Source organism: Staurois parvus, unplaced genomic scaffold, assembly GCF_062004578.1.
Source record: "Staurois parvus isolate SC_StPar_1 unplaced genomic scaffold, SC_StPar_1.0 ptg000463l, whole genome shotgun sequence".
NCBI classification, from domain to species: Eukaryota; Metazoa; Chordata; class Amphibia; order Anura; family Ranidae; genus Staurois; species Staurois parvus.
The window spans coordinates 163353-385391 of NW_028318259.1; the positions used below are offsets into that span (position 1 = coordinate 163353).

Sequence of the window (222039 nt, forward strand, 5' to 3'; positions counted from 1 at the left end):
TCTGCATTGTGTAAAAAGGCCCTTTGATCCTGTCTTCTCTGTTCTTCCCCTTTTTCAAGTAACCACCTCTGTTCTCCTGATAAGACAGGCTGAACCTTAGGCATTTTACACATGCTCAGTTTGGTGTGTATTGCTACAGAGGTTTTTTTTTTTTCTTAGGAGAGTGCATGTGATCAGGACAGGGCCAATCAACACTGTCCAGACAGAGGTCAGGGGTTCTGCATCCTCCTAGAGCAGGAAGAGCAGAAAGAAAGCTTTAACCAGTGCTCTGCTGGACACTGATAGAAGTCACAAGACTGCTTTATACTGCTGATGAGAAAAGGTATTTAGCAGTTTATTATTTACTAAAATAATTACATTTCCATGTTGTGTGTACTGTGGGAGAGCAGATATAGTGAATGCGGGGTCCGGGGAGAGCGGATATAGTGAATGCAGGGTCTGGGGAGAGCAGATATAGTGAATGCGGGGTCTGGGGAGAGCGGATATAGTGAATGCAGGGTCCGGGGAGAGCGGATATAGTGAATGCGGGGTCCGGGGAGAGCGGATATAGTGAATGCGGGGTCCGGGGAGAGCGGATATAGTGAATGCGGGGTCCGGGGAGACCGGATATAGTGAATGCGGGGTCCGGGGAGAGCGGATATAGTGAATGCGGGGTCCGGGGAGACCGGATAGAGTGAATGCGGGGTCCGGGGAGACCGGATATAGTGAATGCAGGGTCCTGGGAGAGCGGATATAGTGAATGCAGGGTCCGGGAAGACCGGATATAGTGAATGCAGGGTCTGGGTAGACCGGATATAGTGAATGCGGGGTCCGGGGAGACCGGATATAGTGAATGCGGGGTCCGGGGAGACCGGATATAGTGAATGCGGGGTCCGGGGAGACCGGATATAGTGAATGCGGGGTCCGGGGAGACCGGATATAGTGAATGCGGGGTCTGGGTAGACCGGATATAGTGAATGCGGGGTCCGGGGAGAGCGGATATAGTGAATGCGGGGTCCGGGAAGACCGGATATAGTGAATGCGGGGTCCGGGGAGACCGGATAGAGTGAATGCGGGGTCCGAGGCGACCGGATAGAGTGAATGCGGGGTCCGGGGAGACCGGATAGAGTGAATGCGGGGTCCGGGGAGACCGGATAGAGTGAATGCCGGGTCCGGGGAGAGCGGATATAGTGAATGCGGGGTTCGGGGAGACCGGATATAGTGAATGCGGGGTCCGGGGAGACCGGATATAGTGAATGCGGGGTCCGGGGAGAGCGGATATAGTGAATGCAGGGTCCGGGGAGAGCGGATATAGTGAATGCGGGGTCCGGGAAAACCGGATATAGTGAATGCGGGGTCCGGGGAGACCGGATATAGTGAATGCAGGGTCCGGGGAGAGCGGATATAGCGAATGCAGGGTCCGGGGAGAGTGGATATAGTGAATGCAGGGTCCAGGGTTTAGTAACACTTTAAATCTAGCTGCTCTCCACTCTTGTGTTGCAGAAATGTTGCTCACTTGGAATCTTCCTGAGTTAGTTTTAGCCTCACCAAACATTATTTAGGGTGTAAGGTAAACATTGTGAGGAGGGTTAATCAAATATATATTGATAGATTTTTATTTTTTTAAACAACCTTTTTATGGTGTGTATATATATATTTTAATATAATGTGTGTCACAAGTATACAGTCATGGTCAAAAATCTTGCCCCTCCGCCATTTCTCTCAGATAATGCGCCACTTCACCCGGAAAATTGTTGCAATTACAAATGTTTCAGCATTCTCATGTTTAATACTTCTGTTTGTATCAGTGTGACACAAAAAAGTGGAGAAACAAAAAGCCAAATCTGACACATTCCACGCAAAACCCCAAAAATGGACTGGACAAAATTATTGGCACCCTCCATGTAATATTTGGTAACACACCCCTTGGAAGAAGTACCTGAAATCAATGGCTTCCTGTAAAGATCAATGAGTTTCTTCCATTGATGGTTACAGGAAGCCATTGATTTCAGGTATTTTTTCCAAGGGGTGTGCTACCAAATATTAATTTGAGGGTGCCAATAATTTTGTCCAGTCCATTTTTGGGGGTTTTTGCGTGGAATGCGTCAGATTCTCTACTGGAATTTTGGAGCGCTCTTCTTTCGCCAACTGCTACAGGTCTCTCAGACTGGAAAGGTTCTTTTTCCCAACTGCTGGTCTGAGATCTCTCCACAGGAGCTCTATGGGATTGAGATCTGGACTCATCTGACAGAAATGCAAGGGTGCCAATATTTCTGGCCATGACTGTATGTAAACATATAACCCATTGAACCTACAGCGCCAGTGACACCTCTGTACCTGAGTTCCCAGCTCTATCCCTCCACCATTGCCATTGTGAAGAGGTCTCCTCCCTGCTGGACTCAAGACTCTAGTTCACATCATATGGAAGAAGACTTCTCACCATGACTGGGGAGGTGAGAGCTCAGCTGCAGAGACCTCATCCTGCAAGTCCTGATGGAAGTGAAGGTTGGCCCACTGCCCTCCATCCAAAACTGAACGTTGGGGTGGACTTAAATTAAATTACAAAAAAAAGTCAAGAGACTCGTCAAAATCCCATTGGAGGAGTCGTTTCACCATAAAGTGCGAAGGAGTAGAGTGATCGGAAAAAGAGTTTTCAGTGCAGATTGAGGAAGGGGTCGAAATACGTGGAGGGAGCTTCTTCAAGTTCAGGCTTCATCCTGCAGAGGAACAAAACAAAGTAGGATTAATACTGGAGCACAATATGTATGGGATCGAGCAAACACACAGGACATGGTATATGCAGGTCCAGGGGTGGGCTGACCATTTGGAAACTCGGGCACTGCCCGAGGGCCCAGGGTCAGTAGGGGGCCCCATGAGATGCCCCTGTTACCTTTTTCATAGGCTTTTTTGAGTTTGGGCAAGGACACAGGGGCCCCATGATCCCCTATTGCCCGGGGGCCCCATGAGTTGTCAGTCCGCCCCTGTGCAGGTCACTCCAATTAGATCACAATAAACCGTAACATGTTTGTGAAATATGACATCAAACATAATACTGTCATACCAGCTGCTAGAGGGATCAGAACATGGTATAGTCCAAGTCAGGGGTAGACTGACCATTTGGGAACTCGAGCACTGCCCGAGGGCCCGGGGTCAGTAGGGGGCCCCATGAGATGCCCATTGGTACCTTTCATAGGCTTTTTTGGGTGTAGTTTGAGAGTGGGCGAGGACACAGGGGCCCCATGATCCCCTATTGCCTGGGGGCCCCATGAGTTGTCAGTCCTCCCCTGGTCCAAGTATCCTTTCTGCTTCAGACTTTATAAGCCCTGATGAAGTGGAAATCCCCGAAGTGTTGGCTTTCCTTTTGGCCGCAGACCTACTTTTGGTTTGGATACTTGGGACAGTGGATAGATAGCTGTGAATGAGAGAAGGAGAAGAAGCGCCTCTAAGTGCAGCACAACACTTTAATGAAGATCAAAAGTATGAACACTCACATTTGAGAGGTTAAAATTAGGCATGTAATATGGTGTAACATCGGACAGGAATGGGCTGTGATCTGTGTCACTGAGTCCACGTCCCGCTGGAGCAGCATGGTGGCTGGAAGGAGATAGCTGTGGAGCCGGCCGGCGTGCACGTACTCCTCAGAGCCGGGTGGCACGCACGCTAGAGTGCAGCGTTGGCGTGATGACGTCAGTGGACCAAGGTGCAATGCGACATGTTTCGTTTTTGCCACAGCATTCTCCGTAACAGGGGCGGACTGACCATTTGAGCGCTCGGGCACTGCCCGAGGGCCCAGGGTCAGTAGGGGGCCCCATGAGATGCCCCCAGTACCTTTCATAGGCTTTTTTTGGGTGTGGTTTGAGTGTGGGCGAGGACACAGGGGCCCCATGATCCCCTATTGCCCGGGGGCCCCGAGAGTTGTCAGTCCGCCCTTGCTCCGTCACGCGTCGCATTGCACCTTGTGAAGTCATCACGTCCATGCCGACACTGCGCTCCTTCATTAAAGTGTTATGCTGCACTTAGAGGCGCTTCTTCTCCTTCTCTCATTAACACAGAGTCTGCTACAGTACTTCTGGCCGGGTGGAACGCACACTGGAGCGCAGTGTCGGCATGAAGGTGCAATGTGACGCGTTACGGAGCATGCGCTGGCAAAAACTAAATGCGTCGAATTGCACCTTGGTCCACTGACGTCATCACGCCGACGCTGCACTCTAGCAAGCGTTCCACCCGGCTCTGAGGAGTACGTGCACGCCGGCCGGCTCCACAGCTGTCTCCTTCCAGCCACCACGCTGCTCCAGCGGGACGTGGACTCAGTGACACAGATGACAGCCCATTCCTGTCCGATGTTACACCATATTACATGCCTAATTTTAACCTCTCAAATGTGAGCGTTCATACTTTTGATCTTCATTAAAGTGTTGTGCTGCACTTAGAGGCGCTTCTTCTCCTCTCAACACAGAGTCTGCTACAGTACTTCTGGGAGCTTGCCCTTAGTGCCATACGGACCCCCCAATTAAAGTCACCCTAACAATCGTCACCCACTACCAGACTGTTCCAGAACCTGGAGCTAGTAGTTGTGCTGATTACTATTTCTTCACCTTCGATAGATAGCTGTGAACCCTAGGGTTGTCCTGCTGGTATTGCTATCGTTTCAGGGACTCAGCATTGCCGCCTTCATCAGGGATCCAACATAGTTATCCAGCACTTGTGGACACCGCTCTGGCTCCCTTATTTTGTGAAACCCCAATTCGGGGGAGGTGGGGTTGTGTTGGGGTTGTCAGGAAGGCTAGGTAACAGGATGGCTCAATTATAGCCCTGATGAAGGGGACATTGTTGGGCCCCCAGAACACATTGGCATCTATAATGGAAAAATGTGTATCTGAGTTATTAAATTGTGATGTGGTGCTTCTATCTCAGATACATTATATTGCCAAAAGTATTGAGACCCCCCTCCAAATCATGTGATTCAGGTGCTCCAATCACCTCCATGGACACAGGTGTATACAATCAAGCCCCTAGGCATGCAGACTGCTTCAACAAACATTGGTGAAAGAATGGGTCGCTCTCAGGAGCTCAGTGACTCCAAGCGTGGTCCCGTGATAGGTGGTCACCTGTGTAATAAGTCCATCCATGACATTTCCTGGCTACTAAATATTCCACGCTCAACTGTTAGTGGGATTATAACAAAGTGGCAGCAACTGGGAACAACAGCAACTCAGCCACCAAGTGGTAGGCCACGTCACATGACAGAGTGGGGTCAGCCATGCTTAAGCGCACAGTGCGCAGAAGTCGCCAACTGTCTGCAGAGTCAATAGCTAAAGATCTCCAAACTTCATGTGGCCTTCAGAATAGCACAACAACAGTGCGTAGAGAGCTTCATGGAATGGGTTTCCATGGCTAAGCAGCTACATAGACCCTGGAGCAATGGAGACGTGTTCTCTGGAGTAATGAATCTTGCTTCTCTGTCTGGCAATCTGATGGACGTGTCTGAGCTTGGTGGTTGCCAGGAGAACGGCACTTGCCTGACTGCACTATGCCAAATGTAAAATTTGGTGGAGGGAGAATTATGGTGTGGGGTTGTTTTTGAGGGGTTGGGCTTGGCCCAGTGAAGGGAACTCTTAAGGCATCAGCATACCAAGACATTTTGGACAATTTCATGCTCCCAACTTCATGGGAAAAGTTTGGGGATGGCCCCCTCCTGTTCCAACCTGACTGCACACTAGTGCACAAAGCAAGGTCCATAAAGACATAAATGAGCGAGTTTGGGGTGGAGGAACTTCACTGGCCTGCACAGAGTCCTGACCTCAACCCCATAGAACACCTTTGAGATGAATTAGAGTGGAGACTGTGAGCCAGGCTTCCTCCCCCGACATCAGTGCCTGGCCTGACAAATGTGCTTCTGGAAGAATGGTCAAACCTTCCCATAGATACCCTTCTAAACCTTGTGGACAGCCTTCCCAGAAGAGTTGAAGCTGTTATAGCTGCAAAGGGCGGGGCCAACTCAATATTGAACCCTACAGACTAAGACTGAGATGCCATTAAAGTTCATGTGCGTGTAATGGCAGGCCAACAAATACTTTTGGCAATATAGTGTATATTTCTGTATCTCAGATCCATTTTCCTACCTTTGGTTTAGCACCTTCTATCCTTTAAGACCCATTCAGACCTGTATTCTACATCACAGTGCATTGAAACGCCTTACATGGTGCTTTATCATGCACTGCATTAAACTGACCCCGACACCACAGGGTAACTTATATAAGAGGGCCATTCTTGTAAAAGAAACCCAATTACTGACTTGAAAACCAATTACCCAACTACCATGTCTTGGTTTTCTGCCACTTCAATGCTCCCCAGCCACTGGGGGTATTTCAGGTTTATGAATAACTGCCCCTCCCACTGTGGTTTCCTCACTACAGAACATACAAGCCAGTGGGGGGAACCACTGCATGCAGCTCAAGCCTACCTAAAGGATCAAATACCTGCAGTGGCCACAAAGGTGTCATAATATTTAGTATACTATATGGTCAACGGTTTGTGGATGCTTGATCGTTTAGAAGAGCTTGATGGATATCTCAAACCCATGGGCATTAATATGCAGGTGGTTCTCCCTTTGCGACTAAAACTTCCTAGTCTTCTGGGAAGGCTTTACACAAGATTTTGGTGTATGTCTTTGGGAAATTCAGTTCATTCAGCCAAAAGAATATTTGAAAGGTAAGATCCTGGTGTTGGATGAGATGGTGATGGTGGTCAATAAAGTTGAGGTTATGGCTCCATGTAGGCCACTCAAGTTCTTTTACACTAGCGATGAGCTTGAGTTCCAATCATACCCATGTTTGCTCCAAACCCAAAATGAAGCTGTCAGTGCTGGCCCAATCAGCTATGGTCAAGGCATTATGTGCACCACAGCTTCACCTACACAAGGAGGGGGGTGCTTGTGACATCATTGATGTAATATGGTCACATGGCCATATTAGGTCAAAGACATTGGCTGCAGCTGACTGACATTGCACTGGCAACTTCCTTCTGGATTTGGACTGAACCCAAGACCACCATAACGCCAAGCCAAACTCATCAAACCATGTCTTTATGGAGTTTGTTTTGTGCAGAGGGGCAGAGTTCTGTTGGAACAGAAAGAGCCTTCCCCAGACTGTTGCCACAAGGTTGAAAGAGCACAATTGTGTACAATGTGTTTGTATGTTGTAACATCAACAGTACTTTTCACTGGAAACACCTACAGTAAACCCAGAATCTAGAAGGGCCCCTGTAACGGAACCGGACCCCGACTGCACTAGGGTATTTCCATTAGACTCTCACTTCCCTCTCCGAACACAGATCCACGGACACCACCGCTGACCCAACAGGACGAGACAGCACCAGACTCGTATTAAAACAGAAAATGGACTGCTTTATTTTAACATAGACACAAGATATATACATAGGGCGGGGCAAAACATTTAGTAACAAGAGACACACAGCAGACACCTCCCACCAAGCCAATACACATAAACACATACATCCCATAATATTTTGCTAGCAAGCAAGAAACAATAGAACAATGGGACCACATGACAATAAACAATGAACAACCCCTACACCTCACCTATATATGTCTACACAATAGCAGGACATTTCACCCTGCACCCCTAACAGGCACAGGGTGACTTACACATAATAGGGATATGGGGGAGCTGAACCCAAGGTCAGATCCTGGTGTTGGATGAGATGGTGATGGTGGTCTGTAAAGTTGAGGTTATGGCTCCATGTAGGCCACTCAAGTTCTTTTACACTAGCGATGAGCTTGAGTTCCAATCATACCCATGTTTGCTCCAAACCCAGAATGAAGCTGTCAGTGCTGGCCCAATCAGCTATGGTCAAGGCATTATGTGCACCACAGCTTCACCTACACAAGGAGGGGGGATGCTTGTGACATCATTGATGTAATATCAATGACAGGGGATAGGGGTCTCCCCACCTCTCCAAAGGGGGCTGTGTTCCATGGGCCCCCCACCCAAAGTCACTCCCGTCACAGCCCCGATGCAAGAAACCATGATGTGTGACCTTTGCAACCCTGGTAGTAACACTACTGCCTGAACCCAACAATCTAGAGGGGTATCCACCTACTTTTGGCCATATGGTGTCGTGGGGGTTATCAACAGATGTCCATGTTGGTGTACTGTATGGTCAGAACTGAACCCGGCTCAATTTACTTACATTTCCTTTCTTCCGGCAGTCCCCACACATGATCCCCATGAGGCCATTGATAATCTGAATGACACAGAGGACAAATTCGATGGCTCCCAACCCCAGGAGCATAGAGAAGAGAACGATGTGCCACAGGACAATGTTCGGGGGCTGGATGCAGAGATCCCATGAGGATTGGTTAAAAAGATAATTATTTCTAAGAAGAAAATAGAAAGTAAAAAGGGTTAGTCACATGTCTGTCCTCTGGAAGCAAATATGTGAGAAGTACCAATAATGCCCCTCCCACCCGAAAAAAAAATATTTAAACAAAATGACGTCATATTGTGTCAATTTACAAAATTGTATGATAGCAGATTTAATGTTAGAAAAAAATTATACTAATTGTAGGAATGATATTCTGTTGTCATTCCAGCCTCACAGAAGTATTTCAAGGACTGATCTACCCCAAATAATAACATATATATTGATGTGTGAAGATGAAGCCCCATCACAATTGCAAAGACAAATGATGGCGCCCCCCTTGCCTGATGAATTCTCAATCATTTAGAACTGTATCTCCAAACTGCAGCCCTTTGCTTGCCTTTATCTGGCCCTTGGAGCACTTTTCCTCTCACTGACACCAACAGTGAGGCATAATTCCAGCTACTAACATCAACAACGGCACTATTCCTCTAACTGATACCAACGATGAGGCACTAGTCCTCTCACTGACACCAATGATGGGGCACTATTCCTCTCACTGACACCAATGATGGGGCACTATTCCTCCCACTGATACCAATGATGGGGCACTATTCCTCCCACTGACACCAATGATGGGGCACTATTCCTCCCACTGATACCAATGATGGGGCACTATTCCTCCCACTGACACCAATGATGGGGCACTATTCCTCCCACTGATACCAATGATGGGGCACTATTCCTCCCACTGACACCAATGATGGGGCACTATTCCTCCCACTGATACCAATAATGGGGCACTATTCCTCCCACTGACAACAATGATGGGGCACTATTCCTCCCCCTGATACCAATGATGGGGCACTATTCCCCCCACTGATACCAATAATGGGGCACTATTCCTCCCACTAATACCAATGATGGGGCACTATTCCTCCCATTGACAACAATGATGGGGCACTATTCCTCCCACTGATACCAATGATGGGGCACTATTCCTCCCACTGATACCAATGATGGGGCACTATTCCTCCCACTGATACCAATGATGGGGCACTATTCCTTCCACTGATACCAATGATGGGGCACTATTCCTCCCACTGACACCAATGATGGGGCACTATTCCTCCCACTGACACCAATGATGGGGCACTAATCCTCCCACTGATACCAATGATGGGGCACTATTCCTTCCACTGATACCAATGATGGGGCACTATTCCTCCCACTGATACCAATGATGGGGCACTATTCCTCCCACTGACACCAATGATGGGGCACTATTCCTCCCACTGATACCAATGATGGGGCACTATTCCTCCCACTGATACCAATGATGGGGCACTATTCCTCCCACTGACACCAATGATGGGGCACTATTCCTCCCACTGATACCAATGATGGGGCACTATTCCTCCCACTGACACCAATGATGGGGCACTATTCCTCCCACTGACACCAATGATGGGGCACTAATCCTCCCACTGATACCAATGATGGGGCACTATTCCTTCCACTGATACCAATGATGGGGCACTATTCCTCCCACTGATACCAATGATGGGGCACTATTCCTCCCACTGACACCAATGATGGGGCACTATTCCTCCCACTGATACCAATGATGGGGCACTATTCCTCCCACTGATACCAATGATGGGGCACTATTCCTCCCACTGACACCAATGATGGGGCACTATTCCTCCCACTGATACCAATGATGGGGCACTATTCCTCCCACTGACACCAATGATGGGGCACTATTCCTCCCACTGACACCAATGATGGAGCACTATTCCTCCCACTGATACCAATGATGGGGCACTATTCCTCCCACTGACACCAACGATGGGACACTATTCCTCCCACTGACACCAACGATGAGGCACTATTCCTCTCACTGACACCAACGATGAGGCACTATTCCTCTCACTGACACCAACGATGAGGCACTATTCCTCTCACTGACACCAACGATGAGGCACTATTCCTCTCACTGACACCAACGATGAGGCACTATTCCTCTCACTGACACCAACGATGGGGCACTATTCCTCCCACTGATACCAACGATGGGGCACTATTCCTCTCACTGACACCAACGATGGGGCACTATTCCTCCCACTGATACCAATGATGGGGCACTATTCCTCCCACTGATACCAACGATGGGGCACTATTCCTCCCACTGATACCAATGATGGGGCACTATTCCTCCCACTGATACCAATGATGGGGCACTATTCCTCCCACTGACACCAATGATGGGACACTATTCCTCCCACTGATACCAATGATGGGGCACTATTCCTCCCACTGATACCAATGATGGGGCACTATTCCTCCCACTGACACCAATGATGGGGCACTATTCCTCCCACTGACACCAACGATGAGGCACTATTCCTCTCACTGACACCAATGATGAGGCACTATTCCTCCCACTGACACCAATGATGGGGCACTATTCCTCCCACTGATACCAATGATGGGGCACTATTCCTCCCACTGACACCAATGATGGGGCACTATTCCTCCCACTGATACCAATGATGGGGCACTATTCCTCCCACTGATACCAATGATGGGGCACTATTCCTCTCAATGACACCAATGATGGGGCACTATTCCTTCCACTGACACCAATGATGGGGCACTATTCCTTCCACTGATACCAATGATGGAGCACTATTCCTCCCACTGACACCAATGATGGGGCACTATTCCTCCCACTGATACCAATGATGGGGCGCTATTCCTCCCACTGACACCAATGATGGGGCACTATTCCTCCCACTGATACCAATGATGGGGCACTATTCCTCTCACTAACACCAACGATGAGGCACTATTCCTCTCAATGACACCAATGATGGGGCACTATTCCTCCCACTGACACCAATGATGGGGCACTATTCCTTCCACTGACACCAACAGTACTCCAGAACCCTGCACTCTGTACATAATGCACTCCAGAACACTGCACTCTGTTCCTAGAACTCCCCTGAACCCTACACTCTGTATGTAACACACTCCAGAACCCTACACCCTGTATATAGTGCACTCCAGAACCCTGTACATAACACACTCCAGAACCCTGCACTCTGTACATAACACACTCCAGAATCCTGCACTCTGTTCCTAGAGCTTTCCTGAACCCTACACTCTGTATGTAACACACTCCAGAACCCTACACCCTGTACATAATGCACTCCAGAGCCCTGAGCATAACACACTCCAGAACCCTGCACTCTGTACATAATGCACTCCAGAACCCTGAGCATAACACACTCCAGAACCCTGCACTCTGTACATAATGCACTCCAGAGCCCTGCACTCTGTACATAACGCACTCCAGAACCATGCACTCTGGACATAACACACTCCAGAACCCTGCACTCTGGACATATTGCACTCCAGAACCCTGCACTCTGTTCCTAGAACTCCCCTAAACCCTACACTCTGTATGTAAGACACTCCAGAACCCTGCACACTGTACATAATGCACTCCAGAACCCCAGCACTCTGTGCATAACACACTCCAGAACCCTGCACTCTGTTCCTAGAGCTCCCCTGAACCCTACACTCTGTATGTAACCCACTCCAGAACCCTGCACCCTGTACATAATGCACTCCAGAACCCTGCACCCTGTACATAATGCACTCCAGAACCCTGCACCCTGTAAATAATGCATTCCAGAAACTCAGCACCCTGTACATAACACACTCCAGAACCCTGCACTCTATACATAATGCTCTCCAGAGTACTGTCGGTGTTATATGGTGTAATATGTTATTTTAAACAAATTATTGGGGGGGGGGGTTGACATCATGTTTTACTGCACCAGCTGGAAACAACCATAGTGACGCCATTGCTGCGGGAGGCATCCCCCCACTGACTGCGTTGATAGGGGAATTGAGTGATTTTCTTTCCTTCCATCAGTGGTGGAAGGAAAGAAAATAAGACCTTCTATGGCAGCCTTTCTCAACCTTTTCAACACAGAGGAACCCTTTAAATTACTTTTTGGTCTCAGGGAACCCCGGCTAAAAATGATTGTATCTACAGCTCGTGATACATACGTGTGATGGTCAGAGAGAAGAATGTTCCTTACACGTGTGGTCATTGGGAAGAATGACCTCCTCAGAGATAGCTAAAAATATCAATGGCGTCAATGGGAAATATCAATGGGAACCTATCTGAGAGGCACATATTGCTCATTACTCAAGGAACCCCTAGCAACCTCTGGAGGAACCCTAGTTGAGAAACGCTGATCTATGGGCTACATAGGTCTTTAGAAGCTCCTTTAGAAGAGTCCATATCTATGGTCCCCTGCAGTGCTCGCAGGTTCCTCTCGATGACCTCCACTTATTACAGGATAAAGCAGTGAGGCGGAGGTTGTCAGAAGAAACCTGTGAGAGCTGTGGAGGACGCAAGAGATCGATAAAATGTTAGTTTCCCAGCAGACCTCAGAGGACCATTTCTTAGGACCAGAGAGGAATGAGGACTATGGGCAGCAGGATAGGTAACTACTTAGTCTCTTCTTTGCTTGAACAGTTTAACGATATGACAGGGTCTCTTTCACAATTATCAGAGTTGTGTCCTTACTCCATCTCCTTAAAGTGGTAACCCCAATCTGACGCTTTGCCGGTCTGATTGTTGAAGTTACACAATGGTCCATCGTTCAGAGCTGTCCCAGAGACCGCCAGGCAGTAGAAGCTCCCCAGACCTCCAAAGATTGAAGAGATCATTGATCGAAACATCTGAAACGGGACAGGAGTATCGGTACATCAGTGCAAAGTGTATTGTACATGGCAACATTTTATTTCCGGTTTCAAAACTAATTATAAATATAAATAAAAATAATAAATGATTATTAAATAATACAGTGAATTAAATAATAGATGAATAAAGATTAATGGGTAATTACTGTACATTTTATCAACACATTTTGGGTTAGTAGTTGAAAGTTTACTTGAAAGTAATTGTTTCTGTTCCTTTTCACGTGTTTGCCACAATTGTTTCCCATTTTCATGGCGGTGATATTTGCGGATCGCTAGCTTTCAGTAGGGTATTTTTTACCAGCGAGTATGAGTACCAATATCAGGTAGTATCAGCGAGTACTGAGTACCAATACCTTTGCGGTGCGATTGGAGCCCATACAAAATTAACCCCTTGCTGCCGAGCGCACGCAAATATATGGCCTCTCGGCGTCTGGGCCTTGACGCCAAGCGGCCGCGTATTTGCGTGCAATTAAAAAATGTATTATTTATTTATTTCAGGTACTTATATAGTGCTGTCAATTTACGCAGCGCTTTACATATATATTGTACATTCACATCAGTCCCTAACCCTCAAGGGGCGTACAATCTAATTGGCTCCTGTCTAAATTGTCCCTAGTATGTGTATGTATGAATGTGAGTTAGGGACCTTAGATTGTACTCCCCTTGAGGGTTAGGGACCTTAGATTGTACTCCCCTTGAGGGTTAGGGACCTTAGATTGTACACCCCTTGAGGGTTAAAGACCTTAGATTGTACACCCTTGAGGGTTAGGGACCTTAGATTGTACACCCCTTGAGGGTTAGGGACCTTAGATTGTACACCCCTTGAGGGTTAGGGACCTTAGACTGTACACCCCTTGAGGGTTAGGGACCTTAGATTGTACCCCCCTTGAGGGTTAGGGACCTTAGATTGTACGCCCCTTGAGGGTTAGGGACCTTAGATTGTACTACCCTTGAGGGTTAGGGACCTTAGATTGTACGCCCCTTGAGGGTTAGGGACCTTAGATTGTACACCCCTTGAGGGTTAGGGACCTTAGATTGTACACCCCTTGAGGGTTAGGGACCTTAGATTGTACACCCCTTGAGGGTTAGGGACCTTGGATTGTACACCCCTTGAGGGTTAGGGACCTTGGATTGTACACCCCTTGAGGGTTAGGAACCCTAGATTGTACGCCCCTTGAGGGTTAGGGACCTTAGATTGTACACCCCTTGAGGGTTAGGGACCTTAGATTGTACACCCCTTGAGGGTTAGGGACCTTAGATTGTACATCCCTTGAGGGTTAGGGACCTTAGATTGTACACCCCTTGAGGGTTAGGGACCTTAGATTGTACGCCCCTTGAGGGTTAGGGACCTTAGATTGTACGCCCCTTGAGGGTTAGGGACCTTAGATTGTACACCCCTTGAGGGTTAGGGACCTTAGATTGTACACCCCTTGAGGGTTAGGGACCTTAGATTGTACTCCCCTTGAGGGTTAGGGACCTTAGATTGTACCCCCCTTGAGGGTTAGGGACCTTAGATTGTACACCCCTTGAGGGTTAGGGAACTTAGATTGTACACCCCTTGAGGGTTAGGGAACTTAGATTGTACACCCCTTGAGGGTTAGGGAACTTAGATTGTACGCCCCTTGAGGGTTAGGGACCTTAGATTGTACGCCCCTTGAGGGTTAGGGACCTTAGATTGTACGCCCCTTGAGGGTTAGGGACCTTAGATTGTACGCTCCTTGAGGGTTAGGGACCTTAGATTGTACGCCCCTTGAGGGTTAGGGACCTTAGATTGTACGCCCCTTGAGGGTTAGGGACCTTAGATTGTACGCCCCTTGAGGGTTAGGGACCTTAGATTGTACGCCCCTTGAGGGTTAGGGACCTTAGATTGTACACCCCTTGAGGGTTAGGGACCTTAGATTGTACGCTCCTTGAGGGTTAGGGACCTTAGATTGTACGCCCCTTGAGGGTTAGGGACCTTAGATTGTACGCCCCTTGAGGGTTAGGGACCTTAGATTGTACGCCCCTTGAGGGTTAGGGACTGATGTGAATGTACAATATATATGTAAAGTGCTGCGTAAACTGACAGTTCTATACAAGTACCTGAAATAATTAAGTCTAAGTAGAAATCATCATCTTATTTCCCTTTTATACCTTACTTTATTTATTGCAATATGTTTCCATATTGCAATTTTACAATTCGAGCTTACAATCTAGGAGGGAGGGGAAGGTGGTACAGGAGGAGATGGCTGTGGGGGATGGAGTGGCGGGAGGAGTGGAGGAGGTTGTTAGGTGAGGTTGGGGTAGGCTTCCCTGAAGAGGAGGGTTTTCAGGGTGCGCCTGAAGGTGAGGAGGGTAGGTGACAGTCTGATGGATTGGGGTAGGGAGTTCCAGAGGATGGGGGAAGTCCTGGAGAAGTCCTGCAATCGGGCGTGGGAGGAGGAGACCAGGGAGCTAGAGAGCAGGAGGTCCTGTGAGGAGCGGAGGGCACGGGTAGGGTAGCATTTGGGTATCAGGTCAGTTATGTAGTTCGGGGCGGCATTGTGAATGGCCTTATAGGTCAGGGTAATTTCAGATACTTTCTTTCATTATAATTTGTTTCAGATTCGTTGAAATTCATTACTGTTGTGATTCAGAAATTCGGATACATCTGAACAACTAAAATTTCATCCGAATTTCGATTCATAACTACACTAATTGCACGTGTCTACTAACGGGCAGGGCCCTCTGATTCCTCCTGTATTGAATGCTATTGTAACTGTACTGTCTGCCCTCATGTTGTAAAACACACAGCTCAAACTGTTGGCGTCATATACAGTACATCCTGTATATGTAATAATAATACTGGTAATTGCTAAGCAATGATAAATGCAGGATATAAAGCAGCAATGGCCTGGCGGACCTTTTAATCCGGCCCACAGAGCGTGGCAAACATCAGCTGTCAGAATGTGTGTAGGCGGGGCAGCGTGAGGAACGTGAGGGGAGCTAGGCTCCTCTCACAGTCCGCCCTGAAGACCGGAACGGCGCGGGAACACGGCGAGAGGAACACGTGGAGCAAAGGTAAGTGAATTGACACAGGGGGGACTTGGCTTACTACTTGGGGGGGAATAGTACTGTGGGGGATGAAATACTATATGAGGGATGAATTACTATATGGGGGATGAAATACTATATGGGGGATGAATTAATATGGGGAATGAATTACTATATGGGGGATGAAATACTATATGGGGGATGAATTACTATATGGGGGATGAATTACTATATGGGGGATGAATTAATATGGGGAATGAATTACTATATGGGGGATGAATTACTATATGGGGGATGAATTACTATGGGGGATGAATTACTATATGGGGGATGAATTACTATGGGGGATGAATTACTATATGGGGGATGAATTACTATGGGGGATGAATTACTATATGGGGGATGAATTACTATGGGGGATGAATTACTATATGGGGGATGAATTACTATGGGGGATGAATTACTATGGGGGATGAATTACTATATGGGGGATGAATTGCTATGGGGGATGAATTACTATATGGGGGATGAATTACTATGGGGGATGAATTACTATGGGGGATGAATTACTATATGGGGGATGAATTGCTATGGGGGATGAATTACTATGTGGGGGATGAATTACTATGGGGGATGAATTACTATATGGGGGATGAATTACTATATGGGGGATGAATTACTATGGGGGATGAATTACTATATGGGGGATGAATTACTATGGGGGATGAATTACTATACGGGGGATGAATTACTATATGGGGGATGAATTACTATGGGGGATGAATTACTATATGGGGGATGAATTACTATATGGGGGATGAATTACTATATGGGGGATTAATTACTATGGGGGATGAATTACTATATGGGGGATGAATTACTATGGGGGATGAATTACTATATGGGGGATTAATTACTATGCTTACTATGGGGGAATATTACTATACTTACTATGGATGACACATACACATCATTCATCTACTCTTGGTCCGGCCCCCGGGTCCAATATATGAACCCATTGCAGCCCTCAAGTCAAAAAGTTTGCTCACCCCTGATATAGAGCATCAACCTAGAATACCACTGTCCTACACATTGCTAGACCACAGGGGGGAGGGGGGGTTTTACTTTGTATGTGGTATGAAAGATTGTACATATCATATAACCAGTAAATATAAAATCATAATTGTCATTACTATTACATTGTAATACAATGGTGACATACATTTAACCCCTTCACTCCTAAAGGTAAAACAAATCTTAATGCCTAAGCACAATTTTACAACTTTGACCTGTGTTAGTAAAACCGTCCAGCTCATCACTTTGTACATCCGGGTGAATTATACCGCACTTTTTTCAGGACAAATTGGGCTTTTATTTGGTAGTAAATGGTAATGGATATCTCCTGATTTTTTTTTTTATCAAAGGAAAACTGGCCCAAAATAGTAAAAAAAACTATTTTATTTTAAATTTAGCTGTGTGTTTCTTGTTACTACCATAACCTACCACCAAAGAACAACCCAAAATACATTTTCTAGCTCTTGACGATCGCAGGGATACCATCTATGTGTATGTTATTGGTTGGTTGTACCCGGAGTACAGCCCAGAAAGAATGGAGTGTATTTTGGTTCTTTTTTGTTTTTTTTTCATCTAAAACACACTGACACCAATTTAAAAAAAAAAAAAAAAAAAAAAAAAAATCCTGACCTTTGACCCTGACCTTGACCCTGTCCTTGACCCAAAACTAACCCTGGCACTGAACTAGATCAATAAAACCATAAACTACCTCTCCTGCGCTCTATGACCCACAATAAGGGTGGATGGATGGAACCAGAACTTGACAAATTCGACCACCAATTCATATAGGGTTGTGCAGCTCCAAACAAGGCTGGGGAAGCCCGACCAGTACTGCAAAGTGAAACTATAATTTTATTAAATACAGAATGATACTCACAAACAAGTAAATCAAGCATGTAAGTCCTCAAAGGAACTTTAGAATTGTGAAGCCTGTGCGCGCCCCATCATAGGGGTAGACACTCAGAGTACAGCTGATAAAAATGGTATAAAGTGAGCGCTCCTGACTAAGCAGCTAAAGGTAATCACAGTGTACCCATAAAATGACAAATAAAAACAGAGTGCAGCGCTAAAAAATATAAACTGCAAAAGAAGATAGTCCGTGGTTAATAAATTGATTCATATGAGTAAGTCCCAAAAAGATAGCTGATGAAACCAGGAAACAATGGAAAGAATGCGCACTCACCGGACGCGCATGGAAAATGCGCATATAATGAATATCCACTGGAATCTTTATAGTAGATGAAGAGGGGAAACTTCAATCTGTAGGTCAATCAGCCTGGGAAGGTATATGGGAAGTCCGGAGGTCCTTTTAAGGATGGTATGGTACTCAGCCAGAATCCAAAGCTCCGTCCCTCTGGTGGTAGTAGGTGAAAACTACAGGGATCCTGCAAGTTGATTTAGCTCCCAATAGGAACCAAAAAGACAGGTGCCCATAGTGTAGTATTTCAAACAAGTTTATTAGACCAAATATAGTGGTGAATACAGGGTAGTATGGCTGTGTGAAGTATATGATATACAGCAGAGTATGCAGCGATGATACTGACCCTAAGTTAAAATGGCCGCCGGGCTATCTCGTGGCTCCGGGGCGGGAAATGACGTCATGCTCTGTCGGTTCCTCCTAAGGCCTTTCGTGCCAAAGCACATCATCAGAGGGGATACCAACCCAGAGTACGGCTGACGCGTTTCGAAGGGCGTCCCTTCTTCATCAGAGCTCTTTTTTGTGTCACCTTGCAGTACCTAACTAGATCAAACCTTGATCTAGATATTTTTTCTTTCTTTTTTTTTTTTTTTTAGTATTTATTTATCTTTTTTTAACAGTTTTTCCCCTCTATGCAAGGAGAGAGATACAACATAACTCTCTCCTCCATTCATAGAGAATAAAAACAACAAGGGGGCCGGGCTGTACAGTTGCTGATCATTGTGATAGCCAATCAGAGGCTATCACAGCAATCATGTGACCCGGAATCGGGAGTCCCGGGTCCCGATCGTTAGAACAGGACCCAGGGCTCTCAGTGACACCACAGTCTTTGTGCTGGGAGCGCACTGTGCGGCACGATCCCAGCACAAAGACAGGTACGCAAATATGCGGCCCCTCGGAAAAAAAATTTGTGTTACGTCAGCGTGAAGGGATTAATAAGCCCCCCATACAAAGTGGGTATAAGCATAAGATTGAAAAAAAAAAAAAACATAAGGATGTGGTCCAAAGATTATAGCAGATAATACAAGAGTACTGTGGGGACCATGGCTACGCGTTTCACAGTTTTCCGCATCCTTATGAATAGACTTTTTTATCCTTTGTAGGTGTACCAGGTGACTGATTTCCAAATCCGTATTTTCAAAAACAGGCAAATAACATCCCCCCGTATGAACTCTGCTGCAAGGGCTGAATCGTGAAAAAAAATATTCCACCATCAGAAGGAGATAAACCCCTTGCAAAAAGGAGTGACAGGCCTGACGGCAAATGGCAAAACCACCGAACGTTTTGTTCTCCTGCGGGCTGGCATTGGGAGCAGGTCCTCAGGAAGCAGAAGACCGCAAGACACGATGACACCATGGCCCCAGAGCATGGTTGTGTTGTCTGGGTACTGGAAGGGCACTCAAGGCATTGCATGATGCCACACTGCAACTAAAAGAAAAGTTCAAGAGATCTTCATTACCATTCACTACCAGAAAAGGAAAGCCCAATTTGTCCTGAAAGAAACGCAGTATAATTCACCTGAATGCACAAAGTAGCTGCGATGATATGTCAAAGTTACAAAATTGTGTTCACATTTGTTTCACCCTCAGTCAGGAAGGGGTTAATAACAGACTTTATTTTTTAAAATTAATTATTTTAAAATGTGTCGGTTTTTTTATTTCGTTTTTTTCCTGAATAAGTGACCAGGGGTAGTATGTGCCCCTTACTCATCCATGAAGGTGGGGGCCAAATATCTGGTGGCCCCCTCCTGGCCCCACACTGTGCAAACAGCTGTCAACTGGTCGCTAGTAAAACATTACACACACAGTTCAATCTCCTACAGAGACGGGCTCATCAAATAGTAATCAGAACAACCACCAGCACAGCTAGAATCAATGAACAGGTACACAGAACACATGTTAGACCAGCAATGGGCAAACTACGGCCCGCGGGCCGTATACGGCCCGGCGGACCTTTTAATCCGGCCCGCGGAGCTAGGCTTCCGCTAGGCTCCTCTCACAGTCCGCCCTGAAGACCGGTGTAGCATGAAAATCTGTCTCCTATGAGGATCTGTCCCCCTCGACGTATCTGCGCATGTGCCGGAGATCGCCGATCGGCTGCTAATGCCTGAAACTGGCACATGCGCAGATACGTCGAGGGGGACAGATCCTCATAGGAGACAGATTTTCATGCTACACCGGAACGGCGCTGGAACACGGCGAGAGGAACGCGCGGAGCAAAGGTAAGTGAATTGACACAGGGGGGACTTAATATGGGGGATGAATTAATATGGGGAATGAATTACTATAGGGGGGATGAATTACTATATGGGGGATGAATTACTATGGGGGATGAATTACTATATGGGGGATGAATTACTATGGGGGATGAATTACTATGGGGGATGAATTACTATATGGGGGATGAATTACTATATGGGGGATTAATTACTATGCTTACTATGGGGGAATATTACTATACTTACTATGGATGACACATACACATCATTCATCTACCCCTGTGTTAGACTGTCAGCCTGTACTGTGAACTGTGTATGTATATCTATATATATATATATATATATACTGCTCAAAAAAATAAAATGAACACTTATTAAATCAGAGTCTAGCATCAAGTCAATGAAACTCCTGGGACATTGAACTGGTCAGTGAAGTAGCAGTGGGGGTTGTTAATCAGTTTCAGCTGCTTTGGTGGTAATGAAATTAAGAGGTGCACTAGATGGGCAACAATGAGATGACCCCCAAAACAGGAATGGTTTTACAGGTGGAGGCCACTGACAATTTTTCCCTACTCATCTTTTCTGTTTTTCACTATTTTTGCATTTGGCTAGGGTCAGTGTCACTACTGGTAGCATGAGGCCATACCTGGACCCTACAGAGGTTGTACAGGCAGTCCAACTCCTCCAGGATGGCACATCAATACGTACCATTGCCAGAAGGTTTGCTGTGTCTCCCATCACAGTCTCAAGAGCATGGAGGAGATTTCAGGAGACAGGCAGTTCCTCTAGGAGAGCTTGACAGGGCCGTAGAATGTCCTTCACCCATCAGCAGGACTGGTACCTGCTCCTTTGTGCAAGGAGGAACATGATGAGCTCTGCCAGAGCCCTACAAAATGATCTCCAACAGACCACTGGTGTGAATGTCTCTGACCAAACAATCAGAAACAAAGTAATACTGAGATCCATGTTCTAGACCTCACTGTTAGAATCCAGAATAGGAAGATTGTGACTTCTAATTTTTTTTAAGGAAACGGACCATAATGGTTATATTGATGTTAAGAGCTGCCATCATGCTGCATGGCTTAGGTTAGTCTCAAAGAGCCAGTATTATAGATTGAAAAGGAACTGTACCCATCGTGACAATTTTTTGCGGGAGGTTGATTTTCTTAAAGAACGGTTCCTGGATAGGGGTTATAAATCTGAGGCCTTAGAAGAGGCCTTTCTTCAAGTTATGACGATGATATGTTGAGGCCAAAACAGCTGGTTGAGGTTAATTATTCTTTCAATTATGCATTCTTTACTACTTACTCTACGCAAAATTATGCAGTGAAAAATATTTTCCACAAACACTGGGGTGAGTTGAAAAATGACAGTTTTGGGCCCCCTTTTGCCAGAAGCCCCCTCATTTGTATTTAGAGGTGTTCCACCATTGAGATCGAGTGTAGCCCCGAACGTATTGGATCCCCCTAAAAAAACATTTGTCTTTTCAGAATATGAAGGAGTATTATCCATGAAAGAAGTGTAAGGCTAGTATTAATGTTCAGAAGTCTAGGAAATTTATCACTTTTCAGTCTGGGTTCACACAGAGCCTATAGCATGGGACACTTTATCACATGCAACACTAAGAATGTGGTCTATCTGATTCAATGCCCATGTGGGTTACAATATGTAGGGCATATGGTGCACATGTTGCGTACTAGGTTGGACGAACATATTAGGAATATCTGTAGAGGGTTTCCTAATCATAACCTGTCCAAACATTATGCAACACACCATAATAAAAATCCAGATGGCACTTTGTTCCTTGCCATTGGTAGGTTTATACCGAATTGGAGGGGTAACCATGTGAGACAAGAAATCTCTGAACTAGAAACTTTATGGATTTATTCCCTTACGGCCTATGTCTCCTTTGGCCTTAATATTGAGTGGGATGTAAATGCTTTATATAATAGCTGATTTTTATTTAATTTTATTTAATTGATTTATTTGAGTTTTTATATATTGTTTAATTATTGTTTTGTATTTATATGTGTTGAAAATTATGTTTATAACACAAGATGGCACTGTCCCTGGTTTTATCATTGATGGTTTATTTTTTAATATTTAAGATGTTGTATGATAGAGTTTCAATTTACATCGTAGATTTTTTTATTAAAGCCTTTTCAGTGTCTATAACATATTAAATATTTTATTTGGCCCTTGGCAACTTGGGTTAACCGTACTCCCGATTGGAGGTAGCGTTTCCTGGTAATCCCAACGAGGAGTTCCTTTCTGAGGTTTACCCAATTCCACTTCCTGCTTGAGGTAACGTTTCCGGTTAATGGAGCGCATCTCAATGAGGGGGAGTGTCAGCAGGTTGTCTTCACCACTCAAGATGCCTAAATGCAGTGGTGGGCAACCTTTTTTTTCAACTGAGCCAAATCTCGCCAAAACCACGATTGAAATTTATTTTGAGAGCCTCATTTTTAAAACTGAAAATACATCCCCCATATAGTAATTCATCCCCCATAGTAATTCATCCCCCATATAGTAATTCATCCCCCATATAGTAATTCATCCCCCATAGTAATTCATCCCCCATATAGTAATTCATCCCCCATAGTAATTCATCCCCCATATAGTAAATCATCCCCCATATAGTAATTCATCCCCCATAGTAATTCATCCCCCATATAGTAATTCATCCCCCGTATAGTAATTCATCCCCCATAGTAATTCATCCCCCATATAGTAATTCATCCCCCATAGTAATTCATCCCCCATATAGTAATTCATCCCCCATAGTTATTCATCCCCCATATAGTAATTCATCCCCCATATAGTAATTCATCCCCCATAGTAATTCATCCCTTATATAGTAATTCATCCCCCATAGTAATTCATCCCCCATATAGTAAATCATCCCCCATATAGTAATTCATCCCCCATAGTAATTCATCCCCCATATAGTAATTCATCCCCCCTATAGTAATTCATCCCCCCTATAGTAATTCATCCCCCATATAGTAATTCATCCCCCATATAGTAATTCATCCCCCCTATAGTAATTCATCCCCCATATAGTAATTCATTCCCCATATTGTGTCAATTCACTTACCTTTGCTCCGCGCGTTCCTCTCGCCGTGTTCCCGCGCCGTTCCGGTCTTCAGGGCGGACTGTGAGAGGAGAGGAGTTCGTCACGCTGCCCCGCCTACATCCTGACAGCCAATGTTTGCCGCGCTCCGCGGGCCGGATTAAAAGGTCCGCCGGGCCGTAGTTTGCCCATTGCTGGGCTAGCTGCAGAGTCCTGACTTTTGGGGCGGCCGCCCGAGAGGAGGGAGGGGAGCGGGCGCCCGGCACACAGAAGAGCCGCATTAAAGTGTGTAAAGAGCTGCATGTGGCTCGCGAGCCGCGGCTTGCCGACCACTGCCTAAATGCATTGAGTTGCTGCCATGTGATTGGCTGATTAGCAATTTGTGTTACAAAGCAATTGAACAGGTGTACCTAATAAAGTGGCCGGTGGTTGTGAATATATCACCTAATTATAGACATGCTGGGGAAGTATCGCACAGAAACATCCTACAGATAGATAATAATAGAAGGGTTTCCACAGGGAGAGTCCATTGTATCTCTCCTGATCTGCTACTACTGCACTCTCATACATTGTACATCAATGTATAATAATAATAGTGTGTGACTGTGGAAGGACATTAGAGTGTAAGCTCTTCTAGTCAATAGACTGATGTGACTGGCTCAGTGTTCTCTGTACAGCACTGCAGTGTATGTCAGCGCTATATAAATGTATTATAATAATAATAGTATGTGACTGTGGTGGAACAGTAGAGTTTACATTTTGTTTATTTAACCTCTTGCCATCCGCCTGCTGTTTATAAACGGCAGGGTGGTGGCAGTCCAGGGCCGGGTTGCCGTTCATAAACGGTACCCGCCTTTTCTAGCTGTGCGCGCTCCCTGGGAGCGCGCAGCACCGCGATCCGGTGCCCGCTGTGTCCTCCGGACACAGTGAAACACTGATCGTCGGACGGGACCTCTGTACGAGGTCCCGATCATGTGATCACTGATTGGCGAATCAGTGATCACATGCAAAGTAGTAAGCAAGATGTCACTTGTGACATCATTGCTTACTACGTGTGAAATCTGTGAATGATCACAGAGGTCACATGGTACAAGGCTATTCACAACAGCCTTGTACCATGTGACAAGCTGTGACCAATCACAGCTCACTCAGTACTTCTCAATGACTGCAAGAATGCAGACAAAGAGAAAGAGAAATGATTGCTTTTACATCCTATATGGGTGTAAAAGCAATCAGTGTAAAAAAAAAAAAAAAAATCTTCATCACCCCCCACAAGTAGTACAGTGTCACCACGGTGACACTGTACTGCTAGGGTGACAGTATGTAAAAAAAATAAATAAATAAATAAAAAATAATAATATAAAAAAAATAAAATAAAAATGTAAAAAAAAATGTTTAAAAATTATAATTTTTGGTTGTAAACTAATTTGGATTTTTTTACTAAAAAAATAACAGAATAAATTTTGGCCAAGATTTATGATGAAATATTATTTATTTGCAAAATTTTATTTAAAAAAACACTTTTTTTCAAAATTTTTGGACATATTCATTTACATAGTAAAAAAAATAAAGTCCCAGTTACCTAATTAGCAAGGCCATAATTGCCAGGACTAAATTTGATGCCTAAAATCTTGATTTCCTGTTGGGGCCCTGGAAATACATCTAGAAGCTCAAAGTATTCACCCTCCTCTCCCATCCAGAAAACCTCACTATTATCCCGATTGATCTATGAGCTAGATGCCTCATCCTTGAGACCACCTCCTCATCCTCCTTCATCCCAGAGATGAAAACAGCCACATCATCAGCACAGGCCATGACCCTCAAGGTAGGCTCATCAGCAAAGCCAAATGCACTCCACACACATTCCCACACATATTCTCTAACTTAGATTGTAAATGTGTATAGCAGAATACGAATAGGACATCCCTGACGCACACCTGAGCCAACCTCAAAGGGCCATCCAATCCAACCATTCACAAGGACGAAGCTTTCATCCCCCTGTATAAGGTCTTCATGGCACATAAGAATGAAAGCTCCTCTGTGGTATATGTCAGAGCTGCATGTACAGTTGTGTTCAAAATAATAGCAGTCAGACATCACTAACCGGATCAATCGCTGTTTTTGGTAGAAATGATATTTCTACATGGCAAATAATTTACTAGCAGGTGTAGTAGAGTAATAGAAATCCAACAGACCCAACAGTCATGACATGCATGCTGCTGATTCTGTGTCATTGAATCACTCATTGAAAGGGGCGTGTTCAAAATAATAGCAGTGTGGAGTTCTATTAGTGAGGTCATTCATTCTTTGAAAAACAGGTGTCAATTATTGCCCTTATTTAAGGAAGGAAGGCAGCAAATGTTGTACATGCTGGTTACAGTGCATTTCTCTCTGAAATTCTGAGGAAAATGGGTCGTTCCAGACATTGTTCAGAAGAACAGCGTACCTTGATTAAAAAGTTGATTGGAGAGGGGAAAACATATAAAGAAGTGCAAAAAATGATCGGCTGCTCAGCTAAAATGATTGCAAATGCTTTAAAATGGCAACCAAAACCTGAAAGATGTGGAAGAAAGCGAAAAACTACCATTCGAATGGATAGAAGAATAGCCAAAACGGTGCGGACTCAGCCAACAATAAGCTCCAGGAAGATGAAAGAAGGTGTGACGTTCCCTGTGAGGACTGTTACAATTAGAAGACGCCTATGTGAAGCCAAGCTATCTGCAAGAAGCCCCCGCAAAGTCCCACTGTTGGGAAAAAGACATGCTGAAGAGGTTACAATCTGCCATAGAGCACATTGACTGGCCTAAAGAGAAATGGCGCAACATTTTGTGGACTGATGAAAGTAAGATTGTTCTTTTTGGGTCTAGTGGGCGGAGACAGTTTGTCAGACGACCCCAAACACTGAATTCAAGCCACAGTACACTGTGAAGACCGTGAAGCATGGTGGTGCAAGCATCATGATATGGGGATGTTTCTCATACTACGATGTTGGGCCTATTTATCGCTTACCAGGGATCATGGATCAGTTTGAATACATCAGAATACTTGAAGAAGTCATGCTGCCTTATGCTGAAGAGGAAATGCCCTTGAAATGGGTGTTCCAACAAGACAACGACCCCAAACACACCAGTAAACGTGCAACATCTTGCTTCCAGACCAACAAGATGGACGTTATGGAGTGGCCAGCCCAATCCCCGGATCTTCATCCAATAGAAAACTTGTGGGGTGACATCAAAAATGCCATTTCTGTGGCAAAACCAAGAAATAGAGAACTGTGGAATGTGGTCCAATCATCCTGGGCTGGAATACCTGATCACAGGGGCCAGAAGTTGGGTGACTCCATGCAACACAGATGTACAGCAGTTCTCAGAAACAGTGCGACTACAACCAAATATTCATGAAGTCATTCAAAGGAAAGCAAAATCTTCAAACATTTCTCAGTTTATATAGTGAATGTTTGAGTTTGTAAAGAAGAATACAAACACTGCTATTTTTTTGAACCGTCTAATATTCACTTTTCTTCAATTCTTTTAGAGGAACAACAAAAATTTGATGTATTTTTCTTCATGTTTTGATTTGGAATAGAATGTGTCGTGTTCCCAATGCATTTGTGTGGATGGAAATAAAAGCTATTAGAAGGATTTTCAGCTTTATTCACTTTTTTCAACACACTGCTATTATTTTGAACACAACTGTATGTATAATGATAGTGTGTTACTGTGATGGGGATGTTAGAGTGTAAGCTCCTCTGGTGCAGAGACTGATTTGAATTGCTCAGTGTTCTGTGTACAGTGCTGTGATATATGTCAGAGCTATAAAAAAAGTATAATAAAAATCGTCTGTGACTGTGGTGAGACATTAGAATGTAAGCTCCTTTGGTATAAAAAGAAGTTCTTAGTAATCACATTATTTATTTATTATTGAGAGTCATCGGGTATATCATTATCCACATGAATCGTTTGTGACGTGTATCTGTACAGGAAGGGGTCAGATCGAGTTATTCCCCATATCTTTAGTACCTATGTAATCAGGCCTGCCTAATCTGATGATCTCACCCATCACAGGGTAACCGATAATCACCTAAATAAAGAAGAGTTAATAAATAACCAAAATTTTTTTTTTCCATGGAGCATTTCCATTGACGAATTCATTAGCACCAAGCTCGTGTGGTCTGAAACAGTACTGCACTCATTTTTTTGCAAATAAAAATCCGCTGAGCAGATGGCGATGTTGTTGGTTTTCTCTGTATCCCATCTGAACTTTGAAGAACTATTTTTGGTAGTAGGTAATTTACTTCTTTTTTTTTTTTTAGTATATTTTTGGCCAATGGGGGAAAGCAGGACACACAGAGGAACACACACAAACTCAGGGAGATTACTCCGGCTTCATAGACAGTCCTGTAGGGAGCTGTAGCCAGGACCCCTGTGCTGCAAGGTCACAGTGCCAGCTAGTGAGTTACCATACTGCCTCCTCCTGCCAGAGACCTGGCCCAGCAATGGCCGGCATACAAGCACTGATACTTACAAGGACAGACTTTTAAATAGGGATCTAGACAGAAGCGTCACCAATTACAGTATCTTCCTGATTTCTATATTCTGCTTTAAATTACTCAGTAAATTCCCAGAAAAATGAAAAATGTATTTTGTTAAGACGTACCCGGCATCGATTTCCGCAACATCCCTTACCACAGCAACCTTTACCACCTGCCCGAATGGCATTGCAAGATGGACACAACATCTGCAAGGATACAAGATGAGAATCAGAAAACATTGTAAAATACCATATGACAAAATGTATTCTACGTAGGAGGAGGACAGACTCATAGCTCCCTTCTGTCTGTATCACCCTGCAGGAGGAGGACAGACTCATAGCCCCCTTCTGTCTGTATCACCCTGCAGGAGGAGAACAGACTCATAGCCCCTTCTGTCTGTATCACCCTGCAGGAGGAGGACAGACTCCTAGCCTCCTTCTGTCTGTATCACCCTGCAGGAGGAGAACAGACTCATAGCCCCTTCTGTCTGTATCACCCTGCAGGAGGAGGACAGACTCATAGCTCCCTTCTGTCTGTATCACCCTGCAGGAGGAGGATAGACTCATAGCCCCCTTCTGTCTGTATCACCCTGCAGGAGGAGGACAGACTCATAGCCCCCTTCTGTCTGTATCACCCTGCAGGAGGAGAACAGACTCATAGCCCCCTTCTGTCTGTATCATCCTGCAGGAGGAGGACAGACTCGTAGCTCCCTTCTGTCTGTATCACCCTGCAGGAGGAGGACAGACTCATAGCCCCCTTCTGTCTGTATCACCCCGCAGGAGGAGGACAGAGTCGTAGCCCCCTTCTGTCTGTATCACCCTGCAGGAGGAGAACAGACTCATACTCCCCTTCTGTCTGTATCACCCTGCAGGAGGAGGACAGACTCATGGCCCCCTTCTGTCTGTATCAACCCGCAGGAGGAGGACAGACTCATGGCCCCCTTCTGTCTGTATCAACCTGCAGGAGGAGGACAGACTCCTGGCCCCCTTCTGTCTGTATCAACCTGCAGGAGGAGGACAGACTCCTAGCCCCCTTCTGTCTGTATCACCCTGCAGGAGGAGGACAGACTCGAAGCCCCCTTCTGTCTGTATCACCCTGCAGGAGGAGGACAGACTCATACTCCCCTTCTGTCTGTATCACCCTGCAGGAGGAGGACAGACTCACAGCCCCCTTCTGTCTGTATCACCCTGCAGGAGGAGGACAGACTCACAGCCCCCTTCTGTCTGTATCACCCTGCAGGATGAGGACAGACTCACAGCCCCCTTCTGTCTGTATCACCCTGCAGGAGGAGGACAGACTCGTAGCCCCCTTCTGTCTGTATCACCCTGCAGGAGGAGGACAGACTCGTAGCCCCCTTCTGTCTGTATCACCCCGCAGGAGGAGGACAGACTCGTAGCCCCCTTCTGTCTGTGTCACCCCGCAGGAGGAGGACAGACTCGTAGCCCCCTTCTGTCTGTATCACCCCGCAGGAGGAGGACAGACTCGTAGCCTCCTTCTGTCTGTATGACCCCGCAGGAGGAGGACAGACTCATAGCACCCTTCTGTCAGTATCACCCTGCAGGAGGAGGACAGACTCATAGCCCCCTTCTGTCTCTATCACCCTGCAGGAGGAGGACAGACTCATAGCCCCCTTCTGTCTGTATCACCCTGCAGGAGGAGAACAGACTCATAGCCCCTTCTGTCTGTATCACCCTGCAGGAGGAGGACAGACTCGTAGCCCCCTTCTATCTGTATCACCCTGCAGGAGGAGGACAGACTCGTAGCCCCCTTCTATCTGTATCAGACTGCAGGAGGAGGACAGACTCATAGCCCCCTTCTGTCTCTATCACCCTGCAGGAGGAGGACAGACTCATAGCTCCCTTCTGTCTCTATCACCCTGCATGAGGAGGACAGACTCATAGCTCCCTTCTGTCTCTATCACCCTGCATGAGGAGGACAGACTCATAGCCCCCTTCTATCTGTATCACCCTGCAGGAGGAGGACAGACTCATAGCCCCCTTCTATCTGTATCACCCTGCAGGAGGAGGACAGACTCATAGCCCCCTTCGGTCTGTATCACCCTGCAGGAGGACAGACTTATAGCCCCCTTCTGTCTGTATCACCCTGCAGGAGGAGGACAGACTCATAGCCCCCCTTCTGTCTGTATCACCCTGCAGGAGGACAGACTTATAGCCCCCTTCTGTCTGTATCACCCCGCAGGAGGAGGACAGACTCATAGCCCCCTTCTGTCTGTATCACCCTGCAGGAGGAGGACAGACTCCTAGCTCCCTTCTGTCTGTATCACCCTGCTGGAGGAGAACAGACTCATAGCCCCCTTCTGTCTGTATCACCCTGCAGGAGGAGGACAGACTCATAGCCCCTTCTGTCTGTATCACCCTGCAGGAGGAGGACAGACTCATAGCCCCCTTCTGTCTGTATCACCCTGCAGGAGGAGGACAGACTCAAAGCCCCCTTCTGTCTGTATCACCCTGCAGGAGGAGAACAGACTCCTAGCTCCCTTCTATCTCTGTCATTATATATAAAAAGATAACCTGTTACTCACAGATAATCCGGCGCCTCCTACACCCGCCATCAGCCAGACCTGCATAGTGATATGGTCGGTCCATTTGGTCTCCCCATTAGGAAATATCAGTAACACGTTGGCGATGATGCATATGAACGCCATGGGCAATAGCGCCAAGCCAATGAATCGTGAACATTTTCCCGTACACATTCTGGAGGCTCCTCCAAGATGGAGAACTCAATGTTAGTTCTCTGTAAATCCGGTGTGTGCTTTCTCCACTCGCTGTATGTTGGTTTAATGATAGGGAGATGGGCAAAGTTCATGGAAATTATCAGTCCCTGTTAAGGGACAGGTCCAGGGGAGGGGGATGGATGACGAGGAGAGATCACACAATGGTGACAATGAATAATTATTATTGACAGATAACAAGAGCAAAATCAGTTCATAAAAAAGAGATCTTAAAAATATATATATAATGAATGGTAAGGGTAAGGACAGCTAAATGGTTCCTGGGCTCCTTCAGAGCACCCCGATCTCCGCATATGGTCTTTCCCATTATCGCAGAAGCGCATTATCAGCTCAATAAAGTGACTTCATCCTCCTCAAACACGTATGCAGCCAGGAGATAGAAATGGCAGTTCAGGCGGATGCTTTTGTGAACCACCGGCATGGGTGAAGTTAGACAAGACACAAGACTATTACTACCAAATACACTATATTGCCAAAAGTATTGGCCCCGCCCTCCAAATCATGTGATTCAGGTGTTCCAATCCCCTCCATGGACACAGGTGTATACAATGAAGCCCCTAGACATGCAGACGGCTTCTACAAACATTGGTGAAAGAATGGGTCGCTCTCAGGAGCTCAGTGACTCCAAGCGTGGTCCCGTGATAGGTGGCCTCCTGGGCAATAAGTCCATCCGTGACATTTCCTGGCTACTAAATATTCCACGCTCAACTGTTAGTGGGATTATAACAAAGTGGAAGCCACTGGGAACAACAGCAACTCAGCCACCAAGTGGTAGGCCACGTCACATGACAGAGCGGGGTCAGCGCATGCTGAAGCGCACAGTGCGCAGAAGTCGCCAACTGTCTGCAGAGTCAATAGCTAAAGACCTCCAAACTTGGTGTGGCCTTCAGATGAGCCCAACAACAGTGCGTAGAGAGCTTCATGGAATGGGTTTCCATGGCCGAGCAGCTGCATCCAAGCCTTCCATCACCAAGTGCAATGCAAAGTGTCAGATGAAGTGGTGTAAAGCACGCCGCCACTGGACTCTAGAGCAGGGGAGACATGTTCTCTGGAGGGACCAATTACACTTCTCTGTCTGGCAATCCAATGGACGTGTCTGGGTTTGGCAGTTGCCAGGAGAACAGTACTTGCCTGACTGCATTGTGCCAAGTGTAAAGTTTGGTGGAGGGGAGATTATGGTGTGAGGTTGTTTTTCAGGGCTTGGGCTTGGCCCCCTAGTTCCAGTGAAGGGAACTTTTAAGGCAACATTTTGGATGATTTCATGCTCCCAACTTTGTGGGAAGAGTTTGGGGATGGCCCCTTCCTGTTCCAACATGACTGCGCACCAGTGCACAAAGCAAGGTCCATAAAGACATGGAGGAGCCAGTTTGGGGTGGAGGAACTTGACTGTCCCGCACAGAGTCCTGACCTCAACCCCATAGAACACCTTTGGGATGAATTAGAGCGGAGACTGTGATCCAGGCCTCCTCCCCCGACATCAGTGCCTGACCTGACAAATGTGCTTCTGGAAGAATGGTCCAACCTTCCCATAGACACCCTCCTAAACCTTGTGGACGGCCTTCCCAGAAGAGTTGAATCTGTTATAGCTGCAAAGGGCGGGGCCAACTCAATATTGAGACTGGGAGGCCATTAAAACCGATTTCCCACTGCCCTATAGTAGATATACGTATTTTTGCATTTCTGGGCAGGGGGTAAGGCATGAGCGCCTTGCCAGCGACGCTATTCATGGCCTTGGCTGGCCGGTGATTAATCGCCAGCACCCGGTGATCGAGGAACATTACCGACGGAAGGAGAGAACTGTATGTAAACAATACAGATCTCTCCCCTCTCTGCTCCTGCACACTGCTTTGCATGGCTTTGCATAGCAGACCAATACAAAGCAGTGTGCTTACAGTTGTAGCACAGACACAGTGCCATAGTACAACACACACAGCACACAGTTAACCCTTTGACCACCCCAGGTGTTAACCCCTTCCTGCCCAGTGCCATTAGTACAGTGTCAGTGCTTTGCATTAGCACTGATCACTGTACTGGTGTCACTGGGGATGTCAGTGACACCAAGTCAGTCCCCCCCCCCAGTGTCAGAATGCCTGCTGCAGTCCTGCTATAAGTTGCTCATCGCCGCCATTACTAGTGTTAAAAAAAAAAATTCCAGTATACAGTATCTCCCAGAAGTGAGTCCACCCCTCACATTTTTGTAAATATTTGATTCTCTCTTTTCATGTGACAACACTGAAGAAATGACACTTTGCTACAATGTGACGTAGTCAGTGTACAGCTTATATAACATGGAAATTTGCTGTCCCCTCAAAATAACTCAACACACCGCCATTAATGTCTAAACCGCTGGCAACAAAAGTGAGCACACCCCTAAGTGACAAGGTTCAAATTGGGCCCAAAGTGTCAATATTTTGTGTGGCCGCCATTATTTTCCAGCACTGCCTTAACCCTCTTGGGATGGAGATCACCAGAGCTTCACAGGTTGCCACTGGAGTCCTCTTCCACTCCTCCATGACGTCATCACGGACCTGGTGGATATTAGAGACCTTGCGCTCCTCCACCTTCCGTTTGAGGATGCCCCACAGATGCTCAATAGGGTGGCGGTGTGTTGAGTTATTTTGAGGGGACAGCAAATTTCCATGTTATACAAGCTGTACACTGACTACGTCACATTGTAGCAAAGTGTCATTTCTTCAGTGTTGTCACATGAAAAGATAGAATCAAATATTTACAGAAATGTGAGGGGTGGACTCACTTCTGGGAGATACTGTAAATTCCATTTGGATGCGGCGTTGCATGACCGCGTAATTGTCAGGTAAAATAACGCAGCGCCGTAACGCAAAAAATGGCCTGGTCTGGAAGGGAAATCCTCTGGAGGGTGAGGGGTTAGGGTTATTATTATACAGGATTTATACGGCGCGGACAGTTTGCGCAGAGCTTTAGAACATGACGGCGGACCGTACAATTGCAACACAACTGAATACAGGAGGAATCAGAGGGCCCTGCTCATTACAATCCAAGTAGGAGGGTCAGGAAATACAAAACATTACAAAGTAATACATTCACAAGAATTATTTTGGCCATAAAAAACAATCTTTTTATTTCTTTGGGATCTACAGGAAGAAGCATGCAACAAAATAGAAAAAATTTGATTAAAAAACAAAATACATAAAAATTCTACCTTACCAGAGTTCTGTTTAAGATGACTAGTGTTCCTGTAGATCGGGGGTCACCAAACCTTCCAGACAAAGGGCCAGTTTACTGAGCTTCAGAGTTTAGGGGGAGCGGACTGTAGCCAGCAATAGAAAATGTCCTAACATCAGTGGGAGAAAACAATACCCAATAATTGGTAAAAGGGGAATTATTAGTGCCTCATCATTGTCAGTAGGAGGAATAGTGTCCCATCATTGGTGTCAGTGGGAGGAATAGCGCCCCATCATTGGTGTCAGTGGGAGGAATAGTGCCTCATCATTGTCAGTAGGAGGAATAGTGTCCCATCATTGGTGTCAGTGGGAGGAATAGTGCCCCATCATTGGTGTCAGTGGGAGGAATAGCATCCAATCATTGGTATCAGTGGGAGGAATTGTGCCCCATCATTGGTGTCAGTGGGAGGAATAGTGCCCCATCATTGGTGTCAGTGGGAGGAATAGTGCCCCATCATTGGTATCAGTGGGAGGAATAGTGCCCCATGATTGGTGTCTGTGGGAGGAATAGTGCCCCATCATTGGTGTCAGTGGGAGGAATAGTGCCCCATCATTGGTGTCAGTGGGAGGAATAGTGCCCCATCATTGGTATCAGTGGGAGGAATAGTGCCCCATCATTGGTGTCAGTGGTAGGAATAGTACCCCATCATTGGTATCAGTGGGGGGAATAGTGCCCCATCATTGGTGTCAGTGGGAGGAATAGTGCCGCATCATTGGTATCAGTGGGAGGAATAGTGCCGCATCATTGATGTCAGTGGGAGGAATAGTGCCCCATCATTGGTGTCAGTGGGAGGAATAGTGCCCCATCATTGGTATCAGTGGGAGGAATAGTGCCGCATCATTGGTATCAGTGGGAGGAATAGTGCCCCATCATTGGTGTCAGTGGGAGGAATAGTGCCCCATCATTGGTGTCAGTGGGAGGAATAGTGCCCCATCATTGGTGTCAGTGGGAGGAATAGTGTCCCATCATTGGTGTCAGTGGGAGGAATAGCGCCCCATCATTGGTGTCAGTGGGAGGAATAGCGCCCCATCATTGGTGTCAGTGGGAGGAATAGCGCCCCATCATTGGTGTCAGTGGGAGGAATAGCGCCCCATCATTGGTGTCAGTGGGAGGAATAGCGCCCCATCATTGGTGTCAGTGGGAGGAATAGCGCCCCATCATTGGTGTCAGTGGGAGGAATAGTGCCCCATCATTGGTGTCAGTGGGAGGAATAGCGACCCATCATTGGTATCAGTGGGAGGAATAGCGCCCCATCATTGGTGTCAGTGGGAGGAATAGCGCCCCATCATTGGTGTCAGTGGGAGGAATAGCGCCCCATCATTGGTATCAGTGGGAGGAATAGCGCCCCATCATTGGTATCAGTGGTAGGAATAGCGTCCCATCATTGGTGTCAGTGGGAGGAATAGTGCCCCTTCATTGATATCAGTGGGAGGAATGGTGTCCCATCATTGGTATCAGTGGGAGGAATAGTGTCCCATCATTGGTGTCAGTGGGAGGAATAGTGCCCCATCATTGGTGTCAGTGGGAGGAATAGTGCCCCATCATTGGTGTCAGTGGTAGGAATAGTACCCCATCATTGGTATCAGTGGGAGGAATAGTGCCCCATCATTGGTGTCAGTGGGAGGAATAGTGCCCCATCATTGGTGTCAGTGGGAGGAATAGTGCCCCATCATTGGTGTCAGTGGGAGGAATAGTGCCCCATCATTGGTATCAGTGGTAGGAATAGTGCCCCTTCATTGGTATCAGTGGGAGGAATAGTGTCCCATCATTGGTGTCAGTGGGAGGAATAGTGTCCCATCATTGGTGTCAGTGGGAGGAATAGTGCCCCATCATTGGTGTCAGTGGTAGGAATAGTACCCCATCATTGGTATCAGTGGGAGGAATAGTGTCCCATCATTGGTGTCAGTGGGAGGAATAGTGCCCCATCATTGGTGTCAGTGGGAGGAATAGTGCCCCATCATTGGTGTCAGTGGGAGGAATAGTGCCCCATCATTGGTATCAGTGGTAGGAATAGTGCCCCTTCATTGGTATCAGTGGGAGGAATAGTGTCCCATCATTGGTGTCAGTGGGAGGAATAGTGTCCCATCATTGGTGTCAGTGGGAGGAATAGTGCCCCATCATTGGTGTCAGTGGGAGGAATAGTGCCCCATCATTGGTATCAGTGGGAGGAATAGTGCCCCATCATTGGTGTCAGTGGGAGGAATAGTGTCCCATCATTGGTATCAGTGGGAGGAATAGTGCCCCATCATTGGTGTCAGTGGGAGGAATAGTGCCTCATCATTGGTGTCAGTTGGAGGAATAGTGCCCCATCATTGGTGTCAGTGGGAGGAATAGTGCCCCATCATTGGTGTCAGTGGGAGGAATAGTGCCCCATCATTGGTGTCAGTGGGAGGAATAGTGTCCCATCATTGCTGTCAGTGGGAGGAATAGTGTCCCATCATTGGTGTCAGTGGAAGGAATAGTGCCCCATCATTGGTATCAGTGGGAGGAATAGTGCCCCATAATTGGTATCAGTGGGAGGAATAGTGCCCCATCATTGGTGTCAGTGGGAGGAATAGTGCCTCTTCATTGGTGTCAGTGGAAGGAATAGTGCCCCATCATTGGTGTCAGTGGAAGGAATAGTGCCCCATCATTGGTATCAGTGGGAGGAATAGTGCCCCATCATTGATATCAGTGGGAGGAATAGTGCCCCATAATTGGTATCAGTGGGAGGAATACTGCCCCATCATTGGTGTCAGTGGGAGGAATAGTGCCTCTTCATTGGTGTCAGTGGAAGGAATAGTGCCCCATCATTGGTGTCAGTGGAAGGAATAGTGCCCCATCATTGGTATCAGTGGGAGGAATAGTGCCCCATCATTGGTGTCAGTGGGAGGAATAGTGCCCCATCATTGGTATCAGTGGGAGGAATAGTGCCCCATCATTGGTATCAGTGGGAGGAATACTGCCCCATCATTGGTGTCAGTGGGAGGAATAGTGCCTCTTCATTGGTGTCAGTGGAAGGAATAGTGCCTCTTCATTGGTGTCAGTGGAAGGAATAGTGCCCCATCATTGGTGTCAGTGGGAGGAATAGTACCTCTTCATTGGTGTCAGTGGAAGGAATAGTGCCTCTTCATTGGTGTCAGTGGAAGGAATAGTGCCCCATCATTGGTGTCAGTGGGAGGAATAGTGCCCCATCATTGGTATCCCTGGGAGGAATAGTGCCCCATCATTGGTATCCCTGGGAGGAATAGTGCCCCATCATTGGTGTCAGTGGGAGGAATAGTGCCCCATCATTGGTGTCAGTGGAAGGAATAGTGCCCCATCATTGGTGTCAGTGGAAGGAATAGTGCCCCATCATTGGTGTCAGTGGAAGGAATAGTGCCCCATCATTGGTGTCAGTGGAAGGAATAGTACCCCATCATTGGTGTCAGTGGGAGGAATAGTGCCCCATCATTGGTATCAGTAGGAGGAATAGTGCCCCATCATTGGTATCAGTGGAAGGAATAGTGCCCCATCATTGGTGTCAGTGGGAGGAATAGTGCCCCATCATTGGTGTCAGTGGGAGGAATAGTGCCCCAAGGGCCAATAAAGGCGAGTGTAGGGCACATTCGGCTCACAGGCCGCAGTTTGGAGACCATTGCTGTTGTTAGAAGGTGTAGAAGTGATTCTGGGATTTGGCCCCGTGTATAATGACACTACAATTGTGTTCCTGATACAAAATATGGAGAAATTGGTTACAAATCATATAAAGTATTTTATTTAAAGTTTGTGTATTTTTTTTGTCACACCACAGAAACAGCAAATGGAGGAATTCAGGCCCCTTGCACACCGTATTCTTCTAGACACTTCGTAAAAGCAGCGTTTTTGCATGCGCTTTTATGTGTGTCAATGCGCATTAGTGCGTCGAGGGTTAATGCATTCTATTAATGTATTCTAGCCATGAGAGCAGAGCTGTGGGAGGGGCTCAGCAGGCTCCACCTACTACAGGCTGAGTGCAGAAAACTACAAGAAGGAGCGGAGAAAAGACTGGACACCTGAACAGAGAAAGAGAGCAGAGCTGTGGGAGGAGCTTAGCAGACTCCACCTACTACAGGCTGAGTGCAGAAAACTACAGGAGGGGGCGGAGACAAGACTGGACACCCTGCACAAATGAGAGAGCAGCAGTGGCCGGTCTTTATTACAGGAAATAAAAGTCTCACACTGGATTACTGCCCAGATCTGGAAGAAATGCACAAAGCTCACTGAAATCTGAGGAAGAGTACACACAACCAATGGATTTAGACGATATTGGCGGGTCCTGGAGTTCAGCTTTAACTGACACTATTTATTTCAGGTACTTATATATCGCCGTCAATTTACGCAGCACTTTACATATATATTGTACATTCACATCAGTCCCTAACCCTCAAGGGGCGTACAATCTAAGGTCCCTAACCCTCAAGGGGCGTACAATCTAAGGTCTCTAACCCCCAAGGGGCGTACAATCTAAGGTCCCTAACCCTCAAGGGGTGTACAATCTAAAGTCCCTAACCCCCAAGGGGCGTACAATCTAAGGTCTCTAACCCTCAAGGGGCGTACAATCTAAGGTCCCTAACCCTCAAGGGGCGTACAATCTAAGGTCTCTAACCCCCAAGGGGCGTACAATCTAAGGTCTCTAACCCTCAAGGGGCGTACAATCTAAGGTCTCTAACCCTCAAGGGGCGTACAATCTAAGGTCCCTAACCCTCAAGGGGCGTACAATCTAAGGTCCCTAACCCTCAAGGGGCGTATAATCTAAGGTCCCTAACCCTCAAGGGGCGTACAATCTAAGGTCCCTAACCCTCAAGGGGCGTACAATCTAAGGTCCCTAACCCTCAAGGGATGTACAATCTAAGGTCCCTAACCCTCAAGGGATGTACAATCTAAGGTCCCTAACCCTCAAGGGGCGTACAATCTAAGGTCCCTAACCCTCAAGGGATGTACAATCTAAGGTCCCTAACCCTCAAGGGGCGTACAATCTAAGGTCCCTAATCCTCAAGGGGCGTACAATCTAAGGTCCCTAACCCTCAAGGGGCATACAATCTAAGGTCCCTAACCCTCAAGGGGCGTACAATCTAAGGTCCCTAACTCACATTCATATATACACATACTAGGGACAATATAGACAGGAGCCAATTCACCTACCAGCATGTCTTTGGAGTGTGGGAGGAAACCGGAGTACCTGGAGGAAACCCACGCAGGCACAGGGAGAACATGCAAACTCCAGGAAGGTGGTGCCGTAGTTGGGATTCGAACCAGCGACCTGAGTACTGCCAGGCGGAGTGCTAACCATTTAGAGACTGCGCTGCCCATTCCTATGTGTAGATTCAGCCCCAGTTCACATCAATGTGGCTTTACAATCGCACAACTTTAACATGTGACTATGCAGTATGTCTTTGTTGCGACTTGCTGCCACTCGGTGCGACTTCATTAATAGATGTCAATGCAAATCGCAACAAAGTCGCACAACATTAGTGCAGGAACCTTTTTTCGAGGACTTGAGCCGCAGTCATTAGAATGGTTCTATTGAAAGATATTAGATGCGTCTTCGAACTCGCAAGTTGCATGAAAAGTCACCCTGGTGTGAACCTGGCACCCAAACAAACATGTAGATAAAAGGACACAGCTAGAGAACTGACCACGCTGTGCTCTCATGCCTAGTATGGTCAGTTTTTAATAGGAAAGCAGAGGGACTGGCAGGATCACCAGGGACTTCACACAAAGGAAGCAATACAAAGAGTACAGGAGACGTCTTCATTCCAGTACATGGTACAGCTGGCACATGTCAGGAATATGAAATGTTGGGTTTATGTATTCTTTAACCCCTCCCCCTCCAGAGGATTTCCCCCCTTCCTGACCAGGTCATTGTTTGCGTTATGGCGCTGCGTTACTTTAACTGACAATTGAGCAGTCATGCAACGCTGCGCCCAAATTAAATTTATGTCTTTTTTTCCACACAAATTGAGCTTTCTTTTGGTGGTGTTTGATCGCCAGTGCGTTTTTTATATTTTTGCGCTATGAAGAAAAAAACTATTTTGAGAAAAAAAAACAATGTTTTGGACTTTTTCCTAATAAATATATCCAGTAAAAAAAATTGTAAAAATCAAATGTCATCATAAATTTAGGGCGAAATGTCTTTGCTACAAAAATCCCAATACGTGTAAATGGTTTACGTGAAAGTTATAGCGTCTACAAATGGCGGTATATATACGGGAATTTTTTAATCAATTAATTTATTTAATAGTAATGGCGGCGATCAGCGACCTATAGCGGGACTGCGGCGAGCATTCTGACACTGTGGGGGGGGGGACTGACTTGGTGTCCCTCACATCCCCAGTGACACCAATACAGTGATCAGTGCTAATAAAAAGCACTGACACTGTACTAATGGCACTGGGCAGGAAGGCGTTAACATGAGGGGCGATCAAAGGGTTAACTGTGTGCTGTTTTACTATAGAACTATGTCTGCGTGCTTCACTGTAAGCACACTGCTTTGCATGGCTGTGCTGTGCAGAGCCATCCAAAGCAGTGTGCAGAAGCTGACAGGGGGGAGAACTGTTTTGTTCCCAAACAGTTCTCCCTCCCCCATCGGAGATGCTCGGCAATCACCGGGCGCCAGGACCCGGTAATTGACATCAGTGGCCGCGAATGGCGAAATGGGAGGGCGCACGCCCCCTACCCAGAAATGCGAAATCACGTATATACACATGATTTTGCGCACTCGCGCCGCCCTGCAGCAGTATTCCTGCTATAGGGCGGTCAGGAAGCGGTTAATCCAGATGTGGTACAAAAATAACAGGGCTTACGCGTTTCGACATGTAGGCTTAGCATTGCGCACCAAAACACGTAAGACCTGCATTATTTTATACCTCATCTGGATTAATAAATGTATTCATGATGGAAAATTGAGCTGCCAGCTTCCTTTTATCGACATAAATGCACCAAGGCGGGGGCACTCAAGCCAGGGGATGAACATGATGGTCCAGGTAACCTTCATTTTAGGAGGGGGGGGGGGATGAGCAATGGCAGCCTAGGTACTTTCTTTCATGGCACTTGGGTAATGTGGAAAATTCCTGGCAGTCCCTATCAGTCAGGGAAACCACAATTGTGAATATTTCCTCCTTTGTCCCTGACTACAGGTCAGTTATCATGGGGGGGGGGGCAGCTTTCCCATAGATAAGGAGGTGACTCCCACTATTATAGATCGTCTTCTTATCGCATTCTGAAAATAACGCCGTTATCTCGGTAGAATTTGGACCCATAACCCCGTCCCTATACAGATGTCCCGGAGTATCTAATCGGGATCAGGACGGGCTGTAAACCATGTAGGTGTGTAATACACGGCACGGGCTATAGCGCCCACATAGGCCTGGGCGGCACTGGTACTGCCTGGCACAGACGCCGCTTTCCACCATCCAACAACATACATGTGAGCCCTTTAACGCCCGCCCACAACATGCACTCCGGGTTCCTGGAGGTTGCGTCTACTCCATGCAGTGCCGCCACAAGGTCCTGTGCCACCCAAGGTGAAGATACCAAAATTCAGACCCCCCACCAAGGAACTGAGACTCTGCAGAGGGAAGTGATCGGTAGGGAGAGGAATGATACTCTGCAGAAAGAAGTGATCAATACGGAAGGGAGTGATGTTCTGCAGAGAGAAGTGGTGAATACGGAGAGGAGTCATACTCTGCAGAGAGAAATGATCAGTAGGGAGAGGAATGATACTCTGCAGAAAGAAGTGATCAATACGGAAGGGAGTGATGCTCTGCAGAGAGAAGTGGTGAGTTCGGAGAGGAGTCATAATCTGCAGAAAGAAGTGGTTGGTAAGTAGAAAAGTGATGCTCTGCAGGGAGGAGTGATCAGTATGGAAGACAGCGATACTCTGCAGGGAGAAGTGGTGAGTACGGAGAGGAGTCATACTCTGCAGGGAGGAGTGGTGAGTACGAAGAGGAGACATACTCTGCAGAGAGAAGTGGTGAGTACGGAAAGGAGACATACTCTGCAGAGAGAAGTGGTGAGTACAGAGAGGAGACATACTCTGCAGAGAGAAGTGGTGAGTACAGAGAGGAGACATACTCTGCAGAGAGAAGTGGTGAGTACGGAGAGGAGTCATACTCTGCAGGGAGGAGTGGTGAGTACGGAGAGGAGTCATACTCTGCAGGGAGGAGTGGTGAGTACGGAGAGGAGTCATACTCTGCAGGGAGGAGTGGTGAGTACGGAGAGGAGTCATACTCTGCAGGGAGGAGTGGTGAGTACGAAGAGGAGACATACTCTGCAGAGAGAAGTGGTGAGTACGGAGAGGAGACATACTCTGCAGAGAGAAGTGGTGAGTATGGAGAGGAGACATACTCTGCAGGGAGGAGTGGTGAGTACGAAGAGGAGACATACTCTGCAGGGAGGAGTGGTGAGTACGGAGAGGAGTCATACTCTGCAGGGAGGAGTGGTGAGTACGAAGAGGAGACATACTCTGCAGGGAGGAGTGGTGAGTACGGAGAGGAGTCATACTCTGCAGAGAAGTGGTGAGTACGGAGAGGAGTCATACTCTGCAGGGAGGAGTGGTGAGTACGGAGAGGAGTCATACTCTGCAGGGAGGAGTGGTGAGTACGAAGAGGAGACATACTCTGCAGAGAGAAGTGGTGAGTACGGAGAGGAGACATACTCTGCAGAGAGAAGTGGCGAGTACGAAGAGGAGACATACTCTGCAGGGAGGAGTGGTGAGTACGGAGAGGAGTCATACTCTGCAGGGAGGAGTGGTGAGTACGGAGAGGAGTCATACTCTGCAGGGAGGAGTGGTGAGTACGGAGAGGAGACATACTCTGCAGAGAGAAGTGGTGAGTACGGAGAGGAGACATACTCTGCAGAGAGAAGTGATCAGTAGGGAGAGAAATGATACTCTGCAGAAAGAAGTGATCAATACGGAAGGGAGTGATGCTCTGAAGAGAGAAGTGGTGAGTACGGAGAGGAGTCATAATCTGCAGAAAGAAGTGGTTGGTAAGTAGAGAAGTGATGCTCTACAGGGAGGAGTGAACAGTATGGAAGACAGCGATACTCTGCAGAGAGAAGTGGTGAGTACGGAGAGGAGTCATACTCTGCAGGGAGGAGTGATCAGTATCAAGGAAATTATATTCTGCAGAGAGAAGTGATCAGTACATAAAGAAGTGATACCCTGCAAAAAGTGATCCGTATGGACAGGAGTAATAGTCTGCACGGAGAAGTGATTGGTAAGTAGAAGAGTGATGCTCTGCAGGAGGGAGTGATCAGTAAGGGAGTGATATACTGCAAAGAGAAGTATGATTTGCAAGGAAAGTAATACTCTGCACAGAGAAGTGATCAGTACAGAGGAGTGATACTCTGCAGGGAGAAGTGATGAGTATAGAGGAACAGATACTGTACAGTGGACAATATGTACAGGAGAGGAGTGTGGAGGGTGTGACAGTGGGCAGTGTGTACAGGAGAGGAGTGTGGAGGGGATGACAGTGGGCACTATGTACAGGAGAGGAGTGTGGAGGGGATGACAGTGGGCAGTGTGTACAGGAGAGGAGTGTGGAGGGTGTGACAGTGGACATATGTACAGGAGAGGAGTGTGGAGGGTGTGACAGTGGACATATGTACAGGAGAGGAGTGTGGAGGGGATGACAGTGGGCAGTGTGTACAGGAGAGGAGTGTGGAGGGTGTGACAGTAGACAATATGTACAGGAGAGGAGTGTGGAGGGGATGACAGTGGGCAGTATGTACAGGAGAGGAGTGCGGAGGGGATGACAGTGGGCAGTGTGTACAGGAGAGGAGTGTGGAGGGTATGACAGTGGGCACTATGTACAGGAGAGGAGTGCGGAGGAGATGACAGTGGGCGGTGTGTACAGGAGAGGAGTGCGGAGGGGATGACAGTGGGCAGTATGTACAGGAGAGGAGTGCGGAGGGGATGACAGTGATCAGTATGTACAGGAGAGGAGTGTGGAGGTATGACAGTGATCAGTATGTACAGGAGAGGAGTGTGGAGGTATGACAGTGATCAGTATGTACAGGAGAGGAGTGCAGAGGGTATGACAGTGGGCAGTATGTACAGGAGAGGAGTGTGGAGGGGATGACAGTGGGCAGTATGTACAGGAGAGGAGTGCGGAGGGGATGACAGTGATCAGTATGTACAGGAGAGGAGTGTGGAGGTATGATAGTGATCAGTATGTACAGGAGAGGAGTGTGGAGGGTGTGACAGTGATCAGTATGTACAGGAGAGGAGTGCAGAGGGTATGACAGTGGGCAGTATGTACAGGAGAGGAGTGCGGAGGGGATGACAGTGATCAGTATGTACAGGAGAGGAGTGTGGAGGTATGATAGTGATCAGTATGTACAGGAGAGGAGTGTGGAGGGTGTGACAGTGATCAGTATGTACAGGAGAGGAGTGCAGAGGGTATGACAGTGGGCAGTATGTACAGGAGAGGAGTGTGGAGGGGATGACAGTGATCAGTATGTACAGGAGAGGAGTGCGGAGGAGATGACAGTGGGCAGTATGTACAGAAGAGGAGTGCGGAGGAGATGACAGTGGGCAGTATGTACAGGAGAGGAGTGTGGAGGAGATGACAGTGGGCAGTATGTACAGGAGAGGAGTGCGGAGGAGATGACAGTGGGCAGTATGTACAGGAGAGGAGTGTGGAGGAGATGACAGTGGGCAGTATGTACAGGAGAGGGGTGCGGAGGGGATTACAGTGGGCGGTATGTACAGGAGAGGAGTGTGGAGGTATGATAGTGATCAGTATGTACAGGAGAGGAGTGTGGAGGGGATGACAGTGGGCACTATGTACAGGAGAGGAGTGTGGAGGGGATGACAGTGGGCACTATGTACAGGAGAGGAGTGTGGAGGGGATGACAGTGGGCAGTATGTACAGGAGAGGAGTGTGGAGGGGATGACAGTGGGCAGTATGTACAGGAGAGGAGTGTGGAGGTATGACAGTGGGCAGTATGTACAGGAGAGGAGTGTGGAGGGGATGACAGTGATCAGTATGTACAGGAGAGGAGTGTGGAGGTATGACAGTGATCAGTATGTACAGGAGAGGAGTGCGGAGGAGATGACAGTGGGCGGTGTGTACAGGAGAGGAGTGCGGAGGGGATGACAGTGGGCGGTGTGTACAGGAGAGGACTGCGGAGGGGATGACAGTGGGCAGTATGTACAGGAGAGGAGTGTGGGGGGTATGACAGTGGGCAGTATGTACAGGAGAGGAGTGCGGAGGGTATGACAGTGGGCGGTATGTACAGGAGAGGAGTGCGGAGGTATGACAGTGGGCAGTATGTACAGAAGAGGAGTGCGGAGGAGATGACAGTGGGCAGTATGTACAGGAGAGGAGTGCGGAGGAGATGACAGTGGGCAGTATGTACAGGAGAGGAGTGTGGAGGAGATAACAGTGGGCAGTATGTACAGGAGAGGAGTGTGGAGGAGATAACAGTGGGCAGTATGTACAGGAGAGGAGTGCGGAGGAGATGACAGTGGGCAGTATGTACAGGAGAGGGGTGCGGAGGGGATTACAGTGGGCGGTATGTACAGGAGAGGAGTGTGGAGGTATGATAGTGATCAGTATGTACAGGAGAGGAGTGTGGAGGTATGATAGTGATCAGTATGTACAGGAGAGGAGTGTGGAGGGGATGACAGTGGGCAGTATATACAGGAGAGGAGTGTGGAGGTATGACAGTGGGCAGTATGTACAGGAGAGGAGTGTGGAGGGGATGACAGTGGGCAGTATGTACAGGAGAGGAGTGCGGAGGGGATGACAGTGATCAGTATGTACAGGAGAGGAGTGTGGAGGTATGACAGTGGGCAGTATGTACAGGAGAGGAGTGCGGAGGGGATGACAGTGGGCGGTATGTACAGGAGAGGAGTGCGGAGGAGATGACAGTGGGCAGTATGTACAGGAGAGGAGTGCGGAGGGGATGACAGGGTATGACTGTATTACTATGGTCTGGCACAGTAAATCAGGTGTGATTGGCACAGAGCGGGTTATGAGAGTGCAGGAATATTTGTCATTGATGTACATTGTATATAAGATAAGTACAGAAACAAGCCCATGTGTTTGCCCCCGAAAACGAAGCCGAGCTTCTGTCAGACTTGTGGTACCGCATAGCGCCCTCTAAAAAGTGATCCACAGCGGATGGCTTTTCAGAGGTATAGCAGCAGCTGACAGGAATAAAGGTGGCACTACTGTTGCCTCCTGAGTGCCTGTGTTCATTATTTTTTTTTTGTTTGTTTTTTTTTTACTTTTAGGTTCCTTTCACACCGATCATTTTTAGGCACTTTTTTTAAAAAGTAGAACTAAAAATTCATGAAAAATGTATCCCTTTAAATCCTATGGAACTCTTCACACCAACGTGCCGACTCCCAGCATGCACCTGAGAAACATGGAGGAGTGACCCAAAAACACACTGCAGTCGTGTTGTTGGTGCGTTTACTATTGGGGAGCTGCGCCGTGGACGCGGTTTTGAACAGCGCACCAAAGATGCAGCATGCAGGACGTTTCAAAACGCAGCGCGGTGGTGTCAAGAGTCCTATAGGATGTAAAGTGAAATATTTTTATTGCGTTTTTCTTTTTTCTGACATTTTTAGCAAGGGAAAAAACACGTGGATGTGAAAGCCCCGCATGCTGCGTTTGTGGTCCATGTTTAAAAATCGCACCTCCCCATTGAAATGAATGGGAAACGCGTCCTGCTATTTTTGGTGCACTTTTTAAGTCACATGTCCATTTCAGAGGTTCATGATTGGAGTTGGGCAACCAGAAAACTTAGATCAATACTATCATTTCTGAATGACAATTTTACATTGCGGGGCCGTGCGTCATCCGAGGGCTTAGCATGTGGTGCGGCCTCAATGACCTCAAAGGGCATGTATGGCAGGCGGTGCTCTCTGTCATACTCTGACACCCCAGGATACAAATGCTGCATCTGTAAAGCAAAGCATCGCAGCTGCGGCATGTCTGGCTGTATTGTTACAGTTCGGGGTGGGCTGTAAAGCCAGGGCTCACTTTCCTGTTTTTACCATCCCCTGGTCGCCTATCTGAAAACGCCCCAAGAGATGTATTCTGAAGTATATAATTTTACTACTTCATTATAAATGGTACACCCCCTTTTTAAAAGGTTGGAGAAACACCGTCTGGGGGTGCACAGGTGCCGATATCAGGTCTCCCCGGACCAGCATTCACTATATTCGGTCTCTCCGGACCCTGCATTCACTATATCTGGTCTCCCCGGACCCTGCATTCACTATATCCGCTCTCCCCGGACCCTGCATTCACTATATCCGGTCTCCCCGGACCCTGCATTCGCTATATCCGCTCTCCCCGGACCCTGCATTCACCATATCCGCTCTCCCCGGACCCTGCATTCACTATATCCGCTCTCCCCGGACCCTGCATTCACTATATCCGGTCTCCCCGGACCCTGCATTCACTATATCCGGTCTCCCCGGATCCCGCATTCACTATATCCGCTCTCCCCGGACCCTGCATTCACTATATCCAGTCTCCCCGGACCCTGCATTCACTATATCCAGTCTCCCCGGACCCTGCATTCACTATATCCGGTCTCCCCGACCCTGCATTCTCTATATCTGGTCTCCCCAGACCCTGCATTCACTATATCTGGTCTCCCCAGACCCTGCATTCACTATATCTGGTCTCCCCAGACCCTGCATTCACTATATCCGGTCTCCCCGGACCCTGCATTCACTGTATCCGCTCTCCCCGGACCCTGCATTCACTATATCTGATCTCCCTGGACCCTGCATTCACTATATCTGATCTCCCCGGACCCTGCAATCACTATATCTGATCTCCCCGGACCCTGCATTCACTATATCTGATCTCCCCGGACCCTGCATTCACTATATCTGATCTCCCCGGACCCTGCATTCACTATATCTGATCTCCCCGGACCCTGCATTCACTATATCCCCTCTCCCCGGACCCTGCATTCACTATATCCGCTCTCCCCGGACCCTGCATTCACTATATCTGGTCTCCCACAGTACACACAACATGGAAATGCAATTATTTTAGTAAATATAAACCGCTAAATACCTTTTCTCATCAGCAGTATATAGCAGTCTTGTGACTTCTATCAGTGTCCAGCAGAGCACTGGTTAAAGCATGTAGGAGGAGTTTTCCTTCTGCTCTAGGAGGATGCAGAACCCCTGACCTCTGTCTGGATAGTGCTGATTGCCCCTGTGCTAATCACAAGCACTCTCCCAAGAAAAAAAAAAAAAAACCTCTCTAGCAATACACACCAAATTGAGCACGTGCAGAGTGACTCCACACAATATGTCTCATCAGGAAGGGGGCACTGCAAGAAGGGGAGGATCAGAGAAGACAGGATCAAACAGCATTTTTACATAATTTAGAGAATTAACCCCTTAGGTTCCGCAGTGAGTATAACAAGCATGCTTTACTACATATACAGACTGATTGTACTGTTGTGGGTTTAGTGACACTTGAAGTACATAGCTGAAGGTAGACAAGGTGAAGGTAGACTAGATGCTGGCAGGAATGCACAGGATCACTGAGGTAGGAAGAAGATGAGGGAACATAGGGATCAGGCACAGGCTTGGGGTCAAAGGTAGGAGTACACAAGCCTGGAAACCAAAGACACTGGGAATGCTGGGATAGTGAGACACACAGGAGCTGGGTATGGGCTGGACAGACATTTTGCTTCTGGACTCTTTCACACGATCGGTGGATAACAACGGGTCACTCACTTGAATTCCAACATAAAAACACAAAGACATTTTTCGTATATTATGGTGACATCTTTTGTTCTGTTTCCTAGATAGGCTGCTAGGATAATAGGTACTCCTCATAAGGCACTGGAGAAGCTCGATTTCTTTGGGCTGTTCTAAATCTCTCAGGCTGCAGGTTTGATTGCTTCTCCCTTCTAGAGGCTGGGAGAGTCTAACGGGCAACTTGAATATTTATTGTGCTGCAGCCAATCCCTGGGAAAGCGTGCCCAGTAGGTGGCTGGGTGGGATTATAAATAGTCTGGGGTCTGGAGCAGCCCTCTTGTCCTACTGGAGAAGTTCCCAGCCTTTTGAGGCAGCTTGCTGGAGTTGCGGTTGTTCATTGAGGTCCCAGCTGTGGATCTGGTTGATCTGGTTTGGAGGGCTCACTGGAGAATGCTGGGTGGAAGCTGGAAAGTGTGTAGGCACCCTGTGGCAATGTATTAACCCCTCCCTCACTGAAGATTGTCTGGTGGAAGTCAGGAACTGAGCAGTTGTCCCGAAGCATGGAGATGTCTAAAGGAAATGGGGGGATTGAAACTGTCCTGGAGACATTGTGAGAACAGACCTGAGCTCAAGATCCAAGCAGGGGCGGACTGACAACTCATGGGGCCCCTGGGCAAAAGGGGACCATGGGTCCCCTGTGTCCTTGCCCACACTCAAAACACACCCAAAAAAGCCTATGAAAGGTACCAGGGGCATCTCATGGGGCCCCCTTCTGACCCCGGGCCCTCGGGCAGTGCCCAAGCTCCCAAATGGTCAGTCCGTCGCTGGATCCAAGTGACCGTGTGCTATTTTGAAGGAGAAGTGCCAGCAGTAGCTCTTTCTGAGTCTCATTTCTGGCCATCCCTAATATCCTAGAGAAGCCTAGCCTAGTGAAGAGTGTCCTCAATGTGCCCTGAGCATCCCATACCACCCTCACCCCTCTCTCATGCCAAGTTCTACAAGCAACCAACTACAAAATGTCGACCCCTAGACTGTTAATTAAAGCCAAAGTGGAAGGACTGTTGCTAGCATGACTGGTGGCCTCTGCACTGTCTGGGAAAGCACCAAATAAAATCAGCAGCCCCTACAGGGGTAGCGCTACATTTGTTTGGAAGGAGATTACCTCAGCATAAACATGGAACCCTCTTGGAGATGATAGACTGATTAAAATGAATACAAAATTTCTCATTTAAAAGGATTTATTCTTTCATAATATATATTTTCTCCCACCCCTACAACTGTCAAAGTTTTTTTTTTCTTTCATTTTTTTATCTTTCATTTGACCAAACTCTTTTCAGCACTGGAAAAGGTTTTTCATTGTGTGAACAGGGCGATCTAGGCACCCCTTACAGTACGGCATTTCACGGCTCTGTTGGAACCAGTTCCACAAAAGTCCATGAGAAGAACCAGCCAAGTTGAGGGGGTCAATGCCCTTGTTCAGTGGTCACAACTAGCTTCCAGGAGAAGACAGCTTCAAAAGCTGGTCACACACTGGGCATGCAGCGGCCTTTACGGGTCTCAGCCCCATTGTAAACGGACATGTTTTAAAGAGTTCTTCTGAAGGCGACCTGAAAAATGGGCCGGCGTGGAGTGCATTCATGTTTACCGGTCAGCCACCAGGACCAGTGGGAAGGACCGAAGGGATCAGTTAAAGTTGAATTTAAAGTGGAAATTGCCTGAGCTAAAAGGGTTAAACTCAAAAGGCCATTGCTGGTGGTGTCCGGAGCCTTGCTGGTTCTCGGGGTCCAGAGGGTCTTCTCCAGCGTCCACCTTCTGACGCATCTCTGAAAGAGGCAAAGAAAGGATCAGAGGCAGCTGTATACAAGCCTTTTTACTGTGAAGGATCCCTTGAAATAGGTCAAGCGTTAGGGAACCCCCCTGCTGCAACTGATTATGTCTACGATTCGCAGTCCATTAGTGGTCAAAGAGAGGATGTCCTCCTTACTCAGTGGTGGTCGGTGAGAATGCCTATTACAGTGGTGGTCAGTGTAGGGCATCCATACTTTGGGGGACAATGGTGGTTAGTGGGAGGAATATTCCCATTACAGACAGCTAACATGAGCATTAATGGGCCTGTGCTGATCACATGCCCTCTCTCTCAAGCAAAAAAACCCCAAAACTAGCAATACACACCAAACTGAGCATGTACAGAGTGTCTCCACAGGATATGTCTTATCGGGAGATAAGAGGGGGGCACTGGAAGAAGGGGAGGATCAGAGAAGTCAGTATTAAACAGCCTTTTTACACAATGCGGAGAATTAACTCCTTAGGTTCCACAGTGGGTATAACAAGCATGCTTTACTGCATCTACAGACTGATTGTACTGTTGTGGGTTTAGGGACACTTTAAAAGCATAGCTCACCTTTACCTGTATAGGCAGGGTTTTTTTTAGTAAAGGGCATCTAAAAGCAAACTGTGCAGCTTTGATTAAAGTTGGATAATGCCTTTGCTATAGGTGTAGGCCATTTACATACCTCCCAAAGCCAAGTTGAAAAACTCAAGAAGATGGCATCATTTCGTCTTGCCTTGTTGCTAGGACGTTGCTAAGAAACTCCCAGCCGATAGTGCTCACCCCTACCATCACAGAATCAAGCTCTCAAATTCCTATACATGAGTAGTCCACTATTCCTTCCATCACAGCATCGCTGAGCTGTGACAGGGATGAGAGAGAGCGCATGCAGAGGGTTTGAATGGGCTGGGAGTGTCTTACCAACCTTCCAAGCAACAAAGCAGGGTGTGATGGTGCCACCTCTGGGAGGTATTCAGGCAGACTTCAAGGAGGTACATACAGTTATTGACCCACACCTAGAACAAAGGCACTTTGGCCAAAGCACAGTTTTTTTTTTTTTATCTACAGGCCCCCCCCCCTCACCTGGATAGGCAGTTTTTTTGGTAAAGATGAACTAAACCTTTACTCAATACCCTTAAAAATGTACCTTCAAGTTCTCCAATCAGTGGAGAGCATGTGTTTTACTGAATGCATAGCTAGAAGCCTGATTTAGCAGGGGTTGTGTTGGACCTCAGCAGAGAGACTACTGCTTCCACATAGACAGCTTGAAAAGCAGTTTTGTTTTTTTGTATCCAGTAAATAGAAAATCTTACTACTAAAACTCACTAATGATTTACTAACAGCTAAAACCAATGGCCACTACTCCGTACTCTTACTACTCGACCTCTCTGCAGGTTTTGATACAGTTGACCATCCCCTCCTCATCAAACACTCCACTCTCTTGGCCTCAGAGACTCTGCTCTCTCCTGGTTCTCCTCCTACCTATCTCAGCACTCCTTCAGCGTTACCTATAACTCTGTCTCCTCCTCTCCACTCTCTCTTTCTGTAGGGGTCCCTCAAGGTTCTGTCCTTGGACCCCTTCTTTTCTCCATCTACACCTCCTCCCTTGGTCACTTGATAAACTCCCATGGCTTCAATTACCATCTCTATGCTGACCACACACAAATCTATCTTTCTACCCCTCACCTCACCCCCTCAGTCTCCACTCGTATCACTAGCCTACTAAGCGACATATCGGCATGGATGTCACTCCACTTTCTCAAACTCAATCTTTCCAAAACTGAGCTCATACTATTCCCTCCAGCCCATGCCCCCTCCCCTGACTTCTCCATCAGGATCAATAATACAATCATCAGCCCCCCCCCCCTCATGCCAGGGTACTAGGTGTAATCCTAGACTCCCATCTGTCCTTTCAGCCCCAAATCCAATCACTGTCCAAATCTTGTAGACTTCACCTCCGCAACATCTCCAAGATACGTCCGTTCCTAACCTCTGAAACCACTAAGCAACTTATTTACTCTCTGGTTATATCTCGCCTTGACTACTGTAACTCCCTCCTCATTGGCCGACCTCATCGCAGGCTATCCCCTCTTCAGTCTCATGAATGCTGCTGCCAGACCCATCCACCTTACTAACCGTTCTGTATCTGCCACCCCTCTCTGCCAATCCCTCCACTGACCTCCACTCAGTGTCCTCCACCCCTCTCTGCCAATCCCTCCACTGGCCTCCACTTAGTGTCCTCCACCCCTCTCTGCCAATCCCTACACTGACCTCCACTCAGTGTCCTCCACCCCTCTCTGCCAATCCCTCCACTGGCCTTCACTCAGTGTCCTCCACCCCTCTCTGCCAATCCCTCCACTGGCTTCCCATTGCCCAACGAATAAAATTCAAAACATTAACAACAACATATAAAGCCATTTATAACTTTGACCCAAATTACATCACCAATCTAGTCTCCAAATATTACCCAAACCGTCCTCTCTGATCCTCACATGACCTCCTGCTCTCTAGCTCCCTTATCTCCTCCTCCCATGCTCGTCTCCAGGACTTCCCCAGAGCATCCCCCATCCTCTGGAACTCTCTACCCCAATTTATCAGACTATCACCTACCCTGCTCACTTTTAGGCGATCTCTGAAACCCTATCTCTTCAGGGAAGCCTATCCTGCCCTCAGCTAATAATGGAATCTTCTATTCCTCCAACCAGTCCATCCCCCACAGTTATTACCTTTTGTACCACTAGTCCTTCCCTCTTAGATTGTAAGCTCCAAGGATCAGGCCCTCCTAACCCTCTAGTATTGAACTGTATTGTTGCTGTATTGTCTCCCCGTTATATTGTAAACCGCTGAGCAAACTGTTGGCGCTATAAAAATCTTGTATAATAATAATAATAATAATAATAATATTACACTACAGGGAAGCAGGAGTCTTTACCTGGGTCTGTTAACACTTCTTTGGCAGCTGCAATATCGATGAATTTCTTCTCGGCTTCTCTTTTTTCCTCCTCTGACTGAAAGTTGTCTGGGTGCCACTGCTGTGCCAACTTCCTGTATGCTTTGATCACTTCCTGTTTGTTGGCGTTTCTATGAGAATGTAATGCTAAAGTCACCACAGTCCGTCCTCACAACACACGTACCATGTATGCAGATCAATACGGTTGCTATGGAGGTTACCTCTTCACGCCCAGGATTTTGTAGTAATCTCGTTTCCGGGATTGTTTGAGCAGTTTCTGAGCTCTCTCCAGACCTTCCTTTATTTCCTCGTTCTCCCCGTCCAGTTCTTTTGCTTGCTGGAAATCTTCCACCGCTGCCAGAGGGAAGACAGCAAAATTGGGGAAAAAGTTTATTTCAGACAATGGAAGAAGTTCAGCAGAGTCCACTGAAGGCTGAAGTGTTATGCATGAATGAAATATCTTGTTCTCCACCCCACTCCCCCCCCCCAGATCAACATGCAATCAAGATGTTTCAATTGAATAATTTTGTTTTCAAGAAATACTACTTTTGAGTCCGAGAAATGTCATTACTGGGTCCGTCTGCTGGTCATTGCTCCCAGTTTGATGAAAGGGGCCAGCAGCACCCTGCCTTGGATTTCCTTTATATAAAAGAACACGTCCCCAGGATCTGCTTACCCAGATTGATTTTTAAATTTGACAACTCTCCATAGTATTTCATTATTTTCATTAAATTGGATAATGTCAGCCTAGGATTGACCACATAGAATAGCATGTCATCAGCATACACTGCAACCTTGTGTTCTGTCTCTCCGATCTGAATCCCTATTTAAATCTGTAGTATTCCTTGCTGTTGCTAAAAGAGGTTCTAAAGATAATACAAACAACAAAGACGAAAGCAGGCACCCTTGCCTTGTACTGTTATACATCTTAAAGAATTCCGATAACGCACCATTGACCTTTACTGCTGCAGAGGGTTGACTATATAGCTTCCTTATCCACTAGCCTTACCCTGGAATCTCTTTAGACATGCATGCTCTTCCCGGCTGACAACTGGGTGTTCTAGACCAGCCTTTTTCAACCAGGCTACCCAGGCACCAGGCTTCTAAAAGTTGCCCCAAAAATTGTGTACAAGTCAGCAGATGGATCAAGCCTGCCTTTACGTATACAAAGCCACAGGTTCTCATTGTGCACTTTTATGACCTTCTAGCTGCCGGAGTCCTACCAACCAATGACATCATCAGCTGATAAGGAGGATGTCGGGTGCCTGAACAGCATCCTAGTTTACTCCTCCCCTGCCCCTCTGTGTCAGCACTGGGGTCACATTAGCTGCGTGAGGGAGAGAAACTGAGGAAGAAATGCTGGAATACTAGTCAGTACCAGTGTGCAAAGGTATATTTGCTTTGGAAGAATAAATCATCTCTAACGTTGGGTGTCCTACGTATGTGGATGTTGCTGCGTTATATAAAACAATTAGAAGTTTTTTTATATTTTAGAATGAGTTGCCTCGAGATTATGCTGAAGTTTTAAGAGTGCCTTGAAAAAAAAAAAGTTGAGAAACACTGAGAGGGGCTAACGCGTTTCAGCTATACAGCATTCCTCATAGCATACTATGTCCTACGTATGTGGATGTTGCTGCATTATGTATAACTATCAGAAGTTTTTTTATATTTTAGAATGAGGTGCCTTGAGATTATGCTGAAGTTTTAAGGGTGCCTTAAATAAAAAAAAAAAAGTTGAAACACTGTTCTAGACTTTAACTGTGCAGACTGCTGATCAGTTGCTTGAGCATACACATCTAAAAGGATGCAGACGATCTGTTCTTTCACATAATGCTCAGGAACGAAAATGAATGAAGGCAGAGGAAGCCAATCGCTGTCAGAAGTGGGTAATGACAGTATGGATCAGGAAGAGAGGGTAGATTATTATATTATTACTATACAGGATTTATATAGCGCCTACGGGAGACAATACAGCAACAATACAGTTCAATACAAGAGGATTAGGAGGGCCCTGCTGCTTGGAGCTTACAATCTAGGAGGGAGGGAATATTGACCAAACAGGAAATGAAAGGCAGAAACCGCTTGTAACCCGGTATGCTCTTCTGGTTCTCTTTATTGGTTACATGACATAAATACAGTGTGGGAGATGCTAACGCGTTTCAGCTATACAGCATTCCTCATAGCATACTATGCTTTAAAAAAAGGACAATGCCCACTGCCACAACTAGTTGCGGAGTCGGGACTATAAATAATTAAAAGCAATTAATGTACAAATGATTGCACATGGAGGGAACCACTAAACAGCTCATCCACTCCCTCATCATATCACGACTCGACTACTGTAACTCCCTCCTCACTGGCCTGCCTCGCCGCTGGCTATCCCCGCTTCAGTCAATCCTGAACACGGCTGCCAGACTCATTCACCTTTCCAACCGCTCCATCTCCGTCACCCCCCTCTGCCAATCCCTCCACTGGCTTCCAATTGCGCAACGGATCAAATTCAAAATCCTAACACTGACGTACAAAGCCGTCCACCATACTGCCCCAAACTACATCACTGACCTAATATCCAAGTACCGCCCAGCACGCACACTCCGCTCCTCACAAGACCTCCTTCTCTCTAGTTCCCTGGTCTCCTCCTCCCATGCCCGCCTCCAGGACTTCTCCAGGGTGTCACCCATCCTCTGGAACTCCCTGCCCCAACCCATCAGATTATCACCTACTCTCCTCTCCTTTAGGCGCACCATGAAAACCCACCTCTTCAGGGAAGCCTACCCCACCCCCTGCTAACTTGCCGACCTACTCCACTCTTCCTACCACTCCATCCCCCACAGCTATCTCCTCCTGTACCACCATCCCCTCCCTCCTAGATTGTAAGCTCCAAGGAGCAGGGCCCTCAATCCCCTCATGTTTTGCATTGTATTGGTATTGTTCTGTCACATGTTCTGTCCCCCTTTGTAATGTACAGCGCTGAGCGAACTATTGGCGCTTTATAAATACTGTATAATAATAATAATAACTAACAGAGTGATGTAAAACTATATCATTTGAAAAGACAATAGAATAATAATAGCTAACTCAGCTTTGGAAGGGTTGCAGTCGGAGTCCAGTGGTGGCCGGTTCGGGATTAGTAAAAATGTCATTAATACGGGTGTTAAATATTTTTATCCTGTCCAGTCTAGAAGTGGGGCTGTCGATGTTTTCCAAAATGTTGTAGAGATGGAGCTTGTGAAACACGGAGACACCCAAAAAAACCTAATGTGTACAAAGCTGAATTTTCAGCATTACAAAGGCTAAAGAGAAGAACTTATATTGTCATCTGCCAGGCGGATAAGGAGGGCTCCATTGTGATTCTGGATTCAGAGAGTTATACAGTGAAAGAAATAAGTATTTGCCTAGGGCAGCACAAAACCTAAATACACCACTGACTAAGAAGTCTTTTTTTGCTGCGGGAATAATACCTGCATGTACTGCAGAAAAACACAAAAAGAGCTCTCGGGTTGTGTCATTCATTACTGGCAAACCTTTTATGATCAAACAGTATATTAGCTGTAATACTAAGTCAGTGGTTTATGTAATAGTTGTAGGGTTCAGTATGTGAGATGCACCACACACCCTCTGTGATGGGAGTCACTTTGGGTGGGGGGCCCATGGAACCCAGCTCACTTTGGAGAGGTGGGGAGACCCCTGCCTCAGCTTCCCATATCCCTATTATGTGTAAGTCATCCTGTGCCTGTTAGGGGTACAGGGTGATCTGTCCTAATATTGGGGTGGGGGGTTGTAGATTGTTTAATGCCATGTGGTGGCATGCCATTATTCTATTGTGTGTCTTGCTTGGGAGAAAACTATTATGGGATGTATGTGTTTATGTGTATTGGCTTGGTGGGGGGGAGGTGGGTCTCCAGCAGCCCTCCCTCCTGATGGGACTGTCTCTTGTTACTAAATGTAGATTGCCCGCCATGTGACATTATGCAGGGAGGGGGGATTGTTCCCTTGAGTGTATAAAAAGCCAGTTCGAGTTTGAGACAGATTGGTGTCATCTAGCCTTGTTTGGTCGGTTGTGGTGTCTGTGGTCGGTGTTCGGACGGGGAAGCGGTATTATAACGAAAGTACCCAAACGCAGACTGGGTCAGTTCCATTTCGTTCCACCCTCTTAGGATTAGAATCTCGGAACATGACAATGACACTAACAACCAGAATGCCAAAAATATTTTCAATGTCTCAAAACATTTCAGAGATGTGCACAATGGAAATCTTGACAGTTTTTCTTTTTTTGGCATTGAACAGGTTGTGAAACCTCCGAGAGGTGGAAATCTACATTGCATGCTGCTGCAGAGGGAAGTGTGGTGGATTCACACTCTCAATACGAGAGCACCATTTGGTTTAAACAACAGATGGGACTTATTTTTGAAGTAATTTTTCAATTAATGTATTGAGAGGACACAGGAGAGAGGGCAGGAAGAACGAGGAGTGGAAAGGACACAGGAGAAAGGGCAAAAAGTAAGAGGAGCGGAGAGGACACAGGAGAGAGGACAGGAATCACGAGGAGCTGACAGGACACAGGAGAGAGGGCAGGAAGTACGAGGAGCGGAGAGGACACAGGAGGGCACGAAATACGAGGAGCGGAGAGGACACAGGAGAGAGGGCAGGAAATACGAGGAGCGGAAAGGATACAGGAGAGAGGGCAGGAAATACGAGGAGCGGAAAGGATTCAGGAGAGAAAGCAAGAAGTACGAGAAGCAGAGAGGACAAAGAAGAAAGGGCAGGAAGTAGGTGGAGTGGACACAGAAGAGAGGGCAGGAAGCACGAGGAATGGAGAGGACACAGGAGAGAGATTAGGAAATACGAGGAGCGGAGAGGACACAGGAGAGAGGGCAGAAAGTACGAGGAGCGGAGAGGACACAGGAGAGAGGGCATAAAGTACGAGGAGCGGAGAGGACACAGGAGAGAGGGCATAAAGTACGAGGAGCGGAGAGGACACAGGAGAGAGGGCAGAAAGTACGAGGAGCAGAGTGGACACAGGAGATAGTGCAAGAAGTACGAGGAGCGAAGAGGACACAGGAGAGAGGGCAGAAAATACGAGGAGCGGAGAAGACACAGGAGAGAGGGCAGAAAGTACGAGGAGCGGAGAGGACACAGGCAGAGGGCAGAAAGTACGAGGAGCAGAGAGGACACAGGCAGAGGGCAGAAAGTACGAGGAGCAGAGAGGACACAGGAGAGAGTGCAAGAAGTACGAGGAGTGAAGAGGACACAGGAAAGAGGGCAGAAAATACGAGGAGCGGAAAGGATACAGGAGAGAAAGCAAGAAGTACGAGGAGCAGAGAGGACAAAGGAGAGAGGTTGGGAAATACGAGGAGCGGAGAGGATACAGGAGAGAGGGCAGAAAGTAGGAGGAGCGGAGAGGACACAGGAGAGAAGGCAGAAAGTACGAGGAGCAGAGAGGACACAGGAGAGAGGGCAAGAAGTACAAGGAGTGAAGAGGACACAGGAGAGGGCGCAGAAAATACGAGGAGCGGAGAAGACACAGGAGAGAGGGCAGGAAATACGAGGAGTGGAGAGGACACAGGAGAGAGGGCAAGAAATACGAGGAGTGGAGAGGACACAGGAGAGAGGGCAAGAAATACGAGGAGTGGAGAGGACACAGCAGAGAGGGCAGGAAGTACGAGGAGCAGAGAGGACAAAGGAGAGAGGGCATGAAGAACGAGGAGTGGAAAGGACACAGGAGAGGAGATGACAGAACTGGACTGGAGACAGGAGAGGAGAAGATAGAAATAAGGTGCATAGGACCCAGAAAAGGAGAATAGTGGACAGAAAAGAGGATAACAAAAGACAATAAATAACAGAAGACAGGAAAGGATAGGACATGTATGAATAGGAGATGAGATGACAGGAAATGAGAGGAGTAGAGAAGACACTGGAAAGGAGATCAAAGAGTTCTGGACAAGTGAGAGAACAGCAAATAAGTGGAGTGGAGAGGAGAGGGCAGGGCTGGATTGGAGACAGAGAAAAGAAGTGGAAAGGACATAATGAAAAGACATAGTAAAAGGAGAAGAGAACTCAGGGCTGAACTGGAAACAGAAGACAACAGGCCACAAAATATAAAGGAAAATTACCAGAAGTAAGAGGAACGAAAAAGGACAAGAAACAGGAGAGGAACGACAAGAGGCATTAAAAGGACAGAATACAAGAAAAGGGAGGCTAGAGGACGGCAGGACACATAGGAGGAGAGGAAAGAAGAGCAAAACACAAGAAAAAGGGAACAGACAAACAATATAGGAGCATGGAATGAGCAACAAATGATAATGAAAAATGGAAAAGCTGTTAGAAGAGCCAATATACAGAGCCAGACCTCCTCTCTGCACCCACCTTTCTCATAGTCCTCGTTCAGGATATAGGCTTCGGCTCTGTCCTTCAGCACCTGTGGATTGTGAGGGTCTCTCTGATGGGCCTCTGTACATGTCCTAATAGCCGCCTCTGTGTGCTGACTCTACATGTCACGGGATACAAAGGTTACACTTCATTATGGTATACATCTCAGAAACCTTTTGTATGACCCTAAACACAACTATAGGACACACCTTAGACAAGCAGTGACAGATCCGCTCTTTTGCTTGTTTCCTGTAAATTTCCACATTGGGTTCCGTTTTTATGGCAGCTTCAAATTTTTCTACAGCAGCTTCATACCTGCAGAAAACACACTGCCAGTAAATCAGTGAGAGTGACCGGAGTACGGCGGAAAGCCGGACCACACAGTGGCCACTACTACATCAGACAAAAACAAAACACTTCACCATATCATAGCAAACCAAACCTGTATTTGTCTTTTTATTGTCTATCAGCCAAGAACAGACACGTGCCAAATCTCTCCATAGTCCAGCAGAGAAGAAAAAAGTCACTCTTATTTTTTTAGTTAAATGTATACACGCAATGGAATCGGGACATGCAACTGTCAACCATTTGATTGATCTTGTACTCTTGCGTTACCTAAGTGTGCATGTTCAAGCTCCAGGTAAAATGTCACCAGAGAAACAACACTCTGGAATTATTTTGAGCAAATATCTGCATGGAGTTTGTATGTTCTCCTCAGCTATTTGCTGGTTTCCTCCCACAAGCCACAGTCATGATGGCAGGATAACCCCCCTACAGCCAGAGACAGATGTGCAAGTTTCTCTATAAAGTTCTAATATGTTGGTATCAATACTGTGACGGGGGTCATTTTGGGTGGGGGGCCCATGGAACACAGCTCACTTTGGAGAGGTGGGGAGACCCCTGTCTCAGCTCTCCATATCCCTATTATGTGTAAGTCACCCTGTGCCTGTTAGGGGTACAGGGTGATCTGTCCTAATGTTGTGTAGACATGTATAGGTGGGGTGGGGGGTTGTTGATAGTTTAATGCCATGTGGTTGCTTCCCATTGTTCTATTGTGTGTCTTGCTTGGGAGCAAACTATTATGGGATGTATGTGTGTCTATGTGTATCAGCTTAGTGGGGGGGGGGGTGTCTCCAGCAGCCCTCCCTCCTGATGGGACTGTCTGCTGGTGTGAAGTTTGAATACCTGTGTGTCTTTTGTTGCTAACTGTAGGTTGCCCCGCCCTGTGTCATTATGCAGGGAGGGGGAATTGTCCGCTGAGTGTATAAAAAGCCAGTTTGAGTTTCAAATAAAGAGTTCCATGTTCAGACAGACTGGTGTCGTCTAGTCTTGTATGGTCGGCTGTGGTTGGTGTTCGGACAGGGAAGCGGTATTCTAACGGAAGTACCCAAAGTGCAGTCTGGGGTCGGTTCCGTTACAAATACATTCAATAAATACAGTATAGAAAAATAATCAGCAGTTCTCTAGGGCAGTATCTCCAAACTTTTTGAATCTTAAAATAAAAAAAATGTGCATTTATTATTTCCTCCCCCCCATGAGCCTGGAAAGCATTGCACCCCTGATCTGAGGTGCAATGCCAGACTCCAGCAGACAAGGTGAATTTATCCTCTCAGTTCACAGTTAACCCTTGCTAAAAATGAATATATCTACAGTTCACAGTACAACAGCCACACCACAGCTCTGGTCAGTGAGATAAAGGGCCCACTTAAACTGGTGGTCAATGGAAAGAGTGACCTGTTAGACTGGTGGTCAGTGGATTGTCCAATACAGTAGTGGTCAGTGTAGTGCCCCCATAGATTGCAGGACAGCGGGAAGAATTCTTTTTACCTTGGTAATCATTAGAAGGATGACTCCTTATGGAAAACTAACATGTTTGTTGGTGTCAGTGGTCACTTATGTGAGGAACATAAAAGAAGAATCTACACTGGTCCCATACCTCTGGTTCTGCCAAGACTTTACGGACACCTTCAGGTGGAAGGTCAGTGAATCTTTGCCCACTGTTCAAGGAACAGTGGTTGAAAAAGGCAACTCTAGGATGAAAGTTGGTTGGCTTCTAGTTTCTGTTCATGTTGGTAGGAAGGCAAGTGCTCAGAAACTCACCTCTGGTCTCGGATTAGTTCTTCAGCTGATTCTAGCTGTCTGGAGAGCTTCTTGACTTGTTTATAATGAGAGAAGCAATCTTTGTCATCCTGATCCAGCTTCAGACACTCTCGCACTTGGCTAAAATAGGAACACAAAAATTGCAATCTTCAAATTCAATATATAAACAGTATATTCACCACGCAAGTGTGATGTGAAAATACAGAAGACCTGACACCTGAAAGTGCACAATATATCACTCACCTAAATAAAGGAGTACATAAAATGTGTAAACATGCAGCTGCCCTAATAGTGAAAAATCAAATAAACACCTCATTGTCACAAAAATTGCAATGTTGTAGTAACACAGTAAGTAACTAAAACGGTCGATGGTCTTCTTCACTGTCAACATCCCTATAAAGCACAAGAGCAGAGCTGGAACAGATCCCTCACACTTCACACACGTCTCCTAGTATCCTGTGGTCTCTCTCACCTCTGACTTTCTTCACTCTTTACGATGGTAAAGTAGATCCTTGCAATAAATAAATATTCTCCACATTACTCTCCTAATTCCCCATGGTGGAACAGATCCCTGACCTCAGACTCTCCCTCACGTTACCCCATGGTGTAGTCTCTCATGGTATAATGAATCTTCTCCACATTACTCTCCTCCTTCTCCATGGTGGAACAGAACCCTGACCTCAGACTCTCCCTCATGTTACCCAATGGTGTAGTCGCTCATGGTATAGTGAATCTTCTTCACGTTACTCTCCTCCTTCCCCATGGTGGAACAGATCCCTGACCTCAGACTCTCCCTCATGTTACCCAGTGGTGTAGTCCCTCATGGTATAGTGAATCTTCTTCACGTTACTCTCCTCCTTCCCCATGGTGGAACAGATCCCTGACCTCAGACTCTCCCTCATGTTACTCAATGGTGTAGTCCCTCATGGTATAATGAATCTACTCCACGTTACTCTCCTTCTTCCCCCATGGTGAAACAGATCCCTGACTCCAGACTCTCCTTCATGTTACCTGTTACGGATCCACACTGCATACACTTGCCCACGGCGACTAGCTAACCGAGGCATGCATGTCCGGCCCTGACTTGGGGGTAAGACGGAATGAGGGGGACTTACTTTGAACATAGACTGGCTGTGATACACTTTCACAGCCCGCACTACCTCTGGCCACCACTAGAGGGAGACTCCACTCCAATCCAGCTTGCTGACCACACACAGGCAGATACGAATCTTATATACAATCTGGTGGACTCTAAGAGTTGGGGAGCAGTCTAGCAATTGGCACACCCTTCTAGGATTCCTCCAGCTATCCTACAAGCTAGAACCCCGGTGTTAATCACTCTTCCACTGTCGACACACCCCCACAACAAACGATAGCTTGCCACCACCCAACAGTTTGTCCGCAGTCTGGTCTGCTGGGCCACCACACACAGATCTCCGTCTGGCAGATCTGCTACTTTACAATCTGCCAACACACAGTGTAATTGCATACAGATTGGCAATGAACTTAGACCGAGCACATAGACACTACAATACAACAATCTCTCCGGAGATATGAGCCTGAGCTTAAGTACCCAGAAGTCACTAATTAATTTTATGATTTAATATCCCAAAAGTGGGCAGTGCATAAAATATGTACAAAGAAAAAAGATTTACATATAATACAGAAAATACAAAAAGACACACAATTGGCTATTCACTATAAAAGGGAATAAAAAACAGAAATAAAACTTTTACCAATAGTTATCCTGCGACTGGAGCAAGTCAAAGAAAGTCCATGATTCGTCAATCAAATAGAACTGGCTTCGTACGAATCACCCCGTCTATATCTCAGGGTCCTCAATTTATTGAAATATGGACATAAGCTGGACATTAGCCCTTGGCCAATCAACCCTGGGGGGTGTTCCTGTTCACGCCCACAGGACGTTCTGGGTTCTGAAATGCCCAAAGTTGATTGGACCAGGAACGGTTTGAATCACCAAGTCAGGGATAGAATTTCTGACACCAGCGCATTAGTCCGATCGCGACAGTATCAATCGCTGTTCAGCTGTCGCAACCAGGCGCCATATAACAGTTTTCTTCCTTTCACTGGGATTCTACAGAGGCTACAAATACAGTTTTACATGCAGATGTAGCCTACAGTGTGTCCAATCAAAAGGAAGTATTTTCATTTCTCTGCAGCTAATATTTTAGCTTTTATGAGAGATGAAATAGACTCCTCTGATCTGTGGATATAAATCAGAGCTGACAGACAAATCAGAGCCACTCCTGGTCTCCTGCTGCTTCAAGAAGCCTAAATGGCTGGAGCTCTTCTTTTAGATTTCAAGAAGGTGGCAAACTCTGGCTACATAGGTAACAATGTTTTATTGGCATCCAGGTGTCACCTCCAGCCTAGAAGCTGCTCTGTCCTTTCAGATGCTAATTGGTGAACATATGTCTCTGACTGAACACTTATCTGTAATAACATGGAATGAAACTAAATTTACAATGACATATTTCTATTGATTACATCACATCTCAACTACTCGAATCTTTCATTTATGTCACATTACCCAATGGTGTAGTCCCTCATGGTATAGTGAATCTTCTCCACTTTACTTTCCTCCTTCTCCGTAGTGGAACAGATCCCTGACCTCAGACTCTCCCTCATGTTACCCAATGGTGTAGTCCCTCATGCTGCATTTTATCGTAGAGCACTGTCCTGATTTGCAATGCAATGTCGGGCAGCACAGCACATTGCAGTACCCAAAATGGCAGTTAATGAAGTGTACATTTTGTGCACTTCCAATAAAACTAATACAAAAAAAAGGAGCAGTGTAATGCACTGATTCGCGCACCACACTGCCCCCTAAGCAGCTGGTATTGTAAAGCAACTGGGGCACTGAATTGCTCCAGCTGCTTTGCAATTTACAGATGCATAGTGAATTCACCGTTAGTAGATAATCCCCATGTGTTCCCCCATCATATATTAGATCCGTTTCGCTAAAACTCTCGAAGTGCTTAATCTCAATATATTAGATCCTTCCCACAATTTCCCCCATGATGTAGGACACTCCATGTGCTCACCTACACTATCCACTTGACCTGCCAATGTACATACACTATAATGCCAAAAGTATTGGTCGGCCGGCCTTTCCACACACATGAACTCTAATGGCCTTCCAGTCTTAGTCCGTAGGGTTCAATATTGAGTTGGCCCCGCCCTTTGCAGCTATAACAGCTTCAACTCTTCTGGGAAGGCCGTCCACAAGGTTTAGGAGGGTGTCTATGGGAAGGTTGGACCATTCTTCCAGAAGCACATTTGTCAGGTCAGGCACTGATGTCGGGGGAGGAGGCCTGGCTCGCAGTCTCCGCTCTAATTCATCCCAAAGGTGTTCTATGGGGTTGAGGTCAGGACTCTGTGCAGGACAGTCAAGTTCCTCCACCCCAAACTGGCTCCTCCATGTCTTTATGGGCCTTGCTTTGTGCACTGGTGTGCAGTCATGTTGGAACAGGAAGGGGCCATCCCCAAACTCTTCCCACAAAGTTGGGAGCATGAAATTATCCAAAATGTCGCCTTAAGAGTTCCCTTCACTGGAACTAGGGGGCCAAGCCCAACCCCTGAAAAACAACCCCACACCATAATCCCCCCTCCACCAAACTTTACACTTGGCACAATGCAGTCAGGCAAGTACCGTTCTCCTGGCAACCGCCAAACCCAGACACATCCATCGGATTGCCAGACAGAGAAGTGTGATTGGTCATTCCAGAGAACTCGTCTGCACTGCTCTTGAGTCCAGTGGCGGCATGCTTTACACCACTGCATCCGACACTTTGCATTGCACTTGGTGATGGAAGGCTTGGATGCAGCTGCTTGGCCATGGAAACCCATTCCATCAAGCTCTCTACGCACTGTTGTTGTGCTCATCTGAAGGCCACACCAAGTTTGGATGTCTTTAGCTATTGACTCTGCATACAGTTGGAGACTGCTGCGCACTGTGCGCTTCAGCATGCGCTGACCCCACTCTGTCATGTGACGTGGCCTACCACTTGGTGGCTGAGTTGCTGTTGTTCCCAGTTGCTTCCACTTTGTTATAATCCCACTAACAGTTGAGCGTGGAATATTTAGTAGCCAGGAAATGTCACGGATGGACTTATTGCACAGATGACCACCTATCACGGGACCACGCTTGGCGTCACTGAGCTCCTGAGAGCGACCCATTCTTTCACCAATGTTTGTAGAAGCCGTCTGCATGCCTAGGGGCTTGATTGTATACACCTGTGTCCATGGAGGGGATTGGAACACCTGAATCTAATGATTTGGAGGGCTGGCCCAATACTTTTGGCAATAAAGTGCATACGTTATGGGTTTCAAAGTGGTACACCAGCTGCAGGCATCATTCCAGTATTATTTTCTCAGGCAGCAACCGGCTTTTTTATAAAAGCCATCCAAGAGGCTAATTAGCGCTGGATTGGTTTTACAGGTGACAGTCGGGGTCCTGGAACTGAAGCTGGCTGAAAGGTCTCAGATGAGCTCTATAGTGTACGACATCAGAAGTGACGAGTAATGTTGTTACTTCCGGTTTCCTGGGAAATACACAGCGCCATTTTTAAATCCTGAAAGCATTTGATCACACTGATCTTGATGGTCTAATAAACCCCAGATCTCTTTATAAGAGCATCTGTCACTGCCTATTGCTGTCATAAGGGATGTTTACACTCCTTGTGACAGCAGAAATAGTGATTATAAAAAAAAAATGTAAAAGAACAATGTTTAAAAAAAAAAAAAAAAAACATTTTTAAAGCCCCCCTGTCCGCCTGTGCGGAGACATGATGGTCCAGCATACATATGTAAATGGTGATGGCACCACATATGAGGTATTGCCGTGAACATCAGAGCGGCAGAAATAATTCCAGCACCAGACCTCCTCTGTAACTCCAAACTGGTAACTTTTAAAGGCTCACAAAGCACCGCTCATGGAGAATTTTATATACCATAGTTTGCCACCATTCCACAAGCGTGCACAATCCTAAAGCTTGACATATTTGGTATCTATTTACTCGGCGTAACATCATATATTTTAATAAAAATGTGTGTATTATATTGTGTTTGTGCGCAAACTCATTAAAGTTTATTTTCTTCCCAAAAAACTGCATTTGAAAAACCGCTGCACAAATACCATGTGACATAAAAAATTACAATTGAGGAAAGTGTAAAGATAGTGCTGGACCCGCAAGTACACTCCACTACTATGGTCATCTTAACCCCTTCACTCCTAAGGGTAAAACAAATCTTAATGCCTAAGCACACTTTTGCAATTTTGACATGTGTTAGCAAATCCGTACATGTCATCACAACTACTTTGTGCATCCAGGTGGATTATACCGCGTTTTTTTTCAGGACAAGTTGGGCTTTCATTTGGTGGTAAATGATAATGGAAATCTCCTGATTTTTTATTATTATCAAAGGAAAACTGCCGCAAAATGTGAAAAAACACCATTTTTTTTTTTTTTTAAATTTAGCTCTAGATTTCTTGCTGCTACCATAAACTTCCACCAAAGAACAACCTAAAATAATTTCTTCTCCTGGCGATCGCAGCAATGCGTATGTAAGTTGTTGCTTGTACCCATAGCACAGCCCAGAAACAATAGTGCGCGTTTTGTTTTTATTTATCCTGCCACTGACATGGATATGAATTTAAAAATTAAAAAATAAAAAAAAAAATACTGACCCGGACCTTGACCCAAACATCAACCCTGGCAGTGACCTAGATCTAACCTTTATCAAAAACCTCTAGGGGTGTTTTAAATTTTTTATTTTTTTTGTTATTATTTTTACTATTATTATTAATAATAATTTGTATTTATTTATTTTTTTACACACACTTGGTTTTTTTTTTCTCTCTGAAAGGACAGATAGAGCTACGACGTAGCTCTTTCCTCCATTCAGAGAGTAAAAACACTTGGTGGGCTTCACAGTGACTGTTCAGAGGCTATCACAGCGATCAGGTGACCTGGAATTGGGAGTTCCAGGTCCTAATCATTAGAACAGGATCCAAGACCTTCAGTGAGACCCTGGTCTCTGCTGGGAGTGTGCCATGTGGCACGATCCCAGCACAAATACAGGTACGCAAATTAGCGGCCCCACGGGAAAAAGCCCAGTGCGGTGATGCTGCATACAGTCAGCGTAAGGGGGCTAAGGTATTAATGTTGGTGTAAATGATCTGGATCCTGGGCAGGCAGCTTCTACACCCCCCAGAGGATCTCCACAGTCTCCCCAGCTTTAAAATAGAGTTGAATAATAAAAATAAAAAAGCACTTGACACCCCTACTAAATTCTCCCATATCTGGGCCTGCTGGACTCACTTCATAACTACCCCTACATACCAGTCCCTTATGGACCAACCTACAGTTGCAAGAAACAGTATGTGAACCTCTTGGGATTACATGGAGTTTTGCATGAATTGGGCATAAAATGTGCTCTGAACGTCATCTAAGTCACAACAATAGAAGAACACAGTCTGCTGAACATAATACTACACAAACATTAGATGTTGCCATGGTTTAATTGCACATAACATGTAAACATTCACAGTGCAGGGAGGAAAAAGTATGTGAGGCCCTAGCTTAATGACTTCTCCCAGAGCTAATTGGAGCCAGGAGTGAGCCAACCTTGACTCCAATCAGTGTGATGATATTGGATGTGTTGCTGACAGCTGTCCTGCCCTTAAAAAACACACACCCGTTTTGGGTTTACTGGTTTCAAGAAGCACTGTCTGATGTGAACCATGCCTCGCAGAAAAGAGCTCTCAGAAGACCTACGATCAAGAATTGTTGACTTGCATGAAGCTGGAAAGGGTTACAAAAGTATCTCCAAAAGCCTTGATGTTCATGTGTCCACGGTAAGACAGACTGTCTACAAGTGGAGAAAGTTTAGCACTGTTGCTACTCTCCCTAGGCGTGGTCGTCCTGTAAAAATGACTGCAAGAGCACAGCGCAGAATGCTGCATGAGGTAAAGAAGAATCCCAGAGTGTCAGCTAAAGACCTATAGAAATCTCTGGCACATGCTAACATTTTTGTTGACACATCTACAATAAGGAAAACATTAAACAAGAATGGAGTACATGGGAGGACACCACGGAGGAAGCCATTGCTGTCCAAAAAGAATATTGCAGCACGTTTGAAGTTTGCAAAAGAGCACCTGGATGTTCCACAGCACTACTGGCAAAATATACTGTGGACAGATGAAACCAAGATTGAGTTGTTTGGGAAGAGCACACAACACTATGTGTGGAGAAAAAAAGGCACAGCACACCAACATCAAAACCTCATCCCCACTGTAAAACATGGCGGAGGGAGCATCATGGTTTGGGGCTGCTTTGCTGCCTCAGGGCCTGGACGGATTGTTGTCATTGATGGGAAAATTAATTCCAGAGTTTATCAAGACATTTTGCAGGAAAACGTACGACCATCTGTCCGCCAACTGAAGCTCTGCAGAGGATGGGTGATGCAACAGGACAATGACCCAAAGCATACAAGTAATTCAACAAAACAATGGCTGCAACAGTACAGAATACGCCTTCTGGAGTGGCCCAGTCAGAGTCCTGACCTCAACCCGATTGAAATGCTGTGGCATGACCTTAAGAGAGCGATTCACACCAGACATCCCAAGAATATTGCTACACTGAAACAGTTTTGTGAAGAGGAGTGGTCCAAAATGACTCCAGATCATTGTGCAGGTCTGATCTGCAACTACAGGAAATGTTTGGTTGAGGTTATTGCTGCCAAAGGAGGGTCAACCGGTTATTAAGTCCAAAGGTTCACATACTTTTTCCTCCCTGCACTGTGAATGTTTACATGTTATGTGCAATTAAACCATGGCAACATCTAATGTTTGTGTAGTATTATGTTCAGCAGACTGTGTTCTTCTATTGTTGTGACTTAGATGACATTCAGAGCACATTTTATGCCCAATTCATGTAAAACTCCACGTAATCCCAAGGGGTTCACATACTTTTTCTTGCAACTGTACCTGATTTAAATTGAACTCTCCGGTGGGTGCTACTCCATTACACTAGATCATATGGTAGGCAACCTTCTTCCCTTCAGGGTTTTATCCCCTTACTTGACCTGGGTAATAGCCTAATGCTTAAACTCACCCACGTAAGACCCTTGGTATTGATGATAATACAAACCCCGCTTGTTCACCCCCCCCCCTTTTTTTTTTTCTCTCCCCCTTCTTTTTCTCTCTTCTTTCCTTCTTGTTACACGCTCAGATAGCTTTTTGATACCTCTCAAGAGAACATTAGGCATGTTAATAACCTACTTTCTCTACTTGCACCAGCGGCTCTCACGACGATTTAAGTTTGTTTACAGACACCTCCATTCCCGTAAGACTCTGGCCTCGTCTTCAGCACTTGTGCCGCATCTACCGTCCCTCCCGTTACAGCTCCGCAGTGAGAATTGCACACATAGGAGGTTCAGTGCGGTTGCATTCCCGACCACATTACTGGAACGCCTGAGTATTACAAACCTTACCCTGTCGTTGATTAGTACAATAACGTTGCATATATTTCTTTTGCAAGAGTCTTCTTGCTTTTTCATGGTATGCATTGCCAAATGTCGTATCTTAGTATCATTTGCAATTCTTCTGTATCATTATGTACTTCGTCAATAAATGTTTTTTTGGAAAAAAAAAAAATAAATAAAAAAATTACAAAACCCATCACTTTAGGGCTCCATGTACACTGCAACTGATAAACTCACGTTTAGGAGCTGTTCGGCGTTTTTTTCAGCAGCCCCTGAACTCCCCCTAATGTTTTCCTATGTGTCCGTGTACACATCGTCCTTTACAGGCAGTTGAGTTTACAGTCGTTTTTTTGAACGCAGAAAACTTGCGTTCAGCAGTTGATTTTTATCAGCGTTTCAAAACGCTAGTAAACACGTATAAACGCAGCTAACGGCATTTATAGGTATTTACATTTGAAATTGTTTTTTAACTCTTCCATTTCCAGATGCTGTCCAGAGCCTTTTTCATCATGAAAAATGCATGCAAAGCGTTTTCCTGGTACTCAAATGGACCCGGTACTCAAATGGACCCGGTACTCAAATGGACCCGGTACTCAAATGGACCCAGTACACCATACTTTGAGGTTTTGCATAAAAAACTATGTTAGACACGGCTGCAATAATTTCTGCACAGAAATGAGCCAGAACATCCAAACACCACAATAAAAAAAAAAGCTAATCTCAACACATACTGCTCTCTCTGCTTCTGCTCTCTCTATTTCTCTCAAAATGTCTGAAAAATAGTAAATTTTTTACTGTTTTTCAGTGCATTCTGGGCATTTTAGAAGGTCTCCTGAGGTTATCTTTAACCACCTCCCGCCCGCCATATAGTAATATGACGGGCGCAAGGTGGTTCTCTCGTTCTAGGAGGACGTCATATTATGTCCTCCCATTCTCACTGTGCATGGGCGGCTCAGGGAGTGCGCAGCGCGGTGATCGGCGGTGCGCTGTGTCCCTCAGACACAGCGGATCACCGATAACGGAAAGAGCTGGAGATGTCGGCTCCGTCATGTGATCAGCTGTGTCCAATCACAGCTGATCACATGTAAACAGGGAAATGCCGGTTATAGCATTTCTCTCCTCTCGAGCTGTGACGCTGACAGAGGAGAGGAGAGCCGGTAATCAGCTTTCCGTGGAGGGGACATGTACACTGATCATCAGGGCACTGATGATCAGTGTAGCCCCAGCAGTGCCACCTGTCAGTGCTCATCAGTGCCTCGTGCCAGTGCCCATCAGTGCCACATATCAGTGCACATCAATGCCACATATCAGTGTCTACCAGTGCACATCAATGCCACATATCAGTGCCCATCTGAGCTGCCTTTCAGTGTCACCCATCAGTGCCAGTCAGTGCCACCTATCAATGCCAATCAGTGCCGCCTATCAGTGCTGCCAATCAGTGCCGCCTAACAGTGCCATATATCAGTGCTGCCTTTCAGTGCCAATCAGTGATGCCTGTCAATACACATCAGTGCCACCTACCAGTGCCGCCTCATTAGTGCCCATCAGTGCCACCTATCAGTGCAGCCTATCAGTGCCCATCACTGCACCCTCATTAGCGCACATCAGTGAAGGAGAAAAATCACTTATTTACAAAATTTTATAACAAAAACTAAGAAAAAACATTTTTTTCCAAAATTTTCAGTGGTTTTTGGTTTGTTTAAGAAAAAATAAAAAACCCAGAGGTGATTAAATACCACCAAAAGAAAACTCTTGTCACAAAAAAATGATAAAAATGTCATATGGGTACAGTGTTGTTTGACTGCGCAATTGTCATTCAAAGTGCGACAGCGCTGTAAGCTGGAAATTGGCCTGGGCAGGAAGGGGGTATAAGTGCCCTGTAGGCGAGGGGTTAAAAAACGCTTCTAAACGCAAACGCGCATATTCACGTTATGCAAACACGGCTAAACAGACGTTTTTTAACCTATGTTTTTCAGCAGTCAGTTTCCATCGTTCAGAAGTGTCCCGTGTACATGGGGCCTCATTCTCTCTTTAATTGGATATAATAGATCCTTCCCACATGTCTCCCCATGGCGTAATACATCCTCCTCACCTCAGGCTCTCCTCGTGCTCTCCCATTGTGTAGTAAAGGCGGCTGAGTTTGAGGAAGGCGGCTCTGTTGTCATTCCGGAGTTTGGTTGTTGGCTTGAGGTCCTGGATGGCCTTGTTCAGATCTCCAATTCTGAGATAACACTCAGACCTCAGCTCCCGAACACTGGGATCCCAAGGAGAAAACTAAAAATTCAAGATAAATAAAAACTTCAGTGGTAGTACTGTAGAACATTAAAAATCACAAGCTATATACTGTAAATTTAATACATGAAAAATAAAATTAAAAAAAATACTTAAAATGTAGAAATCAGTCCTGATATGTGTGCAGAGAACATACGGCGACATACATGAATGACATGGATGGAAACAAATACAAATGAATACAGGAAGGGCTCGTTTACACCGTGTCTAATGCGCCATTTTGAGGCAACTTTGTTAAAGCACTCTGAATGCCAATCAAAGCATCCGTTATTAAGTAAAATGATAAACTTACAGTCTAGTTTACACATTATGTACGCTTCAAAAATGATACCCCATGTCGCTTTCTTGGTGCTTCAAAGCATCTCCAAAGCCTCCATAGAAGTCTATGACAAAGCTAGCTCCCAGCACCTGAAACTTTTGAGAGGCATTTATGCAGCGTTAGCTTCACTTTGTTTTGCAGGTATTGCGGGTATGAGATATCACAGGATGCACTGGGAAACCAACACGCAAACCGGAAAGACATCAGCAGCAGTCACTTTTGGATCACATATGTATATATTCTGGGAGGGTCTGGTGCAGTTATCCCATCCGGTGTGCAGCAGAGCAACTAGCAGATGGCACGAGTGGTGTGCAACATGGGAATGCTATAGCGGAAGGTGAGTCTCAACTGGAGAGAGAGGACTGAGTGTCAGAGGATCAGCAGAGCTGGAGGACCAGAGCACAAGAAACTAGCAGATGTCACACTTGGTGCCCAGCATAGGAGCAAAATAGTGGAAGGTAAGCAGGAACCATAGAAAGAGGAGGATGAGCAAAGCCGGGGGTTACTAAAGAGCCGGGGATCTGCTGGGCGAGGGTACTAAAGAGCCGGGGATCTGCTGGGCGAGGGTACTAAAGAGCCGGGGATCTGCTGGGCGAGGGTACTAAAGAGCCGGGGATCTGCTGGGCGAGGGTACTAAAGAGCCGGGGATCTGCTGGGCGAGGGTACTAAAGAGCCGGGGATCTGCTGGGCGAGGGTACTAAAGAGCCGGGGATCTGCTGGGCGAGGGTACTAAAGAGCCGGGGATCTGCTGGGCGAGGGTACTAAAGAGCCGGGGATCTGCTGGGCGAGGGTACTAAAGAGCCGGGGATCTGCTGGGCGAGGGTACTAAAGAGCCGGGGATCTGCTGGGCGAGAGTACTAAAGAGCCGGGGATCTGCTGGGCGAGGGTACTAAAGAGCCGGGGATCTGCTGGACGAGGGTACTAAAGAGCCGGGGATCTGCTGGACGAGGGTACTAAAGAGCCGGGGATCTGCTGGACGAGGGTACTAAAGAGCCGGGGATCTGCCGGGCGAGGGTACTAAAGAGCCGGGGATCTGCCGGGCGAGGGTACTAAAGAGCCGGGGATCTGCCGGGCGAGGGTACTAAAGAGCCGGGGATCTGCCGGGCGAGGGTACTAAAGAGCCGGGGATCTGCCGGGCGAGGGTACTAAAGAGCCGGGGATCTGCTGGGCGAGGGTACTAAAGAGCCGGGGATCTGCTGGGCGAGGGTACTAAAGAGCCGGGGATCTGCTGGGCGAGGGTACTAAAGAGCCGGGGATCTGCTGGGCGAGGGTACTAAAGAGCCGGGGATCTGCTGGGCGAGGGTACTAAAGAGCCGGGGATCTGCTGGACGAAGGCACTAATGAGCTGGGGATCTGCTGGACGAAGGCACTAATGAGCTGGGGATCTGCTGGGCGAAGGCACTAATGAGCTGGGGATCTGCTGGGCGAGGGTACTAAAGAGCCGGGGATCTGCTGGACGAGGGTAATAATGAACACACACACTTTGCCAACCTATATTAAAGCTTAAAAAAAGTACTACAGAAGCATCAAAAAAGCATGTTGAAGCAGTAGATGCAAATGAGCCCTAAGAATAATGTAGCAGCAAAGCATGGCAAGAGAGCAGACTTGTACTCTCAGCAGTTTACAGCATAATAAAATAAAATAATAGAATTAATAAAAAAAATAATAAAAATCAGTCAAGATAAAAGCTGTATCTTAACAAGAACAATGTAACCATAACAGAAACAGACACACAGCACTCCAACACCATTGTGTACAACCCCATATTATAATTAACCCCTCGCCCTCCAGAGGATCCCCCCCCCCCCCTTCCTGACCAGGCCATTTTTTGCGATACGGCGCTGCGTTACTTTAACTGACAATTGCGCAGTCATGCAATACTGTATGCTAATGAAATTTATGTCCTTTTTTTTCCTACATATGGAGCTTCGGTGGTATTTGATCTCCTGTGCGTTTATTTTTTGTGCTATAAACAAATAATGACTGACAATTTTGAAAAAAAACAAAAAAACGAAAAACAAAACAATATTTTTGACTTTTTGCTATTAAACATATCCAGTAAAATAAAAAAAAAAAAAAAAAAAAAAAATTACATCATAAATTTAGGCCAAAATGTATTCTGCTCCGTGTCTTTGCTATAAAAAAAAAAATCCCAATACGTGTAAATTAAATTGGTTTACGTGAGAGTTATAGCTGGCTCCTCCCATCTTTTATGATAGGCTTGCATTAGATAAAGAAGCACAATGATCCAGTATTGGATCAGGGAAGCACAGTGGCAAAATGGTTAGCACTTCCGCCTGGAAGTACTAGGGTTCGAATCCCACCCACGGCACCACCTGCCTGGAGTTTGCATGTTCTCCCTGTGCCTGCGTGGGTTTCCTCCGGGTACTCCGGTTTCCTCCCACTCTCCAAAGACATGCTGGTAGGTTAACTGGCTCCTGTCTAAATTGTCCCTAGTATGTGTATGTATGAATGTGGGTTAGGGACCTTAGACTGTACGCCCCTTGAGGGTTAGGGACCTTAGACTGTACGGCCCTTGAGGGTTAGGGACCTTAGATTGTACACCCCTTGAGCGTTAGGGACCTTAGATCGTACACCCCTTGAGCGTTAGGGACCTTAGATCGTGCGCCCCTTGAGGGTTAGGGACCTTAGATCGTGCGCCCCTTGAGGGTTAGGGACCTTAGATTGTACGCCCCTTGAGGGTTAGGGACCTTAGATTGTACACCCCTTGAGGGTTAGGGACCTTAGATTGTACGCCCCTTGAGGGTTAGGGACCTTAGATTGTACGCCCCTTGAGGGTTAGGGACCTTAGATTGTACGCCCCTTGGGGGTTAGGGACCTTAGATTGTACGCCCCTTGAGGGTTAGGGACCTTAGATTGTACGCCCCTTGGGGGTTAGGGACCTTAGATTGTACGCCCCTTGAGGGTTAGGGACCTTAGATTGTACGCCCCTTGAGGGTTAGGGACCTTAGATTGTACGCCCCTTGAGGGTTAGGGACGTTAGATTGTACGCCCCTTGAGGGTTAGGGACCTTAGATTGTACGCCCCTTGAGGGTTAGGGACCTTAGATTGTACCCCCCTTGAGGGTTAGGGACCTTAGATTGTACGCCCCTTGAGGGTTAGGGACCTTAGATTGTACGCCCCTTGAGGGTTAGGGACGTTAGATTGTACCCCCCTTGAGGGTTAGGGACCTTAGATTGTACCCCCCTTGAGGGTTAGGGACCTTAGATTGTACGCCCCTTGAGGGTTAGGGACCTTAGATTGTACGCCCCTTGAGGGTTAGGGACCTTAGATTGTACCCCCCTTGAGGGTTAGGGACCTTAGATTGTACTCCCCTTGAGGGTTAGGGACCTTAGATTGTACGCCCCTTGAGGGTTAGGGACGTTAGATTGTACGCCCCTTGAGGGTTAGGGACCTTAGATTGTACGCCCCTTGAGGGTTAGGGACCTTAGATTGTACACCCCTTGAGGGTTAGGGACCTTAGATTGTACACCCCTTGAGGGTTAGGGACCTTAGATTGTACGCCCCTTGAGGGTTAGGGACCTTAGATTGTACACCCCTTGAGGGTTAGGGACCTTAGATTGTACACCCCTTGAGGGTTAGGGACCTTAGATTGTACGCCCTTGATGGCGTTATAGAAGTACCTGTAATACATAATTTACATCTCTGGATCTAAAATAAAGTTTGTCTTTAAAATTGAAAAAGCTTTATTTAAAAATGTCTTTAGCAAGCAGGAACAGAGGGACCCGGGAAGGTAAAATATAAGCTGCAGCATTTAAATTCAGCCTCCTGTGTCCATTCCTCTCACCGTATAGAGAATCAGAGCCGTCCCCCTCTATGTCTAGTGAGCGGGGGGGGGGGGGGGGGGGGTGACATAGGAAAAAGCCAAGCTAAATCAAGAAGCGGCGGAGTGATCTACCAACCAGCAAGCAGAGGTGTGTAGCACAATGACTGCCAGAAATACAAATCCAGGCAGTGCGGGTAAATTAGGAGGTTGGCACAAGCGACAGACGCCGTCCGCTCATTACCTCAATCACTTTCTCTAGCAAGCCGATTGCTTCCCCATAATCCTCTCTGTCGTAGGCTGCCCATGCCTCTTCCCGCCTCTCCTGCACCTCTCTCACTCGATCCAGCTGGTTCTTTGCTTCCTCATTGGTTGGGCTGCTAAGCAACTGTTGGGAAAAGGCAAAAAAAAAAAAAAAATCATTTGTACAGCTGAATTAAAAGAGAACATTGTTATTAGGAGAGAAGGGAAAATTATTATTGATGCTTCCTGAGCTCCACCTGCCAGAAGAAAAATAAATTTCATATCTGTAAGAGGTACAAAGTACAAAGTTTATAAAACAAAGAAAAAGTAAAAAATTTCTTATGCATCTCAGAGAAAAGACATTTACATATGACTATGACTGAAATCATTAACAGCAACCAATCCGTGACATCACCGACACTTCATATTCATGAGAACATAGCTCGTCCAATCACTAGAGACCAGTGACATCACCGACACTTCATATTCATGAGAACACAGCCCGTCCAATTACTAGAGACCTGTGACATCACCGACACTTCATATTCACGACTGACACGTCATATTCATGGCAATACAGCCCATCCAATCACTAAGGACCAGTGACCTTACCCACACCTCATATTCATGAGAACACAGCCCGTCCAATCACTAGAGACCAGTGATCGCCCCGACACTTCATATTCATGAGAATACAGCCCGCCCAACCACTAGAGACCAGTGGCATCACTGACACTTCATATTCATGAGAACATAGCCCATCCAATCACTAGAGACCAGTGACATCACCGACACTTCATATTCATGAGAACACAGCCCGTCCAATCACCAGAGACCAGTGACATCACCGACACTTCATATTCATGAGAACATAGCTCGTCCAATCACAAGAGACCAGTGACCTCACCAACACTTCATATTCATGAGAACACAGCCCATCCAATCACTAGAGACCAGTGACATCACCGACACTTCATATTCATGAGAACACAGCCCGTCCAATCACCAGAGACCAGTGACATCACCGACACTTCATATTCATGAGAACATAGCTCGTCCAATCACAAGAGACCAGTGACCTCACCAACACTTCATATTCATGAGAACACAGCCCATCCAATCACTAGAGACCAGTGACAGCACCAACACTTTATATTCATGAGAACATAGCACGTCCAATCACTAGAGACCAGTGATCGCCCCGACACTTCATATTCATGAGTACACAGCCCGCCCAACCACTAGAGACAAGTGACATCACCGACACTTCATATTCATGAGTACACAGCCCATCCAATCACTAGAGACCAGTGACATCACTGAGACTTCATATTCATGAGAACACAGCTGGTCCAATCACTAAGGACCAGTGACATCACCGACACTTCATATTGATGAGAACACAGCCTGTCCAATCACTAGAGACCAGTGACATCACCGACACTTCATATTGATGAGAACACAGCCTGTCCAATCATTAGAGACCAGTGACATCACATTGATGAGAACACAGCCTGTCCAATCACTAGAGACCAGTGACATCACCAACACTTCATATTCATGAGAACACAGCCCATCCAATCACTAGAGACCAGTGACATCACGGACACTTCCTATTCCTGGAAATAAAGCCCGTCCAATCACTAAAGACCAGTGACATCACCGACACTTCATATTGATGAGAACACAGCCCGTCCAATCACTAGAGACCAGTGACATCACCGACACTTCATATTCATCTGACACTTCATATTCATGAGTACACAACCTGTCCAATCACTAGAGAACAGTGACATCACTGACACTTCATATTCATGAGAACATAGCTAGTCCAATCACTAGAGACCAGTGACATCACCGAGACTTCATACTCACCACAGCCCGGAAATCCTCCTCAGCATCCTGTGTGTCCCCTTGCTTCAGAAGGATGTTTCCTCTCTGGAGTCTGGCCTGGTGACAATATACAGGAAGAAGATGTAAAAACATATCAAAGTTTGCAGACCGCCTGCCTGCAATGTACTACGGACGAGCGGGACGTATGGGCACATGTGTGTTCCCACCTGCAGACTCCCTCTGTGTAGTTTGTCAGCAGGTCCCGGTCAACGATTCATGGCAGGGACCTGCTGATCGGTTGTGTCCAATCACAGCCCACAGCCCTCTGTTGACAATCAACACAGGGCTCTGTACAGAAGAAACAATCTCTGAAATTCATGCAGGAAGAAGAAAAAAAGATATTTTTAGAAAAAAGCAGCACATAATACACATATTAACACTTGTTAGACCCACACTTAATCCCTTGATTACAAGAGATGTTAACCCCTTCCCAGCCAGTGTCATTAGTACAGTGACCATGTATAGTATGATCACTGATCATTGTATTAGTGTCACTGGTGATATCAGTGACAGGCAGTTCCCACCTAGTGCCAGATTGCCCGCAGCACTACCACAGTCCCACTATAACAAGTCGCTGATAACGCTTGTTAGTATAAAAAAATTTAAAATTCCACTATATAATATATAAATATATATATATATATATATATATATATATATATATATATACACATATATACATACATATATACACACCATAGTTTGTAGATGCTATAACTTTCACACAAACCAATCATTATACACTTATTGGGATTTTTCTTTTTTTTTTTACCAAAGACATGTAGCACAATACATTTTGGCCTAAATTTATGAATACATTTGAATTTATGCTATAGAACAGAAAGTAAAAAATATATATATTTCTTTTAGAAAACTTTTGGGGATTTTTTTTCCCATTAATAAAGTAAAAAATGAAAAACCCAGTGGTGATCAAATACCACCAAAAGAATGCTCTATTTGTGTGAAGAAGAAAAAAAAAAAGGAGATACAATTGTGCTCAAAAGTTTGCCTCCCCTGGCAGAAATTGTGAAATTTTGGCATTGATATTGAAAATATGACTGATCGTGCCAAAAAATGCTCTTTTATTGAAGGATGATGATCATAGGAAGCCATTTATTATCAAATAGTTGTTTGGCTCCTTTTTAAATCCTAATGATAACAGAAAACACCCAAATGGCCCGGATCAGAAGTTTCCACCCCCTGGATCAGAAGTCTCCGCCCCCTGGAATGTTCGGCCTTGGTGCAGTCACACGAGGTGACACACACGGGTTACAATGCCAATTAGAGATTAATGTCCCATATCTGTGGCTTTTTAAATTGCAATTAGTGTCAGTGTATAAATAGTCAATGAGTTTGTTAGCACTTACGTGGAAGCACTGACTAGGCTAGATACTGAGCCATGGGGAGCAGAAAAGAACTGTCAAAAGTCCTGCGTAACAAGGTAATGGAACTTTATAAAGATGGAAAAGGACATAAAAAGATGTAGCTAATCAAATCTGACTCTCTCCTCAGAAAAAAAGGTTTTGGATGGAGCTCCAGTTTAACAGTCCTTTATAGTGACTCACACGTAGCACTGGGCAGACCGTTACATCAGGAACAAACCTGATCTTCAATACCTGTACACTATGGGCGACATTTACGAAAATGGGAGAGTGCAAAATCTGGTGCAGCTCTGCAGAGAAACAAATCAGCTTCCAGGTTTTATTGTCAAAGCTTAACCACATCAGTACCGGGCACTTACACCCCCTTCCTGCCCAGGCCAATTTTCAGCTTTCAGCGTTGTTGCACTTTGAATGACAATTGCGCGGTCATACAACACTGTACCTGAAATTTTTATCATTTTTTTCACACAAATGTGGTATACAATCACAACTGAGCTTTATTTTTTTGCTAAATAAAACAAAAAACACCTGAAACATTTGAAAAAAAAGCACTTTTCTTCATTTTCTGTTATAAAATTTTGCAAACAAATAACATTTCTGCATAAATTTAGGTCCCAATGTATTCTGCTACATTTCTTTGGTGAAAATAATACTAATAATTGAATTTGTATTTTTTTTTCAAATGTTTCTATTATTTGTTATTAAATTTTTTCACCATTTCATTTTTCAGCACACTGTGACCAAAGCAATACGTTACCATAGTAACATTGAACTACTCTGGGCAAGTGATCAGGATTTTTTTTTTTTAAAAACACATTATGATTGCTAATACCGATGTATTTCATGGATATTTGCAATCATTGTTACTGAATGAAACTGATTCATTCAGTCTTTTGTTGTGATTAGCTGTGATTGGGCAAAGCTGATCACATGATACAGATGGGCTGCGATTGGCCCTGTCTGTGTCATGTGACTACCTTGACCAGTCATAGCCAACAACATAATTGTATACAATGGATGGGCATGACAGGAAGCCATCCATTGTATACAATTGACATGTGATCTGCTGTGATTGGTCACAGCGGTCACATGACACTGGCAACGGGCCGGTGTAGTAATATGCCATTGGCTGTGTCCCGCGGACACAACCGGTGACAGATCGAGCCACTGCGGCTCGTTTTGACAGGACGTCATATTGCACCCAGTCACAACGTCGAGTGTCCCGCTTGGCCGTCAATCTGCTATAGGCTGGGCGGGAAGGTGTTAATTGAACAAGCTGAAGTTAGAAGCTGATTGGCTACCATGCACAGCTGTACCAGATTCTGAGTGCTTCAGTTTTTGCAAATTTCCCACACAATGTATCTTTGTTGAGGCAGGAATTAGATTCAATAACTTACAGCCAGGAAGTCTGGCTTCAGGTCGATGGCTTTGCTGAGATCTGGAAGAGCAGATTTGAACTTTCCCATCGCCAAATAGACGGTGGCCCGTTTGTAATACGTCAGGTAATTTTTGGGGTCTCCATCTGCAAAATAAGGCATTACAGTGAGCCATCGTGTCCACACAGAGGGAATTGTGAGGCCCGACTACTACTCCCTGCAGTGTAATCACATATGTAGTCTTGCTTTTAAAAGTTAAAGTTCGCCTTTTTGTGAAAAAAGAAAAGGTGAGCCAGCACCCTACGCCACCACCCTACGCCACCACCCTACGCCACCACCCTACGCCACCACCCTACGCCAACACCCTACGCCAACACCCTACGCCAACACCCTACGCCAACACCCTACGCCAACACCCAACGCCACCACCCTACGCCACCACCCTATGCCAACACCCTACGCCAACACCCTACGCCAACACCCAACGCCACCACCCTACGCCACCACCCTACGCCACCTCCCAACGCCAGCTCCCAACGCCAGCACCCTACGCCACCACCCTACGCCACCACCCTACGCCAACAGCCCTTCAGAACCTTCTTAACACAGAGAAACCCTTGAAAAAAAAACTATCCAGTCTCAAAGAGAGCAGCATGAAGGTGATTGAGAAGAATGCTCCATACATGCGTCCTCATTGGGGAAAATCTCCCCTTACAGAGAGCAAAAAAGATCAATGGTGTCAGAGGGAACTTATCTGTGAGGCAGTAACTGCTCATTGCTCAAGGAACCCCCAGCACCCTCCGGAGGAACGGTAGGGTTCCATGGAACCCTGGTTGAGGAAGGATGTTCCCCACACTTGTGGTCATTGAGAAGAATTACTACCTTACAGATCGTCAAATAGACGGTGGCCCGTTTGTAATAAGTCAGGTAATTATTGGGGTCTCCATCTGCAAAATAAGGCATTAGTGAGCCATCGTGTCCACACAGAGGGAATTGTGAGGCCTGACTACTACTCTCTGCAGTGTAATCACATATATAGTCTAGCTTTTGAAAGTTAAAGTTCACCTTTTCATGAAAAAAGAAAAGGCGAGCCAACACCCTACACCAACACCCTACATCAACAGACCTTCTGAACCTTTTTAACACAGAGGAACCCTTGAGAAAAAACTATCCAGTCTCCAATAGAGCAGCATAATGGTGAGTGAGAAGAATGCTCCATACATGCGTGCTCATTGGGGAAAATCTCCCCTTACAGAGAGCAAAAAAGATCAACGGTGTCAGAGGGAACTTATCTGAGAGGCAGTAACTGCTCATTGCTTAAGGAACCCCCAGCAACCTCCGGAGGAACGGTTCCATGGAACCCTGGTTGAGGAAGGATGCTCCTCACACTTGTGGTCAGTGGGAAGAATTACTACCTTACAGATACTGTAGCTAAAAAGACCAACGGTGTTAGTGGACACTGAGCTGAGAAGCAGAAATTGCTCGAGGAACCCAGAGCAAGCTTCAGTTGCTTAAGAAGCCTCAGTTGAGAAAAGCTACCCTACACCCTCCTGTAATAAAGACCAGTCAATGCTGCTCTCTCTCTCCTTGTGCAAGGTCACTGGTCTTCTCTCCGCTCCCTCCTGTAATAAAGACCAGTAACTGCTGCTCTTTCTCCTTGTGCAAGGTCACTGGTCTTCTCTCTGCCCCCTCCTGTAATAAAGACCAGTCACTGCTGCTCTCTCTCCTTGTGCAATGCGATTGGTCTTCTCTCTGCCCCCTCCTGTAATAAAGACCAGTCACTGCTGCTCTCTCTCCTTGTGCAATGCGATTGGTCTTCTCTCCGCCCCCCTCCTGTAATAAAGACCAGTCACTGCTGCTCTCTCTCCTTGTGCAAGGTCATTGGTCTTCTCTCTGCCCCCTCCTGTAATAAAGACCAGTAACTGCTGCTCTCTCTAATTGTGCAAGCTGACTGGTCTTCTCTCCGTCTTCTCCTGTATAGAAGACTGGTCACTGCTGCTCTCTCTCCTTGTGCAAGGTGACTGGTCTTCTCTCTGCCATCTCCAGTAATAAAGACCAGTAACTGCTGCTGTCTCTAATTGTACAAGGTGACTGGTCTTCTCTCTGCCCCCTTCTATATTAAAGACTGGTCACTGCTGCTCTCTCTCCTTGTGCAGGGTGACTGGTCTTGTCTCCAATCCCTTCATGTAGTGGTTGAAGCTGCTGGGCCCCTCCCACAGCTCTGATCTCTGAACAGGCTATGTACAGAACAGCAATAATGTCATTGCTGCTTTTACAAGGTAATATATGTTCTTGTAAAGGCAAATCACAAAGTGGATTTTTATCCTATGTGACTATTGGGGAAGTAGTACTGATCATGGAGAACACCCTACGCCCGGAGCGGTAAGTTTTATGTATAGCAGTACAGTGGCTAAATGGTTAGCACTTCCACCTGGCAGTACTAGGGTCACTGGTTCGAATCCCAACCACGGCACCACATGCCTGGACTTTGCATGTTCTCCCTGTGCCTGCACAGGTTTCCTCCCACACTCCAAAGACAAGCTGGTAGGTTAACTGGCTCCTGTCTAAATTGTCCCTAGTATGTGTATGTATGAATGTGAGTTGGGGACCTTAGATTGTACGCCCCTTGAGGGTTAGGGACCTTAGATTGTACACCCCTTGAGGGTTAGGGACCTTAGATTGTACACCCCTTGAGGGTTAGGGACTGATGTGAATGTACAATATTACTAACCTACTAAGCGACATATCGGCATGGATGTCACTCCACTTCCTCAAACTCAATCTATCCAAAACTGAGCTCTTAGTATTCCCTCCAGCCCGTGCCCCCTCCCTGACTTCTCTATCAAGATCAATAATACAACCATCAGTCCCTCCCCTCATGCCAGGGTACTAGGTGTAATCCTAGACTCCCATCTGTTCTTTCAGCCCCAAATCCAATCACTGTCCAAATCTTGTAGACTTCATCTCCGCAACATCTCCAACCTCCACAACATCTCCAAGATATGCCCGTTCCTAACCTCAGAAACCACTAAGCAACTTATTCACTCCCTGGTTATATCTCGCCTTGACTATTGTAACTCCCTCCTCATTGGCCGACCTCATCGCAGGCTATCCCCTCTTCAGTCTATCATTAATGCTGCTTCCAGAATCATCCACCTTACTAACCGTTCTGTATCTGCCACCCCTCTCTGCCAATTCCTCCACTGGCCTCCATTCAGTGTCCTCCACCCCTCTCTGCCAATCCCTCCACTGACCTCCATTCAGTGTCCTCCATCCCTCTCTGCCAATCCCTCCACTGGCCTCCACTCAGTGTCCTCCACCCCTCTCTGCCAATCCCTCCACTGACCTCCATTCAGTGTCCTCCATCCCTCTCTGCCAATCCCTCCACTGGCCTCCACCCCTCTCTGCCAATCCCGCCACTGACCTCCATTCAGTGTCCTCCACCCCTCTCTGCCAATCCCTCCACTGGCCTCCACTCAGTGTCCTCCATCCCTGTCTGCCAATCCCTCCACTGGCCTCCACTCAGTGTCCTCCATCCCTCTCTGCCAATCCCTCCACTGGCCTCCACTCAGTGTCCTCCACCCCTCTCTGCCAATCCCTCCACTGGCCTCCACTCAGTGTCCTCCACCCCTCTCTGCCAATCCCTCCACTGACCTCCACTCAGTGTCCTCCACCCCTCTCTGCCAATCCCTCCACTGGCCTCCACTCAGTGTCCTCCACCCCTCTCTGCCAATCCCTCCACTGGCCTCCACTCAGTGTCCTCCACCCCTCTCTGCCAATCCCTCCACTGGCTTCCCGTTGCCCAATGGATAAAATTCAAAACATTTAACAATAACATATAAAGCCATTTATAACTCTGCCACAAAGTACATCACCGATCTTGTCTCCAAATATCACCCAAACCGTACTCTCCGCTCCTCGCAAGACCTCCTACTCTCTAGCTCCCTTGTCTCCTCCTCCCATGCTCGTCTCCAGGACTTCTCCAGAGCTTCCCCCATCCTCTGGAACTCTCTACCCCAATTTATCAGACTATCGCCTACTCTGCTCACTTTTAGGCGATCTCTTCAGGGAAGCCTATCCTGCCCTCAGCTAATAATGGTATCTTCTACTCTTCCAACCAGTCCATTCCCCACAGTTACTACCTTTTGTACCACTAGCCCCTCCCTCCTAGATTGTAAGCTCCCAGGATCAGGGCCCTCCTATCCCTCTTGTATTGAACTGTATTGTCTCCCGTTATATTGTAAAGCGCTGAGCAAACTGTTGGCGCTATATATAATCCTGTATAATAACAATAATAATATGTACAGCACTGCATAAATTGCCGGCGCTATATAAGTACCTGTAATAAGTAAAGAATGAATAAATGTGTATTATGTTTTATCTTGAAAAGGGAATCCGAGCAGAATTGTAACCAATGGGCACACTTGTAGGTACTTAGCTGATTGCTGGATTTAGCTCAGACATGTTGGTGACAGGTCCCTTTAACTCTGTGATCACGGGTTTACACTCACCCACAGCAGAGTGATAATGTGAGAGCGCTTCGGCCAGTTGTCCCGCTGCCAGGAGCTTGCGGCCCATCTCCAGGTGGTTCTCTATTTCAGCCTGGCTGGCCGCCAGTGATCCTGCAGGGTAAATAACATGGGTCAGGGAACAGTGGTTACAGGACAACACCCAGAAAGCTTACAATTGGAGTCAATTGAACGCACATACAACAGCTCCGGAACACATGTGAAATGCAGAACAGAAAAACCAGACTGACTGTAACTGAGCAGTACATGCGGAAGTTCAGAGGCGGAGTTTATCCTGTTTTGTTTTCAGGGAAAGCAGATCAATGCGTCCTTATCTTGTCAAATGCTGCGTTTCCAATTCCAGCACAGTAATACACATCTGAGTGAAAACTGCAGCGTCTAGAACCCCCAGTCGGCATGAACTCTGTTTTTTAGCACGTCTCCTTTAAAGCGTATGTAAACCCCAAAACAAAAATGTAATATATCGCGGCTTACTGGTCCTTAGATATGGTGTTAGTTTTCTTTATTTCAGGATTTTTTCCTTTATTTTGACCTGGTGATCCTGCCTGTAAACACACTCCCTGGTGGCTACACTCACCCACACACTGTACTTTACCATCTATGGAGGGAGCCATGGTTGTCACACAGGTTGGACCCCAAACATGTCTTGGTGGCTACACTCACCCACACACTGTACTTTACCATCTATGGAGGGAGCCATGGTTGTCACACAGATTGGACCCCAAACATGTCTTGGTGGCTACACTCACCCACACACTGTACTTTACCATCAATGGAGGGAGCCATGGTTGTCACACAGGCTGGACCCCAAACATGTCCTGGTGGCTACACTCACCCACACACTGTACTTTACCATCAATGGAGGGAGCCATGGTTGTCACACAGGCTGGACCCCAAACATGTCCTGGTGGCTACACTCACCCACATACTGTACTTTACCATCTATGGAGGGAGCCATGGTTGTCACACAGGCTGGACCCCAAACATGTCCTGGTGGCTACACTCACCCACACACTGTACTTTACCATCAATGGAGGGAGCCATGGTTGTCACACAGGCTGGACCCCAAACATGTCCTGGTGGCTACACTCACCCACATACTGTACTTTACCATCTATGGAGGGAGCCATGGTTGTCACACAGGTTGGACCCCAAATATGTACTGGTGGCTACACTCACCCACATACTGTACTTTACCATCTATGGAGGGAGCCATGGTTGTCACACAGGATGGACCCCAAACATGTCCTGGTGGCTACACTCACCCACACACTGTACTTTACCATCAATGGAGGGAGCCATGGTTGTCACACAGGTTGGACCCCAAACATGTCCTGGTGGGTACACTCACCCACATACTGTACTTTACCATCTATGGAGGGAACCAAGGTTGTCACACAGGCTGGACCCCAAACATGTCTACCTTTGTACATCCCCACTACATGTTCTTAGCATGGAAAGAAAAAAAAAAAAACAAAAAAACATATCTAAGGACTAGTATGCTGCATTATATTACTGCAACAGTTCCTTGTGTATAATTATGGTTTCACTAAGCATAGGTCCGCTTCACAATGGATTTACAGACCTTTTTCTATCTGATGGTCATATATTATTTTTTTAATGTTCTCACTTCTGGTTAGTATTGTCCTAATTAATGACAGTCTCACCATCCAGCTGAAGGTCCAAGATGACACATAGGAGGGAGAGAGAGGACAGGACTCCGCTCATACCGCGCCGATCTCTCTCCATGCCAGCTGGGCAGTCTGGTGTGGGATGACGCGGTCCTCTTCCTGCTAATGGAGGAGAAAAAAAAAAAAATATATATATATATATATATATATATATATACACACACACACACACATATACACACACACACACACATAAATAAATTGCCAAAAGTATTGGGCCGCCTGCCTTTACACGCACATGAACTCTAATGGCATTCCAGCCTTTATGCAAAGCCATGCAAAGCAGTGTGCAGGAGCTGACAGGGGAGATATCTGTATTGTTTACATACAGTTCTCTCCTTTCCTCGGTAATGCTCCTCAATCACCGGCCGGGACCCAAGGATTGACAGCCAAGGCTGCAAATAGCGGCGCGGGTAGGGCGCTCATGCCCTACCTCCTGCCCGGAAATGCAAAATTACGTATATCTACGTGATTTTGCGCACCCCTGCTGCCCTGTAGCAGTATATCTGCTATTGGACGGCAAGAAAGCGGTTTTAATGGCCTCCCAGTCTTAGTCCGTAGGGTTCAATATTGAGTTGGCCCCGCCCTTTGCAGCTATAACAGCTTCAGCTCTTCTGGGAAGGCCGTCCACAAGGTTTAGGAGGGTGTCTATGGGAAGGTTGGACCATTCTTCCAGAAGCACATATGTCAGGTCAGGCACTGATGTCGGGGGAGGAGGCCTGGCTCGCAGTCTCCGCTCTAATTCATCCCAAAGGTGTTCTATGGGGTTGAGGTCAGGACTCTGTGCAGGCCAGTCAAGTTCCTCCACCCCAAACTGGCTCCTCCATGTCTTTATGGACCTTGCTTTGTGCACTGGTGCGCAGTCATGTTGGAACAGGAAGGGGCCATCCCCAAACTCTTCCCACAAAGTTGGGAGCATGAAATTGTCCAAAATGTCTTGGTATGCTGACACCCTAAGATTTCCCTTCACTGGAACTAGGGGGCCAAGCCAAACCCCTGAAATACAACCCCACACCATAATCCTCCCCTCCAACAAACTTCACACTTGGCACAATGCAGTCAGGCAAGCACTGTTCTCTTGGCAATCACCAAACCCAAACTCATCCATAGGATTGCCAGAGAAGTGTGCTGGACACTCCAGAGAACATGTCTCCACTGCTCTAGAGTCCAGTGGCGGCGTGCTTTACACCACGGCATCCAACGCTTTGCATTGCACTTGGTGATGTAAGGCTTGGATGCAGCTGCTCGGCCATGGAAACCCATTCCATGAAGCTCTCCATGCACTGTTGTTGGGCTCATCTGAAGGCCACACCAAGTTTGGAGGTCTTTAGCTATTGACTCAGCAGACAGTTGGTGACTTCTGCGCACTGTGCGCTTCACCATGCGCTGACCCCGACCTGTCATGTGACGTGGCCTACCACTTGGTGGCTGAGTGGCTGTTGTTCCCAGTTGCTTCCACTTTGTTATAATCCCACTAACAGTTGAGTGTGGAATATTTAGTAGCCAGGAAATGTCACGGATGGACTTATTGCCCAGGTGGCCACCTATCACGGGACCACGCTTGGAGTCACTGAGCTCCTGAGAGCGACCCATTCTTTCACCAATGTTTGTAGAAGCAGTCTGTATGCCTAGGGGATGGATTGTATACACCTGTGTCCATGGAGGGGATTGGAACACCTGAATCACATGATTTGGAGGGCGGGGCCAATACTTTTGGAAATATAGTGTATGAATCCTGCAGATATGGTGCAGAAGATGACGGTGATTGCATTCTCTGGGTTTACAGGAAATGGAGCAACAAACAAGAAGCATCCAGTGTGCAGAAATACTCCGGGGAAAACTTCTGGTTAATAAGAGAGGGGGCGCTACATCAAGGCTGTGTATGACCAGGGTGGGTTATAGAAGACGGCACATCACCTTCTACCCCAAGGAAGGGGGTAAAAAGGTGACCAAAATTAGATGACTAAGGGGCTAGGTGTCCTCCCAAACTGGATGACTGGGGGCCAGGTGACCCCAAAATTAAATGAACAGGGCCATGGGGTGACCAAAACTAGAAACTGGGACCACGCTGTAACTGAACCAAGATGACTGGTGGGGTGGGAGTCAAGAAAAGTGGACAACTGGGCTCTGTCATGGCCATCTTTGACCAGCATAGGGGTTAATGGGAATACCAAAACTAGCAGACCAAGCACACAGGAACACCTACACTGGATGCCTGGGGGCACATGGTCCACAAAAGTGAACTGGGGACATGGGGGCCACCAAAAATGGAACGCAGGGCCTAGGTATCCCTAAAACCTAACAAACAGGCCCACCAAAAGTAGAAACTGAGACCACACAGTAATCAAACCTAGATGACTGGGGGCATGGAGCACCAAAACTGGACAACTGGGCTGTTATGGCCACCAGAAATTAGCACCAAGAACTCGGGATCAGCAAAACTGGAAGAAGACTAGGCCCAGAAAGTCCCCAAAAGTAAACAACTTGGGGCAAGGGGTCACCAAAACTGGACTATTGGGGCAGGGGAACCACCAAAGATGGATGATGGGGGACACGGAAGCAGCCAAAACTGGACGATGGGAGGGAGGACCCACCAAAACTGGGTGATGGAAGACACGGGGTCACCACACCTAGGTGACGGGAGGAGGAAAGGGGCCAACAAAATTGGGAAATGGGGGACACAGGGCCACCAAAGCTGGATGACGGGACACCAAAACTGGATGACGGGGGGAAGGGTCACCAAAACGGGCCAACAGGGGACACGGGGTCACCACAAATGGGTGAGGGGGAGGAAAGGGGCCACCAAAACTGGCTGACAAGGGACATGGGGACACCAAAACTGGATAACAAGAGACATGGTGACACCAATACTGGATTATGGGGGGGAGGGGCCACGTGATCACCACAAATGTGTAAGGGGGGGAAGGAAAGGTTCCACTAAAACTGGGCCACCAAAACTGGATGACAGGGGACATGGGGACACTAAAACTGGATGATGGGAGGCACGGAGTGACCAAAACTGGAAGATGGGGGGGGGAGGGCCACCAAAACTAGGCGATGGGGGACATGCAGTCATCACACCTGGGTGCTGGGGGGGGGAAGGGGCCATCAAAACTGGGCAACGGGGTACACAGAGACACTAAGACTGGGCAACAGGACGACAAAAATGTTGGACACAGGGTCACCAAAACTGGGCAACGGGGGACACTAAGCCACCACGATTGGGCAAAATTTGGCAACAGGGGACAAAGAGCCAACAAATCTTGGCAACGGGCCACCAAAACTGGGCAACGTTGGACACAGGACCAGCAAAACTGGGCAACAGGGGACACAGGGTCACCAAAACTGGGCAACAGGGGACACAGGGTCACCAAAACTGGGCAACAGGGGACACAGGGCCACCAAAACTGGGCAACAGGGGACACAGGGTCACCAAAACTGGGCAACGGGGGACACAGGGTCACCAAAACTGGGCAACGGGGGACACAGGGTCACCAAAACTGGGCAACGGGGGACACAGGGTCACCAAAACTGGGCAACGGGGAACACAGGGTCACCAAAACTGGGCAACAGGGGACACTGAGCCACCACGATTGGGCAAAATTTGGACACAGGGCCACCAAAACTGGGCAACGTTGGACACAGGGCCACCAAAACTGGGCAACGGGGGACACAGGGCCACCAAAACTGGGCAACGGGGGACACAGCACCACCAATATTGGGCAACAGGGGACAAAGAGCCAACAAATCTTGGCAACGGGCCACCAAAACTGGGCAACGTTGGACACAGGACCAGCAAAACTGGGCAACAGGGGACACAGGGTCACCAAAACTGGGCAACAGGGGACACAGGGTCACCAAAACTGGGTAACAGGGGACACTGGGCCACAGGGAGTACAGGGACACAAATTCTAGTCCCTGACCAGAGAACCCCCAGTGAGGAGGACCTAATGAAGTATCACCCAGCACACCCCCTCCCTGTACACTGCCATCCTGAGAACTCCCTCCCATCCCCATGGTGACCTGTACACAGCCAGTCACATGACCACACAGGTGGGCGCACACACATTACCTGCTCTCCTCTGTCACTCTGTACTGTACATCCTCTGTACCTACAGATCCCGCACCACTTCCGCTTCCGGATGTCACCACTACACACCCGCCAACCAGCGCCAGACTTCCGGTCCCTCTGGCCAATCGGACGCCAGGCTACCATATCGTGGGCTCTCCTGATTGGTTAGATGTCAGAAACCGTGTTGATCTACCGTCAGTCATTCCTTTTACTCTCCACTCTCTTCATCCAGGTATCCTAGCGACACTGTGGAATGCATCTGATTGGCCCGACCTTCTTCTTCACTTTTCATTGGTTGGCAGGCTCGACACCTGCCCGGCTCCTATTGGCTCCTGTCGGTGACCGTGATTGGCTGGACAGGGGAATGCCTGTGGTGGAATGAAGGTGTGAGGAGGGCGCCCCCTGGAGCGCAGAGTGCGGTATTCTTCCTATCATTGAGTATCGCTGGGGAGATTTCTCTCTACTTCCTGTCCTAAATACACCACAGGAAATCAGAGGTAATCTCTCCTAGATGTCCCCATCAGAAGATTTCTCTTCATTTCCTGTCCCGGTGACACAACAGGAAGTAAAAAAGAAATCCTAAGGAAATCAGTGTAGACAGATTCAGTGTCCCTATTGGCAGATTTTTCCTCATTTCCTGTCCCGATGACACAATAGGAAGTAAATGGAACCCATTGGGATAATGGGTTTGGTAGAACTGGTGTCCCCATTCGCAGATTTCTCTTCATTTGCTGCTCTGGTGACACAACAGAAAGTAAAAGGACATCTTTGGAAAATCAGGGTAGACAAACCCGGTGTCTCCATTGGCAGAGATTACCCTCATTTCCTGTCCTGGTGACACAACAGGAAGTGAATGCAAATCTTCAAGAAATCAGGGTAGATAGACCCGGTGTCCCCATTGGCAAAATTACCCTCATTTCCTGTCCTGGTGACACAACAGGAAGTGAATGGAAATCTTCAAGAAATCAGGGTAGACAGACCCGGTGTCCCCATTGGCTGATTTTTTCTCATTTCCTGTCCTGGTGACACAACAGGAAGTAAATGGAAATCTTCAAGAAATCAGGGTAGACAGAAACGGTGTCCCCATTGGCAGAGATTACCCTCATTTCCTGTCCAAGTGACACAACAGGAAGTAAAAAGAAATCCTCGGGAAATCCAGGTAGACAGACCCAGTGTTCCCATTGGCAGATTTACCTTAATTTCCTGTCCTGGTGACACAATAGGAAGTAAAAGGAAACCATTGGGATATTGGGTTTGGTAGAACTGGTGTCTCCATTGGCAGATTTCCCTTCATTTCCTGTCCCGGTGACACAGTAGAAAGTAAAAGGACATCTTTTGGAAAATCAGGGTAGACAGACCTGGTGTCCCCATTGGCAGAGATCACCCTCATTTCCTGTCCTGGTGACACAACAGGAAGTAAATGGAAATCTTCAAGAAATCAGGGTAGACAGACCCGGTGTCCCCATTTGGCAGATTTGTCCTCATTTCCTGTCCCGGTGACACAACAGGAAATAAAAGGAAACATGCACACACGCTCCTGTGAGTCAGCTGCCCAGGGATGAGGCTCTGCAGTGCCCCCTAGGTCATTCTTTCCGCCACATTTTCTGCCATTCATTGCAAATCTGAATCAGCTGCCCTGTGTGATACCGGCACCTTTTCCCTCATCATCTGACCCTCCCCAACCCCCCAGACACACAGCCAAAAGCAGGCCATAGACGGGTTGAAAACCGGCTGTTTTTTTTTTCTAAAAAATGAAAAATCGGTCATTTGATCAGCCGACGTTACCACCAACGGTAAAAAAATTGGCCGATTTTCGTCCTGTCTATGGCCGGCATTTAACCCCATAATTACTTCTGTCTCTTGTAGGGATAGGGGAGCAATACATAAGAATATATAAGAAGAAGAAAAGAAGAAGACGAAAAAGAAGGAGAAGAAGAAGAGGAAGAAAAAGAAGAAGAGAAAGAAGAAGAAAAAACAGGAAGAAAAAGAAGAAGCAGAAAAAAAGAAGAAGAAAAAGAAAAAAGAAGAAGGAAAAGAAGAAGAAGAATTCCAGTCCGCTATTATATTTTATATGAAAAGTCTTGCGGCTGCAACAATGTATCTATTTGTATCCATTTCAAATACATATGTTTTTATTCGGATCGGCCGATTTTCGTCCCGTCTATGGCTGGCATTTAACCCCATAATTACTTCTGTTTCTTGTAGAGACAGGGGAGCAATACATGAGAATATATAAGAAGAATAAAAGAAGTAGAAGAAGAAGAAAAAGATAACGAAAAAAAAGAAGTGGTAGAAGAAAAAGAAAAGAAGAAAAAGAAGAAGAAAAAAGAAGAAAAAGAAGAAGAAAGAAGAAATAAAAGAAGAAGAAGAAAAGAAGAAAAAAGAAGTAGAAAAAAAGAAGACGTAGAATAAAGAAAAAGAAGAAAAAGAAAACGAAGAAGAAGAATTCCAGTCCGCTATTATCTTTTATATGAAAAGTCTTGCGGTTGCAACATTGTATCTATTTGTATCCATTTCGGATACAGATGTTTTTATTCGGATACAAATGGATACAATGTTGTAACCGCAAGACTTTTCATATAAAAGATAATAGCGGACTGGAATTCTTTTTCTTCTTTTTCTTCTTCTTGCAGGTCACGGCTCATGCGCAGATTTTTTATTGGTAAATGCATCGGACGATTTGCCCATCATTGCCGGGACGATCGTCAAAATCAGCCGTGAATTTTCCAACATGCCCGATAAAAAAAATGCGCAAAAAGCCCAAAAAACAGCCAATTAACCCACTAACGCTGCGAAAATTGGCTGATTTTTGACCCTTCTATGGCCGGCATAAATCTCCCCGCACACCATACAATCTGATTGTACAGTCTGGGGATCTGCCGTCAGCTGGTTGTACGCACAATGGCCATACACGCTTCAATCAACGCCATCCGATCCACCGACAGCCGTGCCACCATCACTTCCCTCCCTCCACGGTGCACCTATGATTGGATTCCATCACTATGGGGGGGATTTCCTCTCACTTCCTGCTTGGCGATGAGACAGGAAGTGAAGGGAAATCTCCCGAATGAGAGAAAAAAAAGACAGATCCGCGCTGTGCTGAACACGTGTCTTCCTGCCAAGAGAGCCTGTCACTGCAACGGGGAGCACAACACGTCGGCTGTCAGTGTCAGGGAACACGCGGCGCCACAGGACCTCCGGGGGAGGGAAGACGCAACGCTCTGCAGCCTGCAGGTCAGGTAGGAGGACGACACACAACACTTCCTCTTCTCTGCCACTAGATGTCCTCAGTATGATGGTCTCATAGGTTGTCATACAATGTCTGCAGCCGGGAGGATCGGATCTGTCACTGCAGGGAGAACGGAGTCCCCCCTTACATCAGAGTCCCACCTCACATAATCCTTTCCAACAGAGTCCCCCCCTACATCAGAGTCCCGCCTCACATAATCCTCTCCAACAGAGTCCCCCCTACATCAGAGTCCCGCCTCACATAATCCTCTCCAACAGAGTCCCCCCTACATCAGAGTCCCGCCTCACATAATCCTTTCTAACAGAGTCCCCCCCCCCCCCCAACATCAGAGTCCCGCCTCACATAATCCTTTCCAACAGAGTCCCCCCTTACATCAGGGTCCCCATCAGAGTCCCACCTCACATAACCCTTTCCAACAGAGTCCCCCCTTACATCAGAGTCCTCTCTACATCATAGTTTAAAACAGGGTCCCCTTCAGAATCCACCCTTGCACCATAGCTCCCATTAGAGTCCTCCCTTACATCAGAGTTCCACCTTGTATAAGGGTCACCTTCAAAGCCCCACCTTACATTAGGGACCACTGCAGAGTTCCCCGTTGCATCAGGGTCCCCATCAGAATCCACAATTGCACCATAGTTCCTATTAGAGTCCTCTTTTACATCAGGGTCCCCATTAGAGTCCCCTCTCTCACCATTATCCCCATCAGAGTCTCTTGTATCAGGGTCCCTCTCAAAGTCTCACCTTACATTAGGGTTTCCTTTACATCAGATTCTCCATCAGAGTCCCCCCTTACATTAGAGTCCCAGCTTACATAATGGCTCCCAACAGAGTGCTCCCTTACACGATCGCCCCTTACATCAGGGTCCCCATCAGAGTCCCACCTCACATAACCGTTTCCAACAGAGTCCACCCCCTACATCAGGGTCCCCATCAGAGTCCTCTCTACATCATAATTTAAATCATAGTCCCCACTTACATCAGGGTCCCGGACACTTTTACCCCCTTCCTGTCCAGTGCCACCTGTCAGTACCCATCAGTGCCACATATCAGTGCCCATCTGAGCAGCCTTTCAGTGCCAACTATCAGTGCCAGTCAGTGACGCCTATGAGTGCTGCCAATCAGTGCCACCTAACAGTTCCAGTCAGTGTCGTTTATCAGTGCCACCTGTCAGTGCCCATCAATGCCACATATCAGTGCCCATCTGAGCAGCCTATCAGTGCTAGTCAGTGCCACCTATCAGTGCTTCGAATCAGTGCCGCCCATCAGTGCCACCTAACAGTTCCAGTCAGTGCCATGTATCAGTGCCAGTCAGTGCTGCCTATCAATGCCACCTATCAGTGCCATATATGAGTGCTGCCTTTCAGTGCCCATCAGTGATGCCTGTCAATGCCCATCAGTGCCACCTATCAGTGCCCATCAGTGCAGCCTATCAGTGCCCATCACTGCAGCCTCATTAGCGCACATCAGTGAAGAAGAAAATTTTAATTTACAAAATTTTATAACAAAGACTAAGAAAAACCTTTTTTTTTTACATTTCAGTGGGTTTTGGTTTGTTTAGCAAAAAATAAAAATCCCCGAGGTGATTAAATGCCACCAAAAGAAAGCTCTGTCTGTCTCAAAAAATGATAAATTTCATATGGGTACAGTGTTGCATGACCGTGCAATTGTCATTCAAAGTGTGACAGCGCTGAAAGCTGGAAATTGGCCTGGGCAGGAAGGGAGTATAAGTGCCCGGTAGGCAAGGGGTTAAAGTGCAAAAAGTTGCATTTTTGGTTCTACAGTATAGACTTCAATGGAAACGCTGCAGAAAAGCATGTAGTGCATTTTAATCCGCCTAGCAACAAGAAAAAAAAAACTCACAACGCTTAAAAACGCAAAACGGACTGCAAAAAGCACTGCAGAAATGGATCAAATGCAAACTGCATAGGTGTGATCCTAGCCTTGGTACTTGGTGGAGGAAGCCTTGTTGGCAATGACAGAGGTCAGACGTTTCTTGTAGTTGGCCCCCAGGTTTGCACACATCTCAGGAGGGATTTTGGTCCACTCTTCTTTATAGATCTTCTCTAAATCATTAAGGTTCCTTGGCTGTAGTTGGTAACTTGAAGCTTTAGCTCCCTCCACAGATTTTCAGTCATATTAAGGTCCGGAGACTGGCTAGGCCACTGAGACCTTAATGTGCTGCTTCTTGAGCCTTCCTTTGTTGCCTTGGCCGTGTGTTTTGGGTCATTGTCATGCTGGAAGACCCATCCACGACCCATCTTCAGTGTTCTGGCTGAGGGAAGAAGGTTCTCATCTAAGATTTTACAATACATGGCCCCATCCATTGACCCCTCAATGCGGCAAAGTCGGCTTGTTCCTGTAGCAGAGAAACAGCCCCAAACCATAATGTTCCCACCTCCATGCTTGATTGTAGGGATGGTGTTCTTAGGGTCATACTCAGCAATTTTCTTCCTCCAAACACGGCGAGTTAATACCAGAGAGCTCAATTTTGTTCTCATCTGACCCCAGCACCTTCTCCCAATCCTTCTGTGAGTCATTTAGATGTTCATTGGCAAACTTCGGACGGGCCTGTACATGTGCCTTGTTGAGGAGGAGGACCTTGCGGGTGCTGCAGGATTTCAATCCATGGCGGCGTATTGTGTTACCAATGGTTTGTTTGGTGACTGTGGTCCCAACTGCCTTGATATCATTCACAACCTCCTCCCGTGTAGTTCTGGGCTGATCCCTCACTTTTCTCATGATCATCCTTACCCCATGAGGCGAAATCTTGCATGGAGCTCCAGACTGAGGGCGATTGATGGTTATTATGTATTTAATTTGCGAATAATCGCTCCAACGGTCATTGTCATGCTGGAAGACCCATTGATGAGCCATCTCCAGTGTTCTGGCTGAGAGAAGAAGGCTCTCATCTAAGATTTTACAATACATGGCCCCATCCATTGGCCCCTCGATGCGGCAAAGTCGGCCTGTACCTTTAGCAGAGAAACGGCTCCAAACCATAATGTTCCCACCTCCATGCTTCATTGGCAAACTTCAGACGGGCCTGTACTGGACATGTGCCTTGTTGAGGAGGAGGACCTTGCAGGCCCTGCAGGATTTCAATCCATGGCGGCGTATTGTGTTACCAATGGTTTGTTTGGGGACTGTGGTCCCAACTGCCTTGAGATCATTCACAACCTCCTCCCGTGTAGTCCTGGGCTGATCCTTGATGGTTATTATGTATTTAATTTGTGAATAATCGCTCCAACAGTTGTCACCTTCTCACCAAGCTCCTTGCTGATGATCTTGTAGCCCATTCCAACCTTGTGCAGGTCTACAATCCTGTCCCTGATGTCCTTTGACAGCTCTTTAGTCTTGCCTATGGTGGTGCCCAAGAAAGAGATTCTGTGGACACACAATGAGCTGTCATTAGGAGCCCCTTCTTCAATTGCCAGGACCAATCTGTGTACCACATGAGCGCAAAGCCAGACTGTAGGAGCCAGAATCATTGCTGGTTGGTAGGGGATCAAATACTTATTTTACTCACTGAATTGCAACATTTGTATCGTGTTTTTTCTGGATTTTTGGTTGATAATCCGTCTCCACCATCTAAAATACACCTAGGATAAAAATATAGACCCTTCCTTTCTTGGTAAGTGGGCAAACGTACATCTACAGGGGTTCAAATCATTATTCTCTCCACTGTATATAAACATTTAAACATAAAAAGTCCAAATATGGATGCAGGGGCGGACTGACAACTCATGCGGCCCCCCCGGGCAATAGGGGATCATGGGGCCCCTGTGTCCTTGCCCAAACTCAAAAAAGCCTATGAAAAAGGTACCAGGGGCATCTCATGGGGCCCCCTACTGACCCCGGCTCTCGGGCAGTGCCCCAGTTTCCAAATGGTCAGTCCGCCCTTGTATGGATGTGGCCATATCAGGTCAATGATGTCACCAGCATCCCCACCCCTTACATGCGGCTTCTGGAGGGGAATTCCCTGATTGGACAGGCAGCCTTCCCGAGGGTTCGGCCCAAGCCTTCACTCATCACTAGCATGTGGTCTTCCTGCAGATTATCCCGCTACTTTGTTACCATGGTTTGTTCTACACCAAGGGTGTCAAACTGGCGGCCCTCCAGGTGTTGCGAAACTACAAGTCCCATCATGCCTCTGCCTTTGGGGGTCATGTTTGTAACTGTCAATCTTGCAATGCCTCATGGGACTTGTAGTTTGGCAACAGCTGGAGGGCCGCCAGTTTGACACCCATGTTCTACACTGTGTCTCTTGAGTGGAGGTGGCCATCTTGGAATTCCCCTGCCAAAGGGCTGGCGGCCTGCTATCATGGGACCATTTCCAGTGGGTTCCACCCAAACCTTCATCACTACCAGTGACCATTTTTTTGGCCCTCTGCTTTTTTTCGGCAGAGCCTCCACAGATCTGGTCCTCGAAATGCCGCCACGGGAAGCTTTTGGTGCCATCAAACCTGGAAAGGATTAGACGTGCAGAGTGATAACATTTGTTTCATCTTGATTTCGTTTCGGAAGGAAATTAGTTTTGTTTCGTTTTTTCGTTTTCAACCAGATTTAAGGTTTTCCAATGGATTCGAAGTATTCAAATAGAATCCGAATAGAAAATATTGAATCGATCCAAATTCATTGTGAAGAATAGCTGGCTCTATTCTATTCAAATTTCGTAAGATGGCTTTACTCTTTCTATTCTATTCTATTTTTTTCTATTCTATTCCTTTATTTTCTATTCTGTTCTAAATTACGCTATTCTATTCTATTCTTCTCAAAAATTTTATTTGGAATGACAGCTATATTCTTTCTATTCTATTTTTCTATTCTATTAGTTTCTTTTCTATTCTATTATTTTCAAAAATTGAAATTTGAAAGATGACTATATTGTTTGTATTCTATTCTATTATTTTCTGTTCTTTTCTTTTCAATTTTATTCCTTTATTTTCTATTCTATTGTTTTCTTTTATATTCTATTCTTTTATTTTAGATTCTATTCTGAATACGCTATTCTATTTTATTCTATTCTTTTCAAAACTTGAATTTCGAATGACGGCTATATTCTTTCTATTCTATTCTATTTTTTCAATTTTATTCTATTCTTTTCTATTCTATTATTTTCTATTCTATTCCTTTATTTTCTATTCTATTATTTTATTTTCTATTCTATTCTGTTTTACTGTTCTATTCTTTTCTGTTTTATTCTATTATCTTCTTTTTGAAAACTGAATTTTGAAAGACAGCTATATTCTTTCTATTTTATTCTAATCTGTTCTATTTATTTCTATTCTATTCTATTGTATTATATTATATTATTTTCTATTCTATTCCTTTATTTTCTGTTCTATTATTTTATTTTCTATTTGATTTCATTCTGATTTACTCTATTCTATTTTACTCTATTCTATTTCACTCTATTCTATTTTAAAAAATTGAAATTCAAAAGATGACTATATTGTTTGTATTCTATTCTAATCTATTCTATTATTATCTGTTCTATTCTTTTCAATTTTATTCCTTTATTTTCTATTCTATTTTTTTCTTTTATATTCTATTCTTTTATTTTATATTCTATTTTGAATTACGCTATTCTATTTTACTCTATTCTATTCTTTTCAAAGATTTAATTTCGAATGATGGCTATATTCTTTCTATTCTATTCTACTTTTTTCTATTCTATTCTTTTCTATTCTATTATTTTCTATTCTATTCCATTATTTTATTTTCTATTCTATTCTGTTCTATTCTATTCTGTTTTATTCTATTCTCTTCTTTTTGAAAATTGAATTTTGAAAGACAGCTATATTCTTTCTATTTTATTCTAATCTATTCTATTTATTGTAATGTATTCTATTCTATTATTTTCTATTCTGTTATTTTCTATTCAATTCCTTTACTTTCTGTTCTATTATTTTATTTTCTATTTGATTCAATTCTATTTTACTCTATTCTATTTTATTCTATTCTATTTTCTAAAATTTAAATTTGAAAGATGACTATATAGTTTGTATCCATTCTAATCTATTCTATTATTTTCTCTTCTATTCTTTTCAATTTTATTCCTTTATTTTCTATTCTATTATTTAATTTTCTATTCTATTCTTTTTTACTCTAACTTTTCTATTCTATTTTATTCTATTCTATTCTTTTCGAAAATGGGATTTCGAACAATGGCTATATTCTTTCTATTCTAATCTAGTTGTTTTATTCTATGCTATTCTAGCTTATTATTTTCTTTTCTAGTCTATTCTTTTCTATTATATTCTTTTATTTTTTTATTCTATACTGTTTCATTCTATTCTTTCCAAAATTTGAATTTTGGAAGACGGCTATGTTCTAATATACACAAGGAGGTTATTTACTAAAACAACATGGTAAAAAATCTGGTTCAGCTCTGCAGAGAAACCAATCAGCTTCCAGGTTTTGTCAAAGCTTAACTGAACAAGCTGAAGTTAGAAGCTAATTGGCTGCCATGCACAGCTGCACCACATTCTGAGCGTTACAGGTTTAGTAAGGGCTCTTTAAGAAGGGGCGGGACCATCTCTCCGCTGATCCCCGCTGAGCAAGCGGATGACAGCTCTGTGTCTGCTCCGCTGCTGCAGAGCAGACACAGAGCTGCTCGCTCTCCTCAATGGGCGGTCGGATGAAAACGGAGCGCCTGCTCCGTTTTCATCCGATCCGACGGATTTGTCCTTTTTTGCCGGATCGGACCGGATGTCGGCGGGTGTAAACGGACACATGTTCGTTTACACCCGCCGCTCCATAGAGGAAAATGGAATTTCCGATCGGGTCTGAGCGGGTTGAACCTACATTTTTGGAACGCATTTACAAATATACGTAAAAATATATGTTAAAATGACTTTTTTATATGTTAAAAAAAAATCTGAAGAATATATTTTAAAAAACTATATTTTTAAAAATATATTTTTTTTAAATATATTCTTCAGATTTTTTTTAACATATAAAAAAGTCATTTTAACACATATTTTTAGATATATTTGTAAATGCGTTCCAAAAATGTAGATTTCAATTTTTAAAGACATACAGTATATTTTGAAAAATGTTTTTCATATATTTCGTAATAAAAACGCATTTCAGCATACAGTATATATATATATTTACTGAAATATATTTTGAAATATATTGAATATGGCCAAAATATTATCATTCCAAATATATGTCGATATATTTGGGAAGAATATTTTTAAAATATATACTTCAGATTTTTTTTAACATATAAAAAAGTAATTTTAACATATGTTTTTATATATATTTGTAAATGCATTTCAAAAATGTAGATTTGTATTTTTAACCACCTTCCGCCCGCCCTAGAGTACAATGACGGGCGCAAGGTGGTTCTCTCATTCTGATAGGACGTCATGTGACGTCCTACCATTCTTACTGCGCATGTGCGGCTCAGGGAGCGCGCAGCGCGGAGATCGCTGGTGCGCTGTGTCGGACACAGCGGATCACGGAAACAGCTGAAGATGTGATCAGCTGTGTCCACTCACAGCTGATCGCATGTAAACACGGAAATGCCGGTTATCGGCATTTCTCTCCCCGCGAGCTGTCACGCTGACAGAGGAGAGGAGAGCCGGTAATCGGCTTTCCGCGTAGGGGACATCTACACTGATCATCAGGGCACTGATGATCAGTGTGGCCCCAGAAGTGCCACATGTCAGTGTCCATCAGTGCCACATCAATGCCACACATCAGTGCCCATCTGAGCTGCCTTTCAATGTCACCCATCAGTGCCAGTCAGTGCCACCTATCAATGCCAATCAGTGCCACCTATCAGTGCTGCCAATCAGTGCCACCTATCCGTGCCAGTCAGTGCCGCCTATCAGTGCGCATCAGTGCCAGTCAGTGCCGCCTATCAGTGCCAGTTAGTGCTGCCTAACAGTGCCAGTCAGTGCCGCCTATCAGTGCCAGTCAGTGCTGCCTATCAGTGCTGCCTATCAGTGCCATATATCAGTGTCATGTATCAGTGTCATGTATCAGTGTCATGTATCAGTGTCATGTATCAGTGTCATGTATCAGTGCTGCCTTTCAGTGCCCATCAGTGATGCCTGTCAATGCCCATCAGTGCAACCTACCAGTGCCTCCTCATCAGTGCCCATCAGTGTCCATCAGTGCAGCCTATCAGTGCCCATCACTGCAGCCTCATTAGCGCACATCAGTGAAGGAGAAAAATCACTTATTTACAAAATTGTATAACAAAAACTGTGAAAAAAAAAAAATTTTCAAAATTTTCAGTGGTTTTTGGTTTCTTTAAGAAAAAATAAAAACCCTGAGGTGATTAAATACCACCAAAATAAAGCTCTATCTGTCTCAAAAAAATTATAAGAATTTCATATGGGTACAGTGTTGCATGACCGTGCAATTGTCATTCAAAGTGCGACAGCGCTGAAAGCTGGAAATTGGCCTGGGCAGGAAGGGGGTAGAAGTGCCCTGTAGGCAGGAAGGGGGTAGAAGTGCCCTGTAGGCAGGAAGGGGGTATAAGTGCCCTGTAGGCAGGAAGGGGGTAGAAGTGTCCTGTAGGCAGGAAGGGGGTAGAAGTGTCCTGTAGGCAGGAAGGGGGTAGAAGTGTCCTGTAGGCAGGAAGGGGGTAGAAGTGTCCTGTAGGCAGGAAGGGGGTAGAAGTGTCCTGTAGGCAGGAAGGGGGTAGAAGTGCCCTGTAGGCAGGAAGGGGGTAGAAGTGTCCTGTAGGCAGGAAGGGGGTAGAAGTGCCCTGTAGGCAGGAAGGGGGTAGAAGTGTCCTGTAGGCAGGAAGGGGGTAGAAGTGTCCTGTAGGCAGGAAGGGGGTAGAAGTGCCCTGTAGGCAGGAAGGGGGTAGAAGTGCCCGGTAGGCAGGAAGGGGGTAGAAGTGCCCTGTAGGCAGGAAGGGGGTAGAAGTGCCCGGTAGGCAGGAAGGGGGTAGAAGTGCCCTGTAGGCAGGAAGGGGGTAGAAGTGCCGGTAGACAGGAAGGGGGAAGAAGTGCCCGGTAGGCAGGAAGGGGGAAGAAGTGCCCGGTAGGCAGGAAGGGGGAAGAAGTGCCCGGTAGGCAGGAAGGGGGTGACAGTGCCCTGTAGGCAGGAAGGGGGAAGAAGTGCCCGGTAGGCAGGAAGGGGGTGACAGTGCCCTGTAGGCGAGGGGTTAAAGACATACAGTATAGTTGAAATGTATTTTTAAAAATATTTTTCATATATTTTGTAATAAAAACACATTTTGAACATACAATATATACATATATATTTACTGAAATATATTGCATACGGCCAAAACTGTAGCATTTCAAATATATGTCGATATATTTGGGAAGAGCATTTTTCAAATATATATATTTTTAAAAATATATTTTTTCAAATATATTCTTCAGATTTTTTTTAACATATAAAAAAGTAATTTTAACATATGTTTTTATATATATTTGTAAATGCATTTCAAAAATGTAGATTTGTATTTTTAAAGACATACAGTATATTTGAAATGTATTTTTAAAAATATCTTTTCATATATTTTGTAATAAAAACGCAGTATATATATATATATATATATATATATATATATATATATTTATTTACTGAAATATATTTTGAAATATATTGAATACGGACAAAATTGTAGCATTTCAAATATATGTCAATATATATTTGGGGAGAATATTCTGAAAATATATTTCAAATATATTTTTCTTCCATATGGGATCTAAGGCCCCTAATTCACATTCATACATACACATACTAGGGAAAATTTAGACAGGATCCAATTACCTACCAGAATGTCTTTGGAGTGTGGGAGGAAACTGGATTACCCGGAGGAAACCCACGCAGGCACAGGGAGAATATATTTTTCTTCCACATGGGATCTAAGGCCCCTAACTCACATTCATACATACAAACACTAAGAAAAATTTAGACAGGATCCAATTACCTACCAGAATGTCTTTGGAGTGTGGGAGGAAACCCACACAGGCACAGGGAGAACATGCAAACTCCAGGCAGGTGGTGCCCTGGTTGGGATTCGAACCGACGGCTCCTAGTACTGCCACTTATCTACCCAAACTTTTTCTTTTTGGAAAACACGTAAAGGATTCAACACACGGAGGAACTTTTTCGTTTTTTGGTTTATTGTTCTTAAGAAAACTGCTTTTCAGGTGATTTTTAGCAACCTTAATAATCAAGTCATTAAAAAAGTTAAAAAAGGACACAAATTCTGGATATATAACACAAATAATTCTTTGGCTGGCAATTTTAACCTCTTCACGCCGGCTGCACACAAATGTGTGGCCTCCCGGCGTCTGGGCCTAGATGCCGAGCGGCCGCACACTTGCGTTCTATTAAAAAAGGACCTATGAGCCGAGAGCGCGCACCCTTCCCGCTCCCAGCACACATGTCCGGTACTCACGGAAAGGTCCCGATCTCCTCTTTCGATTGGGACCATTCCCGTTCATGTGACCGCTGTGACGGCGTGACATGACCCTTAATCCCACCCCGCCTCCCGGCTTCTGAAACTCTTAAAGGGCCAGGAGGTGGCGGTGTGAAGGGGTTAATATGGTGAGGGTGTCGGTGTACCCGATATGCCCCACACGTTCCTTGCTGGATGCTTGCCCATCCATTGTCATGACTTTGTTTGTGCTGGACTGCACTGCTCTGGACTGACTGGATCAGTCACTGGTCATAGGTGAGTGGTTGCTTGGGTGGGTAGGAGGACGTCCCTCCAGTCAGTTGTATCCAATGGTGATGATGTCAATGGCAGGGATTATGCCCCGTCGTTGCTGTCAGTGGCAAGGATTATGTTCCATCCTTGGTGTCAGTGGCAGGGATTATGTCCCATCCTTGGTGTCAGTCGCAGGGATTATGTCCCATCGTTGGTATCAACAGCAGGGGTTATGCCCCATTGTTGGTGCCAATGCCAGGGTTTATGCCCCATCATTGGTGTCAGTGGCAGGAATTATGCCTCATCATTGGTGTCAATGGCAGGGATTATGCCCCATCGTTGGTGTCAGTGGCAGAAATGATGCCCCATCATTGATGTCAGTGGCAGGGATTATGTCCCATCGTTGGTGTCAACGGCAGGGATTATGCCCCATTGTTGGTGTCAGTGGCAGAAATTATGCCCCATTGTTGGTGTCAGTGGCAGAAATGATGCCCCATTGTTGATGTCAGTAGCAGGAATTGGGCCCTATTGTTGGTGTCAGTGGCAGGGATTATGCCCCATTGTTGATGTCAGTGTCAGAAATGATGCCCCATTGTTGGTGTCAGTGGCAGGAATTATGCCCCATCATTGGTGTCAGTGGCAGAAATGATGCCCCATCGTTGATGTCAGTGGCAGGGATTATGCCCCATTGTTGGTGTCAGTGGCAGGGATTATGCCCCATTGTTGGTGTCAGTGGCAGGAATTATGCCCCATCGTTGGTGTCAGTGGCAGGAATAATGCCTCAAGGGCCGGATCAAATCAAACAAAGGGCTGCATTCGGCCCCCAGGCCACAGTTTGGAGACCACCGCTCTATGGTAAAGTCCTAGTCCTGAACGTTAGTGCTAAACATAGGCGTTCTTTCCATATTTAGAGATGCTGCTACTTGATTGATATCGTGGGAGGGCAACTTGGGGTGCAGGCTTCGCCAAGGACACTGTGTTTGGAAATCCAAAATAATAGGTGTAACCTCTGGAAAATAATAAAGAAAAAAACATTATTTCCTTTAACATCCTGTAGATTGTATATACAATACACACAATGCCCTGAAAAAGTCTTCACACCCCTTGAAATTTTCCACATTTTGTCACGTTGCAACCAAAAACGTCAATGTATTTTATGGGGCACTATTCCTCCCACTGACACCAATGATGGGGCACTATTCCTCCCACTGACACCAATGATGGGGCACTATTCCTCCCACTGACACCAATGATGGGGCACTATTCCTTCCACTGACACCAATGATGGGGCGCAATTCCTTCCACTGACACCAATGATGGGGCACTATTCCTCTCACTGACACCAATGATGGAGCACTATTCCTCCCACTGATACCAATGATGGAGCACTATTCCTCCCTCTGATACCAATGATGGGGCACTATTCCTCCCACTGATACCAATGATGGGGCACTATTCCTCCCACTGATGCCAATGATGGAGCACTATTCCTCCCACTGATACCAATGATGGGGCACTATTCCTCCCACTGACACCAATGATGGGGCACTATTCCTCCCACTGATACCAATGATGGGGCACTATTCCTCCCACTGATACCAATGATGGGGCACTATTCCTCCCACTGACACCAATGATGGAGCACTATTCCTCCCACTGATACCAATGATGGAGCACTATTCCTCCCACTGATACCAATGATGGGGCACTATTCCTCCCACTGACACCAATGATGGGGCACTATTCCTCCCACTGATACCAATGATGGGGCACTATTCCTCCCACGGATACCAATGATGGGGCACTATTCCTCCCACTGATACCAATGATGGAGCACTATTCCTCCCACTGACACCAATGATGGGGCACTATTCCTCCCACTGATACCAATGATGGGCACTATTCCTCCCACTGATACCAATGATGGGGGACTATTCCTCCCACTGATACCAATGATGGGGCACTATTCCTCCCACTGATACCAATGATGGGGCACTATTCCTCCCACTGATACCAATGATGGGCACTATTCCTCCCACTGATACCAATGATGGGGGACTATTCCTCCCACTGATACCAATGATGGGGCACTATTCCTCCCACTGATACCAATGATGGGCACTATTCCTCCCACTGATACCAATGATGGGGGACTATTCCTCCCACTGATACCAATGATGGGGCACTATTCCTCCCACTGATACCAATGATGGGGCACTATTCCTCCCACTGATACCAATGATGGGGCACTATTCTTCCCACTGACACCAATGATGGGGCACTATTCCTCCCACTGACACCAATGATGAAGCACTATTCCTTCCACTAACAGTAGCAGGGGAGGACTGACAACTCATGGGGGCCCCGGGCAATAGGGGATCATGGGGCCCCTGTGTCCTTGCCCACACTCAAAGCACACCCAAAAAAGGCCTATAAAAAAGGTACCAGGGGCATTTCCTGGGGCCCCCTACTGACCCCGGGCCCTCGGGCAGTGCCCGAATGCTCAAATGGTCAGTCCGCCCCTGAACAGCAGGCATGGGGCACTATCCCTCCTATGTATACCAATGATGGGGCACTATTCCTCCTATTGATACCAATGATGGGGCACTATACCTCCCACTGACACCAACAATGGGGCACTATTCCTCCCACTACCAGCAGGCATGGGGCACTATTCCTCCCACTGATACCAATGATGGGGCACTATTCCTTCCACTGACACCAATGATGAGGCACTAAACCTCCCACTGACACCAACAATGGGGCACTATTCCTCCACTGATACCAATGATGGGACACTGATGGGGGCACTATTCCTCCCACTGACACCAATGATGGGGCACTATTCCTCCCACTAACACCAATGATGGGGCACTATTCCTCCACTGATACCAATGATGGGGCACTATTCCTCCCACTGACACCAATGATGGGGCACTATTCCTCCCACTGACACCAATGATAGGGCACTATTCCTCCCACTGATACCAATGATAGAGTACTATTCCTCCCACTGACACCAATGATGGGGCACTATTCCTCCCACTGATACCAATGATGGAGCACTATTCCTCCCACTGATACCAATGATGGGGCACTATTCCTCCCACTGACACCAATGATGGGGCACTATTCCTCCCACTGATACCAATGACGGGGCACTATTCCTCCCACTGATACCAATGATGGGGCACTATTCCTCCCACTGACACCAATGATGGGGCACTATTCCTCCCACTGACACCAACAATGGGGAGCTATTTCTCTCCCTAATACGCTAGGAACAAGGCTGGTTTAAGATGGCTATTGTCTCAGACAGAGAGTGCAAAATCTGGTGCAGCTCTGCAGAGAAACCAATCAGCTTCTAAGTTTTATTGCCAAAGCTTTATTGAACAAGTTGAAGTTAGGATCTGATTCGCTCCCATGCACAGCTGCACCAGATTCTGAGTGCTCTAGTTTTAGTAAATCTACCCCAGTGCGTCAACCGTCTCTTGAAATAACAGAAGACAGTCCCTGGAGATTGGTGGGAGATCTTCTCCTGTCCTTGAGAAGTGTTCCATATGTTTTTATTGACAAACCTTCACCGCAGTAATTGCCTCATACCTAAATACTACTTTTGGGGTTTTTTTTGCTCGCTCAAGTTACGCAACTGCTTGACATGAATACTGAACACTGGAGGAACAGGGGGAATTATCCCAAATTATACCAGTGGAAACCTTTGAGAACTTGGTGAGGAACCAACTCAGCTTCAACCCAATATGCTTGACCTTCTGGCAGCCCAACCATTATAGAACATTATAGAAAATGTCTTTTTACAAATAGATGTCTGTAATGGTATTAAAGAAAAATTCCAGGCATGGATTTTTTTTTATAGTTACATTGGTCCACCTTGAACCAGTGTAACTATGTATATACCGTACCTGTGGGACCACCTAGAACAGCCCTTTTTCAACCAGGGTACCTTCAGGTTTCTTCAGGACTGCCTGGGCCAAACGCCTAAAGATTGACCAATAATTGTATACAAGCCAGCGGGTGGATCAAGCTTGCCATTTAGTCCTAAAAAGCCCCAGGTTTTCATAGTGCACCATTACAACCTTCAGGCCACCGGCATCCTAACAACCAATGACTTCAGCACTTGATAAGGAGGACGTTTGTTGCCTGCATAGCATCCTTGTTTTTCCCTCTCCATCAACACTGGGGTCACATTAGCTGAGTGAGGGAGAGAAACTGAGGGAGAAACATTGGAATACTAGTCAATACCAATATAAAAAGGTGTATTTGCTTTGGAAGAATAAATCTCCTCTAATGTTGGATAATGTGGATATTGCTGCATTATATAAAACTTTGAGAAGTTTTTTTTATATTTTAGAATGAGGTGCCTTGAGATTATGCTGAAGTCTTAAGGGTGCCTTGACTAAAAAAAAAAAAAAAAAGTTGAGAAACATTGTTCTAGACTTTACCCGTACAATCTGCTGATCAGTTGCTTGAGCATACACATCTAACAGGATGCAGACGATCTGTTCTTTCACATAATGCCCAGGAACAAAAATGAATGTAGGCAGAGTTGTACCAGTGTACAAAGGTGTATTTGCCTTGGAAGAATAAATCTCCTCCAACGTTCGGTGACCTACATATTTTGATGTTGCTGCATTATGTGAAACTTTTAGAAGTTTTCTTTATATGTTAGAATGAGGTACCTTGAGATTATGCTGAAGTTTTAAGGGTGCCTTGAAAAAAAAAAAAAAGTTTAGAAACACTGAGAGGGGCTAACGCGTTTCAGCTATACAACATTCCTCATAGCATACTATGTCCTAAGTATGTGGATGTTGCTGCATTATGTATAACTATTAGAAGTTTTTTTAAATTTTAGAATGAGGTGCCTCGAGATTATGCTGAAGTTTTAACGGTGCCTTAACTAAAAAAAAAAAAAAAAGTTGAGAAACACTGTTCTAGACTGTAACCGTGCAATCTGCTGATCAGCTGCTTGAACATACACATCTAACAGGATGCAGACGATCTGTTCTTTCACATAATGCTCAGGAGCAAAAATGAATGTAGGCAGAGTTGTACCAGTGTACAAAGGTATATTTGCCTTGGAAGAATAAATCTCCTCCAACGTTCAGTGACCTACATATTTGGATGTTGCTGCGTTATGTAAAACTTTCAGAAGTTTTTTTTAGATTTTAGAATGAGGTGCCTCGAGATTATGCTGAAGTTTTAACGGTGCCTTAACTAAAAAAAAAAAAAAAAGGTTGAGAAACACTGTTCTAGACTGTAACCGTGCAATCTGCTGATCAGCTCCTTGAACATACACATCTACCAGGATGCAGATGATCTGTTCTTTCACATAATGCTCAGGAACAAAAATGAATGTAGGCAGAGTTGTACCAGTGTACAAAGGTATATTTGCCTTGGAAGAATAAATCTCCTCCAACGTTCGGTGACTTACATATTTGGATGTTGCTGCATTATGTAAAACTTTCAGAAGTTTTTTTAATATTTTAGAATGAGGTGCCTCGAGATTATGCTGAAGTTTTAAGGGTGCCTTGACTAAAAAGAAAAAGGTTGAGAAACACTGTTCTAGACTGTAACCGTGCAATCTGCTGATCAGTTGCTTGAGCATACACATCTAACAGGATGCAGACAATCTGTTCTTTCACATAATCCTCAGGAACAAAAATGAATGTAGGCAGAGTTGTACCAGTGTACAAAAGTGTGTTTGCCTTGGAAGAATAAATCTCCTCCAACGTTCGGTGACCTACGTATGTGGATATTTCTGCGTTATGTGAAACTATTAGTTTAGGTTTTTACATTGCAGAATGGGGTGCCTCAGAAATATAAAGGGTGCCTTGAATGAATAAAGGTTGAGAAACACTGATCTAGAAGCTAGAAATCACTGTTGTAGACACCGCTACCAGAGCTCTCCACCTCGGTCAATCAGAGAATGGTTTGCATTCATTGAGGACATGCAAAGTGATCGAGGAATGGTGCCCACCTCTGTTCAGGAAGATAGTGGAGATCACTGTGGAAGTTGTTTCATAGCAGTGTCTATTACTGATCTGCAGCTTCTGGGGATCCCACAGGTATGGTATATACATAGTTACACCGCACTACACCGGGCCAGTGTAACTAATACTCATGCCTGTTGCCCTCCAAAAGATTTAGAAAAGAAAAAATGGCATTGTGTGTGTATATAAATATATATATATACTGTATACTGAAATTTTTTCTTTTCTAATACTAGCAGCAATCAGCAATTTATAGCGGGACTGTGACAGTACAGCCTGCATTCTGACACTGACTAACTGCCACTGACATGACCAGTGGCACTAATACAGTGATCAGTGCTAATAAAATGCACTGACGCTGTACTAATGAGAGCTTTCTTTTGGTGGTATTTGATTGCCAGTTTTGTTTATATTTTTTTTTAATTTTAAAATTATTTATTTATTTATTTATTTCATGTACTTATAATGAAACTTAAAATGAAAAAAAGACCCAAAATGTTTTTTTCGCTATAAAAATATCCCCTAAAAAATGAAAAAAATTAAATTTTGTCACAAATTTATGCCAAAATGTATTCTGCTGCATGTCTTAAGTAAAAAAAAAAGTCCCAATAAGTGCATAGTAATTGGTTTGCGTGAAAATGATAGCGTCTACAAATGATGGTATATATATGTATTTATATACTGAAATTTTTTCTTTTCTAATACTAGCGGCAATCAGCAATTTATACCAGGACTCTGACAGTACAGCCTGCATTCTGACACTGACTAGCTTCCACTGACATGACCAGTGGCACTAATACAGTGATCAGTGCTAATAAAATGCACTGACACTGTACTAATGACACTGGGCAGGAAGGGGTTAACATCTGGGGCGATCAAAGGGTTAACTTATTGGTTATGTGTTAGAGAAGACACTGGTAGCTTGTGATGAGGCAGAACAATGTTTTACTTGTGTGGCTTGTTGGGAATGCAACAGCATGTACTATAATGTACTATATAGTATTGTGTGTTATTATCACTTGACCAGTAGATGGCACTGTACACTAAAGGTTACTAGTTGTGTATGTGTAAAACTTGCTGGTTCTCTCTGCTCTTCTCTATCATCTCTTCAAGAAGTAATGTGTCTGTAATCTGTCTGCTGAGAAATGTGCTCTGTATGTTTGTAACTTAAGCCACACAAGTAAAGCCTGAATTCTGCTATCACTACCAGTGTCTTCTATAACACATAACCAACAGGTTATGGGCCCAGCTCCAGACACTGGAAAAAGGAAAACTACAAGCAAGTAAGTGCTGCATTTTCAATCCTACCAAATCCTGTGTGAGGAAACAAGAGCTGTATCCAATTCACTGAAAGATGGCAAGTGCTTCAGATATGAAGTTTACAATAGCAAAGCTCAACAACACCAACTACCAGCTGTGGAAGTTTAAGCTTGAAATGCTGTTATCCAAAGATGACTTGTGGCAGGTACTAGATACACACAGACCCAATGACAACCCGGAAGAATGGGACAGAAAAAATAGGCAAGCAAAAGCAGTCATAAGCCTGTTAGTGGAGGACGATCAACTCATTCATATAAGGAAAGAAAGCACAGCTAAAGGTATGTGGACTGCATTACAAAGACTGCATGAACGTGCAAACCTAAACAGTAAACTATATCTGCTGCGCAAACTGTATAAGATGAGGCTGGAAAAAGGGCAGGAAATGGGTGAACATGTAAATGCTATGCTAGAAATTGTGGACCAGCTGGGTGCAATAGGTGAAGAAATAAAAGGCAACCATGTTCTGTCAATACTTCTGTGCAGCCTTCCAGAATCATACAGTGCCCTTATAAATGCTCTAGAAACTAGACCGGAAACTGAACTGACGCTAGAATATGTTAAGGGAAAATTAATTGATGAATACAGCAGAAGAAAGGAAAATTTGCATAGTGAAGAGAACGAGAGACCAGAGGCAGCTCTGAAGGTGCATGAAGGCATAAGACAAAGCAAAGAAACCAGGGTATGTTTTCGCTGCAAAAAGGCCGGTCATCTGAAAAAGAACTGTTCAATCTGGAAAGCTGAGCAGCGAAAGCGGGAGCTACCCACAAGAGAAAGAGCTAAAGCTGTCATGAAAGAAAATGAAAGTGCATCATGGAGTGGTACTTTTAAAGTGACTCAGAATAGTACCTCACACGGATGGTACATTGACTCAGGGGCAACAAGTCACATGACAAGCGACGAGACATTCTTCACAGAAATTGATTTTAGTGTAAAAGATAAAGTCTTCCTAGCAAATGGGAAAAGTATTACAGCGGAAGGTAAAGGTCAGGGATTTCTGAACTGCAAAACGCCATCAGGGGGCAAGCAGAGCATCCTTGTAAAGAATGTTCTATATGTTCCAAGCCTAGAAGGAAGCCTCCTATCAGTTAAAACCCTTGCAAGCAATGGACTCACTGTCCAGTTCAGAGGTAATGAATGCACAATTCAAAATGGAAAGCAAATTCTAGCAAGAGGAAGATTAAATGAACATCTGTACAAACTCATCACTGAAAGTGAGAAGGCTAATGCGGCAACTCATACCCCACATGACAAGTGCATCCACCTGTGGCATAGAAGATTGGGGCATCGAAACCCAGAAGCTATAAAGGACTTTGCAAAGAGAGGTCTATCAGAAGACATGAAAATGTTGCCTTGCCACACACTCAGCAAGTGCACGTGTTGCATCAAAGCAAAGGCCACCCGAACCTCTCTTCCACAGACCAGTCAGAGTAAACCCATTAAACCCATGGAACTGATACACAGTGATGTGTGCGGACCAATGCAAACCATCACACCTGGCGGGAACAGATATTTACTGACTTTCATCGATGATTATTCCCGGTACACAATAACGTATCTAATGAAGCACAAAAGTGAGATATTAGAAAAACTTCAAGAGTTTGTAGCTATGACAAGCAACAAGTTTCAAAGGAAACCTGGAATAATACGCACTGACAATGGAGGGGAATATATGAATAAAGAGATGGAATCATACCTAAAGAAACAAGGTATTATACACCAAACAACTGTACCATACACTCCTGAGCAAAACGGTGTAGCAGAAAGAAAGAATCGCACTCTTGTAGAAATGACCAGATGTATGATTACGGACGCTGCCTTACCTAACAAATACTGGGGAGAAGCAATAATGACTGCAACATACCTACAAAACAGGCTCCCATCAAAAGCTATTGAGAGTACACCATATGAAATGTGGAATGGATCAAAACCTAACGTAGGACACATCAGAGTGTTTGGGTGTAAAGCATATGCCCACATTCCAAGTCAGAAACGCTCCAAGTTGGAGAACAAAGCCATAGAAGGCATTCTGGTCGGCTACAGTGAGCAGAGTAAGGGATATAGAATCCTTTGTCCAAAGACCAACAAGGTCACAGTAAGCCGCAGTGTTTATTTTGATGAAAGTAAAGCATCAGATAATACAATTCTTGAAAAATGTGGAGAGGATTTACGCGCTGAATCGGCAAGAGACACTGACCCATGTGAAGCAGGACAAGAACCAGAACAAGAAGGGGACTATGACCAAATAGTTCACAAACTGAAATAAAATTTTGAAATTAAAGAGTTGGGGAACATTACTCACTACCTAGGAATTCAAATAGAGCGGGAAGAGGATGGAAGCTATCTTCTTAACCAAAGTCAGAAAATTACAGAAATGTTAGAACAGTTTTACATGCAAGATGCAAAGGAAGCAAAAACACCAATGGAACCAGATTATCCAAAAAACAAGGGAACATCATTGTTTTCTACAAAAGAGACTAAATGTCATATAATTATGCACATGCCGTTGAGAAGGGGTGTTGGGAATGCAACAGCATGTACTATAATGTACTATATAGTATTGTGTGTTAATATCACTTGACCAGTAGATGGCACTGTACGCTAAAGGTTACTAGTTGTGTGTGTGTAAAATTTACTGGTTCTCTCTGCTCTTCTCTATCATCTCTTCAGGAAGTAATGTGTCTGTAATCTGTCTGCTGAGAAATGTGCTCTGTATGTTTGTAACTTAAGCCACACAAGTAAAGTCTGAATTCTGCTATCACTACCAGTGTCTTCTATAACACATAACCAACATGGCTTAAGTTGCAAACATACAGAACACATTTAGGCAACCTGTAACAGCAGACATCTTGGGTTTTTTTTTTTTGAAGAGAGGAAGAGAGAGAACCAACAAGTTTTACACATATGCACAACTAGTAATCTTAGTGTACAGTGCCATCTACTGGTCAAGTGATATTAACACACAATACTATATAGTACATGCTGTTGTATTCCCAACATAACTGTGCGCCTAACTGTGTGCAATATGTTGACTGTTCACTTTTACTAGGGGATGTGACAGGTTTTTGTCTCCCTGCAAAGCAGAAAAACAAAAACTGTCACATCCACGCTGTCAGCAGAGAGCATTGGCTCCCGGACATACCGATCAGCAGGTCCCGCCCAGTCAGGGCCGAGACCCATCAATTGTTGAAGCTAGCTTCAGGACAGGGATCTATGTTGATAAACAACACAGATCTCTCTCCTGAAGCTAGCTCCGGCTGATTGGTATGTCAGGGAGCCAATGGCAGTACGGGTAGGCAGACGTGCGCACGTGCCCCCCTACCCAGGGGTGTATTTACCACAAGGCATTTGCCCAGGGCAGCTTTTTTCAGGGGTGGGCAGCACTGCCCCTTGGAAGAAGGGAAGGGAGAAGGGACACATGCGGCATGGGGAACTGGTGGGTTCCGAGAGATGCTGTGGGTTTCATGACGGTGTATGCACAGCCTGACTCTCGTTCCTGGGAATGTCCGGAGGTGAGTGTCTCTCTCTCACGCCATGGGAGATGGTGGCTGGCATATGGGGGGCAATGGTAGTGGAAGGCTCGGGTGCAGGGTAGGGGTGCTATTGGACAATGTCAGGCTCTTTCTGCAGGGGAAAGGGCCCCAATTTTTGTGTTGCCTAGGGCAGCACATAACCTAAATACACCACTGCCCCTACCATGTGATTTTATAGCTGGCCTACACTGTAGCAGTAAAGCTACAATACAAAGTCAGCCACTGGTTGAAGCAGATACTTACTTTTTGGCTTTGGCCACCTGAGATTTATATGAGCAGCACATGAGCGATCCACCAACCACATCTAGAAGAGATCCTGACCAGCCCAGATAAAGAGCCGGGCCGATTTCATACCTAATTAAGGAGAGAATTGAGAAGTCTTTATCAATCACTGCGATTGGTGTCTCCTAGTTGGTTACCATTGTTCATGGGGATCCATACGTACTTGGTTCCCGGGAATAGCGGGTTGAAGAAGTCCTTGGTGATGTTGGACGCGTACCAAGAGACGGAAATCCCAGCACAGATACCTGAAGAAGAACATCAGAAATTCAACAAGAATGTTATGTAGCATCTACACCAGGGGCGGACTGACAACTCATGGGGCCCCTGGGCAATAGGAAATCATTGGGCCCCCGTGTCCTCACCAACACTCAAACCACACCCAATAAAGCCTATGAAAAAGGTACCAGGGGCATCTCATGGGGTCCCCTACTGACCCCGGGCCCTCAGGCTGTGCCTGAGTTTCCAAATGGTCAGTCCGCCCCTGATCTACACAAAGCCATTACCAAACCTATGCTTCCTCTCCTCTCACTAAGGCTAATTTCACACTGCTCCCTTGCAGAAAACACGGTAAAAATGCATATGTGTTTGTGCCGTGTTTTTACCACATTTTTGACATGTTTCTGGTGCATCTTGCACCTGTGGAAAGAAAAATGCACCAAAAACACAGCCTTTTTTGATGCGCTGTGCCGCGTTTTGGATGCATTTTTCATTCATTTCAATGGGGAGGTGCATTTTTGGTGTTTTTTTTTTTATACCAAACATGCACCAAAAATGCTACAGACCCAGATAAAGAGTTCCATAGGATTTAATGGTCATGCGTTTTTTTTAACACACAGATGGAAGAAAAATGGATCAGTGAGAAAGCAGCCTAATGCAGAAATGCTTCTGGAGAAGTTGGAACACTTGACCTCCCCTATGGCCTGAGTGGCCAATCATCAGGACAGAACACTTGACCTCCCCTATGGCCTGAGTGGCCAATCATCAGGACAGAACACTTGACCTCCCCTATGGCCTGAGTGGCCAATCATCAGAACAGAACACTTGACCTCCCCTATGGCCTGAGTGGCCAATCATCAGGACAGAACACTTGACCTCCCCTATGACCTGAGTGGCCAATCATCAGGACAGAACACTTGACCTCCCCTATGGCCTGAGTGGCCAATCATCAGGACAGAACACTTAACCTCCCCTATGGCCTGAGTGGCCAATCATCAGGACAGAACACTTGACCTCCCCTATGGCCTGAGTGGCCAATCATCGGGACAGAACACTTGACCTCCCCTATGGCCTGAGTGGCCAATCATCAGGACAGAACACTTGACCTCCCCTATGGCCTGAGTGGCCAATCATCGGGACAGAACACTTGACCTCCCCTATGGCCTGAGTGGCCAATCATCGGGACAGAACACTTGACCTCCCCTATGGCCTGAGTGGCCAATCATCAGGACAGAACTCTTGACCTCCCCTATGGCCTGAGTGGCCAATCATCAGGACAGAACACTTGGTGGTAGTGGTGGTGGTATGTGGTAGGTGCCATGATGTTGTCTCCTTTGCTAACCTCTGACACCATGAACACTGGAGCTTAGATAGGTGGAGGCACTACAAGAGGGAAGGCATGAGGAGGCATGGCTGTGTATGTTTAAATGCCTGAGGGGTGAGCTTTGGGCAAGACTTTTCATGTAAGTGACACCCTTCTCTATCCTAGATTACATCCCCATTCATCTGATGATCCAATGCAAAAACCTCAATCAAATGAGCAGGGGCAGGGCCTAGTTCCGGGAAGAGGTGGGGCTTAGGTCAGACTTGTTCAGAAGTCAATGTATAGAGTACAGCCTGGGTCTAGAATCCAGATGCTCCACAAGGACATTTCACAGAGACATCCTTGTTTCTTTTGGAGATGGCCAGGGGCGGACTGACAATTCATGGGGCCCCCGGGCAATAGGGGATCATGGGGCCCCTGTGTCCTTGCCCAAACTCAAAAAAAGCCAATGAAAAAGGTACCAGGGGCATCTCGTGGGGCCCCCTACTGACCCCAGGCCCTCGGGCAGTGCCTGAGTTTCCAAATGGTCAGTCCGCCCTTGGAGAAGGCTATGTGCAGCCCCAATCTGCTTTCTCAGGGACATCGTCAGCAGTCTTCCTTGTGCTTTGTAGTTACATCAGTTCATCCCACACGGAAGAAAAATATATTTTAAAAATATTCTTTCCAAATATATTGACATATATTTGAAATACTACAATTTTGGCCGTATGCAATATATTTCAGTAAATATATATATATATACTGTATGTTAAAATGCATTTTTATTACAAAATATATGAAAAATATTTTTAAAAATACATTTTCAAATATACTGTATGTCTTTTAAAATACCGTATTGTTCGCTCCATAAGATGTACTTTTTTCCCCCCAAAAAAGGGGGGAAATGTCAGTGCGTCTTATGGAGCAGCCGATCCGGTATTTCCACCGCTGACACCGTGTCAGAATACCGGGCCGGCCGCTCGGCTCTTCTCTGCAGCAGGACCTTACCTGTTCCTCGGTCCAGCACTGTACAGTCTTCCCACGCCGGCATCTTTAGTGTGGGCACCCGGCTATGACAGCCCACTGCGCATGCGCGAGAAATGCTGCGCTTTGTGAATGGCCCGGCGTCTTCTGAGACCTGTCATGTGTCCCAGAAGATGCCGGGCCATTCACAAAGCGCAGCGCTTCTCGTGCATGCGCAGTGGGCACCCGGCTGTCACAGCCAGGTGCCCACACAAAAGGGAGTACAACTCCGCTGAAGTGGGAGAGGGTACCTGTTAAATTCAAGTACCCAGTCCCCCTCCTTCCCCAAAAGTCCACAGTCTCTGGTCATCCCCTGTACTGTGTCCGCAGTCTCTGGTCATCCCCTGTACTCTCCACAGTCTCTGGTCATCTCCTGTACTGTGTCCGCAGTCTCTGGTCATCCCCTGTACTCTCCACAGTCTCTGGTCATCCCCTGTACTGTGTCCGCAGTCTCTGGTCATCTCCTGTACTGTGTCCGCAGTCTCTGGTCATCTCCTGTACTGTGTCCGCAGTCTCTGGTCATCCCCTGTACTATGTCCGCAGTCTCTGGTCATCCCTGTACTGTCCGCAGTCTCTGGTCATCCCCTGTACTGTCCGCAGTCTCTGGTCATCTCCTGTACTGTCCGCAGTCTCTGGTCATCCCCTGTACTGTCTGCAGTCTCTGGTCATCCCCTGTACTCTCCACAGTCTCTGCTCATCTCCTGTACTGTGTCCGCTGTCTCTGGTCATCTCCTGTACTGTGTCCACAGTCTCTGGTCATCTCCTGTACTATGTCTGCAGTCTCTGGTCATCCCCTGTACTATGTCTGCAGTCTCTGGTCATCTCCTGTACTATGTCCGCAGTCTCTGGTCATCCCCTGTACTGTGTCCGCAGTCTCTGGTCATCCCCTGTACTGTGTCCGCAGTCTCTGGTCATCCCCTGTACTGTCTGCAGTCTCTGGTCATCCCCTGTACTGTGTCCACAGTCTCTGGTCATCTCCTGTACTGTGTCCGCAGTCTCTGGTCATCCCCTGTACTGTCTGCAGTCTCTGGTCATCTCCTGTACTATGTCCGCAGTCTCTGGTCATCCCCTGTACTGTCTGCAGTCTCTGGTCATCTCCTGTACTATGTCTGCAGTCCATTGGTTCAGAATATTTTTTTTCTTGTTTTTCTCCTCTAAAACCTAGGTGCGTCTTATGGTCAGAAAGAGCCTGACATTGACCAATAGCACCCCTACCCTCCACCCGAGCCTTCCTCTACCACTGCCCCCCATACGCCAGCCACCATCTCCCATGGCGAGAGAGAGAGACACTCACCTCTGGACATCCCCAGGAACGAGAGTCGGGCTGTGCATGCACCGTCCTGAAACCCACAGCATCTCTCGGAACCCACCAGGTCCCCATGCCGCGTGTGTCCCTTCTCCCTTCCCTTCTTCCAAGGGGCAGTGCTGCCCACCCCTGAAAAAAGCTGCCCTGGGCAAATGCCTTGTTTGCCTTGTGGTAAATACACCCCTGGGTAGGGGGGCGCGTGCGCACATCTGCCTACCCGCACTGCCATTGGCTCCCTGACATGCCAATCAGCCGGAGCTAGCTTCAGGAGAGAGATCTGTGTTGTTTATCAACATAGATCCCTCTCCTGAAGCTAGCTCCAACAATTGATGGGTCTCGGCCCTGACTCACTGGGCGGGACCTGCTGATCGGTATGTCCGGGAGCCAATGCTCTCTGCTGACAGCGTGGATGTGACAGTTTTTGTTTTCCTGCTTTGCAGGGAGACAAAAACCTGTCACATCCCCTAGTAAAAGTGAACAGTCAACACATTGAGCACAGTTAGGCGCACAGTTAACCCTTTGATCGCGCCAGATGTTAACCCCTTCCTGCCCAGTGTCATTAGTACAGCGTCAGTGCATTTTATTAGCACTGATCGCTGTATTAGTGCCACTGGTCATCTCCTGTACTATGTCCGCAGTCTCTGGTCATCTCCTGTACTATGTCCGCAGTCTCTGGTCATCCCCTGTACTGTCTGCAGTCTCTGGTCATCTCCTGTACTATGTCTGCAGTCCATTGGTTCAGAATATTTTTTTTCTTGTTTTTCTCCTCTAAAACCTAGGTGCGTCTTATGGTCAGGTGCGTTTTATGGAGCGAAAAATACGGTACATTGAATCTACATTTTTGGAATGCATTTACAAATATATGTACAAATATATGTTAAAATTGCTTTTTTATATGTTAAAAAAAATATATTTAAAAAAATATTTTTCACATACTTCGTAATATATAAAAAATGCATTTCAACATGCAGTATATATATATACACACACACACACACACATACATACATACATACATACATACTGTTTCTTGAAATGTATTTATATTACAAAATATATGAAAAATATTTTTAAAAATACATTTTCTAATATACTGTATGTCTTTTAAAATACATTGAATCTACATTTTTGGAATGCATTTACAAATATATGTAAAAATATACGTTAGCATATTTTTAAAATGTATTTAAAATATATGTTTCTTCCATGTGGGATATATTGTAAAATTATGACTGACACATTGTTCGCAGGACATTGGGTGAGAGACTTCAAAACCAAGTTCTATTCAACTCACCAGCAACTATAGACATAGCTCCAGCTGCTGTTATAAATTTGCCCTTCAATACAGAATTCCCTTCAGCAATTTTCGTGCACTGCAGTCCAATCATCCCACTCAGACACGAGAAAAATCCCAAAATTAACGAAGAAATGATAAGGGCCCGGAAAGCCTGCAGGTGACCTGTGGTAGAGGACAAACAAATATATGAAATAATGCACTGCAACAGTGATTCTCTAAACCATGGGGATTGAATTCAGATTCAAAGAAGTCCTGGCAGTAAAATACGAGGGGCGTTCAAGTCAAACTGGGACTGTGGAGTTTTTATAATAAAAGAACAAATTTCAAGAAGTGCAAACTGCATTTATTGTTTGACATACTCCCCTGCTACATTTATACACTTATCCCACTCTTTAACCACTTGCCGCCCAGCCATTGTAGATATACGGCGGCAGGGCGGCACTCGCAGGCAAAATCACGTTTTTAAGATAGGGCGCGCCGCCGCCCTATCTTTCGCGCCGATCACCGCCGCAGATGTGAGTCGCCGGGTCACAGCCGGTCCTTAGCGGCTGTTTCCCGGCGATCGGCAGCAAACAGTGACAGACAGCACAGCTGCAGGATCTGTGCTGTCTGTCACTTCCCTGACAGCTCGAGGATGAGCTGATTGAGAAAGAACAGTTTCTCTCTCTTGATCAGCCTTGTCCCATGCAGCACACACCCCCCCCGCCCCCTAGTAAAACACTCCCCTCACTCCTATAACCCTTCCCTGCAAAATAAAGTTAACCCCTTCCTCCCCATTGCCATTAGTACAGTGTCAGTTTTTTTTTTTTGCACTGATCACTGTATTAGTGTTTTTGGGGATGTCAGTGACCCCAAGTCAGTACCCCCCAATGTCAGAATGTCCGCCGCAGTCCCGCCATAAGTCGCTGGTCGCTGTCATAAGTCCCTGATCACCGCCATAATTCGCTGATTGCCGCCATTAGTATAAAAAAACCCCTAAAAATCCCAGTATCTTTCCCGCCATTTGTAAACGCTATAACTTTCACGTAAACCAATTAATTTACACATATTGGGGGTTTTTTTTTTAGCAAAGACATGTCGCAGAATGCATTTTGGTAGAAATTTATGACTAAATTTGATTTTTGCATTTTTTTTACTGGACATGTTTTATAGCAAAAAGTCCAAAATATTTTTTTTTTTTTCTCAAAATTGTCAGCCTTTTTTTTTATAGCGCAAAAAATAAAAACCGCACAGGCGATCAAATACCACCGAAAGAAAGCTCAATTTGTGGGGAAAAAAAGGATGTAAATTTCATTTATGTACCGTATTGCATGACCACGCAATTGTCCGTTAAACTAGCGCAGCGCTGTATAGCAAAAAAATGGCGTAAATTGCAGTATCTATACCATAGTTTGTAGACGCTATAACTTCCACACAAAGCAATCAATATACACTTATTGGGATTTTTTTTACCAAAAACATGGAGCAGAATACATTTTGGCCTAAATTTATAACCAACTTTGAGTTTACTATATATTTTTTATAGCTGAAAGTAACAAATATTGTTTTTCTTCAAAATTTTTGGCCTTTTTTTGTTTATAGCGTGAAAAATAAAAAGCGCACAGGTGATCAAATTACACCGAAAGTAAGCTCTATTTGTGTGAAAAAAGGACGTAAATTTTGTTTGGGTGCAGCGTTGCATGACCGCGCAGTTATCAGTTGAATTATTGCAGCGCCGAGTAGCAAAAAGAGGCCTGGTCATTAAGGGGGGTAAATCCTCAGGAGGGCGAGGGGTTAACTAATGTCTGGAAAGCTTCAGCATAGAAAGATTTGTCAGTACGCCTGAACCATTCTAGGACAGCCGGCTTCACTTCATCATCAGTGCTGAAATGCTGACCTCTGAGGAACTCTTTTAGGGGGAAATCCCTCGGAGCGGGGTCCAGGCTGTAAGGGAGATGCTTCTTTTGCCCCTAGAGGACACCGGATGACGAAACGCATAGAGCAGGGCCTGGATTTGACGCCACCACGCACGGCGGGTTGAGCTTGCAGCTGTAGCAGTGACCAGAGACAACCTGATCCTAAGTTTGTGTTGTATACAGTATCTCCCAGAAGGGAGTCCACCCCTCACATTTCTGTAAATATTTGATTCTATCTTTTCATGTGACAATACTGAAGAAATGAAAAAATACAAATACTAAATATTGATGTAGCGCCATAATATTTGATACACAATATCTATTAGACACAAATATACATCCCAAATCAATAAGGTGGATTTTATTAGTGAAAAACAGTGCACTCTGTGTCAAACAACCTACGCAATCGTGACACACAGTGATTCCCTCTGTGGAGTATGGATCAACACTCCTCGGTGGTTCTAGTAGCAGGATAAATAGTATAGTCCACAGCAGGGGCGGACTGACCATTTGGAAACTCGGGCACTGCCCGAGGGCCCGGGGTCAGTAGGGGGCCCCATGAGATGCTCCTGGTACCTTTTTCATAGACTTTTTTTAGTTTGGGCAAGGACACAGGGGCCCCATGATCCCCTATTGCCCGGGGGCCCCATGAGTTGTCAGTCCGCCCCTGGTCCACAGTATTCAGTGTAAATATATAGACACACTATGGATGAAAACACATGCTCCAGTGCCAGTGCAAGTGGTGGGTGACAATCCTTATGTGGCTAGCATGCCCGCTCACCTTCCCCCTGCGACCCACAGGGGCCAAATAGCCTTACGGGTCACCCCTGGACCCTGCACGCTTCCTCTGGGTGAAAGGTACTCCACACTCTCCAATGCTCTCTCCTTCACCATCTGCTATTCCCCCTGGACAGGTACCGCTGTATATATGCTTTAAAACTCATGGGGTGGTGATAGTCATGGAATAAAAGCACAAAGATCCTCCATAGTGCAAAACTGTATAAAACATTTATTATGAATAAAACCACCAAGTAACAACTCACATTTCAGCAGAAACAGATAGGGCTTGTGACACCTCACATGGGTGTACTGAGGCACTCTGGTGTAGCAAGATGGTGCCAAACCGGAAGTGCGTCACCACGTCACTACTACGCGTTACGCCACGTCCCTTTGCTACAATGTGACGTAGTCAGTGTACAGCTTGTATAACATGTAAATTTGCTGTCCAATCAAAATAACTCAACACACAGCCATTAATGTCTAAACCGCCGGCAACAAAAGTGAGTCCACCCCTAAGTGACAAGGTCCAAATTGGGCCCAAAGTGTCAATATTTTGTGTGGCCGCCATTATTTTCCAGCACTGACTTAACCATCTTGGACATGGACAACAAAAAAGTCAATAGAGAGGAAAATCAATGCAAAGAGCAAATACCCATCTCCTATTATAAGGAGTGCTACTGTAAACATAAACTAGAAAATCTACAATTTCTGGGGAAATTGTGTGAAGTGTTCTTGCATCCAACCGTAACCAAATGATTGATGAAATGTAAGCAGTGCACATGGCAAGCCTGATAGAGTGAGAAATGCATTTCAACTTGGTAACTCAGCTGCCTCCTGAGTCATGTTTGGTTGCTATAGCAACTCACTCAGTCACAGGAAGGTGAGAAGGGCTGTTATAAACACAGTGCTCCAACTTGCCAACTTCACTGGCGATTGCCATCTTCAAACGCTTGTAGTTTTAAAAGTATAAATGCTACAGCGAAGAGCCTTATATTGTGAGAATCACAAGAAGCAGAGCTACATCTGTATAGTATGTCTCTGAAATATTAAAAATGAAGGCACAGTCGCAGTTTAAAAATGTCCCTTCAAATTTCAGGTGGCTGTGAGTGAAGTTTCAATGAAAGTCAATAGGAGGGGTGAGTTGCAAACAAATGGTCATATTGTGAAAACTATCAGGACTATGGCTTAGCCGTGAACATTTTTAGTGGCAGCAGGGTTAGCTGAACGTTTTGATATAATATATGTGTAGGTGGGCTTGAAAATGACAGAGTGATGGCAGTTTACAAATCATGTTCTAATTTTTCCTTCCCCACTCTAGCTTTTCTCTGCTGCCACTCTAGTTGCTCCATTCATTCCTATGGGAAAATTTCACCACAAAAACCGCGAAATTTCGTGAACGATTCGGCGAAACGTTCCACAGCGTAATAGCAATGCGATCGGGAACAATCCGCACGTTTTGGTATATTACTTGTCTATGTAGTGTAAAAACTGTGGGAGGAGTTAGGGTGGTAAATGTGTCTATAATAAAAAGAATCTATATGTGAGATGACAGTAAGGGGTCTGCCATGCAAAACACCTAAAAATGAGAGGCACAGGGAACACCCATGATGCTCAGCTTGCAAGTGTCCTGGAATAGTGTCTAGGCTCAGAGAAGTTTGTATTGCCTCAGTGAGATCCTCATGTCAGTATCATTGAACTTCATTAGATGAGATCCTCATTGTCAGTATCACTGAACTCCCCAGAGAGATCCTCATGTTGGTATCACTCCTGTCAGTAATTACTGAACTTCCCTCAGAGAGATCCTCACATCAGTATCAATGAACTTCCACAGAGAAATCCTCACCTCAGTGTCACTGAATTGGCCCCAGAGAGATCCTTCACCTGGTGTCACTGAGCTTTCCCAACCTCTCAAACTCCTAAGTAAACCTCAGTCTTTTTAAACCGCCCGAACTACCAAAATATCAACCTATGGAGAGTCAAATTTGAATTTAACATTAAAATCTTTCTTTTGCCTTGTATGTTCACTTCCAAATCTATCTGCCTCTATAAACCATCTGAAAACACAAATAATTCAGATTTGATCAACCCTGAGGTGGCAAAACCCATTTCCCAGAATCCTTTGCAAAGATATGCAAATGAGCAGGTTCAGCCAGTAATATTCAAATCATCCCTCTGCTGATAACTGTCACCAGTGTGCCTATGAGAGCTCTCAACTGACTTTTCATGCCATAGCTGGACACAGGAGCCGGACCACAGCAACTGCCTGTAAAATGACAGCTTTCCTAACTATAAAGGTGGGGGGGGGGGTATTCTGCTTTAACAAAGCCTTCATTTTCCTTCATGGAATCCTCCCAGCACTTTGTTACATGGCAATGTGTCTGCTGTCATCTCAGGAAGTAGCTGGTGCCGCCTCTCCATATATACAAGTATAGAATCGAAATTCAAGAAACCTCCAGGTGGTAATGTTGTGTTATTACCCCCTCACCTACCGGGCACTTCTACCCCCTTCCTGCCTACCGGGCACTTATACCCCCTTCTTGCCTACAGGGCACTTCTACCCCCTTCCGGGCACTTCTACCCCCTTCCTGCCTACCGGGCACTTATACCCCCTTCTTGCCTACAGGGCACTTCTACCCCCTTCCTGCCTACAGGACACTTCTACCCCCTTCCTGCCTACCGGGCACTTCTACCCCCTTCCTGCCTACCGGCACTTATACCCCCTTCCTGCCTACAGGGTACTTCTACCCCCTTCCTGCCTACATGGCACTTCTACCCCCTTCCTACCTACATGGCACTTCTACCCCCTTCCTGCCTACAGGGCACTTCTACCCCCTTCCTGCCTACAGGGCACTTCTACCCCCTTCCTGCCTACAGGGCACTTCTACCCCCTTCCTGCCTACAGGACACTTCTACCCCCTTCCTGCCCAGGCCAATTTCCAGCTTTCAGCGCTGTCGCACTTTGAATGACAAATACGCGGTCAAACAACACTATACCCATATGAAATTTTTGTCATTTTTTTGTGACAAATAGAGCTTTATTTTGGTGGTATTTAATCATCTCTGGGTTTTTTATTTTTTCTTAAACAAACCAAAAACCACTGAAAATTTTGAAAAAAAAATGTTTTTTCTTAGTTTTTGTTATAAAATTTTGTAAATAAGTGATTTTTCTCCTTCACTGATGTGCACTAATGAGGCTGCACTGATGGGCACTGATAGGCTGCACTGATGGACACTGATAGGTGGCACTGATGGGCACTGATGAGGAGGCACTGGTAGGTGGCACTGATGGGCATTGACAGGCATCACTGATGGGCGCTGAAAGGCAGCACTGATACATGGCACTGATATATGGCACTGACTGGCGCTGTTAGGTGGCACTCACTGGCACTGTTAGGCGGCACTGACTGGCACTGTTAGGCGGCACTGATGTGCATTGATAGGCGGCACTGATGTGCACTGATAGGCAGCACTGACTGGCACTGATAGGCGGCACTGACTGGCAGCACTGATAGGCGGCACTGATTGGCATTGATAGGTGGCACTGATAGGTGGCACTGACTGGCAGCACTGATAGGTGGCACTGATTGGCATTCATAGGTGGCACTGACTGGCACTGATGGGTGACACTGAAAGGCAGCTCAGATGGGCACTGATATGTGGCACTGATGAGCACTGACATAAGGCACTGATGGGCACTGGCAGGTGGCACTGCTGGGGCTACACTGATCATCAGGGCACACTGATCATCAGTGCCCTGATGATCAGTGTACATGTCCCCTCCGCAGAATGCCAATTACCGGCTCTCCTCTCCTCTGTCAGCATGACAGCTCCAGAGGAGAGAAATGCCGATAACCGTCATTTCCTTGTTTACATGTGACCAGCTGTGATTGGACACAGCTGATCACATGACCGAGCCGACATCTTCGGCTCTTTCCATGATAGGTGATCCGCTGTGTCCGAGGGACACAGCGCACCGCCGATCGCCACGCTGCGCGCTCCCTGAGCCACACATGTGCAGTGAGAATGGGAGGACGTCATATGACGTCATCCCAGAACGAGAGAACCGCCTTGCGCCCGTCATATTACTATATGGCGGGTGGGAGGTGGGTAATACTCCTGAACACAAGTTTGGTGCATTCAAAAAAACAACTGTAAACTCACCTGCCTGTAAAGGATGATGTGTACACGGACACATAGGAAGAAATGAGGGAGAGTTCAGGGGCTACTGAAAAAAATGCAGAAAAGTTCCTAAACGTGAGTTTATCAGCTGCAGTGTAAATGAACCCTAAAACCTGGAAGCTGATTGGTTACTATGCAGAGCTGCAGCAGATTTTGCACTCTCCAGTTTTAGTAAATAGCCCCATTGTCCACAGGAGCCATGCAATTTGTATTTGAATCTTGGTGTGCAAAGGCATTGGGTGCCTCAGAGTAGATTTACATCTTGTATGGCTAGGAATAGATTTAAATGAGTGTTTGGTACTTGGAGTTCAGCTTTAGTCCTCCTGCACACGGGATGTTCTTACAGCGGCTGTTTTTGGCATTTGACATTTTTTTCTACAGCCAGTAAACCCCCCCGGCATGTTATCCTATGTGTCCATCCCCGGCATGTTCTCCTATGTGTCCATCCCCGGCATGTTATCCTATGTGTCCATCCCCGACATGTTATCCTATGTGTCCATCCCCGACATGTTATCCTGTGTGTCCATCCCCGGCATGTTATCCTGTGTGTCCATCCCCGGCATGTTATCCTGTGTGTCCATCCCCGGCATGTTATCCTGTGTGTCCATCCCCGGCATGTTATCCTATGTGTCCATCCCCGACATGTTATCCTATGTGTCCATCCCCGGCATGTTATCCTGTGTGTCCATCCCCGGCATGTTATCCTGTGTGTCCATCCCCGGCATGTTATCCTGTGTGTCCATCCCCGGCATGTTATCCTGTGTGTCCATCCCCGGCACGTTCTCCTACGTGTCCATCCCCGGCATGTTATCCTACGTGTCCATCCCCGGCATGTTATCCTACGTGTCCATCCCCGACATGTTATCCTACGTGTCCATCCCCGGCTTGTTATCCTACGTGTCCATCCCCGGCCTGTTATCCTACGTGTCCATCCCCGGCGTGTTATCCTATGTGTCCATCCCCGGCGTGTTATCCTATGTGTCCATCCCCGGCGTGTTATCCTATGTGTCCATCCCCGGCGTGTTATCCTATGTGTCCATCCCCGGCGTGTTATCCTATGTGTCCATCCCCGGCGTGTTATTCTATGTGTCCATCCCCGGCGTGTTATCCTATGTGTCCATCCCCGGCGTGTTATCCTATGTGTCCATCCCCGGCGTGTTCTCCTATGTGTCCATCCCCGGCGTGTTCTCCTATGTGTCCATCCCCGGCGTGTTCTCCTATGTGTCCATCCCCGGCGTGTTATCCTATGTGTCCATCCCCGGCGTGTTATCCTATGTGTCCATCCCCGGCGTGTTATCCTGTGTGTCCATCCCCGGCATGTTATCCTGTGTGTCCATCCCCGGCATGTTCTCCTGTGTGTCCATCCCCGGCATGTTATCCTGTGTGTCCATTCCCGGCATGTTATCCTGTGTGTACATTCCCGGCATGTTATCCTATGTGTCCATCCCCGGCATGTTATCCTATGTGTCCATCCCCGGCATGTTCTCCTGTGTGTCCATCCCTGGCGTGTTATACTATGTGTCCATCCCCGGCATGTTATCCTATGTGTCCATCCCCGGCGTGTTATCCTATGTGTCCATCCCCGGCATGTTATCCTATGTGTCCATCCCCGGCGTGTTCTCCTATGTGCCCATCCCCGGCGTGTTCTCCTATGTGTCCATCCCCGGCGTGTTATCCTATGTGTCCATCCCCGGCGTGTTATCCTATGTGTCCATCCCCGGCATGTTATCCTATGTGTCCATCCCCGGCATGTTCTCCTGTGTGTCCATTCCCGGCATGTTATCCTGTGTGTCCATCCCCGGCATGTTCTCCTGTGTGTCCATCCCCGGCATGTTATCCTGTGTGTCCATCCCCGGCATGTTCTCCTGTGTGTCCATCCCCGGCATGTTATCCTATGTGTCCATCCCCGGCATGTTCTCCTATGTGTCCATACACACATAGACTGTAATCAACATTTTGTTTTGGCTGGAAAAAAAACCCAGGACCAGTGGATTTCTAGAGAATATTTTTAGCTGTAAAAACGCTGTAAAACGCGGTAAACTGCCGCAAACTGGCGTTTTTGGACTTTGACCAAAAAAAAAATTTTTTTGTTAAAAAAAATGCAAATGTGGCAAAACTCCGCTAAATGCTAATGCAAAAATGCTTAAAAAAGCTGACAAACACACATTTTTAACGTGACTTTACACCATTAACTTTACCAGCATTCTGAAAACGTCCCGTGTGCATGAGGACTTAAATTTGTATTTACTGGGCAAAATTCTGACAGATGTGGAATGAAGCCACAGAAACCATATTACATTTGGAGGACAATACTAAACTAGAAAAGCTACAATTTCTGGGGAAATTGTGTGAAGTGTTCTTGCCTCCACCAGTAGTCTATAACTGGAGTGGGCGGAGTAACTGGGTGGAGTGGGCGGAGTAACTGTTGTGTGGTTGGAGTGGCTGGAGTAACTGTGAAAAGGTTGGACTGGGCAGAGTAACTTTATGGAGTGGGCGGAGTAACTGGGTGGAGTGGGCGGAGTAACTGTTGTGTGGTTGGAGTGGCTGGAGTAACTGTGAAAAGGTTGGACTGGGCAGAGTAACTTTATGGAGTGGGCGGAGTAACTGGATGGAGTGGGCGGAGTAACTGTTGTGTGGTTGGAGTGGCTGGAGTAACTGTAAAAAGGTTGGACTGGGCAGAGTAACTTTATGGAGTGGGCGGAGAAACTTTATGGAGTGGGCGGAGTAACTGTGTGGAGTATTTGGAGTGAGTAAAGATAGTGAACATTAAACTAACCAATTGATTGATCAAATTTAAATATTGCACACGGCAAGCTTGATAGAGTGAGAAATGCATTTCAACTTTTATTTTTCAGCTCACGCTCTAGCTTTTGTCACTCTGCTGCCTGCTCACACACCTGGGTTCCTATGGCAACTCACTCTATAGCAAGGGCAGAGAAGAGCGGTTGAAAAAAACAAACTGCTCCAACTTGCTCACTTCACTGGCGGTTGCCATCTTCAAACGGTTGTAGTTTAAAAATTATAAATCCTACACCGAAGAGTTTTATATTGTGAGAATCACAAGACCCAGACCTACATTTTGATGTATAGTATGTCTCTGAAATATTAAAAATGAAGGCACAGTCGCAGTTTAGAAATGCCCCTTCAAATTTCAGGTGGCTGTGAGTGAAGTTTCAATGAAAGTCAATGGGCGGCGTGAGTTGATATTGTGAAAACTATCAGGACTATGGCTTAGCCGTGAACATTTTTAGTGGCAGCAGGGTTAGCTGAACGTTTTGATATAAGATATGTGTAGGTGGGCTTGAAAATGACAGAGTGATAGCAGTTTACAAATCATGTTCTTATTTTTCCTTCCACACTCTAGCTGTGCTCTGCTGCCACTCTACATGCACCATTCATTCCTATGGGAAAATTTCACCACAAAAACCGCGATATTTCGTGAACGATTTGGCGAAACGTTCCACAAAGGAATAGCAATCCGATCGGGAACAATCCGCACGTTTTGATATATTACTTGTCTTTGTAGTGTAAAAACTGAGGGAGGAGTTAGCGTGGCAAATTTGGCTATAATAAGAATAAGAATATATTTGTGAGATAACAATAAGTGTTCTTGCAGGAACACTTCATTATAAAAGCATACAGTTGCAAGAAAAAGTATGTGAACCCCTTGGGATTACGTGGAGTTTTGCATGAATTGGGCATAAAATGTGCTCTGAACATCATCTAAGTCACAACAATAGAAGAACACAGTCTGCTGAACATAATACTACACAAACATTAGATGTTGCCATGGTTTAATTGCACATAACATGTAAACATTCACAGTGCAGGGAGGAAAAAGTATATGAACCTTTGGACTTAATAACTGGTTGACCCTCCTTTGGCAGCAATAACCTCAACCAAACGTTTCCTGTAGTTGCAGATCAGACCTGCACAACGATCTGGAGTAATTTTGGACCACTCCTCTTCACAAAACTGTTTCAGTGTAGCAATATTCTTGGGATGTCTGGTGTGAATTGCTCTCTTAAGGTCATGCCACAGCATTTCAATCGGGTTGAGGTCAGGACTCTGACTGGGCCACTCCAGAAGGCGTATTCTGTGCTGTTGCAGCCATTGTTTTGTTGAATTACTTGTATGCTTTGGGTCATTGTCCTGTTGCATCACCCATCCTCTGCGGAGCTTCAGTTGGCGGACAGATGGTCGTACGTTTTCCTGCAAAATGTCTTGATAAACTCTGGAATTCATTTTCCCATCAATGACAACAATCCGTCCAGGCCCTGAGGCAGCAAAGCAGCCCCAAACCATGATGCTCCCTCCGCCATGTTTCACAGTGGGGATGAGGTTTTGATGTTGGTGTGCTGTGCCTTTTTTTCTCCACACATAGTGTTGTGTGTTCTTCCCAAACAACTCAATCTTGGTTTCATCTGTCCACAGTATATTCTGCCAGTAGTGCTGTGGAACATCCAGGTGCTCTCTTGCAAACTTCAAACGTGCTGCAATATTCTTTTTGGACAGCAATGGTTTCCTCCGTGATGTCCTCCCATGTACTCCATTCTTGTTTAATGTTTTCCTTCTTGTAGATGTGTCAACAAAAATGTTAGCATGTGCCAGAGATTTCTGTAGGTCTTTAGCTGACACTCTGGGATTCTTCTTTACCTCATGCAGCATTCTGCGCTGTGCTCTTGCAGTCATTTTTACAGGATGACCACGCCTAGGGAGAGTAGCAACAGTGCTAAACTTTCTCCATTTGTAGACAGTCTGTCTTACCGTGGACACATGAACATCAAGGCTTTTGGAGATACTTTTGTAACCCTTTCCAGCTTCATGCAAGTCAACAATTCTTGATCGTAGGTCTTCTGAGAGCTCTTTTCTGCGAGGCATGGTTCACATCAGACAGTGCTTCTTGAAACCAGTAAACCCAAAACAGGTGTGTGTTTTTTAAGGGCAGGACAGCTGTCAGCAACACATCCAATATCATCACACTGATTGGAGTCAAGGTTGGCTCACTCCTGGCTCCAATTAGCTCTGGGAGAAGTCATTAAGCTAGGGCCTCACATACTTTTTCCTCCCTGCACTGTGAATGTTTACATGTTATGTGCAATTAAACCATGGCAACATCTAATGTTTGTGTAGTTGTCAGGAATGGACTTGCCAATAGTGGTGGGACTCACCTGCCTTGTGGGCTGCAGTACCAGGGCTGGCCAGCGGGTGCTCTCAACAACCAGAGGCTCACTTCGGCAATTAGCCATCACCTGGGGCTGATTGCAGGTGGTGTATTTAAGGGATGGCCAGACCTGCAGTCTGTGCCTTTTTGTACTGTTTGCTTGGCCCTGGTTTCCTGATCCTGTTTCTGCTGTCCTGACGCTGCCTGAACTCTGCCTGTATTGACCTCGGCTAGTCCTGACCACTCTCCCGCCTGCTCCTGGTACTCCGTTTGCCCGTTTGTTGCTGACCCGGCCTGCCTGACTACTCTTGTATCGTATGTTTGTTATCTGTTGGAGGTTTGGTTCAGTTTGTTTGCACTGTGTTATGTTTAGTTTTGCACTGCGTTTGTATTGTTAGTCTTAATAAATTATATTATTTTCTATATCTGAAGCCTACGTTTCCCTGTGTCAGTCCACACCCTTCTGGTCACACCCGCATCCCTGACAGTAGTATTATGTTCAGCAGACTGTGTTCTTCTATTGTTGTGACTTAGATGACATTCAGAGCACATTTTATGCCCAATTCATGCAAAACTCCACGTAATCCCAAGGGGTTCACATACTTTTTCTTGCAACTGTAAAAGTCCAAATGAGGGCTAAAATTCCATAGAGCACTAGGGCCAGCTTGATGTAGTAGTAGCAAACTCTGTATGGAAGTAAGAGAAAAAGAAACGCCTCTAAGTGCAGTAAAAGACAATGTTTATTGGCAAACAATGTAGAACCAATCACATTGTAAACTCAAAGTAAGCTCAAGTAGATAGGAAGATAGCTGTGTCCTTTCCGTGTCAGCCGCATCCGCACTGGGAAGACCTTGGATGTGCCAAGATTGCTGGTCGGTAGTGTCTTCTAAAGAGCACCCCCCATGTTGAGGGTATGTGGCCTGGTATGGTTCAGGAGGGGAGTATGGTATGGTTTCCTGACCTGCCGGTCTGCATGCTCGGATGAGGGTCTAGTATGGATTTTGGCAGGACCCCCCATGCCATTTTTGTTAAATTTTGGCGTGGGGGTTCCCCTCATAATCCATACCAGACCCGAAGCAGTTCTTTTTAGACGGGAACCCCACTGACAGCTGAGACATGGATGATTGTCTCACTACCAGGGGCGGACTGACCATTCGAGCACTCAGGCACTGCCCGAGGGCCCGGGGTCAGTAGGGGGTCCTATGAAATGCCCCTGATACCTTTTTATAGGCTTTTTTTGGGTGTGCTTTGAGTGTGGGCAAGGACACAGGGGCCCCATGATTACCTATTGCCCGGGGGCCCCAAGAGTTGTCAGTCTGCCCCTGCTCACTACCAGGGGCGGACTGACCACTTGGAAACTCGGGCAGTGCCCGAGGGCCCGGGGTCAGTAGGGGGCCCCATGAGATGCCCCTGGTACCTTTTTCATAGGCTTTTTTAAGTTTGGGCAAGGACACAGGGGCCCCATGATCACCTATTGCCCGGGGGCCCCCAGAGTTGTCACTCCGCCCCTGCTCACTACTAAAATAGCGCATAACTTAATAATAGAACTCATGCCGGATTTTAGTAACTGAGTCGTATATAACCAGAGGCGGACTGACAACTCACGGGGCCCCCGGGCAACAGGGGATCATGGGGCCCCTGTGTCCTTGCCCAAACTCAAAAAAGCCTATGAAAAAGGTACCAGGGGCATCTCATGGGGCCCCCTACTGACCCCGGGCCCTCGGGCAGAGTTTCCAAATGGTCAGTCCGCCCCTGTATATAACCACATACTGAGATGCAGGAAGATACCGCTCAGTATATTGTTCGGTTTGTGTTTGAAGTTCGCAGTTCAACATTCTGTAAGTTTGGATGTTCAACTGCGAACCGACCAGGGGGGTGTTCGGCCCATCACTAGCTGTCAGTGGAGTTGCTGTAATGTGCATGTAGGAGCAGGATGAGCTCGTGCGTTGTGCTGAAGAAACAGGACGCCCTTAGTGATCAAACCAGGCCATTGTTTCCGCATTTGCATACGCACATCACTCAGAACGTGACAGTAATATTTACTGACTTGGTACCCAGCGTGCGCTAACTTTTCGAAAATGCAAATGTTTGTGAATGATTGTGTTCACCGTTCCCATAGAAAGATTTGTCTCTTGTACAATTTCAGGACAGGTTATACAACGATTATCCAGGATCCGGCGTTCCATGCGCTGAATGTTCCCAGGAATGACTGCTGTGGGCTGGGAACCACCACGGCCGGGATCATCACTGATGGACAGGCGGCCATCTTTGAAACGTTTACACCATTCAGATGTCTTACTGCGGCTGAGCGTCTCATCCCCGTACTGCGCTTGCGATCGCGGGTTTTACGCCTTTGTTCACAAGAAACGTAATCACCACACGCGGTTCCATGCACACACTAACACTGATGTCTGCCATCTTGATTACCGGTCTCTGGACTGGGCCGTAACATGTGATAGGACACACTTGCCACTTGCTACCGTGTATTACTCCCACGGTAGTGGCCTTTTTTAAACCTGGAAAATGAAAGGTCCGGGTGTTACTAGAACGCCCCTCGCAATGGGGGTGCGAGCCGTAGTGGGAGACACCTGCCAGAAGGGTGACACCGGTCCTCAGGCGCAGTGCTAACACTGCCCAGTGACTGATCTGCATCTCTCACTGGCTGTCTGGTTACCATCTCTGTCCCAGCAGACAGGAGTCCGTTCTGAAGCTGCCCCCCCATCCTCGGCTGTTTACATGGCAGACATACAGGGGGGAGAGAAGGGACATCGCTATACATGTCCGCGCTGATCTGAGGGTTGTACCAGGTAGAGGGGGACAAACTGACCAGGAAGGGGGGCAAGCTAGCACAAGTGGAGAGGGGGGTCCACATTGAGGGAAGGGGGATCTGTACTGAGGGAGGGGGGTCTGTACTGAGGGAGGGGATCTGTATTAAGAGAGGGGGGTCTGTACAGAGAGAGGGGGGATCTGTACAGAGGGAGGGAGTGTATACTGAGGGAGGGGGGTCTATATTGAGAGGGGGGGAGTCTGTACTGAGGGAGGGGGTCTATACTGAGAGGGGGGGAGTCTGTACTGAGGGAGGGGGGTCTATATTGATGAAGGGGGGATCTGTACTGAGGGAGGGGGTCTATACTGAGAGGGGGGGAGTCTGTACTGAGGGAGGGGGGTCTATATTGATGAAGGGGGGATCTGTACTGAGAGAGGGGGTCTATACTGAGAGGGGGTCTATACTGAGAGGGGGGGAGTCTGTACTGAGGGAGGGGGGTCTATATTGATGAAGGGGGGATCTGTACTGAGGGAGGGGGTCTGTACTGAGAGGGGGGGAGTCTGTACTGAGGGAGGGGGTCTATACTGAGAGGGGGGGAGTCTGTACTGAGGGAGGGGGGTCTATATTGATGAAGGGGGGATCTGTACTGAGGGAGGGGGTCTATACTGAGAGGGGGGGAGTCTGTACTGAGGGAGGGGGGGTCTATATTGATAAAGGGGGGATCTGTACTGAGGGAGGGGGTCCATACTGAGTGGGGGGGAGTCTGTACTGAGTGAAGGGGGTCTGTACTGAGGAATTGGAGTCTGTACTTAGTGGAGAGGTGGGTCTGTACGTAGGGAGGGGTGATCTGTACTGAGGGAGGGGGGTCTATATATTTATGGAAGGGGGATCTGTACTGAGGGAAGGGGTCTATACTGAGCGGGGGGAGTCTGTACTGAGAGGAGGTGGTCTGTAATTTTAGTGGAGAGGGGGGGTCTGTACGTAGGGAGGGGGATCTGTACTGAGGGGGGACTATGCTTGGTAGAAGAGGGTGACAACCCTAGTGACATCACTGCCTCATATTATTGCAGTAGAAGTCAGAACCTCGGTTTGTGCTATGACCCAGATCCTTCACATCATGCCCCCCCTCCACATCAGGGTCCTCAGTCCCCTTCTCATCTCAGCCCCCACTTTACATCACAGTCCCCACCTCACATCACAGCCCCCCCTTCACATCACAGCCCCCCCCCCCCCACATCACAGGACCTCCTTTACATCAGTGTCTTCAGTCCCCCATCACATCACAATCCCCCACCCGCTTACATCACACCCCCCTCTCTGTATATCACAGCCCCCCCATCCTAACAACCCCTTCTATTGCACATTGGACAGGCCTGTCGCTCATTGTGTGTCCGGGCCGTGGTCTGCCTCCTGCTCTGAAGAAATATAACTCCCGCTGTATTAGAGCTGCCTCAGACGTAGCCTGCGGACACTAAATCTTTTGATTTTCCCATAAAAGTTCAGGAAATAAAAATATGTATTTATTACAGGTACTTCAATGTATGCAGCCCTTTACGTATATATTGTACATTCACATCAGTCCCTAACCCTCAAGGGGCGTACAATCTAAGGTCCCTAACCCTCAAGGGGCGTACAATCTAAGGTCCCTAACCCTCAAGGGGCGTACAATCTAAGGTCCCTAACCCTCAAGGGGGGTACAATCTAAGGTCCCTAACCCTCAAGGGGCATACAATCTAAGGTCCCTAACCCTCAAGGGGTGTACAATCTAAGGTCCCTAACCCTCAAGGGGCGTACAATCTAAGGTCCCTAACCCTCAAGGGGCGTACAATCTAAGGTCCCTAACCCTCAAGGGGCGTACAATCTAAGGTCCCTAACCCTCAAGGGGCGTACAATCTAAGGTCCCTAACCCTCAAGGGGCGTACAATCTAAGGTCCCTAACCCTCAAGGGGCGTACAATCTAAGGTTCCTAACCCTCAAGGGGGGTACAATCTAAGGTCCCTAACCCTCAAGGAGCGTACAATCTATGGTCCCTAACCCTCAAGGGGCGTACAATCTAAGGTCCCTAACCCTCAAGGGGTGTACAATCTAAGGTCCCTAACCCTCAAGGGGCGTACAATCTAAGGTCCCTAACCCTCAAGGGATGTACAATCTAAGGTCCCTAACCCTCAAGGGGCGTACAATCTAAGGTCCCTAACTCACATTCATACATACACATACTAGGGACAATGTAGACAGGAGACAATTAACCTACCAGCATGTCTTTGGAGTGTGGGAGGAAACCCACGCAGGTACAGGGAGAACATGCAAACTCCAGGCAGGTGGTGCTCTGGTTGGGATTCAAACCGACAACCCGAGTACTGCCAGGCGGTAGTGCTATCCACTTAGCTACGGTGCTGCCCAATATCACAGTCAAAGATTATATATATCGCCAACAGTTTGTGCTGCACTTCACAATATAAAGGGAGACAGTACAGCTACAATACAATTCAAGAGGGTTAGGTGGGCCCTGCTCATGGCAGCTCTCTGGTTGCTTACTTTGTTCTGGTCCTTCCTCTTTAAGGCCCCATGTACACAGGACACTTCTGAACAATGGAAACTGCTGGAAAACGTAGGTTAAAAAACGCCTGTTTAGCCGCGTTTATGAGCGTTTGCGTTTAGAAGCGTTTTATAAAGATAAACTCAGGAGACCTTCCCAAATGCCCAGAATGCTCTGAAAAACAGTAAAAAATTAACTATTTCAGACATTTTGAGAGGAATAGAGAGAGCAGAAGCAGAGAGAGCAGTATGTGTGGAGATTAGCCGTCTTTTTTTGTGGTGTTTGGATGTTCCGGCTCATTTCTGTGCAGAAATTATGGCAGCAGTGTCTAACATATTTTCTTTCATGCGAAACCTCAAAGTATGGTGTACCGGGTCCATCTGAGTACCGGGAAAACGCTTCGCATGCATTTTTCATGCTGAAAAAAGGCTCCGGACAGCATCTGGAAATGGAAGAGTTAAAAAAAATTTCCAAACGCTTGAAAACACGGCTAACCGCGTTTACATTTGGAAATTTTTTTTAACTCTTCCATTTCCAGATGCCATCTCCGCATCTGGAAATGGACAACATCCGGAAATGGAAGAGTTAAAAAATTTTTCCAAACGAAAACGCTTGTAAACGCGGTTAGCCGTGTTTTCAAGCGTTTGGCATTTGAAACGCTGATAAAATCTACTCCTGAACGCAAGTTTTCTGCGTTCAAAAAACGACTGTAAACCAAACTGCCTGTAAACGACTGTAAAGGATGATGTGTACATGGACACAGAGGAGAACATTAGGGAGAGTTCAGGGGCTGCTGGAAAAAAAACGCAGAAAAGCTCCTAAACGTGAGTCTATCAGCCGCAGTGTACATGGAGACTTATTCCTTCAAGACTGTTTTACATTTTCCAGTATGTTACCTTTTTTATTTTCAGTCCTTTTTTCAGTCTACTCTTTTCATTGATTGTGGTACAAGGGTACTAGGATGGATTGAAAATGGATTCAAATTAAACCGTCACAGAATGAATACAGACATCCTTCATTTATTTCCACTGCAATACAGAATATACAATATAAAAAAAATCAAATAGAAAATAAAAAAAGATCAATATACTGAATAGCCGTCTTCTGCTGCCCTCCTGTGGCAGTTTTTCAGTATGCAGTGTAGAATCTCTTGTTGGAACATAACTCCTACACATGAAAGAAGTATAGGAATCTTCATTGTTAAAGTGGTTGTAAAGCCTTTCTGTGCGTTCATGTAACAAACGTTCCGTGCTGCACGTCTCTCCCTTACACCCCCCTTATACTTACTTGAGCCCAGGCCTTTTTTTTCTCAGAGAATAGGCGCAGGGACTCCTCACCTCTGAGTCACTTCTTGCACCATCCAATGGTTCCACCTCCCCCTACCTACCTCCCAGTTTTTAGAGAATACCCAGCCAAGTGTCATTCTGTGGTGATAAGCTATTTGTATGGAATTTATTAACCAATTCCATACCGGGCACTTTTACCCCCTTCCTGCCCAGGCCATTTTTCAGGTTTCAGCGCTCTCACACTTTGAATGACAATTGCGCGGTCATACAACATTGTACCCAAACTAAAATTTTATCATTTTCTTCACACAACTAGAGCTCTCTTTTGGTGGTATTTAATCACTGCTGGGGTTTTTATTTTTTGCTAAATTAACAAAAAAAGACCACAAATTTTGAAAAAAACACACGTTTTTCTTTGTTTCTGTTATAAAAGTTTGCAAATGTTCTTCATAAATTTAGGCCGAGATGTATTCTGCTACATGTCTCTGGTGAAAATAACCCAAATTAGGATGTATTATTTAGTTTGTAGGAAAGTTATAGAGTTCACAAACTATGGGATAGATCTGAAAATTGATCAATCCTGAAGTACTGACAGCCAAGCTAATTTCTTGAGGTCCAAGAATGTCAGAACAGTACAGATATCCCCCAAATGTCAGAACAGTACAGATATCCCCCAAATGTCAGGACGGTACAGATATCCCCCAAATGTCAGAACGGTACAGATATCCCCCAAATGTCAGGACGGTACAGATATCCCCCAAATGTCAGGACAGTACAGATATCCCCCCAAATGTCAGAACAGTACAGATATCCCCCAAATGTCAGAACAGTACAGATATCCCCCAAATGACCCCTTTTTGCAGAGTAGACAGTCCGACGTACTTCATAAGAGGCATGGCGAGTTTTTTGAAGTTGTATTTTTTTGTCATAATTTTTCGGAAAATTAAAAAATTAAAAAAATTAGTTTCACTATTTTTTTTTTACATACTGTCACCAGTGCAGTACAGCATCATCATATAACTGGCATGGCGGTGATCAGGGACACTGACTGGTGACAGTATGAAAAAAAATATATATATATATTTTTTTTTTTTAAGATTTTTTTCATATTTTACTATGACCAAAGTAGTATAATGTTACCATAGTAACATTGTACTACTTTGGGGAAGTGATCAGTATTTTTTTTTTTTTTACACAATTTGCTTATAGCAAAGAATTACTTTGCTATAAGCAAGCATTTACCTGAATGAAATCGATTCATTCAGGGTTTTTTTTTTTTTTTTGTGCTTAGCTTTGATTTGGCCACAGCTAATCACATGACATGTGCATGTGACCTGCTGTGACCATTCACAGCTAGGCACTAGTATACAATGAATGGCATGAATGAAGCCATCCATTGTATACAACTGTCATGTGACCTGCAGTGATTGGTCACCGCAGGTCACATGGTACCGGCAACAGGGGCCGATACTCAGATCTGTCATCGGCCGTGTCCGAGGTACACGGCCGGTGACAGGCTGCGCGGCTCTGCAGGAGCGCAATCTGCGAATGTGCGGGAGGACGCCATATGGTGTTCACCCGGAACGCTGATGACATTTGTTGGCCGCCATTCGGCCATAGGGCGGTCGGCAAATGGTTAATCATAACAAGAAAAGCAGTACAATAGATCCCCAGCAGCCAGCAGCATTAGACCCCTCCCCCAGACATTGGCCCCCCAGAACAACTATGATAAACCACCAGCAGGAACAACAGATCTCCCAGCAGCCAGCATCAATAGACTCTCTAGCAGCCAGCAACAATAGACCTCACCCTCAACAGTAGATCCTTTCCAGCTACAATTGACCCCCAGCAACAATTATCCCCCAACAGCAACTATAGACCTTCCAAGCAACAATATATCCCCCACCAGCAACAATAGACCACCACAGCAACAATAGACCCGCCACCAACAAAAATGGATCTCTCTCCAGCAATGATAGACCTCCACAGCAACAATAGATCTCCCGCCAGCAACAAAAGTTATCTCCCTCAACAGTAGATCCTTTCCGGCTACAATTGACCCCCCGCAGCAATATATCCCCCACCAGAAACAATAGATCCCCCCAGCAACAATAGATTCCCCCCAGAAACAATAGACCTCCACAGCAACAATGGATTCCCCAGCAGCAGCAATAGACCTTCCAAGCAACAATATATCCCCCATCAGCAACAATAGACCACCCCAGCAACAATAGATCCCCCACCAGCAATAATAGATCTCCCCACCTTGAAAAAAGACAAAAGTCCATCCAGTTCAACCATTAAAAAAAAAAGTTATAATCCTACACCCACAGCTGATCCAGAGGAAGGCATTAAAAACCCAGCAAAGCACGATCCAATGGAAAAAATTCCCTCCTGATCCCCTGAGAGGCAATTGGATATTCCCTGGATCAACTTTCCCTATAAATGTTATATCCAGTTATATTCTGTGTATCTAAGAAACAATTCAGGACTTTTTTAAAGCAATCTACTGAGCTGGCCAGAACCATCTCTTGAGGGAGTCTTTTCCACATTTTCACAGCTCTTACTGTGAAGAAACCTTTCCGTGTTTGGAGATTAAATTTCTTTTCCTCCAGACGTAAGTTGCAGGAATTGATGACAAAGAGTGGTCATTGTGTGCAATATCACAAATCCTCCACAAATGTGGCTTGTATGGGAGGGTTGCAAGAAAGAAGCCGCTCCTCAAGAAAGGCCACATGCCACCACCACTGAGTTTTGCCAAAACGCACCTTGAAGATTCTGAGGCCACATGGAGAAAGGTGTTCTGTCGGATGAGACTAAAATGGAATGATTTGGCCTCAACACTAAATTATATGTCTGGCGGAATTCCAATCCAGCTCACCATCCAAATCCCATCATTCCTACAGTACAGCATGGAGGGGGGATATCCTGTTATGGGGGTCTCTATGCAGCAGGGACTGGAGCACTTGTCAGGATAGAAGGGAAAATCGATGGGGGCAAAATACCATCAAATTCCTGAGGAAAATCTGCTGCCCTCTGCCAGAAAGTTGTCCATGGGTAGATGGTTTACCTTCCAACCAGGGGCAGACTGATCATTCAAGCACTGCCCGAGGGCCCGGGGTCAGTAGGGGGCCCCATGAGATGCCCCTGGTACCTTCTTCATAGGCTTTTTTGGGTGTGGGCAAGGACACAGGGGCCCCATGATCCCCTATTGCCTGGGGGCCCCATGAGTTGTCAGTCCGCCCCTGGTTCCAACATGACAATGACCCAAAATACACAGCAAAAATGAGCACACACAGTGGTTGGAGGAGAAAAAGGTGAATGTCCTTGCATGGCCTAGTCAGAGCCCAGACTTAAAGCCCATTGAAAATCTGTGGGATGACTTGAAGGCTGCAGTCCACAAATGGCCACCATCAAATGTAACTGAACTTTTGCAGTTCTGCAAAGAAGAGCGGGCGAATAATGTAAAGTCTAAGTGTGCAAAGTTAGTAGAGACATCCCAACAGACTAAAAGATGGAATCAAAGCAAAAGGGGGTTAAAAAAATACTGAAGCAAGGGGTGATCCTTTTTCCAACTAGGAGATTCTGTTTTTAGAATGTTTTTTTGTATAATTTTTTGAGTAAGTAAATGAGTAAACACAGCTGGATAAAACAAAAACTGTGTCTGTCTTCATTTCAGGCTGAAAAGCAACACAGTGTGATTATATTAAAGGAGGGTGATTCTTTTCTATACCCACTGTAGATCTGGACTAGGGGAAGCCAGAACTTTACTCCAAGGACAGCAAAGTCTAATATACCTACCCAGATGCATAAAGATGTATACAGAATGCTGGGTCCCGCAGCAGCTTTTCTCCATGATTCGACCATTGTGGGGATCAGTAAGCACAAGGCAAAGAGGCCATTTCTATAGAGGAACATATCAGAGAAGATGAATCACATGTCAGCTTATGACATCTCTCAAGGGCTTCACTGACCAGTTCCCCAGCAGAATTCCAATTATCCATTTTCTATAAACATTGGTGTCACGCTTCCCTGGTAGATTGAGGAGTTCAGCTGATGAGTGATGACCAGGGGCGGACTGACAACTCATGGGGCCCCCGGGCAATAGGGGATCATGGGGCCCCTGTGTCCTTGCCCAAACTCAAAAAAGCCTGTGAAAAAGGTACCAGGGGCATCTCATGGGGCCCCCTACTGACCCCGGGCCCTCGGGCAGTGCCCGAGTTTCCAAATGGTCAGTCCGCCCCTGGTGATGACTTTATAATGGTAGGAGATCTTGCCGTCGGAGTCTGAGCCATTGGAGGTAAAGCCAGACGATGATTCAATTCTCCGATGCCCACATATGACCAATCAAGAAAAGTGAAGTTGAAGGCCTGGATTACTAAGAAGACATAAAAATATGCTGTACGTGTTTCATCTCCTACAGGTCAAGCTGCTACTTCTACTACTCATACAGTACGTGCCGTACCATAAAAAACAGGATTAAGCTGCACTTATCGTGAAGAATTGACTCATTGAAAACCTCTCCACTTTCAGAATGGCAAACATAAGATGTAATAAGCTGTAAGCATACATTGGGACAGATAGAAACAATGGTGAAGTGCTAGCAATATAATAATATAATACAGATATAAATAACATAAATGTACATATAAACAGCAAAAAAGTATGATGCATAAAAGTGTAGTAAACCTACAAAGTGCTGATCCAATCGGATCTAATGAGGTGCTGCAAGAAGTGGAACAGGTAAACCTGTAGCTATAAACGTGGACCCTTTTCCAAATGGAAAAGAAAAAAGCAGACCAACCTCCCCCTGTCCACATAGGGGACTGATAGTAGATCTATAAGTGACCCCTCAGGGGGTAAAGACACAACAACTGTGACTAATGAAATATTAAATAGTGGAATCTCTCCCGTAGATCATAATGAATGCGCATGCAAAAAACATAAATGTCCAGACAACACTATGGGGTTGATTTACTAAAGCTGGAGAGTCCAAAATCAGACTCCCTTCTGCATAGAAACCAATCAGCTTCTAACCTCAGCTTGTTCAATGAAGCTTTGGCAATGAAACCTGGAAGCTGATTGGTTTCTATGCAGAAGTGAGTCTGATTTTGCACTCTCCAGCTTTAGTAAATAAACCCCTATGTGTCAATGCACAGGTGCATATATAAAATATAAAATCTTAAAACGTAGAAAAGACTGCAGACAAACACGTAGGTCCCCCAGAGGACAAAAATACATTCCCCAGAGGAAGCTACGAGTCCCTGTAGCGTAACGCGTAGGGGAGGGGCAGTGACCTCATCACGCATCCGCACAGAGGAACGGCGAGTATTGACAGAGTGGGCAGACACACTTGAAAGGCTGACCCTATCGCGGTCTGAGATTGTTTGTACATACAAAGCGCATTTTTATCTTCCCATATGTGAGTGTAACACCAGCGCACATTAAAAACCTCTTACCATAGATAAGACACTATGTATCTTTCCTTTTTTACATGTCCCATTAGTGGAGGATAAGATCAAGCAGCTAGCTGAGGAGGATCTTGTCAAACAGCTGTGCTGAGGAAGTAAAGGATTACGTTGCTCAAACAGATCCATGGTGCAGTTCTCATTGGATACTATAGAGTAGTGGTGGGCAACCTTTTTTTTCAACTGAGCCAAATCTCGCCAAAACCACGATTGAAATTTATTTTGAGAGCCACATTTTTAAAACTGAAAATACATCCCCCATATAGTAATTCATCCCCCATAGTAATTCATCCCCCATATAGTAATTCATCCCCCATATAGTAATTCATCCCCCATAGTAATTCATCCCCCATAGTAATTCATCCCCCATATAGTAATTCATCCCCCATATAGTAATTCATCCCCCATAGTAATTAATCCCCCATATAGTAATTCATCCCCCATAGTAATTCATCCCCCATATAGTAATTCATCCCCCATAGTAATTCATCCCCCATATAGTAATTCATCCCCCATAGTAATTCATCCCCCATAGTAATTCATCCCCCATATAGCAATTCATCCCCCATATAGTAATTCATCCCCCATAGTAATTCATCCCCCATAGTAATTCATCCCCCATATAGTAATTCATCCCCCATAGTAATTCATCCCCCATAGTAATTCATCTCCCATATAGTAATTCATCCTCCATAGTAATTCATCCCCCATAGTAATTCATCCCCCATATAGTAATTCATCCCCCATATAGTAATTCATCCCCCATAGTAATTAATCCCCCATAGTAATTCATCCCCCATATAGTAATTCATCCCCTATAGTAATTCATCCCCCATATAGTAATTCATCCCCCATATAGTAATTCATCCCCCATAGTAATTCATCCCCCATATAGTAATTCATCCCCCCTATAGTAATTCATTCCCCATATTGTGTCAATTCACTTACCTTTGCTCCGCGCGTTCCTCTCGCCGTGTTCCCGCGCCGTTCCGGTCTTCAGGGCGGACTGTGAGAGGAGAGGAGTTCGTCACATTGCCCCGCCTACATCCTGACAGCCAATGTTTGCCACGCTCCGCGGGCCGGATTGAAAGGTCCGCCGGGCCGTATACGGCCCGCGGGCCGTAGTTTGCCCATTGCTGGGCTAGCTGCAGAGTCCTGACTTTTGGGGCGGCCACCCGAGAGGAGGGAGGGGAGCGGGCGCCCGGCACACAGAAGAGCCGCATTGAAGTGTGTAAAGAGCCGCATGTGGCTCGCGAGCCGCAGCTTGCCAACCACTGCTATAGAGGAAGAACACCTCGTAGTACACTATGTATTGTATCTATCGGGAGATCAACACTATACTACAGAAAGGATTTTTTTTTCACATTTAATTTTAGATCACCACCGAATCATCAAGCAAATATATAGAATGTATAAATGAATGGACTTTTATTTTTATGATTTATGGTATATATATATCATTTTCACGGAATTAAGGATATATATTAATGATGTAAGATTTATTGGAGCGCGGTATCATATTGTATTATTAGACAAACACGGAGGTGTTCATGATGGGTGATCTCCAAACTGGGTGACAGGAATCCTGAATGGCAGAAATGCCCCCTCACCTCCAAGAAGTGACCACAAGGGCCAGCTCGCCTTATGACTCCCACCAAGATGCCACGTCCAAACCGAGATGTTGCACAGGATACTTGTTCACTAGTAATTCCAGGTCACACTCCCCACAAAGCCACACCGTCAAAGATATAAGCACAGAACATTCTCCATAGTGTAACACGTTTATTAAACAGCAAATAGTAAGATAAAATGCCCACTCACATATAAAAGTTGAAAAAAAATCGCTTTGCCACCACTTAATATGGGTGTACTGCATGGATCCTCAGATGGAGCCCAGCCTGGCATCCAACCGGAAGTGCGTCACCAAAACTGACGTACCGACGCGTTGCGTCACGACCACGTGACTTCCTCAGGGTGTACATTGGGACAGAGCGTCTTGGTTTCTAACTGAGATTATTCGATGCTAATTGCTTGTGTGAAAAGCCAGTACCGCTTCATATCTATGTCTTGGCCGTCCAAAAACTCCTGTCATTATGGGATCCGTAGACCTTTATACTGTGGAGGACACAAGAATAGGCAGGTGTGCAATACTTTCAGTAAATTACACCTTTCGGCACTACAAACAGCCCTAATTCCGATGCCTGAGATGAGTTACATAAAGAAGAACATACAGCAAAATTAATAGATAGATAAATGTACATTAGTCACCCCAGACACCACCAAACAACACGTACACTCCCTCATCATCTCACGCCTGGACTACTGCAACTCCCTTCTCACTGGCCTACCCAAACGAATGCTATCCCCACTCCAGTCGATCCTAAACTCAGCGGCCAGACAGACTCATCCACCTCACCAAGCGCTCCACATCTGCCTCCCCCCTCTGCCAATCCCTTCATTGGCTCCCGATTGCCCAACGCATCAAGTTCAAGCTGCTAACTCTGACCTACAAGGCCATTCACAACGCCGCCCCGAACTACATAACTGACCTGATACCCAAATACCATCCTACCCGTGCCCTCCACTCCTCACAGGACCTCCTGCTCTCTAGCTCCCTGGTCTCCTCCTCCCACGCCCGATTGAAGGACTTCTCCAGGACTTCCCCCATCCTCTGGAACTCCCTACCCCAATCCATAAGACTGTCACCTACCCTCCTCACCTTCAGGCGCACCCTGAAAACCCTCCTCTTCAGGGAAGCCTACCCCAACCTCACCTAACACCTGACCTCACCTAACAACTAACCTCCTCCACTCCACCTACCACTCCATCCCCCACAGCCATCTCCTCCTGTGCCACCTTCCCCTCCCTCCTAGATTGTAAGCTCGAAAGAGCAGGGCCCTCGAACCCCTCGTGTATTGTATTGTTACTGTCTTGTCTCATGTTCTGTCCCCCTTGCTACTGTACAGCGCTGAGCATACCCTTTGGCGCTATATAAATACTGTATAATAATAATAATTAGTCAGCCCTGACCAAGGGTGAACTGGCCTGCTGGAGTCCAAGGGGATACTCTGGTGGATCCCAAGGATAGAGCCAAAAAAATGAATTAAAAGGAACCTATTGGAGATCATCATTAATGACTCATTTCTGTTATTTCTCCCTATAAGTCTTGCCAATGTCATGCCTGCTTCTCTGTGCCAATCGTTCCAACCCAAGGGCCCCAGGCCACGTCATTCTAATCAATTCTCAAGGTGCACAGTAACTTCAGCAAGCCACTAAATGATCTACGGCTGCCACTCATCCTTTGCCTTCTCCTCACTTCTCAGAGCCATAGAAACACTCTTCTGTGTGAACAGGACATGTCTTCTCCCAGGGTCATGGTCATGAAAAGTGCTATAGACTTGAGGAAATTGGTGATACTAGATGGTGAAGCAAGCCATGAGTGCTGCGCACTAGCTTTGGATCTACTGTACACCAAAGAAACTGGCCATGAGTTGAGCTAAAAATGTGTTTCATGCTTATACATGATACGAAACCTTGTGTCAGAAGACCAAGCGCATGGCTAGGCCCAAAGATCTGCCCTTGCCCATACTGCAACTCATAGTCCCATGCATAGTTTGGATGTGCACACATGTTGCTGACCCGGCTTGCTCCTGACCTGACTTCCGATTCCGCTCCTGCCTTGTTGCTCGTTTCTGATCCTGGCTCTGTTCCTGATTCGGCTTGCTCATGATTTGGTACCTCGCTGTCCACCCCTTGATGACCTTGGCTATTCCTGTGACCTTGCTCCTGTCTCCGATCCCTTCTTCCTGCCCTGCTCGAGTGCCCACCTGCCTCCACCATACCAGCTCTGCTCACCATAAACTGTTCCTGCTTCAAGTCGACTGGGAGATCTGACACGTCACTTATCCTGAACCTGTTGAGCAAGCGGAGTGCCCTTTTAACCTGTGTGGGATTCTGAAACATCGCTACCGTTCCTGAACTAGTGGTTCGCCAGTCTCTTCAGAACTCCAACTGCAAGCTCTTCAGGCAACACCTGCTGGCACTCTTGTTCCCCTGATCCCTCAGCACCCTCTGTTCTACTTCCAGCGGAGTCAGGGCTAGTGACACAAGTGAGGCCGACCTCGTCATTTTATTCTCCTATCAGGTACATGACAACACATCTGTGCATTAGTGTGAACTAGCATGCACGCTCAACTTTTAGTGCCCAGAGCCTTATTTAACTACCTCCCGCCTGCCATATAGTAATATGACGGGCGCAAGATGGTTCTCTCGTTCTGGGAGGACGTCATATGACGTCCTCCCATTCTCACCGCGCATGCGCGGCTCAGGGAGTGCGCAGCACGGCGATCGGCGGTGCGCTGTGTGCCTCGGACACAGCGGATCACTGATCACAGAAAGAGCCGAAGATGTCAGCTCGGTCATGTGATCAGCTGTGTCCTATCACAGCTGATCACATGTAAACAGGGAAATGCCAGCTATCGGCATTTCTCTCCTCTCGAGCTGTCACGCTGACAGAGGAGAGGAGAGCCGGTAATCGGCTTTCCGCGGAGGGGACATCTACACTGATCTTTAGGGCTCTGATGATCAGTGTGCCCTGATGATCAGTGTAGCCCCAGCAGTGCCAGTCAGTGTCCATCAGTGCCTTACGTCAGTGCTCATCAGTGCCACATATCAGTGCCTACCAGTGCACATCAATGCCACATATCAGTGCCCATCTGAGCTGCCTTTCAGTGTCACCCATCAGTGTCAGTCAGTGCCACCTATCAATGACAATCAGTGCCACCGATCAGTGCTGCCAATCAGTGCCAGTCAGTGCTGCCTATCAGTGCCAGTCAGTGCCGCCTAACAGTGCCAGTCAGTGCCGCCTAACAGTGCCAGTCAGTGCTGCCTAACAGTGCCAGTCAGTGCTGCCTATCAGTGCCATATATCAGTGTCATGTATCAGTGCTGCCTTTCAGTGCCCATCAGTGATGCCTGTCAATGCCCATCAGTGCCACCTACCAGTGCCTCCTCATCAGTGCCCATCAGTGCCCATCAGTGCCACCTATCAGTGTCCATCAGTGCAGCCTATCAGTGCCCATCACTGCATCCTCATTAGCGCACATCAGTGAAGGAGAAAAATCACCTATTTACAAAATTGTATAACAAAAACTAAGAAAAAACAGTTTTTTCAAAATTTTCTGTGGTTTTTGGTTTGTTTAAGAAAAAATAAAAAACCCAGAGGTGATTAAATACCACCAAAATAAAGCTCTATTTCTCACAAAAAAATGATAAAAATGTCATATGGGTACAGTGTTGCATGACCGTGCAATTGCCATTCAAAGTGTGACAGCGCTGAAAGCTGGAAATTGGCCTGGGCAGGAAGGGGGTAGAAGTGCCCTGTAGGCAGGAAGGGGGTAGAAGTGCCCTGTAGACAGGAAGGGGGTAGAAGTGTCCTGTAGGCAGGAAGGGGGTAGAAGTGCCCTGTAGGCAGGAAGGGGGTAGAAGTGCCCTGTAAGCAGGAAGGGGGTAGAAGTGCCCGGTAGGCAGGAAGGGGGTAGAAGTGCCCGGTGGGCAGGAAGGGGGTAGAAGTGCCCTGTAGGCAGGAAGGGGGTAGAAGTGCCCTGTAAGCAGGAAGGGGGTAGAAGTGCCCTGTAGGCAGGAAGGGGGTAGAAGTGCCCTGTAGGCAGGAAGGGGGTAGAAGTGCCCTGTAGGCAGGAAGGGGGTAGAAGTGCCCTGTAGGCAGGAAGGGGGTAGAAGTGCCCTGTAGGCAGGAAGGGGGTAGAAGTGCCCTGTAGGCAGGAAGGGGGTAGAAGTGCCCAGTAGGCAGGAAGGGGGTAGAAGTGTCCTGTAGGCAGGAAGGGGGTAGAAGTGCCCTGTAGGCAGGAAGGGGGTAGAAGTGCCCTGTAAGCAGGAAGGGGGTAGAAGTGCCCGGTAGGCAGGAAGGGGGTAGAAGTGCCCGGTGGGCAGGAAGGGGGTAGAAGTGCCCTGTAGGCAGGAAGGGGGTAGAAGTGCCCTGTAAGCAGGAAGGGGGTAGAAGTGCCCTGTAGGCAGGAAGGGGGTAGAAGTGTCCTGTAAGCAGGAAGGGGGTAGAAGTGCCCTGTAGGCAGGAAGGGGGTAGAAGTGTCCTGTAGGCAGGAAGGGGGTAGAAGTGCCCTGTAGGCAGGAAGGGGGTAGAAGTGCCCTGTAGGCAGGAAGGGGGTAGAAGTGCCCAGTAGGCAGGAAGGGGGTAGAAGTGCCCTGTAGGCAGGAAGGGGGTAGAAGTGCCCTGTAAGCAGGAAGGGGGTAGAAGTGCCCAGTAGGCAGGAAGGGGGTAGAAGTGCCCTGTAGGCTGGAAGGGGGTATTAGTGTCCTGTAGGCAGGAAGGGGGTAGAAGTGCCCTGTAGGCAGGAAGGGGGTAGAAGTGCCCTGTAGGCAGGAAGGGGGTAGAAGTGCCCTGTAGGCAGGAAGGGGGTAGAAGTGCCCTGTAAGCAGGAAGGGGGTAGAAGTGCCCTGTAGGCAGGAAGGGGGTAGAAGTGTCCTGTAAGCAGGAAGGGGGTAGAAGTGCCATGTAGTCTAGTGGTTAAAGCACAACTACGGAGAATTGCTGAGTTATTACCAGTTCCTGTGACTCATGACCTGACCTACGATCTGCTATTCTATTGTTGACCCGGCTTGCCTCCTGACTCTGCTGTATCCAGGTCTCATGTTGCAGACTTTGCCTTGTGTCCTGATCTCATCTTCTGCCTGCTGATTTGGTACTTTTATTGCCTGTCTGATATGGACCCTGGCCTAGCTTCTGACCATTCTCCTGTCTTCTGATTTGTTATCTACCTCTTATACCCTGCTGTTGTTGACTCTGGATCAGGGGCGGACTGACCATTTGGAAACCCGGGCACTGCCCGAGGGTCCAGGGTCAGTAGGGGGCCCCATGAGATGCCCCTGGTACCTTTTCATAGGCTTTTTTGAGTTTGGGCAAGGACACAGGGGCCCCATGATCCCCTATTGCCCGGGGGCCCCATAAGTTGTCAGTCCGCCCCTGCTCTGGATTGTCTTGACTTTGGCTTGACTTGTGCACTTCTGGGCCTCTATGTTCCCCTTGTGTGCCAGTGTTCTGCACAAGGTCTGGTCCGAGCATCCAAAGCATCCTAGCAATATCCAGGACATATCCATGTCTTGACCCACCATATCACCACCTTCCAGCCCCAGACTGCTTCTAACATGGCGGTGCCCTCAGTCTCTCCCCAGTGACCCTCTTCTCGGTTTCTATTTCTTTTTTTCTCCCTTCCCTGTGTTTAGTCATAGCTCCACAGGGCAGAGAGGGACAAAAGTTGGGTGGGGATAGGTGGAGTTGAGCAAGCAGAGCCAAATTGGATGGGCAGAGGAAGTATGAAGAAATGGCTTTCTATTCTCTTGTGGCCTACAATGGAATGTGCTGGAGAGGAGCCATGCATTGGGGCCACCCTGTAATGATCTCCTGTAATCCTGTTTACACAACCAGCAATGACACCTTCAAAAATCAACACCTCTGGCAGGTGTTCACAGCTCTTTAATTCTCATAATTAATACCTCTTCCCCCAAGGATGGGTAATGCTATTGTTTCCAAATGAGATGTGTTGTAACTATACCCCAGGCATCACAGTCCAAATTTGTCATGATTGAGCCTCATGCTGGATACACACAGGAAGTTTTTTTTCACATTCAACCCAGCAGGCTGAAGGTAAAAAAAAAAACTTACAGATTGCCATACAAACACATCCGATGTTAGTGCGGTGATCTCCCCCCACTGTGCTATTGTGTTCTGACCAGGGGTGGACTGACAACTCATGGGGCCCCCGGGCAATAGGGGATCATGGGGCCCCTGTGTCCTTTCCAAACTCAAAAAAGCCTATGAAAAAGGTACCAGGGGCATCTCATGGGGCCCCCTACTGACCCCGGGCCCTCGGACAGTGCCTGAGTTTCCAAATGGTCAGTCCGCCCCTGGTTCTGACAGGAGGACCACCCTGCCAAGACACGTTGACCAGTGCTGGCAGCCATTGGCTGCTGGCGCTGATCTGATGCTGGTTCTCCAGCATGCCCGTTCAACAGAAGTTAGTCGTGAGGAGCTGCCGAACCAACCATTTTCTGCTGATTTTCGGCTCATGTGTTACCCAGCTTCACATCCATTGTGGTATTTTGACCAATGACAAAAGCTGGCTGTTGAGTTATGTTTGCAAAATGAACATTTGAGTGAACCTGTCAGCCACTTTTTTATTATTATTATTATTATTATTATACAGGATTTATATAGCGCCAACAGTTTGCTCAGTGCTGAACATTATAACATTACAATGGGAGACAGTACACGAGACAGCACAGTAACAATACAGTTCAATACACGAGGGGTTCGAGGGCCCTGCTCCTTGGAGCTTACAATCTAGGAGGGAGGGGAGAGTGGTACAGGAGGAGATAGCTGTGGGGGATGGAGTGGTAGGAAGAGTGGAGGAATTCAGTAATTAGCTGAGGGCGGGGTAGGCTTCCCTGAAGAGATAGATTTTCAGAGTGCGCCTAAAGGTGAGGAGAGTAGGTGATAGTCTGATGGATTGGGGTAGGGAGTTCCAGAGGATGGGGGAAGCCCTGAAGTCCTGGAGGCGGGCATGGGAGGAGGAGACCAGGGAACTAGAGAGTAGGAGGTATTGAGAGGAGCGGAGTGTGTGTTTTGGGTGGTATTTGGATACCAGATCGGTGATGTAGTTCAGGGCAGCATTATGAACAGCTTTATATGTCAATGTTAGTATTTTGAATTTTATCCATTGGGCAATCAGAAGCCAGTGGAGGGATTGGCAGAGAGGGGTGGCAGATAAGGAGTGGTTAGTAAGGTGGATGAGTCTGGCCGCAGCATTCCAGATAGACTGAAGCAGGGATAGCCTGCGGAGAGGTAAGCTGATGAGGAGGGAGTTACAGTAGTCGAGGCGTGGTATAATGAGGGAGTGAATGAATGAGGCTTTAAAGTGAACATTTTAATTTATAAACATTAAGAAGTCGGAATTGAGTCCCGAATGAGTATTGTTATGTGTATCCAACCACATGTGAACATGTGAAGGCTCTTACTGATCTTGGTCATGAAATATCTTGTAGTAGTTGGCCACAATAAACTGTACTTGTTCACAAGCCACTATACATACAAGCAGAGATATTCACACTTTACATGTGACAACCAAATTTAGTTAAACGTTCTCAGTGTGTCTTCTTTAACATCTTCTGTTGTCCCACCACCTTACTGACTTTCTACTACCCTCTGTATGCCTTCCACTTACATCCCAACCAATTACACCTTCATCTCTACAACAACAAGTAACTCTACTGCACGCTGGACAGACTGCAAGCAAACACCCTGGGAAACCTCTCTTACATACCTGAGTCCCACTCCGTGTACCTTTATATAATACGCCCCTCTTCTCCTCTTCATATTACTATCCTCTGTTCCCAAATCTCATTTCTTTACCCCTCTGCTCCACCCCAAAACTTGTACATCTCCCCGTCATTGCTATCATCTCCCTACTATTGCTCTCTTCACCTCCCCAAAATGCCTCTTCCACTCCTCCTTCTCATTTTCCTCTCCTCCGTTCCCAAAATCCATTCACTATATCCCTCTGCTCCTCCCAAACAATTGTATATTGTGTCCTCACTGCTTCCTTCACCCCTCTACGGCACCCACCACCTCCTCCTATTACTCCACTCTCCCACTGACCCGAACACCTCCACTAGTAGTTTCTCACGCTCCTGCACATCCCGCTCCCATGCCACCTTTCTCACCCTTCTCCTCCTCATAACCGCGGGGGACATCTCCCCGAATCCTGGCCCTCCACCACCTCCCTCACCCACACAACACCCTCCGGCCTCCACGTCCTGCCGCAACCCCCGCAACTTAGTATCTGTCCCCCTGCTCCCTAAAATCTCCCCCCCGTTTTCATGTGCACTCCTGAACGCCCGATCGGTGTGCAACAAGCTTACCGCCATCCACGACCTCTTTGTTTCCCACTCCCTCGACCTCCTGGCGATCACAGAAACCTGGATCCAGCCCACTGACTCTACCTCCCCTGCTGCACTCTCCTACGGAGGTCTCACCTGGACCCACTCACCCAGACCTGATGGTCGTAAAGGTGGTGGGGTTGGTCTGCTCCTGTCACCGCAGAGCACCTTCCGAGTCCTCCCAAACCCCCCCTCCCTATCCTTCTCCTCCTTTGAAGCCCACTGCGTCCGACTATTCTCCCCAACCCCCCTGAAGATTGCTGTGATATACCGGCCTCCTGGATCCATACCCTGCTTCCTGGATGACTTTTCCTCCTGGCTACCCTTCTTCCCCTCCTCTGAGCTACCCACCATCATCCTTGGGGATTTCAACATCCCTGTCAACCTCGACAACCCGGACACATCCCATCTCCTCCACTTAACCTCCTCCTTTGCACTTGCACAGTGCATACAATCCACCACCCACTCCGACGGTAATATCCTTGATCTTGTCTTCTCCATCCGCTGCGCTCCCCACAACCTCACTAACACCCCCTTCCCTCTCTCTGACCACAACCTGATTTCCTTCTCTATCTCCTCGTCCTCCAACGCCTACCCCTCCAAATGTCACACTACTACCAGCCGTAACCTCCGCAACCTTAACCCTGCCCCCCTCCACTCTGCAGCTGATCAACTCCATGACAGCATCCTCCCCCTGTCCTGCCCCAACTTGGCCATGACTGCCTACAACAACGCGCTGTCAACAGCCCTTGACTCACTAGCGCATTTAACCACACGCAACATCAGACCCCGACCGCTCCAGCCCTGGCAGACTGATCACACCAAAACCCTCAAACGACACAGTCGTGCCCTGGAGCGACTATGGCGCAAAACCAAATCCCAACAAGCCTTCACCCGCTACAAATCTGCCTTCCACACCTACACTTCCTCCCTCCACGCAGCCAAACAAGCCTACTTCCTGACCCTCTTCAAGGCCCTCTCCTCCAATCTTTGCCGACTCTTCTCCACCTTCAACTCTCTACTCTCGCCACCCCCACCTCCACCCAGCACCTCACTCACCGCCCTTGAGATTGCCAATCACTTCAAAAACAAGATTGACACAATTCGCAAGGACATTGCCGCAACTCACACGCCCTCTCAACCCGTCCCCTCTCACACAGCTACCCTCTCATCCCCCCTCCCCCTCGACATAACCCGCAGGGACTTCGTCGCTGCTCAAACTCCCTCCAACCCCGTTCCCCCTCACTCAGCTACCCCCTCATCACCCCTCTCCCACGGCCGCACCACTGCTCTGACCTCCACTTCCACCCCACCCTTCATTCCTCATACTGAAGCCCCCCCCAACACTTCACACCTTTGACCTTACCACCATCGAGGAAGTCTCCAAGATCCTCTCTGATGCCCACCTCACCACCTGCCCCCTCGACCCTATCCCCTCACAACTCCTACGACCTCCCTCCCCCTCCATCCTACGCTCCCTCACCCACATCTTCAATCTCTCCCTCTCCTCAGTCACTTTCCCCTCCCCTCTGAAACATGCACACATCACCCCCATACTTAAAAAGCCCTCCCTGGACCCCAATGACCCGAACAACCTCAGACCCATCTCCCTGCTCCCATTTACATCCAAACTCCTCGAGCGCCTAGTCTACACCCGCCTATGTTCTCACCTCACTGACAACAACCTCCTCGATCCCCTACAGTCCGGCTTCCGTCCCCTACACTCCACCGAAACCGCCTTACTCAAACTCTCCAACAACCTTCTAACCGCCAAAGCTAATGGCCACTATTCAGTGCTCCTACTCCTTGACCTCTCTGCGGCCTTCGACACAGTCGACCACCCCCTCCTCCTCAAAAAACTACACTCCCTTGGCCTCAGAGATTCTGCTCTCTCCTGGCTCTCATCCTACCTGTCACAACGCTCTTTCAGCGTTACCTATAACTCTACCACCTCCCTCTCACTCCCCCTCTCTGTTGGGGTCCCTCAAGGCTCTGTCCTTGGGCCCCTTCTCTTCTCCATCTACACCTCCTCCCTTGGCCAACTCATACACTCTCACGGCTTCAACTACCACCTCTATGCCGACGACACACAAATCTATCTCTCAACCCCCCACCTCACCCCCTCAGTCTCCGCCCGAATCACACACCTACTGAGCGACATATCAGATTGGATGTTGCTCCACTTCCTTAAACTGAACCTCTCCAAAACTGAGTTTCTTGTCTTCCCCCCAGCCCGCACACCACCCCCCATTGACTTCTCCATCACATCCAACAACGCCAATGTCAAACCTGCCCTGCAGGCCGGAGTACTTGGTGTCATTCTGGACTCCAACCTATCCTTCCAGCCCCAAGTCCAATCTTTAACAAACTCGTGCAGACTCCACCTTCGCAACATCGCCAAAATACGCACGTTCCTAACCCCAGACACTACTAAACAGCTCATCCACTCCCTCATCATATCACGACTTGACTACTGCAACTCCCTCCTCACTGGCCTGCCTCGCCGCTGGCTATCCAAGCTTCAGTCGATCCTGAATACGGCTGCCAGACTCATTCACCTTTCCAACCGCTCCGTCTCCGCCACCCCCCTCTGCCAATCCCTCCACTGTCTTCCGATTGCGCAACAGATCAAATTTAAAATCCTAACACTGACGTACAAAGCCGTCCACCATACTGCCCCGAACTACATCACCGACCTAATATCCAAGTACCACCCAACACGCACACTCCGCTCCTCACAAGACCTCCTTCTCTCTAGTTCCCTGGTCTCCTCCTCCCATGCCCGCCTCCAGGACTTCTCCAGGGTGTCACCCATCCTCTGGAACTCCCTGCCCCAACCCATCAGATTATCACCTACTCTCCTCTCCTTTAGGCGCACCCTGAAAACCCATCTCTTCGGGGAAGCCTGCCCCACCCCCTGCTAACTTGACCGACCTCCTCCACTCTTCCTACCACTCCACCCCCCACAGTTATCTCCTCCTGTACCACTATCCCCTCCCTCCTAGATTGTAAGCTCCAAAGAGCAGGGCCCTCGATCCCCTCATGTTTTGCATTGTATTGGTATTGTTCTGTCACATGTTCTGTCCCCCTTTGTAATGTACAGCGCTGAGCGAACTATTGGCGCTTTATAAATACTGTATAATAATAATAATCTCTGGCCTTCTGGATTTGACTGACAGCCTTGCCCCACCCCAGGATTCCATGCTCAAGATGGCAGAACCCTGATGGGACATATATGGATCTTTGGATGGGGGGACAAATGGGTTCTACTTTTTGAACATCAACGCACAGATAAACTTCTTTTATGATCACTATTCAAAAAGAAATTTATCTTTGGGTTGTTTGTTCAGAAGGAAGAACCCATTTGTCTCCACCATAGATCCCAAGATCCATATATATTCTATTTCAGGTTTAATTTAGTAATGGTTTACCTAAACCTGAAATTGTAAAGGACTGCTTTAAATGTATAAAACCCAACTTCAGCATTATGTAGTGTCTACCCCCAAATGTGATGAGTCCTCTGCTCTGCTACGACTCTCTGATCTGGTTGGTTCCCTCCGACACACTTGGTCATATACTAAAGACCATTTGAACTTGTGGATTTAAGGGTTAGCAGAGTACCACTGTAAGAATGCACAGGAATGAGGCCACAAACAGCTTGATGGCAAATCAGTTGAACGTATTAAAGCAATTCAATGCAATACAGCGCAAATCCACAGATACACTAACCAATAACTCTGCACACTCCCAAGACAATATAACTCCTATCCCAAAAAGAAAAGAAAACCTTTCACCCTTGAAAGTAATACAATCTGTGAGCTCTTCTTTAAATATAATCTAACCCAATCCTATAATCGGCACATCAAAATATAAATAATAAATCACAGAAAATCCCATAAATGTCTCTGGAGTCCCATAAATGTCCAAACAATTTCTTTTCACCTCCAAAACACATTGTGTCACGCTGTATATAGTAGTCCAACGTAATGTATCCCAAAATTCGTGAACCTCAAAAAAAAATATAAACTAGAGATAGTGTATTACCTTTCTAGAAAGGACACATCAGTGCAACAAATAGTGTGTCATGCACACTGGATATCATTTTTTTTTTTCTCTCACGTTTTGTACACATGATATGCAGAGTGCATGACACACTATTTGTTGCACTGATGTTTCCTTTCTAGAAAGGTAATACACTATCTCTAGTTTATATTTTTTTTTGAGGTTCACGAATTTTGGGATACATTACGTTGGACTACTATATACAGCGTGACACAATGTGATTTGGAGGTGAAAAGAAATTGTTTGGACATTTATGGGACTCCAGAGACATTTATGGGACTTTATGTGATTTATTATTTATATTTTGATGTGTAGATTATAGGATTGGGTTAGATTATATTTGAAGAAGAGCTCACAGAAATCAACAGATAAATGCATAAACAAAAGAGACCTATAATAGACAAGCTATTAACTTGAGATTTAACCGGGTTACTGGAGTCTCTAACAGGGGCGCACTGACAACTCATGGGGCCCCCAGGCAATAGGGGATCATGGGGCCCCTGTGTCCTTGCCCAAACTCAAAAAAGCCTATGAAAAAGGTACCAAGGGCATCTCATGGGGCCCCTTACTGACCCGGGGCCCTCGGGCAGTGCCCGAGTTTCCAAATGGTCAGTCCGCCCCTGGTCTCTAAACAATATCATCCAGTCCAGAGGATTAGAAAGAGTTCTGTTGTACAGCATGTGCATACAACCCAAGAAACAAGTGGACATACGCATTCCTGCTGTGGGGTACCCTCGGAGGTGGAAGAAAGTACCTGGTGCCTAGTAATTAAAGCTGGCCGGCTTTCGGTGCCCTTTAGACTCTCAGCATAGGCTAACACAGTGTGGCAGGAAATTAGAACATGTAGTTCAGCTCACAACATTCTGGCATGCTAATCAGGTCCCAATGGCTTGGCGATCAACAGCTTCCAGCGATCAGGTCCTGGATCCACACACAGGTACACAGTATGTCAGCTCAGACCCTGAAGATTCAGCAAATCATTCTCTCAACTCAGGCTCTGAAGGCAGCTCCAGCAGCTTGGCCATGCAGGTCCATCTCCTCTCTTTGATGTGGGGGACTAGGCACAGCAACGGGTCCCGTTAGCTCCCCTCTAATGGCTCCAGTCCCTCAGATGTGAGACACAGACCATAACAGCAGGTCCGTATTCATCACTCTCTTCCCTGGACTTCCCGATTGCTCCCTACTTGCCTGGGAAAACAATGAAGCTCTCCCCCCATCAGGAACGGGGATCTATGGGGAACTGAAGTCCAGAACGTGTTAGCCTTTATTGACAAGGGCAGTGCAGAGCCCCTTTAAGAACTACAATTTCCATCATACATGGGTCCTTACCAGGGGCGGACTGACCATTTGTAAACTCGGGCACTGCCCGAGGGCCAGGGGTCAGTAGTGGGCCCCATGAGATGCCCCTGGTACCTTTTTCATAGGCTTTTTTGAGTTTGGGCAAGGACACAGGGGCCCCATGATCCCCTAGTGCCCGGGGGCCCCATGAGTTGTCAGTCCGCCCCTGGTCCTTACTGATGCCCCCATTGGCTCTCCCTCATCTGCCCTCTGATAGAATCTGATTCTGCATTGCAGGAGGGAATAGGTAGAACAGAGAAGTGAGTTAGGAAATATGTAGAGCCCTCAAATGTTTTATAAAAATTTCACCAACCAACAAATATACAATTTTTTTTGTAAAATATCAAAGACGAGGTTGCATTGAGTAAAGAGATACCAAGTACTCTATGTCAAGCCTCCAAATCTCGTGCAACTAGAAAATGACAAAAACAATGGTACCCAAAATGGTTCATGGGTAACACTTCAACCTTTTAGCACAATGTTTTTGCATGCAGGTGTCCACCATACATGCGTTTATGTTTGTATGTGTGTGTAAGTGGGGGCATGCGGGGGCTTTTTTTTGGGGGGGTATTAAGTGTTTAGCTGTAGCTCATTATTTCCACTTTTCTTTTGATTTTACTGTTATCACATAAAAGGGCTGAGGTGCCCCCCCGTGATAGCATTTTTCTGTGACAGGTTCTCTTTACTGAGACATCAGAGGTCTGTTATACCCCTGATGTCTCCCCTGCCCTCCACCGAAGCTATTGGTCGGCATGTCAGGTCAGGATGTAGAACTGACAGATCGGTTCTACATTTGTCCAATTCATTTTTTCAAGAGAGGCAGCAGTTGGGAGGCAAAATGGTGATCAAGCTTCCGGCGGCTATAGCGGTTGGGAGTTTGGTTACAAACCGGAGCTGCCACTGATTGTTCCATTGTTCCTCCAAAAGGGTTAAAGCGAAGTTCCAGTTGAAAAAAAATAAACAATTAAAGTCAGTAGCTAAAAAAACTGCCTCCTATACACTGCTTTGATAACCACCTGTACACTGCCCTACAAACTCTGCCTTGCTGACCTCACATCCTTTGCTCCCGCCATTTTTTACTGCACCCCCACAGCATACAGGCTAGATCCGGCCCTGTTAAAGCGGAGCCCCACCCAAAAGGAGAAGTTCCGCTTTAAGCCTTTGTCCCCCGCTCCCCATTAGGGATTGGCACCTTTGGGGAGCGGGTACCTGAATTTGACAGGTACCCGCTCCCACTTCCACTGCAATCGCCTAGGGCGCTCGGAATCGGAAGTTGTCCTCCCCCCTCCCTCCCCATAGTCTTCTGAGACACATGACAGGTCCCAGAAGACTACAGGGTCATTCACAAAGCGCAGTGCTTCTCGCACATGCTCAGTGGAATCCCAGCTGTGAAGCCGCAAGCTGTCACAGCTGGGTGCCCACACTGAAGATGCTGGCTCCAGGGAGAGAAGACGGATGATGAAACCAGCGGTGATAAGGACACCACTGCACCGAGGGACAGGTAAGTGGCTGTATTTTAAAAGTCAGCAGCTACAGTTTTTGTGGCTACTGACTTTAATTGTTTTGTTTTTCAACTGAAACTTTGCTTTAACCCTTTTGGAGGAACAATGGAGCAATCAGTGGCAGCTCCGGTTTGTAACCAAACTCCCAACCGCCCTCACTAAAGATGCCGGCGCCATGAAAAGAAGACAGCTGGTGAAACCAGCCATGGGGAGGACACGGCTGGACCGAGGGACAGGTAAGTGGCTGTATTTTATAGCTTTTATGTTTTTGTAGTTGTTTTTTTTTTTTTTCTCTTTCAGCTGGAACTCGGTTTTAAGCACTACAGCGGTAGAATTATGTCTGTATAGGGCAGTAATATCACCCAATCCTCACTCCTCGCTCACAGGTCAGCTCTTCGCTCTCAGTACAGATAAGGACTTTCCGGATTCCACAATGGCCCACTGTCTTCTGTTCAGCCGTGGGACTTGTTGTTGCAACACCTGGCACAAAGAGAAATCCTACAAGTGCCCCGAGCCAAACACCAGATCCTCAAAGCCCTATAAAATCTCTGCTTTCCGCGTTCTTGTTGCCATTGCGTTCTGTTTGCTACAATGAATTCTTTTTATCGTCATGTGTCCTTCCATACAAAGTGCCAAACATCAGAAGTACAAAGTATTCTTACCAAACCTTGCTCGAAAAAGTGAGCGATTACAGGGCAAAACACACAAATATGTAACTTCTTATAAACCACCTTCTGTCCGTACGCCGCCATATCGCGTCCTCGGTCGCAGTGGTTATACCGGGATGATGGCCGCAGGTACAGGCATCATCGCGGTATTAACATTTTCAGCCAGAGACTCCTTTTTCTGCAGAAGTGATTTGAGTGGCTGAACTGCCACTTGATCAATTCTGTGGGCGGTGGAAGCAGATCTCCCCCCCCCCCTCCCGCCACTGCCTACCCCTCGCCCTAGCGGCGATGGCTGCGCAAAACTGACATTGTTTCTCCCTCTCTGTGACCCCTGGGAACTGCAAGCAATCAGATTTACCCTGGGTTCACACCTAAGCGTTTTGCAGAAACGCACTACAGTCCATTTGACATGATTTCCTATTGGACAGGTTCACATCTCCGCGTTTTCACCCGGGACGTTTTTTGGATATGGTCAGGGATTTTTTTAAAAGCAAAGTTGCGTTTTTTGGTTCTATAGACTTCAATCGAAACGCTGCAAAAAAGCATGTTGTGACGGGAGTGACTTTGGGTGGGGGGCCCATGGAACACAACCCCCTTGGAGGGGTTGGGAGACCCCTGTGTCAGCTCCCCAGCTCCCCATTATGTGTTAGTCACCCTGTGCCTGTTAGGGGTACAGGGTGAAATGTTCTAATATTGGTGTTGGGGTTGTTCATTGTTCTCTGCCATGCGGCTGCATCCCATTGTTCTAGAAAACTATTATGGGATGTAATGTTTGTGTATTGGTGGGGGGGTTGTTCACTGTTCACTGTCACATGGTGCATCCCATTGTTCTATTGTGTGTCTTGCTTGGGATGGGATGCAATGTTTCTGGCAGTCCTTCTCCCTGATGGGACAGCCTGCTGATGTGTTTCCTGTTCCTGGTTGTATTTCCCCGCCCTGTGTATATATCTTGTGTTTGTGTTAAAATAAAGCACTCTATTTTCCTGTCTTTCATACAAATCTGCTGTGTCTCGTCTTGTATGGTCAGGGGTGATGTCCGTGGATCTGTGTTCGGGCAGGGAAGCGGGAGACTAACGGAAATACCCTAGCGCAGTCGGGGTCCGGTTCCATTACAAATGTAGTGTGTTTTTGCTGCATTTTAAATCTGCCTAGCAACAAGAAAAAAAATATTTTAATTTTAAAAAAAAAAAAAAACACAATTTCTTTTTAAATATTAAATATTATATTATTAATATTAAATATATATATTTTTTTTTAATGCAAAATGCGTTTTAAATCTGCCTAGTAACAAGAAAAAAAAATTAAAAATGCATAAAAAAACATGTAAAAAATACATGTGCAAAATTGCAAAATGCACCACAAAACGCACTGCAGAAATGGGTCAAATACAAACTGCATAGGTGTAGCCTTAGGCTGGCTATATACTATACAATTTTCTGTCCAATTTCTGCTCAATTTCCTTTAGATTTACCTTCAACTATGTTGTGCAAGGGCCGGCCTAACTGGATACAATTGAAAGTGTTGTTTCGGTTTGACCTCGTGTTATATGTTTTTTGGTAAATCTAAAGCAAAAATCTCAAGAAAATTGTATAATGTATGGCCAGCCTTAGGGTTTCTCCACCTTGGATAGAGGAGCAATGAAGACACTTTTGGACAGCTGCACTGTCAGCCTGAGGGGAGGGAAGTGTAAGGCTGGCCATACATTATACAATTTTCTTGAGAATTTTTTTAAACAACACTTTCAATTGTATCCAATTAGGCGGGCCCTTGCACTACATAGTTGAAGGTAAATCTAAAGGAAATTGGGCAGAAAATTGTATAGTGTATGGCCAGCCTTAGATGTACTAGCAGATTTAGATGAATTTGACTGATGAATTAGCCTGGGTTCACATCAATGCGGTGCGGGAAACGTTGCGAATCCTGTGCATTTCCCGCACCATATTGCAGTCGCATCAAGTTCATGCGATCTGGTGCGGGTGTCAATGGTAAATTAATGACACCCCGAAACAGATCGCAAAACGCGATGCGATTGCCAGAAATTGCATGGGTGAGAACACCCATGCGATGAGATTCAGGAGGTGCGGATTTAACAAAGGGTCCTGCACCTTTTCGGTGCAGATGTGATGCAATTTGAGCCATACAAAATGTACAGCTCAAATCGCAGCGCACAGACATTTGCATGTAGTTCGCACAGGAATGCAGTGCGATTCCTGAGTGAATTCCATGCAGTGTCCTGCACCGCATGGTGTGAACCCGGCTTATCCCTTCACGCCGGCGCCTCCTGGCCATTTAAGAGTTTCAGAAGCCGGGAGGCGGAGCAGGGTTTAGGGTCATGTGACCGCTGTGACGCGCTGTCATGGCGGTCACAGGATCGGGAAAGGTCCAGATCGAAAGAGGAGATCATCAGTGCCACCTTTAAGGTGTCTATCAGTGCCACCTGTCATTGCCCATCAATGCCACATATCAATGCCCATCTGAGCTGCCTTTCAGTGCCACCTATCAGTGCCAGTCTGTGCCACCTATCAATGCTAGTCAGTGCCACCTATCGCTGCTGCCAATCAGTGCCGCCTATCAGTGCACATCAGTTCTGCCTATCAGCGCCCGTCAATGCTGCCTACCAGTGCCGCCTAATAGTGCCATATATGAGTGCTGCCTTTCAGTGCCCATCAGTGATGCCTGTCAATGCCCATCAGTGCCACCTACCAGTGCCTCCTCATCAGTGACCATCAGTGCCTCCTCATCAGTGCCCATCAATGCCACCTATCAGTGCCCATCACTGCAGCCTCATTAGCGCACATCAGTGAAGGAGAAAAATCACTTATTCACAAAAATTTATAACAGAAACTAAGAAAAAACATTTTTTTTTCAAACTTTTCAGTTGTTTCTGGTTTGTTTAGCAAAAAAATAAAAAAAACTCAGAGGTGATTAAATACCACCAAAAGAAAAATCTGTCTCAAACAAAGTGATACAAATTTCAGATGAGTACAGTGTCGCATGACCGCGCAATAGTCATTCAAAGTGCGACAACCCTGAAAGCTGAAAATTGGCCTGGACAGGAAGGGGGTGAAAGTGCCCGGTATTGAAGGGGTTAAAGTGAAGACAACAAGGCCCTATGGTACAGATACATTGGTGCACTGAGGCTGGTGTCCCCGGGGGTTCCCAAGAGCAAGCTGGGGTGGATTCCCAACCCAGGGAACCAAGTTTTGTTTTCCCCGGGCTGGTCTTTTGATTAGGTTCAAGTGGACCAATCTGTGGGAGGTCAGTGTATCATCCAGTGATGAGCTCAGGGACATTTGGAACCTAGTCTGAACCTATCTGAACAAGACCACCAGGAAGCGGTCACTTGTAAGTGCCCTGAAGGCAAGGGGTTAAAGACCAAGCTGTTACAGGAAAACATATGCAAAATTTTCATTATTCTAAGATTCGGATGTATCCGGATTTCTGAATTACAATATTAACGAATTTTAACGAATCCGAAATAAATTATAACAAAACAAATTATTTTAAAATGCATTTGAATTCAAAATGGAAACACATTGCCATAAATACAGTAAGGTATGAAAGTGAAGTAAGGTGATGATTCCTACTTAACCTGCTGAATAGAAAAGAACAGAATAGAAAGGAATAGAATGGAATAAAACAGAATAGAATAAAGTAGAATATACAATAGAAGAATAGAATAGAAAGGAACAAAATGTATGGCTCCAATTGCACCGCACACAAATCGCATGTGATTTGTACAGGAATGCGGTGCGGTTCCTGTGTGGATCACATGCGGTATACCGCACCGCATATATATGAACTCGGGCTTAAAGGGATGAGGTGTCAACCCTAGACATTACTGCATGAAGAAGGTTTTTTTACCATGGAATGCATGAAGGTAAAACACCTTGAGCCCTTACAACCACTTTAATATGCTCCTAATGGAGGGTTTTGTTGTGTGGAATTGGCATAGGAGAGCAAAGATCTTTGCTGCTGCATCTTGCAAGATGTCACCAGTGGAGGACTGTTGGAGGTAGCACATACCTTAGCTGATCCGGGCAGATCTTCTTCCAGTTAAATACAGCCCTTGGTTCAGGTTTATTCTGAATTAGCAGCTAAATCGCAGGACCATTATGCTGTCACTCCTCCCTTTCATATGCCTGAGGTGGAATCTTTGGTATGGTTGTTAGATGATGCAGCTTAGGGCTCTTTCACACAGGCGTTCCGTATGTCCATTTACAGATAAAAAACAGACACCCGTGTATTTCTATGGACTATCGGATGTAATTAACCTCCCTAGCGGTCTGATTATGTCCATATTTCTGTGCTCAAAGCGGTACATTTTTTTGCATGGAAATATGTTGTTTTTTTATTGTAGGCCTGTAATTCTTAGGAATAACTCACTGAAATCTGTCCGAACAAGAGTCTAGTAAACATCCCGGGTATGATAAAATTTGAAACACGAAATCATAAATTATAATTTAATAAATAATCATAAAAATAATAATATAATAATAATAAATTTAATTCAATAATATAATCACACTAAAAACACTGAAATTTGAAAGTTCGCACATCACTGAGCTCAGTTGCAGAGTCGTTTTCAGTGTCTGATGACGAATTTCCCCCACGAATCATTATCACTCAATTCTGCAAGTGGTTCTGATTTACTATCGCTGTTCTCTAGCCGGTCTAAAACCGCTTTTGACCTAAAGGGAAACTTTTTGGATGCCATGGACGTTTCTCAGTTTCCAGGCAGAAAGAACAGTAAAAATGCAGGCAGGGCGCCGGACAAAGCACTCGGGACAAAATGTATGTGAAATGGGTTGATACAGGAATGTATTTTTAGTGTATTAGTGATTGTCACTTTTTAAAATGTTTAAATTTCCCGCCGTTCCGTCCCCCGTACATCCCGATATCCCAGGGAACGGAACCCGGAAGATGGATGCCGGAGGAGATGGCCAGGGACGCTGCAGGGGACACATCACAGGAGTGCAGGACAAGGTAAGTACAAGAGGGAATCCCAGAGCAACGCTGCAGTGTATTCCCAAGTGTAGCTCAAGGTTACAGCTTTTGGTACTGAAACTTTACCCCGAGCTACACTCGGGAATACCACCAGGGAGGTTAATAGGGCAACTATGTGGCAAATGAGGTTTAATGTTGATAAATGTAAGGTTCTGCAATTGGGGGCTAAGAATATGCATGCATCATACATACTAGGGGGTGTACAACTGGGAGAATCAATGGTGGAGAAGAATCTGGGGGGGGTCAATGGTGAAGAAGGATCTGGTGGAACCAATGGTGAAGAGGGATCTGGGGGAATCAATGGTGAAGGATCTGGGGGGGTCAATGGTGGAGAAGGATCTGGGGGAACCAATGGTGAAGAAGGATCTGGGGGAACCAATGGTGAAGAAGGATCTGGGGGAATCAATGGTGCAGAAGGATCTGGGGGGGTCAATGGTGGAGAAGGATCTGGGGGGGGGTCAATGATGGAGAAGGATCTGGGGGAACCAATGGTGAAGAAGGATCTGGGGGAATCAATGGTGAAGAAGGATCTGGGGGAATCAATGGTGAAGGATCTGGGGGAATCAATGGTGGAGAAGGATCTGGGGGAACCAATGGTGAAGAAGGATCTGGGGGAACCAATGGTGAAGAAGGATCTGGGGGAATCAATGGTGCAGAAGGATCTGGGGGAATCAATGGTGAAGAAGGATCTGGGGGAATCAATGGTGCAGAAGGATCTGGGGGGGTCAATGGTGGAGAAGGATCTGGGGGAACCAATGGTGAAGAAGGATCTGGGGGAATCAATGGTGAAGAAGGATCTGGGGGAACCAATGGTGAAGAAGGATCTGGGGGAATCAATGGTGCAGAAGGATCTGGGGGGGTCAATGGTGGAGAAGGATCTGGGGGGGTCAATGGTGGAGAAGGATCTGGGGGAACCAATGGTGAAGAATGATCTGGGGGTACCAATGGTGAAGAAGGATCTGGGGGAATCAATGGTGAAGAAGGATCTTGGGGAATCAATGGTGCAGAAGGATCTGGGGGGGTCAATGGTGGAGAAGGATCTGAGGGGGGGTCAATGGTGGAGAAGGATCTGGGGGAACCAATGGTGAAGAATGATCTGGGGGTACCAATGGTGGAGAAGGATCTGGGGGAATCAATGGTGAAGAAGGATCTTGGGGAATCAATGGTGAAGAAGGATCTGGGGGGGTCAATGGTGGAGAAGGATCTGGGGGAACCAATGATAAAGAAGGATCTGTGGGAACCAATGGTGAAGAAGAATCTAGGGAATCAATGGTGGAGAAGGATCTGGGAGTTCTTGTAGATCACAAGCTTAACCAATAGCCGCCCGGCCAATAGCCGTTTGGAGGCCGGGAAAAGGCTGTAGATTTCCGGGTGGACGCCATATGGCGTCCTCCCGCACATGCGTAGTTTTCGAGCTTGCAGAGCCGAGCAGCAACGCGATCTGCCACCGGCCGTGTACCTCGGACATGGCTGATGACAGATCTGAGTACCGGCCCCCGTTGCCGGTACCATGTGACCTGCTGTGACCAATCACAGCAGGACACATGACAGTTGTATACAATGGATGGCTTCATTTATGCCATCCATTGTATACTAGTGTCTAGCTCTGAATGGTCACAGCGATCACATGCACATGTCATGTGATTAGCTGTGGCCAAATCACAGCTAAGCACAAAAAAAAAAAAAGCCGTGAATGAATCGATGTCATTCAGGTAAATGCTTGCTTATACCAAAGTAATTATTTGCTATAAGCAAATTGTGTAAAAAAAAAAAATACTGATCACTTCCCCAAAGTAGTACAATGTTACTATGGTAACATTGTACTACTTTGGACATAGTGAAATATGAAAAAAAAATCTTAAAAAAAAGAAAAACGTAATAAAAAATTAAAAATAATAAAAAAATAAAAAAAAATATATATTTTTTTTTTCATACTGTCACCAGTCAGTGTCCCTGATCACCGCCATGTCAGTTACATGATGATGGTTGCCTCCAAGTCGGTGGTGTTGCGGCTGGAGGCCTATTTTAAGTAGGACGCAGGTAGTTTTGTTTATTGATGTCTACTGGGACCTGGAAGCTCCAGTTATACTGTGTTTGCATTATTTAAAAATGTTATTTATTGTTGTTGTAATACAAGGCTGTTTTAGCCATTAACTCCAGCTTGTTGCCCGAATGGTTAATTAATGTGAAGGGGAGGACAGGGGCAGACTGACAACTCATGGGGCCCCCGGGCAATAGGGGATCATGGGGCCCCTGTGTCCTTGCCCAAACTCAAAAAAGCCTATGAAAAAGGTACCAGGGGCATCTCATGGGGCCCCCTACTGACTCCGGGCCCTCGGAAAATGGTCAGTCCGCCCCTGGGGGAGGAGGTAACGGTCAAAGGGAAAGGGGGACAAGCCATATTTAGCCATGGCTTCTAAAGTTGCATTGATGACACTGTGAAGGGTAGTTTCACTTTGCTAACCCACCTATACCTCCAAAATAGAAGTTTCCAATGGAGACAATCTTTGGAGTCCCTCGAACTCATCCCTAGATGAACTCCAAACGTGTGTTTTTGTTTTTTTTAACTCCTATGAGCTGCCAGCCAGGTAATTCCTACCCCACAGCTCATGTAAACAAAGTGGTGGGAAGTTCTTAAGTTTAGAGTTCAGCTGGAGATGAGTTTGGGGGACACTCAGGCTCATCTCTGTTTTGGCTGTATAAAAGGATACATAAGTGGGTTTGGTTGGTATTAATGAGGGGAATTTTATATTTTAATCAGCTTCTTTGCATAAATGATTATACGAATATATCCTTGAAATGTAAACAATCTCACACTTTCCTCTTTGCTGATAAATTGCCATCTGCAGTTAGGTCCATATATATTTGGACACAGGCACAATTTTATTGTTTTCAGGTATTTACCAAAACATATTCAAGCTATAGTTCTATAATGGATATGGACTGAAAGTGCACACTCTCAGGTTTAATTTGAGGGTATGTACATCCAAATTGGAGGAAGGGTTTAGGGATTACAGCTCTTAAGAGTAGCCATCCCCCCTTTTTCAAGGGACCAAAAGTAATTGGACAATCGAATCAAAAGCTTACTTAAATAGGTAAAGGTCTGGAGTTGATTCTAAGTGTGGTATTTGCATTTGGAATCTATTGCTGTGAACCTACATCATGCGTTCAAAGGAGCTGTCCGTGCAAGTGAAACAGGTCATTGTAAGGCTTCAAAAACTAAACAAATCCACCAGAGAGATCGCAGCAACATTAGGAGTGGCCAAATCAACGGTTTGGTACATTCTGAGAAAAGAAGAACGCACTGGTGAGCTCAGCAAAATGACAAGGCATGGACGTCCATGGAAGACAACAGCGGTGGATGATCACAGGATCCTCTCTATGGTAAAGAAATACCCATTCACAACATCCAGACAAGTGAAGAACACTCTCCAGGAGGTGGGCGTATCATTGTCATAGTCTACAAATCAAGAGAAGACTTCAGGAGAGCAAATACAGAGGGTTCACCACAAGGTGCAAACCATTCATAACCCTGAAGAAGAATAGGAAAGCCAGATTAGACTTTGCCAAAACACATCTAAAAAAGCCGGACCAGTTCTGGAAAAGCATTCTTTGAACGGATGAAACTAAGATTAATCTGTACCAGAATGACGGGAAGAAAAAAGTGTGGCGAAGGCTTGGAACAGCTCATGATCCAAAGCACACAACGTCATCTGTAAAACATGGTGGAGGCAGTGTGATGACATGGGCATGCATGGCTTCCAGTGGCACTGGGTCATTGGTGTTTATTGATGATGTGACAGAAGACAGAAGCAGCCGGATGAATTCTGCAGTGTTTACAGATATACTGTCAGCCCAGATTCAGCCAAATGCAGCAAAGTTGATTGGACGGCGCTTCACAGTACAGATGGATAATGATCCAAAACACACTGCAAAAGCAACCCAGGAGCTTTTGAAGGAAAAGAAGTGGAATATTCTGCAATGGAAGAGCCAATCACCTCATCTCGACCCAATTGAACATGCATTTCGCTTGCTAAAGGCAAAACTAAAGGCAGAAAGACAAAGGACAACTGAAGACAGCTGCAGTTAGAGCCTGGCAAAGCATCAGAAAGGAGGAAACCCAGTCTTTGGTCATGTCCATGGGTTCCAGACTTCAGGCAAAGCATCAGAAAGGAGGAAACCCAGTCTTTGGTAATGTCCATGGGTTCCAGATTTCAGGCAGTCATTGCCAGTAAAGGATTCTCAACAAATATTAAAAATGATCATTTTATTTATGATTATATTCATTTGTCCAATTACTTTGGAGCCCCTGAAAATGGAGGGACTGTGTATAAAATGGTTGTAGTTCCTAAAATTTGCACTTAATATTTATGTTCAACCCCTTGAATTAAAGCTGAAAGTCTGCACTTCAAATTCATTTGGATTGTTTTGTTTTAATTTATTCTGGTGGCAAACAGAGCCAAAAGTATGAAAATTGTGCCTGTGTCCAGATATATATGGACCTAACTGTATATACTTTTAATACATTTGGATTATATTTGCACCGCACAAGGCGGTGGTCTGGATTCTTCTACACCAATACAAAGAGGCAGCTGATGTTTCGAGTGCTATAACTCCTGCACAGGGGCGGACTGACAACTCATGGGCAGTGCCTGAGTTTCCAAATGGTCAGTCCGCCCCTGGTCCTGCATGATCAAAGTAGCCTCATTGTGTACATGCGACAGTAACTTTGTGACTACTTTGCTCATCCACCTCATGTATATTGTTTTTATTGATATAAAGGGATTTTATTTGAAACATTTGTAGGCAGGTTGCCTACAAGGTGAATGTTATCTGTTAGTAAGTGAGACAAGTTGCCCAGGCTGGGAAGGGGTTAAACATGTCTGCAGTTTCTAGGTCTTTTCTGCGCTCTGAGCTCTCCTTGTGCTCTTATAAAAAGGGAGAGGGCTCTGCTCACAGGCGGCCTGCATGAGAAGAAGACAGAGACAAGCCATAAAGATATAATTTCCAGCTGTTTCATAGGAAGACTCATGCTCTTCTTGGCCGAAATGCTGTGACACTGTGAGCTATGGAGGGAGACTGTAGCACCACGCATTCTGCCTGAGGACACCAGATTCCAGGGAACCGCCATCTGATGGACTCTTGCCAGTTATGGATTTAAACCTTCTTAAGGTATGCATGGCCAGCCACAAAAGTAGTTACATAGTTAGTCTGGCTGAAAATAGACAAAAGTCCATCCAGTTCAACCATTAAAAAAAAAAAGTTATAATCCTACACCCACAGTTGATCCAGAGGAAGGAAAAAAACCCAGCAAAGCTTGATACAATTTGCTCCTGCAGGGGAAAAAATTCCTTCCTGATCCCCCGAGAGGCAATCGGATATTCCCTGGATCAACTTTCCCTATAAATGTTATATCCAGTTATATTCTGTGTATCCAAGAAAGAATCCAGGACTTTTTTAAAGCAATCCACTGAGCTGGCCACAACCAACTCTTGAGGGAATCTATTCCACATTTTTCAGCTCTTATTGTGAAAAAACCTTTCCGTGTTTGGAGATTACATTTCTTTTCCTCCAGACGTAGAGTGCCTCCTTATCCTCTGTGATGACCTCAGGGTGAATAGCTCTACACCAAGTTCACTATATGAACCACTGATGTATTTATACATGGAGATCATATCCCCCCTTATGTATTATACATGGAGATCATATCCCCCCTTATGTATTATACATGGAGATCATATCCCCCCTTATGTATTATACATGGTGATCATATCCCCCCTTATGTATTATACATGGAGATCATATCCCCCCTTATGTATTATACATGGAGATCATATCCCCCCTCATGTATTATACATGGTGATCATATCCCCCCTTATGTATTATACATGGAGATCATATCCCCCCTTATGTATTCTACATGGAGATCATATCCCCCCTTATGTATTATACATGGAGATCATATCCCCCTTATGTATTATACATGGATATCATATCCCCCCTTATGTATTATACATGGTGATCATATCCCCCCTTATGTATTATACATGGATATCACACCCCCCTTATGTATTATACATGGAGATCATATCCCCCTTATGTATTATACATGGAGATCATATCCCCCCTTATGTATTATACATGGAGATCACATCCCCCCTTATGTATTATACATGGAGATAATATCCCCCCTTATGTATTATACATGGAGATCATATCCCCACCTTATGTATTATACATGGAGATCATATCCCCCCTTATGTATTATACATGGAGATCATATGCCCCCTTATGTATTATACATGGAGATCATATCCCCCCCTTATGTATTATACATGGAGATCATATCCCCTCTTATGTATTATACATGGAGATCATATCCCCCCTTATGTATTATACATGGAGATCATATCCCCCTTATGTATGATACATGGTGATCATATCCCCCCTTATGTATTATACATTAGGATCATATCCCCCCTTATGTATTATACATGGAGATCATATCCCTCCTTATGTATTACACATGGAGATCATATCCCCCCTTATGTATTGTACATAGTGATCATATATCCCCCTTATGTATTATACATGGAGATCATATCCCCCCTTATGTATTATACATGGAGATCATATGCCCCCTTATGTATTGTACATAGTGATCATATATCCCCCTTATGTATTATACATGGAGATCATATCCCCCCTTATGTATTATACATGGAGATCATATCCCCCCTTATGTATTATTCATGGAGATCATATCCCCCTTATCTATTATTCATGGAGATCATATCCCCCTTATGTATTATACATGGAGATCATATCCCCCCTTATGTATTATACACGGAGATCATATCCCCCCTTCTGTATTATACATGGAGATCATATCCCCCCTTATGTATTATACATGGAGATCATATCCCCCCTTCTGTATTCTACATGGAGATCATATCCCCCCTTATGTATTATACATGGAGATCATATCCCCCTTATGTATTCTACATGGAGATCATATCCCCCCTTTTGTATTATACATGGAGATCATATCCCCCCTTATGTATTCTACATGGAGATCATATCCCCCCCCCCCTTATGTATTATACATGGAGATCATATCCCCCCTTATGTATTATACATGGAGATCACATCCCCCCTTATGTATTATACATGGAGATAATATCCCCCCTTATGTATTATACATGGAGATCATATCCCCACCTTATGTATTATACATGGAGATCATATCCCCCCTTATGTATTATACATGGAGATCATATGCCCCCTTATGTATTATACAAGGAGATCATATCCCCCCCTTATGTATTATACATGGAGATCATATCCCCTCTTATGTATTATATATGGAGATCATATCCCCCCTTATGTATTATACATGGAGATCATATCCCCCTTATGTATTATACATGGTGATCATATCCCCCCTTATGTATTATACATTAGGATCATATCCCCCCTTATGTATTATACATGGAGATCATATCCCTCCTTATGTATTGTACATAGTGATCATATATCCCCCTTATGTATTATACATGGAGATCATATCCCCCCTTATGTATTATACATGGAGATCATATCCCCCTTATGTATTATACATGGAGATCATATGCCCCCTTATGTATTGTACATAGTGATCATATATCCCCCTTATGTATTATACATGGAGATCATATCCCCCTTATGTATTATACATGGAGATCATACCCCCCTTATGTATTATACATGGAGATCATATCCCCCTTATGTATTATACATGGAGTTCATATCCCCCCTTATGTATTATACATGGAGATCATATCCCCCCTTATGTATTATACATGGAGATCATATCCCCCCTTATGTATTATACATGGAGATCATATCCCCCCTTATCTATTATTCATGGAGATCATATCCCCCTTATGTATTATACATGGAGATCATATCCCCCCTTATGTATTATACATGGAGATCATATCCCCCCTTCTGTATTATACATGGAGATCATATCCCCCCTTATGTATTATACATGGAGATCATATCCCCCCTTCTGTATTCTACATGGAGATCATATCCCCCCTCATGTATTATACATGGAGATCATATCCCCCTTATGTATTCTACATGGAGATCATATCCCCCCCTTATGTATTATACATGGAGATCATATCCCCCCTTATGTATTCTACATGGAGATCATATCCCCCCCCTTATGTATTATACATGGAGATCATATCCCCCCTTATGTATTATACATGGAGATCATATGCCCCCTTATGTATTATACATGGAGATCATATCCCCCCTTATGTATTATACATGGAGATCATATCCCCCCCTTATGTATTATACATGGAGATCATATCCCCCCTTATGTATTATACATGGAGATCATATCCCCCCCTTATGTATTATACATGGAGATCATATCCCCCCTTATGTATTATACATTAGGATCATATCCCCCCTTATGTATTATACATGGTGATCATATCCCCCCTTATGTATTATACATGGAGATCATATCCCCCTTATGTATTATACATTAGGATCATATCCCCCCTTATGTATTATACATGGAGATCATATCCCCCTTATGTATTATACATGGAGATCATATCCACCCTTATGTATTGTACATAGTGATCATATATCCCCCTTATGTATTATACATGGAGATCATATCCCCCCTTATGTATTATACATGGAGATCATATCCCCCCTTATGTATTATACATGGTGATCATATCCCCCTTATGTATTATACATGGAGATCATATCCCCCCTTATGTATTATACATGGAGATCATATCCCCCCTTATGTATTATACATGGAGATCATATCCCCCTTATGTATTATACATGGAGATCATATCCCCCCCTTATGTATTATTCATGGAGATCATATCCCCCTTATGTATTATACATGGAGATCATATCCCCCTTATGTATTATACATGGAGATCATATCCCCCCTTATGTATTATACATGGAGATCATATCCCCCTTATGTATTATACATGGAGAACATATCCCCCCTTATGTATTATACATGGTGATCATATCCCCCCTTATGTATTATACATGGAGATCATATCCCCCCTTATGTATTATACATGGAGATCATATCCCCCCTTATGTATTATACATGGAGATCATATCCCCCTTATGTATTATACATGGTGATCATATCCCCCCTTAAACTCCTCTTCTCAAGAGAGAATAAAGTCAGTTCCTTTAATCTTTCCTAATAGCTGATCTCCTCCATGCCTCTTTTGGTTGCCCTTCTCTGTACTCTCTCCAGTTCCCCAATGTTCTTTTTGTGAATTGGTGCCCAAAACTAGTTAGTTAGAGATATATTGCACTGAAGATGTACATGTATTGTATGGAAGTTTTCAGTACAGTTCGTGAACTGTTTCCAAAGCCTGGTCTGAAGTTACTTTAGAGGGGTGCATGAAGGTTCCTGGCGTATAAAAGAACATGGGTCAGTAAAGGCACATATGGGATACAAAGCAAGTCCATTACAAAGGGTTATCTCGACATCAGGAGGGAAGGAAGAGAGCAGTGGCCATGGGTAACCCAGGATTGGGGTAAAGTGAATGGCAGCCTGTTGTGGAGCATGGTACCTGTCAGGGTGAGGTGTCCTACGGTAGCAAGAGTGTCGGTGATCTGACTCCCTCCCTAGCAGTCAGTTCCCCGTAGCCACTAGAACCAAACCCGCGTTACAGATACACCGTCCTCATCAGCTGGTATGTGAGGAGATGGAGTTTCCTAAGTGCACTCATGAGGTCTACACAGGTGCACGGCAGGACCCATTCTGTCACTGGGAGTGAGGTGGCAGAGGTACTCTGGATGGGTGGAGAGGGCATAGGCTCAGCAGTGTCCCTCCTAAATGCAACAGTTCACAGTGAAGGTGTATATTGACACGGGACAGCATGTTCTACTGCAACTCGCCAGATAATCATTGCACACAGTGCACAGCTCTTTTCTATATCGGGGTGCCACCTTAAGGTTGAGTTCATCTGAACGCGCCCTCTCTCTGGTCCCGGGCATTGATGAGCATGCTCACGAGAAAAGGTACCCCATGTGCAAGGTGTGTGACCTCACCCACAACCTGGCGTAGTCCAGACCCTCTTGGGCTCACAACTTGGCATAGTCAGCAAGGATACACCACCCCCAAGCCCACACATTGTTTTAATAAAACACCTGCTCAATATTTATTATATATATAAATAAACAGCGCAAAATAGACATAAAATCAAGTATTAATAAATCACAAAATATAAATGTCCCATATCAATATGTGCATATCTGTATCAGAAAAAATTTTTCAAAAAAAGGACACCATAAAAAGTCCCTTGTGGTGAGAAATACGAATTCCAAATAATTTTTCTAGCCTTCCACCTTTCACCCGTGCACACCAAAATCAAATGCACTCACCAGATTTTGGTGAATGAGAAGCCTTTAGGATTTTATGGGGAATCCTATACCCTCTTTTCATCAGCTCAATGATAGCCTCTCCAAGATAAGATCCTCTTTCAGGTCCTCACCGTAGCTCCCAAGTTTGCTCCACCGTATCATCAAAGAGAAAACTTACATAGTGTAATATTGCCAGATCAATCTTGTACAATAACAAACAGAATCCAGGCCACTCACATTTCAATAGCTTGTAAAAGGCACATTTATTAAGCCCATAACAGCCTGATGATCAAAACCAGCCAACATATTCCAAGACTTGAGAACTTGGTCTTGAGAACGCCCGATGGAAGGGGCGAAATGCGTTGACGCATTTCCGGTTCATTTGCCTTACGTCTGACGTCACTTCCGGTGAGTGGAACACACGCCGCGCGGTGCGTTCCAGTGGCCATTTTGCGGGATTTAGGCTGGTTCTCTGCTATTCCTCTGCTCTATCTGGCTACATTGGTGTGGGAACCCTGGAGTATGTTGGCTGGTATTATCTTGGAGAGGCTATCATTGAGCTGATGAAAAGAGGGTATAGGATTCCCCATAAAATCCTAAAGGCTTCTCATTCAACAAAATCTGGTGAGTGCATTTGATTTTGGTGTGCACGGGTGAAAGGTGGAAGGCTAGAAAAATTATTTGGAATTCGTATTTCTCACCACAAGGGACTTTTTATGGTGTCCTTTTTTTGAAAAAATTTTTCTGATACAGATATGCACATATTGATATGGGACATTTATATTTTGTTATTTATTAATACTTGATTTTATGTCTATTTTGCGCTGTTTATTTATATATTACATTGTTTGTGTATTCACAATTTTTGCACAGCAGCAATTTAGAAGGGTGAGTCACTTAATTTGGATTTGGCGCAGGAATATATTTCTTTTACAATATTTATTATAACTTGAAAAATGGACAGAGCTGTAAAAAATATGTATTTTTTGGTTATTTTTCACATAACCGTTTGGTGGTGGAAGGGGCCCCTTTATTACGGTTCTGGTGTGGCTGCAATCCATGCGGCACGAAGGAAGAAGCTGGCAAATTCTCTGGTCTCTCGGTAGCATTTCCATTGGGTCAGCAAAGCTGAAGAATGCGGCTGGGTACTTGGCAATGTCATTCACCCTTCTTTCGTTCTTTAGGGATGGCTTTGTCTTCTGCTCCTGCAGCCAGGACGCAATCTATATACCTCCACAGAGCCAAGAGAGACAAAAGAATACATTGGCACCCTCAGCTCCTCCTTCATTCCACCACCTGATAGAATCTGTAGTTCAAAAGGTTGGTTGTTCTGTTACATGGCCAACACCTAAAACTACGCTTCCCATGATTCCAGATGTCTCTGCATAGAAGTGTATGGGTTCATGTTGACTTGGCTCTCCCCCTTGCTGGCCAGAGGAGATTTTTACAGCTCAGCATTAACAGATCAGTGTTTTTGTCTTCATATGGTTGTAGCCCAGTACCTGGCTAGATAAGAGACAGAGTTCTAAAGAGATTTTGGCGACCATCTTGGTGAGGAAGAATGTTATATATAGCATTCAATGTGTCACAGGAGTGGGAGGAGCAATTAGGCAGGGACAGGAATCTGATTATTATTATTATTATTATTATTATTCAGTATTTATAAAGCGCCAATAGTTCGCTCAGCGCTGTACATTACAAAGGGGGACAGAACATGTGACAGAACAATACCAATACAATGCAAAACATGAGGGGATCGAGGGCCCTGCTCTTTCAAGCTTACAATCTAGGAGGGAGGGGATGGTGGCACAGGAGGAGATAGCTGTGGGGGATGGAGTGGTAGGAAGAGTGGAGGAGGTCGGCAAGTTAGCAGGGGGCGGGGTAGGCTTCCCTGAAGAGATGGGTTTTCAGGGTGCGCCTAAAGGAGAGGAGAGTAGGTGATAATCTGATGGGTTGGGGCAGGGAGTTCCAGAGGATGGGTGACACCCTGGAGAAGTCCTGGAGGCGGGCATGGGAGGAGGAGACCAGGGAACTAGAGAGAAGGAGGTCTTGTGAGGAGCGGAGTGTGCGTGCTGGGCGGTACTTGGATATTAGGTCAGTGATGTAGTTCGGGGCAGTATGGTGGACAGCTTTGTACGTCAGTGTTAGGATTTTGAATTTGATCCGTTGCGCAATCGGAAGCCAGTGGAGGGATTGGCAGAGGGGGGTGGCGGAAACGGAGCGGTTGGAAAGGTGAATGAGTCTGGCAGCCGTATTCAGGATGGACTGAAGCGGGGATAGCCAGCGGCGAGGCAGGCCAGTGAGGAGGGAGTTGCAGTAGTCGAGACGCGATATGATGAGGGAGTGGATGAGCTGTTTAGTGGTTTCTGGAGTTAGGAACGTGCGGATTTTGGCGATGTTGCGGAGGTGGAGTCTGCATGAGTTAGTTAGTTAGGTCTCACCCCTTAGCTGGAAATGGGTGAAGAAGCACCTCTGACCAACTCCACATTTTAGTTTGGAACAACAGAGGATTAGCAATAAAAAAAGAGCCTACCCTGAGTAGTACTGTTCTGTCTCTCCAATCTAAGCATTGAAAGCGTGATCTCTGTAACTTACAGTTGTGATGAGATAGCGATAACTCCAATCTTAGTTGAATATCACAGGCAGTGACTCGATCAGACGACACCTTGTAGATCTTGTGAAGTTTATTCTATAAACTGAGAGAATCTTACAACAATGAACATCGGATAGGTCAAAAGATCATAATGTGATCTGCTTCAATAAGACACGAGGCTTGAAGCTGAAATGCCTTACTGGGAAAAAGGGGGAGGGCTATCTATACAGCATGAACTAAACCAAAGGAAAGGGAGGAGCAGAGATAAAATACAGAGAACACTTAAAGGCATATGACAGTCATGTGAAACATGACAAGTACCTCCTCCTCCTTGGCACTAGTCCTCATAAGCAATTTCCAACCCCTGACCATACGCTCTCCAAAGTGACATGGGTTGCCTTACTTAAAAAGTTCCTTCACTCAAAATGGTCTCTAAAGTCTCCGGAGAGTTGATTGTCCAGTCAGACCACAACTCCTGTCAAGGCTCTGTATGGTGTCTCCATGGGCTCAATTATGAGACTCCCTTCTCCATGTAATAATGGCACAGAGCCACCTACAGGCAGGAAGTTTAACTGCCCCTGCTTACAAGATGAAGTAATTGATGCCAACTTCCCTGTACTGTCCCTTTCTAAAGGAAGGGGTGCCTGGTGTGATTGCCTGTCTGTATGAGCTTCATTCTTGTTTGGTAATTGTGTTAACTGTACCGTACTGTTTGAGGTGGATCTAGATACGACTGGTTTGTTACTGTCCAGCAAGTTTAACTTAGATAAAGCCAGTTTAAAGGAACGCTGGTATGGCCTCCTTTTCATGAATCTGCAGCCCTGAGTAACCATCATAATTAAAAAGTACCAGTCACAACTAGATTTAACCAAGAAATGAAAGGAAGTCTGACAGGCCTTGTCTGGTCACCACACGCTTCCATAAAGTCTGGGATATGTCTAAGAACAAGCATGCAGCAAGCAAAGTCAGAACTCTTGAATGGAATGTTTTCTCTGGATCAGCGGTTGCCAGACTGTGGCCTGTGGCTGGATGTGGCCCTTTGCTTACCTTTATCTGACCCTTGGGGCACTATTCCTTCCACTGACATCAATGAGTGGACCCTTTTACTGCCACTGATATGAACAATGGGGCACCATTTCTTCCATTGATGGGACACTATTCCTCCCACTGACACCAGTGATGATGCACTACGTCTTCCATTGACACCAATGATGGGACACTATGCCTTCCACTGGCACCAATAATGGGGCACCATTCCTTCCACTGACACCAATGACGGGGCACCATTCCTTCCACTGACATCAACAATTGGACACTATTCCTCCCACTGACACCAAGAATGGAGCACTATTCCTGCCACTGATACCAATGATGGGGTACTATTCCTCCCACCTACACCAACAATGAGACATTATTCCTCCCAATGACACCAATGATGGGGCACCATTCTTTCCACTGACACCAATGATGGGACACCATTCCTCCCATTGACACCAACGATGGGGCACTATTCCACCCACTGACACTAATGATGGGGCACTATTCCTCCCACTGATACCAATGATGGGGCACTATTCCTTTCACTGACACCAATGATGGGGCACTATTCCTCCTACTGACACCAATGATGGGGCACTATTCCTCCCACTGACACCATTGATGGGGCACTATTCCTTTCACTGACAAGAATGATGGGGCACTATTCCTCCCACTGACTCCAATGATGGGGCACTATTCCTCCCACTGACACCAATGATGGGGCACTATTCCTCCCACTAACACCAATGGTGGGACACTATTCCACCCACTGATACCAATGATGGGACACTATTCCACCCACTGATACCAATGATGGGGCACTATTACACCCACTGATACCAATGATGGGACACTATTCCACCCACTGATACCAATGATGGGGCACTATTCCTCCCACTGATACCAATGATGGGGCTCTATTTCTACCACTGAAAGGAATGATGGGGCACTATTTCTCCCACTGATACCAATGATGGGGCACTATTCCTTCAACTGACACCAATGATGGGGCACTATTCCTCCCACTGACACCAATGATGGAGCACTATTCCTTCCACTGGGAGGAATGATGGAGCACTATTCCTTCCACTGGGAGGAATGATGGGGCACTATACCTTCCACTAACACCAACAATGGAACTTTATTTCTCTAATACCAAAAATATGGCATAGTTCACTCCTACTGACGCCAGAACATTTTCTACTCCCACTGGCCACAGTCCGGCCCCGTAAAGTCTTAAGGACAGTAATATGGCCCTTGGTTAAGAACGTTTGGGAACCCCTTGTTCTGGATCAATGGTTCATAAAGTACTGAAGTTAGTGGAACAGATCGACAGGCAGCCAGTATTCTTTGTATTTCATCATTACAAGTTTCCTTTAAATTAGTATCACTGTGCAAGGTTACCTAAGGTTAGTTGCATACGTTCCCCTTATATTTGCACCTGAACACTGAGAGTCCTTGCACTAATAAGTGCCTGACTTCGTACACCGCGCACTCAGAGGCTGGAAAACAGCGTGTGAGGTCAGGAAGCTGACTCAGCACCGACCTTCAGCCAGTTGACATTGCCAGAGATCAGCGGTCTCCAAACTTTTCAGTATGAGGGCCACATCATCTATTTTGTGAATATTTGCAGGCCAAAGAAAAAAAAATAATGAAAAATGTAAAGTTTAAATGAATGAATACATTTTACTTGAAGCATTTTTTTGTAATTAGCATAATATAACTGAGAACAAGAGAGAAAGAACTTCAGTGAAACAAAGCAAAGAAATTGCAAAATAGAGGTCGAGCAAAAATAAATTCAGTTTTCATCAAAGTCCCCATTAAATGAGAGTCCCCATCAGAAGGTCACCATCAGTATCATCCCCATATCAGAGACCTTCTTACATCAAAGTCCCCCTTACATCATGATCCCCATTACATCAGAGTCCCCCTTTACATCAGTCTCACTCTCAGAATCCCTCCTTACCTTGAGCCAACATACCTGGTACACAAAGGGTGGACTGACAACTCATGGGGAACACAGACAATAAGAAATTATGGGGCTCCTGTGTCCTTGCCCACACTCAAACCACACCCAAAAAAGCATATGAAAGGTACCAGGGGCATCTCACGGGGCCCCCTACTGACCCTGGGCCCAAGCGCCTAAATGATCAGTCCGCCTCTGGGGAGAACAGTTTCTGGGCTGCATATCATTTCATATTTGGAGCACCTGCCCACATGTACCCAGCTATGGACTGATGAGCCTCTTAATACAAGATTCCCATGCAGGGCTCCATTCATCCATGTCTACTGACATTCCAAGCACCCAGCTGTGGATGGACAATAACTTATAGACTGCCATTTCCCATCTTTGCAGGCAATAGGCTCCCCTGGGCTTATATTCCTTCATGGTGCGTAGTGTGGGCAGCAACCCCTGGAAGATAGGAGCCTATTGGTGCCAGCATTCTTCCCATTGTGATGGCTACACTCCCTACTGGGCACCACAGTTTCCATATTCTATCAACGTGGTTCCATCCTATGAGTTGAGGCAGGTTCGTTTTTTGGGGGTGGACTATTGGGTTGGAGGGCGGTACCTTCCGGGAGAGCAGTGAAGGAGTGTGGGTAGGAGGATCTTTTGAGGGGCTGTGCGGGGCAGTCCAGGAGGGATAGGGTGGGTGGCACCAGTTTTATGTGTCGTTTACTATGCTACTTTTTATATATTAATAAATAGCAGTAGCCTAAGTTGGTGTCAGGACCTATTTCCTTTTTCTCTTTTTTGTTATATCCCCCCTTATATCAGTCTTCCTGTCAGAGTCCCCCTTACATAAGTCTTCCTGTCATAGTCCACCTTACATCAGTCCCCATCAGAGTCTGCCCTTACCATGCCCCTACAGAAAGGCTGCAGCAGCAAGGTGCAAGTTGGGAGGGTGGCTGTAGCAGCAGTATGGGAGCAAGGAGGCAGATCAGGTCTGTCTTCCTATGAATGCAGGGGCAAGCACATGAATTGTTGCTAGGGTGCTGGTAGTCTTAGCAACCAATGACAGCAAAGATGACCGTGCAGCAGGGGGAACTTGGAGTGAATGTGACCTGAAGTGAGACCCATGTGGGCCCACATTGAACATACGCCACTGTTTGCTTTAAGTCAGATAATATCTTCTAGCATGCCAGATTTGGTCTACAGGCCAAAGTTTGGAGACCCCTGCTCCAGATCCAGCATGGACTTCTGCTGCCACTACTCTTCTCCCACCAACCCGTAGAAGACCTTCTTACCTGAAAGTGCCAACAAGGATGGGAAGTCTCGGCAGTTGTACACTCCAGTGGAATCAGTGGCACAATTCATCCACAGGTTCTCAAACAGGACAGAGGTAATGATCACGTTTCCGTCGTCTGAAGACACCCTCCAGTTGGCGTCGAAGAGCGCAATGCCCAACAAGACAGAGCCTATGACCCCAAAGAAGTATCCCGCCGTCTCCACGATCATTGACATATCCAAAGGTGGATGAAAGGACAACAGACAACTCAAACTTTTCTAAATTCTTCAGATCAAAATTCCTGTTTCTTTGTCCTTTTGGGTGTTCCTGCCAACTCTTTATCGTTGGTAAGCAATTTTTCTTCTTGGGTCTTTCTGGGGGGTTTATTTTCTACTGTATTTTCAGTTTTGTGATAACTAGAGGTTATTCACAGTCACCTTCCTGTCAATGACCCCTGTACTGTAACACTGTCCCAGCTTCCTACCGTCACGGTATCTTCTCCACCAGCATTTCTAAGCTAAGCTTTTTTTTCTTGGTTAGTCCTCTTGGTCTTTTGATGACCACAGTACCTTTGTTCTTTTTCTCTGTATGAGTTACTGTGCCTTTGGTGGTTCAGAATTCCCAATCCTTGAATGCTTTTGTTGATCTCCTGCTTGTAACTTTTGAGTAAGTGTGCTATTAAGTTTTCTTGGAGATGTTGCTCACCTGCTGGCATCGAGGTAGACAGAGAGATGTGTTATGTTTGCCCTGGTTCACTTTAGGTATACAGGGAACAGTGTGAAGGTGTGGAGGCATTCCCCTCCTCCCTCTCCTCCTCACCCCGCAGCGATCTGTCTACATGCGTTCTAGCCAGGTGATACACAATGTACAGGGATATTATGTAACTGAGTGCAGGTTCTCATGTGAAGCTCAGAGCATCAACTATATCTAACAAAAGCACACTATACCATCAACATGTGTATCATGATTTCCAGGGGCAGTTCCAGATTTTTTGCCTTGTAGGTTCTGCTCCTGGTGCTCAAAACTGACCAGTTCTTGCAGGTTGTCGGTTGTCATATATACAGTGGGGCAAAAAAGTATTTAGTCAGCCACCAATTGTGCAAGTTCTCCCACTTAAAAAGATGAGAGAGGCCTGTAATTGGCATCATAGGTAGACCTCAACTATGAGAGAAAAAATGAGAAAACAAATCCAGACAATCACATTGGCTGATTTGGAAAGAATTTATTTGCAAATTATGGTGGAAAATAAGTATTTGGTCACCTACAAACAAGCAAGATTTCTGGCTCTCACAGACCTGTACCTTCTTCTTTAAGAGGCTCCTCTGTCCTGCACTCATTACCTGTATCAATGGCACCTGTTTGAACTTGTTATCAGTATAAAAGACACCTGTCCACAACCTCAAACAGTCACACTCCAAACTCCACTATGGTGAAGACCAAGAGCTGTCGAAGGACACCAGAAACAAAATTGTAGACCTGCACCAGGCTGGGAAGACTGAATCTGCAATAGGCAAGCAGCTTGGTGTGAACAAATCAACTGTGGGAGCAATAATTAGAAAATGGAAGACATACAAGACCACTGATAATCTCCCTCGATCTGGGGCTCCACGCAAGATCTCACCCCGTGGGGTCAAAATGATCACAAGAACGGTGAGCAAAAATCCAAGGACCACACGGGGGGACCTAGTGAATGACCTGATTGGATTTTTTTTTCTCATTTTGTCTCTCATAGTTGAGGTCTACCTATGATGCCAATTACAGGCCTCTCTCATCTTTTTAAGTGGGAGAACTTGCACAATTGGTGGCTGACTAAATACTTTTTTGCCCCACTGTAACTAAATAAACCATATAAATGTCATCCAAAACTCATTTGTTCAGCCCTTAATTGAGTGGGGAAGGGTTTATTCCTTTGTGGGAATTGTAATGCTGTTGGAAAGGTTTCCCTGTGGCACCCTGGTATACCCTGACACACAGGGTGTCACCTAGACAGAAACTGAGCAAAAGCCTTTTCCACTGGGGACACTGTCAGAGGTAAAAGCATGACAGAAGATCTAAATTTTTTACATTCTGAACAAAAAAACATTGTGGCTTTAATCGGGTTTTCATGTTGCCTGCTTATTAACTACTTCCCACCCAGGCCAATTCTGACACTTCTCTCCTATATGTAAAAAAAATCATCATTTTTTTTGCTAGAAAATGACTTGGACAGCCCAAATATTATGCACATATTTTAAAGCAGAAGCTCTATAGAATAAAAAGGTCGGTGATGCAATTTTCTATGTCACGCAGTATTTGTGCAGCTCTTTTTTAAATGCAAATATTTGGGAAAAAATGTATACTTTAATGAATTTTAGTGCACACAAATACAATATAATACCCCTTTTTGGTAAAATATAAAACACAGTATTTGTGCAGCCTCTTTTTTAAATGCAAATGTTTGGGAAAAAATGTATACTTTAACGAATTTTAGTGCACACAAATGCAATATATATATATACAGTGGGTATATATATATATATATATATATATATATATATATATATATATATATACCCATTTTTTGTAAAATATAAAAGATGATGTTGCACCAAGTAAAAAGAAACCTAACACGTCACACTTTAAAATTGCGTACGCCCGGGGAGTGGTGCCCAACAATGGTACCTAAAAATCTCTATAGGTGACGCTTTAAAAGCCTTTACAGATTACCAGTTTAGAGTTACATAGGAGGTCTGGACCTACATTTATTGCTCTCTGAAATTTGCCTTCATACCTTGCATGTGTGGTGTGATCACGAGTACGGTGGGACGAGGCTGCACTAAACATTTTTTTTTATTAGTTTTTTTTTTATTTTTGCACTGTTTATTTTTTTTTTTCTTTTCATCACTTTTATTGCTCTCAGTAGGAATGTAAACATCCCTTGTGACAACAATCAGCAGTGACAGGTCCTCTTTACTGAGACATCTGAGATCTTTTAGTCCCCAAATGTCTCCTGTGCCCTTAACAGCATCAGTTCAGATGAAGACCAGTGTGATCTGATGCTTATACTAGCCAGCAATGACCGGTAAACAAAAGTAACAAAATACTCATCCCTTCCAGTTTCTAATACTATAAATACTCAAGGAAGTTGTGGTCCCCGATCATATCTATGGCAAGCCATTGGAACTAGTGCCTTCACTGCTGGGAGAGCCTGGAAAGGCACTGGATGGAGATGGAAGGGGCCATCCAAACCTCTCCCACCACCTGTAAAAGAAATCCAGCAGCTAATTAGCCGCTAGGATGGCTTTTACATGAAAGAGAACCTCAAGCCCTATGAAAACAATACCGGGATGATGCCTGTAGCTGCAAGCGTAATCCAGTATAACCATTGTAAGTCCAGGACCTCATATGATGTCCTATGAACGGGAAGTGTTTTTTTAAAAGAAGACTGGTACATTTTTAAATTACTTGACGATCAATGATGAGTTTACTTTTTCACGAGCTTAAAGTAGACCTTTACTCTCATTTTGGCCTATGAAGATATCCAATCCCTCTCCCTCCCTTTCGCATGTTTGGCTACTTTTTGGTGGGAATACCTTTCCCATCAGGTGCTTCCTTACTTCTCACCTAGGAGAGGATGGTGTCCAGGGACCGACTGACCATTCGAGCACTCGGGCACTGCCCGAGGGCCCGGGGTCAGTAGGGGGCCCCATGAGAGGCCCCCCTTTTTATTGGCTTTTTCATAGGCTTTTTTGGGTGTGGGCAAGGACACAGAGGCCCCATGATCCCCTATTGCCCAAGGGCCCCATGAGTTGTCAGTCCACCCCTGATGGCGTCTATTAGTTCTGCACAGCTATCCCCTCCTTGCCTGCAGCCTCCTACGTGTCAAGAGGCTACAGGGCCAATTTCTGTACTGTCCGTGCCACATGCGGTAGTGAACCAGGTGTGAGTCATCAGAAAGTCACAAATGGTTCCCAAATCCAAGATGGCAGCAAAGGGGTCCAAAAGGACCTGAGAAGACTTCAGTGCTGGGCTCTTAGGTCGGGTAAGTGTGTTTTATTTTATGTGTAGCTGCTGACCTTTAATTTTTTATCAAAGTTCCTCTTTCATTTGCTACATTTACATGTATACAGACTAGGGGCAGACTGACAACTCATGGGGCCCCCGGGCAATAGGGGATCATGGGGCCCCTGTGTCCTTGCCCAAACTCAAAAAAGCCTATGAAAAAGGTACCAGGGGCATCTCATGGGGCCCCCTACTGACCCCGGGCCCTCGGGCAGTGCCCGAGTTTCCAAATGGTCAGTCCGCCCCTGATACAGACTATAAGCTAATTGGCCTAATGTTCTTAACCCCTTGACGCCGACGTCACACAAATATGCCACCTTACGGAAGTGTGAATTTTTCCGTGGGGCCACATATTTGCGTACCTGTCTTTGTGCTGGGAACACACCGCACAGCGCACTCCCAGCACAAAGACCAGGTTGTCACTGAGAGCCCCAGGTCCCGTTCCAACGATCGGGATCCAGGACTCCCGATTCCGGGTCACATGATCGCTGATAGCCTCTGATTGGCTATCACTGTGATCGGTCACTGTACAGCCCGGACCCTTGTTTTTTTATTTCTCTCTATGAATGGAGGAGAGAGATACATTGTATCTCTCTAACTCCAGGCATAGAGAGAAAAAAAATGTTTGTAAGAAAAATAAATAAATAAATAAATAAATACATATTAAAAAATAAAAGAAAAATACCTAGATCAAGGTTTGATCTAGTTCAGTGCCAGGGTAAGTGTTTGGGTCAAGGTCAGGGTCAAAGGTCAAGATCGAAAGGTCGGGGTCAAAGGTAAGGATTTAAAAATAAAAATAAATTGGTATTAGTGTCAGTTAGTGTCAGTGTGTTTTAGGTAAACAAAAAACAAAATGCGCAGTATTGTTTCTGGGCTGTACTCCAGGTACAAACAACAAATAACATACACAGAGATGGTATCGCTGCGATCGTCAAGAGCTGGAGAATGTATTTTGGGTTGTTCTTTGGTGGTCTGTTATGGTAGTAACAAGAAACACACAGCTAAATTTAAAAAAAATGATTTTTAAAACAATTTTTACTATTTTAGACCAGTTTTCCTTTGATAATAAAAAAAAATCAGGAGAGATCCATTACCATTTACCACCAAATGAAAGCCCAATTTGTCTTGAAAAAAACGCGCAATAATCCACCTGGATGTGCAAAGTAGATGTGATGATATGTACGGTTTTACTAACACAGGTCAATGTTGCAAAATTGTGCTTAGGCATTTAGATTTGTTTTACCCTTAGGTGTGAAGGGCTTAAAGCCCAACTGTACCCTCTTAAAGCAGAGCTCCAGCCAAAAGGGGAAGTTCCACTTTAAGGACTGCTCCCCCACTCCCCATTAAGGATTGGCACCTTTGGGGGGCGGGGGGGAGCGGGTACCCAAATTTGACAGGAACCCACTCCCACTTCCAGTCCGATCGACTAGGCGATTGGAAATGGAAGGTGTCCTCCCTCCCTCCCTGTAGTCTTTTGGGACACGTGACGGGTCCCAGAAGACTACAGGACCATTCATGAAGAGCAGAGCTACTCGCACATGTGCAGTGGGTACCCGGCTGTGAAGCCGCAAGCTATCACAGCTGGGTGCCCACACTGAAGATGCCGGCCTCCAGGAATACAGGACGGCCCGTGAAACGGGCTGCAGGGGGACACACCACGGGACCGAGGGACAGGTAAGTGGCTGCTTTTTAAAAGTCAGCAGCTACAGTTTTTGTAGCTGCTGACTTATTTTTTGACAGGGTGACCGGAACTCCGCTTTAATTTCCTTTCAATAGATTTTTATTGAAAAAATGTTTGTTTTCAGAAGATTCAAATTTCAACCACAGTCTTATAAACAGGTGGAAGTGTGAAATCAATGATTGGCAAGTCAAATGCGGTCGTGCATAAAACAGTAAAACCGCAACAAATGTCAAGATAGTTGGCATGCCAGAAGGTACATTGGTCATGTCACAACAATGAAACAATATGAATAACAGAAGAAAAACCATACGCCTATAACACGAGATCAGGCGTTGGTGAGGGAGATATCTGTGTGTAAAATTCACTGATCTAAGGATCAAACAAAGCTGTATATAAGAACAAACCATAAATCGTCCCTGCAGGAGAGCCAAGGAAAGAAAAGGAAAACAAGAAGGGGGAAAGAAGATAAAGGAGCATGAGAAAGGAACAAGAGGAGGACATCAAGAGCACCAAGCCCAAGCTGTAGGGTCTCTGTATTTATAGCAACAAGAAACTGGCCGCTGATATAGAAAGATGGGCAAGTTGGATCCATGGAGCCCATAATTGAAGGAATTTCTCATGGGTATCCAAAAAAATACTTTCTTTCAGGTACATACATAGCGCTGTCAATTTACGCAGAGCTTTATATATATATATATTGTCCCTAACCCTCAAGGGGTGTACAATCTAAGGTCCCTAACCCTCAAGGGGCGTACAATCTAAGGTCCCTAACCCTCAAGGGGCGTACAATCTAAGGTCCCTAACCCTCAAGGGGCTGTACAATCTAAGGTCCCTAACCCTCAAGGGCTGTACAATCTAAGGTCCCTAACCCTCAAGGGGTGTACAATCTAAGGTCCCTAACCCTCAAGGGGTGTACAATCTAAGGTCCTTAACCCTCAAGGAGTGTACAATCTAAGGTCCCTAACCCTCAAATGGTGTACAATCTAATGTCCCTAACCCTCAAGGGGCGTACAATCTAAGGTCCCTAACCCTCAAGGGGCGTACAATCTAAGGTCCCTAACCCTCAAGGGGCGTACAATCTAAGGTCCCTAACCCTCAAGGGGCGTACAATCTAAGGTCCCTAACCCTCAAGGATCGTACAATCTAAGGTCCCTAACCCTCAAGGGGCGTACAATCTAAGGTCCCTAACCCTCAAGGGGTGTACAATCTAACGTCCCTAACCCTCCAGGGATGTACAATCTAAGGTCCCTAACCCTCAAGGGGCATACAATCTAAGGTCCCTAACCCTCAAGGGGCGTACAATCTAAGGTCCCTAACCCTCAAGGGGCGTACAATCTAAGGTCCCTAACCCTCAAGGGGCATACAATCTAAGGTCCCTACCTCACATTCATACTAGGGCCAATTTGGACAGGATCCAATTAACCTGCCAGCAAGTCTTTGGAGTGTGGGAGGAAACCCACACAGGCACAGGGAGAACATGCAAACTCCAGGTAGGTGGTGCCGTGGTTGGGATTTGAACCAACGACCCGAGTACTGCCAGGTGGAAGTGCTAACCATTTAGCCCCTGTGTTGCCATAATACTGGAGAGCTTTTCATTAATGAAAAAGAAATCTATGTACCCTCTTAATTTATTACAGTAATACAGTCCAGGGGTGGACTGACCATTTGGAAACTCGGGCACTGCCCGAGGGCCCGGGGTCAGTAGGGGGCCCGATGAGATGCCCCTGGTACCTTTTTCATAGGCTTTTTTGAGTTTGGGCAAGGACACAGGGGTCCCATGATCCCCTATTGCCCGGGGGCCCCATGAGTTGTCAGTCCACCCCTGATACAGTCACAGCAGCTGGTGTATTAGGGTCCTCTCTAGGTCCAAGACAGGACCACAACCCTGCTGACACCAGCAACATACCTTGGCCAGGGAATCTCAAGGCTGCCACACGGGGAAAATACTCACACACTATTGTAAAATAAAGTTCAATAAAAAGGAAGGTAGGCAATTTAATGGTTAACAAAGGTTCACAATGAAGCAAGTTGATTCAGCACAGAAACACGTCAATACAGAACAAATATACTTATTAGCGTGGCCACTTATCCTGCAGGACTGAGAAGATAAACCTTATAGAAGAAGTTCCGGGATAGGCAAACAAATCACCCATTAGTACAACCCCCACACACAAAACACTTAACAGTTAAAGCGGAGTTCCACTCAAAAGCGGAAGCCCTGCTTATTTGCCTCCTCCCCCCCTCCACTGTCATATTTGGCACCTTTTGGGGGGGAGGAGGGAGTGGGTACCTGGTTTTGGTCCTCATGCTACCATCCCAGGCTTCATCTCATGCTACCATCCCAGGCTTCATCTCATGCTATCATCCCAGGTGTCTTCTCGTGCTACCATCCCAGGCTTCATCTCATGCTACCATCCCAGGCTTCTTCTCATGCTACCATCCCAGGCTTCATCTCATGCTACCATCCCAGGCTTCATTTCATGCTACCATCCCAGGCTTCATCTCATGCTACCACCCCAGTCTTCATCTCATGCTACCATCCCAGGCTTCATCTCATGCTGCCATCCCAGGCTTCATCTCATGCTGCCATCCCAGGCTTCATCTCATGCTGCCATCCCAGGCTTCATTTCATGCTGCCATCCCAGGCTTCATCTCATGCTACCATCCCAGGCTTCATCTCATGCTACCATCCCAGGCTTCATTTCATGCTACCATCCCAGGCTTCATCTCATGCTACCATCCCAGGCTTCATTTCATGCTACCATCCCAGGCTTCATCTCATGCTACCATCCCAGGCTTCATCTCATGCTGCCATCCCAGGCTTCATTTCATGCTACCATCCCAGGCTTCATCTCATGCTACCATCCCAGGCTTCATCTCATGCTACCATCCCAGGCTTCATCTCATGCTGCCATCCCAGGCTTCATCTCATGCTACCATCCCAGGCTTTATTTATCTTTTTAGAAATAGTCAAATCTGCCAATAAAGTCAGCTTGAGAAACATGATGGAAGCCATTGTAACTGCAACAATTGCTGCATATTGATAATATTACTTTGAAAACCTATTTTTGTTTGAATGGCTAGCCCTTATGAAAATAACAACTGGTGATACTAATTAGGGATGCGCTCTACCAATGTTGACCTGTTCAGTTGTTTGTGCAATAAAATGGTTTGAATTTGCTTCTTAGTTGTGTAGCATATGACAAACAAATGTTGGGCCTGGATGCAGAAGAACACTGGTTTATGAGACTCTGCTTGGCCCGCACTCACATTATTCTGGTAGTCAATCTTCTTTGGATAAACATTTGAATCAAACAATATGGATGGTGCAAAGCAATACCAGAGAATACAGAAGTGTGCACTGGACTGTCTGAACCAGAGGATTGAGGACATGGATTTTCAAGTGCACCTTTTTCCAGAAGGTATGAATATTGACTATAGGTAGAGATGAGCGAATTATTCAAAAATTCGGTTCGGCTGATTCGCCAAATTCGCCGAATAAATTCTCTTCGAGCCAAATATATTCGCTGCGAATTTAACTTATAAAAAGGGTGTTTCTAGGCTTCAGAGAGCCTTTATATTAGTGCAGAACACTGTACCTTTAATTTAAATGCCCTTGGAGTCTGCTGGGGAAGAGAAATAATACTGTCAGTCAGTATGACATGCAGATGAGTGCCGTCGATCTTAGAATCACCGCACACTTCACTCATTTGGGCAGTCACGGGGCCAAAACCAGAGTGTGGAGCCACAGTGTGGCGGTGGAGGCAGCAGCAATGGGAGGCCCTACAGCACCCTATGACAAAATGGAACCCGCCAGCAGTGTGAGGAGACCTGAAAGTGGCACATGGCAGAGTGTGGCGATGGAGACAGCAGCAATGGGAGGCCGTACAGGGACCCATGACACACTCTGGACCTGGCAGCAGCATGAGGAGGCGGTACAGGGGCCCATGACAGATTACGGGCCTGGCAGCAGCATGAGGAGTCGGTACGGGGGCCCATGGCAGATTACGGGCCTGGCAGCAGCATGAGGAGGCGGTACAGGGGCCCATGGCAGAGTGGCAGAGCGTAAGCAGCTAAAATTGAAGGTCATACAGAGGCCTATGTTAAAAAGTCCCCCCAGCAGCAGCGTGGGGAGACGACTATGAAGAGTCCAATGGCAGAGTGGCGGAGCAAAAGCAGCTTCAATTGAAGGCCATACACAGGCCTAGGTTTAAAAGTCCCTCACAGTTAATTCCAATAACGAACTCTACTCCTCCGTGCAATCTACTTACGAGACCCTGGGCAGGTCTGGGTCCAATTTGGGGTAGAGACTGGTTTTGTTCAGCCATGCTTGAGCGAGTAATAACAGGTCTGTGCTGCCCTTTGGTGTCTGGCTTAATGCGCACAACACTGAACGTCCCAGCGTTTGTCAACGATTTGCCGTTAAGTGATGCAAACCCGCTGAACCACGTTCATGAGGAGCCGGTACAGGGGGCCATGAATCAGTATGGACCTGGCAGCAGCGTGAGCAGACGACAGAGGCACATGGCGCAGGGTGGCGGTGTAGGCAGCAGTATTCGGAAGCCAAACACAGGCCTCGGTTAAAAAGCGGAAGCCGTCAGCAGCGTGAGCAGACGACAGAGGCACATGGCGCAGGGTGGCGGTGGAGGCAGCAGCAATGGAAGGCCATACAGCACCCTATCACAAAATGGAACCCACCAACAGTGTAAGGAGACCTGAAAGTGGCACATGGCAGAGTCTGGCGATGAAGTCAGCAGCAATGGGAGGCCGTACAGGGACCCATGACACACTCTGGACCTGGCATCAGCAAGAGGAGGCGGTACAGGGGCCCATGGCAGAGTGGCGAAGCGTAAGCAGCTTAAATTGAAGGCCATACAGAGGCCTATGTTAAAAAGTCCCCCCAGCAGCAGTGTGGGGAGACGACTATCAAGAGTCCAATGGCAGAGTGGCGGAGCAGAAGCAGCTTCAATTGAAGGCCATACACAGGCCTAGGTTAAAAAGTCCCCCCAGCAGCAGCGTGGGGAGACGACTATCAAGAGTCCAATGGCAGAGTGGCGGAGCGGAAGCAGCTTCAATTGAAGGCCATACACAGGCCTAGGTTAAAAAGTCCCCCCAGCAGCAGTGTGGGGAGACGACTATCAAGAGTCCAATGGCTGAGTGGCGATCCGGGAAGTCAGCATTGTGATTGCAGATGCAATGCAGAAATTCTACGAAGTAATGCCGTGGGTGCGAAGAAGATCATATACCGTCGTACTTCCATCCATAAGACGGAACAACCTGCGAACCGGGAGCTTTATTGCCCTGACCCGCTGAGCAGCTTCTGGGATACCCAAGAGGCCCATGGCAGAGTGGCGGAGCGTAAGCAGCTTCAATTAAAGGCCATACAGAGGCCTATGTTAAAAAGTCCCCCCAGCAGCAGCGCGGGGAGACGACTATCAAGAGTCCAATGGCAGAGTGGCGGAGCGGAAGCAGCTTCAATTGAAGGCCATACACAGGCCTAGGTTAAAAAGTCCCCCCAGCAGCAGTGTGGGGAGACGACTATCAAGAGTCCAATGGCTGAGTGGCGATCCGGGAAGTCAGCGTTGTGATTGCAGATGCAATGCAGAGATTCTATGAGGTGATGCCGTGGGTGCGAAGAAGATCAATGGCTGACATCTAAGTTACACAGGGGAGTACCTTTATCCGCTTGTAACATCAGGAAATCAGTGATGACCTTTCGCTGTTCGTAAAGGCGGTCTAACATGTGTAGGGTTGAATTCCACCTTGTTGCAACGTCGCAGATCAGGCGATGCTGTGGAATTCCGTTCTGCCGCTGCAGCTCAAGGAGGGTGTGCTTTGCGGTGTAGGAATGGCTGAAATGCATGCAAAGTTTACGTGACATTTTAAGGATGTCTTGCAGTGGGATGGTGGATTTTAGGAACCGCTTGACAACCAGATTGAACACGTGAGCCATGCATGGCGCATGGCACAACCTTCCTTGACGCAGAGCAGACACCATGTTCTTTCCGTTGTCGGTCAACATGGTTCCGATTTTCAGTTTGCTCGGAGACAGCCATCTGTCGATTTCTCTGTTCATTACACTCAGAAGTTCCTCCCCTGTGTGACTACGTTCGCCAAGGCATACCAGGTGCAGCACAGCGTGACACCGTTGCGCCCTGCACATGTGATATGCCGGTCGGGTAATGGGACTTGGCACGGGGGTGGCGGCTGAGGACACGGCGGAAGAAGAGGTGGTAGAGGTGGTACATCTTTGCTGGACCAAGGACGTGCAAACGTGGAGGCAAAAGCGGCGTGACCTGCCCAAGTTGCTGGTGCGGCTGTGCCGGCACCACGTTCACCCAGTGGGCCATAAATGACATGTACTGTCCCTGACCGTAGTTACAGCTCCACACATCGGCGCTGCCGTGCACTTTGGCAGAGACCGACATGCTCAAAGACTGGCCCACCATCTCTTCTACATGTGAATGCAGGGCTGGCACTGCCTTTTTGGCGAAGAAATGCCGGCTTGGCACTCTCCACCGCGGCTCGGCACAAGCCATCATTTCTCGGAAAGGTGCTGAGTCCACCACTTGGAAAGGGAGGGACTGCAGCACCAGCAACTTGGACAGGAGGACGTTCAGCTTTTGCACCGTCGGGTGCGTGCTCGCAAACTGTTGTCTCTTGGAAACGGATTCCAAGAAAGACTGCTGACGGAATCCGTGAAGAGGAGTAGCAGGAGAAGGAGCATCTGAACGAGCGGAAGATGCCAACGAGCGACAACTCCCCTCAGCAGAGGTGTTGGAGCCTTGACTGGCTGATAGAGGGCGATTGACGTCCGGTGACGGAGCAAGTAACGGAGCGAGTGATGGAGCGGGGGCTGGGGCAGGCAGAACCGCCGTATCTTTATCACGGTTTTCCCAGGCCACCGAATGGCGACGCTGCATATGCTGACGCAACGCTGTAGTCCCAACATTGGCCCCCTGGCCACGCTTGACTTTCTGGCCACATAGTCGACATACGGCTACGTTTACTTCCTCGGGCGGCTTGACGAAAAATTGCCACACCGCCGAGTAGGAAACTTTGCCCCCGCTACTCCTCACTGGCTGACTGCTACTTCCTCCGTGCACACCGGCACCACTACTGGCCGTGGTGGTAGGCTGCAGTGGAGCTGGTGCTCTACTCCGTGGCCGTTTGGCTCCACTGACACTGCTGCGACCCTGCTGCCTCCTGGGCAACCCACCGACTGTTTTGCTCGCTGGCAAGCTGGCACCCTCTTCTCCTGATGATGCGGAAGCAATAGCCTGACGACGACGAGGTTGCCAAGTGCGATCAGCCTCATCATCATCAATTAGGGTCTCCGCGTCACTACTAGCCCCCTCGGCTGCGTGTGGGTCAGGAGACAGACCTGTCTCTAGACCGGCTACCGAGCCACTCTCCTTGCCAGTACTTCTTCGCCTGGCTGCTGAAGAGGCGGATGTCTCCCCCCGTTCCTGACCGCCCTCTGTTAGCTCTTCCTCACTGTACAGTGGGGCTGAGCCCACAGCATGCGATACTTCGCTTGGTGAGGGAACACCAAAGGACAGGGGCAGGTCGAGGACACGTGATTTCAGTGGGCTTGCTCCCGGGCCATGCCAACTAACGGTTGTGTCTGACGTACCCACCGACCGTTGGCTGTAGGTGTCAGAGGTGACCTGGGAAGAGGAAGACGACCGAGTCAACCAATCGATGACGGCAGGGTTGTCGGTGGAGACACGACCGCTGGATGACACCGGGAGCACTGGCCTCTGGCTGCGACTAGTGCTGCCTCGACCCCTTCCTCTGCTGCCACGTCTGCTTGCTCCTGAAACATTGCCTCCTCTGCCACTCCTCTGCGTGTTATCTTACATACTCTTTAATTCAATAAGCACCCCAAAAATAAAACCGGATTTAACTCTTTGAACGTACAATAGTGGTTGTGAAGCAGAAAGTCAGTTTATTGTACACAATCGGTCAATTGCAGCTTGCCGTTGGCTGTAAACTGTACGTTTATGTCACTGGAATGCACTAATCACCCAAAAAATATTACCACCAGCCGGCGTGTAAATGGATTTAACTCTTTGAACGTACAATAGTGGTTGTGAAGTAGAAAGTCAGTTTATTTTGCACAATCGGCAAACTGCAGCACCAACTGTGCACGACAGCCACCAAAAAAAAAAAGGGTGTATGTCACTTTAAATTTTCGATTCTTTGATAGCTGTGGCCCTAAGTAACGATTCTGTGTCCCTGAGTAACGATTCTGTGGCCCTAAAGTCTCTGTGGCCCTAACTCCGTCCCTTAATACACACAGGTCTGTCTCTCTTGAATGACCGGAGGCTAATGGAGAATTCTAAGATGGCCGCGATTTATAGCTCCACCATTACACAGTGCTGGCTGGCTGCTGATTGGCTAATGCGATCACATGTCATGAATGCATTATGGATCAGCGCGCCTTGTCTGCGCGCCTTCCCAGAGATCCCCGCCCCATCTTCTCTGTCCATTTTCTCCGTCGCCACACATGTCGCCGCCATTTTTGGGAAAATTCGATTCGTGCATCCGAAGTTTGCTAATCTTCGGATTCGTCGCGAATAGAATTTTTCCAAATCTTCGGAACGAATTCCACTTTGTCATGTTCGATTCGCTCATCTCTAATTATAGGCATAGCAACTTTTCTCAACTGTTTTACCCTTGAGGAACTCTTGATATAATTATTAGACCTTGAGGAACTTCTGTTGAAAATCACTATACGTATGGCTCATGGAACATTAGCATGGTGGTGATGATTAGTGGAAGAATGTCCCCATGCATTGGTGGTCAATGTAGATGGGAGATCAATTCAGCATTGCTTGTGGAACCCCTAGCTCAGTAGGAACCTTGGTTAGGAAAGACTGCACTTTACAAGCACTGGGGATACTGAATAAAGGCCGCCTGTGCTTGCCGATATACAAAAACAAATCTTCCTATTTGCAACCTTGATCTGATTTCAACTTGGCAAACCATTTTCCCAGCACAGCTATTTGTGCTCTGGGCTGTTTGAGTCAGCTAATGTCTTGTTGATTTTGGAAATGTTTCAGTTTATTATACTTAATAGTGCTCTTTGCTTTCTATATACATGACAATGCAACATTGATTAGAAAGACATTTCATCTGTTTCATTTACTAAAGTTCTTTGTTCTTATAGAGCACTTGACATAAATGTAGCCAGGTGCTGGGCTACTACAACATGGAGAAGGAGACATTGTCCCTTGTTACCTCACTCTCTACTGTGATGTTGAGGTTAAGCTGCACTATCCCCTCCAGCCAGCAGGGGAGCCCCTAGACTTCTGTGCAGAGTGCTGATAATCATGAGGAGTGGTAATTTGAGATGACAGCCATATAATGGGACCAATGGACTCTTTACACTACAGTTCCCAAGGGACACCAAGGAGCAGGAGTGTCAAGATGGTTTTTACCAAACTGCCCGGGAAACTTTGCTGTCTTGGTGCCACAGGAACTGAGAAGTGCACATCTATGGCCTGTACACAGATTGCTGAGGGGCCAGACCAGCCGGACTAAGCTGGTGGCTCAGAAATTGTGATTGTACGCAGTAATTGCACTTCCAGCACTGCCGCTGGGAGACCGGAGTGTCCTCTCATCCTGTGATTCGCACATCAGGACTTTGGAGACATCCTAGAGAGAGCTAGCAGGCGCCGCCGATGTACAGTGAAAGTTTGCACCACAGGGACTGGTAAGGGGGCTCATTGTCTATTGTTCACACTGCTCACTGGAGAAAAAAAACAAAATACAGTTGCAAGAAAAAGTATGTGAACCCCTTGGGATTACATGGAGTTTTGCATGAATTGGGCATAAAATGTGCTCTGAACATCATCTAAGTCACAACAATAGAAGAACACAGTCTGCTGAACATAATACTACACAAACATTAGATGTTGCCATGGTTTAATTGCACATAACATGTAAACATTCACAGTGCAGAGAGGAAAAAGTATGTGAAGCCCTAGCTTAATGACTTCTCCCAGTGCTAATTGGAGCCAGGAGTGAGCCAACCTTGACTCCAATCAGTGTGATGATATTGGATGTGTTGTTGATAGCTGTCCTGCCCTTAAAAAACACACACCTGTTTTGGGTTTACTGGTTTCAAGAAGCACTGTCTGATGTGAACCATGCCTCACAGAAAAGAGCTCTCAGAAGACCTACGATCAAGAATTGTTGACTTGCATGAAGCTGGAAAGGGTTACAAAAGTATCTCCAAAAGCCTTGATGTTCATGTGTCCACAGTAAGACAGACTGTCTACAAATGGAGAAAGTTTAGCACTGTTGCTACTCTCCCTAGGCGTGGTCATCCTGTAAAAATGACTGCAAGAGCACAGCGCAGAATGCTGCATGAGGTAAAGAAGAATCCCAGAGTGTCAGCTAAAGACCTACAGAAATCTCTGGCACATGCTAACATTTTTGTTGACACATCTACAATAAGGAAAACATTAAACAAGAATGGAGTACATGGGAGGACACCACGGAGGAAGCCATTGCTGTCCAAAAAAAAAATTGCAGCACGTTTGAAATTTGCAAAAGAGCACCTGGATGTTCCACAGCACTACTGGCAAAAAATACTGTGGACAGATGAAACCAAGTTTGAGTTGTTTGGGAAGAACACACAACACTATGTGTGGAGAAAAAAAGGCACAGCACACCAACATCAAAACCTCATCCCCACTGTAAAACATGGCGGAGGGAGCATCATGGTTTGGGGCTGCTTTGCTGCCTCAGGGCCTGGATGGATTGTTGTCATTGATGGGAAAATGAATTTCAGAGTTTATCAAGACATTTTGCAGGAAAACGTACAACCATCTGTCCGCCAACTGAAGCTCCGCAGAGGATGGGTGATGCAACAGGACAATGATCCAAAGCATACAAGTAATTCAACAAAACAATGGCTGCAACAGCACAGAATACGCCTTCTGGAGTGGCCCAGTCCAAGTCTTGACCTCAACCCGATTGAAATGCTGTGGCATGACCTTAAGAGAGCGATTCACACCAGACATCCCAAGAATATTGCTACACTGAAACAGTTTTGTGAAGAGGAGTGGTCCAAAATTACTCCAGATCGTTGTGCAGGTCTGATCTGCAACTACAGGAAACGTTTGGTTGAGGTTATTGCTGCCAAAGGAGGGTCAACCAGTTATTAAGTCCAAAGGTTCACATACTTTTTCCTCCCTGCACTGTGAATGTTTACATGTTATGTGCAATTAAACCATGGCAACATCTAATGTTTGTGTAGTATTATGTTCAGCAGACTGTGTTCTTCTATTGTTGTGACTTAGATGACGTTCAGAGCACATTTTATGCCCAATTCATGCAAAACTCCACGTAATCCCAAGGGGTTCACATACTTTTTCTTGCAACTGTATGTACAGTGCATCCAGAAAGTATCACAGCGCTTAACTTTTGCACAATTTGTTGTTACAGCCTTATCCCAAAATGGATTGAATTCATTTTTTTCCTCAACATTGTACAAACAATACCCCATAATGACAATGTGAAAGAAGTTCATTTTGAAATCTTTGCAATTTATTAAAAATAAAAAACGAAAAAAAAACACGTACATAAGTATTCCCATCCTTTGCTCAATACTTTCTTGAAGCCCCTTTAGCACCAATTTCAGCCTCAAGTCATTCTGAGTATGATGCTACAAGCTTGGCACACCTATTTTTGGGCAATTTCTCCCATTCTTCTTTACAGTACTTCTCAAGCTCCATCAGGTTAGATGGGGAGTGTCTGTGCACAGCCATTTTCAGATCTCTCCAGAAATGTTCAATTCGGTTCAAGTCTGGGCTCTGGCTGTGCCACTCCAGGACATTCACAGAGTTGGCCTGTAGCCACTCCTTTTGTTATGTGGGCTGTGTGCTTAGGGTCGTTGTCCTGTTGAAAGATGAACCGTAGCCCAGTCTAAGGTCCAGAGAGCTCTGGAACAGTTTTTCATCAAGGATGTCCCTGTACATTGCTGCATTCATCTTTCCTTCAATCATGACTAGTCTCCCAGTTCCTGCTGCTGAAAAACATCCCCACAGCATGATGCCGCCACCACTGTAGGGATGGTATTGGCCAGGTGGTGAGCGGTGCCTGGTTTCCTCCAGACATGACGCTTGGCATTCAGGCCAAAGGGTTCAATCTTTGTTTCAGCAGACCAGAGAGTTTTGTTTCTCATGGTCTGAATGTCCCTCAGGTTCCTTTTGGCAAACTCCAGGTGGGCTGCCATTTGCCTTTTACTGAGGAGTGGCTTCCGTCTGGCCACTCTACCATACAGGCCTAATTGGTGGAGTGCTACAGAGATGGTTGTTCTTCTGGAAGGTTCTCCTCTCTCCACAGAGAAACGCCAGAGCTCTTTCAGATTGACCATCTGGTGCTTGGTTACCTCCCTGGCTAAAGCTCTTCTCCCTCAATAGCTCATTTTGGCCGATGACCACTCTGGGAAGATTCATGGTGGTTCCAAACTTCTTCCATTTACGGATGATGGAGGCCACTGTGCTCATTGGGACCTTCAATGCTGCAGAAGTTTTTCTGTACTCTTCCCCAGATCTGTGCCTTGAAACAATCCTTTCTAGGAGGTCTACGGACAATTCCTTGGACTTCATGGCTTGGTTTGTGCTCTGCCATGCACTGTTAACTGTGGGACCTTCTATAGACAGGTTTATGCCTTTCCTAATCATGTCCTATCAACTGAATTTCCCACAGGTGGACTCCAATCAAGTTGTGGAAACATCTCAAGGATGATGAGTGGGAACAGGATGCACTGGAGCTCATTTTGAGTGTCATGGCAAAGGCTGTGAATACGTACTTATGTACGTGGTTTTTTTTTGTTTTTTATTTTTAATAAATTGCAAGGGTTTCAAAACAAACTTCTTTCAGGTTGTCATTATGGGGTATTGTTTGTAGAATGTTGAGGAAAAATGAAATGAATCCAGTTTGGAATAAGGCTGTAACATAATAAAATGTTGCAAAAGTTAAGCGCTGTGAATACTTTCTGGATGCACTGTACCATATCCATATTACACCTGTGCCATGCGTATTCCGCACCTGTACAACATTGATGCTGCATCTGTGCCATACCTTAATCACCCCTATACTGCTCCCTTAATGCTCCGCTGGTTTATTAAGGCTATTGATAAGCGCACCATCACTTTTTAAAGAGCCCCAATGATAGCCGGCAGAAGAACCACTTAAAGGACTGCTCCTTCTGTTAAACCATCCTACAAACCCATTTGTGTTTCCCTTACTACCATTTTTTCCTATGAACAGTACATAACCAGTCAGTCAATGCCTAGCATAACCATCTGTAGCACTACCCCCTTAGGATTGGCTGAGTTTTGGGTCCCCCTATGGTCCTGCACAGCCAAGCAACATGCATTTTCCTCAGACCTTACACATTGGAGTCAGTAAACAGTCCTTGAGCTTGGTTGTTTTTAGTTTTATTAAGGGGTCTTGAACTTGGATAGGGTTGAGGGATGTATGGGATGCCCAAAGAAAACTGCAATTTGAGGACAAATTCCTTAGCAACTACTGTATGTACAAGTCCACCGACAAAAAATTATCTTCTTGGAGAGCTCTACAGCCCTCCTGGTGTACCACCTCAGACCCCAGATGAATTCTCCTCTTTGCCTAGCTGTCTGAGGGAATACCTAGACAAGGGGATCCAGAAACTGCCACTTTAAAACTACCAGTCCTGGGTGAGGAACTAGTCAGGTTTCCCACCAGAATGCTCTCTTTCCTTATCTGGCCCAGGGGGTGTAGAATTACTCAGTCCTCTCCTGAAAGCTTGTAGGTTGGTGGCTGCCTTCAGGCGTTACGCTGGGCTGGCTCCTTTCCTACTTCCCAGGCTGTCCTCTCTCGATGACTAAGGCTGACAGGTACTCCCTTCCAGCTCCTGCCTGCAGGTAGACCCCTCTCCTGGCCCTCTCCCCGGCTCCACACTCCAGCCTTCACTCCACCTTCAACCAGACGAGGCTGCATGGGGCACCATGATTTCCAATAGCGGCCCTGCTTTTGGCACCTATGATGGAACTGAAAGCAAACCTGCAACATGGAAAGTAAAAAGGAGCTTTGTGGGAATGGATTCTCTGGTCAGTAAAACTATTGAACACAAATGCTAGAGGTTCTTATTAAGTGTTTCTAGGATTATTGTTGTGCATTAATGGGGGTTTATGATTATGCTGAGGGTTATTGCTTGCCCTGAAACTTGCAGACTATTGCTGGAGGTTATCATTGCTGACTGCGACACTTGTTGGGGGTTAATATTAGTTGCCTCAGCATTTGATGGATGTAATTTCTAGAGGTTATTGCTAAACCTGACACATAATGGGGGTTATCATTGCTGGTCCTGATATTTGCTGGAGGTTATCATTGCTGGTCCTGACGCTTGCTTGGAGTTATTATTGCTGGCCTGACACTTGCTGGGGATTATCATTACTGGCCCTGACACTTGCTGGGGGTCCTCATTACTGGCCCTGACACTTGCTGGGGGTCCTCATTGCTGGACCTGGCACTTTCTTGGGGCTATTATTGCTGGCTAAGGGTTACTGCTGGCCCTGACACTTGTGGGGTTATTATTGCACCACTGACACCAACAATGGGACCTATTTTATTCCCACAATCACATCAGTTTACCCCAAGGTCCTAGTTTGTCTAAAGCAAAAGCAAAGCAAAAAGGGAAAGGTCATACCCCAGGAAACAAAACCCATTTTGACCATACTCACAAGCAGGGGCATAGCTGCCATGAGAAAAACAAGGCATTTGCCTAGGGTGGCATTTTTCAGGGGGGCGGCACCGCCCCAAGGCAGAAGGGACAAGGGATCAGGACTTGGCAGGGTAGGAGGGCTCGGCAGGGCTCGGGCAGGCGGGAGGCAGGGGAGCACCTGCTCGGGGCACTGTGTCATCCCATGGTGAGGGGGTGCAGGGAGCTTTTCAGTGCCTGAAGTTACCTCTGTCATTCAGCTAGAGAACTGCAAAGCAGTGGTTGGAACAGCTACTGGTGGAGTGGATGCTGCTCTCTCCTCAAACCTTCTGATGTGGGTGGAAGAGACTGGGCAGGGCGGCACCACAAACACCTCCTTTCCAGAAAAAGATTTGAAGGTGGCCGGGACCCACTGGTGGAGGTAGGCAGGACAGCAGGAGCTGGGCGGGATCCACTGGTTGAGGTAGACGGGACACATTGGAGCTGGGCGAGACCCACTGGTTGAGATAGGTGGGACACACTGTTGGAGATAGGCAAGACCCACTGGAGCTCGGCGGGACCCACTAGTGGAGGTAGGCGGCACACTCTGGAGCTGGGCGGGACCCACTGGTGGAGGTCGGCAGGACACACTGGAGCTGGGTGGGACACACTGGTGAAGGTAGGTGGGACACACTGGAGCTGGGCGGGACCCACTGGTGGAGGTAGACGGGACACATTGGAGCTGGGCGGGACCCACTGGTTGAGATAGGTGGGACACACTGTTGGAGATAGGCGAGACCCACTGGAGCTCGGCGGGACCCACTAGTGGAGGTAGGCGGCACACTCTGGAGCTGGGCGGGACCCACTGGTGGAGGTCGGCAGGACACACTGGAGCTGGGTGGGACACACTGGTGGAGGTAGGTGGGACACACTGGAGCTGGGCGGGACACTCTGGTGGAGGTAGGCGGGACACACTGTAGCTGCGCGGGACATGTTGGTGGAGATAGGCGGGACACACTGGAGCTGGGCGGGACACACTGGTGGAGATAGGCAGGACACACTGCTGGAGATAGGCAGGACACACTGGAGCTCGGCGGGACCCACTGGTGGAGGTAGGTGGGGCACACAGGTGGAGATAGGCGGGATATACTGGTGGAGATAGGCAGGACACACTGGTGCTGGGTGGGACCCACTGGTGGAGACAGGCGAGACCCACTGGAGCTCGGCGGGACCCACTAGTGGAGGTAGGCGGCACACTCTGGAGCTGGGCGGGACCCACAGGTGGAGGTCGGCAGGACACACTGGAGCTGGGCGGGACACACTGGTGGAGGTAGGTGGGACACACTGGAGCTGGGCGGGACACACTGGTGGAGGTAGGCGGGACACACTGGAGCTGCGCGGGACATGTTGGCTGGAGATAGGCGGGGCACACTGGAGCTGGGCGGGACACACTGGTGGAGATAGGTGGGACACACTGGAGCTCGGCGAGACCCACTGGTGGAGGTAGGCGGGACACACAGGTGGAGATAGGTGGGATACACTGGAGCTGGGCAGGACACACTGATGGAGATAGGCGGGACATACTGGAGCTCGGCGGGACCCACTGGTGGAGGTAGGCGGGGCACACAGGTGGAGGTAGGTGGGATACACTGGAGCTGGGCAGGACACACTGATGGAGATAGGCGGGACACACTGGAGCTCGGCGGGACCCACTGGTGGAGGTAGGCGGGGCACACAGGTGGAGGTAGGTGGGATACACTGGAGCTGGGCGGGACACACTGATGGAGGTAGGTGGGACACACTGGAGCTGGGTGGGGCACACTGTTGGAGGTAGGTGGGACACACTGGAGCTGGGCAGGACACACTGTTGGAGGTAGGTGGGAAACACTGGAGCTGGGCGGGACACACTGATGGAGGTAGGTGGGACACACTGGAGCTGGGTGAGGCACACTGTTGGAGGTCCTTGGGCCCCACTGGTGAAGGTGGGCAGGACCTACTGGTTCCAAGTCACCTGTGATGTCACTTTAGGACAGAGGGAACTGAAGGCTCTCTCAACAGATGGAGACACAAATGGCACAGGGAGCAGAAAGTTGGTAAGGAATGTGCTTGAGATTTTTTGTTTTGTTTTAGTGCTCTTCCAGACCTGTTGTACTGCTTGGTCCCTTTGAAAAGTAAGCTTTGGTGGATCACTTTTCAGAGGGTTGTATAGCAGTGGTTGACAGATGTTCAAGAGGTGGTACTGCTGCCTCCTGAATACATGTTTTTATTTTTAATATTTCTTTCTAATGCCAAATGGCAATTTTACATCGTGGAACCACTGTCAAACTCTGTACCTTGAGTTAAAAATGCTCCAGCTGCAAAGTGAAGTGTCCCAGCTGCAGCATGTGCACAGCTCTGTCCAGCTATTATGTCATAGTTTAGGTTGGCAGCCATAGGGGGTGGTAAAACCACAGCTCAGCTGCCTGTTTTTACCTTCCACCACAGCTACCTTCTCAAAAGAACCCTTACTTATAGTGGAGCTAAAGGGTGAGTACTCTTCTTGGGCCTTTTTCTTTGGCAGATGGGAGATGATATAATTTCTGCGCATGCGCAGGAGCCAGTCATCCCAGAATCCAGAGACCGGTCCACAGCTCAGTTAACAGAGCTGGAGAAAACAGTGAGCAGGTAGGTAGTGGCATATTTTTGCAAAAGGGACATGCAAAGGCGTATCTGCCATGAGGCAAACAAGGCATTTGCCTTGGGTGGCATTGTTCAGGGGGGCGGCACTGCCCCCAGGCAGAAGGGAACAGGGCAGGAGGGCTCAACAGGGCTCCTGTATCCTGTCCGTAGTCTATGACCCTCTCACTATGTCTGCAGTCTCTGACCATCTCCTGTACTATGTCAGCAGTCTCTGGTCATCTCCTGTACTGTGTCCGCAGTCTCTGGTCATCCCCTGTACTGTGTCCGCAGTCTCTGGTCATCTCCTGTACTGTGTCCGCAGTCTCTGGTCATCCCCTGTACTGTGTCCGCAGTCTCTGGTCATCTCCTGTAGTATGTCCGCAGTCTCTGGTCATCTCCTGTACTGTGTCCGCAGTCTCTGGTCATCCCCTGTACTGTGTCCGCAGTCTCTGGTCATCTCCTGTACTGTGTCCGCAGTCTCTGGTCATCCCCTGTACTGTGTCCGCAGTCTCTGGTCATCTCCTGTACTGTGTCCGCAGTCTCTGGTCATCCCCTGTACTGTGTCCGCAGTCTCTGGTCATCTCCTGTAGTATGTCCGCAGTCTCTGGTCATCTCCTGTACTATGTCCGCAGTCTCTGGTCATCCCCTGTACTGTGTCCACAGTCTCTGGTCATCTCCTGTACTGTGTCCGCAGTCTCTGGTCATCCCCTGTACTGTGTCCGCAGTCTCTGGTCATCTCCTGTACTATGTCTGCAGTTTCTGGTCATACCCTGTACTGTGTCCGCAGTCTCTGGTCATCTCCTGTACTATGTCCGCAGTCTCTGGTCATCTCCTGTACTATGTCTGCAGTCTCTGGTCATCTCCTGTACTGTGTCCGCAGTCTCTGGTCATCTCCTGTACTATGTCTGCAGTCTCTGGTCATCTCCTGTACTATGTCTGCAGTCTCTGGTCATCTCCTGTACTATGTCCGCAGTCTCTGGTCATCTCCTGTACTATGTCCGCAGTCTCTGGTCATCTCCTGTACTGTGTCCGCAGTCTCTGGTCATCTCCTGTACTGTGTCCGCAGTCTCTGGTCATCTCCTGTACTATGTCCGCAGTCTCTGGTCATCTCCTGTACTATGTCCGCAGTCTCTGGTCATCCCCTGTACTATGTCCGCAGTCTCTTTTCATCTCCTGTACTATGTCCGCAGTCTCTGGTCATCTCCTCTACTATGTCTGCAGTCTCTGGTTATCCCCTGTACTATGTCTGCAGTCTCTGGTCATCCCCTGTACTGTGTCCGCAGTCTCTGGTCATCTCCTGTACTATGTCCGCAGTCTCTGGTCATCTCCTCTACTATATCCGCAGTCTCTGGTCATCTCCTGTACTATGTCTGCAGTCTCTGGTCATCTCCTGTAGTGTGTCCGCAGTCTCTGGTCATCTCCTGTACTATGTCCGCAGTCTCTGGTCATCTCCTGTACTATGTCCGCAGTCTCTGGTCATCTCCTGTACTGTGTCTGCAGTCTCTGGTCATCTCCTGTATTATGTCCGCAGTCTCTGGTCATCTCCTGTACTATGTCCGCAGTCTCCGGTCATCTCCTGTACTATGTCTGCAGTCTCTGGTCATCTCCTGTACTGTGTCCGCAGTCTCTGGTCATCTCCTGTACTGTGTCTGCAGTCTCTGGTCATCTCCTGTATTATGTCCGCAGTCTCTGGTCATCTCCTGTACTGTGTCTGCAGTCTCTGGTCATCTCCTGTACTGTGTCCGCAGTCTCTGGTCATCTCCTGTACTGTGTCCGCAGTCTCTGGTCATCTCCTGTACTGTGTCCGCAGTCCCTGACCATCTCCTGTACTATGTCTGCAGTCTCTGGTCATCTCCTGTACTATGTCTGCAGTCTCTGGTCATCTCCTGTACTATGTCCGCAGTCTCTGGTCATCTCCTGTACTATGTCCGCAGTCTCTGGTCATCTCCTGTACTGTGTCCACAGTCTCTGGTCATCTCCTGTACTGTGTCCGCAGTCTCTGGTCATCTCCTGTACTATGTCCGCAGTCTCTGGTCATCTCCTGTACTATGTCCGCAGTCTCTGGTCATCCCCTGTACTATGTCCGCAGTCTCTTTTCATCTCCTGTACTATGTCCGCAGTCTCTGGTCATCTCCTCTACTATGTCTGCAGTCTCTGGTTATCCCCTGTACTATGTCTGCAGTCTCTGGTCATCTCCTGTACTATGTCCGCAGTCTCCGGTCATCTCCTGTACTATGTCTGCAGTCTCTGGTCATCTCCTGTACTGTGTCCGCAGTCTCTGGTCATCTCCTGTACTGTGTCTGCAGTCTCTGGTCATCTCCTGTATTATGTCCGCAGTCTCTGGTCATCTCCTGTACTGTGTCTGCAGTCTCTGGTCATCTCCTGTACTGTGTCCGCAGTCTCTGGTCATCTCCTGTACTGTGTCCGCAGTCTCTGGTCATCTCCTGTACTGTGTCTGCAGTCTCTGGTCATCTCCTGTATTATGTCCACAGTCTCTGGTCATCTCCTGTACTGTGTCTGCAGTCCCTGACCATCTCCTGTACTATGTCTGCAGTCTCTGGTCATCTCCTGTACTATGTCTGCAGTCTCTGGTCATCTCCTGTACTATGTCCGCAGTCTCTGGTCATCTCCTGTACTATGTCCGCAGTCTCTGGTCATCTCCTGTACTGTGTCCACAGTCTCTGGTCATCTCCTGTACTGTGTCCGCAGTCTCTGGTCATCTCCTGTACTATGTCCGCAGTCTCTGGTCATCTCCTGTACTATGTCCGCAGTCTCTGGTCATCCCCTGTACTATGTCCGCAGTCTCTTTTCATCTCCTGTACTATGTCCGCAGTCTCTGGTCATCTCCTCTACTATGTCTGCAGTCTCTGGTTATCCCCTGTACTATGTCTGCAGTCTCTGGTCATCCCCTGTACTGTGTCCGCAGTCTCTGGTCATCTCCTGTACTATATCCGCAGTCTCTGGTCATCTCCTGTACTATGTCTGCAGTCTCTGGTCATCTCCTGTAGTGTGTCCGCAGTCTCTGGTCATCTCCTGTACTATGTCCGCAGTCTCTGGTCATCTCCTGTACTATGTCCGCAGTCTCTGGTCATCTCCTGTACTGTGTCTGCAGTCTCTGGTCATCTCCTGTATTATGTCCGCAGTCTCTGGTCATCTCCTGTACTATGTCCGCAGTCTCCGGTCATCTCCTGTACTATGTCTGCAGTCTCTGGTCATCTCCTGTACTGTGTCCGCAGTCTCTGGTCATCTCCTGTACTGTGTCTGCAGTCTCTGGTCATCTCCTGTACTGTGTCTGCAGTCTCTGGTCATCTCCTGTACTGTGTCTGCAGTCTCTGGTCATCTCCTGTACTGTGTCCGCAGTCTCTGGTCATCTCCTGTACTGTGTCCGCAGTCTCTGGTCATCTCCTGTACTATGTCCACAGTCTCTGGTCATCTCCTGTACTGTGTCTGCAGTCTCTGGTCATCTCCTGTATTATGTCCACAGTCTCTGGTCATCTCCTGTACTGTGTCTGCAATCCCTGACCATCTCCTGTACTAGGTCCCCAGTTTCTGACCAACTCCTGAGGTGGAGCCTAAAGAGGAAGGGGTGGATCTTAAACAGGAAAGGGTGGGACAAATCTAGATAGGGGGGATGCCCAATTTTAGCCTTGCCTAGGGCAACACAAAACCCAAAAAAAAACAGTGCCCACAACCCAGTGGCAGGTGGCAAGCTACGCACTCCACATTTCAAGGTTTCATTCCTAGTTCTGTTGAAATGTTGACACCTATGGTTTATTTTCACGCCCACTGACACCAATCACAGAGCACATACTGGCCAGCCATGTAATGATCACTGTTACGTGAAAATGGTCCTCGGGAGAATGACAGCTCGCTGTGAACTTTTTTTTTTAGGCAAATCACAAGTCATACTCGTTCTGTATGTAGAAAATATTTTATTGTAAATTTATATTTATTACAAATTAGATGAATATTTAATTACACAGGAATAGGCATATTTATTAATATCTTCAAATCTTACACCATTGACACCAGTCTGGGGGTCCCTGTTATTAACACCCCAAAAGCATCAGAAAAGTGATGGCGGGGAGGGAGGCGCTGGTGTTAAGGGGTTAAAGGGTTTTGGGAAAACCATACGTCGGTAAGGCTGGCCATACACTATACAATTTTCTGTCCAATTTCCGCTTTCAGTTGTATCCAATCAGGCCGGTCCTTGTACTACATAGTTAAAGGTAAATCTAAAGAAAATTGGGCAGAAAATTGTAAGAAAATGGTATAGTGTATGGCCAGCCTAATAGAAAAGTCGTACAAAAATTATTTTCACATTCGATGAATGGATGAATGTCATTTGAAAATTGTCTTTTGCTTTTAACATTCGACTTTCAAATGAATGTCATTTCTGAACGATAACCGCATACACCAGCCGAAAATTTGTTTGATCCTTCCTACCCCTTCGAATTTTCTCATCTCTGCTGTCGAAAATGAACATCGATTTGATCCCACTAACGATTAGAAAATCAAACGAATGTGGTTGAAACTCCTGAACGGAAATCTATACGTGTATGGCCAGCCTAAGCATGGCTAGTGATGGGTGGATTTCCCAGGATTCATTGAATCTTGTTTGAAATTTGGAAAACTTAGGCAGGCCCAGGGGCGGACTGACCCTCTGGAAACTCGGGCACTGCCCGAGGGCCCGGGGTCAGTAGGGGGCCCCATGAGATGCCCCTGGTACCTTTTTCATAGGCTTTTTTGAGTTTGGGCAAGGACACAGGGGCCCCATGATCCCCTATTGCCCGGGGGCCCCATGAGTTGTCAGTCCACCCCTGTGCAGGCCATACATGGTTTGAATTCTGAACGATTTTTCATCCAAAAATCGGAAACGTCGTTCGCTCAGTAATCCAATGGCGCCATCAATGATTTCAAAAATCAGCCAACCTAGTCATAACGTTCACCTCATATAACAGGTGAAACTTCTGTTCCTTCCAGGTCACGGCTCATGCGCATATTTTTTCCAGAAAAACGATCGTACGATTTGACCATCTTTGAGTTAAAAATCGGTTGTTTTTCATGAATTTTCCAACATGCCCGATCACCGGAAAAGGGGAGGAACCACGAAAATCAGCCGACGCCATTGACCCCACTAACAGAGAGAAAATCAGCCGATTATTCTTAGGTCCGATCAGGGGCGGATTGACCATTTGGAAAGGGCCCGGGGTCAGTAGGGGGCCCCATGAGATGCCCCTGGTACCTTTTTCATATGCTTTTTTGAGTTTGGGCAAGGACACAGGGGCCCCATGATCCCCTATTGCCCGGGGGCCCCATGAGTTGTCAGTCCTCCCCTGGGTCCGATTTTTGACCCATGTATGGCCGGCCTAAGCATGGCTGGTGATGGGTGGATTTCCCAGGTTTCACTGAATCTTGTTTGAAATTTGGAAAACCTAAACTTCGAGGCATATCCCATTGCAGTCTATTGGGAGGGCAAATCTTGTTCATGGTTGGCCAATTTTACGGCTAATAGATGAAATAATTTCCAAAACAAGGCGAGCGAATCAGGGCTCAGCCATGGGGAACATATCCAAATGCACAAAGAATGTAGACAACCAGTGTACAACCCGGAGAGGGTCTGTTTATGTAACTTTGAGGGACACATTGAAAATACGTAAATCCTTTAAATAACATATTTGGGGATGCCCTAACCCCTTGCCCTCCCCCCCTTCCTGACCAGGCCATTTTTTGCGATAAAGCGCTGTGTTACTTTAACGGACAATTGCGCGGTCGTGCAACGATGCACCCAAAATAAATTTACGTCCTTTTTTTCCGACGAATAGAGCTTTCCTTTGGTGGTATTTTTTATTTTTTGCGCTATAAACAAAAAAAACTACAAATTTGAAAAAAAAAACAATATTATAGACTTTTTGCTATAAAACATGTCCAGTAAAAAAAATGTAAAAAATCAAATTTTGTTATAAATTTTGGCCAAAATGCATTCTGCTCCGTGTCTTTGCTAAAAAAAGATCCCAATACGTGTAAATTAATTGGTTTACGTGAAAGTTATAGCGTCTACAAATGGTGGTATAGATATCGGAATTGTTTTTCGTTTGTTTGTTTTTTTCTTTTACTAGTAATGGCAGCGATCAGTGACTTAGGCCGGCCATACATGGGTTGATTATTGAATGATTTTTCTTTCTAAAATCGGACCTAAGACTAATCGGCCGATTTTCCTTCTGTTAGTGGGGCAATGGCACCAACGAATTTTCATGGTTCCTCCTCATTTCGTTTATCGGGCATGCTGGCAAATGTGTGAAAAACTACCGATTTTTTAAATCATTGGTGGCACCATCAGATTACAGAACAAACAATGTTTTTGATTTTCGATCGAAAAATCGCTCGTAATTCCACCCAAGTATGGCCTGCTTTATAGTGGGACTGCGGGACAGGCATTCTGACACTGGGTGGCAAACTGACTTGGTGTCACTGACATCCCCAGTGACACCAATACAGTGATCAGTGCTATTAAAAAGCACTGACACTGTACTAATGGCACTGGGCAAGAAGGGGTTAACATCTGGGGGGATCAAAGGGTTAACTGTGTGCTGTGTGTGTGTGCTTTACACTGTAAGCACACTGCTTTGTATGGCTCTGCACCATGCACCATGGAATTGATTTTATTCTGCAATGGGCAGGAGCTGACAGGGGAGAGATCTGTGTTGTTTATACACAGGTCTCTCCCCACGTCGTGATACTCAGTGGGGACTCACCAGCTGAGACCCGGTGGTTGACAGCTGAGGCCGCGCATGGCCCCCTACCTGAAACTGCAAAATCACGTATATATATGTGATTTTGCACAGCCGTGCCGCTCTGTTGCTGTATTCCCACATGGAAGAGAAATATATCTGAAATATAAAATATTCTTCCCAAATATATTGCCATATATTTGAAATGCTACAATTTTGGCCATATTCAATATATTTCAAAATACATTTCAATATATATATATATATATATATATATATATATATATATATATACACATACTGTATGTTGAAATGCATTTTTATTACAAAATATATGAAAAATATTTTTCAAAATACATTTCAAATATACTGTATGTCTTTAAAAATACAAATCTACATTTTTGGAATGCATTTACAAATATATGTAAAATTATATGTTAAAATGATTTTTTTATATGTTAAAAAAAATCTGAAGAATATATTGAAGAAAATATACATGCAGTATATTTGAAGTGTGTTTTTAAAAAAATGTTTCATGTATTTTGTAATAAAAACGCATTTCATTTCAGCTTACAGTATATATATATATATATATTGAAATATATTGAATACGGCCAAAATTGTAGCATTTCAAATATATGTCGATATATTTGGGAAGAATATTTTTAAAGTATATATATTTTTTTAAATATATTTTTTTCAAATATATTCTTCAGATTTTTTAGACATATAAAAAAGTAATTTTAACATATAGTTTTACATATATTTGTAAATACATTCCAAAAATGTAAATTTGTATTTTTAAAGACATACAGTAAATTTGAAATGTATTTTGAAAAATATTTTTCAGATATTTTGTAATAAAAACACATTTCATTTCAGCTTACAGTATATATATATATATATTGAAATATATTTTGAAATATATTGAATATGGCCAAAATTGTAGCATTTCAAATATATGTCGATATATTTGGGAAGAATATTTTTAAAGCATATATATTTTTAAAAATATATTTTTTTCAAATATATTCTTCATATTTTTTTTAACATATAAAAAAGTAATTTTAACATATTGTTTTACATATATTTGTAAATACATTCCAAAAATGTAAATTTGTATTTTTAAAGACATGCAGTAAATTTGAAATGTATTTTGAAAAATATTTTTTTTATATTTTGTAATAAAAACGCATTTCAACATGCAGTATGTGTGTATATATATTTATTGAAATATATTTTGAAATATATTGAATATGGCCAAATTGCAGCATTTGAAATATATGGCAACATATTTGGGAAGAATATTTTTAAAATATATTTCAAATATGTTTTTCTTCCATATGGGTTTCTGCTATAGGGCGGCACGGAAGCGGTAAAGCTGTGTTTGGTATTACAGAACAGTACCATTTTTACAGCCAGTCTATGACAGCATGCACGATGGAATTGATTTTATTCTTTTACAGTACGTTTGGATTACATACAGCACCAACATCTCAATCTTTCATTTCAGTTTGAAAAACAAAACCCGGTAATTTCATGTAGCTCTAGCAGCACCACATGCCTTTTCATCCAATGTTAATAGGCCCTCTTTGATTGGCAGAAACAAATTGGACAGTCACCGTGTCCCCGTTCTCTCTGACGGAAAACTTCTCTTCCATTGGCCAATTTTTATCAAGCTCTCTTCTATCAAGACTTCAAGTGATACAGCAGTGTAAAATTGGCCAGGAGCAGGACATTTGTCATTATTTCTTTATTTATTGCAGGTACTTACATAGTGCCGTCAATTTACAAAGCGCTTTACGAGGGGCGACTGAAAAGTTCTCGGCCTACCCATGAAGCATTTGTCTTAGCCCAATTTTATTTTTGCTACTCATAGTACTTATCTTTGTAAGGTTCCATACCAAATTTCTCACAAATAGCTTTTTCTTGGTTTCAGTTATTGAAGACTGAAGCGCAGAAGGTCATCATTGTCTGAAAGATGGAGAAAGTGAGCAAACGTGCTGTTATCCAATACCTGCTGTCTGTCGTGTTTGTTTTCAACAGTCAACATTCTCGGGACCCACCGACTTGACACCTTGTGCATGTCCAGCACCACTGTTAAAATGTGTCCAACACGTTCCTGGGATATGCCCACTTTCTCTGCGATGAAATGTTCTGTTACACGCCTGTCTGCCGTTACGAGATCCTGGATTGCTGTGATGTTTTCCTCCGTACAGGCAGTTGCTGGCCTTCCACTGCGAGGGGCATCTTGGACAGAGGGGTCCCCCCTCTTGAATTCCACCACCCACTTTTTAATGGTGGAATAGGAAGGGGCATCCTCCCCTGATATTTCCATCATGGCCTTGTGGATGTCCAGACAAGGCCTGGACTGAGCGAAGCTAAAAGGGAGGGCCAGAATGACTGGGGTGTGCAGACGAGGCGGAGCGTGTATTTTGGGTGGGAGTATATGCAGGAAGTAAGGGGGGTGGTTACTTACATGAGTACGCAACATTGAGGGGTGGTCTTGCCAGGATTAGGAGGGGGGTTGGGTCTTGTCGGAGGTCAGTCGGAGCTTGTGCCAGCACGGGGGTGGTTTCTCCCGCCCTCCCTCCCTGGAGCTGTTTCGTATTTTGATTTGCTGTTGTGGTTCTGGTTTGTTCTTTGTCTGTTTGTTTTGTCATGGCAGCCATCAGGGGTCGATGGGTCTTTGAAGGCGGTGCTGGAGTGACAATTTGGTGGATTATGGGTTGAGCCCATCGTAGGTATGGGTGTCCCTTCCCAATTATAAGGTCACGTTGGTAATGTGGGAGTTCATTGGCTGTATCTGGGACTACATAACTGTAGTATTGTCCCCGAGGCGGTGTAGTAGCGGCTGGGGGCCTTTTCATTGGGTGTCAGATACAGCCGAGTTTGTGATGTGAGTAATGGTGCCTTCGAAGATCTTGGACCCGGTTGGGATCATTACTGTCAGTTATTATTTGAGTGTACTGTAAGAAGTGTTATGTTTGAGTTATGTTAAATAAATGGCTGCTACACCAAAAAGAGAGTCACGTGGTCATTTAGGTGGGGGAGGTTGAAGGGTGGTGGTGGTTTTTATGGATTAGGGGTAAGTATTAGCCTCGATATTCTGCAAGTCCATCAGTCATGTCCACTCATTCCTTTTTCAGCAGGTATTGGATAACAGCACGTTTGCTCACTTTCTCCATCTTTCAGACAATGATGATCTTCTACGCTTCAATCTTCAATAACTGAAACAAAAAAAAAGCTATTTGTGAGCAATTTGGTATGGGACCTTGCAAAGATATGTACTATGAGTAGCAAAAATAAAATTGGACTAAGACAAATGCTTCATGGGTAGGCCGAGAACTTTTCAGTCACCCCTCATACATATATGTTGTACGTGCACATCAGTCACTAACCCTCAAGGGGTGTACAATCTAAGGTCCCTAACTCACATTCATACATACACATACTAGGGACAATTTAGACCGGAGCCAATTCACCTACCAGCATGTCTTTGGAGTGTGGGAGGAAACCAGAGTACCCGGAGGAAGCCCACACAGGCACAGGGAGAACATGCAAACTCCATGCAGCTGGTGCCATGGTTGGGATTACGAATTAGCGACCCGAGTACTGCCAGGCGGAAGTGCTAACCATTTAGCCACTGTGCAGCCCAATTTGAGGGAGAATTGGCTGAAATGCACAAGCAGGGGTTTTATTACAAGAGACCACAGATGATACAGTAATGTAATACTAGCAGCACGACAATTTTAAAATAGCAAAGCTAGGCCCAAATTTACTAGGGAGAAAAAGCACAGGCTGGGGTTTGACTACAAAATCGAAGATGCTTTAAAGCAGGGGTGTCCAAACTATGGCCCTCTAGCTGTTGAAATACTGCAAGTCCCATCATGCCTCTGCCTTTTGGTTGTCTTGCCTGTGGATGTCAGAATCTTGCAATGTAATATGGGACTTGCAGTTCCTCAACACCTGGAGGGCCATAGTTTGGACACCCCTGCTTTAAAGCATACAGCAGCAGGACAGTTTTTGTCAGGGATAATAGGCCTAACCGGTATATGCCTAACTTTTATTTCATCTATGGGGATGGTGGGTTGTGTAGTGAATGTGAGTGATATTAACTGAATACTGACATTTATAGGTAAAGTTGATCCAGGGAATATCCGATTGCCTCTCGGAGGATCAGGAAGGAATTTTTTTCCCCTGCAGGAGCAAATTGGATCATGCTTTGCTGGGTTTATTTGCCTTCCTCTGGATCAACTGTGGGTGTAGGATTCTAACTTTTTTTTTTTTTTTAATGGTTGAACTGGATGGACTTTTGTCTTTTTTCAGACAGACTAACTATGTAACAAACAGGGTGCTGGTTAGAGCCTCACTATTGAATATCTCTGAACGCATTTTGACTTTCTATGTATCTATGTATGAGGTCTTAGATTGTAAGCTCCTAGGAGCAGGGCCCTCCTAACCCTCTTGTATTGAACTGTGTTGTTGCTGTATTGTCTGCCATTATATTGTAAAGCGCTGAGCAAACTGTTGGCGCTATATAAATCCTCTATAATAATAATAATGAGGTGGTTTAGGTGTACACTGTTCTTGCACTTAATTTTTACTTTTTCTAATGGTACAGTGGTGTGCTGTGAACAAAAGCTAGCTGAAGGAGCAGATTGCCATTAACAAGGGAATGGTAAAATAAAAAATGAAATAAAAATGAAAACCTAAAAATGAGAAAAGAAGCAAAAGCCTACTTTTTTAAAGGCAAAAAAAAATACTGTTTAACCTAAAAATAAAGGTCCTATCAATATGAATTAAAGAACATTAATACCCCCAAAGCGAATGAAAAGCCCAAAATAACCCCCCCGTCCCATTTTTTTCTAAAAGGAAGCCATGCAACAAAAAAGTTTTTTATGGATGGGAAAGCAGCTGGGGTTTTAGTTACAAAAACTAAGATACATCAATGGCGACAGCAGCAGGACAGTTTTTATCAAGGAAAATAGGCCTAACCAATATATTCCTAAATTTCATTCTATCGATGATAATGGAGTGTTTGGTGAATGTGGTTGATAAAGGCGAGGTGGTTTATGTACATACTGTTCTTGCACTTAGTTTTTTTTCCTTTGAAATGGTACAGCAGTGTACTGCGAAGAGAAGGCAGCTAAACGAGCAGATGGTCATTAACAAGGGAATGTTGCCATTTGAGCACCTCAAACTTAAAGTGGTTGTAAAAGCTGAAGTTTTTTTACCTTCATGCGTTCTATGCATGAAGGCAAAACACCTGTGTGCAGCAGTGCCCCCAGCCCCCTCAATTCTTATTTGAGCCCCATCCCGATCCATCGGTGTGAATGACAGCCTCGGCTGTCCTGGGTCTCTGCCTTCTCATTGGCTGAGACAGCAAGCGGGAGCCATTGGCTTCCACTGCTATCAATTACAGCCAGTCAGCCAATTTTCATTGCTATTGACTGGAGGTTAGGGATTGTAACCAATCAGTGATCACATGATCGGGACCTCACACAGAGGTCCCGTAGAGCAATCGGTGTTCTGCTGTGTCCTCCAGACACAGCGGGCACCGGAACGCGGTGTCACATGCTCCAAGGGAATGCACACAATCCAAAATGGTGGGCACCATTTATGAACGGCAACCCGCCCCTGGACTGCCACCGTCCGGCCGTTTATATACAGCGGCCGGACGGGAAGTGGTTAAAGGATCATGCACTAGGCCGGTGCGCCCTCTGTTTATCTGCAGTGTTCCTAGACCTCCCTAGTCTTGTGAGGGCAGCAAGGCAAGTGCACCCCATGATGGCCAAGTGTCTGACCTTAGCCCATTAACGCCCCTGGGCCCACTCCCTAAGCGCAGGAAGATTGAAGTGTCCCATTCCTTCTTCAGTGACGATCCTGGACCCGAGTGCAGACACGTTTGGTTGTGCTT

General features: G+C 46.1%; 4 protein-coding genes and 1 long non-coding RNA gene across 6 annotated transcripts; all 5 read right to left on the bottom strand.

The window, feature by feature from the left end:
• Positions 1 to 2011: 2011 nt before the first annotated feature.
• TM4SF5 (transmembrane 4 L six family member 5) lies at positions 2012 to 31059 on the bottom strand. The gene is made up of 5 exons (XM_089688945.1): positions 30795 to 31059; positions 28378 to 28458; positions 12971 to 13125; positions 8191 to 8377; positions 2012 to 2696 (listed from the first exon to the last, which is right to left on the bottom strand). Exons 1-5 carry the CDS (start codon positions 30963 to 30965, stop codon positions 2685 to 2687), a joined length of 606 nt encoding a protein of 201 aa, XP_089545071.1. The 5' UTR covers positions 30966 to 31059; the 3' UTR covers positions 2012 to 2684.
• A 6862-nt stretch (positions 31060 to 37921) lies between these two features.
• On the bottom strand, positions 37922 to 38624 carry LOC149452799 (uncharacterized). Its single transcript, XR_016314838.1, has 2 exons — positions 38272 to 38624; positions 37922 to 38165 (listed from the first exon to the last, which is right to left on the bottom strand). It is a non-coding gene; the product is annotated as an uncharacterized LOC149452799 (long non-coding RNA).
• An 11493-nt stretch (positions 38625 to 50117) lies between these two features.
• LOC149452800 (dnaJ homolog subfamily C member 3-like) lies at positions 50118 to 92372 on the bottom strand. Of its 2 annotated transcripts, none has more exons than XM_089688949.1 (13): positions 92234 to 92372; positions 88138 to 88263; positions 86453 to 86563; positions 81963 to 82087; positions 79166 to 79240; positions 77292 to 77435; positions 72745 to 72926; positions 62145 to 62264; positions 60254 to 60359; positions 60042 to 60162; positions 53897 to 54029; positions 53658 to 53806; positions 50118 to 50720 (listed from the first exon to the last, which is right to left on the bottom strand). In XM_089688949.1, exons 2-13 carry the CDS (start codon positions 88217 to 88219, stop codon positions 50581 to 50583), a joined length of 1488 nt encoding a protein of 495 aa, XP_089545075.1. In that variant the 5' UTR covers positions 88220 to 88263; positions 92234 to 92372; the 3' UTR covers positions 50118 to 50580. The 2 variants fall into 2 exon arrangements, with proteins under 2 accessions (XP_089545075.1, XP_089545076.1); XM_089688950.1 differs by having other exon boundaries at positions 88138 to 88260; positions 92234 to 92327.
• A 13196-nt stretch (positions 92373 to 105568) lies between these two features.
• Positions 105569 to 187037, bottom strand: LOC149452801 (claudin-15-like). Its single transcript, XM_089688951.1, has 5 exons — positions 186327 to 187037; positions 122402 to 122566; positions 117423 to 117504; positions 117221 to 117331; positions 105569 to 107128 (listed from the first exon to the last, which is right to left on the bottom strand). The coding sequence occupies exons 1-5, from the start codon at positions 186541 to 186543 to the stop codon at positions 107002 to 107004; spliced, it is 702 nt and encodes a 233-aa protein (XP_089545077.1). The 5' UTR covers positions 186544 to 187037; the 3' UTR covers positions 105569 to 107001.
• Positions 187038 to 218058: 31021 nt separating this feature from the next.
• On the bottom strand, positions 218059 to 218460 carry LOC149452802 (protein GVQW3-like). The gene has a single exon (XM_089688944.1). The coding sequence runs from the start codon at positions 218458 to 218460 to the stop codon at positions 218059 to 218061; it is 402 nt and encodes a 133-aa protein (XP_089545070.1).
• Between the last annotated feature and the right edge of the window lie 3579 nt (positions 218461 to 222039).

What these genes read in the sequence shown, in the direction of transcription:
- TM4SF5 (XM_089688945.1), bottom strand. Translation starts at nt 30,965, where the DNA reads ATGTGTACGGGAAAATGTTCACGATTCATTGGCTTGGCGCTATTGCCC. An exon ending in TAGGAGGCGCCGGATTATCT is followed by an intron (nt 28,459 to 30,794) that starts GTGAGTAACAGG and finishes GTATCCTTGCAG; the next exon opens with ATGTTGTGTCCATCTTGCAA. An exon ending in TACCACTTTAAGGAGATGGA is followed by an intron (nt 8,378 to 12,970) that starts GTAAGGACACAA and finishes TTTTCTTCTTAG; the next exon opens with AAATAATTATCTTTTTAACC.
- LOC149452800 (XM_089688949.1), bottom strand. Translation starts at nt 88,219, where the DNA reads ATGGAGAGAGATCGGCGCGGTATGAGCGGAGTCCTGTCCTCTCTCTCC. An exon ending in TGAAGCCAGACTTCCTGGCT is followed by an intron (nt 79,241 to 81,962) that starts GTAAGTTATTGA and finishes TATTGTCACCAG; the next exon opens with GCCAGACTCCAGAGAGGAAA. An exon ending in GAACGAGGACTATGAGAAAG is followed by an intron (nt 54,030 to 60,041) that starts GTGGGTGCAGAG and finishes TCCCTCTGGCAG; the next exon opens with CGGTGGAAGATTTCCAGCAA.
- LOC149452801 (XM_089688951.1), bottom strand. Translation starts at nt 186,543, where the DNA reads ATGTCAATGATCGTGGAGACGGCGGGATACTTCTTTGGGGTCATAGGC. An exon ending in ATCCTTGTTGGCACTTTCAG is followed by an intron (nt 122,567 to 186,326) that starts GTAAGAAGGTCT and finishes CCTCTACCACAG; the next exon opens with GTCACCTGCAGGCTTTCCGG. An exon ending in CAGGTGGCCAAAGCCAAAAA is followed by an intron (nt 107,129 to 117,220) that starts GTAAGTATCTGC and finishes ATTATTTTCCAG; the next exon opens with AGGTTACACCTATTATTTTG.
- LOC149452802 (XM_089688944.1), bottom strand. Translation starts at nt 218,460, where the DNA reads ATGATGGAAATATCAGGGGAGGATGCCCCTTCCTATTCCACCATTAAA.